This window comes from Colletotrichum destructivum, chromosome 5 (genome assembly GCF_034447905.1).
Source record: "Colletotrichum destructivum chromosome 5, complete sequence".
Classification (NCBI taxonomy): domain Eukaryota; kingdom Fungi; phylum Ascomycota; class Sordariomycetes; order Glomerellales; family Glomerellaceae; genus Colletotrichum; species Colletotrichum destructivum.
The window spans coordinates 2,803,247-3,035,000 of record NC_085900.1 but is presented as its reverse complement, the minus strand read 5'-3'; the positions used below and the strand labels follow the sequence as shown (position 1 = coordinate 3,035,000).

General features: G+C 51.9%; 69 protein-coding genes across 69 annotated transcripts in view; 35 read left to right on the top strand and 34 right to left on the bottom strand.

The window, feature by feature from the left end:
• The window catches only part of CDEST_08461 (Putative Zinc finger, RING-type, IBR domain, Zinc finger, RING/FYVE/PHD-type, TRIAD), a 3,719-nt gene extending 1,478 nt beyond the window's left edge, over nucleotides 1-2,241 (bottom strand). The window contains exons 1-2 of the mRNA XM_062924620.1: nucleotides 438-2,241; nucleotides 1-382 (exon numbers count right to left, since the gene is read on the bottom strand). The exon at nucleotides 1-382 is cut by the window's left edge and continues 125 nt beyond it. Coding sequence (XP_062780671.1) covers nucleotides 1-382; nucleotides 438-1,588 — 1,533 coding nt within the window. The 5' untranslated portion in view covers nucleotides 1,589-2,241. The remainder of the gene's footprint in view (nucleotides 383-437) is intronic.
• An 11-nt stretch (nucleotides 2,242-2,252) lies between these two features.
• On the top strand, nucleotides 2,253-2,966 carry CDEST_08460 (uncharacterized protein; the record flags this gene model as incomplete). Its single annotated transcript, XM_062924619.1, has 2 exons — nucleotides 2,253-2,262; nucleotides 2,531-2,966. 2 exons carry the CDS (start codon nucleotides 2,253-2,255, stop codon nucleotides 2,854-2,856), a joined length of 336 nt encoding a protein of 111 aa, XP_062780670.1. The 3' UTR covers nucleotides 2,857-2,966.
• Nucleotides 2,967-2,997: 31 nt separating this feature from the next.
• CDEST_08459 (uncharacterized protein) lies at nucleotides 2,998-4,268 on the top strand. Its single transcript, XM_062924618.1, has 2 exons — nucleotides 2,998-3,108; nucleotides 3,163-4,268. Exons 1-2 carry the CDS (start codon nucleotides 3,068-3,070, stop codon nucleotides 3,401-3,403), a joined length of 282 nt encoding a protein of 93 aa, XP_062780669.1. The 5' UTR covers nucleotides 2,998-3,067; the 3' UTR covers nucleotides 3,404-4,268.
• A 1-nt stretch (nucleotide 4,269) lies between these two features.
• On the bottom strand, nucleotides 4,270-8,252 carry CDEST_08458 (Putative zn(2)Cys(6) fungal-type DNA-binding domain-containing protein). The gene is made up of 3 exons (XM_062924617.1): nucleotides 7,160-8,252; nucleotides 5,647-7,106; nucleotides 4,270-5,590 (listed from the first exon to the last, which is right to left on the bottom strand). Exons 1-3 carry the CDS (start codon nucleotides 7,517-7,519, stop codon nucleotides 5,329-5,331), a joined length of 2,082 nt encoding a protein of 693 aa, XP_062780668.1. The 5' UTR covers nucleotides 7,520-8,252; the 3' UTR covers nucleotides 4,270-5,328.
• Nucleotides 8,253-11,434: 3,182 nt separating this feature from the next.
• Nucleotides 11,435-13,110, bottom strand: CDEST_08457 (Putative cytochrome cd1-nitrite reductase-like, hem d1 domain superfamily). Its single transcript, XM_062924616.1, has 3 exons — nucleotides 12,500-13,110; nucleotides 11,981-12,443; nucleotides 11,435-11,924 (listed from the first exon to the last, which is right to left on the bottom strand). The coding sequence occupies exons 1-3, from the start codon at nucleotides 13,078-13,080 to the stop codon at nucleotides 11,580-11,582; spliced, it is 1,389 nt and encodes a 462-aa protein (XP_062780667.1). The 5' UTR covers nucleotides 13,081-13,110; the 3' UTR covers nucleotides 11,435-11,579.
• A 1,786-nt stretch (nucleotides 13,111-14,896) lies between these two features.
• CDEST_08456 (Putative phospholipid methyltransferase) lies at nucleotides 14,897-18,897 on the bottom strand. Its single transcript, XM_062924615.1, has 3 exons — nucleotides 18,387-18,897; nucleotides 15,656-18,330; nucleotides 14,897-15,601 (listed from the first exon to the last, which is right to left on the bottom strand). The coding sequence occupies exons 1-3, from the start codon at nucleotides 18,571-18,573 to the stop codon at nucleotides 15,539-15,541; spliced, it is 2,925 nt and encodes a 974-aa protein (XP_062780666.1). The 5' UTR covers nucleotides 18,574-18,897; the 3' UTR covers nucleotides 14,897-15,538.
• A 955-nt stretch (nucleotides 18,898-19,852) lies between these two features.
• CDEST_08455 (uncharacterized protein) lies at nucleotides 19,853-20,132 on the top strand (the record flags this gene model as incomplete). Its single annotated transcript, XM_062924614.1, is given in 2 exon segments — nucleotides 19,853-19,984; nucleotides 19,995-20,132. 2 exon segments carry the CDS (start codon nucleotides 19,853-19,855, stop codon nucleotides 20,130-20,132), a joined length of 270 nt encoding a protein of 89 aa, XP_062780665.1.
• A 57-nt stretch (nucleotides 20,133-20,189) lies between these two features.
• On the top strand, nucleotides 20,190-21,169 carry CDEST_08454 (uncharacterized protein). Its single transcript, XM_062924613.1, has one exon. It carries the CDS (start codon nucleotides 20,495-20,497, stop codon nucleotides 20,954-20,956), a length of 462 nt encoding a protein of 153 aa, XP_062780664.1. The 5' UTR covers nucleotides 20,190-20,494; the 3' UTR covers nucleotides 20,957-21,169.
• Nucleotide 21,170: 1 nt separating this feature from the next.
• CDEST_08453 (Putative RNA recognition motif domain, nucleotide-binding alpha-beta plait domain superfamily) lies at nucleotides 21,171-23,114 on the bottom strand. The gene is made up of 4 exons (XM_062924612.1): nucleotides 22,964-23,114; nucleotides 22,212-22,866; nucleotides 21,608-22,150; nucleotides 21,171-21,543 (listed from the first exon to the last, which is right to left on the bottom strand). Exons 1-3 carry the CDS (start codon nucleotides 22,981-22,983, stop codon nucleotides 21,926-21,928), a joined length of 900 nt encoding a protein of 299 aa, XP_062780663.1. The 5' UTR covers nucleotides 22,984-23,114; the 3' UTR covers nucleotides 21,171-21,543; nucleotides 21,608-21,925.
• Nucleotides 23,115-23,283: 169 nt separating this feature from the next.
• On the bottom strand, nucleotides 23,284-26,837 carry CDEST_08452 (uncharacterized protein). Its single transcript, XM_062924611.1, has one exon. It carries the CDS (start codon nucleotides 26,147-26,149, stop codon nucleotides 23,729-23,731), a length of 2,421 nt encoding a protein of 806 aa, XP_062780662.1. The 5' UTR covers nucleotides 26,150-26,837; the 3' UTR covers nucleotides 23,284-23,728.
• A 1,676-nt stretch (nucleotides 26,838-28,513) lies between these two features.
• On the bottom strand, nucleotides 28,514-29,044 carry CDEST_08451 (uncharacterized protein; the record flags this gene model as incomplete). The annotated part of the gene is made up of 1 exon (XM_062924610.1): nucleotides 28,514-29,044. The coding sequence occupies one exon, from the start codon at nucleotides 29,042-29,044 to the stop codon at nucleotides 28,514-28,516; it is 531 nt and encodes a 176-aa protein (XP_062780661.1).
• Nucleotides 29,045-29,899: 855 nt separating this feature from the next.
• CDEST_08450 (uncharacterized protein) lies at nucleotides 29,900-30,241 on the bottom strand (the record flags this gene model as incomplete). Its single annotated transcript, XM_062924609.1, has 1 exon — nucleotides 29,900-30,241. One exon carries the CDS (start codon nucleotides 30,239-30,241, stop codon nucleotides 29,900-29,902), a length of 342 nt encoding a protein of 113 aa, XP_062780660.1.
• Nucleotides 30,242-31,282: 1,041 nt separating this feature from the next.
• Nucleotides 31,283-31,807, top strand: CDEST_08449 (uncharacterized protein; the record flags this gene model as incomplete). The annotated part of the gene is made up of 2 exons (XM_062924608.1): nucleotides 31,283-31,596; nucleotides 31,672-31,807. 2 exons carry the CDS (start codon nucleotides 31,283-31,285, stop codon nucleotides 31,805-31,807), a joined length of 450 nt encoding a protein of 149 aa, XP_062780659.1.
• A 1,329-nt stretch (nucleotides 31,808-33,136) lies between these two features.
• Nucleotides 33,137-34,324, top strand: CDEST_08448 (uncharacterized protein; the record flags this gene model as incomplete). The annotated part of the gene is made up of 4 exons (XM_062924607.1): nucleotides 33,137-33,290; nucleotides 33,338-33,621; nucleotides 33,671-34,106; nucleotides 34,155-34,324. The coding sequence occupies 4 exons, from the start codon at nucleotides 33,137-33,139 to the stop codon at nucleotides 34,322-34,324; spliced, it is 1,044 nt and encodes a 347-aa protein (XP_062780658.1).
• A 2,468-nt stretch (nucleotides 34,325-36,792) lies between these two features.
• Nucleotides 36,793-41,156, bottom strand: CDEST_08447 (Putative signaling mucin MSB2). Its single transcript, XM_062924606.1, has 2 exons — nucleotides 40,603-41,156; nucleotides 36,793-40,548 (listed from the first exon to the last, which is right to left on the bottom strand). Exon 2 carries the CDS (start codon nucleotides 40,460-40,462, stop codon nucleotides 37,562-37,564), a length of 2,901 nt encoding a protein of 966 aa, XP_062780657.1. The 5' UTR covers nucleotides 40,463-40,548; nucleotides 40,603-41,156; the 3' UTR covers nucleotides 36,793-37,561.
• Nucleotides 41,157-41,639: 483 nt separating this feature from the next.
• Nucleotides 41,640-42,911, top strand: CDEST_08446 (uncharacterized protein). The gene has a single exon (XM_062924605.1). The coding sequence runs from the start codon at nucleotides 42,354-42,356 to the stop codon at nucleotides 42,756-42,758; it is 405 nt and encodes a 134-aa protein (XP_062780656.1). The 5' UTR covers nucleotides 41,640-42,353; the 3' UTR covers nucleotides 42,759-42,911.
• Nucleotides 42,912-47,216: 4,305 nt separating this feature from the next.
• CDEST_08445 (uncharacterized protein) lies at nucleotides 47,217-48,280 on the bottom strand. The gene has a single exon (XM_062924604.1). The coding sequence runs from the start codon at nucleotides 47,491-47,493 to the stop codon at nucleotides 47,263-47,265; it is 231 nt and encodes a 76-aa protein (XP_062780655.1). The 5' UTR covers nucleotides 47,494-48,280; the 3' UTR covers nucleotides 47,217-47,262.
• Nucleotides 48,281-49,615: 1,335 nt separating this feature from the next.
• CDEST_08444 (Putative FKBP-type peptidyl-prolyl cis-trans isomerase domain-containing protein) lies at nucleotides 49,616-51,210 on the top strand. Its single transcript, XM_062924603.1, has 7 exons — nucleotides 49,616-49,687; nucleotides 49,772-50,140; nucleotides 50,253-50,317; nucleotides 50,413-50,473; nucleotides 50,577-50,597; nucleotides 50,693-50,734; nucleotides 50,813-51,210. The coding sequence occupies exons 2-7, from the start codon at nucleotides 50,016-50,018 to the stop codon at nucleotides 50,838-50,840; spliced, it is 342 nt and encodes a 113-aa protein (XP_062780654.1). The 5' UTR covers nucleotides 49,616-49,687; nucleotides 49,772-50,015; the 3' UTR covers nucleotides 50,841-51,210.
• A 980-nt stretch (nucleotides 51,211-52,190) lies between these two features.
• On the top strand, nucleotides 52,191-55,969 carry CDEST_08443 (Putative THIF-type NAD/FAD binding, ubiquitin-activating enzyme E1, ThiF/MoeB/HesA family). The gene is made up of 4 exons (XM_062924602.1): nucleotides 52,191-52,507; nucleotides 52,631-53,007; nucleotides 53,053-55,042; nucleotides 55,095-55,969. The coding sequence occupies exons 1-4, from the start codon at nucleotides 52,502-52,504 to the stop codon at nucleotides 55,836-55,838; spliced, it is 3,117 nt and encodes a 1,038-aa protein (XP_062780653.1). The 5' UTR covers nucleotides 52,191-52,501; the 3' UTR covers nucleotides 55,839-55,969.
• Nucleotides 55,970-56,446: 477 nt separating this feature from the next.
• On the top strand, nucleotides 56,447-58,149 carry CDEST_08442 (Putative glutathione S-transferase, Thioredoxin-like superfamily). The gene is made up of 7 exons (XM_062924601.1): nucleotides 56,447-56,669; nucleotides 56,737-56,895; nucleotides 56,963-57,050; nucleotides 57,160-57,380; nucleotides 57,442-57,710; nucleotides 57,787-57,811; nucleotides 57,877-58,149. Exons 1-7 carry the CDS (start codon nucleotides 56,508-56,510, stop codon nucleotides 58,126-58,128), a joined length of 1,176 nt encoding a protein of 391 aa, XP_062780652.1. The 5' UTR covers nucleotides 56,447-56,507; the 3' UTR covers nucleotides 58,129-58,149.
• A 1-nt stretch (nucleotide 58,150) lies between these two features.
• Nucleotides 58,151-64,683, bottom strand: CDEST_08441 (Putative cytochrome b5-like heme/steroid binding domain, myosin head, motor domain, chitin synthase). The gene is made up of 3 exons (XM_062924600.1): nucleotides 63,891-64,683; nucleotides 58,571-63,828; nucleotides 58,151-58,514 (listed from the first exon to the last, which is right to left on the bottom strand). Exons 1-3 carry the CDS (start codon nucleotides 64,199-64,201, stop codon nucleotides 58,483-58,485), a joined length of 5,601 nt encoding a protein of 1,866 aa, XP_062780651.1. The 5' UTR covers nucleotides 64,202-64,683; the 3' UTR covers nucleotides 58,151-58,482.
• Nucleotides 64,684-69,196: 4,513 nt separating this feature from the next.
• On the top strand, nucleotides 69,197-75,647 carry CDEST_08440 (Putative cytochrome b5-like heme/steroid binding domain, myosin head, motor domain, chitin synthase). The gene is made up of 3 exons (XM_062924599.1): nucleotides 69,197-70,163; nucleotides 70,218-73,901; nucleotides 73,952-75,647. Exons 1-3 carry the CDS (start codon nucleotides 69,865-69,867, stop codon nucleotides 75,324-75,326), a joined length of 5,358 nt encoding a protein of 1,785 aa, XP_062780650.1. The 5' UTR covers nucleotides 69,197-69,864; the 3' UTR covers nucleotides 75,327-75,647.
• Nucleotides 75,648-75,713: 66 nt separating this feature from the next.
• On the bottom strand, nucleotides 75,714-77,130 carry CDEST_08439 (Putative PDK/BCKDK protein kinase; the record flags this gene model as incomplete). Its single annotated transcript, XM_062924598.1, has 2 exons — nucleotides 75,714-76,863; nucleotides 76,913-77,130. 2 exons carry the CDS (start codon nucleotides 77,128-77,130, stop codon nucleotides 75,714-75,716), a joined length of 1,368 nt encoding a protein of 455 aa, XP_062780649.1.
• A 485-nt stretch (nucleotides 77,131-77,615) lies between these two features.
• On the bottom strand, nucleotides 77,616-78,032 carry CDEST_08438 (Putative peptidase S8 propeptide/proteinase inhibitor I9; the record flags this gene model as incomplete). The annotated part of the gene is made up of 4 exons (XM_062924597.1): nucleotides 77,616-77,706; nucleotides 77,761-77,829; nucleotides 77,904-77,944; nucleotides 78,018-78,032. 4 exons carry the CDS (start codon nucleotides 78,030-78,032, stop codon nucleotides 77,616-77,618), a joined length of 216 nt encoding a protein of 71 aa, XP_062780648.1.
• An 821-nt stretch (nucleotides 78,033-78,853) lies between these two features.
• CDEST_08437 (Putative ribosome biogenesis protein Bms1/Tsr1) lies at nucleotides 78,854-83,339 on the top strand. The gene is made up of 3 exons (XM_062924596.1): nucleotides 78,854-79,388; nucleotides 79,442-79,512; nucleotides 79,571-83,339. The coding sequence occupies exons 1-3, from the start codon at nucleotides 79,322-79,324 to the stop codon at nucleotides 82,880-82,882; spliced, it is 3,450 nt and encodes a 1,149-aa protein (XP_062780647.1). The 5' UTR covers nucleotides 78,854-79,321; the 3' UTR covers nucleotides 82,883-83,339.
• A 1-nt stretch (nucleotide 83,340) lies between these two features.
• CDEST_08436 (Putative WD40/YVTN repeat-like-containing domain superfamily, Sec13/Seh1 family) lies at nucleotides 83,341-84,839 on the bottom strand. Its single transcript, XM_062924595.1, has 2 exons — nucleotides 84,478-84,839; nucleotides 83,341-84,421 (listed from the first exon to the last, which is right to left on the bottom strand). The coding sequence occupies exons 1-2, from the start codon at nucleotides 84,706-84,708 to the stop codon at nucleotides 83,381-83,383; spliced, it is 1,272 nt and encodes a 423-aa protein (XP_062780646.1). The 5' UTR covers nucleotides 84,709-84,839; the 3' UTR covers nucleotides 83,341-83,380.
• A 203-nt stretch (nucleotides 84,840-85,042) lies between these two features.
• On the bottom strand, nucleotides 85,043-86,491 carry CDEST_08435 (Putative fungal transcription factor; the record flags this gene model as incomplete). Its single annotated transcript, XM_062924594.1, has 1 exon — nucleotides 85,043-86,491. One exon carries the CDS (start codon nucleotides 86,489-86,491, stop codon nucleotides 85,043-85,045), a length of 1,449 nt encoding a protein of 482 aa, XP_062780645.1.
• Nucleotides 86,492-87,605: 1,114 nt separating this feature from the next.
• CDEST_08434 (Putative major facilitator superfamily, MFS transporter superfamily) lies at nucleotides 87,606-90,326 on the bottom strand. The gene is made up of 5 exons (XM_062924593.1): nucleotides 89,581-90,326; nucleotides 89,346-89,527; nucleotides 89,218-89,299; nucleotides 88,760-89,166; nucleotides 87,606-88,704 (listed from the first exon to the last, which is right to left on the bottom strand). Exons 1-5 carry the CDS (start codon nucleotides 90,123-90,125, stop codon nucleotides 88,034-88,036), a joined length of 1,887 nt encoding a protein of 628 aa, XP_062780644.1. The 5' UTR covers nucleotides 90,126-90,326; the 3' UTR covers nucleotides 87,606-88,033.
• A 499-nt stretch (nucleotides 90,327-90,825) lies between these two features.
• On the top strand, nucleotides 90,826-94,125 carry CDEST_08433 (uncharacterized protein). The gene is made up of 5 exons (XM_062924592.1): nucleotides 90,826-91,054; nucleotides 91,228-92,009; nucleotides 92,080-92,113; nucleotides 92,179-92,661; nucleotides 92,714-94,125. Exons 2-5 carry the CDS (start codon nucleotides 91,546-91,548, stop codon nucleotides 94,073-94,075), a joined length of 2,343 nt encoding a protein of 780 aa, XP_062780643.1. The 5' UTR covers nucleotides 90,826-91,054; nucleotides 91,228-91,545; the 3' UTR covers nucleotides 94,076-94,125.
• Nucleotide 94,126: 1 nt separating this feature from the next.
• On the bottom strand, nucleotides 94,127-96,367 carry CDEST_08432 (Putative glucoamylase, carbohydrate binding module family 20, six-hairpin glycosidase superfamily). The gene is made up of 4 exons (XM_062924591.1): nucleotides 96,021-96,367; nucleotides 95,603-95,972; nucleotides 95,094-95,549; nucleotides 94,127-95,041 (listed from the first exon to the last, which is right to left on the bottom strand). Exons 1-4 carry the CDS (start codon nucleotides 96,217-96,219, stop codon nucleotides 94,228-94,230), a joined length of 1,839 nt encoding a protein of 612 aa, XP_062780642.1. The 5' UTR covers nucleotides 96,220-96,367; the 3' UTR covers nucleotides 94,127-94,227.
• A 964-nt stretch (nucleotides 96,368-97,331) lies between these two features.
• On the bottom strand, nucleotides 97,332-99,229 carry CDEST_08431 (Putative cytochrome P450; the record flags this gene model as incomplete). The annotated part of the gene is made up of 5 exons (XM_062924590.1): nucleotides 97,332-97,445; nucleotides 97,493-98,114; nucleotides 98,183-98,541; nucleotides 98,599-98,795; nucleotides 99,010-99,229. 5 exons carry the CDS (start codon nucleotides 99,227-99,229, stop codon nucleotides 97,332-97,334), a joined length of 1,512 nt encoding a protein of 503 aa, XP_062780641.1.
• A 2,154-nt stretch (nucleotides 99,230-101,383) lies between these two features.
• On the top strand, nucleotides 101,384-102,806 carry CDEST_08430 (Putative S-adenosyl-L-methionine-dependent methyltransferase superfamily; the record flags this gene model as incomplete). Its single annotated transcript, XM_062924589.1, has 8 exons — nucleotides 101,384-101,443; nucleotides 101,509-101,571; nucleotides 101,624-101,743; nucleotides 101,812-101,830; nucleotides 101,883-102,002; nucleotides 102,053-102,113; nucleotides 102,163-102,300; nucleotides 102,359-102,806. The coding sequence occupies 8 exons, from the start codon at nucleotides 101,384-101,386 to the stop codon at nucleotides 102,804-102,806; spliced, it is 1,029 nt and encodes a 342-aa protein (XP_062780640.1).
• On the bottom strand, nucleotides 102,006-105,048 carry CDEST_08429 (Putative S-adenosyl-L-methionine-dependent methyltransferase superfamily). The gene is made up of 4 exons (XM_062924588.1): nucleotides 104,810-105,048; nucleotides 104,270-104,715; nucleotides 103,758-104,219; nucleotides 102,006-103,707 (listed from the first exon to the last, which is right to left on the bottom strand). Exons 2-4 carry the CDS (start codon nucleotides 104,515-104,517, stop codon nucleotides 103,254-103,256), a joined length of 1,164 nt encoding a protein of 387 aa, XP_062780639.1. The 5' UTR covers nucleotides 104,518-104,715; nucleotides 104,810-105,048; the 3' UTR covers nucleotides 102,006-103,253.
• A 1,163-nt stretch (nucleotides 105,049-106,211) lies between these two features.
• Nucleotides 106,212-109,564, top strand: CDEST_08428 (Putative CDC45 family protein). Its single transcript, XM_062924587.1, has 3 exons — nucleotides 106,212-107,330; nucleotides 107,395-108,470; nucleotides 108,524-109,564. The coding sequence occupies exons 1-3, from the start codon at nucleotides 106,563-106,565 to the stop codon at nucleotides 109,254-109,256; spliced, it is 2,577 nt and encodes an 858-aa protein (XP_062780638.1). The 5' UTR covers nucleotides 106,212-106,562; the 3' UTR covers nucleotides 109,257-109,564.
• A 373-nt stretch (nucleotides 109,565-109,937) lies between these two features.
• On the top strand, nucleotides 109,938-111,148 carry CDEST_08427 (Putative hemerythrin). Its single transcript, XM_062924586.1, has 3 exons — nucleotides 109,938-110,048; nucleotides 110,107-110,619; nucleotides 110,742-111,148. The coding sequence occupies exons 1-3, from the start codon at nucleotides 109,980-109,982 to the stop codon at nucleotides 110,931-110,933; spliced, it is 774 nt and encodes a 257-aa protein (XP_062780637.1). The 5' UTR covers nucleotides 109,938-109,979; the 3' UTR covers nucleotides 110,934-111,148.
• A 1,087-nt stretch (nucleotides 111,149-112,235) lies between these two features.
• Nucleotides 112,236-113,694, top strand: CDEST_08426 (Putative EF-hand domain, Recoverin family). Its single transcript, XM_062924585.1, has 4 exons — nucleotides 112,236-112,571; nucleotides 112,748-112,833; nucleotides 112,927-113,222; nucleotides 113,357-113,694. The coding sequence occupies exons 1-4, from the start codon at nucleotides 112,561-112,563 to the stop codon at nucleotides 113,534-113,536; spliced, it is 573 nt and encodes a 190-aa protein (XP_062780636.1). The 5' UTR covers nucleotides 112,236-112,560; the 3' UTR covers nucleotides 113,537-113,694.
• A 318-nt stretch (nucleotides 113,695-114,012) lies between these two features.
• On the bottom strand, nucleotides 114,013-117,025 carry CDEST_08425 (Putative AMP-dependent synthetase/ligase domain, AMP-binding, ANL domain-containing protein). Its single transcript, XM_062924584.1, has 4 exons — nucleotides 116,738-117,025; nucleotides 115,538-116,555; nucleotides 114,347-115,482; nucleotides 114,013-114,291 (listed from the first exon to the last, which is right to left on the bottom strand). The coding sequence occupies exons 2-4, from the start codon at nucleotides 116,412-116,414 to the stop codon at nucleotides 114,202-114,204; spliced, it is 2,103 nt and encodes a 700-aa protein (XP_062780635.1). The 5' UTR covers nucleotides 116,415-116,555; nucleotides 116,738-117,025; the 3' UTR covers nucleotides 114,013-114,201.
• A 2,594-nt stretch (nucleotides 117,026-119,619) lies between these two features.
• Nucleotides 119,620-120,416, top strand: CDEST_08424 (Putative 5-formyltetrahydrofolate cyclo-ligase, nagB/RpiA transferase; the record flags this gene model as incomplete). The annotated part of the gene is made up of 2 exons (XM_062924583.1): nucleotides 119,620-119,710; nucleotides 119,770-120,416. The coding sequence occupies 2 exons, from the start codon at nucleotides 119,620-119,622 to the stop codon at nucleotides 120,414-120,416; spliced, it is 738 nt and encodes a 245-aa protein (XP_062780634.1).
• CDEST_08423 (Putative small nuclear ribonucleoprotein E) lies at nucleotides 120,208-121,168 on the bottom strand. Its single transcript, XM_062924582.1, has 4 exons — nucleotides 120,921-121,168; nucleotides 120,798-120,864; nucleotides 120,645-120,738; nucleotides 120,208-120,590 (listed from the first exon to the last, which is right to left on the bottom strand). The coding sequence occupies exons 1-4, from the start codon at nucleotides 120,992-120,994 to the stop codon at nucleotides 120,535-120,537; spliced, it is 291 nt and encodes a 96-aa protein (XP_062780633.1). The 5' UTR covers nucleotides 120,995-121,168; the 3' UTR covers nucleotides 120,208-120,534.
• Nucleotides 121,169-121,589: 421 nt separating this feature from the next.
• Nucleotides 121,590-125,794, top strand: CDEST_08422 (Putative importin-beta domain, armadillo-like helical, exportin-1/Importin-beta). Its single transcript, XM_062924581.1, has 6 exons — nucleotides 121,590-122,004; nucleotides 122,065-122,154; nucleotides 122,213-122,494; nucleotides 122,595-122,685; nucleotides 122,743-124,026; nucleotides 124,078-125,794. Exons 1-6 carry the CDS (start codon nucleotides 121,876-121,878, stop codon nucleotides 125,115-125,117), a joined length of 2,916 nt encoding a protein of 971 aa, XP_062780632.1. The 5' UTR covers nucleotides 121,590-121,875; the 3' UTR covers nucleotides 125,118-125,794.
• Nucleotides 125,795-126,591: 797 nt separating this feature from the next.
• Nucleotides 126,592-128,396, top strand: CDEST_08421 (Putative extracellular mutant protein). Its single transcript, XM_062924580.1, has one exon. It carries the CDS (start codon nucleotides 126,866-126,868, stop codon nucleotides 128,339-128,341), a length of 1,476 nt encoding a protein of 491 aa, XP_062780631.1. The 5' UTR covers nucleotides 126,592-126,865; the 3' UTR covers nucleotides 128,342-128,396.
• Nucleotide 128,397: 1 nt separating this feature from the next.
• Nucleotides 128,398-129,684, bottom strand: CDEST_08420 (Putative P-loop containing nucleoside triphosphate hydrolase). Its single transcript, XM_062924579.1, has one exon. It carries the CDS (start codon nucleotides 129,473-129,475, stop codon nucleotides 128,588-128,590), a length of 888 nt encoding a protein of 295 aa, XP_062780630.1. The 5' UTR covers nucleotides 129,476-129,684; the 3' UTR covers nucleotides 128,398-128,587.
• Nucleotides 129,685-130,397: 713 nt separating this feature from the next.
• CDEST_08419 (Putative short-chain dehydrogenase/reductase SDR, maoC-like dehydratase domain-containing protein) lies at nucleotides 130,398-134,232 on the top strand. Its single transcript, XM_062924578.1, has 8 exons — nucleotides 130,398-130,798; nucleotides 130,862-131,198; nucleotides 131,270-131,359; nucleotides 131,424-131,811; nucleotides 131,859-132,267; nucleotides 132,321-132,743; nucleotides 132,838-133,451; nucleotides 133,514-134,232. Exons 1-8 carry the CDS (start codon nucleotides 130,640-130,642, stop codon nucleotides 133,800-133,802), a joined length of 2,709 nt encoding a protein of 902 aa, XP_062780629.1. The 5' UTR covers nucleotides 130,398-130,639; the 3' UTR covers nucleotides 133,803-134,232.
• Nucleotide 134,233: 1 nt separating this feature from the next.
• On the bottom strand, nucleotides 134,234-136,564 carry CDEST_08418 (Putative IBR domain, TRIAD supradomain-containing protein). The gene has a single exon (XM_062924577.1). It carries the CDS (start codon nucleotides 136,284-136,286, stop codon nucleotides 134,238-134,240), a length of 2,049 nt encoding a protein of 682 aa, XP_062780628.1. The 5' UTR covers nucleotides 136,287-136,564; the 3' UTR covers nucleotides 134,234-134,237.
• A 610-nt stretch (nucleotides 136,565-137,174) lies between these two features.
• CDEST_08417 (Putative short-chain dehydrogenase/reductase SDR, NAD(P)-binding domain superfamily) lies at nucleotides 137,175-138,816 on the bottom strand. Its single transcript, XM_062924576.1, has 6 exons — nucleotides 138,244-138,816; nucleotides 138,014-138,186; nucleotides 137,813-137,949; nucleotides 137,692-137,747; nucleotides 137,524-137,632; nucleotides 137,175-137,463 (listed from the first exon to the last, which is right to left on the bottom strand). Exons 1-6 carry the CDS (start codon nucleotides 138,654-138,656, stop codon nucleotides 137,431-137,433), a joined length of 921 nt encoding a protein of 306 aa, XP_062780627.1. The 5' UTR covers nucleotides 138,657-138,816; the 3' UTR covers nucleotides 137,175-137,430.
• A 377-nt stretch (nucleotides 138,817-139,193) lies between these two features.
• CDEST_08416 (Putative sugar transporter, major facilitator superfamily, MFS transporter superfamily) lies at nucleotides 139,194-143,115 on the bottom strand. The gene is made up of 4 exons (XM_062924575.1): nucleotides 141,334-143,115; nucleotides 140,738-141,253; nucleotides 139,956-140,662; nucleotides 139,194-139,904 (listed from the first exon to the last, which is right to left on the bottom strand). The coding sequence occupies exons 1-4, from the start codon at nucleotides 141,441-141,443 to the stop codon at nucleotides 139,516-139,518; spliced, it is 1,722 nt and encodes a 573-aa protein (XP_062780626.1). The 5' UTR covers nucleotides 141,444-143,115; the 3' UTR covers nucleotides 139,194-139,515.
• A 218-nt stretch (nucleotides 143,116-143,333) lies between these two features.
• Nucleotides 143,334-146,089, top strand: CDEST_08415 (Putative THIF-type NAD/FAD binding, ubiquitin-activating enzyme, ThiF/MoeB/HesA family). Its single transcript, XM_062924574.1, has 5 exons — nucleotides 143,334-143,765; nucleotides 143,824-143,993; nucleotides 144,050-144,622; nucleotides 144,684-144,993; nucleotides 145,054-146,089. The coding sequence occupies exons 1-5, from the start codon at nucleotides 143,573-143,575 to the stop codon at nucleotides 145,401-145,403; spliced, it is 1,596 nt and encodes a 531-aa protein (XP_062780625.1). The 5' UTR covers nucleotides 143,334-143,572; the 3' UTR covers nucleotides 145,404-146,089.
• A 2,277-nt stretch (nucleotides 146,090-148,366) lies between these two features.
• CDEST_08414 (uncharacterized protein) lies at nucleotides 148,367-148,594 on the top strand (the record flags this gene model as incomplete). The annotated part of the gene is made up of 1 exon (XM_062924573.1): nucleotides 148,367-148,594. The coding sequence occupies one exon, from the start codon at nucleotides 148,367-148,369 to the stop codon at nucleotides 148,592-148,594; it is 228 nt and encodes a 75-aa protein (XP_062780624.1).
• A 4,395-nt stretch (nucleotides 148,595-152,989) lies between these two features.
• On the top strand, nucleotides 152,990-156,152 carry CDEST_08413 (uncharacterized protein). Its single transcript, XM_062924572.1, has 3 exons — nucleotides 152,990-153,202; nucleotides 153,261-153,384; nucleotides 153,437-156,152. Exons 1-3 carry the CDS (start codon nucleotides 153,154-153,156, stop codon nucleotides 155,517-155,519), a joined length of 2,256 nt encoding a protein of 751 aa, XP_062780623.1. The 5' UTR covers nucleotides 152,990-153,153; the 3' UTR covers nucleotides 155,520-156,152.
• Nucleotides 156,153-158,448: 2,296 nt separating this feature from the next.
• CDEST_08412 (Putative E3 ubiquitin-protein ligase CCNB1IP1) lies at nucleotides 158,449-159,983 on the top strand (the record flags this gene model as incomplete). Its single annotated transcript, XM_062924571.1, has 4 exons — nucleotides 158,449-158,525; nucleotides 158,586-158,825; nucleotides 158,950-159,437; nucleotides 159,493-159,983. 4 exons carry the CDS (start codon nucleotides 158,449-158,451, stop codon nucleotides 159,981-159,983), a joined length of 1,296 nt encoding a protein of 431 aa, XP_062780622.1.
• Nucleotides 159,984-160,931: 948 nt separating this feature from the next.
• CDEST_08411 (uncharacterized protein) lies at nucleotides 160,932-161,360 on the bottom strand (the record flags this gene model as incomplete). The annotated part of the gene is made up of 1 exon (XM_062924570.1): nucleotides 160,932-161,360. The coding sequence occupies exon 1, from the start codon at nucleotides 161,208-161,210 to the stop codon at nucleotides 160,932-160,934; it is 279 nt and encodes a 92-aa protein (XP_062780621.1). The 5' UTR covers nucleotides 161,211-161,360.
• Nucleotides 161,361-162,642: 1,282 nt separating this feature from the next.
• CDEST_08410 (Putative nucleoside phosphatase GDA1/CD39) lies at nucleotides 162,643-165,534 on the top strand. The gene is made up of 2 exons (XM_062924569.1): nucleotides 162,643-163,106; nucleotides 163,194-165,534. Exons 1-2 carry the CDS (start codon nucleotides 163,094-163,096, stop codon nucleotides 165,242-165,244), a joined length of 2,064 nt encoding a protein of 687 aa, XP_062780620.1. The 5' UTR covers nucleotides 162,643-163,093; the 3' UTR covers nucleotides 165,245-165,534.
• A 77-nt stretch (nucleotides 165,535-165,611) lies between these two features.
• Nucleotides 165,612-166,540, bottom strand: CDEST_08409 (Putative Hikeshi-like domain, OPI10 family protein). The gene has a single exon (XM_062924568.1). It carries the CDS (start codon nucleotides 166,283-166,285, stop codon nucleotides 165,662-165,664), a length of 624 nt encoding a protein of 207 aa, XP_062780619.1. The 5' UTR covers nucleotides 166,286-166,540; the 3' UTR covers nucleotides 165,612-165,661.
• A 173-nt stretch (nucleotides 166,541-166,713) lies between these two features.
• Nucleotides 166,714-168,930, bottom strand: CDEST_08407 (Putative DNA-directed RNA polymerase I, II, and III subunit RPABC3, nucleic acid-binding protein). Its single transcript, XM_062924566.1, has 2 exons — nucleotides 168,367-168,930; nucleotides 166,714-168,301 (listed from the first exon to the last, which is right to left on the bottom strand). Exons 1-2 carry the CDS (start codon nucleotides 168,711-168,713, stop codon nucleotides 168,196-168,198), a joined length of 453 nt encoding a protein of 150 aa, XP_062780617.1. The 5' UTR covers nucleotides 168,714-168,930; the 3' UTR covers nucleotides 166,714-168,195.
• On the top strand, nucleotides 166,714-168,930 carry CDEST_08408 (Putative NUDIX hydrolase domain-containing protein). Its single transcript, XM_062924567.1, has 2 exons — nucleotides 166,714-166,953; nucleotides 167,009-168,930. The coding sequence occupies exons 1-2, from the start codon at nucleotides 166,835-166,837 to the stop codon at nucleotides 167,970-167,972; spliced, it is 1,083 nt and encodes a 360-aa protein (XP_062780618.1). The 5' UTR covers nucleotides 166,714-166,834; the 3' UTR covers nucleotides 167,973-168,930.
• Nucleotides 168,858-170,592, top strand: CDEST_08406 (Putative elongator complex protein). Its single transcript, XM_062924565.1, has 3 exons — nucleotides 168,858-169,144; nucleotides 169,205-169,757; nucleotides 169,828-170,592. The coding sequence occupies exons 2-3, from the start codon at nucleotides 169,316-169,318 to the stop codon at nucleotides 170,532-170,534; spliced, it is 1,149 nt and encodes a 382-aa protein (XP_062780616.1). The 5' UTR covers nucleotides 168,858-169,144; nucleotides 169,205-169,315; the 3' UTR covers nucleotides 170,535-170,592.
• A 364-nt stretch (nucleotides 170,593-170,956) lies between these two features.
• On the top strand, nucleotides 170,957-172,358 carry CDEST_08405 (Putative tRNA intron endonuclease, catalytic domain, tRNA endonuclease-like domain superfamily). The gene has a single exon (XM_062924564.1). The coding sequence runs from the start codon at nucleotides 171,245-171,247 to the stop codon at nucleotides 172,124-172,126; it is 882 nt and encodes a 293-aa protein (XP_062780615.1). The 5' UTR covers nucleotides 170,957-171,244; the 3' UTR covers nucleotides 172,127-172,358.
• Nucleotide 172,359: 1 nt separating this feature from the next.
• CDEST_08404 (Putative Zinc finger, RING/FYVE/PHD-type) lies at nucleotides 172,360-175,666 on the bottom strand. The gene has a single exon (XM_062924563.1). The coding sequence runs from the start codon at nucleotides 175,215-175,217 to the stop codon at nucleotides 172,365-172,367; it is 2,853 nt and encodes a 950-aa protein (XP_062780614.1). The 5' UTR covers nucleotides 175,218-175,666; the 3' UTR covers nucleotides 172,360-172,364.
• A 225-nt stretch (nucleotides 175,667-175,891) lies between these two features.
• CDEST_08403 (Putative ribosomal protein uS5 domain 2-type superfamily) lies at nucleotides 175,892-177,583 on the bottom strand. The gene is made up of 2 exons (XM_062924562.1): nucleotides 177,239-177,583; nucleotides 175,892-177,188 (listed from the first exon to the last, which is right to left on the bottom strand). The coding sequence occupies exons 1-2, from the start codon at nucleotides 177,354-177,356 to the stop codon at nucleotides 176,431-176,433; spliced, it is 876 nt and encodes a 291-aa protein (XP_062780613.1). The 5' UTR covers nucleotides 177,357-177,583; the 3' UTR covers nucleotides 175,892-176,430.
• Nucleotides 177,584-179,852: 2,269 nt separating this feature from the next.
• Nucleotides 179,853-182,075, top strand: CDEST_08402 (Putative nucleotide-diphospho-sugar transferase). The gene is made up of 5 exons (XM_062924561.1): nucleotides 179,853-180,309; nucleotides 180,400-181,079; nucleotides 181,133-181,452; nucleotides 181,504-181,599; nucleotides 181,653-182,075. Exons 1-5 carry the CDS (start codon nucleotides 180,197-180,199, stop codon nucleotides 181,932-181,934), a joined length of 1,491 nt encoding a protein of 496 aa, XP_062780612.1. The 5' UTR covers nucleotides 179,853-180,196; the 3' UTR covers nucleotides 181,935-182,075.
• Nucleotides 182,076-182,447: 372 nt separating this feature from the next.
• Nucleotides 182,448-188,243, top strand: CDEST_08401 (Putative Sec7 domain-containing protein). Its single transcript, XM_062924560.1, has 8 exons — nucleotides 182,448-183,371; nucleotides 183,454-186,026; nucleotides 186,082-186,371; nucleotides 186,422-186,764; nucleotides 186,829-187,217; nucleotides 187,269-187,378; nucleotides 187,440-187,822; nucleotides 187,884-188,243. Exons 1-8 carry the CDS (start codon nucleotides 182,915-182,917, stop codon nucleotides 188,097-188,099), a joined length of 4,761 nt encoding a protein of 1,586 aa, XP_062780611.1. The 5' UTR covers nucleotides 182,448-182,914; the 3' UTR covers nucleotides 188,100-188,243.
• Nucleotides 188,244-188,812: 569 nt separating this feature from the next.
• Nucleotides 188,813-189,718, top strand: CDEST_08400 (Putative RNA recognition motif domain, nucleotide-binding alpha-beta plait domain superfamily; the record flags this gene model as incomplete). The annotated part of the gene is made up of 3 exons (XM_062924559.1): nucleotides 188,813-188,838; nucleotides 188,895-189,208; nucleotides 189,318-189,718. The coding sequence occupies 3 exons, from the start codon at nucleotides 188,813-188,815 to the stop codon at nucleotides 189,716-189,718; spliced, it is 741 nt and encodes a 246-aa protein (XP_062780610.1).
• Nucleotides 189,719-189,724: 6 nt separating this feature from the next.
• CDEST_08399 (Putative ATPase, V1 complex, subunit D) lies at nucleotides 189,725-191,308 on the bottom strand. The gene is made up of 9 exons (XM_062924558.1): nucleotides 191,134-191,308; nucleotides 190,946-191,058; nucleotides 190,867-190,877; nucleotides 190,481-190,806; nucleotides 190,376-190,424; nucleotides 190,313-190,322; nucleotides 190,218-190,258; nucleotides 190,098-190,153; nucleotides 189,725-190,044 (listed from the first exon to the last, which is right to left on the bottom strand). Exons 1-9 carry the CDS (start codon nucleotides 191,146-191,148, stop codon nucleotides 189,898-189,900), a joined length of 768 nt encoding a protein of 255 aa, XP_062780609.1. The 5' UTR covers nucleotides 191,149-191,308; the 3' UTR covers nucleotides 189,725-189,897.
• Nucleotides 191,309-191,748: 440 nt separating this feature from the next.
• On the top strand, nucleotides 191,749-194,353 carry CDEST_08398 (Putative tetratricopeptide-like helical domain superfamily, pre-mRNA-splicing factor Syf1). The gene is made up of 3 exons (XM_062924557.1): nucleotides 191,749-191,806; nucleotides 191,889-192,059; nucleotides 192,112-194,353. The coding sequence occupies exons 1-3, from the start codon at nucleotides 191,750-191,752 to the stop codon at nucleotides 194,350-194,352; spliced, it is 2,469 nt and encodes an 822-aa protein (XP_062780608.1). The 5' UTR covers nucleotide 191,749; the 3' UTR covers nucleotide 194,353.
• Nucleotide 194,354: 1 nt separating this feature from the next.
• Nucleotides 194,355-195,280, bottom strand: CDEST_08397 (uncharacterized protein). Its single transcript, XM_062924556.1, has 3 exons — nucleotides 195,039-195,280; nucleotides 194,852-194,977; nucleotides 194,355-194,773 (listed from the first exon to the last, which is right to left on the bottom strand). Exons 1-3 carry the CDS (start codon nucleotides 195,043-195,045, stop codon nucleotides 194,619-194,621), a joined length of 288 nt encoding a protein of 95 aa, XP_062780607.1. The 5' UTR covers nucleotides 195,046-195,280; the 3' UTR covers nucleotides 194,355-194,618.
• Nucleotides 195,281-195,810: 530 nt separating this feature from the next.
• Nucleotides 195,811-196,909, top strand: CDEST_08396 (uncharacterized protein). Its single transcript, XM_062924555.1, has 2 exons — nucleotides 195,811-196,428; nucleotides 196,487-196,909. Exons 1-2 carry the CDS (start codon nucleotides 196,302-196,304, stop codon nucleotides 196,642-196,644), a joined length of 285 nt encoding a protein of 94 aa, XP_062780606.1. The 5' UTR covers nucleotides 195,811-196,301; the 3' UTR covers nucleotides 196,645-196,909.
• An 835-nt stretch (nucleotides 196,910-197,744) lies between these two features.
• On the bottom strand, nucleotides 197,745-200,118 carry CDEST_08395 (Putative egh16-like virulence factor). Its single transcript, XM_062924554.1, has 2 exons — nucleotides 198,404-200,118; nucleotides 197,745-198,336 (listed from the first exon to the last, which is right to left on the bottom strand). The coding sequence occupies exons 1-2, from the start codon at nucleotides 198,753-198,755 to the stop codon at nucleotides 197,918-197,920; spliced, it is 771 nt and encodes a 256-aa protein (XP_062780605.1). The 5' UTR covers nucleotides 198,756-200,118; the 3' UTR covers nucleotides 197,745-197,917.
• A 1,884-nt stretch (nucleotides 200,119-202,002) lies between these two features.
• CDEST_08394 (Putative Poly A polymerase, head domain, Nucleotidyltransferase superfamily) lies at nucleotides 202,003-204,946 on the top strand. The gene is made up of 3 exons (XM_062924553.1): nucleotides 202,003-203,690; nucleotides 203,762-204,307; nucleotides 204,374-204,946. The coding sequence occupies exons 1-3, from the start codon at nucleotides 202,763-202,765 to the stop codon at nucleotides 204,652-204,654; spliced, it is 1,755 nt and encodes a 584-aa protein (XP_062780604.1). The 5' UTR covers nucleotides 202,003-202,762; the 3' UTR covers nucleotides 204,655-204,946.
• A 2,090-nt stretch (nucleotides 204,947-207,036) lies between these two features.
• Nucleotides 207,037-210,081, bottom strand: CDEST_08393 (Putative SAC domain, polyphosphoinositide phosphatase Fig4; the record flags this gene model as incomplete). Its single annotated transcript, XM_062924552.1, has 3 exons — nucleotides 207,037-208,896; nucleotides 208,965-209,065; nucleotides 209,133-210,081. 3 exons carry the CDS (start codon nucleotides 210,079-210,081, stop codon nucleotides 207,037-207,039), a joined length of 2,910 nt encoding a protein of 969 aa, XP_062780603.1.
• Between the last annotated feature and the right edge of the window lie 21,673 nt (nucleotides 210,082-231,754).

Sequence of the window (231,754 nt, the reverse complement as noted above, 5' to 3'; positions counted from 1 at the left end):
CGACGAGTGCCACCGGCCATTGCATGAGCAGCATACTTTGGTTCGGCACTGGCCGCATTTGGCGTACTTGCGGCCCCCTTCGCTGCGGATGTAGTGCGGCTTGATCCAGGCGCCACACTTCCTCGAAGGGCAGTAAATGCGGTTTCGCGCCGAGTACTCCTGGAACCTCCGATTCCACTTCTTCTTGAACTCGGCCGAAAACAGGTGGTCGACGTGCTTCAAGGCGATGTTCTCGGAACAGCACTTTGGGGGCATTTCCTGCGGGTCAGAGATGGAGATTTTGAAGTGTCTCTTCAAACACGCGCTGCACATTCGATGTCCGCACTTGAGCTTTGAAATTCTGCTTGACGGGAAATCATCCATGCATACGACGCACTCAGCTCTTGGAAAGAGAAACGTCAGCATCCGCGGGGCACAGAGAGGTTGGCATCGCCTACCTGGCCGTCTTCTCGGTTGAGTGGGAAACGGAGCTCCCCGTGAGTAGATTGCCCAAAAAGCTAGACGAGTGCCTGTTTGACGACGTGGTACTGCGCGTGCGCGACGTGACACGCGATGCCCCTGAGGCGGTGTTGGAGCGGCGGACTGTGCGGGTCTCTGGATACACAACCTGGGATGGGCGTCTCCTGGCATGCCTGCTCGGGGTCAAGTCAGAATCGCCCCGAGCCGGGTACGTCTCATAGGCCAGCCTCCTGGAGGAGCTGGGCGGCTTGGAGATATCGTACGCCTTGGGCGGGGGGCGATGGTGGCTCGATCTCCGGGCCGGACTCTCAGAGCGCTGTCTTGAGGGGTGTCGCCCAGACGGTGGTCGTGAGAGGCGAGAACGATGTCGCGGGGGCGAGCGGCTGCGCTCGTCCATGGATTGCTGCGGTGTGGGCTCCGTGGATCCGTCCTCCTCCAAGTAGATGATCTTCTTGATCTTCCTGCGGCGCTTGGGCGTCTTGTCGTCCTCCGGCCGCCGGCGCCGCTCGACGACTGTCTGGCGTGCCGGTTTCCCGCACCTCTCCCTCTCCCTCTCTCGCCTGTCCCAATCAACGTCCCCGTCCCTGCCTCGCCACTGGTCCCGCTCCCGCTCCCGCTCCTCCACCCGTGTCGAGACGCTCGTCCCCGACTCGTCATCCGAATCCGACTCGGAAGCAGACCGCGAATAGCGCGACGACCGCCTCGAGTCGTGGGTACGCCGCGTCCTTGAGCGGCGGGGTGGCTCCGGACTGCGGCCACGTCTGGAGGTCTCCCACCCCCTCTTCCGACCGCCCTCGGACGACTCATCGTCGTATGAATCATAGTCAGTGTTGACCGGCACCCTCCCCCTCCTATAGGGAGCTGGTTTGGGGGTCCTGGGCATGGTCGTCGCTGCGAGGGTGGCGGACGCGCCGCTGGTGGTGTTTACTGAGCGGCTTCGTCCCATGGACGAAGTCGAAGTCCTCTCGTCAGGCCCTTGTATAAGGTCTCTAGGCCTTCGGTATGGCATCGGGTCGAATGCGGTCTCGACGGCGGGGTGCCAATCATAATGTGCGACGGGCGGCGGGCTGAGAGGGTGCCGCCGTCGGCTCGTTCTCCTGTGCAGCTCTGCGCCATCTCGATAGGCCATCGGGCTGCCGTCAGCCTCATCCGGGAGGAAAGAGGAGTTGGAGATGGGTTCGAGAGCGGGAGTCGTTGGAATCGAGGGTCGAGAAGGAGGTGCACCCGGACAGCTGGTTGCTTGTGAATGGGTGGCTTCAATGCATGCCGCGGAGCGATGATTGGGCCTGGATGACGGGTTGCATATCGGCCATGCACATGCAGGTGTGCAGAGGTGATTGTTGTGCGCCCTGAAAAAGTAGACGACGGCACCTGTTTGCTTTTTTCTTTCTTTTCTCTCTCTCTCTCTCTCTCTCTCTCTCTTCCTTTTTCGGTGAGGTGTCAATCGGGCAGCAGTGGAAGCTGTTTGGTCGAACGGGGAGTGTGGAGAGGAGAACAGAAGCCCGAAGGATGACGGTCGCCCGGGGCGGGGGTGTGTGAGAAGCGTAGATGCCTCGTTGGATCACGATTCTCGTAGGGTCAGGTTGGGCGTGGAGGGGCTGGACATGTCGTTGGTGAAATCGTGACGGTGACCTTGAATGATGTAGGTAGACTGATAGATAGGTGGTGTTCCGTTGAACTGTAGCAGTGTAGCACTTGTATATATTTAGCTACCTAGGTAAGGTAGCAAGTATCAAAGTAAGGGGGAAGAGGGTCGAGGAGGAGGAAAGACACCTCGTCCAACCTGGAAATCCATGGCGAGGAGTCATTGGCACACACATAGCCTGGCCATGTTACTGCCACTGCCACTAATAGGGCGCGCCACCGACGGCAATCGATTGGCCCCTATTGTGCCGCGGCGGGGGTGGACTTGTCTCTAACGAGAGGCGTCCGTGAATCCCACCTTTTCCATTCTCGTATGTAAGTGGACTGGCGGTGCGGTGTACTGCACAGAGTAGGCAGGGTCGTCGTCTCGTGGTCTATGCCCTGCCCGCGGCCCCATTTCTCGTGATTCAAACACCACCAAGACCAGGACTCTCACAGGTTGCCCGTGTCGAATCAGCGCACCTCAGCTCTCGCCGCCCTACCTGTCCGCACCACACGAACACACAACTCGTTGTACGAGATACCCATGCCCCTCTCCCTTTCTCTCTCTCTCTCTCTCTCTCTCTCTCTCTCTCGCCTCGGCCTGGTGTGCAGCACACAGACGGTCGTCGTCCTACAGTCGTCCGAGCTAGCGGCCAGTCCGATCTGCGCACAGCGGGAGCGGCTGCCTCCCTCTCCCTGACAGCAAACCTTGACGCAGAGGGTGGTGAACGCCTAGCGGTCGCTGAGCCCTGGACGATTACAGGTAGGTAGGTACCTAGCGCCCTGCAGGGGACAGCCCATGCGGCATCGTCAAGCGAGGGAACCGCCGGACGCTGGAACTGCCTGCGCACGTGAGTCAGCCCTTTGCATTCCTCAGATTCAGCCATGATCTCAACCCCGAAGGGATCTGATACGGACGCTATGGTTTGGCCAACAGTCTCATGGTGAAATAAGGTACGGATACAGAAGTTTCTGCTGCGTTATGCCGATTGCCTGCACTACACACTATTCCTGTACACATAGGTAGGTGCCATCAAAGGGTCTACCCTAATTGCAAATCCGTCTGTCCACCCACAGGATCCCATGCGCAAATCTCGGCAAATTCCAACGAAGACCGGCCCACTTCGGCCGGTACCACAAAGTAAAAGGTGGTCCGTTCAACGGCCCGCACACACCCATGCCTACGGCCTTTCGGAGCTCGATTGGCCCAGACGGGGCCGCCGTTCCGATGGTCGGCGTCCGAGTCAGAAGGCAGACCGCCTTCTCACGTATCCAAGACAATCTCGCGTGTCTTTCGAGAGCCACTCACACCTTCTGAAATGGCTGGTGTGCCGCAACCCTGGGCTTGTGGAAGTGGCATTATCAAAGCGTTTGTGCCTTTTCGCCAGTCCTTGGCCGGAAAGCAAAAAACTTGCGGCGAGATACTCGTCTCGACCTCGCGATACTGTTCTCGTCGACAAAGGCGACCTACATCTATCTACATGCCCCCCTGCCCTCCTGCCCTCCTGCCCCCCCCTTCGGTCGAGACTCGCATCGTCTTCGGCTGAAGTACAAATTACCCGCGAGCTTCGAATGTCCCACTCGGCAGACAGTCTTCGCATCCATTTTCATTCGGGGCCGAGCCGTGGCCCTTCTTTAATTGGTGGATCTTCCCGCTTTCCGCACTCCCTTGCCCGACCTTCTCTCCGAGCTCCCCGGTATCCACTCCGCGCACCGGGCGCTCGAAAACGGACACTCACACCCGGCACTTACGGTGTCGTCTGTCGTACCGGTCCAACGGCGGCCCGCAGACAGACAGCCACGCCGAAGAGAAATCGATTCAGAGGGGGAGGAAGGGGGGCCATATCGGGGGCGCTTACATTGCCTCGGACAACCGCAACCCCGTGACATGGTCGTTGGATCACTCTGCGTCGCGTCGTATCGGTACTGCCGTCTCATAAGCATCAATTCCCGATGACTGAAAAGCCTGACGGTATACTGTTGGTGATTTTCCGGTCGCCGTCCTCACGAGTAGCGCGGTCGAAACCTACACCGTCGTCTCTCGGAACTACGTATGGATGTCTTGCAGTCAGTCAACCGTCGGCTGAAGCTGTGGGGACCGCCATATGTGGCCCTTGTTTTACTTCGATACGGACTACTTGACCACCCCCCCCCCCCCCCCCCCCTTCTACCGTCCGCAATGCCACGAGGTCAGTTGGACGCAAGGACGCAAGGTCGCAGGGAGGGAGGGTGTAGCGCAGCATGGCTACAACGCCGCGTGACTGTCCTGTATGCGAGTCCCTTTCGCGTATGCATCTCGCATCCAGGAGGCGTCCAAGTACCCCGCACGCAAGCCAGTTGTTGGAGTTCTTACGGCGAACGGTAAGGCTGCGCGTGTAGCCTGGGTCGAACTACGCCCGCATCCTGACCTTCTGTACCGGGGGCAATGCCGCAACATGAACACGATGAGCCTTGGTGTCTACGGCTTAACGCAGGTCAGAGGGGGGACGCCTTGCATATCTAGAATTGCAGTTGTAATTTGCATGTGCATAAAGGGGTATTCCATCAACAGTGCCGTGTTGTACATTAATATGTCAGCGTTCGGGGCCACGATCCTGGGCCAGAAAGGTGTAAACCGTCCTTCCTCCTCAAGCCCCCGACGTGCCACCTGGTTCCCAAAATCCATCATCATCGCTCGTGCTCATCAGCCATCATCTTCCCGAAGAGAACCTGGAGCAGGATATCGCCTGACGGCCCGTTTTCCAACATGGCTGCTGGAGGGTCGATTTGTCAGTCAAGCCACCGCTCCTGTCTGTGGAAAGAGGCAGCATGCCAGCCGTCTCCTTTCCCTCTGGGGAAGATGAGGGGCGGGGGGTGTCGCCTCGAAGCGGGTTGGCGCCGGATAAATCCATTGGTCGCAAGGGCGAGCGCCGGGCTTTCGGTCCGAATAAACCGTGAGACCAAGTATTACCCGCCAACCAGGCCTCTCCAATTCGCAGACGAGGCCCAACCCTCCTCCAAGTGGCGCAACCCCGGATTGTTTCTGTACCCCAGATGTTTTCTGGTCGTCTGCTGTCCTGCACGCGCTCTGCTGCGGTCGCGACCGTACACTCCGCCCCCCCTTCTTCACAGATCCGGGGTGCCCTGCCCCGCATGGACGAGCGGGAGGGAGGAGGGAGGCTGTCGAGGATGTATCGATGGCCACCCTTTGTGCTTTTTCGGATGTGTGTCTCCTGTTCCAATACAAGGTTGTGTGACGGGCTTTCACCCGCTCAGGTATGCCCTCCTTCTCACTTCGGCCTCCTTGATGATTTCTGCAGCTAGGCTTAGGCTAGGGGCCAGGGTCGAATATCGCTCAATCTCCATCACCACGTCATTAATGATCTGGTCAATGGTTTCCCGATGAGGTACGAGGGTGAGGAGGATGCTGCTCAGAGAAGGCGACATGGTCGCACCCATCACTAGTAACGTCTGCGACACAATAGAGAGGGCACCTTGCCATAGGTAGGGCATGTGTCCGGCGTGACTGCGGCGCGTTAGCGGGCGGTACGGATGACCACAACCACACACACGGAGACTTACTGCTGAGAGATGTGCTCCAACTGCCGGATGGAGGCTTCGAGGCATTTGTGGCAACTGTCGCGCACTGCAGGGTCCAGGACGGCTTGCTCGTTGTCCAATACAGCCAATATGTACGGGCGGTAGATGATTGTCCGGCAGGCAAAGAACCGCAAGCGCAACACCGTCTGCACCGGATCGGCGAGCAGAGTGCGGGTGAAGGGGAACTGCAGCGGCATTGGCAGGCTCTCATACCATTGCGTCAGCTGGAAGTCGAGTTCCGCCACCACCGGCTCCAGGCTGGTGGTGGAGGCCATGGAATCTTTCGAGTAGATTAGCTGGCTCACCCGGTTGAGGAGCCGCCGCAGCGCGATCTCGGCTAGGAAGTACCAAAGATCGTCACGGCCAATTGCCTCTTGTTCCTCGCCCTCGAACCCCCCGGGCAGGCCAACATTCTCTTCAAACTGGACGACGCCCGAGTGTGGCAGATCCAGTTCGGCCAGCAGGTCGCTCTCGAACAAGAGCGAGTTCCAGTAAATACGCTCCGTCAGTTCTCGCTGGTTCGGCGGGACTCGGTTGGGCGACATAAGCAGGAGCTGCAACTTGGTGCTTGTGGTGCACAGGAGATTCCAGGCCTCGAGCGGGCGCACGAGGTAGAATAGGTAAGCAGAGGCCAGAAGGTGACACTGGGCAGCCAGGACATTGTTGGATGTCATCATGCCCGGCAAAAGGGCCCAGGCGGCGGTGAAGTACTGCAGGCCGGGTGCGTCTTCTCCGGGGACGATCCTCGAGATGCTGCCCCTTAGGCTTGCTTGGCCCAGAGCCAGAACTAGCAAGACGATGCAGCTTTCTGCTCCCTCGCGGAATCCATTAGAGAGAGCCGTCCGATAGTGACTCCTCCACGTATAGGGGTTGACGCAGGCGTACCACACGTTGACCCGCTCGAAATAAGCCTCAATGTAGGCCGTCGTGTTGGAGAGATCGACGCATGGCGTTTTGGTGAGCGAGTGCAGAGGCTCGCGCGCCATCTCGAGCTGGAGCAGAACCTGCGGGTCGTACGGGCGGGACACGAGATCGCGGATGAGAGGCCACTGCAGCAGGTGGAGAGCGGCGTTCGTGTGCATTTTGGGCATGGTCGAGATGTTGGTCGGGTTGTTCCACGTGCCCAGGCCGCCGTTGGGGATGATGGAGACGATGTTGCCGGACCCGGACACGCCCATCATGCTGTCCCCGCCATTAAGGCCGGAGCCGTTGCTCATGGAGGGGGATTCTTGGCTGATGGCGATGCCGTTGGCCTGCCCGGCAACCATGTTCATCTGCAGCAGGCTTTCGATGCGGTTCAGACGCTCCAGAATCAGCTTGTCCCCGGCGTCCAGCTTGATGCCGGGCTCTCTGTAAACACATTCGGCGCCCAGCTCGGTGCAGAGCTTACACTTGGGCTTGGTTCCATCGCAACGAGACTTGCGGGACCGGCACACCTCGCACTTGTCGCCAATTAGCACAAGAGATCATAAAACGGGCGGGCGGAGTCACGTACTGCGATTGTGGCCCTCCTGCGCGGGTAGTCGATGCCGACGTCCGTGTTCCTCCTCTTGAGCGGGTTGGAGCCGTCATCGCTGTGCTGCTGGTTCATGCCATTGGCCAGGGCATCTGGGCGGTTGTCGGACGACTGAGACATGTTCCGGGCCTTTTGTGCGGAGCCGAGGATGCCATCTCTGCTGAAACTGGGGGTTCTTTGCGTCTTGAGCGAGGCAGGCGACTTTAACGGGTGTATGCCGTTGGTCATGGACGGCGAGGGCACCTCGATGTTGAAGGTCTCGCGTGACGGCATGGAAAAGGGCCTCCCCGCGTTGCCCGTGGCCGAGCGGGGAGAATCGCCCGTCGAGGACGGGGACATGGCCTGCGTCTGGAGGCGAAGAAGCTGCGTGGACGACGTGGTGGGCGGGTGTCGGTGCGCCGCGACAGTGCAGCACAGGACGGGGGGCGGGCGGTGGAGTGTGTGACGGGTAATATCTGGTCGTCGACGACGACGACGACGACGACGGAGCGGCGGTCGTGGCGAATAAACAGCTAGGCCTCTTTGTCGTCGCGGGTTGCGGTGCGACTCGGTTCTCAAAAGCGATCACTCACGACGAAAGACGTCAGGCCACGCTCGAAGGTATCGAGGCTGCGTTTCACGGAGACCGTGGAGGAGGAGGAGGAGGAGGAGTAGGATGAGGGCGGGGAGGAACGACGGAACAGTGAGAAGAAGGGATGGATGCACGGCAGTGGAGCAGTTATTATGGGAGAATCGGTGACAGGGGAAGAGGAAAATGCGGAGGATTTCCACACGGGGGCCGGTGGTGCTGTCACGGAGACTGACCAACTCTCTGGGAGGAGAGGAGAGGGGGGGATGGGAGCTCTCGCGGCACCAAAGTCCGGAACTGTATCTGTACACTGTCTTCACTTTTGCCATACCATCAGGTCGACGGGGGAGCTCTAGCTTTGTCCTATTTCGCCTCGGACCCCGGCTTGGAATCGTTGGAGCCATTGGCGCGCTGGTGACAGACACACAGTCCTCCCCAAGCAGACATCAGGCCAGGCTAGGTATGTAGGCCAGTCAGAACCAAGGGTTGCGACGGGCATAGGACGAAACGGGGATGGGATGGAAATGGGGGATGGGATGGGGAGGAAGAGGACGAGATGTGGGACCAGGGTCATCATCGTAAACGGGGCCGCGCCAGAGGCTTCAGGCCCTGTCGCTTCTCCCATCCCATCCGCCCCCCAGACAGACCTATTGAACCTGGGATGGGGAACGTGGTGCCTGGCGCGAAAGTACAATGTAATCAATGGGTGTGCTGCTGCCCGGGGCTTGGATGTGAATCCATGAGACGGCACGCGATGTAATAGCTATCTGCTTGGAGGTACCTAGGCCCTGTTTCCATGTCGACATGGTCTTGTAGTTCGGGGGGGGGGGGGGGGTTGCTTGTTTGTATCCTTAGGTATGTTTGTTGAAAAGTGGTGGTCGAGGTGGGGGAGAACTTCGCATCGAGAGAGGGAGCTTTACGCCGCGGAGACTGGTGAATCTTTTGGCCAGGACAGACAGAGTACCTACCTACCCACCTACCTATCTACCTAGGGTGGGGTCAATTGCTGGCAAAGGAGATGTTTTCTCGAGCCGCCAAAAACGGTAAAACTGGGAAAGGCTGACCGTTCAGTCGACCGATGGCTGGGATGGCATCCCCAAATGTGTGTGCCACACAGGCCACAGGGGAGAAGGACCGCAAAGGTCTCGAATCATGCCGTCCTTGGTATCGATCGACCTTGCCAATCCGGGGGAGGGGCCCCTAAGTTCTAGCGTAACTGTCCGCTCGGGGTCAGCGGGGGGGGGGAACGTGGTGAGTGAGGGGAGGGAGGGGTGTCTGTTGGGTTGGGGTCGCAGCAGCAGGAGCAGCAGCTGTTGGATGTTTTGGCCACATTCGACCGGCAGATTGAGCTCCGTGCTGTTCATCTCGTCTCGCATGACGCGCGAAAGGACCGCCGGGAAAGGGCCAGAAGTGAGATACTGAGGGTCGTCGTGTCGACAACGGTGGACCAGGCGGAAAGGCGATGTGATGAGTGAGATGTTCTGCAGTGAGAATTCGCGCGGTGGGGACGACTTCAACGCTACAAAAAGCACCTCAGTATCCGCAATCAGTAGCAGCTTTGGAAGGGGGCGGGTCACACACGCATACATATATACACATACACACACACACATACATAGACAGGTGCACCGTTGATGATGTCCTGTTGTTATGTCAATACCCGTTAGTCGTCGATTTGGTCCAAATAGAAGGCCGGTTCGGGTTCCTGATGGACAAGCTATCTAACTGGACCTACGGCTTAGGATGTGTAGCAAGGTACCGCCAGACGACCGTCGGATTTACAGCTGAAGTTGTTCAGGGAATAGAACGCCAGAGGCACGAGCGTGAGTAAGGTACTTGCAAGTTACAATGCCAGGAGTGACTGAAACGGTACGCACTTGCCCTCCTCTACCCCTTCTAGTACTCTACCTCTACCCAAGTAAGGTACATAGACAGGTGCCTGTTTGTTCGCGCTCAGTCCTGGGCAGCTCTTGGAAAACAGAAGTCTCAACCGTCTGTTGCTTGGCAGTCTTCCGCCAAACCGACTCTTGACGGGCGAGGAGTCATCGTCATGGGAAAACGTGGTAGCCCTGTCGGACCCGTGCGCCCTTCTCTTCACTGGACGGTCACTTGGACGGCCACCTGGGCGCCCATCCCTCCATCCTCCATCCTCCATCATTTATCATGGCGACTGCTGATGGGCTTCATTTCGCTCCCGTTCCTCATCTCGCTAGCCTAGCGATGCGTCGAGGCCGAGTAGAATGGTCGGGTCCAATCTAACAATCTCACCATCAAACCGACCCGGGAGAGCCGACTGTACGAATAACGTTGCTAGAAAATGCGTCATGGTGGATTGCGGCCAGTAAAAAACAAAAACATAGCCATTCATCGCCTCAGGCCCAGGTACGGACGGACGGGAAGATCCATGGCTGCTCGATGTATGTATCATTGTGCCTGCCTGGTCACCAGCCAGATATGGGCGAGGGGCCGCGAGAGTGAATCAACCACCCTCCCCAACTACCTACCCGCCTCTGGGTTTCTATTCGATACCAAACTTGGCCGTTTCGCAGCTCGCTGCACGTCGACGAAACTAGGGGAGCCCTCCTCTGCCGTGTTCGGCGACACCCCCTTCCCCTCTTTCTTGATGAGTCAAACGGTTGGTCACTGCGGCCTGGGATCCAGGATTCAGTGTGCCATCGGACCAAAGCTTCGACATGGACACTTTCCCATCTTTCTCGTTGATCAAGCGCGAGGGAGGGGACTGTCTTGTCGTCTCGTCGGTGCCAGCTCCGAACAGGCATGCATAACCTACCTCCCAGGCTGCCTGGGTATCGGGAGGGAGTCTCTTGCTTTTTTATGGCCCACAGGTTCCTACTATTATGGGTGATGCACCCCGCCGGTCTGCCCAGGAGCGGACAGTCCCAACGACTCCGGTTGGGAGGCAGCCAGCCGTGTACCGAGGCCGAGAGTCGCACTACGCTGCCCGCCCACACCCTCATGAGAACCAAGACCAGGTGGAACATTGTGAGCGATGGGGACGCATTGTATATTATCGCAACCGATGGACAGACACTTGCGAGTGTTGGCGCCAGCAGCTGCGGTATGGTGGACGGCGAGTTCTGGGTCTCGTCGATCGGGCTTCACTATCGACTCATCATGTTGGCATGGCCCGTTCGCCATGGACAGTCCCGTACGAAGACATCCCAGCGTCAACCAGAAGCCGTGTTAATTTCATTGTTGCCTTGCCGTACCAACAGCTCTACCTACGTGGTCCCCCTACTAAAGGAGATGCTGCCTACCCATCAGCAAGATTGCACAGCAGCCACCGGAACCTGGTCTGTGTGACCCAGCTGTCATTGTCACTCGCTGGCATGTCATCTGCAGCTTGTTCCGCACTCCCTCCTACTTACAGCACCGTACATACAGACGTCTCGCCCGGATCCGAGGACACCCAGGCGGTCTTCAAGTGGCTTACATGCGAGCCGCCCTCGGCTACGATATCGGGACCCCCCTTCATCTCCCGGCCTCGCTCGGAAACGGACACTGGTACGCGCCGCTCTTCGCAGCCAAGGACGTATGTCGGGGCCTTATAGGCGAATGGTGAGGTTTGGAGTGAAGGCGGCTGCATCATACGTCAAGCGTGTTCTACCGCAGATACACCAGGCCATGTCAGCTTTGGTGTCATCAGTCCGGTACGATCCGAAAATCAGGCGTTGAAACTGACGACAGCCAGACTTTCTCCTATGGGATTATGAATTCAAGTCTACATGTGCGCGTCTATTAAAAATCGATGGGTATGGCAAATATGTACGGATCTGCAAAGCCGTCATGCAATCTTTCTGCTAAAAGCAACTACTCGTCAAAGATGACGGCCGTTACCTCGCCCTCGACCTTTGTGCTCGCAATAATGTCTCCCAGCTTGCCCGACGCGACATCGCGGCTTATGATGACAACGCGGCTGTCCGACTGCAGGCCGACAGCAACAAGGTCGCCGGCCTTGTTGACCGAGAACTGGCGGGGGATGCGGCCGCCTGCGGGGAACTTTTGTAGTAACGTGAGGGCGCCCGTCTGCGGGTTGATACTGAAGCTGTTGAGCGAGTCAGAGGGGATCTGCGCGCCCTCGCCGTTGGTGTCGGGGTTGCTGATGCTGAAGGCCGAGTCGTTCCGCGAGGAAACGGTGAGGAACTTGCCGTCAGGCTGTGTGAGTGCGTATTAGCCACCGTGAACCCTTGATGCATCGAGTCCGAACTTACCGAGATCCAAATCTCAGCACCGCTGGCTCCGGCAGGCGCGGTGGCACCTTCGCCGTAAGTGGAGCTCGAGTACACCTCGATGAAGTCGAGCGTCTTGTTCTTGCGGTAGGTGACATCGTATGCGGTGACGGTATTGGACAGTTCGCCGATGACGTACAGGTACGTCTTGCCCTCGGGCGTGACGAGGAACTCGACGTGGCGAGGACCGCTACCGGGAGCGGCCTCGAGGGAGTCGACAGCAACCAGGTTGATGCCGTCGACGGCGAAGACGCGGACGAGGTCAGCACCGAGGTCCGGCGCGAGGACAAACTGGCCCTTGGGGTCGAGGAAAACCTCGTGGGGGTGCGGGGCCTCCTGGCGAGACGGGTTCGGGCCCGGTGCCGACATGTTGAAGGTCTCGGACTTGACCGCCGTGAGGGCGGCCGGGTTGGAAATGTCGAACCAGCTCACGGAAGAGCCGCCACTTCTCCGGGGTTAGCCCATCTAGGTAGTCAAATCGGCCGTCACGGCAAAACGTACTACTGAGCGACGGCCAGACCCTGACCTTTGTCGCCGTAGATAACGGCGCTGACGGGGCCGCTGATGGTCTCCGTCTTGGCTAGTTGCTGGAGCACACCCTCGGGGCCAGTTGAAAAAGTAGAGACGGTCCCGACGTTGGTGGTCAGACCTTCATCAGTGCAGTAGAGCCGGGAGTTGGCGTGGTCAAGGGTCAGCCAAGACGGGCTGGGAGCGCAGCCGTTAGACGACGAGAGCGACTGCAGGACGGACTGGGTGGCGTTGTCGGCGGACAGGGTAAGGTTGAGGGTGGTGATGGCGCCGCTGTAGGAAGACGCATAGAGTAGAGTAGCCGCGGCCGGGGACGACAGCAGGAGCGGCAAAAGGCCTGCAGGGGCGAATAAGTCTCGCATCATGTTGGGCAAAAGCAGGATGGCGGCGATGGCACACGAATGGCGCTGTGATGAGGAGGAGACGTACAGTACCAGCGCAAGCACGAGGCACAGAACAAGTGTGAGGGTGAAAAGTACGTGTCCGGGTGCTGCGAGGTGGCACGAGAAAAGGACAGGGCAACGTTGGCATCTTGAAGGGCGAAGCCGGCCCATGGTCGGCAGTCAGAGGAGAAAGAAACCAGGGGCCAGATGAGAGGATCCTCCTAGCCTGTCAACGATTTCCCACCGAGCTTGGTTCCTCACCTCTCTGCCTTGGAAGCTGCGTGGACCACTGGGCTCTAGACGGGGGGTCTGTGTTTCCTATTTGGGACAGCAATGGGATTCCTCCGCGATTCTGGTAGCAACCTTGATTCAGTCTCACCCTACCGGGGACGGCGCTTCCGCAGCGGTAGACCAGGGACTGGCGGAGTGGTCGGAGTCTTGTCGGAGTCGAAGTACGCGGTGCAGTGACTTTTATGACAAGCCAACCCTGACCTGAAGTTAGCAAAAGCGGACCCGTTGTACGAAGTACAAATAGACAAATGTACCAGTGGGGTGAGACAAGGGGGCTCACGATATTTTTTGTCGGGGTTTATTTACACTCCTAATTTTACCTTTGGCAGAAGCTTCAGGTTGAGTGCCGTCCGAGCTTGCTGATGCGTTCCCGCACCCCCCTTTTCAGCCAACGAACGCACCAAGATTGGACGAGCAAGTCAACCCGTATCTACCTGGATACCAAGTGAACCGTGTCGACTAGCCGGCATGCACCCTTTCGTATGCTTTTGTTCTTCACGCGGGGAGAGCCATTCACTGACGTTCAACACATGCTCTCAAAAATATGTGGTGAGTGGAGAAGCGTAGTTCTCGGTCGTGTGCCGTGTGCGATGCGGAGAAGGTGGGGAAGAGAAGAAGTTCAGGACTGGAGGCAATAGGCGGAGAGAGTGAGGGGAAGGGGGGAAAGGTGATGTCGGGCGAATCGGCATAGCCTGTTGACCTGGAGAATGGCCTCATGCATAGTGGCCGTGTGCTGCGTGCGTGGGGAACGACGAAATTTCCATTTCCTAATTTGCGTCAATTTTCTTTAGCCCGACGACCACCAACCCGTCCGACCGTACCGCCAATCAGGCCTACGGATGCCTCAACCTCAACTGACCAGTTCGGCTTGCTTCTCTTGGACGGGCGGCCACAGTCCTGACACAATCAAATACCAACACGGTTATCAACACAACCGCTGAGCGCATTGTCGAGCGTCCATCATCGCGGCAGACTGTCTCGGTTTAACAACGCAGCTTGGCACCATCGCCAACGTCGTCACAATAGCACCCATCCCCCTTGTCCGCCATCCGACCGAGCCGCCGGCAGTCGATAGGTCAGCCAGGGTCACAGAGACCCTCCCCCTCTCGCCGTGCACCCCTCCACAAAGCCGCCTGGCTGGGTGCTGGCGGGAGTCAAGTGACGCTGTGCATTCATAATGCAAGCAGGATAGTTCCTCGCGAATCACTCTCATGTAAGATTCGGCTGGGGATGGCATGCATCACGGTCCATGTGGCTTTCTCCGCATCCGTCTCCTGCAGCCATGGCCCGTTACGGCTTCTCTCCGTGCGCTCGTCCTACGGTATAGGCCGATCGGCGTACGGACACGGAAACTTCTTCTCGCTGCACGTCTCGTTGGCTCGTATGCTGGATCTGGCATCTGCCATGTGCTAACGAGACCGCAGCATATGGTCGTTGCCTTGACAGATCGGTCTGGTGAACTGGCCGGTGATGCCTGTTCCTAGGTATGCAACCTATCTCAGTCGTATCTGCGCACTCAACCTTTGGAGCCGCGACGGCCCACCGGACTGAGCAAGTATTTCTTGACACTGAAAACGACGCAAGGCCACCAGCGGCACCTGGCCATTCGCCATTTCATCGGTCAAAGTATGGTTCAACTACATGATTGCCTTGTACGGAGTGAATCAATCGGCGGGGAGAAGACGGAAACCCCCGCTCGCACCGCTAGTCCATTACAAGTCCAAGACACTAGATGGTGTTCCTACTACCTGAACTGGCACGGCTGGTCATGACCAGGGCCAATTTACAACAGCCGACGCTATAGCTCTCCCACGGCTTCATGTGCCGGGGGGTGTAGCATTCAAACCTACGTTCCAGCCAGAGCCCCGTTTCTTCATTGCTTAAAGGCTAATATCGAGGCCAATCGGATCTGGGAAGAGGGGGCGTCAATCTTGTGGGTAGCTCACCTCAGGACCATGGACAACAGGAACCTGGAACCCGTCCTTCGGTGCCTTGTCTCGTTGAGCCGGCCGGCTTACTTGCTGTTTGGTGAAAGTTGTCAATGTTCGAGTTCCATTCCTGTATGGCGTAAAAATCGCTGTACGTGCGGCTTGGTATTTCTCTCAGGCTAACTCACGGACGCCATCCCCACGCTCCTCCATCCTCAAAACACTTCGCAATCGGGACCAACGGGGTCGCTGTTCAAGTCAAAGAAGCCCGTCATTCATCCAACCGAACAGGCATCATGGTCAATCTGCTGTGTGCCCAACCTCCCTCCCATAGTTCCAACAGCACTTCACCGTTGAACGGGCACACATAGTCTAGCAAAGGCGGAACAGGTACCTACGCACAGTCATGTTCATGCTTTCTCAAACCTCGAGGGAGTAGTATTTCCCTTGGAATGCGACAAACTGTAGGGCGCCTGTGACCAGTCAGCTAGGGTAGTGTGGGTGTCAAGATGCGCCACGAGACTTACCAGAACCTGCTTTGCGTTGCAGATCCTCCAAGCCATCTTCTTGACATTCCCGTCAGCGGGCACGATCGCGGGTGCAAACTCGATGCCAAACATCTGGTGAATAGCGTAGACGATGCGTTTTGCGTACTTTCCGTCCCGCTCGACATAGCCGCCGAACGCTTCGTCGACGGTGGTGGGCGCGATGTCGGGATCCCGATCGCAGCAGTTTTGCACGAGGGGCAGCAGAGCTTGCTCAACGGCCTTCTCGTACATGCCGTTGGCGTCAACCTCGACATCATCTTCGTCAAACTTGCCGATGCGAATTTCAAAGGGCTGCGATATGGTCATGACATGGTGGGCTCCAGCGTGATGGTACCGGAACTCGAAGACCCCCTGAGTCCACCAGAGCCGGTCGCCCTCGAAAATCACCTCACCCTCGACCAAGTCGGGGTCGGACGGATCCTGCCTTTTCACGGGGCGGTCTGGAACCAAGATTGTCTTGTCCGCCGTTGCGGCGTCATAATTACCGGGCGTCGTGGGCACCCACCGGCCAAGAGACGAAACCTCCGTTACTTCTCTGGAGCGGTTGTCGGTCACCATGTAAAGTCCGATCCAGTCCTTGCTGTTGTGCTTCGCAGGGGCGCGCCACTTGACCTTCAAAGGGGAGCCGTAGTCGAACATCAACGTCTCGGCCCCACGGTGGAAGCGTGCCGTCACACTCTCTTTCCCGGTGGCGCGCTCGTTCACGGCCGAGTGACTCGAGGGAGTGCCTTCTACGGAGAGGGAGTAGAACTTTGGGTCCAGACCGGCAAGATCGGGGGACAAACGAGTCACTGTCAGACGCGCCGGATACTTGTTGAACAAGGCCGAGGTATCGCGAACGAAGGTCTTGATGCCGGAGGCGAATTTCGGGCGCGCGGTGTCGAGAAACTCCTCAATGAACTGCGCCGTATCGTCAATCACCTTATCGACGCCTCGCTGCCATCCCTGGACGGGCGGCGGGAGAGAACGTTTGATGAACTTTGTCAGGCCTGCTTCCTGTCGGAGCCCCCTGCCGTAGGTCTTTTGCATGTGCGGCTTCTCGATGAAATTGATGAAGCCCAACGTAAATAGCTGGCTGACCAGCGCCATGATGAATATGGCTCTGCTCCACGTGATGAGAGCAGATCCCCACAGGCCAGCCGTCCCGAAGATTCGTTCCGGGTTGTTGAGAAAGCGGTAGATGGATTTGTATGTCAGCCTGGCGGTCGAGTCGTAAAAGAAGTCGCCGTAGAACCAGCCAAACTCCCCGAGCGATTCGTAGACACTCGCAGCCGTCCAGATTTGCAGCGCAACAAGGCCGGCTCCAACGACGTGCTTGAGAAGGACCCATCCGTAGGCCCAGTCTTCGGGCGGTGAATACATTTTCCAGCACGCCGCCATGAATGAGCCTGTTACCATGACCAAGCTGAGGTGGTACATGCCCTTCCATTGGTTCCAGGCCTCGGTGTGGCTCTCGCCGTACTTGAGAAAGTGTCTCGTCCAAAATTTGTTGCGCGACTGCCACGCGAGGATGGCGCCGAGGCCCAGGTGATACCACACGCGCCAGAACAGAGCATGCAGAACGAAGAGGACCTGGAACAGCGGGGTTGACGGCGTGACCAGGGTCAGGACTGCCAGGTAGAAGCCGAGCAGCAAGACGGATGTGTCCGTGATGCGGAACAGATCGATGTTGTTCAGGCCAATCAAGTTGTGCACCTGGGGCGGCGCCTCTTGGGACGCCAGCTCCGGGGAGACGGAGGCTTGGTCAACCAGGATCTCCTCAGCGTCTGACGACTTGATGGCGACAAGCTCCGGCTGACCGTTGATGGGCGTCGAAGCGACCCGCTTGCGAGGGGCAGGCGGGTTGTACGTCTTTTCAATGTGCGGGTTCTCGACAATCACCAGGAAGGCAAACTGGGCGAGGTGCGCAATAATGGAGATGAAGAGGACCTCGTAACTCGCGGCCATCATGGAGATGCCGTAGTAACCGGCATAGCCAATCGAGTACATGGGATGAGGTGCCATCTCGAAGACGCCGTCAAAGGTCAGCTCCTGGTCGACGAGGTAAAAGAAGTCACCCCAGTACCAGGCGTAGTCCTTTACGACACGATGGGCATCGAGCTTGACCCAGAGGTTGAAGAGAACCAGGAGAATGCCGATGGACCACCGACCGACGCCGACCAACACATTCTCGCCCTCGGGAGTGTGGCCGCAGATCATGGCAAAGAGGCAGTAGGACACAAAGTCACACATGAGAATCAGATCGACAACACGGCGAAAGACGAGCCAGGTGTTGTACTCCATTGGGGCCTTTTCGAACTCGTAGTCCTCGGGGATCTTTGTCTCGAGCTCGCGCTTGAGCATGTTGTAGAGCCAGGGCCGGGGCTGCTTGCCGGAACCGGGATGCTCAAAGAGCTTCCATCTCGCGGCCCACGTCTCCAGCCTACGATGTTTGGACTGGATGGTGAGGAGGTACCCGATGCCGATGTTGTAGGCGGCGCGCCAGAAGAGGAACACGAGGGCGAAGATGGGGCGCTTCAGGTTGCTGGGGAGGTAGTAGGCCGCGCTGATTTGAAGGGCGAGGATGGCCAGAACGAGCACGTCAGAGAGGTTCTTGGGCTGTCTCGGGTCAAGCAGCTGCGACACCATGTCATGGGTCGTAGGTACAGTGAAGACTGGCAGACGGACGTCAGCAGACACGAGAGACGGCAAGCTCGCCGTGGGAGCTTACCTGTGCCATCCGGGGTTCGACCAAACGTCTTCTTGGGCTTCTGCTCCAAGTCCTCGATCGTTTCAGCCTCGCCGTCCTTGGTGATTGAGGGGTCTAAATCCTCGCTGTTGCCATCAGACAAGGTCTGCCTCTGGCGCTGGCGCAGAGAACCAGCATCTTTGGCGACGGAAGCGGTAGAGGAACTCATTCTAGTTGGGGGATAATTATCGTAACAATTTGAGTTGCCGACAGGTCTTGAGGGTATTCACACGCAAGGAGGTCGGTAAGGGCGTTGTGCGAGGGTGGTTCTGATGCTCAAAGTGTCCATGAGCCGCCAGTGTCTAAATAGAGGTTTGGAGATGAAGTGTCCCTTTGTGCGCGCCACAGTCGAAACGCGGGGCGGATGAAACAGGCAGAGGAGAGGATCGGTAGGGTGTGAAGGAGTAAAGAAAGAGAAAAGGAGAGAGGGAGAGAGAGAGAGACAGTTGTTGAGGAAGCAAAACGTGGAAGAACGTCACAGACAAGGGTTGAGGGTGCAGCTTGTGGTTTCTAATGGAAGGCAACTGGAATAGCCCCACTAGCCAGCGAATTTAGATGGAAATGCCCGCCCGTCCCGCTGTTGTTGAATGCTCTTTGCCTTTTTTACTACCTACCTACGAGGAGTGGACACTGACACTCACTGACTGGTCTTTGCATGTGATTGCTGAGACTTAGAGGGTAGACAAGTATCCGTAGCCTCCCCAGGTTCGTCAAAGTGTCAACAATTCGAGCTTAGACGATTCAGCCGTGTACGGCGGTCCAGCACCGGCACAAAGCTGCTGATGTACAGGCCCAATCATAGCATTAGCAGCGCCAACCTACTATGTACCTATGTAGAGAAAACTCTTCGCAGCAGCTGAGGTAGTGCACACAAGGTTCGTCATGGCTAAAGAGTGAGCAGGAACCGGAAAACCAAGCAGCGTGTCTTAGACATACGTGTCTCTCTCTCTCGCTCGAATGGTCCCCCCCCGTGTCCCCCCACTGGTGCCCTACGCATCCTGGCTCGCGCAGGAAGGAAGAAAAAATCCTTCACTCTGCTTCCAGCGTATTCTTCCCTCTATTCGAGCGGTAGCAGCTGCGACAGACCTGTGCCTCTTGTGTCCGTACGTACCTCAGGCAGCCCCCAACCTGCAGCGCAACCCTGTCCCGACCTTCCCTTACCGCGCCAAGTCTGACCCATTTAACAGCTTACCTAAACCGAAACCGGCTTTGGCTTCGAGTCGTTGCGTTCTAAGCGAGGACCTACCTCTGGCGCTCGGGCCAGTGCACAGTACGGTCAGGAGAGCACGTGCGGGCAAGAGACTGACTGACGATTTGGTGGGTCAGCCGTAGTAATTGATGAGCTTTGGACTTGAAGAAGTTGGTGATGTTGACATTCTGAGGGTTCAAGACTATGCGAAATATCGAATCAAACGCCGCATAAGAGCGGGAGAGTGTCGCATTGCCCTATGTCCATCGCGCCGGCAAAATCCAAGCCCTACTTACAGAGCCAACTCATTGACAGGGACATGCCCGTCTCACCACGCGATGCAAACCACCAACATGAGCCATTCCCATTAACATCCCTCCATAGGCAGCACGTGGACCCAGGCGCGACACGCAGGAGATTCAATTGTTATGCTCTCCAGAGGTTGCTTGAAGACCACTCATTCGTCCCTTAACCCTGTGGAGAGAGACAATCCTGGTCGAGATGTCCAGGGTACGCCGGCCTTTCGCATGAACTCGTAGAATGAACCGCATCAAAACATAACCCACCACGCACCAAGGACCCCCTCATGCCTCAAATTTCTCTCCCGGGTCGCGTTTTCCTTCGCAATGGGTGCCCGGCATCGTACGAAAGCTGTATAAGAACTGGTGCTAGAGTTCACAGGACCTATCCTCGAGCCCCTTTTGCGCCTGGTCTTGTCAGCCAAAGTGTCTCTACTGACCTCCTTCATTCGTTGACCGTGTCACATTTAACAGCCGACATCTGCTCATTACAGAAATCAAGTGGGAGACCGCTCTGAAATAAATCAGCGAAGCTCTTGTAATAATTGACAATTCACGCCTTCAGCCAACACTCCTCCTAGCTACCTACTACCACCACCAAGATGGCAGGTGACACCCCAACGCCCTCCGTCGCTGGCGACAGCAAGCCGCTCCCGAAGCGTCCCGGCACTTCAGGCACCGAGAACCTCCTCAAGACAAACCGCCGCCAGGCTTCGGATAACTACCAGCGCGCCCAGCGCGCCGAGCGGGCCTACCGCGCAAAGAAGCGCGCCACCGCCGCCCGCGCCGACCTCTCGGACGCAAAGACTCACTACGCTGAGTGCTTCAAGCACCTCACCCGCGGTCTCGCCGTCACCATCTCAGCCGTCAAGTCGCTCCCCTATGTCTTTGACGAGCGCCAGGAGGCTGCCCGCCAAAAGGCCGAGGTCAAGAAGAAGCAGCGCGCCCTTGAGAAGAAGAAGAAGCTCGAGGAGAAACTTGCCCGCGAGACGGCCGATGCAGAGGCCGAGTCCACGCCGGCCGAGGGTGCCGAGGATGCTCCCGCCGAGGAGAATGCCGCCTGATGGACCCTTCCTCCGCACGGTTGAGGTGTCTTGAGGCCTGGCGTCTTCGTCTTCCATTTTGCGGCTCCCTCTCCGGAACGACACTGCCGCCTTCCTCCTTCGTGTTGGCGTGACGTGACCTCTTGTTCGTTTCACGCACAACAATAATCGCAACTCTCCCTTCAGGCATACTCGCCATACGTCCCTCCCAGGGCACCCCACACTCATTTTCACCATTACATTACTCAGCTCCTTACTATTTCCTATTTTTCCTTTGCGTCTCTGTACACTTTCGGTAGTTGTTCTCGAAACAACAAAACCCATCTATCACGGCCTTGGACGACATAATGATGACGGAGCCAACATATATAGACCGACTCCCCTCATAATACACACCGCACGTATGCAGCAGCCACTGGGAAAGACGATTTCCGGCCGACATGTTTGGGTCTCTTTCGTTCGGCGTGTTGTCGAGGTCTCGCTCGTCTGTCGTACGCCTTTCCGATGAACTCGCCATTGTTTCCTTTGTATATCTGTTGGTACTCGTCGATTTGACTGGGAGAGCGGGGCGGAATAGGAGTCAGGCCGGGGAGATTTATCAGAGATACCTGCTTCGCACATTTTCCTTGTTACCAGAAATCTAGCAACATTAATTTCCATACAAGCACCAACCAGAAGGACGTTGAAAACTCTGCAGACCCGTCTGCTTCTTCAGGAGGCCTAACGCGTCGCACTCGACCTGCTTCGACCAAGCCATCGCCGACACCCCACAAACCCCTTTCAAGCGTACCGTCTAGTTTCCCGTAAGATCATGACTTTGCATTCCCGAGAGAGGGGGAGAGAAAAAGAGATAAACTACCGTACCCCTAGGATGCCAATTTTTGTACCGTTGCCGTAGCCGTATCTCCAGTAGTCGCATCAAAAGAACCGTCGTCGTTACCGTGCAACCACCACCTCTACCACCACCCCCAATACCACGTGCTTCCCAGCTTAGGCCGCCTTCTTGGCGAACTCGACTCTCAAGATCAAGTGCTTGAAACCGAAACCGTCCATCTTGGCGGCGGCCTTGACGGCATCGCCTCGGTCCGCGAAGCTGATGAATGCGAAGCCCTTGGCCAGACCCGTCTCCCTGTCCTTGGCAAGGAAGACGCGTGTGACGCGGCCGAAGCGCTCGAACATGTCGCGGAGCTCCTGCTCCTCCGCCATCTCCGAAACCTGTCGTCCGATTGTCAGTATGCCAGTCAGCCATCACGACGCCAGGAACGGAAGAACCCACGTTGGTGACACGCAGCGTTGCGAGGTCGTCCCGCTCGCCGTACTTGCTGCCGCCCATCCTGTCTCCCGCAGCCGCACCGCCGGCCGCGCCCGCTCTGAGCGCTGGCGGGACGTAACTGCCCTTCTTAACGCCAGGGCCACCGGCCGCCGCGGCGCCGCCCGCACCCGGCTCGTCGGGCATGCCCGCGGCGACATCGGCGGCGTCTCCGCCGACGGGCGCCATGGTGTCCTTGTAGGGACAGCGGGCAGTGAAATGCTCGCCGTTGCAGATACGACACTTGACCTGCTTGTCCTTGAGCTTGTCCTTGAGGGCCTGGGCGCCGGCGTCCTCGCCCTGCTCCTTCTCGTCCTTGCGCCAGTTCGTGCTAGGGCGGAAGATGATGTTCTCGCCGACTGAGGTCGTGTCCGGGGCCGGACCCGCGGGGTCCTTGGCGCTGAGGCCGAACTTGGACCACGTCTTGCGCTCGGCGACGCGGGGGTTCACCTTCTCCGTGTGCGTCGTGTAGCGGATGCGGCGGGTCATCTTGACCTTCTTGCCCTGGTCATTGTAGCGGAAGGTGATGATGGTCTTGGTGCCGTCCTTGTTGCTGATGGTTTGGGGCGCGGGAAGCTCGGTCGATGTCTCCTCGACGTCTTCGTCGTCGGCCCAGTCATGCCTGGTTGAGGGGGTTAGCTGATTTGGTTTCTATTTTCCCTCGCCTCTTTTGCTTTCGGTGAGGGAAAGAAAAATAAAGGTCGGTGTGGGCGGCATACTTGGTCTTGGGCGTAGCCATGATGACAGATGCTATTCTCGCGTACGTGACAATCGGATCCGGGCTCGAAATCGGTCGTATCGGTCAGAGGTTTGCTGTTTCGAAGCGGGTTGTCGCGATGGTCAAGTTCGTGGTGGGGTCCTTGACGAGGAATTTTGATGGTTGATTGATTTTCGTGGTGCGCCACTGAGCGATGCAGTGGGGCAGAAGACGCTAGACCGCTTTGGTTCCTACCTGCCCCTTCAGCCTCCTGTCCGGACACAGTACACTACGTTCGCCAGCGGATCAGTCTCGAGCCTTCCGCCTTCGGTTGTCCGATCCATCACAGTCAAGAATAAATATATATCGCACTTCACACTCAGATAACACTTGTGTTCCATTTTATGTCTTTGAATTTTACTGCCTCATAAAGGCGCCTTCTATACTGATACAGGTCATACGATGCGTCACCCGGGGGCCCATCCCAGGGATTTCGTTGCCTCTTTCTGCATCTGCCAAAACCAGCCATGCTTTCTATGCCCGCCACCACCGTCGAAACAGTCCAAAGGCCGTCCAGATGGCGAACCACGGAGAGGGCGCCTTTCTATCCGATAAACGCCGATTTGCGCAGCAAAGGGGTATGACGCAAACACCAAAACCAAAGTAACCAAAAGACATAGGAAACGTGACACCTGCGCCGTTGTGGGCTGCTCTATGGGCCGTGGTCAGAAGAAAGCAAAAGGGAAATGGTTGATCTTGTGAATGGAACAAGCGAAGGACAGACAGCCTACGCTCTGGGGCGTAGTTTCTGAGGAATGGGAGGCAGCGCGCAGTTTGGTGGCGGTGCTGGTGGGGGTCCCTCGGCGAGTTGAGGCATGCTGCGTCTGTTTAGGCTAGCTCTCGAATGGTCAACGCGGAGCATTTGCTTGCTTGATGGAGCGGGAGGGGTTGTCGGCGCTGCCCGAGGCGGCGCCCTGGGAGATGTCGTTGCTACCATGGGAGACGTCGGGAGAGGGGTGATCATGTCGTCGCTCCCGGGGGACAGACTCAAGGTAGAATGCATGCTGTACCTTTTGGAGGCCATTTGGGCGGGAGAGCGAGGCCCGGTCGATGACAGTGGGAGAGGAGAGTCGCGTGCAGCGTCGCAAGACGATGCCGGGCTTGGAGTCTTGGACGGGAGGATGAAGGTCCGAAGCTCTGGCGAGAGAGGCACCTCTTCCAGCTTGCTGAGGGATGGCGAGCTAGCGTGCCTTCGCGGGTTCGTCCGAAGAGTCACCGTGACAGCCTGCTCCTTGGGACCAAGGCTGGCTTGTCTGGGAGGGAACGCACCCGACACATCGCTGGCCGAAGTCGGTCGCTCCTGTGTTTCCGGGACACGTGCGAGCACAGCTGCCTGGCCCTCCACGGCCTCGAGACCCTGCACCGGGGATGGCTGGTCTGCCACAATCGACAGGGGCCGCGCCATGGCGAGCGCGGTTGGGGGAGTTTTGCGGGCAACCCGGGGGATGGAATCCCGGCCTCTCACCTGCTCGGGACTAGAACAAGGGCTCTTGACGGCACTGTAACGCCTGCTGATGGGAACGCTGAAGTTTGCGGCAACGTGCGCAAAATCGGCCTCGGTGTACGTGGACTGAGACCGCGACATGGGCGAGCCCCGGAGCTCTAGGTAGCCCGAGTTTTGCAAAGACTGCCTACGGTCAAGAATCGCTGCGGCGTTCGGTCTCGGTCTGGCCGTGAGGTTCTGGTTCTCTTGGACCGGAGGGGGCAGGTCGTCAAGATGGCTGCTGACGAAGCTGTCGCGGACTGGAGAGCACGCAGGAGAGGAGCCGGCAGACGTGAGAAAAGTACGTTGACCAGACGAGATATACGAGAGTCGATTGGTGCTGTCGCGCAAGCTGTCGAGTTGGCGGCCGTCGTGCGAGATGATACTGTTGGTGGTGGAGATGTCGTCGATTGAGGGGTCACGGGTCATGTCGGCATCTGTGACGGAACGACGCTCGTCCTCATGCAGCCTCGCTTGCTCCAGTTGTAGGGAGAAGTCCGGCGCGAGTAATCGCGAAAACCTGTCAGGGTCACGGACGACCAGAGTGCGCTGGCTCGGCTGAATCCGAAGCTCGGCGACTTTGTCATCTGCTCTTGGCCTGCCGGTCTCTGAGAGGTTCTTCTTCCCCCCAAGAGCTTCGATTTCCCGGCGTAGGATACTGATCCATGACTCCATCTCATCGGCGCTGTCAAAGACCATGAGGAAGTTGTCGGCATGCCTCTTGTCGGATGCGCGGAAGGGCAGGCGTGCCAGCAGCGAACGGGAATCGGTGGTAGAGAGGCCGTTAGACTCCGTCACCGAAGACACCTGGAGAACCCAATGCTTCCCGGGAATCGCGTCACTGACAAACGCAGCAGAGTCCTTGCTTAAGTGGAGCACCTTTTCTGGTAGACGATCAAAGTTGCCATCCCCAGCATATTGCAGCAGGTAGCCCGACGTGCAGAGGACATAAATCTTGGTTGTCCATTCAAGTCTCACGGTCGACAGCGTTCGTAAATGTTTCTTGCGCGCCCTCTCGGCTGTCCGGTGCTCTTCAGCCAGCTCCGGGGTGAGTGCGAGCTGTGTCAGGTCGTCACGAAGGCTGACGCTGCCTTTTCGGTCGGTCAGGCGAAGAATAACGTCGGCGGACGTCGTGGCCGCTGGGAGCTGTGCATGCTTGATCGCTTGAGGATATGCTTGAAATAATGGCGGGGGATCCCAGGTCGCGAGGTTGCCCCGAGATGGCCTCGCCGCAGGTGCGACATGTGGCCTGGACTTTTGCGAGGTAGTTGGTCTTCTCTGAAGGGAAAAGTCGTTAAAGGGCGGGTTGGTTGCGACGGACGTCGGTCGCGAATGGCTGCCGGGTAAGGCGAGTTCGGATCGCATCTGAGGCCAGTTGCTAATCTCGGCCAGCGAGGCGCGAATGCTGTTGGGTCGCCCGGTGTCGAAGTAGGACGAGGTGGGGTCGACTTCACGAGCGGCCTTTGCTCTGCCAAAGATGCCCTTCAGTCCGAGTCGCGAGTCTCGCCTGGTGAGCCTCTTGTCGGAGCGCAAAGGCACGCGGGTCGACTCTCCGGCGGCGGTTTGCACATTGGGCGGTCGTGCTCTGCGGGACTGTGTCGCACGGTACTGCAGTGTTTCCGCAAAGTTGGCAGCCCTGGGGCTGCTCGGCTCGGCATCGGCCATGGCTGGGTCGGTTGATCTAGCCAGACGTCGATTTCAAGCGAATGCTTATGATGGCGAGTCGAGCAGACAGTTTCTGAAGGGGAAGTGCGTGGGCAGTGATGTGAGTATAAGACGGTCAAGAACGGCGATGCGCTCAGGCATAACAGGGAGCAATAGGTGGGTTTGGCAATGTAAGTAGAGCTGGTAGGCATAAGAAACAACTGAATGTTGGCAGGGTGTGACTGTGGGCCTTTAGGACCAAGCTCTTCAACCCCAGCAATAGTACGTAGGGGGTGGGTTTGAGAACGATTACGAGCCTGATGAGAGGGATGCCGGAGGGGAACGCGGTCCGCTGAACTCGGGTGCGTCTTGTAAGTGTTTGCGGTATTGGAACCTCTTGTTGCTGTTTTGTGTGAAGCTCGACGGTGTGTCCGATGCGACTGAGAGATGGATGGGCGGCGGTGTTGTTAGTGGTGCGTGTAAGAGGCTGGGCCCGGGCTGGGAGGTATTGTTGGGAAAGAAGCAATTCACAGAACTGAGGTGAAAGATACAAGTGGTTGGATGAGAGAGGTAGGGAGTGACAGATAGAAAAGAGGGCCTGCCTGACGGACCAACTGCACCCTGGAGAGGAACGTAGATGGAGGAGGATGAGAAGAGGATGAAATGAGACAACGCTCGCGGAAAACGGGTATGGGGGTCTGGGAGGGCATTCGGGCAGTAATAATAACAACAACAACAATAATAACAACGGGGACATTGAGCAGAGCTGGATGCTGCGAAAGTGATAGAGTGCATGTGAGGAGCTCGGCCGGGCCACTAGGCCAGGTCGGTGGGCTTACTTTAGCTGCTAGCACAGACACAGGCACAGGCACAGGCACAGGCGCAAGCGCACCCGCTCTGCGAGGTAAGGTGCCTCCCTCCCAGCAGGCACATTTACTGTACATGCATTGGGCATTGGCAGTACTTTCCAGGTACCTATCTGGGATGTGGTTGGCAGGCTGGCGGTTAGGTAGATATTAGTGTACCCGTCCAAGGCGACGTCCAGGCCAGGATAATAATGGATCATCTTAGTTTGTATGGGTTTTCCGCTGGTTCGCTTTGGCGCTCCTCGCCCTCCTCCCCTTTCCCCCGTCTGCCTCTGACTAACTCTCTTCCAACATGACGATAGGGGACGGCGAACAGACAGAGACGCCGAAGAGACAGCGCGGCCGACGTCCGGGCTGAAGCACAGGGCCCTGTTCCCTGAACCTTGTATCGTCCGGATTCAATGTTCCTTGGTGGCCCCCTTGCAGCAGTACCCAGCTCGCCACCCACCCAACTGCTCTCGTCCCATGTAGCGAGCGAGCCTGGACAGCGGCGGCAGCGGTGGCGGCAGAAGCAGAGGTTGAGCCGAAAAAGGAACACGCAGTAGGAGCGGGCTGGCTCGTGTGAAATACTGCTGCTACACACCGCAGCTCGCGGCAGTGAGTAGCAAAGGGAGAGACAGATAACGTAGGTACCTGCTCATCGTCAGATTTGGTAACCTTTGGACAGGGGATTCAGGGACATGGACTCGACAAATTGGATGGGGAGGTAGGGAGATGGAGAGCAAGAGAGAGAAGGGGGGGACGAAAACGAAGCTATGAAAAGAAAAACTCTTCAAGAGGGTCAATTTGGACCTGTCCAATCGCCCTGTTTACTTACTGGCGGCGACAGCGACATGAGCTGTTCTCCGACACAGGAACGAGTCACTCGCTTCCCATTCCCCATGACACACTTGGCGAGCTCTTAAATGGCTTCTTCTTCTTTGGGATCCCCTAGTTACCCGAATCCATCTCAGGGTCGTGTGGTATCCCCCTGACTGATGCTGGTTGATACTACCGCAGACCCCAAACTTTGGCAGCCGGCAAATGAAGCCTCAGCCGAAAAAAGGGCGACCAATTGACAATCTTTGACAAGGGCTGCTTGCTTGCTGGGCGAGCGAAATGTCTTTAGAGTGGGAAAATATGCCAAAATGTGTGGCCTGCATTGATTTTCGCCGTTCGCCAACGTGCAGCTGCGAAATGACGATACGACGTTCAGTTGTCGCTCATGTCTCGTCGGCGTTCGTCATTTCAGCATTTGCAACAGGGTATGAGAGACAGAGAGACACGATACGTACCGCAACGATAAGGTATCCGTGTCCGCAACCTTGCCTTAGTTGAGCTGTAAGTGCTGTTGCGTATCTGGATTTCGTGCATTGCGTGCTACATACCTACCGTCGTTCGTTGCCCACGAGGAGGATGCACAGCATCACAACATCCGTGCAACAGCCACACCAAACAAAAACAAGAAAACAAATCCATCCATCGGTCTCCCTTGTAGCTGGCCTCGCTGCGACGGAGTGCCTCCTCGCAGGCCCTGGGTTCACCCTTGAGGCCAGGCGAGAAGAAAGGACGACAGACGGAGCTGGTGCCCCATGTTCGTCTGGGGATGTTTGGAACGGAAGGAAACACGCCAATGGCCTGCCTCCCTCACTCTTCCCTGTTTTGCGCTGGCGAATCCCCGACGCAGAACCATCCAAAATCCGACGGAGCGGATAGCTCTGGCTTCTGCAGGGGCAAATAACGACGTTCCATTGCAAAAGGGGTATAGATAGATCCTCCCCTCCCCCACCCTTCCACCAACAAGCAAACGCACTGGAACAGCAAAAGATAATGTTCCTCCAGAGTACACTGCAATAGGTACGACGAAAACACATGACTGCTTCCCCACTCCCAAGGCAACCACCTCAAATGTTTGCCAAAAAGCAATTGTATGAAGCGAACCCCCCCTTCCCTGAGGAAAATGATTTCTTTGCAGGAAAAATACAATGTGATAACCGCCAAGGTACTCCGTACACACAAAAAATACGTCACCAATGCGAAACCCGACCACTCGATGGCATAGGTACGCCATGGGCTATCAACCGCCCTGGCACAACCACTGCCAGCCACTCACATGTTCGTCCTCCCACCCACTTTTCCACGCTTCATCTAGAACCACGAACCACGAGAGCTCTGTGTGCACAGAGGTTGGCTTCGCTCGAGAGGGCTTTGGATCCCTATGCGCTTCGCCTTCACTCGTTAGCATCGTCATTTTCTCCGATGTTTTGAAACCCTAGCTCACGAGCTACCGACTAGCTGTTGCTTGACTCCGCGCTTCTTGTTTGCCGCTCCTTTCAAGGTTAACAACCTTGCCAACCCAAGACTGAGGTTTCGGTTTGTGAACACCCTCCCCACTCGACAGGGTTTGTAGCCACCGACCGGCGGGGTGAAGAGCATTTCCCTCTCCAGACGACACTCAGTTCCTAGTCCTCTACCGCGGCGCTCACCTTGGTTGCGTCCCGTTGAATATGTACCTTCGTGCATTAATCCTTTGCGGATTTTGTGAGGATGTTGCCCATCGACTGACCCCTTGGTTGCAACACACTCCTGTCCTAGCGAACGACGCGAAAACATCTGTCCTTTACTTCAATGGTTCTACGTCAAATATCCCGTGAGCCAATTTTTGCAGGCCCCCGGAGCGGATTGAGAAACTCGGGGTCCATGTGCCGCCTGCTACGAGACCATCTAAGCTCCCGCTTGTATGCTCCCGTCGGTTGTTCGTCGGCCTTGTCCTCCATCCCCTGTGTCAACTGGCCATGGTCCAACACATCGACGTCCAAATATCGCCCTTAGCCTTCCTTCTCCTCGGCTGTATTGAATAGCGTCGCCTCTTGACACTCGACGAAACACTTACACAGGCCAGCTGCTACCACCGCCACTTGGAGGGTTACCTCCGCCATCCGTGGGTGGTTGAAGCGATCCTGTCCTTCTGATGGAATGTCGAAGCAACAGCATGAGTAATGGCGAAGGGTTGAGATCCGTCAATCTTCATGACCTCGCGCCCGCCGCTGATCATTTCAACCTTTTCACAGGCTGGCTTCGACTGGTGTTTGCGTGGCGCTCGGCCAGTGCAGATGCCATCCAACCCTTTGCTGGGACGAGGACGCGGCGCTCGTGTGAAAAGCGGGTACTTGTCCCAAGCAACCCAAGCAACGGGGTCATAGAGTACCACAGCGCACCCTCTGGTGTTCCTGCTTGACGCGGCCTCGAACCTTTTTTTCCCTTCCATTTCCTGCTCTCTTTTCGTACCGGGGAAGCTTGCCGCCGGTTCTGTATGGTTGACGACGGCCACGACTTCAGGCAGGGCTGGCTGTTTTCCCCCGGCAGTCAGCCACTGTCGAAACAAAATTTCCGCTTCGGAAATGTTCTCTCGGGTCAGCCAAGCAGCTTCGTTGTTCGAAAGGCAGTGCCGGCAGCAGGATTTTTGCTGTTATGCATTATCCTCGGCGTTCAAATCGGAGCAGGCCATGGTCTTCGGCCCTTGGGAGAGCACACAAGTGAGTTGGCGGGGATCGGTCTGACGTGATGGTGGTCATGCTGTTCCTGCAGTAGTGTCTTTTCCCTCTTCCACCTCCACCGGCCCTCGGGACTCGATCCGGTCTAGGCCCCTGATCGCCGGAACACCATCCAGCACGCCGGAATCTCTCGTGTCCACCAAGCAGGCAAGACCCTGCTCATAGGGGGGCATCGGCAGTTCCAAGGCTGTCGGGACTGCACATCGTAGAGTTGCCTAGTGAGCAGCCCTGTAACCGCTCACTGCGGAATGGGCAATGCCGTAGTACTAGCGTTCGGACTTGTGATTCAGATTGTGGCGATTGATGGGCGTTCGCGTTGACTTTGGGCGGCTTCAGTATTGCTAGCAATAAGCGAGAATGCGGATGTCTCATTGCCACGTTGCTTTTTGCGTCTCTTCTTCAGACCAGCGAATTTGTCACAGCAGCGACTGGCTGTGCATCTCTACCCTAGTCCTGTTTCAGTATGTATCGGACGGTTCTTCTCCCGCATTACCACCGTAACCCAGTCTCTGTCTATTGCAATCTTTGGGTGCGTGCGTGGGACTGCAAGGCAATCGCTGGGTGTCGACTTGAGTTCTGGACCTCTGGGCCAGTCTTCATCTCATGTCAGCTATGAATCATGAACCAATGAGCCTGCGTCGGCTATGTGGTTTGTTATACGCCGATCCTGTATTTTTTGACGACGACAGCGACGTAAAGCAGACTGGTCACAACAGCATCATAGCCTGACGACAGTTCACAAGGGACGGGAGTAAATGATTGTCTCTCAAGCAATCAGCCCCGACGCAACAACAGAGGCCGGCAGCTCTGATGGCCGCGACGATCAAGCGCGACACGGTCCACCAAACGGCCCAACGGTCTCTTCCGTGGTAGCACCAGCTTTGCTTTCCGATACTCGCGAGCCAGCGCACAGTCCCTGGCCGCGTGGTCCAAGTGCATATCGACCCTGGGTCATTGTCTTTGTGCCCGTTTCCGCCGTCATCGCCAGCTCTGGCTACACACGTACCGTGGGCCAAGTCCGACCAACGTCGGCAAGGCTTTCGGTGTACTGTCGTAGCATGTCCATAGCGTAAGGTTGGCCTTGGGACAGCAACGCCACCACCCCTCTGTGCTGGAGTTGGGCTGCCAGCTCATCCAGACACAGTAAGGGCCGCGCTGGAAAGGGTTACTGGCGGCGCCTTGATCGGCACTTGTTCTTCTACCGGTCGCCCAGCCCCGCGCTCATGGCGGGAGATCCAGCAGCGAGGATCTCCAGAATAGAAGGCTCGGGCCCCCGCTGAACATCACCAAACGGTGGCTTGCTCAAGGTCACCTGAGACTTAAGTTCGGCGGCGATGGACTCGACAAGAATAAACATCGGAAAATAAACATTGTTAATCCTCTCGCGAGGCTTCGTTTGACAGCGCGCCGTCCGATTTGCGTGTCTGTTTTTGGAAGCCTTCAGGTGGAAACCACCTCGAACGCAAGTCGTGGCTTGTCAGATCAACACCATGCCGACCATGACGACCCGAATATTCGCCGTCGGGCCCGTGAGTCTCGACAGCTTGTGTTGGGAGCCGAGGATGGATGAGTTCCTCGTGACAACAACCAGTGACTTTGACCCCACCGAACTGTAAGCCACTCGTGAGGATTGGAACCCTGTTCTGGGTGACTCTGTTCGGCTGGTAAGAGTCAGGCGAACGACGAGGTGCAATGTTTGGTTCTCGGAAAAACCATTGAACCTGGATCCGGCCGCAAAACACTGTCTATCTAGTGTCTTGATCAGATCGCAGACGACGGCTCCGTCAGTCAACGAGGCCGGTGGTCGATGCCAGGCCAAACGAATCAAAGGACAATGTGACTAAGCACCTGCTTTTCGGGATGTCCCAGCCTGCCTCCGCAGACGTTAGGCTGCCTGATTGGTGGAATGCGGGACACGAGACGTCACCCGCGAACCCGGATAGGTACCTACCTTATCTTACCTACCTTAGGTAGGTAGATTCTGATGATTGTACTGGAAGCTACCCACCTGCCTAGGTACCAGCTTCCTAGTTACAGTGGGTTTCGGATTGTCTGCCTGCCTGCCTCCAGTCCTTCCCATGGATCGGATCGATGTAGCCCGTGACTTGCAGATATCAGAAACTCAACTGTCACCAGTCACTGCGGTCAGCCGACGTCTATCAAGCATGCCACCGTTATGTGTGTCAAACCCTCCGATCTCCTATGACATTCTATATCCTTAGCTCGCGTCCATCTCTCCTCTAAACTCCTTAACCTCTCACGCCTCTCCTCCAGATTCCATCAACTCTACCGCCCCCATTCACACACCTCTAGGATTACCTCACACTGGGTACCTAGCGCGCCACTTCTGACGCACTTTCACCCCACCTCCCGCCTGTCAGTGCAGAGTCGCGTTCATCTTGACAGCGATCTCTTGTTTCTCAGCGTTCGACTACCTGCCTGGCCCACAGTCGCTGTTGCTGTCGCTGCCGCCACTGTCGCTGGATACCCACGGTCAACCACCCGAATTATCGGCACAGCCGTCTCAGCTTAACAAAACCATCAATGACATGGCCCCGGACCTGAACTCTCTCCCCTCATCACCTCCATCTCTGCCCGTCCGATCCAGAATGTCGTTGTCCAACAGCGAAGCCCCTTTCCCTCCCACTACCGGCGGTTCCGTCCACAGGGGCGAGTCGCCCAACGGTTCGCCGCGCCGCCTGTCGACCTCGCTGCAGGCCGCAGCCACCATGAATGCTGGTCTCCAGCACGAACCGTCCAGGCGTATGTGTGATAACTACCGAGTTGTGGTCTGGTGCTAATCGTCCTAGGCTCTTCTAGCGGTTCCCTCTCGCGAAGTCGACAATCCCCCAACGCCGGCCGAAGACGATCCACGGTTCTGATGAACCTACAACTCAACGACCCTTCTCTTCCCGGTCCGGGAGAGATGGTAGCAGATAACCAACACACGCAGCCAAGCGGCGCCACAACTGCCAGCCCGCAGCCCATGGCAACCTCGCCGATGATGGTCCCCGGTGGTGACCCTCACCACAATCGAGCTCCTAGTCTGGGAGAGCTCCACCAGGAGCTAGAAGCCGAGCAGGAGGCCCAAGTCGTACGTGGTTATCGCGTCTTTTAGGTATCGAGATATTAACAGGAAAAAGAACCGTCTGCTGCAAATGATTCGTCAGCAACAACTGCAGCTCCAGCAGCTGCAAGCTGCCCAAGGTCAGGGCTCCTCCGCCGTCGACGATTCGGCCATTGCCTCTGAGAGGTCCAACCAAGGAACGCCCATTTCGCAGCCGAGTAGCGCTTTGCCACCGTCGGGATTCACGCCATTGCCGTCCTCTGGCTCTTTCTCACGATCGCCAGTCATGTCTCATCCCCGGAGCTCTTTTGACATGGCGAGAGCAGATCTCCAGCGCCGGTCCAGGACTCCTAGTCGCGGTGCCTCTCCGAGATTACGGTCGACGTCTATAAGCGGCGATAGCGGCGATCATTGGGTGCTCGGAGGTCGGGATGAGAGTGCCTTCTACCAGGCAGAGACTCAGATGCTTGTCAGGGAGAACCAGATGCTGCGCCACCGGATTCGCGACCTGGGTGAGGAGCCTTAGAGGATGTTACAGAACTTGGCTGACACACGAATAGAGAAGCAACTGACAGACCTACTCCCCGGTTCAACAGCCCATGGCAACCCCAGCGAGCCAGCTAACCCGTCCCACCTTCGAGCTGCAGCTGCTGGGGATGAGGATGCCACGACTGCTCGCACTACGCCTTCGGTCATCGAAGGCTCCAGCGAGGCTACAAAAGAGGCGTGACGTAGTAGCATAGCTCACGTTATTGGCAGCAGGCGAACTTATCGAAGCACATGACAAATAAGGTGGTTAACATTGGCTCTTTTTACTTCGGTGTTCGGCGTCTCGGGGAAATCGCTGGTATCTCCTTGTGATTGTAAATACGTGGCTACGGAGTTGAGGTCCAGGCAGAGGCTGGCTTTCAAATTTGTAAGGTAGGCAGGCCGACCTAGTAACATGGTCAATCAGTGAACTATATTGAACGAACTCACTCCCTTCCCTTTGTATGTTCTCTTGGCAGCCATTCATTCCGCATGATACTGTACTACAGCAGCAACAAGCAACAGCGAGTTAAAGATGACATTACAGTAGGACCCGAAAAGATTATTTCATGCCTGGTGTGGAATGACAATTGGTGGTGTTCAAGCCACCTGGCTTGTCTAATACTGAGAGATGACGCAGTTTGACTGACAGCTTGTTCTTCAACTTCCCCTTAACAAACAACAGGTTCTCACCAGCTTGAACAAATGCGGCTTTTACGTGTCTTTCACCGCAAGCCTAAAACAGTGTCGAAAACGACACGAGACTTCTCGACACGTATCACGACATCCTGTGCCCATCCCCTCTCCGCCAGTAGCTGGAACCGTATGGAGCAGGGGTATCAGCCCAAGGGCATGGACGGCTGATGGGAGATCTCTCTGGCGAGAGAAGAGAAGCTAGTGTTCGCAAGGAACTGGATGAGGTCACCGATCGTCGAGATCCAGGTTGCCGCGGGAGATGAAGCAAGGATTGTGGCGATCGCGTGGGAGGGCGACAGTTCGGTATGGACGGACGGGTCCGAGAGGGCTAAGGAGCTCGTCCGACAGCTTTGCGGGTCGTTGTTCGAGGTTACCTTGATATTTTCCTGAATGTGCCTTCTGCACTAGCGCACTGCCTGGCAAGGCAAAGCGGACGGAGATATCTACCTAGGTAGGCACCAAGTACGTAGCCAAGGCGGTCACTCTTAAGGTCGCACAGGTACAGAAGATAGGGGAGGTGGCGGGTGGCGAACATGGTAAAAAAAACACAGTATAAGTATATGCCTAACACTGAACATACCTACCTACTCCTACCCACTTCCCTACCTATGCGACATTTTCCTTTACCATAGCAGTTTCTCGTGCATGACCGACCTATCGATCCCACACCCTCCTGACGGACGACAAAAAAGACTGACAGGTCCATCACTATCAGTCTGATTCTCTTGCGGATAAATGGATGGATAGATGCCTATTTAAAAATAGGAAATAGGAATAGTAATGGACGATCTGGGAATCGAACCCAGGACCTACCGCATGCTAAGCGGTCATTATACCACTAAACCAATCGCCCATTTGTTATAGCATACCAAAAAATTTAATTCATAGATACTTTGAACTGCGCTGTTCTACAGGATTAGGAATGATCAATGGATCAACTCTCAGAGACGCACAAATGTGATTTACTTACTGTATATACCCTTTAATCCCTTGTGACAGATTTGCAGTTCGAAACCACGGTTTCTCTTGGTGCACACAACGCTGAGGCTCGCAAACCTCCGTACCTTTTCTTCCTCTTGCCCGTTAGTTGGTCTATTACTTAATCCCCCCCCCCCCCCCCCGCGTCCAGTCGGCTTTTCATTAACTTACAGTGCCTTCGATGGCGCAGAATAATGGCACTATTACCCTACTTATGTTGTTACTGACTAACTGCCTGTCTACACTGCGATCAGGGGTCATAGTAACGCTACGCTGGGTGGCATGCCTAATATTACTGAGTGAGCACATGGCATGTAAGGTGAAGGGGAATTGAAAGCACAGAGACTCTTTTCAACGGCAAAATGATGGCTAGCAAGTTCCGTCCGTCCCTTCCCCTTCTTCCCATTCAATCATCAGTCCGGCCTCTACTTTTCATGTATATCTATCTAGACGGCGGCCACTTTCCGTTCCGACACTGCTGACATCAAGAACTCACTCATCCCGTTCTTCACCCCAGACGTGTCTTCGGAGGTTCGATCCAACATTCCTACGTTTGTCGCCTATGAACTTCATCTTTTGACTACCACCTGGAGTTGCGTAACCTTATTGACTTCTGTGTCTGTTTTCGGATCGATCCTGCCAGCCGCCATCTTGTCGAAGATTTCGGCAATATGTTTTTGCCATTGCCGGGGACTGTACGATGCGTGAGCCTACCAAGGGCATGGCCACCGGAGGTAGCACTCCCAATATCTTCTTGCTCGTTACTGAAATCTCAGTCGGTCCTCGGGCCCGAAATCATCATTCCAGGTCCTTCCGTATACTGCCGCCTTGAAGAATGACAAGGAGTAAATGGAGGAAACAGCCGGTTGCATATTGCCAACCATCATTCGCCATGTGGCCCAAGTGATGAGTTTCCTCTGATGTAAAATCTAGCAGATGAAATGCTGCTTCCTTCTCCCCCGTCCACAGTTCACAGGAGAAATCATCGGTTGACAAGGATGGTGCTGCAAACGGATATATACGATGGCCTGCTAATGACTAGGATATCTATTTACAGCCTGCGCAGGTCGGCATATATTGTAACGCTGGACCTTCGGACGCAGTGGTTTTTGATAGTTTTTTTTCTTATGTTCTTACTCTATTTGCTGTATCTGAGGCAATACAAGCACAAGGCGACCCCTTGTCCGATGGCCTCAGGATGAGCCTGAGCGCATCTCAACTTGACAGGCGGGGAAAAAGACCGAAGTGGAGGCGCAGCGTCTTTACTTTACGCCTCTGGATAAAAATGTACAAGGAAACCCAGCCGAGATCCTTTCCCCAGGGTATCGCCACTTTTCTGCCACTTTCCAACTCCGCACATGTCGTGAATCAACATGGTTCTGATGCTTCCCCCGTCGTACTTTTCGACCCATATGTATATCCTCAACACAGATACAAAAATTAAAAAATAGGAAAAAAGCCCTGACGGCCAAAGGAGCGCACCCAGCGTCAGCGAGGCGGTCGCGTACAGCAGCGCCGAGGACATGATAATAGGGGCTGACCTGGATCGGCCCGGAAGTAGAAGGGTATTGTAGGCAGAATGCAAATGAAGTAAAGAAGTCTTTCGAGCAGATAGCTCATGGCCTAGGACACGTAAGAGGTGTTCTCTCTAAATGCCTTCGGTGTATACCACGCAGTTGCCAAGCATCTCATTCAAACAGGTTCTTCCAGAAGGGTATCGAAGCGTAAATCTGTGACAGATAAAAAGTGGCGTCCAAGTCGTCAATCAGTTCCAACCGAGGGAGTTCTCAGCAGCGACAGGCGCCGAGATATAGGCTGTTCTCGCCGAGTTGCCCATGCCGCTTCGGCCGGTCTGACCACTGCCATGACTCTCGCGGCCGCCAGGCACTCCGCCAGCGACTCCGCCGTAGTTGGAGAAATCGCGGCTCATCAAGGCACCACCCATCATGGGCGGGCTACCAGCACCGGTGTAACGCATCTCGGACGAGGTGACAGAGCTCGCGCGGCGGTGTGCCTGCTTCTTCTGCTTATAGCGGCGGGCAATGATGAACATAGCAGCACCGTACGCAGCAGCAACGCCAACAGCGCCAATGCCGATGGCAGCAGCTGTGCCCTTCTGGATAGGAGACTGCTTGGAGCTGTCGTCGCTACCGCCGAAGGGATCGTTGGGGTTGTTGGGAGTTGAGGTCGACGACGACCCATCATTGCCAGTGGAGCTGCCATCGTCCTCCATGCCCGGAATAATCTCAATGGCGGGATTGATGTTCTGCGTGAGGTTGAAGACGAGTTGGTCCGGGTTGTTGTAAATGGCCGAGTTGGGGATCTTGATGTCCATGCGAAGGGTGTCCACCATACTGCGGGGGTAGTAAAACTTGGCAAGCGTGGTGATGTAACCGAGGGTCTGTGACGTGTCGAATGGGACGAGCTTCGTCATCCGGATCTGGTTGATATCGAGACCGGCCGCATCCGCCAGAGCCTTGGGCAGGCATGTGAAAATTTGGGCGGCAGCGTTGGGGTTCTTGCTCACGTGTTGATAGTTCTCACCGTGCAGGAAACCAATCTGGAGAAGCATGGAGTCCTTGGGTTGTTCAACATTGGGTTCGGGGCCACTGATGACCTTGGGTAAATCGGAAGGCAACGGGGCCGTCGACGTGGGCGCGAGAGCTTCCGTGGGAGTGCTGAGTGAGGTGGACAGTTCCACAATGATGGTACTCGGAAGCCATGACTCCGAGTCGGTGATGGTGGCCGTGGCTGGAATGCTGGTGATCACGGGAGTAGTAATGACCAAGGACGTGGTGGTCGGCGAGAGCAGTGTAGCTGTGGGCGTAGTCTCCACGGGCGTCTCCGAAGGAACCTCCGTCGTGTTTACAGGGACGGTGGTTGAGACAGGGATCTCGGTTGCCGAGGTGAGGGTCTCGCTGGTGGTAAGCAGGGGCTCCGTAGCGGTGGCCGTTTCATTGGAGACAGTGGTGGACGACAGGGAGGCAGTAGCAGTCGGCGGTACAGTTGCGCTGTCAGTCTCGGTGGCATTACTGATAGAAGTAACAGACGTGGGAAGTTCGGTCAAAGTCGGGAGTTGAGAGGTCGTCAGGGGCACCTCAGTCGAGGTGTTGTTGGCAGGTATCTCAACAGTGGCCGTGGCCGAAGCTGTGAGCACGGATGTCATGCCATCCGTAAACGACACGGGGGTTGAAGTTGTCTGTCCTACAGGCACCTCGGTTGAGGTGGCATTGGCAATGTCAGTGGTAGGGAGAATGGTCGTGGGCTCAGCAAGGGGATCAGTGGACGATGTGACGTTCAAAACAGGCTCGGTCGGGACAGGCAGTGACGTAGTTAGGTCGGCGGGGGCCTCGGCAGATGATGTGACGTTCGCAACGGGTTCTGTCGGGACGGGAAGTGTCGTAGCCGTAGGGTCGGTAGGAGCTGGGAGAGCAGTGGGCGTCGGGATTACGATGTCGGATGTGGAGAAGACAGGAACCTCGGCGGAAGTGGCGTTGGCGATGGGCCCAGTAATGTTCGTGGGAATAGCCACTTCGCTGGAAATGAAGGAAACGATGGGGTCCAAAGGGTTGGTGGGCCTGCTAGTCTCCGAGACGGAAGCGGAAGTAGTCTCGGCAGAGGCCCTGTTGGCGGCCGCAGTCGATCGGAGGGCAGTGGAAGACGTCTCTACAGTGAGGACAACGGAGCTCGCCAGGGACGACACTTCAGGCTCTGTGGTGTTGACGTTGGGAATTGCGCTAGGGGCGACAGCACTAGACGATGTTTCCTGGTCAGAGACCGAAGTGCGTCCAGGCTCGCTTGTCGAGGTGGTAGGCTCGACGTTGGACGTCGGGGTCACAACACCCGTGGGTGCCAAGAGGATACCAGACGAGGACACGGACGTGGTCGGCTCGGACTCCGAGGTGGGTGCAGGCTGGGTGCTCGAGACGGCCTCGATGCTCGTGTTGGCGTCTTCCGAGGTGACCTGAGTCGTGGAGCTAGCGATAGACTCGGAGACCGAAACAGGTGTCGAAGACTTGGTGGAAACCGGCGCAGACGCGGACTGCAGGGGCTCCACAGAGCTGGACTCGGGGCCATTGGATTGAACAATGGCACTGGTCTCGGATGGCGTCGGCGTGGCCTGCGAAGTCGTGGGAACCTGAGAACTCACGAGCGGCTCACTAATCGCGACGGTGGATGTTTCGCTAGTCGTCGGCAGCACGATAACCGGGGGCAAAGCGCTCGTGGATCCAACAGGTGTGGTCGTGTCCGTCGTCTCTGTCGGGTCAAAGACTACGGTGCTCGAGATAATGACGGTCGTCACCCTGCCATCGGGAAGGGTTTGAACAGTCGTGGACAGGGTCGAGAGGGGTGCGGACGAGTCAAGTGCGGGGGCAGAAACAGTGGAAGTAGGCAACGGGGTCGTGGACGCGATGGTCGATGATGGGCCGAAGAGGGAATCGGACAGGCTCGTCAGTATGTCGCCGAAGGATGAACCGAAGGAATCTGACGTAGACTCGAACGGGGTGCTCTCAGGCGCCGGGAACGTCTCCTGCCTCGTTATCGTCGCATTCGTAAACTGACGTTTGACGTGACGGGGAAAGTAAATCTTCGGCCTTTCTTGGTCGGCGCAGGCGGTTGAGGCAAAGCCCAGGGCCGCAGCCAGGAGGGCAGATTTGGGATGCATGATTCCCTTCCGATTATCGTATATTCAATTGAAGGGACTTGAAGTGATTGTAAAAGATACCAGTCTTGGTTGTTGGGTTAAGTGGTCTCGGGTTTGATGTTAGTCGGGGTCGGCATCAGCAATTGACAGCAGCAACTCACTTTGTCAGGGTGTTTTTGTAACGAATGTACTTGACTGGGTGTTGTCAATGAGCGTGGGGTGGAGTTTCGGTGTGTAATGAGCGACTCGACGAGATATCGTCGGATGGTACGAGAAGGACGGCGTTCAATGGTCCGTCACGTCTTGTATGATTAGAACGGCTCCCGATGTCGAATTCATGAGGAAGCTGGCATTTGTCGGCGGGACCTCCGTAGAGTCGTCAAATGGACCCAAGGCACATAAGTTGGCGGCAGGATCAGGTCGAACAGAAACCCCCTTCAAGACGCAAAGGGGCGCAGGTTGAGAATCGAAGAGTTGACGTCGCCGGTGGAATTCTTGACGGAGGCGGGAGGATCTCGAGATCGACTTGTCCAAGACGAGGTCGGGCGAGGGGTGGGGGCGGCAGGAGAGGAGAGAGCGAACGAGAGGAGTAAAAATGAAGGGAAGTGGAAAAGCGAGGGTGGTAAAGGAATGGAAGGGGAAGCAAGAAAGAATGTGGATGGACGAGGCAGCGAAGGATGGGAGATTGATTGATTGATGGAAACACACGACCAGGGACGAGGGATGAGGAGCTGGGGGTAAGGGAGAGCGGGGATGGGGGTGTGGCGGCAAACAAGCAGAGGGAAGACAGGACTATGTGAGGAGGTATGTATGAATCGACCAAGTGACAAGCAGTTGGAGGGGGAATGGATGGGATGGGCCAGGATCGGGTGGGTCGGGGATGGGATGGGATGTAGTAAAGCCCACTCTCTAGTATCTGTGTCTGCGCACGCGCGCGAGAAAGAAAGAGAACGACCGGGGCAGGAGAAGGGAGCTGAAATGGCAGCAAAGCCGGGTACTCCTGGGCAGTAGCAATTAGGAAGTCCAGGCACAAGAAATACCTTGGAGGAGAACGTGCAAGGGGGCGTGGCAGCCGTGGGTGTGTGGGGTGGGCGTGTGAGTACCTACCTGTGCTTTGGTAGCCTCTGGTGAGGTGTGGGCGTGGTCAATTACTTTGGATCTTTTTTATTCAATTTTAATTTATTTTTCTTCCTTTCTTGTCCCTCGTCCCCAGCGCCCAGCCCGGGTTTTCGTCCACGCGTACATCGTAGGTAGGTCTACACATCCGCCCCTTTCCTTTTGATTACCTCCTTTCTCAGGCGCCACCGGCAATGACACCGCCAATCTACACCGGCGCCAACAGCAGTTCATAACTCGCAAGGCCCTGCAGGTGAGCCCAGGCTGAGTCGGCACAAGTGAATAATGCGCCTTGTGCAGTGCACCAACCCCCATTTTCATAGCGCCATGACCATTCGTACTCAGTAGGCTGTCAGGCAGAAACCATTCAATCATCACACCGATCATGAAAGCCTCTGGGTATGTACTCTTTTCTATACCAGTTAGTCTGGCACGGTACAGAGTACACGCACTCTGGTGCCCGTCAGCAGCCATGGTCCAGACGGCCAACTAATGCAGCACAGCGATTACGCAAGTGGGCTCGGCACGGCAAAGCCCATTCATATCACGTACTGAGACCTCTTGGCCTTGCGGAGAGGCACTTTCAAGCACGCCTCTTTGAGCAGCTTACACGGAAGCACAACACACATTTCTCCATCCTTCGCAACACCGGACCATTATCCTCCCTACAGCGCCTTGTCGCCCATCCCATCTCTGCGTTGCTGCATACCCAGTGTGATCCCGACTCGAGCATGGCAGGGAAACCCCGTTGCATTCGTTTAAGGTTGTGTCGGGTGGTTTATCGCCTTCAGACGAGATGAAAGACAATCTGACCCGGCCGACTCGTCACAATTTGAGCTCCAGTCCGCAGTCCACATACAAGGCCGGCGCCCATGCACCAGAGAATGATTTGTCTGACAATCTTGAGATACAGGTTCTCCGTGGACGGCCCAGGACGGAAGTGCTCAGCCATTGCGAGTTACTTGGCCAAACGGGCAAATGTGACCAGATCCAGGGTCATTCCCGCCCCGAATCTTGCATGGCGCAGGCGCAAGAGACGCGCAAACTCTCACTTTGGCCGAGCCGACGGGCCGTTCAGCAAGCCAACGACGCCCCGATACGCCTACATAATGTACTTTGTCCAGACAGCCGAAAGAGTAACCCAAATAGCGACTCTCCACCGCCGCCACGAGTCGCCAATGATGAGATGAGTGGCGTATGACACAGATTTGAGTCTTTGGAGACCATTTTTGGCCCCCATACACTCTTTTGCTCGACGCACGCGGTGGGACAGTTGGGAAGACGTGAAATGACATTGCTGTTCTGGTCATGGTCCACCGTTCAGGTCACCTTACCGTTGCGGCGGTGCCTCTGCCCGTGGCCCCATGGCGTGCGTGCTCCGTCCATGTCCCTCACCTGGGCCCTGCTCTAGCGCCGGTCGGCGGTCAGGTCAGCCCTCAGGCGGGCGGCGCGGGCCCATCAACGGCCAGGGAATCAAGGAGGTGCGCTGGCTGGCGCGTGCTACCACAGCCAATCCCAGATCCGGTACCTGATTATAGCTACCAAGCCTTTAACTTTGAGCAGCCCTCCCCAGCCGGTGGAATCGGCCGGTTTTGATATGGAAAATTGCACGGACTCGCATAGGAGAGAACGCTGACTAGCGACGATGCTGATGAGGTAAGGCGGAAGATGCTAAGCAGTGAGGAAAGGGGCTGCACCTTTTCGGGGCTCAGGCTAAAAATGGGCCAGCGAGAAAGCAACACGCGGTTGTATATTCGTAAGCACGCTACGGAGTACAGAGTAGGTAGATGATGTGAGGTGGGATTGGATGAGGCGGGACGTCCCAAACAGAGACCTACCAATCAGGCAAGTCGATATCTTAGGTACTATGTACCATAGACTTGTCATTCCCGTCCGACTTGCCTGTTCGTCTGCCGGGGCTTGTTGCTCCTTCCAGGACATTCTGCACTAAGAGGGTGAGTTGGGAAACAGGGGATATGGAAGCGAGCGCAAGCCATTGGTCAACTATCGGCGGTGGTACGCTACGGGCAATTCAACACCGCATTATCCCTGCAGGACCGTGATTCAATGTCTCCACCAGGGCATCCTTCTCCAGGCTTCGCATTTGGCACTTTCCCTTCCCTGGCCTCGATTTCTCAAGGCGCTGTCCCTTCCGCACTACCCTACCACCACCGCCACCACCACCACAGCATTTTCCTCCTCCTTTGCCTTCGTTAAACATCGACCAACTCTGGACAAAGTACTTCGTACTTGTTGCACAAAAGCCTCGACGGGGTACGAATACTGACCAACGATGTAGTCACGGCAGTCCAGAACGTCTCCGCTGTTGATCATTCCCTGCGATGCATGCGGATTCCGGAATGATTATCGGAGGCAATCTGTCTGCTATACTGCAACTCCCTTTACGGAAATCCTGTGTCGCTCGTCATCCTCCGTTCTGCAACTCGAGATCCTGTGACCACGCCCAGGGTCGCAACGAGAAGCAATTCACCACTCTCAAGTCTTTGACCTGTGGCATGACACCGCTTGGAGTTCTGACGCCTTTCTCCGCTCTCGTCTGTCAGCAGCGCCTTCGATTTGGGGGCGCAACCGTTTGGCTGCCGACCCTGCCGCCCGCACCCTACACCTCGAGTGATGTTTATGACAACCATCGACGTGCTCGTGCCGTCGCCACCTCCAGTCAAAATCAATAATGCTATCACACTTTACCCGTTTATCGTCCAATCCACACAACACGGTATTAGTTAGACTAGACCGCCTGGATCAGTCGAGCCTTCAGGCTTCGCTGAGCATTGGGCCAGCAAAACAACTGATTAATCCCCCCAACCCTAGCTATCATCAGGAAATCGAGCTGGTAACCGGTACGAACTCCAAGCCGGAGCACTCGACACACCAAAACCATCTCTTACAGGGACCCCTAGCCCAGGGCGCTCGCACCGTTGCCGGACAGGGTTACTATTGGAGCGAACCGTTGCCCTCAACTCTCATCCCTTTCCCGTCGCCATTATCCCTGCTCTTCCACCTTTCCCATGTCCCGTTGTGGATGGCTCAGAACATGCGCCCAATGGGAGTCGGCCCCGGCCCTCTTAGTCTGTCTCGAGAGTCCCACCGAAGGCTGTGGGCTTGAGCCTTTAATCATAACGGCACCAACGCAAAACTCAAGCAAGCAGACGAGATTCGGGTTCGTTGTAAGACAGCACTATCCGCATACAGAGGCCGGCATCTAGGCGTCATTCTCGACCGCAAGATTTTTGTGCACAATGCAAGAGCATCTCACAGTTCACAACTATACAAGATGAAGCCCTGAGCCTCCGGCTACCTGCCGACTCCCGGTGCTGGCAAACCGGCCACTATCTCTGCGACTCATTAAGTGGAGTGCCCGTTGCCGATCAGCCAGTCAATCGACCATCCATGGCCTGGCGTGGGTACTTGATCAGAGCGCACGGGGCCATAGGCCCAGCGACAGGTCTCGCCCATTCCGATCAGCAACCGACAAGCGAGGGCAACCCTGCGCGCGAGTATACGACCTCTCTTTCACGTTTCCCACGTGGGCAATTCGTAAACAAGCATCTAAGCGTTTCCTCTCAGTACTGGGACCTCGTGCAATAGGGGACTCAGTTCGACTCATGGAAGAATCCGCATCGAATTTGGAGCCCGTCTGCTCTCCTGCGAGTTGCATGCGCAACTTCTTGCCTCAACCAGAGACGAGTTATGGTATCGACACAAGCGAGCTCCGTGGCTGGCATTCGCCTCGTTCAATCTGACCTGAGAGCCATTTTCTGCACCTTCGACGTGGCCCAATCCCTCTCGAAGAAACACCGTGACACCACACAAGCCTCTCGCTTGACTCTGTAGAACTCAACCTGCACACGGTTCACTATTCGCACCGCAACCTGGCTCAGGACGAGCCCTCGTATTCCCCCGTGCCGTCACGGATCTAGGACAGTGTTCGTGGTCCCTGACGGCCATATCTGGGAGGAAGAGTCGGCGCCCTGCGAGGAGGAATGTGGGACGGTGGAGCGGCTCCTGATTCCTGGACAGTGAGCACACGACGGATTGAGGCTGTGCAGTACTCACCCACAAGCAGAAACGTAGGCCTCGACTTGCAGCCATGAACCTACCTTCCCGTTCCTCACCCGTCCGCCATCCGTAGGTCGCCGCCCGACTCGTCTCGGGCTGCGTCGCGTCACATCGTCAGGCTCGGGTCAGCAGCGTCGTCAGCCTACAAGCATTCTGTCTAGACGCATATCGATTCGAAGGCCGACCATGGTAGCGGTAGCCGGACGCCCACAGCACGTCTCGATTTGAACTCGAATCAATAGGTCGACTATTGCTATGACTGCAATCGTTTGTCTGCTGGTCCGGCCCTGAGCCCTCACGCGCAACGACAGGGACTGTGTTGTCTTTTGACCCTCGGGCCGCCCAAGGATAGCTTCGTGTGTGCCATCATGGCTAGGGATGTACCCGGGGCTGTGCGCCAAGTGCCACCAAGACGTACGCTATTGTTGATGCAGAATAGCTCAACGTTCGGCCTTGGGTGGTTCGCTGAGGCAATCGCTCCGTGACCTCTGTATCATCTTTTTGAAGGCGGCAGCTTCGAGTGTTCAATTCCAACATCTGGCGCTGTTAGGGAGACGCTGTGACCTCCCAGGTAAGTGTCTCGGCCACCTAAAGGCATTCTGTCTTGCTTCGAAACCGCTTCCTCCTCGTCACCTCCTTTCGTTAGCGCGTCGCTAGAGAAGAAGACTGGCCGGTTGGTGCCTCCCGTGCTGTAAGGCGCGTGCGACTAGTCTCTCAGGGCTTTGCGGCACCTGAGAATGTGGACTACACCCTGAAACCTTAGAACATATTGCACGGGCTGGGTAACTGGGCGAGATGACGACTTTGGGCCCATCGCAGCATTTCTCCAAGCCGTTTCAGAGCCTGCTGGGGAGTGCTTGTCAACCTGGCAGCCCATCCTTCGAAAAGGTCGACTGGGTTGTTTCCCTGCCGATGGTTCTGTCGCCCGCCGCTTCATATCAGCGACCCGCGTCTTCCGTTCCAGCCAGACAAGTTTCGGTGGACTTGCCATATTATGATCCTCTTGGATCGACCGAACCGCACACCGAAACACCCCTCGCGCGCATGCCAGAGGAAACACAAGTATAGCCCAAATCACGCCGGAACAAGTCTGACATGACAAGGCAGGCATCCTTCATTAGTGTCAAGGCAGATGCCTCATATCCTTCTCTCCCGCACATGCTCGTTCGCTGAGCGCTGCAGACCCAACCTGCGGTTTGTGTTGACCCAGGCGGTATGTTTGACGTGTATGGATAGGCACTCCCGGCCACACCCCGTCGTCTCACCAACACGATGCTTGCGAGGAATGAGCCAGATTATACCCTTTCTGTCTCAGCAACAACACAACCAAGGACGTCATTGGAATGCGGCATCGGTGCTTCAGCCATGTGTTTCTGCCCGCGTCTACGTGTAATCCTTCCCAGCTCACCATGTCGCCAATTGCTTCTTCCACGACGCTTGGTTCAGCCACCTACGTCGCACCTCCAAGCAGGGTTCGCTGGCATCGTCCTTACGCTGGATCAGATCTAGTTTTTCGTCCTGCAAGCTGCAAACCATGTATCGCAGGCGATACTAAACTGCGGCAACAACACCTCACTTCAATGGAGTGCGTGAAGGACTCTTCAGCACCGGGCCTACCGGGATTCTTAGGGATAACGTACTTGGCTATCCGTTCCGACATTCTGATCCGGGGCCGCGAGTGATCCGGGGCAGAAACCGGCCCTTACCCACTGATTGCCGACGGGCGGTTCATCTAGTTCCGGTGCCTGGGATGCGCACTCCTCAAGTTTCGGCCGAACTTCCGGCGCTTCACACACCGGCATGACCAGTTGGACTGTGTCAGGGCTGGAAAGGTTATCCGGATACCGCTCAACCATCAACTGTTTCGCCAACTAGTAGCTCATGATGGGCTGACACTGCACTGTCATATACACTCGGTGCCCAAACCCTTAAGCAAGCGGTTCGGCGGCCACTTCGAATTGCCCCTCAAAAGCATGGCAGGTCTCCTTCTTGACTGTCTTCCCGCGCGAAAGTCGCCTGTTGAGCCTCTCGCGCCCCATCATGCAGACGCAGAAAAGAGTTCTCAGTTGGTTGGACAAGCCACCCGCTTCCAATTTTCAAAGACAGGATTGGAAGCTTAGATTTCTCCGAGCCAATGTTCTTGGTCGACTTGCTTCGTTTGGTCAACACACGACGGCCTGACACAATGAATGAGGAAGCCTCACGCAAGCCAGACGGCGTTTGCGGGGGTGGTGGTTCCGTACCATGACGACGCCGTAGTGTCCCGCACCGAGCACGCATCGCAGGGCCTGCGGATACCCCCATTGGTGAGGGTACGTGAACATGACATGGCGAAATGTGCTGCAGGGCTAGGTCACATATTCTACAGTTCTCGATAATGATTGGCTGCCGGCCACGACTGGACCTGGGGGATTGCTAGATTCCGCAAGTTGCCTCCTTCAGTTGTCTTGCATAGGTTCGCGGGATGAAGACCATGAGGACGGGTTTCGTCGCAAGCCTGTCCAGAATCGTGTTGGCTATGCCGCAAAGTTTCATGTGCAGACGGATTAGAGACATGAGTAGTCATATCGAGGAGTCTCCAGAATGACCTCGGTTTGAGGGATTGCACATCATCTTTGCTTTTTTGCATCATCTTTTGTTGGGCCTTGCCATTTTTCACGACGAAGATTGGAGAGGTTGCCAGAGACGGTGGGGATGTGCATATTTGTCATATTCTCTGTCAAGTCGAACGTCCTGCCACATCGTTGGCAGGGAGGGTTGTCTTCGGTGGCTGCCGGGCTCGACGACAAGAAGACCTGGTGTAAAGGACTGGAAAGTTGGCGACTTTGGTGTTGGAGAGGTCCTGAATCATGCGGGTACCAGCGTGGTCGACTTACAACTTGAGGTAAATCGTTGGAGGAGTGACGCGGCAGCGAGTTGAGTGAGCATTGATTTGCAGGTAGCACAACGCGATGGAAGGCGGAAGACTGCCCTGAGAACTGAGAACTGGAAACTCAGGCGAGCACTCAATTGATCAGGGTTGCCGGCGGACGGTGTCGTTCTCGACGCAAGTGTGCCCTACCGAGTCCCGATTCCATGTTCTCGAGAAGGGCTGCCATCGACGGCGATGTCTCGTCGACGTCGTCGACGACCCGGTTGAGCGCAAGCGGGGGAATCAATACCCACGGCCGGGTCCCCGAGGACAGACTCCCGTGCAAGACCACAGGGCCCGGTTCTGATGGTCCAGCAATGGTTTGAGCGGTGAGACAAGGGATCCAAGCGGTGATCTGCGTGGTTTCAAGGTGAGCAACTCTGGTAAGGCCATCCACCTGTGTAGGGATTAGCATGTGGTGCAGTGCAGCGCGGCATGTCGAAGGGGGCAATTCGAGTCTTGTTAAAACCGACCGAATTGTTGACTCTCAGCTCTGATTGCAACCCTGGGAGCGCAGTCCTAGCCGGGTTGGGCTGTCTTCATGAAGTGATGAAGTGCCAGCTTCTTGACGGGGAGGGGGGACACGGACCCATGCTCCTCCCGGCTCTAAACGCAGCAACTCTGCTGCTGAAGCTACCAAGCTTGACCAAGGCTCAAGGGCCATTCGTAATCAGCCTGTCATCATCGGGAAGGGAAGCAAGATGAAGGTTGGTAGAATCCAATTGAAGCAGTTGTCGAGATGGTCTTTGGTGCCGTTCTGACAGGACCTTACGAGAAGTTACGGCAGGTAAGTACCTAGACCGTAGTGCTCGTCTTTCGCTGAGTCGGTGTCAGCATCGGGATCGTCCACCACGGAGACTTTTGGCGGATGGTCAGGGTACTTGCTGTCAGTGTACCATCTATCGAAATTTGTGTACAAATATACCTCTGCTCCGGGTCGACTGCAATGGCCCGGCCGGTGTACCAAATTCGTCATCAGGCTCTTGGCTGTGGTATGTAGGTCAGTACAGTAAGTAAGTACCTTTTGGCATCGGGCATCGCTTCCATTGCGGTTTGCGCGCGGGTCGACCTCCTCTCAGCTATCTCAATGCTTCGGCATCACACTAGGGATGGTGATTGAAAAGGCCTGGTATGCCTAGGTAGGTAAGAAGAGATACACACATGCCCTCTCTCCTTGGTGTGCCCGTTGTCGCTTTGGATTGATCAACTATTTAGGGCGTAAGGGTTGCTGCTCCCGCCATACACGACGACATTGACCTCTTGCATCGGCTCCCCTCTCATCCACCCCCCACTACACTACAAGTTTACCCCTCCATAACCCCACTTCCTTACCAACTAAAACTACCTTTCGTCTTAAAGACGTAGCTTCAGCCTTCCCTCTCTTCTGTTTCCTCTCCCACTTCCACCTCGCAACTCACACACAAAGCCCCCCAACCGCCAAATCAAAACAAGATAATTGCCAGCAAGATGGGTGTTACTAAGACCACTCACAACGAGGGCTCCGGCGCCATCCCTAAGCCTGGCCAGACCGTCACCATTGAGTACACCGGTTACCTCAAGGACACTTCCAAGCCCGACAACAAGGGCAGCAAGTACGCGTCCTGCAGACATTGCCCCCCCCCCTTTCTTCCAGACGGGCCTCTGCCTTTCTTGCGTGCAACATTCGATAATCAGCAGCATGCTAACTTTGATTGTGCTTTGTAGATTCGACTCTTCGGTTGGCCGCGGCGACTTCGTCACCCGTATTGGTGTCGGCCAGGTTATCAAGGGTGCGTTTGGTCCTCGAATCCCACCTTCCCATACCGAACCCTCACGGATACATATTCCCCAAATTTTTGGCCGTGGGCTAACTGACACTTCGCAGGCTGGGATGAGGGCGTCACCCAGATGAAGGTTGGCGAGAAGGCCACCCTCGACATCACCAGGTAGGAGCATCTCCATTAGCCGGCCGGGGTTCGGAAACGGACGACGCAGCTCGATTTGGCATAACCTCAATTTTTTACCTTGTGCTAACGTTTGGGTTCTCAGTGACTACGCCTACGGCGAGCGGTAAGCAATGATCAACTCCAGACTACACGCAGCTTGGCTCGAGAGCACGCCTTGGTGTTGCCGTGTATGCGAGCCAATGCTAACTGCTTTCTTAGCGGCTTCACCGGCCACATTCCCCCTAACGCCGACCTCATCTTGTAAGCCCCCTATACCAGTCAACCATAATTGTTCCAGTCTTGCTAGATTTGCTGGGCAATCGCTGACCCAACCAACAGCGACGTCCACCTGAAGAACGTCAACTAAACGCTAGGTCTGGTATTGTGCGAGCGTTTGGCGGCTGCATGCCAGGGAGGCACGAAAAACGCTGTCTTGGGGCATTGATTGAGAAACAGCCTGGATAGTTGATTGGTGCTTACATGGTTATCCAGGTGAACCGGACTCATCTAGACTCAATGGAATCTCTGCGTGTCGCATAACTTCCTCATTGTGTAACTTATTTCGCATCATTGCTCCCGCTTGACCGTCGGATCTTGTGTACAATGACGAATACCAAAAAGTAGGCTTGTGTTGCACGATATATAGTACTGGTTATACGCAACCTCTGCCCTACTTTTTGTCGTCAAAACTTGCCGATTGTGCGGTGACTACGAGGTATACATCTTCTGCTTTGGGGGGGGAGGGGGGGGGTTCCATCGGGATGGGACCTTTCGGGTTGGGTCGCTAGGATAGCTGGCTCTGTAAGAGCGAAACCAGCTAAGAGACTACCCATATTCATTCAGAAGCCTTGTGAATTGCAAACAAGTCGTGTAGTTGGACTCTCACTCCAAAAGCTGGGTTGCGGTCCTGTTGAGAATCCATTTCAAGTGGGTATAACGGCACTTGAAGCTTCCTCCCTCGGCCGGCTTCCTGGCAGGGTCCTCATCCGACTTGGCCTTCTAATATGTGTTTTTGAATGGAAGGCACTCATCACGGCATGTCAGAAATATATGTCGGGGCTCGTTGTGAGTAATTGCTGTGGAAGGCTGGGAATTTCGCTGTTTCTCGCTATTAACGTAAAACGCATTTGGATGTGGCAACGTAAACCAGAAGTCTAATTACACCACACAAATCAAAGCCTCAAGCAGGTAGCTTAAGAAGTTGGGATTGCCGTCTCCATGATTACAGGCTCTCAGGGAGATGCGCTGAGCTTTATCACTACGCTGTTCGCGACCTAGGCTTCTTTCCGTCGTGATGCTCAGCTCCGCCCTGTCCGTCTTGCCGGTGATAGAAGTCGGTAGATTCTCGGAGAAGATGACATATGACGCAGCCTCCTCGCACAGTGTGGACATCTCGGTCTAGAGACAGTTTACTCAACACTCTACCGCATTCCGTGCCAAACAGAGGTTCACAGTGCCGATACCGAATCACTAAGCAGTGAGGGGCAACTCTTGGTAATCCCACAGTGGAGCTTTCCAGTGCATCGCCTGCCTTACGTGAGGTAAGGTAGATCGTAGGTAAGTAGATACACTGGGTAGGTAACCCGGGCACCCAGATTGTGCCTGGCTGTCCACCAAGCACTAAGCACTTACTCCCTGCCATTCGGCAACACCCCCCCACGCAGGCTCCACGACCACCTTTACATCACCGCAACAAGGCTGCTCTTTCTGCCCATCTGCGTCCGCATCCAACGTGACACGAGTTTGCCTGGTGCATTACCCTACCTACATACCTGCCCCTTTGAAACGCAGCGAAGACTCTTTCTGACGAAACATCCACGAACGAAACACGGCCGGTTCTACAACGCAAACCGCCCACAGAAACACACTACCTCCGACACACCTCGTTATTTGGTGGGGTTAAGCTCGACCGTCCCACCGTCCGCGCTTCTCTCCACGTCATAGTAGACGACGTTCTCGAAGAGCATCGTCAAGCTGGGGAAGCGCAAGCTCTCCAACGGGGAGACACCTGATCCCAACAAGAAAGCCATGGCCGTAAGTCTCCCGCCGACTCCCGCGCCCCTTGAGCTGCCGATCCGGGACAGCGTACCCCGCAGCGCCGGCAACGTACCTACCGCCTGTTCGCATTACGTCTCTAACCCGTCTTTCTCTCTATAGGACAAAAAGCTTCCGGAGGTTGACCTGGTGACCCGAATGCAGGTCGATGATTCTGTCGTTGGCCTTACCGAGATCGATGAGTCCCTCTACAGTCGCCAGCTCTATGTTCTGGGCCACGAGGCCATGAAGCGCATGGGCGCTTCCAACATCCTCATCATTGGTCTTAAGGGTCTGGGTGTTGAGATCGCAAAGAATATTGCACTCGCCGGCGTCAAGAGTCTGACTCTTTACGATCCCGGTTTGGTCGCCCTCGCCGACTTGTCTTCACAGTTCTTCCTTCGTCCCGAGGATGTTGGCAAGCCGAGGGACGAGATCACGGCCCCGCGTGTCGCCGAGCTGAACGCATACACGCCTGTCAAAGTTCACCAGTCATCAAAGTAGGTTGGCCGCCTCGGTTCCGTGAATATGACTGACAAGCGCAGCTTGGGCGAGAACCTTTCGCAGTTCGACAAGTACCAGGTCGTCGTCCTGACCAGCCTGCCATTGAAGCTTCAGACACTCATTGGCGACTACTGCCACTCGAAGGGCATCTACGTCGTCGCCGCCGATACTTTTGGCCTGTTCGGCTCGATCTTTTGTGATTTCGGCGATAACTTCACCGTTATCGACCCGACCGGCGAGACTCCCTTGAGCGGTATTGTTGCTGGCATTGACGAGGAGGGTGTCGTGTCGGCACTTGACGAGACTCGTCATGGTCTTGAGGACGGCGACTTTGTCACATTTTCCGAAGTCGAGGGCATGGAGGGTCTGAACGGCGGCGAGCCTCGTAAGATCACCGTCAAGGGCCCCTACACTTTCTCGATTGGCGACGTTTCGGGCCTTGGCCAGTACAAGCGTGGAGGCCTGTACCAGCAGGTTAAGATGCCCAAGACGATCAATTTCAAGAGCATCACCGCCGCTATCAAGGAGCCAGAATTTGTCGTGTCAGACTTTGCCAAGTTTGATCGCCCGCAGCAGCTGCACCTTGGTTTCCAGGCTCTACACGCCTTTGTCGAGAGTCAGGGCCGTTTCCCCAACCCCTTGGACGATGCCGATGCCACCGTTATCCTCCGCTCGGCAGAGGCGTTCGCCAAGGCAGAGGGCGTAGAGGTCGAATTCGACGAGAAGCTTCTCAAGGAGCTGAGTTACCAGGCGCTTGGTGACCTGAACCCGATGGCTGCCTTGTTCGGTGGCATCGCGGCCCAGGAGATCCTCAAGGCCGTCTCTGGCAAGTTTCAGCCCATTCAACAGTGGATGTACTTTGACTCGCTCGAGTCCCTCCCGACCAGTACACCTCGTACTGCCGAACTGTGCAAGCCCCTGGGCAGCAGATACGATGGCCAAATTGTGGTTTTTGGCCGCGACTACCAGGAGAAGATCGGCAATCTCCGTCAATTCCTTGTCGGTGCCGGTGCTATCGGCTGTGAGATGCTCAAGAACTGGGCCATGATCGGTCTTGGCACCGGCCCCAAGGGCAAGATAACTGTCACCGACATGGACTCGATCGAGAAGAGTAACCTCAACCGTCAGTTCTTGTTCCGACCAAAGGACGTCGGTAAGATGAAGAGCGACTGCGCTGCCGAGGCCGTGCAAGCGATGAACCCCGACCTCAACGGTCATATCGTTTGCCTCAAGGACCGTGTCAGCCCTGAGACGGAGGAGACGTTTAATGAAGAATTCTGGAACGACCTGGACGGTGTTACCAATGCACTGGACAATGTCGAGGCTCGTACGTATGTCGACCGCCGCTGCGTGTTTTTCCGCAAGCCCCTTCTCGAGAGCGGCACGCTCGGAACCAAAGGCAACACTCAAGTTGTCCTTCCCCACCTCACCGAATCGTACTCGTCTTCGCAGGACCCGCCTGAAAAGGAGTTTCCGATGTGCACGGTGAAGAGCTTCCCGAACAAGATCGAGCACACTATCGCGTGGTCCAAGGACCACATGTTCGAGAACCTCTTCATCACGTCTCCCTCGACAGTCAACCTGTACTTGACACAGCCCAACTACGTCGAGAGCACGTTGAAGCAGGGCGGCAGCGCCAAGCTGACGTTGGAGACGCTCCGCGACTACCTCACCACGGACCGCCCGCGTACGTTCGAGGACTGCATCGCGTGGGCGCGGATCTTGTTTGAGAAGGAGTTCAACAATAAGATCCAGCAGCTGCTGTACAACTTCCCCAAGGATTCGGTAACGAGCAGCGGCACACCCTTTTGGTCAGGTCCCAAACGTGCCCCTGAGCCCCTTAAGTTCAACCCCAACGACTCTACCCACTTTGCCTTCATCGTGTCGGCCGCGAACCTGCACGCCTTCAACTACAACATCAAGTCTCCCGGCACCTCCAAGGACATTTATCTGCGTGAGCTCGAGAACGTCATTGTGCCCGAATTCTCGCCCGCGGAGGGCGTCAAGATCCAGGCGAACGAAAACGATCCTGTAAGTCATGCCGCCACCGCAACGGTTTCTTGAAACTGCTAACAACGCGTAGGACCCCAACGCTGAGGCAGGCCAGACCAGCTCGTTCGACGACAACGACGAGCTGCAGAACATCATTTCGAGCCTGCCTTCGCCCAACGAGCTTGCTGGCTTCCAGCTGCAGCCCGTGGACTTTGAAAAGGACGACGACTCAAACCACCACATCGACTTCATCACGGCCTGTAGCAACTTGCGCGCCGCCAACTACAAGATTGAGCAGGCTGATCGCCACAAGACCAAGTTCATCGCCGGAAAGATCATCCCAGCCATTGCGACGACGACGGCGCTCGTAACGGGACTGGTGATCTTGGAGTTGTACAAGGTTATTGATGGCAAGCAAGATCTGGAACAGTACAAGAACGGCTTCATCAACCTCGCGCTGCCCTTCTTTGGCTTCAGCGAGCCGATTGCTAGCCCTAAGGTGGAATTCAAGGGCCCCAACGGCATCGTCAAGTTGGACAAGATCTGGGACCGTTTCGAGGTGGCCGACATCACGCTTAAGGAGCTTCTGGAGCACTTTGAGAAGCAGGGTCTCACCATTTCGATGCTCAGCTCTGGTGTTAGCTTGCTGTACGCCAGCTTCTTCCCGCCGGCCAAGCTCAAGGACCGCCAGAACCTCAAGCTGAGCCAGCTCGTAGAGACGGTTTCCAAGAAGCCGGTCCCAGCCCACCAGAAGGAGGTCATTTTTGAGATGGTTGCCGAGGATGTCGACGGCGAAGATGTTGAGGTCCCGTACATCAAGATGAAGATGGCGTAACGGTTGTAAGAGGTTGCAGGTATCTGCTAGTCAGGCAAGGCCAAGAAGCTCTGGGAAGTTTAGAATGGACAGAAACAGTGGTCGAGCCAATAGGCGACAGGAATATGGAATAGAACATGAGTTGCAACACTTGTTTCTCGCATATCTAGTTTTGTTCGGTGTCTTGACCCAAGTAGGAAGCCCCCCCACCGGAGGCCTAGACTGGATAGCGAAGTGTGGGGAACGTACCTGACATCGTTACTAAGCCCCTACTGCACTAACGTGGTTGTTTGTAAGCGCCCTGCCGCAGTGCTCCAGCGCGATTTAGCGCTCAGGACGACCAGTTTACGTCACTATTAGCAATGCTTAGTGACGGGCGTAACAATGAGCTGAAAGCTACGATGGAATGAACTTGAGTTTGCCAGCGGCTTGGTCAATCGAAAGGGTACTGTATCCGTCAAGATACGGTCGTTCATAGAAGAGAATCGCTAACCAGATGGGTAAGTGGACTTACACGGACCTTTTTCGCGCTGATTCCGTCTCTGTCCGTTTCGGTCCGCCTCGTCATCGAGTTCTCAGTTGTTGGTCAACGTGGGGGAGGGGGGGTTGAGAGGCTGCAGATGAATCGATATATAAACAAGCCTTTTCCATCTCCGCTCTCCTCTAACCACTTCCTACCAAACAATTCCCATGACCATCATACCACTAACTCGCTTCACGGCTTTCTGCAAATTAACGAAACGTAGCCAATTCGTCCGCGTGTTCTCGTCCACCGCTGTCACCAGGCAAGCATTCCTACGTACACCCCTTACCCCGCCCAAGGGTCTCGCCCAGAAACAGCAAACCAGAATGGTAAGTGGCCGGCCGGCTGCCCTGAGCGTCCACCGCGATAGATGGACGTGTCTGACAACTGGCCCAGACCAGCAAAGTCACAGATTGGGTCAAACCCGGCGACACGTCGGGCGAGTTCAAGCGCCAGCAAAGCTCGTTCCGAAACTGGATCTCGCGCGAGCAGGGAGCAAAGTTCCCCCCCGAGAAGGGCCGCTACCATCTCTACGTCAGCTACGCCTGTCCGTGGGTGAGTCGTCTCCGTTTCGAAGGTCGACTAAGCTTTGGACTGACTAGGGAAACCCCAAAAAACACAGGCCTGCCGCACGTTGATCACACGCAAGCTCAAGGGCCTCGAGGACATCATCAGCTATTCCGTGGTCCACTGGCACCTCGGCGAGAAGGGTAAGGGGTTTAATTTTTGTTTTCTTGCTCTTGTCACACAGCCTAGGCGCGTAAGCCAACGGGTCTTCCCATCCGGATCAGATGACGCAGCAGGACTGACGGTATCCAGGGTGGCGCTTCGTTACCGAGGAGGATAAGGACGTCCCCGGCGACAACGTGATCCCCGATCCCGTCCCGGGCCACGACGGCTTCAGGCACCTCCGCGACCTGTACTTCGAGTCAGAGCCGGAATACAACGGCCGCTTCACCGTGCCTGTCCTGTACGACACCAAAGGCAAGACCATTGTCAGCAACGAGAGCAGCGAGATCATCCGCATGCTCTACACTGAGGTGGGCCTGCCCAACGCGTCGACAACTTACCTTGCATACTGAACGCCACTGATGTGAGCAGTTTGACGACCTCGTGGACAAAAAGTACCAACAGGTCGACCTCTACCCCGAGGCCCTGCGCGGCCAGATTGACGAGACCAATGAGTGGACGTACGACAAGATCAACAACGGCGTGTACAAGTCCGGCTTCGCCACGACGCAGGAGGCTTACGAGCGCAACGTCGTTGCTCTTTTCGAGGCCCTCGACAAGGCCGAGGCGCAGCTCAAGTCCGTACACGACAAAGGCCCGTACTACTTTGGCAAAGACATTACCGAGGCCGATATCAGACTGTAAGTGACAAGGCAACCCCCCTCCCTCCCCCGCTTCGCAGCCTTGATGGTCAGGAATGCTCACCGACTCCTCCAGCTTTGTCACAATTATCCGATTTGATGTGAGTAATACGCCTCAGCTGCAGCTGCGCCGCTAGAAGACGAGACTAATCACCTTCCTATCCAGCCCGTCTACGTGCAGCACTTCAAGTGCAACATCCGCGACATCCGCTCCGGATATCCCTACATCCACAAGTGGATGCGCAACCTGTACTGGAACGTGCCGGCCTTCAAAGACACGACGCAGTTCGAACACATCAAGTGGCATTACACCAAAAGCCACACGCAAATCAACCCCTTTTCCATCAGCCCCGTCGGTCCTCTGCCCGACATCCTGCCGTTGGACCAAGAGGTAGCGGCCGTCAGCATTAAGTTGTGAGAGACGTAAGAGGTCATTTCCCAGTTATATCGAAGAAATACATCTTAGTCTACTTGTATGTACCTGTTGCAAATGCATGTGATAGCGAATGCTCAAACCCCATACATCTGCCATACCCTCCCAAGCATGAAACTCAGGAAACAATGTCTTTCTCTTGTCCAATGGCTTTCATCCAGAATTAAGCTAGGTGGTTTCCACTGGATACACACCGGTGAAGTTAACATGCTCCCCTGACACTTGAAAAAAAAAAAAAACACCCCCATACGCATGGACAAATGCCCTGTTTTTTGCTGAACCCATAATCCTGAATAAAATGATGCATAAAATTAGGTATAAGCCACCAACCACTGGATTTTACAATTGGCCAGACAGCAATGCCTCCGTTGCTAAAAAAAAAAAAAGTCAGTTAAGAAACATAATTGCATAGACAAGGGAAACATACCGCTGTTGATGTACTGCCGCTTGGCATCGAGGGGAACACCGAAGCGACGCTCCAGCTCCTGCTTGATGCCCTTCTTCGTCACCGTCATCAGGTCGGCGGTCCGCAAAATTTCGCGAATCTCGGCCAGTAGCGCGTCATCGCTAGGAAGGCCAACCATGTCCTCGGGAGAGAAGAACTGAGAGCCGCCAAATTGACTGTTGCGGTTGCCGCCCATCTCCGAGGCAGCGAGGGACATGCGTGACGTGTTGCGTTGGTCGTAGCCCATTCCGGGGGCCCTGGGGGGCGCGTATCCGCCGGCGACAGAGCCCGGACGGCTGTGGTAGCCGTACTCAGAGACCGGGGCATGGCCCTTGGTCGCGTAGCTGTAACCGGAAACCTCGGAGCGAGCGTCCTCCTTGACGGTCTGGGCGTCCCAGAGCTCGGCCTGATACTCCTCCCACTTCTTCTTGGGGATGACGGAGGGGTCGAACTTGCCCTCGTCAGAAATGACAATCTTCTTACCTGCCTCACCAGCAATGACACGCGTGTTACCCCAGTTGAAGTCGTCCATATGCCAGAAAGAGTACAGCGGCAGGGCGAAACTGAAGACGGGGATGGCCAGAATATACAGAATCATCCAGCCAATCATCTCCCACTTGCGTCGAAGGATGAAAATGATGGCCTGCAGGCCGTAGATAGCAGCGAGCATAATAAAAGCCGTGACTGGCATAACGGAGGGGTTCTGTGCAACCATGACGATGAGGTAGATGATGTAAGCGACAACAACAGGCTGGACGATCGTGGACAGCAAGTCGATAAACACGATGAAGCGCATAGAGAAGCAGCAGAAACCGCAGAGCTGAGACATGGGAATGAGCTCCATGAGGTTGTGAACGGTCGAGTTGATCCAGCGGCGTCTCTGCGAGAGGAAGACGGCCCAAGAGTCCGGTGCGATGGTCCAGGCGTGCGCCCTGTTAGTGTACTTAGTCTTGTACTTGTTGTGGTACTTGAGGAGCAGCGTCGTCAGATATCGATCCTCGCCCAAGTGGAGCAAATTCTTCATGTGCAGGGTATCGACACGGATCGTCGAATAGGCCTCGACGACCTCGCGACTGACAAACAGAGGCTTTCCGCTCTCAGCAGCACGGATGCGGTACATGGAGAAACAACCGGGCAAGCAGGTGACGCTGCCGAAGAGACTCTCAAAGGCCTTGGTCAGGTTGTGGGAAATCCAGTACTCGTACACCTGAATCATCGTGATGAACGAGGCCTTGGCGTTGGTCAACGCCGTCTCGCCGCACACTGCAATGAGGCGGGTGTCGTTGAGGAACGCAGCCACCATACGAGTAGCGGAATCAGGGGCTACGACTGTATCGGCATCAATCTGGAACATGAACTCGTAAAATGTTGGGTTGACACCGATGATGTTACGGATCTGGTGGTAGATTTCGAGCTCGAGAGGACTCATGGCCAGGTTGTAGTGAACGCGGTTGAGGAAGCGCATGATGACCATTTGAGAGTCACGCTTGCCACGGTTGCCGGGACGGGACACCTCGGACGGCTTGCCGATCTTGACGACGACAAGGAAGGGTACGATGTGGCCTTGTACTTCGTAGAGACCGGAGTAAACCTTGCCCATGTTGTGTTGCTTTTGACCTTCACCGAGTGATTCGAAGCTTAGGGGCTCGGGATCGACGGTATCGGAAACACCAAGAATGTCAAGAACGATGCGAGGGGTCGGCTTGTCGTTGCCCTGTCCGATAATCATGCCGTCGCAGATGACAACGAGCAGCTTACGCTTATCGTCGTAGTGCATTCTGGCGGCGGAGTCAATGGCACGGCGGAGAGACTCCTCGTCTTCCGTGTAGGCGGGAATCTGACACATGACGAACTTGTCGAGGTTCTCGGGCATGTTCTTGCCACCGAATTGCAGCGCGGCCAGGAACTTGAATCCAAGAATGACAAACAGAATGATGGAGATGGCAAGAACCAAGTACTCGGCAAACTGGCAGCGAACCGAGTTACGCGTGTCGATGTCGCCGACGTAGAAGAGGTTATCGAGACACGTCTTCATGCGCTGCTTCAAGGCGGCATCCATTGAGAGATTGTCCCATAGCTCCGTGATATCGGTACCCGATTTGCCCTGGAACAACGACTCCACCGCGCCATCCATGAATCGAGACAGAGACTGGTCGTCGGGAACCGACTCACCGGCCTTAGCCTGCATCTTATTACCGCCGGCCAAGTACTGTGTCATGTCATACACGCGGCCACTCAACATGACAATATTCTGCTGCTTGTTGGCGAGCGTCTTGACGTACTGAGGCGAGTAGCCGACGTTGCCCTTCTTGTACAAGTTCTTAAGCATAGTCATCTGCTCGTAGTACCAGTCCGGACGGCTGTCATTGGTGAAGTAGCGGAAGTCGTGGTACTTGAAGTTCAGGTCGATCGAGGTAAGCTGTGCAGAGCCCGTGAGGTTGGTGTTGCGATAGTCGAGGGTGACATGGGGATCGACGGAGCCGTCCTTGCCTTGGCAAAGAGCGCTGACCTGGATAGGGAACAGAGAGCTGATGTCTTTGCCAGCGTAGTTCTTCAGCTGCTTGACCGTAACGTAGGGCGGGTAGTGTCGAGGAGCGTACGCGCCTAGGTCGATGACAACACCGCGGATTGAAACGTAGGCAGAGTTGGAGTCCTTGCCATCGTTGGAACTCAGTTCCTCTGCACTATAGACGTGTTGGGTGGGACAGATAACCTTGGGGAAGACGACAATGAAGAAGGCAGCGAACAGACAGAACAGCCAGATCAGCATGTTGATGGCCAGCTTCTCTCTCCACGCCACACGGATATCCTTGCGAGGCATGCGGCCCAGCTTGCGGATGAGGATGTCCGGAACGAACCAGGTCATGAGGAAGACCATGAAGACCCACCGTTTACGGCTAGGACTGTCCTTGAACTCCTCGACCTCCTCCAGGCTCTTCTCGTTTCCGCGCTCTGCCATCTGCTCTCTGGTGTCAAGGTTCTTGAACATGTCGCCACCGCCAAACGCCGACACGCCGGCTTCCGAGCGAGCGTCAGAACCATCCGGGCCAAAGTAGCCGTTCTTGCCCTTCTCGCCGTATACAAGGGGAGTGTTGCCGGCAGAAAGCAGGCGCTCCTTGGAGGCGGCGAACGGGGTGTCCTGAGGGGTAAGGCCATCGCCGGCGTCAGACGGCAGGTTGTAGCGTCCGGTGGCAGACGCACTGTCGGACAGCTGGGCGATCTCCATCCAACAACGTTCACTGAGGAAGACACCAGTAGAGCCGATTCTGACCTCATTACTGGACCAGTGTTTGTCCTCGACAACGAGCTCGACGCGCTCCCGCTCCGTGCCGACGAGGATGGTGTCCGAGTCGGCGAGACCAAGGAACTCGCCAAAGGGCAGGAAAAGACTGAAGTCGGCCGAACGTAGGCGCTGGCTGATCTCAGCAATGCCAAAGGTCTGCACCTGAGTGCGGACGCACTTGCTGTCGAACTGGTTGGCGATACGTCTGTCGTTGGGCTTCAAGCAAAAGACAAAGTATGAGTTGGTGCTCGGATCGGCGACGGACTTAGTGACGTTGTCCAGGGACGCGAGGAACTGGCCGGACGCGCCCTGCTCGGACGCCTGCAGCTTGGAGCCGCTGCCGGACTGCGAATTGCCCTCGCTGAGCCGGTCGAGCTCATCCTGAGCGGCCTCGTCCTGCTGCTGCTGATACTGCTGGATCCTGCGCTGATTGCGGGCGGTCCTGGTGGTCTTGCGAGACATCACACTGGGCGCCCTCGTAGGCTTGGAGCTGATGGTAGCCTGCATGACAGTCGACCGCTCCTTCGGGTGCGTAACAGTCCTCAGGGCTTCCTGACCAAAGAGCCTGGCTACGAACTCACTCTTGGTGGAGTTGATCATGTTGAGCAGGTCACCAGAGATGACCTCTCCGTTCTCCTCAATGATATCCTTGACAGGGTAGTCGACTTCACCAGCAAAGTGCTTGACAGTGAACAAGGCTGCAGTGTTCTCGGTGTAGAAGTTGCTTCCCGGGAGCCTGGTGTTGGCCGAGCCGGGGGTGATGGCCGGGTTCTTCCCCTCGAACCGCTTGCGAAGACTCTCGAGGAACTGCAGGTCGCTGCGGTTTCTCCTGGTCTGATCGTCCAGGATGCTGAGCAGGCCATTTCCGGGCTTAAGGAGACCACGGACTGCGTCCGAGTTGTCAAAGTAGCTTGTAGCCGCGACGCTGACCTCTTCATTCTCTAACATGTCTGCTTTGCGGTCGAAAAAGTTCTGCAGAGTCAGGTTATACAGAGCCTCGCAGGCGGCGTTGTTGAGCAGCTGGTCGAGCGCCGAGTGGGTGGCGGCCTGCTGAGCGAATCCAGGGAAGTCGATGATGGAGATGGTATTGGCCACGCTCTCTTCCGGGGCGCATAGTCTCTGGTTGATGGACTCCACAATGTAAGCAACTAAGAGTGAGTAGAGTGTGCGGGCGAGCTCGTTGGCATGCGAGCGGGCGCCGTTGGGGTCCAGCATGACGGTGACTCTCTCCTTATGGATCATCTTGGTCTTGTAAGACAAAGTGGTCTGCAGGTCCTGGGTGCCGACACCCAGGAAAGCAGCAACGATGCCGAGAACATCCTTGTTTTTCACAGCCGTCACGGTCTGGCCGCCCTCATGAGAGAAACCGCCGCTGTCGTCGCCTGTGACTTGGGTGTCGGACGTGGTCTCGAACTCGAGCTGGCCGATGTGTAGGATGCTGGCAAGAACCTGGCAGATCTCGGCAATCTCGCTACGGGGGAACTCCAGCTTCTTGAGGGCGTTCTTGAAGACCTGAAAGCCCTCAGCGTCGTTGATGCCGACCTTGAGTTGAGTGGGGTGACCCAGGTATTTCCATCTCTTCTGCGCAACACCCGCCGGCGTCTCGAAACCAAGATGAGACTTTTCCGCCGCGCTGGTGCCGGCCATCAAGTAGTACAAAATGTGGAAGTTGCGTTCTCCCGTCGGGATATCCGTGATACGGCTCCGCTCGAGTCTGTGGTCGAGGAGCTTGGCACCAATAAGAACGGGGTTGGTGGTGGTGGCCGTGTCATATTGCAGCTCATAAAAGAGTCCTGCCTTGGAGGCTGTGGGAGTAGTAGCGGTCTTTGTCGTGGTCAAGGTGTCGAAGACGTAGGCAGCCAGAGAAACCTTGGTGGAGAGAGGAGTGGACGACTTGCCGAGGAACGCGGTCAAGAGGTGGGATCGGATTGTTGACTTTCCTGAGCCGGATTCGCCCCTATTCAAGCTGTTAGTCCTTGCGCTCCCGACGTCGACTCGAGTCCCGGGAAGATTACGTACAAAAAAACGACGGCCTGGTTTTCAGATCTGTGTCCCAATCTGATCCAGGCCCGGTCCGCGATATCTTCAGCGCCGCCCATGGCGCTCCCCTCCTTGCCGCCATCAGGTCCCTTGGCGGACGATGTATATGTGTTGAGAGATATAAGGGCGTGCGACGAAAGGCGGGCGGTTGGCAGCGACACATGGAAACGACTGGCCAAGTGTGCCGTCAACTGCGTGTCCGATTGTGAATGTGCAGGCAACGAGGGTAAGGAAGGTTGAGTATGGGCGCCCCCGCTGTTCCCACCGATGGGTGGCAGGTTCATCGCCATGTTTGTTGGGCACGACGCCGCCGACTTTCGGATGATAAGCTCCAGATACGCCTTGGGTATTTGATCAATGGCGGGGCTACGAGTCGAGCGAGAAGGCTTGAGTCGAAGATGGAGTGGTCAAGATTGGCCGGGGAGAAGTACGAAAGTCCAGAACTCGAATTAGTCGTCGTATCGTTGGGGAGGTAAGCAGGGAGACGTTGTCGAAAACCCTAACGAAAGATGTACAATTTGCTATACAAGAAAACGAGCGTGTAGAGGGAAAGCGAGGAAAGGGAAGTGAGAATAGTATTGGGATAGCGATAGGAACGGCGAGGCTGAAGACGGGGAGAAGCTCGAGGCATGAAACGATTGCTCTCGAAGGTCAAGTCAGTCCCGGCTTCTCACACTTTGCTTCTCTTTCTCTCACTCTTCGGCTCTGTGGTAAGGGAGACGGAGAGGGTGTGACGGGGGTTGGTGCAATGGTGGGTAACGGCAATGAGCGAAGGGAGCGGTAACCGGGCAGGAAAGGGGAGTTGTTTTCTTCAGGCGCAGCTCGTAGCGTTTTTAGTCCGGCGGGCTAAACGAGCACGAGACGCACTATTACTCGTCCATACCTATACGAACTCTGTGCCACCAGCTCCATTTACATTTCACACACTGTGGACTAATGCCTCTCGACCTGACTGACTGCCTGCCTCCCTTCTTCTGCAGACTGCTGGACGCCTGGAGTCTCCGACGGGCTGTCGGCTCTCTGCAGCAGGGTGGGCGGGTGAATTGCTTTCCCTCGCGCTGTCATGCAATGGTGACAATCAACACCTACCTACCTAGGTCCCTAGGTATGCGTACACTATCAACCTACTGCCTAAGTCCAGGCCTCGGGCCCCGGCTTCGCGCGTCGAAATGACACATCCTTGCTTGAATTCCTTCTCGATTTTTCTCCCCTTCCTGATCTCGCTTCATGGGCTAGTCACATCACACTGTGTCCCCTGTCGTGTTCCAAAATTTCCCTCCGGCATCCTCAACCTCAGCATTTGCCCCTCTAGTCTTCACGGTTTTCTGCAGAGTTCATAAGCCTGTCGATATCAATCAAGTGTGCAATGATGACTGTGCTGTCCGAACAACCAAGCAGAGCTTTTCAGTGCGGTTTTAGCAACTTGCAACCGCCCCCCCCCCCCCCCCCCCCCCCGACTGTATTAATCGCCCACCACCCCCTAACAACACAATGTACTAGCCGCTCATTGTAAGAACGAACGTTTTTAAGGGCTCGGGAAAGCGCCCTGACCACCATCCCAGTGTAAAGACGAGATTGATCAAATAACCGAACATGGTCTCCACATGCTCCCCTGAGCTCTTAAGACGCGACTTGGCGACTTAGCTATGACAGCATCAAGTGACATCGGATCCAGGAGTGGTGGTGATGGCCTTCCTGAGAATGCTGTGTGGCCCTGGCTGTGGCATGTCCAGCATGAAGAATGCACGGCATTCTCGTTTTTGTTATGTTGGTTCCGTGCCGCTGTTTGACGAAACAATCGTTCGAGGTGGTGCGCTCCGATGATGGTCTGTTCAACAATCACTAACCTAAACCTTGCTTGCGGCTGTTGGCGGACGGTTTCGGGGGGAGGTGGCGTCCCAACATTGTGCCCCTCTGGCTACCTAGGAAAACCGCCGAGTCTCGGCAGCAACGCAACGCACAGCACAATGGTACAAGCTGGCGGTGCTGGATGGTCGGCGATCTCTCGCACCACAGGTTAACACGGTACCCACGGCCGCCGTTTGCCCCCGCTGTCCAGGTGCTCGAGGGCGCCGAATCAACGACCGAAGACTAGGACGTGGCGCTGACGGGCGGTTTCCAGCGCGCCTCCAGACTCTCGTCCCGAAAGATGCAGCAAGCGGACGGCGAGTTTTGGGTGTGCCAAGCGTCCATGTCAGTCAGTGGAAGCGTTGGGTTATGCCGTCAAAGAAGCAATACAAGGGCAAATGAGCACATAGAGGTGAAAACACCGAGAAGGCCGAAGCCGTTCTAGGACGCGGTACCTGAAGATCGCTGTACCCGGATCCCATGTTCGCAGTCATGGCTCGAGGTCCAAGGGAGAGGACTCGGAGTTGCGTCAAGCATGATGATTGATGATTGAGATTGAGGGATCGGTCTGGCGCATCTTAGGGGAAATGGGGAAACCAATGATGCTCAAGTAACCTCGGTGAACCGGTGCGTTGAGGAATGCTGAGTGTAATTGTGTCGCATCCCTATTCTGGGACACGGAGGATGGGAGATGCTGTGTTCGAGATAGGCACTCGGTGCGGGTGCGACTTAGGCAGGGTTCGCTGCGTTTGTGTCGGAGTCTTTGGGCATAGCCCCATCCGCCTGTAGGTGTTCGATGCCGATTTTAGGTTTTTGGGCCATGGGCATGATGCGCGACTGATGAGGCCAGATGGCGGGGATTGTGCTGTACGGTTCGTCCCTGGTGTTTGGATGGCAGACGGTCCAAGCCGCAGACGTCCTAATGCTTGCGCGCGGCAGGCGTGGAGAAGGGGAACGGACGGACTGATTGCCTTGAATTATCGTCGTCACAACTAGAGATGAAAGGCAAGGTGGATGGGAGGTACTTGGAAAAACAGTGCGAGGAATGCGGAGAACCGTGTAGCCTCTGTGCTTAGTACTGCGGTATCCCCCGTAATGCGGCGTGTGCGAAGGCCGACGTGCTTTTCAATCCGCATCCTGAGCGAGGGAAGTCGAAGGAGAATACAGGTACGTACAGATCCGTACAGTTGAAGAAAATTGGATAATAGGGGTGGTGTGGGGTCAATTGATTGGATCTGGATCCAGCCGGGCCAGTTTCCCCTCGGCCGCTAAAATGTCCTAAAAAAGACTTGGACAGCCCTGCTCAGTGATCAATGCCGCACATGACGATGGAGCCTTACGCTTTACGATGCAGTGGGTGGACTTCCCGTTTGTACGAATACAACGGATAGCGCTCCAGAGCCCATACATCATAGGAGGCATCGAATCGAGCTCGACAACGAAGCCTCCATGGGCCCCATAAGCCCCATAAATCAAGCTAAAGTGTGCACCCCGTTCGGCGGAAACGAAGGAAAAACTTGACTTTCGAATGAACGAAAAATCAAAAACATGAACTAACACGCTGCACAGCCTCCTCTCGCCGGCTCGTCATGTCAGCTCCCCTCCTACTTACCAACCACGCTCTCCATCCAGCCAAGCCCATTCCGACCCTCCAACCAATCGTCTCTGTGGCTATAATTGTGCTGTCAGCATCCAGCAGAAACCGGAGACTCACGGTCGCAGGCCTGGCGGCGGCGTGGTCGTCGCGGCTCCGCATCAGACGGCCTTGTCACCGGCAATTGCAATTGGCAGCCAGCCATCCAATCTGTTAACCAAAAAAAGAAAATATAGCAACAGCAACAACAACAACAACAACAACAACAACAAAGGGCCCCGGTCAATACGAACAACACCTGACCACATACGGTCCCAGCCTTCTTGAGTCCATGAGGCCTTGCGACTTGCTGCAGGTCTGCTGCACCATCCACCTATCCACCTCGGATTGCAGTCACGATCATCCGTTTGCGACGTTGTGCCTCGAATGGCTATGCAACGTGTTGGGCCATGCGTGCTTGTGTGTAGAGAGGTAGCATGCAGGCTTGTTGTCCATGGCCCGTCATGCGATCGACATAAATTGCCGTTCAAGTGAAATAGGCTGGCTGCGGGCACACGGACAATGCCGAGTCCTATCCGCCATTTGGGCTGCCGAGTCAAAAAATGGCTCTGGCGGACGAGACATTTAGCTAGTGCCCAGTGAACAGTATCACCATGAAGCCCAGATCGATTCAATTGCTGCTTTGCCGGGTCACAGCAGGCTTGATTCACCTCATCGCACAACCTGCCGCTCTCAGCAATGAGTAGCAGCCGTGTAGATACTTCACAACTGCAGCAGCGGTAAACTCGTGTTCTACTCCATACCTCTCATGTGCTTCCAGCCGTTTGATCGGATGGGTGGGGCGACTCTTCGCCCCCCTCCACCACTGTGCCCGGGGCTCGTATTTGTTCCAAGAAAAGGACCGCCCGCGGCCGGATCTACAGTCTTCCCAGTCTAGCCGGGAATTCAGTGTGGCCACTACGCCCACCACAACAAATGTGCGAACTGACAACTGTGGACTCGTGGAGATGGCTCTTGGGGGCCACTGGCTGCTTACCACCCCAGCTGGGTCTCACTGGGTTGGGTTGGAACATGACTCCACATCGCTTCTCCTAAACTTTTATGTCCTGTACTCTGTGCTGTAAAGTGTGAAATCCGGGTTTAGCCTGAGTTGTATGGTGCATTCGCAGCCATGCCATGCTCAAATGGGCACATCGAGACAACCTGTCATGCGGCAGCGCCATGGGAAGATAAGCCGGCATCATAAAAATAGGTAGAGTAGAGGATGGGAGGATGCTGGACTATCAACCTTCAGAGGCTGATGCTGTCTGAGGAAGACTTGTGAAGGGCTGGGAATCATGTATGATTCGCCCCTCGCACAGTGCGAACCACCTATCCCAGCGGTGTTGCTATTCTAGTGCAAGGTACATGCTCCTTAAGTTTAGGGACCCGAACTTGGCGGCAAAGCCGCCAGGGTCCCCCTTTCTTCGTCGCAAGATTGAACCGGGGCCTCTGGACTGAGACTATGCACCTATGGTCCATCTCGCCCGCCTCAAACCAGGGGCCAAGACAAGGAAGCCAAAGGAAGCGAAGATGAGAAAAAAAAAAAGAAAGGGAGGTAACGGGAAGACGGGGAAATGGACTACAATGCCCCCCCAGCTACAACAGCACCGCGGTAATGGTAGAGTAGGTGGTCTCTCGACTCGCCCCCTTCCTCGATGACAGGTACTATGGCCAATTAGATTCTCTTACTGTGTTCGTGAGTGTGGTACCGGGAGGCCAACCCTTTAAGCAATGAGCAATAAGGAGTCGGCGAAGGGCATGTCTCCCATCATCCATCCTTACGAGACCCACGCTCCAGCGCCCTAACCTTACCATGCCTCGCCTCGCCTTAGCCGTCGTCGGCGCCTGTGCCTAAGCTACTTTGCCCGTTTAGCGGATGCCCGAGTGAGAAAACGGATGGGAGACACAGAGAGAGAGATCCTTCCCCTCCGCCGCCACTACTGTTGCTTTCCCTTTACCACTTTCTTCCATCCTCACCTCGAACTCGACGAGTGTTCGAGAGAACCTTCAGCTCTGTCACATCTTTACTATACACCCGCCTCACTCGCTTTGGTGGTCTAGTTCCTGATCGCTAATTTCTCATTTCTCCTCCTTTCCTCTTGGTCTTTTTTGTGTGTGCCCAGTAATCCCGTGCTTTGCCTCTTGCAAAGGGAAACCCCGTAAAGAAAGGGAGAGAAACCAGCTGCAGCCTCACTCGCACACCCGCGTTGCTCAGCGACAAATCTTTGGCATAACGCCTTTCTGCCTACATTTCCTACCCGGACCTTAATCGCACCCTCATCGAGTCACTCGCTTCATCCAACACCGTCCTCGCTTCATCCCGCATCGACGAGTATTCATTCGCTTTCAAGAACTCGGCATTTGCTTACATCGCCGCCGGCTTTTTGCTTGACGAAGCAAACGACCTCGAACAGCGTTTCGTCTCGTCCCTCGACGTGGTTGTCCACGCCGGGCATCACCACCATCACCATGGCGAACGGTCGAATGTCCATGTACTCGGTGGCCTCTGAGGGCCTTGGAGGTCCTCGTGCTGGACAGCCACCCTCCCAGTTCTCCACTACGACCCTCCTCAACGCCATACACAACATCTACCTGTCGTCTCAGCCTTTTCAATTGGACGCCGGCACGAGCCTTGTCGTCAACACATGGCTGACCGCATCCCAGACCGGCCCCGATGGAAGATCCGGAGGCACCATAGATCCCGCACTCGGCGCGAGAGCATGGGAACATGCCCGTCGTCGTGCTGAAGACGGATGTATTGTCCTTGGGTACGAACACCAGGCTCCGCCATGTTGATGATGGTTGCTAACGCCACTTTACAGCTCTCTTCACCCATCGAGTCCTTCGCTCCTGACGCCATTCCTTTCGTCACTTCCGCTCTCCATCCCGTCATCCGTTTACAAGTCATTGGAAGCCATCCAACCCTTCCTGAGATGTTCCACACCCTTCAACCCCTCCACCACCCGTCAGTCTGCTCTTGGTGTCACCCTCACCCTGAATCTGGCCGGCAACCTCAATGGAGCTGCCATTGCCTTGTCTCAAGGTGGCATCGACACCGCCAAAGGTCTCTTGAATATCCCTGCCGAGTCGGGCTATCGTGCGTTTGACGTCTTCTACTACCTCCTGACATCGGCGTCGACCCCTGCCGAGAGAGAGTTCCTCGGCCTCAAGTCTGCCTCCAGTTACGCTTTGCTTGCGAAATCTGGCACGTACGACCCGCCATCCTACCTCCCTACAGCCGACGATGCCGCTGCAGCCGACGACTTCCGATCCGCCCTCAAGGACATCGGCATCAAGGGATCTGCCCACCGCAACCTCATCTCTACCCTTGCCGGCTTGCTGAAGCTCGGCGACACGCTCGACTACAACCTCGATGAGGATGTTTTCGATGAGATTTGCGAAGACGTCAGCGGCCTGCTCGGAATGGACCCCGAGACTCTTGCGACCCAGTGCACGACTGAGGACCGGGCTACTTTGGTCGGCGGTCTGTACGAGGCTTTGGTAGACTGGGTAATTTCCAAAGCCAACGACGCTATCTCTGCCCAGATGGCTCGCATTAGAGATGGTACGGAGTCGGTCGCTGGCGGAGGTGCTCGCACCCCCACTTCGAACGGCGACGGCGACACCGTTTGCATCACTGTCCTGGACGTGCCCGACCCAACCCTGGGTAAGGCACTGGCCATGCGGGGCGTGTTTGACGACACCCTGGGCATTAACTCGGAGATGATTGCTGACGGCGTTGAGGTTTCCTCCGCTGGGAGCACCGTCATACGGGAGATGCAGACTGCTATTGGGGAAGTTGGCCCCGAGCTCGGCGTCATGACTGGTGCTGCTGGCAAGGACCGCCAGCACGCGCTCGAGAAGCGGGAGGAGGTTCTCGAGAAGATCGGCCACTCCGCAGATGAAGATGCTTTCCTCAAAAAACTGCTCTTCCCGGTCGCTGGCCAAGGCATCAACCTGGGACTGGCTGGCCGTCTTGACATCTCATCTCTGCTGAGCTCTAGCCGTGTGTGGTACCATCTCTCCATCCACCCTACCGACGACTCGCCGGCGAGCTTGGCGGCTCTTCCCTCCATCAACTCAGCTTGGTCTGCTGGCACTGTGTCTCGTCAGCTCCGTTCGTGGCGGCTGCCCGAATGGGCCAACAGACGCAACAAGAACCTTGATTTCACCGCCGACTTTGACATTGATGAATTCGTCCAACGATATTTTGTCCTTGGTTGTAAGGATGGTCGTGAAGGCATCGAGACGTGGATTCTCGAGCGCGGCTGGACCAACGGAGAGGTTGTGGTTGGCAAGGAACGCGTCTGGGTGCGTGAGAGCGCCTGGTGGGAGGCCGAAAGCATGCTTGACATGAAGCCAATGGACAACAACCTCCCCGGCATGGGCAATGTCCTGGCCGTTAACAATCTCGAGTCCGGCTACTCAGCCAACGGCAGTGGATACTTCCCAACGCCCATGCTGGACACGACCCCCAACGGCAGTCGGGACCACCTCATCGCCCACCAGCGCAACTTCAGCCAAGGCAACCTCTCGCAACACACGCTCGCTCCGAACGCGGCGATGCGCGCTCCGTCTATCGCTCCATCGGGCATGCGCAATGTTCAGACTGGTGACTACGGTCTCGGCACCAAGGGTGACACCTACAAGGGCCAAGTCTTCTACAACAATGAGGGCGAGTTCGTCGGCCAGATGGACCCCGAGATCGCCGACGGCAAGCACGTCGAGGAAAAGACAATGGACAAGGATCGTCGCATCTGGGTCGCCATCGTCTGGTTTTGGACCTTTTGGATTCCGTCGCCGCTGCTCAGCTTCATCGGTCGCATGAAACGGCCCGATGTGCGCATGGCTTGGCGTGAGAAACTTACTCTCGTCTGGTTCATCGTCCTCATGAATGCCGCGATTGTTTTCTGGATTATCTTTTTTGGCAGGCTCCTGTGTCCCAACTTTGACAAGGCTTGGGACGCCGAGGAAGTTGGCTACCACACCGGTGAGACTGATTTCTACGTCAGCTTCCGCGGCGGTGTGTACGACGTGTCCAAGTTCTGGAAGACGCAGCACTCCGACACCGCCATTGAGACGACCAAGGAAAACATGATCCAGTTTGCTGGACTGAACATGGATGATTACTTCCCGCCCCCCCTGCCTCTGGTGTGCCCGGGTCTCGGCATTGCCACAACTACCACGCTCCAATACAACAACACTCCAGAGTTCACGATCGGTATTCACAAGTCTGGCTGGTTGGCAGACGACCGTACCAGTGCCCTGGGTGCCACTGACTGGTACAGCAAGAAGCTGCTGCCCCGCATGAAGGAATTCTACAAGGGAGACCTCGTCTGGGACAAGGGCGACATCAAGTCCGATGGCCAAGATAATGGTCATATGTGGGTGATTTACGAAGGCGGCGTGTACGACCTGACCAACTACTTCAAAACACTGGATGTCTTTAGGAGTGCCGAATCGGTCACATTCCTCAACTCGAAGATCGTGAGCGCCATCGAGAACAACCCTGGCGAAGATGTTACCAATAACTGGAACGACATCATCAAGAGCGCAGCCAGCAACTCGACCGAAAACGCGTCTGTCCAAAACAGTTTGAACTGTATCAAGAACTTATTCTACGTCGGCATTCCGGACTTCCGTTACTCTGCTAGGTGTCAAACCAACAACTACATCATGTTGGCAATGACCATCATTCTCTGTGCCGTCATTCTCACCAAGTTCCTGGCCGCTTTGCAGTTCGGCTCGAAACGTCGCCCTGCGCCTCAAGATAAGTTCGTTATCTGCCAGGTGCCGGCGTACACGGAAGGCGAAGACTCGTTGCGGAATGCACTTGATTCACTCACTGCGCTGCAATACGACAACAAGCGGAAGCTCATCTGTGTCATTTGCGACGGTATCATTGTCGGTGCCGGCAACGACCGCCCTACGCCTAAGATTGTGTTGGACATCCTCGGCGTCGACCCTAAGGTTGACCCTCCGGCGTTGCCCTTCAAGTCCGTCGGCACAGGCAGCGAGCAGCTGAACTACGGTAAGGTCTACTCTGGACTGTACGAGTTTGAGGGCAACGTCGTCCCCTACCTCGTTGTCGTCAAGTGCGGAAAGGAATCAGAACAGACCAAGTCCAAACCCGGTAACAGAGGCAAGCGTGACTCACAGATTCTTCTGATGAGCTTCCTCAACCGGGTTCACCACCGATCCCCAATGAGCCCTCTCGAACTGGAAATGTTCCACCAGATCAACAACATTATCGGCGTGGACCCCGAGTTGTACGAATATCTGATGATGGTTGACGCCGACACATGTGTTCGAGAAGACTCGCTCAACAGACTAGTTTCTGCATGCGCCAACGATGCCAAGATTGCCGGTATCTGCGGTGAGACCGGTCTGCAGAACGACGACAAGTCCTGGTGGACCATGATCCAGGTTTACGAGTACTTCATTTCTCACAACTTGGCCAAAGCTTTCGAGTCTCTCTTCGGCAGCGTTACCTGTTTGCCCGGATGGTAGGCATGCCTCAATGAACACTACACCGCCAGCTCGCTAACCTGTTTAGTTTTACCATGTACCGCCTGCGAACTGTCGACAAGGGCAAACCGCTCATTATCGCCGACAGCGTCATCCGTGAATACTCTGTTTGCGACGTCGACACCCTCCACAAGAAGAACCTGCTCTCTCTCGGCGAGGATCGTTACCTGACCACCCTGATGACCAAGAATTTCCCGTCCATGAAGTACAAGTTCATCGCAGACGCCTACTGCCAAACCGCAGCACCTGAGTCCTGGAGCGTTTTGCTGTCTCAGCGTCGTCGCTGGATCAACTCGACAATCCACAACCTGTTTGAGCTGATGAAGCTTAAGGAGATGTGTGGTTTCTGCTGCTTTAGTATGCGTTTCATCGTCTTTGTCGACCTGTTCGGAACCATCATCCTCCCCGCTACCACCATCTATCTGGGCTACATGATCTACCTTGCCGCCAGTGGTACTGGTCAATTTCCCATCATTTCCATCATCATGCTTGCGGCTGTGTACGGTCTTCAGGCCCTCATCTTCATCCTCAAGAGACAGTGGCAGCACATTGGATGGATGATCATCTACATCATCGCGTTCCCCATCTACTCCTTTGCCCTTCCCATCTACTCTTTCTGGAACCAGGACAACTTCTCATGGGGTAATACGCGTATTGTCATCGGAGAGAAGGGCAACAAGCAGCTCGTTGCTGTCGACGACGAGGGTTTCGACCCCAGGAGCATTCCTCTGCAGCGCTGGGACGATTATGCCATGGCCAACAACCTCCCTGGCCGCCGCGGCGGTTACATGGAGAAGACCGATATGGGCTACGACGACCAGTACGAGATGGACGAGATCCGCTCTGTTTACTCTTCCGTCCGCCAAGGTTCCGTTCTCACCGGCATGAACCGCAACAACAACAACGCCTACATGCCGCCCCAGTCCCCTGCGCCGTTCGGCAACATGGCAAGGGCATCCGGTGCCACCAGCCCGTACCACCACGACCAGGCCATGGCCAACAGGCAGTCCATGGCGTCCCTGGGCACCCACGACATCAACCGCGGCCAAACTCCCTTCCAGGACTTCCCCAGCAGCCGCCCGAGCGTGACCAATCTCAGGGGCCAGGCCAATCTCTCCCCTGCCTTTGGTGCTAACCGATCTCAGTCGGCTCTCGGCCTGAACCGGCCCCACGGTGCCGCCCAATCGACGTCCTCGTTTGACTTTCAACGCGGGAATATGCAGGGTCCCGACGATGGTATGATCATCGAGGCTATCCAGGGAGTTCTGCGCGAGGTCGACCTCGACACGGTGACAAAGAAGCAGGTGCGCGCTCTGGTCGAGCAGAGACTGCAGACAGGGCTCGTCGGCGAGAGGAGGACTTTTATGGACCGTCAAATCGACAACGAGCTGGCGAACATGTGAGGAAGACATTATGCATTTGGTAATCGTACATAAGAGGCCATCTTTCTATCGTACAATGAGGATTTGCAAAGGAGGCTAGTCGAAAAGAACAATCACCGGGGCGTTGCGATCGGTCCAAGAGACGAATTTACTAGGGCATGTTTAATCGGATTTGATATTTTCTCGCCGTCTGTTCGATTTACATCCTTTGCTGATTGGGGGGGGGGCATATGCATTTTTGGCAACACATCGATTGTGGGACCTGTTTCCACTTCATAATATATCTCGTAGTAGTTCACCACTTAATACACATGAGACACTGAATAATGAATGGAGACTCTTGTGGGTTTTACGATCAAAGTGCGTGCTTCTGTTTGATTTTAAAACGGATTACCTGCCTAGCACGTATCACGCGGTCCTACGCTCTTGTATTTTGCCAACACCGTTAAGTCGAAGGTAGACATCAGTGCCCCAGCCATGCAAACTCTGAACGGCAATGCCACCGCCAAAATACTCAGCATACGCGCGGCTGAGCGGCAGACCATACCCAAGCCCCGCGATCGAGCTCCCCCCTGCACTCGCACTGGATATCATGTTTAGGCCATTATCAGACCCTGGAAAGTCGTCCTCGGAAAACGTGGTGAAGGAATAGGACCAGATGTTGGGCAGCACCTCGGGAGCGATGCCGCCTCCGCGGTCTCGGATCCGGATTGTCACTCCCGGTACGTTGTCGTCGAGGGGTTTTATGGCGTCGCTCCTGAACTCACCCCTAGTTTCCTTGGGCACCTCGATCTTCAGCGTATGGTTCGACCTCGGTGGCTCCGGTGCGATCGTGACCACAATGGGTTCCTTGTTGTCTCTGTGTTCCACGGTCGCTCTGAAGGCGTTCTTCAGAAGTTCGGTGACGATATACTCAAGGTGCATCGGTATGAAGGCAAAAGTCGTATCGGGCTCGCCATCAATGTACAGCTGCGGTCGCACGCCGTACCGCAACTCGCAGATATCCGCGACAAAGCCGGCACAGGACTCGATGATGTGAGCGGGACGCAGCGCCGTGTCGATGACGCCGATGTAGCTAGGGTGCTCGGGGCAGGGCGTCGGGCTTGCACCCGGGTCGAAGTGTGGCTGGGAGCTATAATGAAGAGCGATGTGCTGCTCGGCGACAAGGCGTGTGCCGATACGAGCGCGCAGGTGCTCGTCGAGAAAGCGGGTGACCTCTTGCGGGGAGATATAGCGGCGGCATTCGAGGAAACCGCGGGCAAGGATGGGTATGGTGTCGGTGTGGGTAGCCACCAGCTCGGCGAGAACCTCGGTGAAACGGATCTCGTCGTCGAGGGTGCGGACGGCGCTGTCGCCGCCCTTGATCCACCAGGGGAGAAGGGTCGAAAGGGAGTGGACATAGTTGTTATAGATGCGGCTGATGTTTGGATTGGAGACAACAATGTAAGGGAGGTTGCGGAGGGCCTGGATGCGGTGGGCGAGGCGGATGGGGAGCAAAGAAAGGGTAAAGTTGGCCGAGGAGAGGAGGGACTTTTCGCTTAGAGGAGGGCGGCCGTGCCTGGCAATGTTAGAGACATGGTTATGTTTGAGGGCCCCGAACCTCTTACTTGACCAGGTCAGCAAGGCTTAGGGGGTGTTGTATCTTGCTGGCTAGCTGAACGATCTCATGGTCGTCGACACGCGATAGGTGTTGGGACGAGCCGCCATGGCCTTGGCCGCGGGCACGTCGAGTGGATGAAAGCAGGCGTGAAGGTGAGGGATTGCTGGCTTGAACGAATATTCTCTTGGTCCACAGAGGCCTCAATGGTCTTGCGATTAGTATCATGGCGGCATTGTAGGTACTGTGAATGGAGGTTGTCACAGCAAGGGGGGATCCGTTGGGATGTTTCTCAGGTGTAAACGAAGTGAGGATGAGATCATACGCTTTGGGGTTCGCTTGACTCGGATCTTTAGCGCGGGTGGTGCTCCGTGCTCTTGGGGAGAACGAAGGAGGGGTTATCCGCGGCCCACGGGTGGCTGAGGTGCTCTACAACCCCTGTAGCCCCGCGCCGAGTCGTTGTGAGACATAGGCGGCGGGGGCCGACCCCAAGCGGAAGGCGGCTTGCATCGCTAATGGTGAGGACATTGGCAGCAGGTTGAGGCCATTCTTCTCCCGTGCATGTCAAGATGGTTGTTGCATGCACACAGTGCACTGGCGTAAGATCGAAGCATCATATCATTAGGAATCTGGTGAGTCTAAGGAACCTAGGCATGCAGCGGATTAAGTACAGATCCCCAGCCACTTCGCTCGCAAGCCCGTTCCGTGATCCTCTATTGCGTCTTTACCTCCTGGTCCTTCTCGACGTGCTTGACGTGCTCGTGGTTCTCGAGAGTCGAGATCTGGTCCTCGGGGAACTCGACGCTGAGAAGGTGTCAGCTGGTATGATGGCACAGTCCGGGGTGGGCGTGTACTTACGAGAAGCCCTTGATCAGGCTGTACTCATGGCCAATCTTTCCGCCCTGGTCGGTGGCATGCTTCTTAGCGCTGCGATCGTATCAGTCTTGATGATTTGTGTCATCGCTGTCTGTCAAGTTTGACGGCTGGAGAAGCCGACTTACGCCTGGACTTGCTCAGCGGAGGCATCCTCCTTGCAGGTGACCTAGAGAATTGGCGTTAGCCGAGTGGCCACTTCCACTTTGAAAAAGCTTCCAGGTGAACGGGACAGCACTTGCAATATAGGTAGGCATTGTGGCTGTGTGGTTGCTGGTTTGGGAAGAGTGTTGGAAGTTGTAGTTGGTTGTGATTGCGGAAGAGTGAGGTCGTTGTAGTAGTAGGAGGGTGGACAGAAGTAGCGGAGAAGATGGCCGGCAGACTCTCTTTATACTTGACCCGGCTGGTCTCATGTGCCCGGTATGTAGAGGCAAACACTCACGCAAGGCAGACAAGACCAGTGGCAGACAGGCAGGCGGGATGGGGTGGGAACACTTCGCGACTTGCCGGGAACTACGAGTGACGCGAAAGGGTCGTGGGTGGTCCAGCTGGGTACGGGAAGGTCCATGCAATGTGTGGTACGGTACGTATGGCATTCGTCTGTAATCTCATGGCTACCTACCTTTGCAGCAGCAGTATGAAAGCTGTCCCACAGGCCGAAGTACGTCATCCCAATGATTGCGCGTAAGATGGCTGCACTTCCACCTCTCCCTATCATGTCCTTCCACCCACTCGGCAGCTTTGTCAGATTCTGTCTTTTGGCGCATGAGCGCATCTCTAGCATCCATCGCGCCCTCCCTAACGCCCCCAGCTGAGACAAGAGCCTTGCCAACCAGATCTGGAGTTTCGTGCATCTTGTTTCTTCACGCATGCCCCCCGTCTCGTACACAATGATTGCGGAGCCTGTACATGTCTTGTGACTCGCCGCAGAAGCCAATCGATGCGCCTCGCCCGCTTTCCACCATGCTGTTGGACTGGGCTCGTCATCAGTCATGCCGTCACTGCTGACTTTGACTGCTTTTCGGCATATTTCGCGCCATAATGTTTGGTTTCTTCATGTTGTCTTCATGAAGGACGACCGTTTTCAAGGCTCCTCCATGATGTTTATGCTTCATTCATTCGATCAAGTCAGTGAAGTAAGTCTCTTGCTCGACAAATGGACCGCAGGTGTCAAGGTAACACCACTTTTTAAACCTTTAAGGACGAATCAAGAAAGCCAACATTGAACAGTGTGCTCCTTCCCTCCATCAGCTCATTTCGTTGTCGTCCGACGATAATCTGTCGTATGAGGGGCACTGAGGGGCACCATGGAGGGAGGGGTACCTCTGTGACACCTTTGGTGTACAGGGTGTGGTGGAGACGAACCTCTTATCGACGATTAGATTAGATAAGTAAGGACCCGCAACAAATTTTCGGATTGCAATTCGATCGCCGCCCGCCGAGTCGCGAACCAGAGAGACAGAGACAGACAGAAAAAAAACTACACAAGCCCGTCTATTGTCGTGTTGTAGGACTCCCCAACGCATTCGGGCACCGTAACGCCGCCATGGAGGACCAAGTACACAAGCCTCATCGGAAGGCGAAGGACAAAAAGAACAAGCAGCATACTGGAGGTACATTGCTTCTGTCCTTAATCTGTTAACCTGCGATGCTAACGGTTGCTCAGAGAAAAACCCCAAGGCCTTTGCCTTCTCCAACCCCGGAAAGCTTGCAAGGTCCGCTGCGAGATCTTCAGACGTACGAATTCTGTATCTAATCTTCTCGGGTTTTTTGACTGACATATGCGTTCGGCCAGATCAAAGAGCGACGCTTCCATGTTCCCCAAGTCGACCGACTCCCCGACGAGCCGCCTCCGAGGCTGGTCACTATCGTCGGACCTCCCGGTGTCGGCAAAACGACCCTGCTTAAGTCGTTGATCAGACGATACGCGAAAGAGACTCTATCCGACCCTCAAGGCCCCATCACCGTTGTCACCTCCAAGAAACAGCGATTGACCTTTGTCGAGTGTCCCAATGAGCTCGAGGCGATGGTCGACATGGCCAAGATCGCAGATATTGTTCTGCTAATGATTGATGGAAATTACGGCTTCGAGATGGAGACAATGGAGTTTCTCAACGTACTTGCCGCCACCGGTATGCCTGGCAACGTTTTTGGTATCCTCACGCATCTCGATCTGTTCCGGAAACCCCAGGCCTTGAAAGATGCGAAGAAACGGCTCAAGAGAAGGTTATGGAGCGAGTTGTACCAGGGCGCGCATCTTTTCTTCCTTTCTGGAGTCATGAATGGCCGCTACCCTGACCGTGAGATCCACAACCTTTCTCGCTTCCTGTCCGTCATGAAGAACCCCCGACCCCTGATCTGGCGTAACTCGCATCCCTATGCCATCATCGACAGCTACAGAGACATCACCCACCCAACAAAGATTGAGGAGGATTCCAAGTGCGACCGTTCCGTCGTCTTGTCGGGATACTTGCGCGGCACCAACTTCGCTTCGCAGGGACAGAGAATCCATGTCCCAGGACTCGGGGACTTTACCGTAGCAAACCTAGAAGTCCTCCCGGACCCTTGCCCGACCCCGGCCATGGAGCAAGCCATCGCCAAGGTCACCGGAAAGACGACGCGGCGGCGCCTGGATGAAAAGGAAAAGAAGCTACACGCACCTATGTCTGACCGCAGCGGTCTCAAGATTGACGGCGACGCCATCTGGATCACGAGAGAAAAGGGTTTCACTTTCGACAAGGACGGCGAGGAGGGAGAAATGGGCGAGGGCGAGGAACTCATCGTCGGACTCCAGGGCGAGCGAAAGCTCTTGGGTCAGACTGAAGAGGGTGTTCAGCTCTTCAAAGGAGGCGAACAAGTTAAACAAATTGCCGAGGACAATGACACCGGCAGAAAGACCCACAGACAAGCACGTTTTGCTGACCGCGACGATGACTCCGAGGTCGAGGTCGATGATGAGGGCTTTATCAGCGGCGAAGATGAGGGTGAATCCGATGTTGAGGAGGAGTTCAACGAAGGCAAGCTGGGCAAAATGTTCCGGAAGGCCACCGAAAAGGACGCCGACGAAGAGGATATTGCTTTCGCCGATAGTGACTCCGACCTCGGCTCGTTATCAGGGGTGGAAGACGATGACGAAAACGATGTGGACACGGACAACGAAGACTTCGACTCGGACGAGGAGGCTGCAGCTATGAAGTGGAAGGAAAACATGGCAGAACGCGCCAAAAAGCTCCACGGCAAGCGGCGCTCCTACCATACACCAGACCTGGCCAGGTTCATGTACGACGACTCTCTGACGGCGGAAGAGGCGCTGCAGAAATGGCGGGGCGAGGACCAGGACGAGGAGGACATCGAAGCGGATGAAGAGGACGACTTTTTCCAGAAGTCCAAGCAGGACAAGGAGGACAAGGTGGAGGACAGATCGATACCCCAGTACGACTACGAAGATCTGGCAGCGAAGTGGTCACAAGCGGCAAATGTCGAAGCTCTGAGAAAGCGCTTCACTACTGCGGGACTGCGTGACGATGATGGCGAAGATGGCGAGGATGAAGACGAGTTTGACGGTATTGACGACGAGGACGAGGATGACGAAGGCGACGGTGTCTTCGAGGATCTCGAGACCGGTGAGCAACATGGAGGCGAAGATTCCGTCGAGCATGAACCCACCGAAGAAGAGATTTTTGAGCAGGAGCGTGAAAAGAACGCGAAGCGGAAAGAAGAGCTCAAGCTGCGCTTCGAGGAGGAGGACAGGGAGGGTTTCATGAATGACAAGGCCAACGCACGGCGAGAGGGCGGCGACCAGGAGTTCGGTGAAGACGACTGGTACGAGGCGCAAAAGGCCGTCATCCAGAAGCAGCTCGACATCAACAAGGCCGAATTTGAGACACTCGACGAGAGGCAAAGGGCCGCGGTTGAGGGCTACCGGGCCGGCAAGTACGCCAAGATTGTGCTCGAGGGCGTCCCGGCCGAGTTCGTCACCAAGTTCAACCCGCGCAATCCTATCATCCTCGGCGGCCTGTCGCCCACCGAAGACCGCTTCGGCTTTGTGCAGGTGCGTATCAAGAAGCATCGCTGGCACAAGAAAATCCTCAAGACCAACGACCCGTTGATCTTTTCGCTCGGCTGGCGGCGGTTCCAGACGCTCCCCATCTACAGCATCTCGGACTCGAGAACGAGGAACCGCATGCTCAAGTACACGCCGGAGCACATGCACTGCTTCGGTACCATCTACGGTCCGCTCATAGCACCCAACACGGGTTTTGTGTGCTTCCAATCCTTCTCATCGGCGAACCCCGGCTTCCGGATAGCTGCGACAGGCACAGTCCTCAGCGTCGACGAGTCGACCGAGATCGTCAAGAAGCTCAAGCTCACGGGTACGGCGGACAAGATCCACAAGAACACGGCCTTCATCAAGGGCATGTTCAACACGTCGCTCGAGATTGCAAAGTTCGAGGGCGCGTCCATCAAGACGGTGTCAGGCGTGCGCGGTCAGATCAAGCGCGCGCTGTCCAAGCCCGAGGGCCATTTCCGCGCCACATTCGAGGACAAGATTCTGTACAGCGACATCGTGTTCCTGCGCGCGTGGTATCCGATCAAGCCGCACCGCTTTTACAACCCCGTGACGAACCTCGTCGGGTGGCAGGCGATGCGGCTGACCGGGGAGGTGCGCCGGGCCGAGGGTATCGAGACGCCGCTGCAGAAGAACAGCCAGTACCGCAAGATCGAGCGCGAGACGCGCCACTTCAACCCGCTGCGCGTGCCCCGTGCGCTCGCCGCGGAGCTGCCCTTCAAATCGCAGATCGTGCAGGCGCGCAAGCAGAAGAAGGACACGTACATGCAGAAGCGTGCCGTCGTGTTGTCCAAGGAGGAGAAGACGGCCCGCAATCTATTGCAGCAGCTGTCGACGATCCGGAACGACAAGGTGGCCAAGCGTGCCGCCAAGAAGGAGGAGAAGCGTGCCGAGTACCGGAAGAAGGTGGCCGAGTCCGAGGAGAAGAAGGAGGCAAGGGAGAAGAAGGAGAGCAAGGAGTTTTGGCGCAAGAACGGCCGCAAGCGCCAGGCACCGGATGAGGGTGCTGGCGGTGGCGGTCAGAAGCGCAGAAAGTAGATGTCTGGGGTGGAGGGCCACTACGGAATCAAGGTGGGCGGCGGCGAGAGGTTATGGAAAACTATACGGTCTGTAGAATGTATGTAATCAAGGGCGCTCGGCAATCATCTGCATGAGACGGACGCAGGCTGTGAAGTTTTTTTCAATTGGGTATCTAACATCAAATCACTTCCTTGATACATGTCAAACGTCATCTGGCGGCTTTCCTTCTGCCTCTGTATGAGGTTCATCTTACATCTCTAGTCGTCGTTTTTGAAGATGGTAGGCCCAACCTAGAGCGGCAAGGTGGACAACAGCAAGCATTGGTTTTGCTGAGGCTCCATGGACATGACAACACAGCCTTCTGACAGCAGGCAGCTTCATGCTCCTCGTCGAGTGGATATGCATTCTTGCCTGTTTTGCCCCGCCAAATGTTATCACTCCTGCATCGGCTAGGACCGATAGCTTTTTTGTTGACCATCAAAACTTATTGGTGGCAGAATGCAGCGCTGTGTTTGCTCAGGGTGTCACCATCCTCGTCTTCACCATGGCAAGCTCCGAGCTCTTTGCCCACGTCCCGCGCGGTGTTTGACGGTAGCACACGAGCTTGCCGTCGTCACCAGTACTGGCGAGGATTTGACCGTCGTCGTCAAAGCCCACCCGCCAGACGGGCGTGTGGTGGCTGTCAAGCTTCGCCACCTCTTCCACAATGTGCTTCACCTGGCCTGGCTGTCCCGAAAAGTGTCGCTCTGCATGCGAGTCGGACTTGGCCAGGCTGGCGCTGAGGCCCGACTGGTGGTGCTTGTCGTTTGACTGCCCCGTCTTAGACGATGTTTGCGCATGGTGATTTTCGCGCTTTGTGAGCTCCGATGTATGCCACTTCTTGCCGTCGCCCGAGTACGGCGTGTCGATCCGGAACACGCGGACGAACCCATCCTGGCAGGCCGTCGCGATGGTGTCGTAACCACGGATGTTTCCCGGTGCCCATGCGACATCCCGGACGAGGCCACGGTGAACGCCGACTTCCATGGCGAGGTAAAACTCACGCTGGGTTTGAGCGACGCCGTATGATGTCGTGATGACGTCTCTGGAGCGATAGACTTTCACCGACGACATCCCAGCGACTACCAATCCCAACGAGTCGCTCGACACTCCCGCCCTTAGGGCATTGTAGCATGGATCCGGGTTCGGGTCGAAGCGGACCTTGAAACTGATCTCTTCGCCGCGGCTCGGTTTGGGGCAGATGCTGAACTCGTCGGTGGGGGTGTACTCGGACATGTTCTCGGGCTGTTCGTTTTCATACACTACCAGACGGCCGTCGGAGGCGAGTAGGGCGAGGTAGGTGTGCCGCGTCTCTTCGTTGTGCTTCATGGAAAAGGAACGGTAAGGGTATTTGGGGGATCGCATCTCGTAGGCGGCTTTGCTCGTCGTCGCGCGGTTGCTGGCACTGAAGCGGCGGCCCGGTGCCGCTGAAGGGTCTTCGGCCCACAGCTTGAAGCGCCCTTCAATGCCGAGGGAGGCAATGAGGTTCGGGTAAACGGTCGGGGGCAGCCATTGAAGCTGAGTCACGAGGTAAGAACAGCCGGGCTTCGATTCGAGGGATTGGGGTTTCCTACCTCGAGAATCTCCCCTCCATGAGCGCCCCAAGTATCACAATGATGCCAGACGCCATCTTTGTGCCGGTTGAAGACCTTGATCTTTCCATCAACAGAGCCTGTAGCGCAGCGGTCGCCGTAGGCGTTGAATGCCACCGCTTGGACAAGGTCCTGGTGTCCATGCTGCACATTGAGGTCGAACCCCGTCTTTTCTTCAGCGATCGCAGGTATGTCGTGGTGAAACGCCGCCATCTTGCATCATTGAAAGGGGGTTGAAGAGGTTGATTGGAGTGCCCGGCGCGATCGCAATGAAAGATCGTGCAGGTGGTGTTGCAGCCAGTCGGGGACTGCAGCTAACTCGAAGCAAGCTGTCGCGGCATTTGCCCCCGCCAACTCTAGAAAAGGTACGTACTGGTCGGCACTATTTACCTAGTTACGACTACCTACCTAGGTAGGCATAGAGCACTGAGCTAGGTAGCAGGTACCTGGGTACCTAAATGGGTAGATTTACATGCCCATTGTGTATCGACCCAAGCAGTCGAGTACCCCCCTCTTGCTTTCTAGTAACCTAAACTATTCATCTCAATCAATCCTCTTCAACCCTGATATGCAGTTCCTGCAGTTTCTCGTAGAGAGCGGGTATTCCTTTTCCAAACGCCAAAGAATGAGGGACGTCCTTCAAGGGATGCGCTGGTCCGTAACTAACATTCTCGACAGTGACCAGTAGGTTGCGCACCGCGTTGCCGTCCCAAAGATTTTCCCTTTGTGGGTAGTCTCGCAGAATACCAAGAGCCTTTTCCTGCACCGCCGGGTCCTGACAAGCGACCAGAATAAAGTAGAGAGGTGGGATGATACCAATATCGAGAGTGAAAGATCGAGGAAGTGTGTCCGTTTGCCGCTGCTTGGCGGCTAGCCCTCGGTGCAGAAGAGTGGCTATTGAGACCAGTTCGGCGTGTTGAGTTACGATGTCTGGTGATTGCCGTCTTTGGTGGGGCTTCTGGTGCAGCGTCTGACACAGCAGCCTGGCGCATTTGTAATGAAGCATATCTAGACAGACGGAGTAGTACTCTTCCGTGCCGCTTGCGGGGGCCTGGGGCCGTTCCATGAACCGCTCAAAAAGACCGGTCAGATAGTCGCCCTTGTCCATCAATATCTCGTGCTGGCGGCAAGGAAGCGGCTGAGACCAAAATTTGTCGTCGCCTTGATGCTCCCGAGTCAACCAGACCAGGGCAAAGACGTCGCGTGTGTACTGTACAATGGCTTGGTGAGCCTGCATGATGGTTTCAAACTCGTCCAGCGGCGTGTCGTCCAGTTCACGTCCCTCGTATAGCTTGATGGAGATGACGGGCTTGAAATTCTCGGCGAATAGAGCGCAGGAAACCTCCCAGGTGGCGAACAGTCTGAGAATGTAATCCATCCCCGACATGCTCTCTGTAGCCCCTGTCCCGTCACGGGGCAGCAGGGGATCCCGTAGCTTGTCGAGCATGCTCAAGGGAAGGCTCTCAATGATGCGCAAACCGTTCGTGAGGTGCGTCAGAGCCGGCCGCCAGTTGTTGCGCAGCGTCTCGATACATACGAACGACACGCAGCACAACAGTGTGACGGTGATCCTGTCCTTCATCGGTACGTGGGCGTAGCTTGAGAGCTTGGACATGGCGGTGCTGTATTGCTGGATCGTGAAGATCTCGAGTTCCCGCGGCGGTGCGCCATCCCCGCCTTCCCCGCCTGGCGGGGGTGCCGTCTGGTAAATGTGGTACGCAGAGCCGAGGGCGACGATGGCATGCTTCACGGCCTCATCAGAATGGCTTAGCTGCGGTGCTAGCCTGCTCCAGAAACTGGTGAGGTTCGTGACGTGATTGCAGAGACCGGCGTCTGCTACGCGACGAAAGCGATGAAAGTAAAGGCGCTCTGCTTGTGTTCCGTCGATGTCGGCGACAATGGGCCGCAACATACGCAGGGCCTGGTTCTCGGACCAGACCTGTAGGCAGCGTTCTTGGACGGCCACGCCGACGCCATCTTTGAGACGAGGCGGCATGGCCTTGTCGTAACCATCGCAAACCCGTCCAGTCGAAGTGCATCGAACACAGGCAGGGCGCTCCTCGCCACACTTGATGCGTCTAATTCTGCGATGAACATTTTAGCCAAGCCGCCAGGTAGTAGTAGCTATTGTCGGGGCCTTCGTTTATTCTTCTACCTATTCTAAGGTTACGGGGGCAGATCTTACTTGCTGTCAAGGAGTGAGTTTTTTGGTCGACGACGGCGGGGATAGACTCGTTTCAACTCACCAAGTTAGGCAGCCAGTCCGGACTTTCGGCTTACTCGCCCTTTTTCGTTTGGCAGGAGCGAATTCCTGTGTCGGTGTGACCATGACATTTCCACTGACACACGACATGGGTGGCATTGAGTCGACGATAGCTCCTGGAATCGATTCTTTGGCGGGATGGCACTCGCGAGGATTGGCGCAAGAACCAGAAAAAAAAGGCTCAGATGAAAGGGTGGTCTGTATTGAGAGCCAGAGTGTAGCTCGCGACGGCGGCAGAACCCTCGACTTGCTCGAGGACTAGACTGGGAATGGCACAAAATCGTAGGGGGGAATGCAGCGACTGGACATGACAACTCTGGAGACGTTTGAAGCAATGTTGCTCCTGCTCATACATGCCCGGGAGAGCTGCATTGGCAGCGTGCTTGGAGCTGATAGACGACTGCTCTGCCGACGAGACCAGACAAACCAACGGATGCGGACGTTGGGCCAAACGAGGTTGAAATAAAGTCCGAAACAAACTCGAGCGTAATAATGGTGCCGAGGCGGACGAAATCCTCCGAGCTGGTTTGGGGAGTGTGAACAAAGGGCAAAGGACAGACCAGACACCTTTGCAAAAGGGAGCGGCTGATTGATGGACGGTCAAGGGTTGTAACTTGTTGGAGACGATAGAGAGGTGATTGGAGGGCCCTTGTAAGGGAGACGGGGAATGAAGTAGGCCCTTGAACTTAACTCTGACTTGAAGTGCGGCGCTGATGGCGTCAAGCCTTCTTTCAGCCTACGCACTCCTTCAGCCGCCCCGATTTCCCCGGCAAAGACTGGGCTGCAGCCCCCGAGTATCGGGCTTGGAGGCGCCGAGAGCTGAGGTTTGTTTAACCAGCTGGGCACTGCGATGAAGAATAGAGCGCTGAAAACAAACATTGTTGTAGTGGCAGCTACCTAGTCTGGGTTTGGGAAATGCGTGTTGTTTAGGTAGCATGTACCTACCTAAGGTACCTAGGGATTGTAGGTACATGGGGCACCTGGACTGTTTTGTGGTCTACAAGCTCTTGCCCAGCTGGGTTGAAATGTGCCCTAGCGTGCGGGCGAGGCTTTGGGGCTTCCACCAAAGCAGTTGTTCCCTGCCTACCACAGTACGGATATCTTACCTGTTACCTAAGTAGGTAGCCTAGCCTGCCCTCACTCATCCCTACCGCGCGGCTTCGAGCACCCGTTGCATCGATGCTGAGACTGCGGGAGAACCGTAGACAACACATCGTCGTTCATACATTACTTCTCGTCTATTGTCGCATGTATTATGCCCCACCAATCAACCCATTAGGCCCCCATATCTCCCGGTCTCAGCTGACTGGCACGCTGCTTCGCCCGCCGCTGCTTCTTGTTCTTCTTGATGTTCCTCCACTCCATGCACAGCGCACAGGCGAGCGTCGCCAGGGACAGCCCCATGCCGGCGAGGAAGATACGCGTGCAAGCGTAGTTGTATGCCCGGACAACGACGTCGATGAACTCAGCCGGGACTTCGCTGTGCAATTTGGTGGCACCAGTGTTGACGATGGCCTGAGCTGGCAGGCCAGGTATGCCCGACAGCTCAGATACCAGCATGTTACTGAGAATGGACTGCCCAACCGAAACGAAGACGGCCGCTCCAAGCTGCTGGGAAAAGAAGCTGATCGAGACGCCCGTTGACACATCTTCCTTAGGGAGCACCGCCTGCACTGCAAGCCCGACGGTCTGCATGCCGAAGCCCAGACCAAAGCCGGTCAGGAACTGGTACCCGATCCAATGGCCCGAGCTGATGCCTGGCTGAAAAGTGCTCATCAAGCCTAGACCGACGGACATGATGGATGGGCAGAGGATCATGGACGGCACATAGTACCCAATCTTCTGTGTCATGCCGCCCGAGATGATGGAAGACACAACGATGCTGAGCACCAGCGGTATGGTGTAGATTCCCGAATCGACGGGATCGGCCCCCTGAACCGCTTGGACTGTGGCATGTGTCAGTTCATCCACCTTCTGCACCAAGCCGAGGGCGTCACTTACACCAGATGGGCAGGTAGTACACGGCCAGCATCATGGAGCCGGCCAGGAAGAGCATGAAGAATGCACCGGCCAGCATCGTCCTCTGCTTGATAATCCTGACGGGAACCGTGGCTGTTTGGGGCATGAGGACCTGGACTGTAGCAAATGCAATGAAGCCAACACCAAAGATGACGAAGAGCGCGATGATACGGCCGTCGTTCCACTCGTATTCCGACCCACCCCACTCCAACGCCAAAAGGAGGGAAACAATGGACGGGAGAAAAAACAACGAGCCCAGGGGGTCGAGGCGCTTGAAGTGCTGGAATAACGTCGCTGGCTCCTGCGGCTGCCGCTTAGGGGCTTTAAGCATGAAGAAAAGGAAGACGAAGGCCACGCCGCCCACAGGTAGGTTGATGTAGAAACACCATCTGCGTATAGTCAGTTTCCCCTCCGCACCAAGTGACTGAACACTGACATACCTCCATGTTACAGTGCCCGTAAATCCACCCCCGACCAAGGGACCGATTACAGAGGCCAGGCCGAACACCATGCCGAATATGCCTACCCTTGTCAGCGTGTGCCTACCCAGTATCTATATCTGTCCTACCTTGGAACATTGGTCTCTTGTGCAACGGGACCATGGGAATCATGACCATCATAGCTCCTGTAAAGATGCCAGCCGATCCGATGCCGGCAATGGCCCTGCCCGCAATGAGTACCGGTGAGCTTGGCGCAACACCGCAAATGAGGGAACCGATCTCGAAGATCAGGATGCTGCTCAGAAATGACCTGGTTCCGAGGTGTCAGCTAGTACCCTTCCTTTCCCAACCCGATGTACTTGCACTCTGAGATTGTAAAACTTGTAGATTCTACCGAAAACCAGCTGCGAAGCCGCGGTAGTCAGCATGTACGCCGACCCGTACCAGCCAATATCGCCCAGACTCTGGAACTCGTCCGTGATGCGGGGAATGGCTGTTGCGATGATCGTGCGGTCCAGAGCGACCAGGAACATGGCCACGAAATTGGACAGGATGACAAGCCAGAATGTGACAGTCCTCGGCTTGAAGTTCTCTTCGGCCTCGTCCACCTCGGCAGGCGGCCCGATTGGCGCAGCTCCCTCGAGGTCTGCCTTCTCGTCCATCTCTGGCTGCTTCGAAACATCGAGCTGACTCTCATTTGGAGATATTGCCAATGCCTGGACCGTCCGCTTTTCCTTTGGCTCCTCGTTCGCAATTTCGGCCGGCGCAGAAACATCCCTCGAGTTCTTCTCCTGGCTCTCGTCGCTCTTTCGTGGGGTCAGTGTCCGCGTGGAGCTGTTCGATGTCTGGGCCTCGCGGTTCTCGAAGGCGCCATCGCTCGCGGTGGGCTTTGCAGCTGTATCGGCCATTGCAAAGGTCGTGGCGCGCCAGCAGCAGACGAGTGGGAAACGAAACTCTGACAAGACTGCGAAGGTAAACAAAACATATACAGAAACGTATCGTCTTGGCAGATGGGAGAAATTTGTTGATTAATGGACGGGCGAGGAGCTAGAGGTTTATCCGGACTCTCGAACGCACGGTCAGAGCTCGGGTTACAGATCACGTTCGGGCCAGATGCTTGGCTGCTGACGGGGAGAGGGCATTGACTGTGCAACAAAATAGGGCGATTCTCATTATTATATATGGCCAACTTAGCACATCCAGCCGGCAGAGACGGGGTGGACGGCTCCTTGCGACATGGTGCCGAGCGCAGGATACAAAGCGAAGCCCATTGGAGGGGAGGGGCGCCATCACAGCTCGCACGAAATGTCTCTCTCGAGGATTCATGTCATGACGAGATGCAAAGACTGGCCTGTCAAGGCCGATGGGGATGTCCAGAGGAGGATCGTAGTTGGCTCAACTCGCTCTCGGTGCTTTTCGGACATGGTGCAATTACTTAGGCACCGGAGGTCGATGTTTTGTCCGGTGATAGTCTAGGCCGTTAACGGCCTAGCGTCGGGTTCCCGGGCAAGTAGGCTACAAAAGCTGGCTAACACATCACGCTTTGACCCACCATCTACGCCGCTACGGGTAAGGCTGCCAGGGGTAACGTGGGCTGAGTTGCAACAATGTCACCTCATTCGGTCCCGGGCGGGTATCTCACCTCTTCCCCTCCTCCCTCCCTCTCTTTCACTCACAGTCGCTCTCACTCTCGGACATCACCTCACCCCTTCAAATTTCGCCCCTGTGGTCTCCTTGCGATCCATTATCGGACCCAGGCTAACAAAGAGCCTCAGTAGCACCGGACTGAAGATACCACGGCAGTGTCGTTCATCTCATCCCCCGGGCGGGTGTCCCTGTATGTGACCTCTGCACAGGTATCTGTTTTATCCGCTCTGTTCTTGTCATACTCGTTGCTCTCTGTACGAAATGCGATCTGAATCCATCATTGCTGCCCGCATCTCCACGTTTCTTGCTTGGCTGTTTTAGGGGGCGTTTACAGAGCATCCAACTCATCGCCCACATCGACAGACTTATACGCCCTCATCTCAATCTCTATAGTGTCTCGGACACTAACACAATCCCCCACCGAGTGCTCGTCGTTGACCACAAACTACTGCCATCCACCAGAGGTACACTGGGGGGTTTCTTGGCCGCATCCGCACCTTCTCGCTTGTTCATTGGACCTCCTTATTAAACTCATGCCGCATCCCGTCAACGTTTCGCCTGCAACACCGCCCCTCGGATCCGAGTCGGGAACAAGCCAGCCGACAAAGACATTCGCAAGGCGCCCGGCGTGTCATCGTTTCGCATGTCAAAGGCCAACGGCATCCACATAATAATAATACCATGTCGGGAGAAGCCCAGCTCCCACACCCGCCAAGGGCTCCTCCACCACCCGAACCCGACCCCATGGCAGCCATGAAGCTTACCAGGGGCACCTCGTGTGTGTTGTGCCAGCAAAGAAAGGTGCGCTGCGACAAGAACAAGCCGTGTGCCAACTGCGTAAAGGCCCGGGTAGAGTGTCGGGTGATACCCCCGCAACCACCGAGGCGGCGGAAGAAGCGTCTCCAGGAGCGGGATCTCGTTGACCGACTCAAAAAGTACGAGAACCTTTTGGCCGAGAATGGCGTCAAATTCGATCCCATCGCCGCGAACATCAAGTCTTCGGACAGGAACTCGATCCACATGGACGATGACCATCAAATCGACGACGATGCCGACCTGGCAAACGACTTTGAAGGACTGAAGACCTCCCCCGAGGGAAGCACATCCCCTTCTGTGGCAGGGAGCCGAAGATCGCAGTCCGATAAGTACGAGATCCAACACCTCTTTGAACCCTCCCCCCCCTTATCCATGGGCTAATACGGCTTTCTAATCTAGACCGTTTAACAAATGGTTTCCTTTCCATAAAGAAGTTTGTCACCCCATGTTCCATGTTCCTTGCTCTCATCCACAGGCTGCATCTAACTTGAATCATAGTTCAGGGCCAGCGAGGAACTGCTCAGGGATTCCTCGGAAGACGAGGTTGATGGTTCAACGATACATCATGCCTTTGACAAGATGTACGACAACCAAGATGGTTTCCCGTTCATTGTAGGCAGTCGGAATGCCTCTGTCACGCACCTTCACCCGCCACCCATCCAAATCTTCCAACTCTGGCAGATCTACATTAACAATGTCAACCCCCTCCTGAAAATTACCCATGTGCCTACAGTCCAGGGTCTTATCATCGAGGCGAGCGCCAACCTCGAGAAGGTCCCCAAGAGCGTTGAATCACTCATGTTTGCCATATACCTTATGGCAGTCACCTCACTAGAGGATGCAGAGGTTGCAAAGATGTTTAACGAACCCAAGCCCACTGTCCTGTCCACTTTTCACACTGGGCTTCAGCAAGCCCTCGTCAATGCCGGTTTCATGCGCACCAGCGACACGATGGTTCTCCAGGCCTACATGCTCTATCTGGTAAGTCGCCATCTTCCAATTCCCCTGACATGGCTGACCAACAAACCACCAGATCGGGGTTCGCATGTTCGTTGACCCGCGGCAGATATTCTGTCTTGTCGGGATCGCTGTGAGAATAGGCCAGCGAATGGGCCTTCATCGGGACGCCGCAGCGTTTGGCCTGTCGCCGTATGAGGTCGAGCAGAGGCGGCGGCTGTGGTGGACGATCGTAGGCTACGACCGCCGGATAGGAGAGATGACGGGCTCGACTGTGACAGCATTGTCTACTGCCGGGGACTGCAAGCTGCCCCTGAACATCAACGATACAGACCTTCACGTCAACGGCAAAGACGCCCCGACCCCGCACCAGGGCGTGACCGAGATGCTATTTGTCCTCATCCGGACGGAGCTTGCGATGGCCATCAGCATTGACACCATGCGTGACCCCCAAAGACACGGCGACAAGGACGGCATCCCCGGGTCTGCCGCCGCGCCGCGACCGGTTCCGACTGTCCGCATGGCTGGCCAGGACCAATCTTACACACTCGATGGGTTCTTCGCGCACATCGAGGGCACATACCTGAAGTGGTGTGACCCCAAGATCCCGCTACACTTCTTCACCCTCACTATGACGCGGCAGGCCCTGTGCAAGATGCGCGTGATCTCGTTTCTCGTGCGTATGGGTAATGGCGAGGCAACGACGCTGGCGGACCACGAGCGCGACACGCTCTTTCTCGAGGCCATCCAGATGATCGAGTACGACAATGTCGTCCAGGCCGCCGACAGCCTGCAGGGTTACAAATGGTATACCTACCTGCACTTCCCGTTCCCGGCGTACATGTTTCTGGTGACGGAGCTACGCCACCGGCTAACGGGCCCCATGGTTGAGCGCGCGTGGGATGCCATCGCCGAGAACCACGACCGACGCGGTCTCATGAGCACGCTGCACAGCCCCATGCACATCGCGTTTGGCAACCTCTTTATCAAAGCCTGGGACGCCCATGCAGCCGGGCAGCAACAAATCGGCAAACCGGTGCAGGAGCCCATGTGGATCACGCGGCTCCGGCAGCGGGCGGAGAAGATGGGTAAGAAGCAGCGCAGCGGCCAACCCGGGCCGGAGATGGGTATCGGCATCCCGCAGCCGGCGGCACGGGTTGCGCCGGTAAGCGGGACCTCGCAGCTTGGGTCCATGCAGCTGCCACAGAATATAATGATGACGCCGCCGTCTGTGAGTGCAGAAACGCCAGCGATGCACGGCCCGCCGGCGCCCGACAATGATGTCGTTGACATGGACTGGAGCTACCTAATGCAGGGATACGATATGGACACATATGCCGCGTTCGGAGGGGGGTTTGGGGGCTTCCCAATGAACAGTAATAGCATGGGAGGGTCGGGCATGATGGGCAACCCGGACGGAAGCATGTTTGGCAACTGAACGAGTGGTGTTTCTTCTTCTTTTGGAGAAGAGTTTTATTGTTGTGTCTTGAGCAGAACGCTTCGTGAGAGCCAAAAGAGCAAACAAAGACGCTCTTCACGATTTTTCTCATACTCATCCTACTTCGATACACCGGTGACAATAAGTCAAGTCTAGCAGCTCCCACTCGATCCTTGACGCCCCACCCAGGCGTCGTCCGTCGCCAGCTTTTGTGTCGAATTGCAGGGGGGAACCGTCAGCGTGCGGTTCGTCTCCTCGTAGATGTAGCCCTGATCGCAATTCTGGCGCCTCACGTAGACGTAGCTTATGTTCTGACCACCGGGCAGCTCGACCTCGGCGCTCCACAACGGCCTTTCGGCCGTGTAGCCGGATGCCGTCATGGGCTGTGCGTTCTCGACATTCCACGAGCCGAAATCGGCGATGTCTCCGAGGATGTAGAGATTCTCCCCGAAGTAGGTCGTAGCGTTGACGAGGAACGTCACGGGGTGGGTGCAGGTGCCAGTCACATCAGGTGCGCCGGCCGCCACGGCGGGGACGTAAACGCCCGTGGTTGAGGAGGCGGCGCAGGTAGCCGGCACTTCGACCGAGGCGGGTACCCAGCTGGGGGGGTACTGGCCGGCACGGCGCTCGGCCATAGTGATGAAGGAGGCGTAAGACCAGGTGAGGTCGCGTGCCGAGAGGGGGGCGCCCGTTGCCTTGTCGAATTGCTCGGCGAGAGAGCCATTGGCAGGAGTGTACTTTTGTGCGACTTCGATGAAGGAATCGGCATAGGCCCTGACGGCGCCGGTGATGTCGGTGTAGGCGACAGATGCGTTGCTGTTCTTGTGGTAGGCTGTCTCCCTGACGGACGGGTACAAGTCGGCGAAGAAGGGCAGTGAGGTTGCGTCTACCTTGATATGGCCCTGCGCATCCCACTGGGCCAATGCATCGTAAAGGAACTCGGCGGCACCGAGGGTGATGAGGTACCTAAGAACAAATGAACATGGCGTGTGCTAGCCGCAGGTTTGTGCAAACTCACCAAGGATTTCCGTTAAAATAAATGTCCTCGGTGTAGCGGCCAAGAGCAACGCCCTTGTCTTGGGAAATACCCTCGTTGATGGGGTACAGACTTGCGTTGCGGAAAGAGTCGACCAAGACCTTGAAGCTGCTCAATGATCGGCTGTGGCATGGCTGGATCGACGGGTCTTCGCAACTGGCGGTGATGTCGAAGACGGAGATGGACCCTAGCATGACGTTGGCGTCCTTGCCTGAGCGCTGAACTTGAGTGTTGGTGTTGGCGGTGTAGTACCCCTCGTTGCCGTTCCAGAATGATTGAAGGAAGCACAAGACGTCGGGTGCCAGCTCACACCCCGTGCACTCGACGCCGAGAGACTTCGCGATCGATGCACCCTCGACAAGGGCGCGGTATTGGTTCTGGGTCGTGAAGAAGCTGGAGCCTAAGACCTCCTCCCAGAGATCGAAGCCCGTCGAGTTCCTACGTTGTGTCAGCAAGGGGTCTGACTTCGCGGAACAAGTACCAGGCCATACCAGTACTGGCCGGTGTAGGACAGATCGTTGGCAATGATGGGCCAGATGATGTCTTTGGCCTTGGCTTGCTCACCGTTGTCCAGAAGCCAGTGGGAATAGGTGATGAGGGTGATGGCCCGCAATGCCGGGCCGTCTCTCTGTGGACGACCCCATGCGCCGTTGAAGCGTGAGCCATTGACGGTGTACTTGGCCTCGCCCAGACCGCGGCCAGACGGCAGGAAGGACCCAGAAGGATTCGTGACGGTCTGCAGAACAGCCTGGGAGCGGTAGTAGTCCTCGACGTAGATCTGAAGCTCCTTGTGGCCGAAAATGAGCTCGTCGACAATCATCTTCATTGTCAACGCGGCATCACGTGTCCAGGTGTAGAAATCTGATGACATTAGACAAGACCGAAAAATGACGAGAGAGGCGGACCTACAGTCGGGGTCAGCCTTGGATGGGCTGGCTACAACGACGCCAGCGCTGGCACCTGGGACCCAGGAACCATTGGAACCGATGTTGTTCAGAGCGCTCTCAAGAGCGATGCCCCTCTGCTGGGTGATGAACCCCTCGAGGTCTGTAGCGGCGACGTTGGCAACGAGGCCGGCGAACCACAGAATACTTGAGGTCATTGACATGGCTGTCGTGGCAGATTCTGGCCAGGCCGGGGGGATTTGCCTTGAGCTGACGCGAAGTGCTTGGGAAGATAAAGCGTCTTTTCAAGCAGACCGACGGATGGAGTCGGAAGCTGTTATATGATGTTGCCCAGACATGTTCGTATTGCAACCCCGTGGATCGCGCTGAGCAGGCACAGGGCTGTAACGCTTGACCTTTATGGGCCCCAACTAACGGCCTGTTACAGCAGCTGTTAATGCTATTTCTAGCGTAATTTCCTTGTCGATCCCTGCTGGTTCATCGCAAGTTGTCTTGGGACAGGGATGTGGTCTTTGGGTAGTATCTGGGAAAGGGGCTCATCGTGGGTCCGTCATTTCCTTAGCTGTACATGCAGAAGCTGCATTGTTAAACATAGTTTCTCGAGCAAATTAAAAAAGCAAAGTCAATCCTGCTGACTTTGTGGCCAAAACTTAAGTCCGCGCGAGTCTCGGTGACATATGAGCGGAGCGAGAGTAGCGTAACGCTACGGGCCGCCTGTCGGTCTGTCGTGCAGTGGACATGCCGGTCTGGGGCCTCGGTTAGGCCGGTTGCTTCGGGGGAGGCGCCGGGGGAATGAACCTTTGCGGGGGACACCTTCCCCCCCGTCTTTCCCCCAGCTTTACCGTCTGGGGGGTGCTGCTCCGGCGCTTCTCCCCTCGATTCGATCATCACAGCTACACTTCACCATCGGATCACGCTGTTTCTGGATAAATTCCTTGCTTGAGACGAGGTAAGATGTCCAGGAGTCAGAAAGTGCTTGCCAAGTCCGACGTGTCCCGGGAAATGCAGCCCTCTTTACTATCATTCGCATAATTCGCCGAAACAGATGGCAGCAACCCTCGGCAATGCGGATGATCCAGCATCACCGACCCTCCCCCAAGTATTCTGTCGGTGACGAGGACTTCATAATATCTGCATCTTGGTCCGTTCTGGGTAGTACAGTACGTCAAACCCAACGAATCATGGAAGCGAAAGGGGGCTCTTCTTTGTTATCAATCTACCTCGGCCATATGTGCCATCCTGCGGCCGTCATGTGCAATAGTAATTTCATCTTCTGTATGCCTTGCCAGCTAGTCACTTGCCATCTTTCTCCCGGCTAACCATGCTTGCTTACTTTCACTAAGAGGTCGGACTGGATGAAAATACCCGCCGAAAATGAGTTCCACGGTGTAGCCGGGTCCACCAGGGAAAAGTCGAATCGGCGAAGGAGCTGTACAGGTTAGTCGTGCTTGTCTACCCTCCAGTCTCATAACTCACTTCGGCAAACACCTTGTTCAGCTCCATGAGAGCAACTGTCTTGCCCAGACACTGCCACTTGCCATACTTGAACACCAGCTCCCACTGCGCCACCATATTCTTGAGCTGGTCCTCGCCCGCTTCGAGCCACCGTTCCGGCCGGAAGACGTCCGCGTCCGCGCCGTAAACTGCCTTGCAGCGGAGCACACCAAACGCTGTCCATCCGATATCCGTGCCCTCGGGAATGCTCATACCGTGCATGAAGTCGCCGCCTTTTGGAACCGTCGTCGACATGAGACCCGTGACGGGAGGGAAAACCCGCAGGCCCTCCTTGATGACAGCCTGAAGGTAGCGGAGATTACCAGCCTCACTGTTGGTGGTAGGTGACGAAATTGCGCCCGACTGGGCTGCCTCCCGAACCTCCCTGGCGAGCTTCGAGTAGCATGAAGGAGACGTCATAAGGTACAGCATCGTCGTTCGGATCGCCGTCGCTGTGGTGTCGGATCCGGCCATGATCTGGACCAGTGTCTCGCCCTCGGCCTCCTCTCTGGTTAACCCATGTGTGAGGAACGACCCGAGCATGTCTCGCCGCTTCACCGTCTTGTCCGACATCAGTCTCTCCGACACCACCTTCTTTGCAACACTGCCATCAGACAAATAATCGTCAGCGTCTTTGTGAGGACACAGCAGAAGCAGGTAGGGGAGGCCCACGCAATGAACTTGCCGAATCCCACGCGGTCATGCTCCGACGGCATGGCGCGGCGAAATAGGGGCGACTGGAGCCACTTTGCCAACAGCGGGAACACGGAGAGCGTCATCATGACGGGCATGCTCTGCTCCGTCATCTGGATGTACTGGTGGACGTCGGCGTCTTGTTCAACGTAGCCGAAATGGTAGCCAAAAGCCAGCGAAGTGATGACATCCAGCGTGAGGTACTGGACCTTTCTGCATAGGTCCATGGGGCGGAAAGACTCTGCTGTCGAGACATATTTCTCCTCGATGAGTCTGATGAAGGCTTGTATTTGCCTGTCGATGGTGGCTTCCAGGTCTTCGTTCTCCTTGCCCGAGTACTGTCCAACGGAGTAAGCAGACGCGGCCGGTCATGATAAGAGGGACTGGAAACCCACGCCGATGGCCATCTTAGCTCGCAGCTCATTGTGCTCATGGTCATCTCTCATAGAGATGAGGTTATCTCTGGCCGGGTCGAATCTAACGGCCTCATAGAAAGCACCCTTGCAGTATGGCGAGCGAACCGCCCACATGCGGCGGAGGAGATCCGAGTCATTGGTTACCAGGTCATTGGGACCGACGCGGACGACCGGGCCTAAATCACAGAGCTCCATGTCAGCAGCCTGTCGAAACGATGACCAGCCTCTCCCATTTGTCCTCTGACTGACTGAGGCGGCGTGTGTGTCTTAGATCTTTCCCCTCCTTTCTCCTTCCTTATGGGCTGAACCACACAGCCGGGCGGCTGCAAGAAGGAGGACTAGACATCCGTGCTTTTTTATGTAATAGGGGAAGGTTGAGAGCTTACTTACCATATTCATCACAGGCCCGCTTGAGAGCGAGATGCATCTGCCCACCCAGTGTGTTACGTAGCATCCACCACTTGCTGAAGGCGGCACCTGGTGGCCCAGGGACATGTCTGAGACGGTTCCATGAACGGTAGCTCAGTGTGCCGATATATATGAAAAGAGCCGTCACAAGCAGCAGGACGGATTTCCAGATGTGGCCCGAGACTTCACTCAGGGCGGCCATGGTCTCTCGATTTCTGTTGCTGTGTAAAGGCGATAAGATCTCGGCTGAGCAGAATACGACGGGAGTTTTCTAGGTTGAGGTAAGATAAATTGAGCGGGATTGAGAGGAAGGAGAGGAGGAAAAGAAGCGCCAGGACGGGACAGCGTCGACTTGGATGACTAGTCGTGTGGACGAACCCGACTCGGGCAACAACATGGACTCGTGAGTGCGGGACGAGAGCGCCTGTCCTTTGTCGGATGTGGATGGCTACCTGAGGTAGGTAGGTAGGTGTCCTACCTACCTACCTACTTGACTACATACCTTACCTTGCCTACCTAGGTAGGTACCCATTAACCCTTACTTGCTAGGTAGGTATGGTAAGGAATTATCCACAAGGGAAAGCAACCCTCAATTCCGGTGATTGTAGCAGTCACGACAAATAACAAGGGCGGCTTCATCCCCTTCAAATGCCCAATGAGCAAACTGTGCCAGCGTTGGGATGCCCGGAAGATCTGCTGGGATGATAGATGTGGTATATGGGATGGAAGCAGATCGACCACTCACCAAAGGGACTCTAAGTCAAACTTTTCTCTCCCGTTCACCTCATCATCTGCTGATGGCTCATCCTATACCATTCCTCATCGCCTCTTGTACACTCCTCAGCCGTCTCCGTCACCCCTCTGTTGTTTGGCCGTCTTGAACTTCTCTTGCGATTCTAGAAAAAAGTGAGCTATCATATGCAGCTATCCGCTCCGGCCCGCATGTCACTAAGTATCAACCAATGACAGATATGAATGACGTGTCGGTCAGGCATGCCGATGGCGTTTCGGGGAACTTTCTTGTCAAGCCGACCCATCGGGTTGACGGGGACGACGCCAAACAGGACCTCAGGGCTCATACCTATACGTATAGGCTGTCCACCCAAACATGGCGACACCGCCGGAATTGTGGTAACGTATGAGATAGTCTAGTCCAAGAGTGAGTGTGATGGAACCAAAATTTGCTTCCTTCGTCAGCAAGTTGAGCCATCGTACAGCAAGCGTCTGACGAACCAGCCGTACGGGTAGTCACAATCGATATGGGATCCGTATCCGCAATGGCCAATTCGTCGGTCTGACTGCCACCCATTGTCCCCCTCGCCCGTCGGACGGCAGCTTTCTTGGCTTCGTTACACCGGCGCTCATATATCAGCTGGCTTGCTCAAGCGCCCACAGAGGTGGTGGGAGACATCGTGCTGGCCTTCCTCAGTTTTCTCGTGAAGACATTACATCGCCTGCCCCCCTACATCTCGTCTCGGACAATGAGGCAGAGGTGCTCTGGAAAATTATGGCGGCAACATGCCGGCTCGTATTTGTCTGTCTACCCGACTGACTGCATGATGGCATGCAGGAATCCGAAGCTCGGCGAGACCACCGATGACAAGATGCCACGCTTTTCGGCTATCAAAACACCTTCGACATGCTAGCATTCGGGACGACGTCCCCTTCCCCCGCTTCTCCTGTGAAATGGCAACTAGTCAAAAGTTTTACGTTGAAAGCTCAGTTGATGCCCAATGACCATCGTGACAAGTCATGGTGGTGGCCGTTGCAACGATATTGACTGCACGTGTTATGTGTAACACACCGTAGGCGTCGGCACACAGTGTTGATATGTGCTCCCCCCTCGGGCTTGGGCTGACAATGGCCGAGGCCACTCGTAGCCAAGAACCAAGACGCTTGCTGATCCAACCCCTCCCCCACTTGAACAAAAATCAGAGCAAACTTGGTTCTTCCATGATGAGTCTAATACTAAGGGAGATTCTTCAGACGGCTTGTTTACGACTCTCTGTACCGTCCGCTATGCAGCCCACCGACAAAAGGAGACGCTTGTTTGTGTCGCCTCGCTAGGAGGCACTGCAGCCGAACCGTCCCCCCCGACTACGCAGATGGCATCCGTTGCTTGCCTTGCCGCCGAATTTGTCGCATTGGGTGAGCAGCTAGCGAGCAGCAAATACCGTTTCGATGCTTCTTGCTGAAATACCCGTCTTCGAGAGGGAACACTTGCTGTGCCGGCACCATCTTTCGAGGCCCCAGATTTAGGAAGAAGATAAACGGCCCAAAAGATCGCCACAAGTCGTCACAAACTTCACATAACCTACCTGCCAGCATGGAAAGAGAGGAAACAGCGCCCGATGCAATGCATCAAGTGGACACAACATTCCCGCACGGAGTCAACGTTGACCTGGAAGCAGACGAGGTTAGCTCGCAAGTCCTGAGGTCCGAAAGGCCTTCACGGGCATCCATAACTGAGAGGAGTCGCAGAATATCGACGACGCTGAGATGCAGAGCCTTGCAGGAAGTGACGTCGACTCTGCGCTGGGAGAGGTGGGTTTCTCCGGAAAATGTTGCCATAGAAAGAGGCTAAGGCAGTTCGCAGTCCGAGGCATGGCCATCATCTACTGCGTCACTTCGGTCAAGCATAGTACGGGCACGTGAGGAGAATGGCCGCATATACCACGGATACAAGGATGGGAAGTACGTCTTGCCTACGGACCAGGTATGTGTTTCCCCTTGATTTGAACTGGAATCACCTTTGAATCGTGGTCTGACTCAGCCCCTCAACAGGAAGAGCTCGACCGACAAGGTACGATGGTTCTCGAAATGCGGCTATTCGGACTGTACGCTGACAGAAGCAGCATTCCAATACCAGCTTTGCCAGCTCACGTTTGAGAACAGGCTCAACTTTGCCCCAGTCCATCACCCGCACAGAGTCTTGGACGTTGGGTGCGGCATTGGGCTGTGGGCAATAGATTTTGGTAGGACCAGACTTGCAAACAATTTTTATAATATACTGATACGACACAAGGAGAGGAACACCCTGAATCCGAGGTTGTGGGCGTAGATCTGTCGCCTGTCCAGCCAGGCTTGTAAGCCATGATGCCGAAAAGATTCACGTCGGATTCCTGACCCTGCTAGCACTCCACCCAACGTCCATTACGAGATTGACGATCTCGAGGAGGAATGGAGCTTTTCAAGAAAGTTTGACTATGTCCACAGCATGATGATGACCGGTGCTTTTAGGGATTGGCACAACTTTCATCAGCAAGCATTCGAGTCTGTCATCTTCGACCCCATCGCCCGTGTGCCCGTGTATAGCTGACACGGTACACAGCAACCTCAATACCGGAGGATGGCTTGAGATCCAGGATATCGACTTTCCGATGAGGTGTGATGACGGAACCATACCGCCAGACTGCGACCTCGGCAGGTGGAATGAGCTGATGATGGAAGCCGGTAGAAGATCCGGTTTTCTGCTGGATACCTGCGGTAAGGCAGCGGAAATGATGACCAGCGTTGGCTTCGTCGATATCGTCCGCATCCAGTTCAAGTGGCCAATCAACCAATGGCCGCGGGACGTGAAGCACAAGACACTTGGGGTCTGGACGGAGGCCAACTTCAGTGTTGGACTCGAGTCTATGACGCTGGCTCTATTCACCCGCTTCATGGGCTGGAGAAAAGAGGAAGTCTGGGACTTTAGTGCTAGGGTTATCGCGGAGTGGCGGTCCGTTGAGAGACATGGATATTTCGATGTGTATGTTACTTATGGGAGGAAACCATGATGAGCCTCGGCGTCGGGGTGTCTCGTTTGAATGGATGCGATTTTTGAACATGATCAGCCGTTAAAATTGGTCCTGTGCGGCATTCCGAACGATATGTTTTTGCTCATCTACGACGATGGCCGCGGCTAAGGCAGAGCATCCTCACCTTTCGAATTTGAGGGATGGTGGTCTGACTCGGCTAGGAAGCGTGCCGAAAGGAAAGCTGTTAATTAGGTGTATGCCTACCCAGCGGCATCCCACATTGCACGATGCAAGCCATACATCCGGCGTCATCCAGTAACCCGACGACACGTATGGGCAGGCAAGAGAGGGACGGAGCCTCGTCTGGTCTCATGGTGTGGCACCCGCGTTGCTTGGGATGATCTGCCAATGCCGAAGGGATTCCGGCGATGGCCGCAGAACAACTACTCGCAGGATGCTGTGGCATGTATCACTACATCGCATGCATCAGTTGGGGGGCTTTTGAGCCCAGATAGAGATCCACGGAAGATATGCATGGTATGAGGTGTTTTCGAACGCCTTCCGAATGTCCTGTTCCATGATCTCGGCTTCCTGCTTCGTCAGGCCCATCTGTGGCCATTTGACAAGCACAGCGCGGATGAGCTGCCACAACACGTCCTTGCTGAGGAAAAGGCCGATTTCGCGCTGGTGTCGGTCCTTGGCCCACGGTCCGATAGGTAGTTTGTGATGTCGATAGTGTATGTTGACGAACCCAGCGTCTTTTAGGACCTCGGGCAGCATGTTGGGAAATTCCAGGTTCCAGCCGAAATACGTCTTAAACGTGCGTATAAAAGTGTCCATGAACTTGACGGGTGCGTAGTCTTCGGGGAGCGTGTTGTCATCGCACCCGATCCTGACGCCGGCATCTTGAAACTCGACCCAACCGCCTGATTTGAGGTTTCTGTCATCCATTAGGAGTCGGTCGGCAGGGGGAAATGATAACGGCCTTACTCGTACGCCGAGTGTATGACCTTGACTGGCTCTCGCAGAGTCACACTGACCGACCTAAAGTGAACAAAATCGAGGCCGGAGTACAACGGTGACCAAGTTTCTTGGATGTCGTCAATTCTCCAGTCGACGTTTTGCGGTGCGTAACAGTTCTGTATCGGCGAGATGTCTACCCCGATTACGTGTGCGCTGGGGAACTTGTCCGCAACTTGATAAGAGTTAGGTGGTCGAGGCTTCAAGTGCAAGCTTCGACAGCACTCACCGTCGACGGCCCAGAGGCCAGTGCCGGTACCGACGTCCAAGATCTTCTGCGGATTGCTGCCAATGGGCGATAGATAATCGTTGTCATCGAGAAGACGCTTCACCATCTGGTGCTTCATTTCTTCGCGGAACTGTTCCGGCTCGTCGTTTGGCAACGGGTATATGGTCTCTAGGAAGGATTGATACCGTCTACCACAGGCAGGCCTTAGCTTGCAAGTTCTGGTACGAGAGGGCGACTGTCATAAGTGACGCACCTTCCGCCTTCATGAGAATGTCTCATAACACGGGAAGCAAGCGAGGTGAAGCCTGAGGATGCAAGCGACTCTGCATAGTCCGAGCCCTCAAGACCATCATCGTCTAACGTATCTGGTGGAGCTGGCTCTATGGGCTCACTGTTGGACATGTTCATGGCCGCGGCACCCTTACGAGGTCGAGCACAGTCTAGACGTCTAGACAGAATCCGACGGTGGCGAGACCAGGGGCATGACAACACCGCTCGCATACAAAGATTCTGAGGTCAGACTGCCGCCTTGGAGTAGAGACCGGCGAGGGGGTTTGGGGCTGATGCAGCGAAAGCTCGCCTCTTCAAAACCAGCACTATGTAAAACCAATGATGACCAATGGCTCTGTCCAGTGAATCGAGAAACTCGTGTAAGCGCGGCAAATGCGCTGTAACGAGGCACGCTGGTCCGGTAAGCTCCTGAGGTATCGTTAGTACTTGTGAGCCGCACAGCAGTTGAGTCAGCTTGCTGGGCTGCGCGGCGCAAACCGAGTGTATTCACCGTTGAACGTACAGTACAGTTAGTAGACGGCAGAGACTTGGAATGAGTAGTACCGTTGCCAGTCGGCAAATGAATAGTAGTGACGAAAGCCGGCCAGTCGGACGTAGTAAGATAATTGGAGAGCACCGCCCGCCGTTGTGGGATGAGACAGAACCGTGTGTGCGATGGGAAGGGGATACAGGGCAAGGGGCGATAGTGCCTGCTACTAGGAACCAACTTTGCTACCAGCAGGGTGGTAAACCAATCGACAATGAATCTGCCACCTTTATACAGTTGTTGGTGTCGGCCCAACCGATGCAAGTCTGCCAACCAGGGTGGCACAAGGGCGAGCCGGTGCCAACGGGTTGGGGCGGCAACAGTCCGAATCCACGTCCACGGCGAGCCAGAAACGCTGCATGCGGTGTCGGTGACAGTCTATCGGGAGTGAGAAACAGTTGTTTTGGTTGAGCACCGTTGGATGTTTGAAACCGATGCGACGACACGTCCCCAGGCTGTAGATTTGCAGAGATGCTACCAAGACGGTGTCTTTTGGCGAGACAGCAGCCCGTTTGTCTATCCCTCGTTGGAAGATGAGCGACTGAGTAGCACCACCACACACCACCACCACTACATTACCACACCAAGGGGGTTGGGAGGCGAGGAGGGTCCGCTGGTAGGTTCTCTTTTCGGTCGTGTTGTGTTGTTCGCGAAGACAAACAGAGAAGAGAGGCTTTGCCGTTTTGGGGAGGTCGCGCATAAGCGGCCTGCAAAGTCTGCTCATGCAGCTACAGACAGCGACGGCGGTCACAGCAGGGTCATGGTGTGTCGGGTATCAGTCGCTAAAAGGGTGTCAATGTGGTCTTACGCCTTCAATACCAATTACAACGTCAAGACAGAGACACAACTTGGTGCCGCCGTTTTCATCCACTGCGGTTCCTTGCAGCATACTCGAGCGGCAGCAGCGAACGAACACTGGAAGACTTCTCCCATTCTGCTCGTAATGCGGTGTGTAACTAGGTAGCTAAGATTTTCTGGGCATGTACTGGAGGGTGTCCGAGAGGGAACACACACACCAAATAATGACCTACACAACCGTCGTGGGAGAACGACTTCAAGAGTGTTCTTTAGTCACAACACTGTATCCGGGTAGGTAATTATTTCTCAGCTTGTTCGAGGCCCAGTCTCCATTCGGATTGTCGGGTTGTCGGGTGTCGCCGAGCCCGCTGTACTACAGAGAGTTCCTCCGGGTTTCGTCTGCTTACATAATAAACATGTCTCGATCCTGTACAGGTAAATGCGAAGTGGAGTTGGGAGGGGCCGTGCATTCGGCCGAAGTTCTCGATTCCGCGGCTTTGGTAGGTGGTTTGCTGACCAGGACGCGGTGCAGAGCCAGTCGCGTCGAATCGCGTTCCGCGTCAGACCAATTCCGGTTCAATCACTCTACCACATCCAGCAACGCACGCACACCTTGGGTTTTCGTTCCCATGAGGTAGCATACTTACTACGCACCCTCGATCACTTTGCATTTGATACTCTACGACTGGGCCTCTTCTACTCATTCAAGCACACTCGATTATACAGGACTTTCGACTCATCACCCGCACAGCCCCCATTCTTCGACTGCTCGCCGCGCTTGCTATCGACTCGTTGACGGCGTGGGCCATTGCACCCGCCGCAGACCCCCTCCCCCCCGCCTTTCAATCGCGTCCTTACTACAGAGCCGACTTTTGCTTCTCATGAGGCCGCTCGACACAAGTCGCGGAATCACGTCCGAATCGTCACAGCCATGTATCTTCCACGGGCACTCATATCCAAACTCTATCTCCACCTACAAAATACGCGACACCCTCTCTCCCCTCCAGTTCTCGTCCTTGTCGCGCTCGAGCCCGACGCTCTCTGCGCATGTCGAATCCTGACCCGCTTACTGAAGCACGACTACATTCCCCATAAGATCCAGCCCGTCTCCGGATATGCCGACCTCGATCGCGCCGGCCGGAATCTGGTTCAACCCATGATGGAGACCCAAGGAGGCAGCGGAGGAGTGGTTGTTTGCCTCGGTGTTGGCGGCATGGTCGACCTGGGAAGTTTGCTGGGACTGGAATCAGAGGGGGAAGAATTGACATTTGGTGGTGTTGAAGTTTGGGTCATGGACTCTCATCGTCCGTGGAACTTGGGTAATGTCTTTGGTGGCTTTCCCCTTGAGCCCGTTGTCGAGGAGGGCGCCAGCCTACGGTCAAGATGTCCTGCAGGCGTAACGGCGGGTCGCATTGACCGCACATACCAACCTGGAAAAGGCGGTATCGTCGTATTTGATGATGGCGACATCGAAGACGACCTGACTGCGGAAAAGGAAGCGTATCTGGCCTTGCTCGATATGCCCGAGGTTGATGACGACGGCGATGATTTGGGAGACAACGACGATGCCGACGACGAGGATCTGTTCGAAGAATCTGCACATGCCGGTCAAAAGAGGAAAAGCTGGTCCGATCCTGACGAAGAGGACGAGTCTAGCGACACGGATGATCGGCCGCACCAACGAAGAAGAAGCAATTCTGTGTGTTTATACCCATGGGGTTGTTGCAGCTATTGTTGTCTTGGCGAATGCTAACTTGCTGCAGTCATCTTCGATACCCTCATCGCCACAACATCCAGCTCACAGAGGGCTGGTCTCTCTGCGGGATGCCGGTATGGTTCTCTCCAGTGACCCTCTGGAACCTCCATCTGCTGCTCAACCACCGCCCGCACCATCTGCCAAAGTGCTGCGACGTCGCCTGCTACGGCTGCGAAGAGAGAAGGAAGACATTCTCCGAAAGTATTACAAGATTGGCGCCTCCTTCTCCGAGCCAATTTCTTCGATGATGTACTCGTTGGCCTCAGAGCTTGGCCGAGAAGACAACGACTTACTATGGCTCACCATTGTTGGTGTCACCTCAATGGAGCTTTACGGCAGATCCTCTGCAGGTATTGCGGTCCCAGTTCGCAACTCTGACAGGGGTCAAGGAAACGGATGGATGGGAGTCCGAGGTGCCCGTATCCGCCAACTGCTACGAGACGAAGTCCGACGTCTCAACCCCCCTGAAGTCACCAATGGTCGCGCGTCGACCGCCGAGAGCTCAGGCCTCATCCCCACCACGGCTCGTAGTCCTGAAGACACAAGCATTAGACTGTCACCGGAGCCCAAGTTCCTCCTGATCAGACACTGGAGTCTTTACGACAGCATGCTTCATTCGCCGTATCTGTTTGCGCGGCTGAAGACTTGGAGCGAGACAGGTCTGAAGCGACTCCACAAACTCCTCGCCAAGATGGGTGTCAGCCTGGTTCAGTGCAAGCAGAGTTACACGCATATGGACATGATGCTGAAGCGAGAGCTGCGGACGAAGCTGCTCAAGTACGCTTCTCTGTACAACCTGGACGACATGGTTCCTTCGGTCGATACGGATGGCAGGGACCGCGCTGGCGCCAAGGACGGCTGGGGATTCGTCCGCAGTTGGGGCTGGCGAGCAACCCTAAGTGCGCAGGATGTCGGCGTGGTCATCGGCGCCCTTCTGGAAGTGGGAAAACATAACGACGTTGCCGAGCTCACGCAAGCGCCCAAGGAATCTCAATTCGATGAAGTGGATGATGATGAGGTCGTCGCCGCGCAAGGAGAGGAATGGGTTGGTCGATTCTGGGAAGCTTATGATGCACTCGAGGAGTAAGTATACGTTATGACAGTCCATGTCGTGCCCTGCTAACATGGGAAAACAGCATTGATGCCCTCAAAGCAGGACTACCCACTGCCCAATTCCTCCATCGTGCTATCTACCGCACCGGCACATCACTCATCAACAAGAAACAGATCAAGCACCTGCGAGCATTCCGTATGTGCGTGGTCAAAGAAGGACCCGATGTTCCCGTCTTCGGGCACCCGGCTGCACTCACCAAACTTGCTCTCTGGGTTGGCGAGGCTCTCGTAGAGCAAGAGAAGGACACTACAGGTCGTCTGTCTCACGGAGGTCGCGGCACACCGCTAGTCGTTGCCAGCCTCAACGACAAGCGCGGCGTCTATCTTGTTGTGGGGACAGGCGGCGGCGGTGGCCCGGACACCACATTCCTTGACCGCGAGGCCGCCAAAAAGCGGCAAGTGGCCAAGGAAGCGAAATCTAAGCAGCTTGAGGAGTCGCGGCGCAAGAAGAAAAACATCCGCGAAGAGAAGCGGGCGGCTCGTCGAGCTACTGGTCAGGAGGACGAGGACGAGGATGAGGAGCTGGATACAGAGTCAGAGGCATCTGGTGGCTCGGACTCGGAAGGTGACGAGGAAGAGGAGGCCAAGGAAAAGGGCTACGGCCTAAACCGCTTTGGATCGGCGTTCCAGGAAGTTGTGGCTGAGACCAACGCCCGCGTCCGTATAGACAGCTTCGAGCACTGCGTGGTGGAAGTCAAAAAGGAGGATCTGGGCGGCTTCTTGGAAAGCCTGAGCATGAAGACCGTTGTTGGTTGATGGGGTTCAAAAGCATGGCGGGCGAGGAAGAGAGTGGTGCGACAAGAGGGCGTCCGGGGTACTCGAATCAAACTACAGGCCAAGGCGTCTTCATGTTTGGGTTTTCTTTTTTATTCTGACGATGGTTGAGGAGGGGGGGGTACAGACGAGCGGGCTGGACTTGGGCGAAAGACAGTTAACGAGACATGGGCATGGGGTCATTGTGCTTTTCTTTCTTAATATCCTTGCCTGCGGGATTCTTGCGGCGGCTACAAGCCTGTTCTTGTAGCCCAGGCGTTTATACGGCAGATCAAATAACCACATACCCCCAACTCGTCGTTTAACACTTCCAACCCTATCAGAGTATGAGTGAGGTGGGAGCTACGCAAGCCACCCTCCAGCACATTGCCAATGCACACGACACGATAGGCTGGCCTTGTCATGCTGCACGGCAAGCCCAGACAAATGTCAGCATTGGCTCAGCAAGTCTTACCTTTTTTGGTGCTCTCGTCAGCATTCTGGATCGTCCATCTCAGCTAGCCAGCGACTAAGGCTGTTTGAGCATGCATGTAAGAAAGATACGAGTCTTCTGGGTCTCATTGGTTGAAGGGGCACCATGGGTGGAACGGAAACCTTGAGCATTTCTATAAGACGGGACTCTCACCATTAAATGGCGGTGCTCGATTACAGTATCTGTTTTTACTTGAGCCGTCACAACCACCCGGCGCGATCGATATCGTAAACATGGCGGACCAAAAACCATGGGCTGATGGGCCATTCGAGCTCATCAGCAGCACTCGCGCTGGCTCCAAGGTACGCCCTAGCTATCGACGATAGTCCCATGCAATCATTAAACGCGTGAGGTCGACAGAAAGGCGTAAAGACAGCAGGAGCGAACCGCATGGCCGAGGACATGACTATCATCCACAACCTTATCATCCGGATCCTCAACACAGTCTACCTGCAATGCGTCAACGTGGAGAAGTCCCCCAACGACATCCAAGACTTTGTGTCGTATGCGATAGAGTGGGCCAAAATGGTGGAGGAGCACCACCATACTGAGGAGGAGACCGTCTTCCCCCAGATCGAACGGCTGGCGGGTGTGCCGGGGTTGATGCAGGCCAACGTCGCGCAGCACGAAGCTTTCCACGAAGGCTTACATGCGTATATGGGCTACCTGGAAAAGGTGCACAAGAGCGATGAGGCTTACAGCGGAGAGAGACTCAGAAGCATCATCGACTCATTTATGCCCACCCTGCGGCAGCATTTGAGTGACGAAATCGACACACTGTTGAAGCTGGGGGATTATGACCGCGACTGGGAGGCGTGGTTCGAGAAGCTCGTCAAGGAGCTGCTTGCGAAAAGAGGCGACCCCAATCTCAAGGTGAGCTTTTTTCCCTTTCTCTTTTTCTCGACGTCTCCATTCTGCGTTGTTTTGTCTTCCGCGGAGCGCGGAGACGACGTGGATTGCGGCTGGACCCAGACTGACGTATCTTGGCGCGAAAGACGACTACAATTCCACTTCTCCTCACAAACCGAGACACGACGTTTGAGGACGGTATTTATGCGTGGTGGCCTCCGCTACCGTGGTTCGTGCCGTTAATGATGCGGTGGTTTCTTATCCCCACACACAAGAACTGGTGGCGGTTTTCTTCGTGCGACGACCGGGGCGCGCCCAAAGAGCTTCCCTTTGCGTGATTAGGTTGCTCGGTCGATTGTAGAAGCCGAGCCTCATCGAACAGACCGGATTGTATACCATCACTGGGTAGTGAGTGTGGTTGATGGTGTAGTTTAGGTTGCTCGAGCCGGTTCCGCCGGGTTGGGTTTGAGATTCAGCAATGATGAAATTTTGATGCCACTTGCTGAGAAGATCTTCAACAGCGTTGCCTGCTGGTGTGGCTGAGGAAGCTGTAAGTGGGAGGCCGTCGCCTGTGATGTCGTATTGAACGCCGATGTGGGCGAAGGAGGACGGGAGAGAGACGGCGACAGGGGTGCGTGATTAGGCGCCGTGGCTGTGTTGTAACTCCCGGTAGCGACGTCATACAGGTACGTGGGAATCCATCCGCGTCCCGTCGCCCGCTGGTTGTCCAGTCCGCGATTATCAATGGCCCTGTGCCAATTCCAAGGTAGGTTCTCTCGAGTCACCACATCCATTTGGCAGCTGTACATTGAGGATTAAAGGTTGACTATTGGATGCATTTGAGCTGGTCTCGAGTGGGCAGTGCGCCAAGTGAACTTTAACAACTAAACGGTTCAAACCGTGCGTGATTCAACGTTTCCAGTCGGTTTTCTCGTGAGGGGAATTTTCTTCTTTTTGTTCTCGCGCCGAACCGTGCTCCCGACAAGATATCGGCAAACCTCTCTGGGAGGCCCGAGGGTGAATAGAAGACGGATGGCACATTCGGCCAGTGTTCGGTACGCGGTACAAATGCATTGTAGAAACCCACGACCTTGGCCGATACGTTCGGAAGTGGTGGGTACGAAAAAACCCAAACCGATAGGCATCAGACCTACCCAATGCTATCTGTACATGTCAGGTACTCTGTACGGAGAGATACCTAGGTAAAGGAGCGGAGGGGACGGGTTCTAAGTCTGCATATTGACAACGGGTTGATTGCGCTGTGACTGGCTCACTGCTAGCTGTGTGCTGCGTGCTGCGAAATCGATGCCCGTCATGGCAGTTTGTTAGTACATGCGTTGCAGGACCTGTTGCCTGAATGGTCTGCTTCTGTACTGGCTGAACGCTGGCTTATTGGTACAAGGTACTCCTGGCGCTTTTTTCGCACAGGGTGTGTTTTTCCATCTTCCGCCGCCAACTTTCCCGGCCCCCACCAGCAGTGTGTGCCTGCGCCCAGAGCCAGAGAGCCAGTACCAGCATCAGCACCTAGCCACCTGCCTCCAGCAGAGCATCCTGGGCCCTCTATTTCTTTCCCCTCCCCCGCTTGTCGGCCACACTCTTGCCTGTCGCCAGCCTTGTTCGTGGTCGCTGTCATCGTCTACTCGCCGCCACCCTCTTTCGTCGCTTCTTCACACCCACAAACACACACAAATACTCCAACACACGCACGATAGACTCCCACTACCTAGATTCAAGGCCTCTTCGCCCACGTCAAACCTAGCAGCCTACTGTCTTTAGGTCGGCATCGGATCGATTCACCCGTCTGACCGAGGCGACGAGACTGCTGTTTCGCTCCTTTGGCGCACATCGCGACGAACGAAAGCCGCCCTCGACCGAACCCGCGCGCATCCTGCGAGTGTCCCGATAATCTGCGCAAGGTCCCTCGGATATCGCACTCATACCAGTGGTTGAGGCTCCTAAACAGCCATGGGCAAATCGTGAGTCGCTTACCAGCCTGCATTTCCTGCCTTCCGACGGTTTTACGGTTCTGGCGGTCTGCGGAAAGGCCTCGCTTTGTGGCTATCTACCTCCGAGACAACATAGGCCTCGATTCTACGTGCTACCGGTACCACACAATGTTTGACTGTCTGCTGACAACGTTACCGTCGTCTAGTCAGTCCAAGCTCTCCCAGGAGCAGCTAGCCGAACTGCAGAAGTCGACTCATTTCGACAAGAAGGAGCTCCAGCAATGGTACAAGGGTATGTCTTCCACATCTGGCTCTTATCATACGTATTGGAGGAATCTGTGGTTCTTCATATGCTACAATCTCAGCAGACACTGATTGTGCGCAGGCTTCCTCAAGGACTGCCCCTCGGGCATGCTCACCAAAGAAGAGTTCCAGAAGATATATAGGCAGTTCTTCCCCTTCGGAGACCCGAGTTCGTTTGCAGATTATGTCTTCAACGTATTCGACAGCGACAAGTCCGGTAGTATCGACTTTAAGGAATTCATCTGCGCCCTGAGTGTTACGAGCCGAGGCAAGATGGAGGACAAGCTCGACTGGGCATTCCAGCTGTATGACATTGACGGGGATGGAAAAATCAGCTACGATGAGATGCTCAAAATTGTCGAGGCAATCTACAAGATGGTGAGTGTGGTCTTCTGTTTAATTGGTTGGCTGGATGTGACCGCGACTGCGCACCAGTGCGATCCGAAGCATCTCACTCCGCCCTGCCTCACAGCAAAAGATTGTGATGCTGACAACGTTCGCTCCTCTGGCAGGTCGGCTCCATGGTTAAGCTCCCTGAAGACGAAGATACCCCCGAGAAGCGGGTACGTAAGATCTTTCGCATGATGGACAAGGACGAGAACGGCAGTCTGGACATGGAGGAGTTTAAAGAGGGCAGCAAACGAGACGAGACCATTGTCTCGGCGCTATCCCTCTACGATGGCCTGGTGTAAATGATGGGGGAGCGGCAAAAGGGACGAAGATTCCCCTGTCAAAGCCCCTCGTGTCTGTTTTCATGGTTCTCTGTTTTTGGGCAAGGCGAGTTGCGCGCAGTGGTCAAGGTGCGACTTTTTATTATTACGAGGGCTAGCAGGAATGGGATGACAATGATTTACTGCCATGCGCTTGTCGTTTGGGACTTTGCCATCGACCCCGCCGCAGCATCTGGCCGAGGGCGAGTGCGGCAGGAATGGCAAGCGCAGAATTGTCGAACCATCACCAGTTCGAAAAAGGTCTGCCAATCTAGGTTCCTGGCGGGAGAGGTCACGGTTGCACCCTGAGCTCCCGCCAGGACGGCATCCTCGGGTCGAAATAGCGGGGACATCGACTCGGCCCGCCTAGGCCCCATAACGCGATGCCACCCGATAATTACGTCTGCCATCTGCCAGATGGGACTTGAGAAATGTACTAAAGTGAAAGCTGAATTACAGCTTACTGATTAGACCCAGAAAGGTCCCTCCATATCCGGACGAAGATGTTTGTCATTGTTACAAAGTCGAACCGCGCACACTGTACTCCTGGATATCAAGCGTTCCGTAGCCAACCCAACCTTTGCCGCAAAATTATAGATAATTACAACATCAAAACACATCATGAAAATCGAAAGAAACTTCCACATTTAGGACGAGCCGTAGGCCTTGGCAACATCGTTCTTGTACTTTTCCAGGATCTTCTTACGCTGAAGCTTCTGCGCCGCCGTAACCAGGTCCTGTGTCGTGTTAGTCATCGGGTCTTTTCCACATCAGGTCATGATGGAGGCTTACGTTTTGAGGGGTCCATTCCTCGTCGGACATGACAACACCCTCGATAATCTCAATCCCGGAGAGACCGCCCGAACGGCCAGCATTCTGCAGTTCCTTCAGAACAGCGGCCTGCAGCTTCTTGTCGTGTACTAGCTCCTCGAGGTTGTTGCCCTTGACACCGATGCTCTCCGCTAGTTTGATCAAAGCCGGCTCGGCAGGGACGATGATTGCAATCGGCTTGGCCTTATTGGCATCGGCGTAGACACAAATGTTGGCAACCACAGCAGCGGCGCGGTAGATGGACTCGAGCTTCTCGAGGGCGATATACTCGCCGTTGAGCGTCTTGACCAAGTTCTTCTTTCTGTCAATGAGCTTAAGGTGGCCATTGTGGTCAAACTCGCCGATATCGCCCGTCTTGAACCAGCCATCCTCGGTGATGGCCTCTTTCGTCTCTTTGGGGTTCTCGTAGTACTCATCCAGAACCGAGGGTCCACGAATCCAAACCTCACCCTGGGGGTTGGGCTTGTTGGTGGAGTAGTAACCGGCCTCGGCGAAATCAACCAGCTTGACCTCGATGGACGCCGGCATTGCACCCATGTTGTTAACGTTAAATTCCAAGGGGTTCATAAGGCAGCCCATGGCGGTAGTCTCGGTAAGACCGTAGCCAATGATCATGGGGGCGATGGCCATCGAAATAAACTGCTGGGTTTCCTTGGCGATGGGGCCACCTCCGTTCATGCAGAGCTTGAGACGCCCACCAGTCGCCTCCTTGAGCTTCTTGAAAACGATAGAGTCGAGCACTCCAGAGCCGGGGATACCCGCGTTCATCATGTGCGTCTTGGCAGATAGCGCATTCCAGAAGAGCGTCTTGACGAGAGAACTGCCTGCGTTGACCTTGGCGATAATCCCCTTCTTCACTGTCTCCCAGACTGCGGGAACACCGACCATGACGGAGGGCTTAAATTCCCTAATATCACCAGCGCAGTTGCGGACCGAGTTGTCGGACAGCGTTTTGGGATTGCCGTAACCCATGGTGGTCCCCCAGTAGATGCAGGCGTTCTCAAAGACAAACTCGAGAATGTGGGCGAGCGGGAGGTAGGTCAGGAGGCCATCCCCAGGGCCAATGAAGGGCTGCACAACGGCACTAACACCAGCAACTTGAAAATGTAAGCGTCGTTCTGGGCGCAGCGTCTGAGAGGCCATTTGACTTACCAGCGGCAACAACGGCCTTGTGCTTCAGAGGAACACCCTTAGGGGTGCCGGTCGAACCCGAGGTATACATGATACAGCACAAGTCGTCGGTGGTGGGAGGAACGGCTTCGACAGGGTTCTCCTCTCCGAGTTTCCGTAACTCGTCGATGCTCAGAATTTGGATCTCGGGGTGTGCAGACTTGAGCTGTTCCACGTGCGTCTGCTGGATCTGGTTCTGAGAATTCCAAATGACGTAGCGGATGTCCTTGGCCTCCTGGAGGACGTTGACAAGGGTCGGCAGCAGGTGAGGGTCGAGGAAGATAGCCTTCGCGGAGGTCGCAACCATGGAGTATCTCAGACCCTCTTCGCCGAGCGTGTCGTACGCCGTCACGACGGGCATAGACTGTGATGCAGCAGCATGAGACATTGCCAGCCAGTGCGAGCTCGTGGCGGCGTAGAGGTGCACACGGTCGCCCTTGATCATGCCTAGCTTGCGGAGGCCAGAGCCGAGCTGAAGGGTGAGACGCTCGTACTCGTGGAAGGTGATGTATTCGTAAGGGCTCAGCTCGAAGTAGGTCCACTGCTTGTCGACCTCGCGCTCCTCACCGTCGACCATCTTTTTGACTTTTTTAGTCTCGCGGTGGGTGTTGACCAGCTTGCGCGAGCCCAGGCACCTGGCGTTGCCATACTTCTCGGCGCTCTGCTTAACGAGCTCGTAGGTGGTGGTAATGTTGCCGCCAGGAATCGTGATCAAGTCGGGGACGGCCTGCGGCAGTCTGCGCGGCACGGTCTCGCCGTCCTTGGCCTCCACGCCGGGTGAGGGGACGGAGAAGGGGCCCTTTGCCTGCATCTTGGGCAAGATGTCAAGCTTTGACTTGGGAGGTGGGATTTGAGCCATGGTGAGCGCCTGATAGAATTGACGATGCGACTACTTTAGGGTTGGTATCGGAGGATCAATGCTTGAGGAAGCTCTTGGGGACGCGCCTGTAAAGCACGAAAGCGACAGGTCGCGATGACGACGTTACCTTGCTTGAAACAACTGAGCGATTATGTCAGTCCAGTCAAGCAGCAGGAAAAAATGATTCAGGTTGAAGGAGGTGAAGAAAACGGGGTGATGGGGGAAGGGTGGAGGGAGGCAGAGGTAGGGGCAACCCAAGGTATTTGAATTTGGGATAAGGGAAAGGAAAAGGAAAGGAGGAAGGACAAGGACAGGAAACGTACCACAGCACCAAGCGGCGAGAGAGGCAAATGGAATGGCAACGGAGACAAAAGGCAGAGACGCCGAGACAGACGGGAGCTTGGGGGAAACCTTGGCTATACTCTCTCTGTTCCAATGCATTTGAAGGGCAAGTGGATCTCCGCGATTGTGTTGTGGCTCGAGCTTCAAGGTCCATCGAAGGGACAGCAAGTGCGTAGGTAGGTAGTGTACATCGTTAGCCAGTGAAGTCACATCAGGTACTTGGGTACCTCCACCTTGACCTACCTACTACCTAGGAAGGTACATGCCTACCCAAGTACCTATATTACCTAGGCACCCTTGGCTAGCGCCTTTATCCTTTGGCCTTGGGGGTTTGTGGTTCTGTCGATGGGAGAGGGAGGCTTAGGTACCCAAATAGGTACTGCGGGCTTATTTGTAGCGCGTACTATCCTGTCTGGCTTGTGCCTGGTGTCCCACATTCAATCAGAATAACGCTGCGCAGGCAATGGGTAGGGAGTTACACATACAAGCAGAGATAGATAGGTACATCTAACTACAGGAAATTCTTGGTCCCAAGAGGTGATGAGTTGGTTCCGTAGTCAGTTGGCTGGCTGATGTTTGGTGTATGTGTCTTTGTGCAGGTGGGTAGTGTCCAGAGTAGGTACCTGTCTGTAAAGAGTGCAGAGTGCAGCAAGCAGCAAAAGGTGGCCAGCGAGCTATCTACCTACCCACCTAGGCAGCAACTGATTGGATCATCTCGTTGAGATGACCGCAGACTGAGGTGGAGATGCAGGGCGCTGCAGGACATGGACTCCACCCGCCGGCGTTGGCGAACGGACAATGGACACTCTGCAGACTGCAACATGTGGTCTCGACGATAGGGATGAGTTCTTGTCGTTGCGGCGCATTCAGCACTTACTCCCATATGTCTGACACACCGTCGCCTGATGGTTTTCAAATACTCTGCTATATGCTATCATTTCTATCACAAATCTCCCTTGCTTCTATTGATTGCATTGCTTTCTGTTGCAGTAGTTCATAGCCTCATGTTTGCCTTCGTTATGCTGGGGGCTTCAATTCTTCAACATTCCTGTTGTGTCTTGTAAAGATGGCAAAAATGTCTCAATGCTGCACAAGGTTTGGGGGCTCATCTCCTTCTCAAAAGGGTGTCTATCTTCTTCTCCCCAGGTTCTTTCGCTGAGCAAGGATGCGTTTCCATCTCAAGCCAACCCAAGCCTCACGCGACGGCGGATGACCGGATGTATTGTATGTTTTTGGAAAGGCAACCAACAGGTTGTCACTAGATTGGGGTTCCTTGGTTTGAATTTGTTCTGATGCCGTACCCTTTTGAAATCCCAACCTCGTGTTATACGGCTGGGCACGGCCATGACAGAAAACTTTTGTTATAACATGCTCCGGCCTGTACCAGTCATTGCCTGCCCTTCCTTTTGCTTCTCTTCATTGCCTAGCCGCGACCCCTCACTCGTGCAGCTTTGGGAAATTTGAGCCAGGCTAGCAAACAGCCCTCGCAGCGTACCAAGAACGAGCCCAAACCCGATGAAGCCATCAGGAGAGTCACGAAGCAAGGTAGCGGAATGCCACGCCTTGGCAAATTGGTTGGCGCTGTGCCTCTGTTTCTGTTCACTGGCCAGGCTTTCAGCCCCGAGACCAGCCGACGTCTCGCACACTGGTTGCCATCCCATCCATCAACTTCCATCCTCCCCCCATGCAGCCAGGCTCCCCGGAGCGTCCCCCTAGAATCCGGGGCAGAGCTAAGGTTTATGTGGAGTAATCAGCTGGTCTTCTCATAAGCAAAAACGTAAGCTCCGTATCCGCCCATACCTGTCTGTCTGCTGTCTCTCAGCGTGTTTCCTAATTCGGACTTTATCGCCAATGAAGAACTGCTGCTGCTGCAAGCCACCATCAGGAGCATCCGCCAGACGCACCATGCAACGAGCGACCTTTGTGGAGGTGAGAACTCTAAAGGCAGCTGTCAGGATCAACTGCCCAACCCTGTCCATTCCGCCGTCCTCCATCCGCGTGGCCCTGTCTGTGACCAACATAGCCACCGCTCCAAACTCTTGGCACGCCCACGAGAATTAACCCGCTGTCTTATCCTGTCTGTCTACAAAGTAGCCTCCAGTTCACATAAGCATTGTTCCACACGCCGACGGCTTCCTCGAGCGATTTTTCAATTCCTAAGGGGGTATCGAGCTACACGTTGTCCTTCCTAGTCCACCTCGGTGGCCAAACACCCACTCGGTCGGTACCGTGGACCCAGCCAATAGCGCGGCCATAACCAATTTCGAAGTCTGATCTCTTGGCTTTGAGGCAGTCGGCCAGTTGTGTAGTCTTCCGGGCCAGAGGTGAGCCAGATGGTTTGATCAAGGTGGAAGAGAAACAACTCCCTAGTAAGCACTTTACAGATATACAGACCGTACACCTCCAATCATGGTCGAACGAGTGCTGCGCCTGACTGCCAGGTGAGGGAGAGCTTCCCTCTCTGCTTTGATGTTTTCGTGATGGTTTGGAACGGACTTATCTGAGGAGTACAATCGTCGACGGTTGACTTTCTCCTTTCTACTCTCCTTGCATTCCTTCGATCGTTGAAACTGGAGCAAGAGTGATTCCAATCATGTCTTGTTTTAATGCATGCCTCGTCATGCAAATATTGGACCCGCCATCGCAGTAACCACTACAGACCCACCGGGGTCTTTGGAGCACCACCAATCGCCTGTCATCGCAACGGAGCCGAGTAATGACTCTCTCGAGACTTTGAACAGGACTGAGCGAGTTCGGACATATCGCCACTATCATCCATCCCCTGCATTCGTTCTTCTATCGTCTAAAACAATTCATCAACTAATCCACTTGATCTTGAAACCAACTCTTCCCGGCAGCAGTCATGGCTTCATTGGTGGCTGCGAAGAACCAGCTGCGTTCTGCTATGAAGGACAGACTTACTGGCATCGCACACGATTCAATCAAAGCCCAGAGTAAGTGGTTCCTTGAACGGAGTCTCCCCTGCATGGCTTTAACAACCACCCGCCCCTAGGCCAAGCCGTCTTTGAGACACTCAAGACGTTTAGACCATACGTGGAGGCGCAGAAGGTTAGCATCTTTCTTTCGATGCCCTCAGGCGAAATCCAGACAGACGACATTGTGCGTCATGCCCTATTAGCTGGGAAACACGTCTACATCCCGTACCTGCACAAGTCGCCCTTTGCGCCAGGAGAAACACCTCCCAGAGTCATGGACATGGTGCGGCTGCGCGACCTACACGACTACGAATCCCTGCAGCTGGACAAATGGGGCATTCCCAGCATCGACCCCAGGACGGTAAACCAGAGAGACCGAGTTCTCGGCGAACCTGGCGCAGAGTCCTCCGAGCTGTCTTTCCTGGACCTAATGCTACTTCCTGGAGTCGCATTTGACATAGACAGCAACTCAGGCTCACTGCGACGGCTGGGTCATGGGAAGGGGTTTTATGATCTTTTTATCAGAAGGTACGCATCAAAGTACAGCGAGTTGTCGTCCCTGAGGCATCCTATATTGCTCTACGGCCTGGCTCTATCGGAGCAGTTCCTCTCCCAGCCCTCAGATGGCCCGGTTCCTGTGGCGCAGCACGACCAACAACTCCATGGCCTGATCCTGGGAAACGGAGAGGTCAAGAGGCCGGCAGACAGTTCCCGCAGCAAATAGCTATACGTCGTCTAGCTTTGCCTTTATGGTGACAACCCCGTGGTATCAACTTTTGTGTATCGCCCCAAAGCATGCTTCGCCGTCGGCGGCGTCGTCCTTTTCTCAACTCGATTCCTCTCTAGTTCGATAAACTCTGGATCAACGAGACGTTGTCGCCCTTCAGCAGTATTTGCCCTGCATGCAAGTTAGCACGTTTGCCCCCGGCGACTATGTGTGAGAACGGTATACCCAGCGGTGTCCGCTTCTCCTCCAGGTTGGTTTTGGTAATCTGCTTCACTTCAACCGCATCGTCGATGACGAGGTTCATGAACTCATCGAAACCCTTCCAAATCCAAGTCAGCCTTTGTAACGGAACGCGACGTTTGAGAGGATCCCGCGCACCCTGATCTTGCCTTCGATTCGGATCGACAGCTGTTCGTAGAGCCAAATCTGAACGGTAGTATGTTGTCTGCCGACTGGTCAGCTTACTATTGATGCACTGGAGCTGATGGGGCCAAGGCGTACTGGAGAAGCTTGAATATAAAGTTGATGGGTGGGAGCAGCACCCTGCGACCGCCGCCTCCTCCACGTCCGGTCATTTTCGCGAGTTTGAATTGGGATCGAGGGTAACCGGTATAATTTAGATTGCCTGCGCTCGTATTGGACTTGAAAGTGCTTGTCAGTCGAACTCGGCTCAGGTCGGTGAAGAGTCGTGAGGTAATCGGTCTGTCGGAAGGTCAGCTGGACCGCGTTGAGGCTGGCGATAGACACTGCCTCGCACCGATGTGATGCTGCTCGAAGTTCGGCCAACCTGGGAGAATTCTGGCGGAGCTGGCGAAACGATGTTCCACTGCTCCCCCCCTCCTAAGTCCCAGACGGCCCAATGCGATGCAGTTCCTCCAAGCCAATTATGGACCCTGTTTTTGGGTGACAGGCCTCCCTCGCAGGTATCTTTCTCCCTTGAGGGTGATTGTGCTTGTGCAAGGTACTTTCCCCACTACGCTGGCTTTGGTGGTTAACTCAAGTACCTTCTCTTGCCCAATTGGCCCCCAGTTACTGGGACTAAGCAAGCCAGGCCATGCTGCTTAAAAGTGTCTTAGCCGGCTCTAGTTAGGTTGAACGGATCCCTTGTGCTCAGATCCGCCCGCTGTCCCGCCAGCCTGACCTGACTGACGTTTTATTTTCCATTCGCGACCTCCCTCCGCCCCCTCCATCCATCTGCCAATTTTGGACGTCGTCGGCGCACCGCTTTGATAACCTCCAACTGCCACCCAGCAGCCAAACGCTCCTTACATCTCAAAAGAAAACGACTTGACGACTTTTCTCCGCCGCCTGAGACTTTAACATTCCTTCCACCTGCGGCTGCCCTAGCGCGACGCCATATTGCACTGCAACTGCCGCCTCACCCCGAAATCGCCCCCGTCACCTATCCTACACCCCGAACGATTAACGTTTGCGACACCCTCTTCTGGTCTTCAGCATGGCAGCGAATGGAGCCTCGGAGGCTTTTGCACCCAGCGATGTGCTGTCGGCTATGGTGACCATGCGAGGAGGAGAGCAGGAAAGCAAGAAGAAGGCGCACGCATACTTGGAGCGGTTCCAGAAATCTGTTAGATATCCCGACCTACGATGATTGTGCGAGTGGGCCGTTTGCTGACCAACGCTACAGAAAGATGCTTGGGGTACCATTATCGGCATTCTTCAATCGGACGGAGAGCCCGAGGCCAAGCTCTTTGCGGCTATCACTTTGCGCGGAAAGGTAGATGGTCGAGGCGGCATTGTGTATTGATGGCAACGAGCTAACGATGGGTTTTCAGATCACCTACGACCTGGCAACGCAAGTATCGGAAACCGAACTGCCTGCGCTACGGGATCAGATCCTCCTCCTTCTCAAACATTTCGCCGCTGGTCCCAAGCCGATACGAGTTCAGCTCTGCGTCTGTTTGGCGACACTGGCGGTGCAGATGAAGGACTGGAAAGATGTACTTCCTACAGTCGTATCATCTCTCGGTGACAGCGTTGAGAGCCACGCTGCCATTCTCGATTTTTTGCGCGTGCTCCCCGAGGAGGTGACCGAAGGCCGCAAAATCACCTTAACTGTATGTGGATCACGGAAACATCGACCGGCCTTCTACTTCGCGCGACGTCGTTTTGCTGGGCCGATATCAACAAGGATTAGAGTCTAATTGGCAATGACAGGAAGAAGAGCTTTCCCAACGGACTAGGGAATTGCTGGGTGACAACACGGACCAGGTTGTGCAGCTGCTCATCAACTATGCTCAATCGTCAGGTAAGCCTCCAGCGTCGCCACCTCCATGTACCGAACGGTACTAACCTATCTTCACAGCGAGTGCGGCCCAGAATCCTCAACTGATGGAGTGTATCACTTCGTGGCTGCGCGAGGTTCCCGTCAGCACCGTTGTCAATTCTCCTCTACTCGACGTCATTTTCAACGCCGTCGGCAATGATCAAGCATCACAGGAAGCAGCAGAGTGCTTGTGCACGATTTTTAGAGAGACCAGGGATGTGGACGACAACTTGGAAGTCATTCAGGTCCTCCTTCCACGAGTCATTTCCCTGCGTCCGAGAATCGCGGCAGCCGTCGAGGATGAGGACACCGAGGTTTACAAGTCACTCACCAAGATTTTTGCCTTGGCCGCTGAGGCTTGGGTTGTAGCCATTGCTCGCGAGCCTGGTCACTTCGGATCGCTTGTCGATGCAGTCCTTGAGTGCGCCGCCCGAGACAAGGACCGGGATGTCATTGAGCATACGTTCCAGTTCTGGTACGAGTTGAAGCAGTACATTGTTTTGGAACGATACATCGAGGCAAGACTGCAGCTTGTGGATACGTACTCGAAACTCGTGGACATCCTGCTCAAGCACCTGGAATACCCGCAATCGGAATCGGCGAGCGAGACGGATCTTTTCGACGGCGACCGTGAGGCAGAGGAGAAGTTCCGCGAATTCCGACACCAGATGGGCGACACCCTGAAGGACTCTTGCGAGGTGATGGGCGTGACTGACTGCCTCACAAAGGTGCTTGCAGCTATCAAAATTTGGATGCACAAATACGCCGGCCAAGCTTCGGCGTCATCGGTCCCGCACTGGCAAGAATTGGAGGCACCCCTTTTCGCCATGCGCGCCATGGGACAAATGGTTGACAAGGAGGAGAACGTTGTACTGCCGCAACTGATGCCCCTCCTTGTTCAGATCCCCGGGCACGAGAAGCTTCGTTTCGCCACCATCATGGTTCTCGGTCGGTACACAGAGTGGACTTCTGCCCATCCTGAGTACCTCGAACCTCAGTTCAACTACATCGTAACCTCCTTCCAGACGGACTCAAAGGAAGTCGTCAGGGCTGCCGCCATGGCGATCAAGTATTTCTGCACCGACTGCAAACAGCTCTTGAGCGGACAGGTACTCCAGATGCAAACATTCTACGACCAGATTCTTGACAAGCTGCCTGATATGAGTCAGGAGGAGATCACAGAGGGGGTTGCTAGCGTCGTTGCTGTGCAGCCGCCTGCCGAGATTTACAAGCTCCTCAAGCTCTACTGCGACCCGTTGGTCCAGCGGTTGATGAACAAAGCCAACGTTGCAACCGACGACAAGGGCAAGCTGGCCCTCGCAGGTATGTTCAGCCAATGTTTTGAAAGGATGCCTACGGCTGACACAACTACAGACCATCTCCAGCTTATCACCATCTTCATCCAAATCGTCGTACCGTACGTTGGACCCGGCGAGGAGAACCCCGCCGTCAAATACTGGCAAGAGGTTTTCCCGGTACTGGCCACGATTCTGGACAATTTCATGGGTTTCGTTCCCATCTGCGAGAGGATTTGCCGCTGCTGGCGTAACATGATCATCTCGTACCGCACGGCAATGACACCCCTGTTGCCGGAGATGGCCAACAAGCTGGCAGGCGGCTTTGCTGCCTCGAGACAAGGCGCGTTTCTCTGGGTCACGGCGGCGATACTGAGGGAGTTTTCCGAGGATCGGGAGCACGTAAACCACGAGATCACCCAGAGCATCTACGCCTTCTTCGAAGCCCAGACCACCACTTTCTTACGGGTGATGAGCGACCTCCAACCCAGCGAACTGCCTGATGTCATTGAAGACTTCTTCCGACTTCTCATTGACGCGCTCCTATATTACCCGGCCAAGTTGATTCCGTCGGAGCTTCTAGGTCCCATTTTCGAAGCTGCCGTGTACGCTCTGACGTTGGAGCAGCGCGACCCTCTGTCTGCCACGCTGCACTTTCTCCGCGATCTCCTCACGTACGGAGGCGACAATCCTGCGACGTCGGATGTACTGCCTCCAGATGTTGCTGCTCACATCCGCGAGGTGGTGAGCAAGTTACTTGCCAATCACGGCGAGAAGTTGGTCAAGCAAGTCATGGCTGGCATGATGATCACTTTTCCGCGGGATTGCTTTGCCGATGGTAGCGGGGTCTTGCTGGCAATGTTCGAGCTCTTCCCGTCCCAAACGACCAACTGGGTGGAGCGTACCATCCAGCTTCTGCCCCAAGGTACCATCACGCCAGTCGAGGCGAATCGATTGATGACCAAGATCAAGGAGCGACTCGGCGGCAACGATTCCACCGCTATCAGACAGGTGAGGGCACTCCTCCAAGATTTCACCAACACATATCGCCGGCGGTACGTGGCCCCACGGGAGGGTCTCGGCCAGCTGGAAGCAGCCCGCTTCCACTTTACAGGTTAGATGGAGGGGGGGACTTGAAAGGGGTGTACTCATGAGGAAACGATGACTGCTCAAGGTCGCAAAATCAAGTAGAGTTTTCTATTAGTTCGAGTAGATCGCTTTGCTCGAGGGAGCCCGAAAAGTGCGATATGATGTCAATGAATTGCCATGGTTGAGGCTGGCGGCGAGCATTCTCTTCGGCAGATGTGCAACGAAGGATGTCAGAATTGGGGGAGACGGTGCTCTGGATGAAAGGGATCCACATCCGTATGTGTCAACGGGATAAGATGAGACATGTAAGGTGGGGCTGAGCAGGTGGCTGGAGAGAGGATCTAGTTGTGGATGTAGAGATATCGATGGAGGGGATCAAGTTCTCCTGCACCACAGTGACAAAGACGGCAGATCAAAGGCCAGCGGGCGCACATAAAGAATCTGTTAGAGTGGAGGATTACAGCAGCCTGGTCACAACTCAGCATGCGGCAGCTCATAGAGACCACCAGGGGTCTGTCTGTCGACAGGTTTCCTATGCCATTTCAGGAATCTAGCAGTACCAGACTTAACACTCTGCTGTTGGCAAGATATGACATTCACAGGTATAGCGAGTAGAGGACAGTGCTATAGTGGGATTTCGATAACTGCCCACTTTATGACGCAGCTTGAGGGCAAGTCAAGTATCTACATTTCTGGCATGCTGTGCAAGCAGGTAAAGTCAAACTGATCCAGTGAGATGCCAGGACGAATGAGCAAGTCCAACGTGTGTGCCACTCTCCATTTGACCAGACTGTGAATAGCAGGCTCGCAATGTTGGTGGATAAGAAAACAAGCAATTCGGAAAGTGCTGGATTTTCAAGTACATATTAAATGTTTACGGTCAACTAGGTAGGTACCTTTGCGTTCATGGAAGCTTTATGCCTGTTATATTATTGACCATTATGAGTGATGAACCTGCAAACATTTAGACGGGTATCTTGTTGAACATTTGGACAAAACGGATACTACGTAAGAGAACACGGCTAATGCTTCTAACACAAGGCAGACATTACAGAATTTTGTGCCAACCAGTCACATCGTATTATAATAAAGTTTAAGTTACATGCATAGAAGTACTGCTAGTGGATAGAATGCTGTGACGTTCTTTTATGGATACATGTGCTTGAAAAGAGGAACAATAGGACAGGTAATAGCTAGCTATCACCCGACAGGCAGGAAGGCTAGTTCATGAGTTTCTGCTAGCGAGAAAGGATTTTTAGATGCGAAACAGTAAGGGCAGAGAGAGCCTTGAGCCTTAAAAGACAGCGCAGGGATGAAATATATACTACCTAGGTACTTACGGATACACTGGGCTTGACCGCACTAAGGTAGGTACTTACCTAGGTGGTTACACGTAATTGGACAGGCAATTGAGACCCCCTGACGCGCAGCAGCACGCTCTCGACGCGACGCTCTTGACGCCTCCAGAAAAAAGCAAGGAGCAGGACATCTTCGTCTAGCCATGTCTTGTCATACCCACGATCTTTACCCCTGCTACCAACCAGCGGTTCTACTGACACTCTCGACTGTTGCTATGGTGTCTGTAGCGTAAAGCAGCCTTCCCAACTTAACAGCTTGTCACCACGAAAAGGAACGACGCTCTTGGATTTGCCTCCCCCTGGTTCCCTTCTTCCATCACGTCCTCCCTACCACGCTGTCGCACGCTCTAGAGCTCCAAACCAGAGAACCGACCATTATCCTTGCCAACTCTTTGCAAGTTGTCCGCATCACTCGTCACCATGCCTCCGAGCAGCGGCGCAAATCGAATGGCCCAGTACGCCAAGAATGCGTCTCTGGACTCAGGCGTTCCAAACGAAAACGACGATCAGTCGAAACAGCAACGTCCCGACACGCCTCAGTTCTTTACTCATCACACCCGTCAGGCAATCACCGAGTCCGCCAAGCTGCCTGCTCCGAAGCCACTCGCACCTGCTAGAGCTCTAGCTTCACACATTCGCCGACCAAATCAGTCTGGCTTTGGCCTGCCTCAACCACCACTTCCTGCACCGATGCACGCTCCTCCCGACCTGGCGGATAGCTCCCCGCCGAGACAACAGCGGCAGCGGACCAATTCGCGAACCAGCGATGCGACCGGGTTCTGGCCAGAGTCTCAAATCGACAGCCAGTTCGGTTCACCTACTACCCATCGCTCCGAGCGATTCGATGTTGGCATCAGCAACCGTCTTCGCTCCCCCCCGCCCGCCATGCCTATGACCTCCTCAATGCCCAACATGCCTACATTTGAGAACATGCAACAGTCGCTAGAAGGCGATATACCATACATTATAGGAAAAGACGGCTCGATGCGTTTGCTTGGCAATGGCCAAGGACAAGACCTCGCGGTTATGCATAACGGCATGCTTCCCTCGCAGATGGAGGAACAAGCCCAAGACGCCTACTCGAGTGAGCCTATTTACGATACGCCCGGGCGGCGCGCACCCAAGATTACCCTTCATGCCACAACCGTGAGAAGGTCGTACGAACCCTCCGCATTTAAGGACGACGAGGGAGTCTTTGCTGATTCCCCCACCCGCAAGGCTCCGCGTCCTCGGCAAAACTTAAAGCGCATTGTCAGAAACGACCAGGCCCAGGAGTCCCAAAGGCCAGCGCTCTTTCAGGAGGATGAAGAGGTTGAAGGTAGTCTGGCAAGTGACTATCCTGTCAGCGAGGGCGATCACGGTACTCCTCGAGCCAAGGGTAGTAATGTGGTACCAAAAGAGCGAACCCTTCAAGAGAGCCCATTGCCAGCCACGACCCGCGATCAACGGGATAAGACCCGGAAGCGACGCCGTAACAGCTGCGACTATGCTGACGACGAGCTCCAAGGAATGACGTACTCCCAACTGCGCGAGCAGCCCTTCGACGATGATCCGGCCAAAACGTTACTTCGGCCCGTTGGGCCGTTGACTGGTGACAGCCTCCCTGTCAAACTCGAACATTTCAAGGGTCAGCGCGAAGCCGACCAGAAGGAATTTTTTAAGCAGATGACGGTCAGCGATTGGGAGCGCTCGGGCGACTGGTTCCTCGACCAGTTTGGCCAGGTCGCTCGGAAGCTGAAGGAAGCCCGTAAGAACAAACGGGACATGGTCGACCGCTTCGAAAGCGAGATAGCAAGCAGGGAAGAGGCCGTTCGCGTCCGGACAGAGAATATTACCAAGAAGCTCAACAAAATTAAGCACAAGGGCGAAGATATGCTTGCCGACAAGGACGTTTAAATGGCTGCACTCGCTCTAGCAAGATTTCGCAGCATTCAGCCACCCGACGTCTTGCAGAATGGAGCAAGGCGTTGGTTGGGGTGAGTGGCGACAATCCTTCAACTATTTTGACGACTCTTTACGACTTATGACCAAGACCTGTTATTGCTGGCGTACGGGGAAAGAAAAGTCCACTATTCTATCGTTCGGGAGGCGCGAATACCCATGTACTGAACTCAGCCTCAAAGGCCGTCCACAGGATGGTTCTTATAAAACAAAATGTTCTTTCACTCTTCTGTCTTTGCCAACCACCAGCCTCATCTGGTGACCGGGCCTGTTTGGCAGAACTCCTCTCCTGACATTGTCTGGAAAAAGCTCGTAAGCAGGGTAGTAACCGTCAACGAACTTGATGACTTGCTCGTCCGTCATGCCGGTGCCCCTCTCTTGTCGAAGTGCGGTCTCTTGTTGCAAGCGCCAGTCGTAAACGTATTGGGTGTCCTCGGCATCGATGTGAATGAAAACGTCCAAGAGGTCAGTCATGGTGTCATAGTCTTTGAGCCTCTCATTCACTAGCAGTAAGTGCTCCAGCTTATGCTGCTGGAGTGTCCTGCTATGGCCTTTCCACTTGGCCTCCACTTCGGGATCCGGCAGAGCACGGAACCCCACACACCAACCCTCGAATATGACGACCTGGACCTTTGGCTGGCCTGGGCTGTTCACCTCGGTCCATTGGCTCTCGGGGAGACGGTCTCCTTGGCCGGAAAAGGCTGCCTTGTCGTATGACGGCACTCTGGTGGGCTTCCCATCGGTGATGCTATCAAAAAAAGCCCGGGCGAGCTGCATGTCGTGGGTCCCGGGCTCGCCCCTTTGTTGCACCAGAAAGTTATCGGGATGAGATTGGGCGAGGGCGACCTGATCCTCGTGCTTAAGATAAAGGTCGTCGATACTGAAGACGAGCGTACTGTAACCGAGCTTGGTGAGCATCTCGGCCAGTGCTTTGACGAGTGTCGTTTTGCCGACGCCCTGGACGCCGTTGAGGCCGATTATGAATGGTCGGTCTCCATCTTGCGACGACCGCTTCTCCAACAGTCCCGTGATGAACGGAATGCAGAGGGGGCTTTTGTCGTCGATGATCTTTGGCGTGATGGAAGTCATGGCGGTGGCAGTAGCGGCGGTAACGGTGGTGGCGGTGGCAGTGACCGTGACAGTGACAGTGATGGGTTGTCAAAGCACTAGTGTAAAGATGTGGTCGGCGAGGTTGGCAGAGGGGCTTGCGTAAGTGCGTGATATTCGGAAGGCCGAAGCCGGGAAAGCCGTATGGTAGCTAGCCAGCCGCCTGCGCCGAGAGGCCCCCGGTGGGGGACCTGCCGAGTGCGGGGCGGTCTGCATGCTGACGAGCCCGCCCAGGGAGGGGATTGGCCTTCTCCGGCGGTATTCTCAGCGGTCTCCAACGGACTACGTGCTGAGTTGATGGTGCATTTCGAGTTTCCTGGCCGTGAGCCCGCCACGACACTGTCCCACGCCAGGCTTGTTTTTAGTGGTTCCTGTCGGCTGGTCTTGTCGCGATGAACAGCATAAGTACATTGAGTTCAGGCATCTGGCAGGTAGAAGATTGGCTCTTAAAAGATGATGTAATCATTGGAATGAACACAAGCCGAGCTTCCAAACTTTGGCAAAAGTAACAGCCTGGCGACAGCGCAATACCCGAAATATTACCAAGGCTAAATATCCCTCTGCGGAATGAGCTTGGGTTGTCAAGAAGCGCCTTCCACTAACCAACCAGTAGGGGCTAGCGGTACGTACCCCTTCCATACCGACAGGCGGTTTGGCTGCGCGACTGAGTAGCAGCGCTGTGAGTGGCCTGGCTCACCTTGACTGGGCCCCTGGGGACACATGTGACATGGGGTTCGGGGCGGGGGAGACGACCTCTTCCCCACATGACCTCATGGAGACTTATCCCAAACCCACGGCCAAAGTAACATGTGAAGCCTGGCCTTGTCTCGTTTAGGACTAGCGTATGTTGTCGGCTTTGGAAAGAGAAGCTGCCTCGGCTCTCTCTGCGGCATCCGTGGAACGTCACGCTGCCACCCCCAGACGCTTTGCCGGACATGCTGAGTTAGAAAACCACATGCCCTTCTCCCCACGGCCTATTGCTCTTTCATCCCATTGATCAACCTTGCGAACATTTCACCCGCCTGCCATTCCCTCAGCCCATACTCTCAATACTTAGGATTTACATTACCATCTGTACTTCATTTAGCGACTGCTGTCCTTCTTCTCCTCCTCGTCATTTTTCTTTCTTCCAATTCTACAGACACCATGGCTGGTCAGCTACGCTTCGACGGCCAGGTTGTTGTCGTGACGGGTGCCGGCGGCGGCTTGGGCAAGGCCTATGCCACCTTTTTCGGTTCCCGCGGCGCCAGTGTGGTCGTCAACGACCTCGGAGGCTCCTTTAAGGGCGAGGGCACCTCGACAAAGGTACGATCCAACACGGCGGCCTTCTCCAATGCCAGAAAAAAAGCTAACATGTGTCGATTCCAGGCTGCAGATGTCGTCGTCAATGAGATCAAGGCTGCCGGCGGCAAGGCAGTGGCCAACTACGACTCGGTCGAAAACGGTGACAAGATCGTCGAGACGGCAATCCAGAACTTCGGTCGCATCGACGTGCTGATCAACAACGCTGGTATCCTGCGAGACATCAGCTTCAAGAACATGAAGGATGAGGACTGGGACCTGATCATGAAGGTACACGTCAAGGGCTCATACAAGTGCGCTCGTGCAGCGTGGCCCCATTTCAGGAAGCAGAAATACGGCCGTGTCATCAACACTGCGTCAGCCGCCGGCCTTTTCGGTAGCTTCGGCCAATGCAACTACTCTGGTAGGCATCATAACCAACCCAAGAACACAGTTTCATTGGGCGCCGCCGCGTCCTGCTAACACGCTGCATAGCTGCCAAACTGGCTATGGTTGGCTTCACTGAAACATTGGCCAAGGAGGGTGCCAAGTACAACATTCTGTCTAATGTCATTGCACCAATCGGTAAGCACAACGTGTGACAAGCGTAGCGGTTACGGGGGTTTCTGTGAGCTAACTGGATGAACAGCCGCCAGCCGAATGACCCAGACTGTGATGCCGCCTGATGTGTTGGAGATCTTGAAGCCCGAATGGGTTGTTCCCCTTGTAGCCGTACTGGTACATAAGGACAACACCGACGAGAACGGCTCCATCTTCGAGGTTGGCGGTGGCCACGTTGCTAAGCTGCGCTGGGAAAGATCCAACGGTCTTCTTCTCAAAGCCGACGACAGCTACACCCCCAGCGCTGTCATCAAGAAGTGGGACCAGGCTATCGATTTCTCCAAGCCCCAGTACCCCTCCGGCCCCAATGACTTCCTGACCCTCTTGGAGGAATCCATGAAGATGGGCCCCAACGAGCAGGGCGAAAAGGTCGACTTCACTGGCCGTGTTGCCCTAGTTACTGGCGGCGGTGCTGGGTAAGTTCTCCGGCAGTGTGCAATGGATCGCAACTAACGAATCCCAGTATCGGCCGTGCCTACAGCCTGGCATTTGCCAAGCACGGCGCTACAGTCGTTGTCAACGATCTGGCCAACCCCGACGATGTGGTAAACGAGATCAAAAAGATGGGCGGGAAGGCAGTCGGCGTCAAGGCTTCGGCAGAAGACGGTGATGCCGTCGTCAAGGCTGCCATTGATGCATTCGGTCGCATTGACATCGTCGTCAACAACGCAGGTATCCTCCGCGACAAGGCCTTCAACAACATGGACGACAGCCTTTGGGACCCCGTCTTCAACGTCCATCTGCGTGGTACATACAAGGTCACTAAGGCCGCCTGGCCCTACTTCCTCAAGCAGAAGTACGGCCGTGTGATCAACACCACGTCCACTTCTGGCATTTACGGCAACTTTGGCCAGGCCAATTACGCCGCGGCGGTGAGCCTTTTCAGATCGCCTTGCTTTATATTCAAATGACTGACATCTGCCAGAAATGCGGTATTCTCGGGTTCTCCCGTGCGCTGGCGCTCGAGGGCTACAAGTACAACATCTATGTCAACACCATTGCACCTAACGCCGGCACTGCAATGACGCGGACCATCATGCCCGAGGAGATGGTTCAGGCTTTCAAGCCCGACTACATTGCGCCTGTTGTCCTCGCCCTGTCCAGCGACAAGGTTCCCAAGAACCCCACTGGCGGTCTGTACGAGGTTGGCAGCGGCTGGGTCGGCCAGACCCGCTGGCAGAGAACTGGCGGTCACGGTTTCCCCGTCGACACCCCCTTGACCCCCGAGGAGGTTCTTAAGCACTGGGATGCCATCAGGAATTTCGAGGACGGTCGCGCCGACCATCCCGAGAAGACCCAAGACGGCCTACAGAAGGTCATGGCGAACATGGAGAACAAGAGCAACAAGGTATGACTCTGCACCTCCTGAACAGCATCGGCGCGACTTGTAAAGTAGCAATAGTTTCAACACAAATGACAAGTATTGATCAACCGTCTTGTAGCAAGAGGCGCACTCTGATGGCGACAGCCAATACCTCGGCGCTATCAAGGCCGCAATGAAGGCCGAGGCAAAGGGCACCGAGTTTCAATACGAAGAACGTGACGTGATGCTTTACAATCTGGGCATCGGCGCCAAACGCGACCAGCTCAAATATGTTTTCGAAGGCGCCGACGACTTCCAGGTTATCCCGACCTTTGGTGTCATCCCCCCCTTCAACACGGAGATGCCGTACAACTTCGACGACATCGTCCCCAACTTCTCTCCCATGATGCTCTTGCACGGCGAGCAGTATCTCGAGATTAAGAAGTATCCGATCCCTACCGCGGCGAAGCTTGTCTCCACCGGCAAACTCCTCGAGGTTGTCGATAAGGGCAATGCTGCCATCGTCAAAAGCGGCATCACGACGATCCACGCTGAAACCAAGGAGCCTATCTTCTACAATGAGATGACGGTGTTCTTGAGAGGATGTGGTGGTTTCGGCGGCCAGAAGAAACCGGCGGACCGCGGCGCCAGCACAGCAGCCAACAAGCCTCCTGCGCGGCACCCTGATGTTGTGGTCGAGGAGAAGACGACCGAGGAGCAGGCGGCGTTGTACCGTCTGAGTGGCGACTACAAGTAAGATCTCTGCCACGAACTCACCGCCATTCTCTGATCAGAGTTTGCTGACCAATCCCAAGTCCTCTCCACGTCGATCCTGCCTTCGCCAAAATGGGCGGCTTCAAGGCGCCCATCCTCCACGGCCTTTGCTTTTTCGGTATCGCTGGCAAGGCTGTGTACGAGCGCTTCGGCCCGCTCAAAAACATCAAAGTACGCTTCGCCGGCACCGTCATCCCTGGGCAGACGCTCGTGACGGAGATGTGGAAGGACGGTGGCAAGGTCATCTTTCAGTCCAAGGTCAAGGAGACAGGCAAGTTGGCCATTGGCGGCGCCGCTGCCGAGCTGCTCGACAACAAGAGCAAGCTCTAAGCGGACCTGGCGTGTTCCTTACTTGACAGTCATGACAGTCATGGCCGATTGATTGTCTTGCGACCGCGTCGGTATAGGATATGAGACTATGTGTTTTGATTATTGTGCTTTTCGCGTGGTTGACGGGCTTGGTATCAACTATGGCAGGTGATGAAGATGAATTTGAATCTATGTTCCAGCTACAAAGGTGTACCTGCCGTAAATGATGACAGCGCAATATCCCTCCCTCTCTCGCCAATATGATGGCTTGATAAGAGGGACAGAAAAAACGTCTCGGCTTGTTCGGTGTTGTCCCCCTCTTTCTCATGCATTGATGGTATGCCACTCCCTAACGCCCCAAGAATGCCCACGATCCAACAAAGTGAAGCCGTACTTAACTCCGATTATCTCCTGTGAGGAACAACGCACCTCTATGCACATAAACAGTCTCGAGCGTCACACAAATATTGTCTCCACGACAAAATCGCAGAGCTCTGGCAGCGTCGGCAGCTGTCCGTTCTTGAGGCGATTCTCGACCGGCGAGACCCCGTTCCTCGCGAAGCCCGTCTCCAAGAAAGCCTTTTCGGCCCCGTTGAGCTCTCGCTTCTCCGTCTCGCGCCACTTGGCCTCGGCCTCCTCTTTGGCTTGCCTTAGCACCGAGTCCGTGTCTTCGCTCTCCCACAGATTGCATCTAGTGCACTCGGTGCACGGCCGCGGGTCCCCATCCGGCCTGAAGTGGTCGCAGAAATGCCTGTACCCCTCGCCCTCTCCATTGGCACCGCCAATGTCCTTGCGGCAGACGTAACACATCTTGTAGCCACAGGGACACGTAAGCTTGTTGCAGCCCGAGTTCTTGACGAACGACGTATGACACCGCGGACAAACACGCTTGATGGCCATACTCATCGCCTGCTCAACCTGCGTTCTCAGCGCAACCAAAGACGACTCGTTGCACACGTGAACATCCTTCCAAGGCTTGGTGCAAGAAAGGCACGAGCTCTTTCTGCAATCGGGATCCTGGCAGGTGAACCTGAGACCACGGCGGCGTCGGCGGTGACGGCCAAGAGCCAGATGCCATTGGACAATCAAACGGTCACCGAGTGTCTGCTTCGTGCTAACGAGGATGCAAACAAAAGACGCTAGTAGAACCACAGGAAGGAGGAAAGGCATCATGGCGACGCACACAGCAAGCAGGACGAGGCTGAAGAGACTGTCGAGTCTGACGCGTAACTGCGTTTCCTGCGCAGGGAGATATATGTCGTCCACTTCGGCGTAGTTGCAGAACGGGCACCGGATGAGGGGCAGACTGGATGCCAGAAGGCTGTTTTCAGCCAAACGCTGGTCGAGCTTGCGGAGGATCTCGGCGCCCTTCTTCTCCTCCAGCATGGCGCGGTGTACGTGGCTGGAGGATATGTGCCCTGGACAACCGTTCCCTTCGACAGCCAGGCACCTGAGGGTGCCATGATCTGTGTCGATGCTGCTATGCCAGCCCTGGCCAAAAACGGCCTCCGTAATTGAGCGCCGGACACAGTGGAAACACAGCATGTGTCCATCAGTGTTGCAGGTTGTAAACTCTTCAAAGGTGGATTCGGTGAAGCAGCATGCACATTCATGCATTGCACCAGCCTCTTCGGCCTGCTCGTTGTTCAGGAGAACAGCCAGGCCTCGGTCATCGTCTTGCTGTGTCTGCCTAGCCCGCTCTTTCAGTGGTTGAACCAGATCACGGTACAACTCAATGTCGAGTTCGGAGTTCCCTGTGGCCTTAAGCGTCGGCAGGATGGCACCTTGACCGGTCGACTTCCAGACTATCAATGGGTGGTTCTCGGCTTCGCCTGTAGCCACGGGTTTCCGGCGGAGGAATAGAGATGATATTGTGAAGCGCCAAGACTTTGATGAGAGAGACACAAGGATCTTGCGTGCTTCGAGATATGAGTAGTTGGACTCGGCAAGGACGGCGTTGATGGTGGAGCGCGAAAGACCCTTGAACTCGTGCCACGCTAGCGCTTGAACAGCATGCTTGTACTCAGGGCTTCGAAAGGCCTCGACGCGTGGGATCGGAAACTCCTCGTGCTCCTCCAGCCGTTCTCCGCTCGCACCTGAGGTTCCGAGGCGTTGGTCGTCTACCACCCTCCAACGACCTTTGACCCAAGAAACACGATTTTTCAACAGAGCGTCAGCAACAACCGCCAAGCGTGATTCTTCCTCAAAGTTCGTCAGCATCTCGCGGAAGACCTGGATTTGGATATCGGGAAAGACAGCGGCGAGCGCCTCGAGGCTGTTGTTGAGCTCGCGGAGATCGGGGCATTCGGGAGGAACATCAGGTAGCTGGGATTCGTCGTAAATGTAGCCATGATAGGAGTTCGAGCCGGAGCTGGAGCTGGCGTCGGGTGCCTGTAAGGGTGCGGTATCGGCGGATTTGTCAAGCGAGGTGGACGAAGACGAGGGTTTGGGTCGGTTGGACTGAATTTTGTCGGTGGAGGAGCCGAGGAAAGTTGTGAATCCCATCTTGTCAGTTCATGGCAGTATTTGGCCGGGCATGGCGGAGATCGACGTTGGCAGTCGGTGGTCGGTGGTATGCGGTATGCAGGCGCAGCGCGGTTGGCAGGAGGCCTACCGCGACATGTAGACAAAGTGTAATCTGTGTCTGATGCGACGTAGTGAGCAGGGCGGTATTTAGGAACGAGGCGCGCCCGTCACGAAGTTGTACTGTCTGTGGCGGATCAAGTTGGTGGCTGGCGATGTTTGCTGGATGTTGGGTCCGAGGGAAGATTCGCCGTGTCAAGTGTCAAGGATGGCACCAGCTGTGGGAGATGGAGGCAGGTAAGGTAGTGGACAGTGCTGGTGGGCGCCTCCCGAAAGTCAGCATATTGGCGGGGCACTTCTCGGCAACCGGCACCAACTGGTTGAAACATCCCCTTCCTCACTGCTTTGCAGACCATGCGCGGCGGGAATGAACCGATTGATTCGCAGCATTATAACGACCTTGGGGAATTGAACTCCCGCACCTGCTCGGGTTTACTGACAACGTATCATCATGGGGATGAGTATCACTCGCGGGTTGTCAGGCTTTCTCACCCTCGAATTCCAGTCAGCCTGAACGCGAAGTAGCATCACCAGTCACATGTCTCTTGGGCATCTCTGGATTTCAGTCAGCTATGTGTTCTTAACTCTTATATTCTTGATCTCGCCAAAAAGACTCGGGCTTGAGTGGCTTCAGAGGCAGCACCGTCCAAAAGATGATAATCTCTCCTGTGCTCACGCTGGTAAGCCTGGGTCGCAAGCGTCAGCTGGCTGGCACAGGACGAATGGCGTTGATCCGGGCCGCAAAGGTGCACCAAGCTCTACCATTAGAAATCGGAGCACGAACCGGCAGATTGAAGAGGAACGGAAAAGCCTCGAGGAGTCGTACATCATTCAGTTTCGACTCAAAATTTTTGGTGATCCTAAAGCGCCAAACTTGCAGAACGCAACTTGCTACAAACTAATTGAAGACTGCGAACTCGAAAGGCGAAATGCTCATGGTTTTGGAGGTCTATCTTCCAAACGGGGTGTTGTCTGGTTCCATATCCTTAGCGACAAGCGCCTCTGCGCCCACCAAGTTATTTCAGTCTCAGTCTCACCCTCACTCTCACGTACCACGTACGTCTGTTCAAGACTTGCGATGGAGGAGACCGGCAGCACCCTTCATACTCAGCTGTTAGGAAATCCGTTTGTATGAATGAGCCTTGAGAGATTAACTCACCTGATGGCTGGGGAAAATAAGGGTGTCGGCAACCACTACATTTTCCCTGCGCGTGCTCGTGAAAACGACGACCTCGGCAATGTCCTCGGGGGTCAAAGGCTCGCAGCCGCTGTGAGAATCGTTAACACACTAACTCACGCACTCGGGTGAAAGCCTATCATCACTTACGCGTAAACGGCATCGGCCTTGGATTTGTCGCCGTAAAAGCGGACAACGGAGAACTCCTGTGCCGTGTTAGTCCCCGCAGCTCGCACTAGATACGAACGTCGGCCGAGGTGGGCGGACTTACAGTCTCGACCTGACCGGGGTCGATGCCAATGACGCGGATGCGTGTCGAGATTAGCTCTTTTCTCAAGCTGTCGGTAAAACTGCGCACTGCTGCCTTGGTTGCGCAGTAGATGGAACCACCGGGGTAAGGCTCACGGCCTATGGCCAGAAGCATCAGTGATTGGCGCAGGTACTTGATATCAGAGCAGGCAGCCCAACTTACCCGCAATGGAGCCAATGTTGATGATATCGCCTGAACCGCCATCAGGGCGCGCCTTGAAAATGGGGAGAATGGCCTGGGTTACGTTGATGAGACCGGTGACGTTAGTAGCGAACATGACGTTGATGTCCTCCTCAGCGATCTCAGGCGCCTTGGCAACTCCCTTGACGAGGCCTCTGTCATGTCCGGTCAGCATTTGTTCCAAGGCAAATAAACAGACTTTCGTTACATACGCGTTGTTAACCAGAATGTGAATGTCGCGGAACTCCTCAGGCAGGTTGGGCACGAGCTGGCGAACCTCCTCGGGCTTGCTGACATCCAACTTGACGGGATGAATCTTGACACCTTCACCGACCTCCTTCTGGATGTCGGCGGCAATCTGCTTGAGACTGTCGATGCGACGAGCGGTCAAGACGAGCCTGAGGTTGTTGGGTGCCGTCCGGGCGTATTCAAAGGCCGTGCTCTTTCCGATCCCGCTCGAGGCACCGGTGATGAGCACAGTCTTGCCCTCGAGGCGCTTCGCGGCGGCGGACATGATGGTTCTGTGGCTGAAGGTGTGTTGAAAGAGAGGGAATAATCGGGGCAATTGCTGACGAAACAAGATTGAAGAGCAGAAAGTACGAGTTATCTGGGTACAACGGGGCATATGTGAAAACGGAAGAAAAGACCCGTCGGTAGGCTCGAGATCAAAACTGTTGCTAATATATAGCCGAGGGATGCTTGGTTCGAATAGTTCAGGAGAAGATCGGATTCGCACTGCTTGCCTGATTGCCGTCCAATGGCTCTTGAGACAAATGGCTCTCAACACGTTTCCGACTGCAGAGCGACGGATAAGACGAGAGGGGCAGAGCGAACGGGACGGCGCACGGAATGGACGAGCCCCACACTGCGGGGTTTCCACCGCCCGATAACCGGCGGGGACAGCACGATTGCATCATTTGACTGATGCCTCTCGCACAAGAGCTCACGGCCTCTCAGCTCCTGCTGAGAGGAGACACCGATGGGGCTGGAAATGGATCCATCGGCGTTTACTGGGGCTTTTTGGGGGGGTTGAGGCACCTAGAGGCTTTTACGCCGATGAGGTGATTGCAAACTCCGTCTTGACAGTATTGGCGGATTATTCTACCCCCGCACCAACTACCTACACCCCAGGCATTACAACGTTGTACACTAATCGTATTTACAGAGAGTGTGAACTTGCTTGGACGACACTCGGTTATTCCAACCCACAGGTTCCAGACAAAGCTGGAGGAAGTTGAAGGCAGGGCTCAAAATGATGCCTGTTTGGTATTTCTCACGAACATACACAGAACCGCTGGGTATGTCATTGACGTTCTCCGCCCTGGCCAATGGCCGATGAAAACTTGATGTATCCAACATTACAACGTAACAATATAAAATTTTCCTTCGCATCAATGTGCGCAAAGCCATACATGTCTTTAAGAACACCAGAAACGCCATGCAAATGCTTTGACCGTAAAACCCCGGGCCCGATGACTGATAGCTTAATCCGTTGCGTTCGAAGATACCAGCGTCGTCGCCGCTGATACTCTCCGACGTCTTTCCACCTCAATATTGATGTGCATCTGTCGTTGCTCCTCGAATGTGATTCTGTTTCGGCGGTAGACTACTAAGCTAAAGAGTATCGCTATGCCCGACAGAATCGTCCCGACATGCATGTCTTTCCGGAAAGAGTCCGTATATGCTTGACGGACGGACGTGGCTTGCGCCTCCGTCAGATTCATCCCCGCTCCGTGTAACGATGACAATTGCTCCGGGCTGACTACGCCAGCCAGGTCGCTCCGTATGAAGGTGCCTAGGATGGCCGTTGACGCCGCTATACCCAAGCTGCCACCGAGAATCCGGACCTGTGCTATGATTCCCTGTGCAGGGGCTTTACCTTGTCAGTGTGCTGAACCGATACCATCGGATTCAAGGTGCTCACCGTGGTCTGAAATTTCCGACTCTGTTGCTCCCAACACGGTGGAGGAAGTGGCGGACAAGCCAAAGCCAAAGCCGATGAACGTAAGGAAGCCAAGTGCTTTGGGTTCCAGATTAACAGACGAAGACAACGTTGTCATCAAGCCACACCCAAGGGTCATGAAGCAGCTTGCTACTGCCGTGGTCTCGAAAAGCCGATTTTTGGTCTTATTGGCAATCCCGCCAAGCGTGGTGCCCAGTGCAACAGATCCAAGCATCGGGAGCATAAGTATACCCGCTAGTAACGAGCTCTTACCGTGGACGACCTGTAGATGGATAGGGAAGGCGTAGATGACAAGAAGATACGGAAACCCTAGAAACATCGTGTTAAAGATGGTGGCAACGTACACGCGGTTGTGCAGTAGACGGATCGGGATGGCGGCCATGATGCGGTTGTTCCAAATCTTGAAGACAAGTGTCTCCCAACCCAGCAGCAGAATGAAGCATATCCCGCCAATAGTGACTGGGACGACAAATATAGCCTGTGACCACTTATTGCCGTCGGTTCCGGCGTTCTGGAATGAAAACACAACAAGTACCGAGGCGGCGACGAGGAGAATAGACCCCACAAAGTCTAACTCCTTCCACTTCCTACGTTGTAGAGTGGGCAGGTGCCTGGCATCGGGCCACGTTGAGTAAAAAACAAGTAGCGAGATGAAGCCAATGGGGCCACTGCGATCATGTTAGTATCCGCGTTGATCGGTTCTCTGAGTAATCTTGTGCTGAATACAACCGAGAAGCACTCACTTTATCCAAAATATCCAACGCCAGGAGGCATAATGGGTAAGGATACCTCCCAAGACCGGCCCTAGCACGCCAGCACTTGCAATAACCATGCCCACAAGGCTGGAAATATACTGCAGCAAGTGCCTCGGTGCGACCTCTGGGAATATGATCATTGTGATGGAGTACAGACCTGGCAGTGGGTTTAGATGATGGTGACTTCTTAGAGATATGCACGACTCACCAGATCCTCCTAGCCCTTGCAAGGCGCGGCATGCAACCAACTGTTCCAGGTTCTGGGAGAAGCCGCAGCCTAGTGAGAAGGCAAAAAATATGATGAAGCTCGCGAGGAAAGCATTTCGTCGGCCCACAACGTCGGATACTCGTGCAATCAGGACAGCACAACTCAAGTAAGTAAGGGTGTAAGCCAGAGCAACCCAGTTGATGAGGTCTACCGACTCAAACTCTGCACCGATCGTGTACAGGCTCGTTGCTACAATGGAAGCGTCCAACATTGAAAGGAATAATCCAAGGCAGAGCCTGTGCAGCCAGTAAGCATGAAAAGTCTAGTAACATCGGGTGGCAACAGAAAAAGGAGAAAAAAAAGAGTCAGTGCGTACCCGACACTGAGAACCCAAAACCGCCATGTCGGGAGGTTGGCGTCCCTGTACTGGTGTTCTGAGGGGATCTCAGTCTTGCTAGCCTCGACGTCCTCGTTGGTTTGACCCATGGTTCGAAAAAGATCGGCCTTTGAAAGACTCGTTGTACCCAGGAGTAGTATTCAAACCAAAAACAAGCGTCGAAGAAATTTCTTGGTGATCTTTCCGACGTGGGAGAATGCTCGAGATCCAGTATTGTATGCTTAGCGGTGCTGGGAATGGCCCCCCCTAGATATGGATGTCGTGTTTCCTAACAGTACGTCCCTTTCTGGCCCCGAAGTCTTTCAGAGTCGGGGTAATGACGAAGACAATGACGAGAGGAGAAAAGGTAAGGAGGATGATCACAACGGCTTGTGATAAACAGATATGGTATTGGTAGACGAGGTACCGGTGCAACTCATAGTGAATGATGCTACAACAAGCTCCGAAAACACATCTGACCAGAGAGGGTGGTTGTGCTTAGGAAGAGAGTGCGAAGTACAGGATAGTAAGCGACGCCACGAAAGGCCTTGACTAAAAAGAACAGGTGCCATGCTCAAACGCAACAATCGAGTCGGCGTTCGGCGTGACGAATTGGTAGGGGGAAGAACGTTCGGCGTTCAGCGCAATCGCTCTCACTAGCTCCGAACACTCATTTTGTTTGTCCCTGCCCCGATGCTGCCGGCCGTAAGCGGATCCCCGTACGCGAATGCGGCGTGGAGCCGGCACGCCACACCAACCGCGGACGGACAAACACGAAGGTAGTGAGTGAGACCTGCCATTGCTAGCAAGGCCACCGAAGAAGGGAGAAGATATTCTAGGGCCGGTTTTTGCGCCGCCTCCTCCCTCGGCGGGAGAATAATAGCCCTGACGGTCGGGTTGGTGGTTGGCTTTGGTACCGGCGAGAATCGTTTATTTGATGAGGCACGTGTTTGAGCCCGGCCCCGACACCCCAAGGCCGTTAGGGCATGGGCGTAACGTTGGTCCAACCTCAACCTGGCCAAGAGCAGCTCATCGGCAACGCCCTAGGTCTTCGGCTCCGTCTGTACCGTCACTTTGGATTTGGAGTGATTCCAGAACCGTGGTTCGACCAACGCCATCTCCAATGCCGATGCCGATGCCTACACGCAACAGCCAGTAGTCCTACCAATGTGACTTTGCAACACCGAAGCCAAGCTGCCATGTGTGCAGACACCCTAGCCACTAGCGGAAATGGACGAAAGAGGCGACCACGTCGGCCAAGAATGTTTGGGCAGGTTCTTCCCATTCAAAAGTATTGCAACCGACATCTCGGTCAAAAAAGACAGCAGCTGCAGATACTAAGTGTGGGACCAGCCCATCTTGCGATGCCATTCTTTCTGGTTGCTTTGGGTGAGTGCCGTGGCAGTTTCAACAAGGCAGCAGTTAGTGCTCAAGTAAGAAGGGGTTTCTGGCTATGAAGCAAGAAAGATGCATTGAAAAAGCAAGTCCATGAGAGGACATTCTGAGCTCCCGCAGAGTGTTTAGTTGCAGCATCCAAGGCTGTCAAAAGAAAAACATGATATTGTCGCAGTCCCGCAGGCCGTGTTGCTTATTCGTCGGTCACATTTGTTCTTGTGCGTTTGGATTTGAGCACATACCACAATAATGGGTAGTATGAGAATCGATCCGTCGGACGAGGAAAGAGATGAAGGTAGGTCCATTGGGGGTTGCCTAGCGTTGAGTCGAATGCCAATGGATTTCAGAATGTCTGAAGTGAGGTGAGAAAGAAAGCGGAATGGTTACTCCACCACTGCATCCTACCTAGGTAGGTACCTACCTATGTTGGAAGGGCCTGTGGAAGGTAAGGATACCTACCTTAACTTGATACCTAGCGATTTTACCTAAGGCAGCCAAAGCGAGACAGAGGGGCAAGGAATCTTGCCTGCTTACCTCATTCGTGCCTCTACCAGAAAGCGCACCGTGCGAATGATCCCTGCACTTGGATGCTCTGGCGAGCAGCAAACACACTGATACCCTCAGTCTTGCTTCGACGACATCACCCGGCCTACGACAGTGTCAGCATCTCGTCATTACCGTCAGTGTGGAAAAGTACGGGACATCTTTCGAGTTTCGCACGAGGGGTACAGAGCATACAGTGCTTTGATCAGAGTGCGAGTTGCCCCAAGGTGAAGCTTGAACTTCAAAGTCAATCAACCCCCGCTTCTACTGCAGTGCAGCATCACGACGACATCTGCCCACTATGACAGACATCATTACCAGCCAGACCCCTCCGGCCCTCTCCATCCCTTCTGAAAAGGAGAAGAAGTATGACCGTCAGCTTAGACTGTGGGCTGCAAGTGGCCAAGCTGCCCTGGAGTCTGCCAGCATTTTGCTCTTGAACTCGGGCTCAGGAACTGTCGGCGTTGAGACCCTCAAGAACCTTGTTCTCCCTGGTGAGCAACCTGCAAATCATCCCGCCCTTGCCCTGATCAGACCACTAATCATATCTAGGTATTGGAAAGTTTACAATTGCCGACAATGCCACCGTGAGCGAGGCAGATCTCGGTGTCAACTTCTTCCTGGACGAGTCTCATTTCGGCAAGTCCAGAGCCCAGAGCTGCACTGAATTACTTCTGGAACTCAACCCTGAGGTTCAAGGTGACTGGTATCCTCGAAACCAAGTAAGAGCTAATGGTTCCTCTATATGTCACATGGGCCATGGCTAACGTTGAAATAGGAAACCTGGGACCTCCACCGTCTTCTGGACAGCCCAAGCCCTTTTACTGTCATTCTATACACACTACCCATGGAGCCCGAAGACCTCAAGATACTTGAGTCTTATAGCCAAGAACAAAAGACGCCCTTGGTTGCCATTCATTCGGCTGGTTTCTATTCTTACTTCAGCATTCGGCTTCTTACCGTTTACCCCATCGTCGATACCCATCCAGATGCAACCTCGACCACAGACTTGCGGCTTTTGGATCCATGGGAAGAGCTGGAAGCGTTTGCTGAAGGAATGACCAGAGACATTGAAAATCTCAATAACCACGACCACGGACACTTGCCCTTTGTGGTCATTCTTTTGCACTACCTCAAGGTATGGAAAGCGTCCCACGATGGCGTTGCACCGAGCAACTACAAGGAGAAAGTTGAGTTTCGAAAAATGGTGGCCGACGCCACCCGAACCGACAACCCAGAAGGTGGCGAAGAGAACTTCGAAGAGGCCGTGGCCGCAGTCTTGAAGACGATCCTGCCCCCGCTTCTCCCATCTGCTGTCAAGCAAGTCTTTGAGTATACGCACGCCAACGACGTAAGTCAAATCTCGTTCACCATGTGACCCGCAAGAGGAAGCTGAGTTCTCAATTTCACAGAGCGTGGCGAAATCGACCTTCTGGGTCATTGCAGACGCAGTCAGAGACTTCTACGAAAGACACCAATGCTTGCCTGTGCCGGGCGGCCTCCCGGATATGAAGGCGCAGTCTAGCGTGTACATCGAGCTCCAGAACATTTACAAGGCCAAGGCTCGCAAGGACGCAGCCGAGGTCCTAGCCTCAGTCCGCCAGAAACCCGGTGGCGAGGGCGTCGACCCAGCCGAAGTCGAACTGTTCTGCAAGAATGCGGCCTTCGTCAAGCTAGTTGTGCCCGCAAGCGGCGGAACCGAACAACTGCGTACCGTAGCAGGTAAGCACCCCTCCGTGAAGATCGTCGAAGATGGAGGTGTCGATGCTCATCATTTCTTAGAACAAGAGTTTGCCAACGACGAAATGGCTAAAGAGGGTGTGCTGCCGTTGTCGCTCCTACCCGTGTATCTTGCCCTCCGCTCCACGTCACACACAGGCACGGCATCACCGGACGATATTCTGGCCAATATTCAGTCGCTGGTCCCGGGCACAGCCGATAACGAGCGGCTCGCGCAAGCTGCGCAAGAGGTATCCCGAGCTGGTGGCGGAGAGCTACACAACGTTTCCGCCGTGACAGGCGGCATGGTGGCCCAGGAGACGATCAAAATCATCACAAACCAATACGTACCCATTGAGAGCACGTGCGTATTCGACGGCATCGCAAGCCGGTGCCAGATTCTTCACCTGTAGAGCCGGAAGCGCCTTCCAGTCCGGCGCTCTCAATACCCCTGGCTCATCAAGTCGTGCACAATAGCCCCTGCTCCATGACCTGCGGGGGGGGGGGCTTGTCGGCTGGGGTTGCTGGCCTCAGTGAGGCGTAGTAGTCTAGCTGGAAGATTATGGTCCGCGACGTATACTAGAAGATATTCGGCACTGCTATCCGGCACGGAACTCACGGGACCTGGAGGGGATGAGTGCGAACGTCTTGGAGGAAGTCAACATGGTAGCGCCTAGAGTGCGACAGCTGAAGGCTCCGGAGTCGATATGTCGAAGGGGGGGGGAGGCGTAACATCTCTAGCGTGCTGTTGAGTATTTCGCAGGGCTGGTGGATGTTACCTTGCGATGCTACCTCATTAGACTCTGGCGACGGATATGTGGTGTCTGGATGTGTGGTGTTTGGGCGGAGATCACATCGGACCGCAGTCCCTTCCAGAGGTTCAGGGTGAAGTTCCAATGGCCCGGACATTGCGTAGTCTCTCGGCGCAAAGTGATGGCGAGGTCAACGAAAGCAAACGAATGGAACGGTGAATGAGATGTTTGCGAGCGCCACTACCCAGGGCTCTACTTCGGCGCTTATGTTAGTTTCACAAGAGGAAGCATAACGAAGAGCCAACGGCCCTATGTAGATAACAATTACAAATCGCAAGTGATCAACATGCCCATATGTCTCTTTTTACATGAAGCTTGTCAGTGAGTCAAGCGCCTTCATCAACATGCCGTGGCGAAGCCATTACACGTATCGCGAGGTTGGTGTAAGGCCCCAACAATCTCAGTCGGTACCAACGCAAGGTGGCTTGGAAATTGACGGGCCTCCAAGCCGGGACTGACCCGCAGCAGAGGAGTAAGTGTTGTTCCCAGCCGCCCCCAGATCTATACGGCTTGTTCTCCGATTGTGGTAGGTGTGGAGTGTCGGAAGACGATTCGGACTGCTTGAGAAGCGGCACAGATGACGGGCCGCGCCTACACAGTCTTTGGGGTCCGTCGACTGACTTGGGCTCTGGTAACCCTTCCTGAAGGGGAAATCCTCTCGTATCACGAGCACGGTAAAGAATGCCAGGGGGTGCAGGGATACTGGGAGGGTGCTATGTGATGGGCCTAAGACGAACCCCGAATTGACGAAGTGGCTCCAGGGTCCCGGTCGCAAAGAAAGGAATGACGAGGAAGGAAAGTCTCGGCGCCTCAGATGGGACGTGAGTTTGGTGGCAATAGATGATGCCTTGGGCTAACTGCTGCCGAAGAGATGTGGGTGATAGCCCATCCTCTGATTCGGTTGTCACGATTGTGAGAAGGGCGGCGGCAGCAGTGAGCTTCGGCTAGCTTTCCGAAGGATGCACTCTGGCATGATGGGAGTTTCGGAGAGGAAAACAGAAAGAATAGAAGAGAAAACCCGCGAGCTGACACCTGCGGGCCTGTCCTCCTTTCTCGTCATGGACCGCATTCGTCAGTACATGAGCCACTGACAGGAACAGGTGGGCGAACATGCATCCGCGGGCGCGCGCGCATATGTGTGTGTGTGTGTGTGTGTGTGTGTGTGTGTGTGTGCGGGTGAGTTAGTCTGGCCAACGTCAGCAGGCACACACTCTATTCACAACCCTCTGTCTAGTCCACATCTCCACTCAGAGTACGAGTGATCAAAGTGATCGTGGCGGCCCAACGAGTGATAGGCGGTGGAAAGGGGGGGAGGGGGGTATGCTCGAGTAACTGTGTAAGTGGGCTGGACACCTTGACACAGGTGGATATTCTCGCCTGTGCAGATTTGTTCCACATTGAGCGGCAGGCGTAATCGCCCGGGTCGAAAAGGAACCATTTTTGACGACATCGCGCAAAGGTGTGTGAGAGGCGGTTATCCGGAGGACCGGAGCAGCCTGCGCGCGATGGGGGATTCGAAAGACTCGACTTGATTGTCACATAATTATGGTTATTCATCGGAGAGACTGGTCAGGTTGATCATATATCTGGAAGTATTCAATATTCGAGATGAGAATCAACCAATGGCAATACTGATTGATACTCCAGACATTTTTCGGAAAGCATGTGTAGAACACGATGGCTTGGAAGAAAAGGATAGACCTTGAAATGACGGAAGCGAAACACACAAAAGACAAACCATGCCTGCCCGCGCGAACCTATCTCCATGGAGAGACGGATCGCAGTGCGGTTCTATCCACAACCGACGCATAAACATAGGCTTCTTCACTTGCCGCAATAGGACGATGGGCACAGTACGACACGTATCCGTGCTCACGAAGCGGGTTGAATGTTCGCAGACGGGTTCGCTGCCCGTGAACCAAAGGGGGACGTGCAAATGAACGATGGCTCGTTGCCGGGCGTAGCCGTCGCGCAGCCGAGCGAGATGCGTCAAGTAAGATAAGCACGTGTCGATGGAGGTGGCGGACCGAGTTGCTATACTGGGAGGGGCTGCAGGCCGGCTGGGTCCCGTCGGGAAGCCAGATTAGACGACACGTACGACGTACGTACGACTTTTGCTCTCTCTCTCATTCTTGCCAAGGCGCTGGCTACATAGTATATTCCCGCAGTTCTTGCTGTAAGTCTCTTGGAAGAGTTTCCTGTCAACATCGTGGCTTGCAACTCATCGAAAGTTAAGGCTTACCTCGCAGAACGAGATGACGCCCCAAATTCCAGTAGTACAAGTTTGGCAGATTCTCGACAAAGTTGGACAGACTCATCAACTCGATATTGGACATAGGTCGATACAGGAAAGCATCCCACCACCCATGCTTCATGCAAACACACGCATCCCTGCCTCCTCAACCCGTGACTCTCGCATCCCCGCAGGTTGGGATGCGGCTGGACGGCAGGCGAGGGAGCAGGGACGGTTCGCCGGGTCTGACAGCCTTCAATGTTGCGCAATCCTGAATCCGGGGAACCATACACCTGACTGTCCTGAAGATCAGCTTTTGCGGGAGCCATAGATGGGCTACTGCAAGAATGCCTGGTCGGACGACTACGTGAATAGCGCCTTCTCCCTAATGACCAACATGGCCAAAAGTCGCTTCTGGGGAACCATGCATGTCGTGGCTCACCAGGGCAAACGCCTCATGGTTGCGGAGTCACCGAAGCACAGCCTTGTTTTTGGCGGCGTAAGAAGCAACATGTCTAGTCACACCATTGTCTACACCAAGAGCCGGCATATTCTGTGACCAGATAGATTAGCGACAGACATCCACGGGTATCGTGCCCTCCTTCCTGACAGGTTGACGGGAAGCTCATTGCCCTTGGTACCGACGTGGCTAGGTGGCTCGAGAGCGAGGAAATGTTCTTTCCTCGGCAGCCTCTGAGGAAGGAAGACAGGGCCCAGCCAGGTCAGAGGCGGGCGTCTAAGTGCATGCTAGTGTCGGCTGGCCGGATCGAGTCTGCCACAGTCAATGTGACCAAAGAATCACTCTGGTTCCTTCTCTGATCGACCGAAAGGGGCGACGTTGTGGGGTAGCGAGTGCCCAAGAAGTGCAGGTGCATTGCATGAGGTCGACCACAGAGTGAGTGTACATGTCGTTGCGGAGGAACACGGAAGAACACATGACAAGCGCATTAGCCAGTGTCCAACCCGGTGCGTGATCATAGCCAGGTGTAGGTACACAATTGTGGTCAGCAAGATGACCGCGAAGGCGAGTTGTACACATAACAGGTCATCGTGTAGGTCGTCCGTCTGCTGGATGTCCAACCCCACAAGAGACGAGCTGCTTAATGCCCGCATTGGCAGGGATGTCAAATGATGGATACAATATCCTTTACTTCAGGCAAATCTCGTCCGTTGGCGGATAGCGGGCGGCAGACGAGAAGCCGGGGTATGGGAACGGTTCGTCGGGGAGTGGTGCCAGCCACACATGTGCGACCAAGCAAGCCGCCGCGTGATGAGCGAGACGTCGGCTACCCGGTATGCTATGCGTGCAGCATAAACTCGTCAGGTACTATCCTGCCGTCGACCGTTCATGTCCCCTCTGTCAGGCCTTGAACCTGGCCTGGTGACAATCAAGGAAGGCCGGGGATTGCGAACCAAACCAGGCGAGGACGAGTTGAGAATGTAAGAACATGGTTGGAGGAACCAGATTTACAACGGAATGGTGTGTGGGGAGAGAGAAACTGGGGTGGGAGTGAAGATGGAGTCATATGGGGCGGGCGGCAGAGTCTAATAGAGAGAAGCGCATGCTGGCCTGACATGGATGTGTACCTGAGCCGCCTCTTCGGTGTGGCCAGGTGCCGTGTCGTTTCCTCATGCTGGTTGAGAACCGGAAAGGAGACCCACGATGGACGGCACTGACCGACGGGACATGCTTCGAAACAGCCGAAGGTTGTCGGGACTGGAGCCGAACAGCAAGAAAGGAAGACATGTTGGCTGGGGTTGAGATACTCCGGCTTCCTGAGAGAGGCACCTCCTCCATGTGTGTTGCACCTTTCATTGTACCATCGTATTGTTGACTGCCCGTTATTTGTTTACGGGTGATGAGATGTATATTCAGCGATGGCACCAAGAGGTGAAATGAGTGACCTTCATGGCCTCTGCCGGAGCCCACCCACTTGCCTCGAGAAGGTCCTTCTCTCAGTGCAGGGTACGTGTACCGGTTATAGAGAGGGGACTGCAGAAACCCGCTTCGGCTAGGAGAACCCGAGACGTAAGGCACGATGCGAAGCGTCGAAGCGATGTGGTCCATGGGCTGGATGTCCGGAGTGCTACATGACCAAAGACCTGACAAGGCGTGGTTGTTTTTAGATGGAAACGAGTCAGATGGCAACGGGATACTGTCTCGTCACGACTTTGAGGGCCGTTTCTTCAACAGTATGTATGTGGAGACTGTTTAAAGAAGCAGGGGAAGAGGAAGAAGGGGGTGGTGGTTGTCCCCTGGATCGGCGGTGCGGCCCTGCTTATTCTCCTCCTTCCACAGCGAGGGAAGGGAAAGGCGATCCGTGAACAGGGGGTGGGAGGTGGGAGGAAGCGCGTGGCAGCATGTTGAGGGGTGGTTCGAAGAAGCAAGCAAAACAATGACGGGAAGAATGCGAGAGAATAGGTACACGCTTACACACATGCTGAGTGTGAAGCGCAGTTGACGCGCATTTCTTGAGTGCCCCTCTCTCACATGTCCGGCATAGCCGCACACAGGATGGTAAGAGGGACGGGAGGGAAGAAGGGCGAGTGAGTGGAGAATATGAATGGCCGGGAAAGCCATCTGAAAAAGACCAGAAAAAGAAAGTGGAAAGGGGAAGGAGGTTGCAGTCCGGGTTCGCCAATCGCGCGTTCGATGCCGGCGAACAAGATTGGGACTGACTGCCATATGAATTGGTCTACACGGGACTCGGGTTTTTGGCAGTTTTTCTTGTGTGAAGCGAGGTAAAGAACGAACGAACCACGAGGGCTGGGAGTACGAACCGCCGTACCCGTCGGTATCCGTACTTGGTTTGTGTTCGTATTTGGTTGGGCTTGAGTTAATTTTCTTCGAGACGGGACACAGCAAGCAGCAAGCAGCAAGCGGGTTGGAAAATAGGTAGGATCTGTGCGTCAGATGGGTGCCGCACGAATACGTGCCGATGCTTAATTACCTTTAACCTGAAGCTGGCAAGGGAGCCGGCCCCGCCCAATTGAGGTTTCCCCACCAGTCAGTGGCTGACGGATGTCACTGGGCACTTCAACTTACCTCACCCGCATCGTGTGCAAGTGGATAGCTGCTGCGGATACATCGACAGCCAGCAGCTAGCAAATGAGAACCCTGGTAACCGTTCGGATGCACGATGCGATTTGTGTGATAGCGGAGTGTGCGCTGCCTTCTTTTAGTCTCCCGAAACCCATCACATCCAAAGCTCCCGAGGGTAAATTGATCACATCTGGTGCATGCTTCAATCACTCACCCGGGTGTGCATCTCACACTTGAACCAAATCTTTCCTGATTGGTTTGTCAACATGGTCGGATACCCCACTCCTCGGTTTCCCCACCCCCGGACCACCCTCCCTCCCTTTCCTGTCTAGTGTACTCTTTTCCTTCAGTCGTTCATCATAATTCTTGTTTTATTATTTTCGACTACATTTTCCGACCAAATTCCCTCCCTCTTTTTCAAGCTTCCCCTCACAACCCCGCCCTGCCTCACCTGTTAATTAATTTGGCAATTTACTTACCGGGCCGTCCAGAACGATACCTCGTTCTTCTTCTTACGCCCCTCCCTCCCTCTCATGGGCGGCATCATCATCATCTTCCCGAGGGAAAACGGGACCAAGGAAATGCTGGTTGCCCTTCCGAGTCTAGCTTTGCTCCTTCTTCTCCACTTTCCGTCATGTAACTTGGAAGCCTTCCGTCCTCCCGCCATGCTTTTCGTCCACACCTCGGAGGTGGGTGAAGACGTGTGTCGTAGCACCCGAGCTGTGCCTAGCAAACATGCATTCCCCCAATTCATCCCATCTGCTACCTCCAGCCTTTTCGTCCCTTCTCTCCTCACGTTCCTCCTCCTCCACGTTCTCCAGATTCCCTGCCCCAATCACACATCGTTATCAAATCAAGTGGTGTGCGCCTCGGTCCTCCGCATCTGCCACGCCCCATTCACTCACCACTCAGACTACATGATGCCACGATACCCGTCTTGTCGGCCACAATTCTTTCTTGGCCATGGTGTTTGACTCCTGCGCCCCTGAACGAAGCATTCACTTAGCAGCCCACTCACAAGTCACCTCCGCGGATACACGGTGCGCCAAGAGGACTTCCCGCTGAACCTCTCTCTCTCTCTCTCTCTCTCTCTCTCTCTCTATCTGGCTTGACTTGCATAGTTCCAACTAGTCAGAACTTTTCGAGTACACCACTCACCATGTTGCGAACCGGTACCCGTGTCTAGATTCGGTTTAGCGCCTTTCGCTGAACATCTCCTCCCCTTCTGTCGGGTTTAGTGCCTGAAGTCCTCGTGACACCGCACACACGCCCTCCCGCGGGGCCCGTTGTCTTTTTGGAGAAAAGACCCCGTTCCTGGCACCACGATCTCGGCCTCGACTTTGGCCACCTCTCTGGCCCACCGCCCCTTTCCAGATGGACCTGCGCCACTGTTCCCCTCACCCTAGCTTGTCTAGCTAGGTCCCTTGGCCTGCCACATCTTTGTAAAGTCGACAACGAGAATCATTGTGTTGCATGATTCCTTGCGCTCGTCAAACCTGGAGAAACCGTTCCCTTAACCGTTCCCTTCATTCGGATTCCATCACCTCGTCGCCTGTTCTGGTCTGGCCTGGTCTGGTGTGGTCCCGGCAGGCCAACCCTACGCCAGAGTGATCCGTCCATCCACCCCCTGTCTAACACTTTGCCCCAAGGTTGCCGACACGGTATTGATGTTCCATCGCCTTTTTTTTTCTCTTTGCACCATCTCACATATAGACCCTGGCAATCTTCCCCACACCCAATGTTGCCGCGTCGGTTCTCCTGCGAATAGCTACCGGCCTCCTCGTCAAACAAAATAGCACTTCGGTTTACTCATCTCTCCCCCCATGCGGATACACATATATGTACCTATATGTATATATATATGCGTGCCCCCCGTGTCAACATCAACGCCGTCAACAAGTTCATTTCGAGTTCTCAATAAGGACAGAGCCACAACCTTTCCATCACCTAAAGGGCTCCAACAACAGAGTTGCCCTTGGCTTCTGTAATTCATCGCCGCTGCCTCTAGGCCTTCGCGACCCCAAATCCGTGGCCGGTCCAATTAGTGACAGACGACCTCCTCATCGGCGGTGAACATGGCACCCTTGGTTCCAGTTTCCGCCCAGGGTGGAATGTTCCATACCTGTGAGTAGTCTGCTAGCTCTCGGCACGCTGATATTTTCTCTGGCTCACAACCATCTAGTCCAGGGGGTAACGCCGCGAAAGCCAATAACCGATTCTCAGGAAAGCGGAAAGTCCACAAGCTCGAGCAGTTCCAAGAGAATTACAACTCCTCATGCGTGCGCTGAGTGCAAGAGGAGAAAGATGTAAGTGCCATGCAACCTTTTCTGAAGCTTCCCTTTCGCTAACAGTCATCAGCCGCTGTGATGGCCAACAGCCGTGCGGCCAGTGTCTCTCAAGCCGCGCTCCCAAGCGCTGCTTCTACGACAAGCACAGACAGCGGGTCATTCCTTCGAGGAAGACGCTTGAGGCATTGTCCCAGTCGCTTGAGGAATGTCGGTCCATCTTGAAGCGCCTCTTTCCAAACCAAGACATTCACTCGCTGCTTCCGCTCTCTCGCCAGGACCTCCTTGGCTTGCTTGAACGTCCCGTGCTCGACACGCCGACGGCGCTTCCATCGCCGCCTCTCAACACCTCACCTCTCTCTCAGGAACTGGAATCCCCTGTGTGTTCCGGCTCTGAGCGAGGTTTCTCCGCGCTTGAGCTGATGCCCGGCCGGGATACCGAATGGGACGAAGAGCGTCGCGGCCGCGATCCCATTCCTATTGAGGCCGACGATGTGAACGCGCTCTCGCTATCCGTGGACCGACAGTCGTCCTACCTTGGAGCTTCTTCAATTAAGGCAGCGCTAATGTGCCTGATGAAGGTGCAGCCTTCGCTCCGACACTCGCTCACTACGCCGCTCCACACCGCCGAAGTTACACACAGCTTCCCAAGCTTGCGCCAAAAGAGCGCAGCGCCCAAGGATATACAACGCATTCCTTGGTCATGGAAGGGCCAGACGCTTATCGACGCCTATTTCAAACGAATTCATGTCTTCGTCCCCATGCTCGATGAGGCCGCCTTTCGTGCCGATTATCTGGAGGGTCAACGATGTGACCCTCCCTGGCTGGCTCTTCTAAACATGGTCTTCGCCATGGGCAGCGTTGTGGCCATGAAGTCGGATGACTACAACCACATCAACTACTACAACAGGGCGATGGAACACCTGCCAATCGATGCTTTTGGCAGCAGTCACATCGAGATGGTGCAGGCTTTGGCTCTCATTGGAGGCTACTACCTCCACTACATCAACAGACCGAACATGGCCAATGCCGTTCTCGGTGCGGCCATCCGGATGGCTAGTGCTCTTGGCCTTCACCGGGAGAGCCTGGCTCAGGGGTCGAGTGACATGGTTGCCGCCGAGACCCGGCGCCGCACTTGGTGGAGTCTATTCTGCCTCGACACATGGGCAACGACAACGATGGGACGACCTTCCTTTGGCCGATGGGGCCCTGCGATCAACATCAGGCCCCCCGAGTTTGGTGTCAACCAGGCCCGAGACTCTGCTCAGCATGCGGGCATCTTGCCACTCATTGAGAACATCAAGTTCTGCAAGATTGCCACGCAGATCCAGGATTTGCTGGCAATCTCGCCCCTCCTTCGTGCAGATGACCGTTGCAATCTCGACGGTCAGCTGGTCAATTGGTACACCAGCCTCCCCTGGCTGTTGAGGACGACAGACCCTTGCGCCGAGCCTCTGTACATCGCAAGGTGCATCATGAAGTGGCGATACCAGAACCTGCGAATGCTTCTCCACCGGCCCGTTCTCCTTAGCCTGGCCAGTAACAGCGCACTGCCCCAGTTGGCCGAGCAAGATATCACAGCCATCGAGACATGCCGTGAGCTAGCCAAGCAGACCATCGAGGATGTTGCGCGGGAATGGACTCGAAACCAAATGTCTGGATGGAACGCTGTGTGGTTCCTCTACCAGGCTGCCATGATCCCGCTTGTGAGCATCTTTTGGGAGTGGAACAGTCCACGTGTTCCCGATTGGCACCAGCAGCTTGAGACGATTCTTGATCTACTAGAGGCTATGGAAGACTGGTCATTGGCCGCAAAGCGTAGCCGAGAGGTTGTGTGGAGAATGTATGAGGCATCTCGACAGCCGTCCATGCGGTCAGAGAGCCCTCTGCAGGGGATGAGCAGCGATCAAGGGCTGTTGTTGGCTGAGGCAGAGCTGCACATGTCACCCATTGGCCTGGAGCCGGAAGGGATGGGCATGATGGGAATGATCGATCAGCATGGCCTCTGGGATCTGGACGGCATGTATTGGGGTCAGAGCCCAGACCAGACGGTGGACTTTTCCCCTTACGACGTTAACGAGCAAATGCTGCACATGGACTACGGCATGATGGGCAGTCAGGCCACGGCCATTGAAGGTGGCTTTTTTGTCCACTAGTGTAGCAGTCTGACGGTACACTCTCTCTGATCCGTTTACTCCTTTCTTTCTTTCTTTCTTTCTTCTCCCCTGGTATATATCTCCCCTTCTCTTACATACTTTGATCCCGTTGGAGGCAGGGAGCTTGGTGCCGGTAACTAGCTGGAGCCACTCCCCTCACGCTGATTGTCATGGCTTGGACGGACACAGGGTTGGATGAGCAGGACTTGGCGTTTCTGGAGGCGGTCGGTCACGTTGACGGGTCCCAGGAGGGAAAAGGTGCCATGAGCATGGGAAAATGGTTATGACGGCGGCAGACTGTGAAGAATACCCTAAATGACGATCACGATATGCATGTCATTCGCTGCAGACCAAAGTAGAAAACCTACAGTGATGATGGGGCTGGGATTGGCTCAGACCCTCCACTTGGACGGATACCGCAGCCCTTCATTTCCTTGCAGGAGGGTTTCTGGATACCAACTAGGTAAGATAGAGTAAAATGGGGTGTAGGTCGGACTAGGCATCTTTTAGAGTCTTACACGAAGTCAAACATGACGCTCCTGTGGCGAACGAGGCGAACAGACGGTCTGGGAGACTGGCTCCAGCTCGCAAGTGGTGTGCAGGGTCTTACATATAGCGAGGCTGTGGAACGCCATGACACCAGTCGCTCTCGCAGCGGAAGACCAATCCATATGGTGTCCTGCCCAAGTGTGGTCGCAGAGGAATATCGGCATCAGGGACGAGCCGGCCGACGGAAAGTGCGTGGTAGTCTCAAATGGCACCGCTGAAAAAGTTTAGTATTCAAGCCTGGACAGGGCTTCACGCCTTGGGTCAGGTCACACAATCATTTTTGATCCAGAGGCAGGCGCTCGCACTCGGCAGATCAGCCTTTGCCACGTTTGCAGGTTGAGGGAGCAAGCGTAGGCCGGCATCGACCGGGACAGAGCTAGAGCAATGTGTGGTCAGGTCGGAGCAGACGGCTCAACAACGAGCCACCATATTAATTCAAAGTGAGGTTGACGAGGTACCATGGTCTGGAGTGACCAACTGGACTAGGGTAGTTATGCAGGTAGGTATGCGAGATGACAGTTGCGATTGGATGGATAAATGTTTTGATGGAGACTCTAGGATGGCTCTTTGGGTTGTCGGCCCGTAGCGATTTTTCTGCCCACCCTTCCGTTGTGATGTGAAAAAAATGTGACGAGGGAGCAGAGCCCCTGGTCGCCTCCGCTCACCAAATGTACCCCGCATCAAATGTCATCCCCATGGCCCATGTCTGTGTCACCTCTCCTTTACTCCCATGCCCTTGCCAACGGATCACCATACCATACTCAGTGTTCCCATATCACTACTGCAGACTGTATGAGAAGCCCCAGCTGGCGGCTTCAACCAATTGTGTGGGGGGAAGTAGACGAGACAGAACGCAGGCACCAAAGTTTGGCACTGGCGTATGCGGTTATGCGGCACTGATACGGCGCCAGATGCTCGTCATATCATATGCCGAACCTAATCTCCGTCAAGGCGGCTCTTGAGTAAGACATGTAAAGGGTTGCCTCCATGCCCAACTTGCCTGCTGCTGCACCCAGTTCCTACCGCCAGAAACCCTCGCAAGATGCGAGAGGTCACCGTTGGCCTCGGATGTTGTAACATGGCTCCCCGAACTTGCCTGCCTAGCACTCACCGCTCCTAACACCCTATAATTCAAGTGCCACCTCGCTCGCTCGCCAAGGCGTGGTTTGATGCCTACCTGGTTCATTCGTTGATGTCTCGATGCCGGCCCTTCGTTCCTGACGGTGCTGTGCTGTTTTTCGTAGGCTCTGCCGGCATTGACACACCAAAAGACTAGAGCGAAGTCCTCTCGGGCAGCCATCTTGTCACGTCCCCGCTAGCCTCAGTTGAAGGGGATGGAACAGGGCAAAAGTCGTGAATTCTCCCTCTCTCATCTTTGATGAGCATCGGAAACCACCAAATATGTGTGCGCCTCCCGGAGCTTCTCCTGGATTACCGGGTAGTACTACGGCAACAAATCTGCCAGAACAGAACATGTGCGAAGCAATTCACTTATTGACCGTCGGCAGGGTGGGTCAACCGATCTCGGCCGATTCATCGGGACGAGATGAACGGTGAAGCGGGGTCATGGTGTCCCACTCCGGTATAACGGTGCCCCGCGCGGTGCCCGCAGCCGTTGGCGGGCCCTAGATCACCAAAGCTTGCCTGCATTATCTCTAGCCTTGGATAAGGTTGCTGACGGAATGATGACAACTGAATGAACAGCTGCTCGATAGAGTTGGTGACATTGTTAGTCACGTCAGCTAGAGGATTATGCACGGAATCAAATTTGGGTTCTTTCGCTCGGGACGAATAACTGTAGAGAAAGGGACAATTCAGTGCAATCAAGATAGCCGGCACGTTAACCAGTTTTTTTTGGGGGTTTTTTTTTATAGAGTAATAGTATAATCCATTAGACGAAAGTTTCCAAGCGCTATTAGGGAAGCTCAAAAGCTGTATTGCAGTACCTTCCGCTCTTCCACGACCAAGAACATTGGGTGAACGTACCTGCTCACCTACCTAGTAGGTAGGTAGGATAACCATTAGATGTCAGGGAAGGAATCAAACACCATATTCTCATGGTCGTCAATGGTGTCACGCCGGCTTCTTTAGTGTCCTTGGTAATATCGCACCCGCATCGACCAGATGGCATTGCGCATTGCAATACGTCCTTTCGATTCAATTCCCAACCGCGCCGTGTGAAGTTTCCCACCAACACAAGTCACACAGCCTTAAGAAATACTCGGTCTTGTATTTTGTCCCTCGGATCGTTACTCCGATCGTTGTCGTCGTGGTGTTCCACGTTCAAAATCACTGGTCTGAGACATCGCCGCATCAACAACCCGCCCAACAAAGCCTACCGAATCTCGCTGTGTACAGCAATTGTGCACATACTTTGACCATGGAACATACACTCAAATGCAATTTGCTTAAATGCCGAAAAGAGCTTGGTGACCAGGCGATGGTGACCACCTGCAGGTAATCAGGAGTGACGCCACGAGCTAGCCCGTTCCAAAACTGACAGACTACGTCCGGCAGCCATATTTTCTGCGTCAAGTGCTCCAGACGCCATGGTTTGATCGGGCCAGTACCTGAGCGGCGTAACACCTGCCCAGCCTGCGGTTCCCAGCTGAAAAATACAGACGATGCGGTAGTGACCAACCTGAACCCGACTGAGGACTATAAAACGAGCGTACTGAGCGGGTTGAGTCCCAATATCATCATGGAGAGTGCAGGGAGAGCATTGAGCTTCTGGGCATACCAAACAACACAAGAAATGTAAGTTCTCTCTGCCTGGTGAACCATTTTGGAAGGGTCATTGACATGCACAAGCGTTTACCAGCGATACCTAGAGAAGACTCTGACCGAAAAGCTCAAGTCGCTGAACGTGAAGTTTGAAAAGACCGCGGGAGACGCCGACGCAGAAATTGAGAGTCTTCAAGAGAAGCTGCAAGGCAAGTTTGCCAATGGAACAGACCATTCTGTCTTCGAGCATGCTTATTAATAGTACAGTAGCCCTTTCGGACGACTGCGACGACGTGCGACACAAGCACGAAGAGCTTGCACATGCCTACCAAGACAAGTGCCGTAGGCTTACACAGGTCCAGGAGCTTTACGACCGGGTGAAAAGGAAAGCCGAGCTAGGACAGATGGAGGCTGCTGCGCTGGACGCTGTTGCTTCAACTCTCCAGTTCGGTACACGCGTGCCCGAATACAATAAGAATGAATCGGCCGCGAGGCTCAACATATACGAGCAGCAAACAGACCCTGTGCACCACGCTCCTCCTTATGCCACCAGGACAGACCGTCAGTACCAGAGCGCACACGCTGATGGAAGCTCAGGGACATTTCGTGGGGATATGGCCTGGTCAAGGAGCGGACCTGCGCAAGGTTAGGCCGGTGCCAACCGCATGTCAGCGTCTCTACATTCTAACCATTTTCCTAGGCGGCGATGTACAGACTCCGCACGGAACCCCCCGGGCGCATGGTGTTGATATCGGGGCAGAGAGTCATGCTAGATTCGGGTCGTCGGCGGCTTCCAAGCCGGCTGTACGTACATCTTCAAGTCGGGGCCTCTCTGGCGTACTTGGCAATGCTTCAAATTTAAGACACCAACCGGTTCTTCGTGGTCATGGACTCGGTCTCGGTCTCTCCTCTGGCATCAGAACCAGTCACACCAGTCAAGCCAACCATGGCAGCCACAGCAGTCATGGTTCGGAGGAACGCGCATATCAGTTATATGCCCGAGGTATTTGCAAGGTGTCACCATTCCTGATGTTCTCGCCACTGACCCTCAATGATAGCTGCCCAGCGCCCAAACCTTGCCCCTGCAGAATTTGGCCATATGCCTGGCCCATGACAGAAAGCATGACTGGCGGTCCCATAGGACAGGACTCTCTTTTCAGGCGGCTTTGTTTTTGGGGGAAGAGACAATAGAAAGAGAAACAGAAACATGACATGAAAGACGCATGGTACAGGTATGCTTCACAATGGAACCAACAGTGATGTCTACTCATTGTATGTGAATGAACTTCAAAACCAGGCGCGAAACAACGTCTTTTGGGAGAGGAAACCTACCATTGTATGTATGATGACGAGATGGACAGACAGCACAAGTCGCAATTACGGGTAACTTGGTGCGGCACAGCAATTTACCGTTAAACGAGCAGAACCAGGAGTCCAACTGTTTAGTACTTGACGCGTGATGTCCAAATCGAATTGGGCGAATTCTAGATCGATGTCGCCGTCCCAACCCTGGACGTCGTGGTGTATTGATGAGCAGCGAAACGACCGAGGTTGTTACCAAGTCAGAGACAGGAAACCAGCAAAGCGAGGCAAGCTCCATGAGCTTGACTTGACACCGTTAAAACCCCAACATAGAAGCAACCGTAAGGCGTATGGCGGCAAGTGGCTTCAAGCAGTGCGTCGAATGATGAGCTGGTGGGGGGGGGTTAGGGGGCATGGGTTGGCTGAGAAGAGACGAGGGCCAACGAGGCCACGGCTGGCCGTGTCGTCACCCGTGCATGCCATCAGCGTGGTCCACAGCGACACCTCTCTTCTTGCTGGACCGAGAGCAGGTCGTGGGTCCAGGGCGGCGGATGCTATTAAACTAGGCTTGCGGTGGGAGGCTCTAGGCTCTCATCCCATCATCCCATCACAGAAGGCGGGTGACGGTCAGCGTTGATATTGTGAAGCACAGACACCGCAAAGCATGGGGGGTTTGCGCATGACGTTGGTCTCAACGTCGGTGCTTGATCATTTCGGTTGACAATGCATGCGGGAGGCATACGCACGGCAGTCGGGTGATGACGGAACAGCAGATAGATGTTGAGACGAAAAGAAGGGTTCAAAGATGGGAGAAAGTGAGGGGTGATGAGGGGTGGTCTAGAGATGGGGGCCTACACGGACAGGGGAGGAGGGGTGTAGGATCAAGGTTGGACGATGAATGCGATTCGGAATCGGGAGTTGAAAGACGCAAACATCATCGTCAACAGATGGCCTTGGAATGAAGACAACGACGCAGGGTGGTTGTGAGTAGCTACAGTAGTGGGTGGGTTTGGAGGGCGGAACAAACAGCTTGGCTTCATCGGCCTTCTCCCCTCCCTCCCGGCGAATAGATTCGAACAATCCCTTGCAAAATACGAACCCCATTGTTTGTTTCATGGAGTGTACGGATATTTATTTTCCACTCAACCCAAGGACAACATCTACTCCTGTATTGGCTGGAAGTCTGAAGAATCGGATCACACTCAGCTGGAAGGGATGACGGAACGGAGACGTGCCTTATCCGCAATCTAGGTAGGTTGGTCTTAGTGTGTATGCAGCTGTGTACGGAGTACCTCCCGGGCTGGTGTCTTGCTTTCAGTATGTATATACGGTCCACACAGTGTCAAAATATCACAATGTCCATTAGTGGAACGACAATCTTCGCCACAACCGGTATGCACCAATTGCATGGCTGCGTGAATCCATGTCTTGCCGGCGGAAATTGGCAGCGCTTCATCTATCATCACTTTTAGCAATAGCGATAGGCAAGTGCCACAAACCTCGGATGGAGTACAATTCCATGATATGAATTTCGATAGGCTGGCTAACGTGACACGCCACATCTAGGGTCCAACTCAAGTTTTGTGTAAAAAGTTTGGCACAACAAACCCTACCAAGTGACATCCAAGCATCGAGGAACAACTTAGAATTCTTACAGTGCACAGGCCGTCAGTAGGAGGCGAGTGGACCTGAGCAAGTCGCTCTGAGTGGGCACTGAGCAGCGGAAAGCAAGAGCGGAGCCTGTACATTGTATTAGTGTGATTCTTGGTGCATTAGTGTGATTGGACCCTTGCTTTTCCACTTGGGATGCAAGTCCTTTAGTAATTCCTTATGTACTGATTGAGGGAGAAATTGAAGGTGAGGGTTAAAACAGTGAGAGCAGAAAAGGCAAAAAGAGGAGACAAAACAGGGCAAACGGAAGTGATCGTCGGAGACAAATCTCACCAAGGACCATAGATAAATATTCCCACATTTGGTCTGGAGCCTCCATGTTCATATGCTAGACAGACAGACCAGAGGATAGAGACAGCGACAAAGCCGGAATGGAATCAATCCCTTGCTCAGCATATCCGATGTTATCTTGCTTAGTACTCCGTACAAATACGCGAGTAGCGAAGAGAACTTAGGAGACGCAGTACGTACCTGAAGCTCCCCTGATTAAAAAAGCCACAGTCCAGACTTTGGAAAGGGGACACAGTGCATCTCCACTTCCCAAGAACGCCAATCATGGTCGAACTTCAGACGGTTACGTATCCTCGTTTGAGGTCGAGTGCGGTGCAGATTGCTTGCCCAGGACCGTCAATCAATCAGCCCACAAAAAATCGGGCCCAGGAGTAGCATGGCGCACCCTGACTTGACAGTTGTACTGTGTTGTACAGTCGACCACAGTGTTTGACTGTCCAGATAGTACCCTGGCACTCTCTTCGACCTAGCAACTGACTGTCTGGCTGCGTGCGTCTTCGTCTCCGGTCCCCACCTCTCCACTCAGGTTGTCGTCTCCAGACTTCGTCCCGCCCTTGGCTCTTCTCCCCTGACACAGGCAATCAATCGAGCAATCAATTGCCAACCTTCGCCAACCTTCGTTCTCGAATCTCTCCTGATCATCCCCAGGATGACCGACGCTCGCTAATATCTCACTCGACAGACTCAGAGAAACAAGTCTTCGTCCTATCGGCAAATATCACCGATACCTTTTCGCAATCAATCATCTTACTTTTCTGTAATATTACCTGCCGGCCTTTTCTCTTGTTGCGATACCAAAGCCCCCCCCCCTTTATTCGCCCAGCTGCGACCTGTACGAACCACGAATACTCTCGACCTCGAAGGCGAGCCTTGAGGGTTTGCAAATAGCGACGACAAACAAAGACTTACGAATCCTCGAACGCCACCCCGCCAACCAACCCTCGCTCTGTGTCGCGATCTGTTCCCTCCTATCGCGATCTGCCATCGTTCCTATCTACATCGATTGCGACGCGGCCTGACTGTGCCAGTTGCTCCTCATGGGGAAAAAATGTAGGCGATCTGGCATTATGTCTCCTAATCTCCCACTTGGCTTGCGTTGTGGATTTCAATATGCTGACCGATTCATTCCTCCACTAGGGCGATATGGCATCATTTTCGATGCGGGTTCCTCGGGGACGCGCCTGTACGTTTACAAGTGGAAGGATCACGCCAAAGCGATCAAGCATGCTTCCGTCGACGAGCTACAAAGTCTGCCAAAGATCAAGCTGCAGACAAGCAAAAAGACGCACCCTGGCGTATCCTCCTTTGCCGAGAAACCTGAAGAGATTGGCCGCGAACACCTGCAGTCGCTCATCGACATAGCTCTCAAAGAAGTTCCCGATAGTAAGGTCGCTGATACACCTGTCTACCTTATGGCCACTGCCGGCATGCGTCTTCTCCCCGATCATCAACAAAAAGCCCTGCTCCGGAACATGTGCTCGTATCTCCAGCAAAACACGCGATTCTCGCTACCTGATTGCAACACCAACATCCAGGTCATCTCTGGTGAGACGGAAGGCCTTTATGGCTGGCTCGCAACCAACTATCTACTGGGTGGATTCGACCATCCCGACAAACACTCCCATGGCAAAGACCACCACACCTACGGCTTTCTGGACATGGGGGGCGCCTCGGCGCAAATTGCCTTCGCGCCGAACAATACAGAGGCCGAGAAACACGCCAATGATCTCAAGCTCGTCCGCCTGCGAACAATTGACGGCTCGACCATCGAGCACCGTGTCTTCACTGCCACCTGGCTTGGGTATGGCGCGAACCAGGCCCGCGAACGATATATCGACAAGCTCAAGGAGCAATACGGCAAACCCAACAGCCTTGAGCTTCCCGACCCATGCCTTCCTGCAGGGCTGCGAACAACTCTCAAGGGTGAACCGGTTGTCAGCGAGTCGGCGGGCAAAGAGTTGTCGCTCCTCGGAACTGGCCGATTTGACGAATGCCTTAGGCAGACGGAGCCATTGCTAGGAAAGGACACGCCATGCAAAGATCAGCCCTGCTTGCTTAACGGACAACACGTGCCAAGTATCGACTTTGACGTAAACCACTTCGTTGGTGTGTCTGAGTTCTGGCACACCACGCATGGCGTTTTTGGAAAGGGCCACAAGACAGCATACGACTTGGCAACGTACCAAAAGAACGTCGTCGACTTTTGTACCCAGGACTGGTCGGAAATCGAAACCACTATCCATGCCAGAAAGAAGTCGGTTGCCCAGAAAGTCAAGAACGCTCAAGAAGCTTGCTTTAAAGCATCTTGGCTCATCAACGTCTTGTACGAAGGCATTGGAATTCCTAGGCCTGGCCTAGAACACACCCCGCATCCTGGCCTGAACGTTACTAAAGGAACCATGGAGGAAGCAAAGGAAAAGGGATTTGTTGACCCGTTTCAGCCTGTGAATGAGATTGACGGAGTCGAGGTTAGCTGGACGTTGGGCAAGATGGTGCTTTACGCAGCCGGTCAGATCCCACCCAAGGGAGCAGCCTTGCCGGTTGGATTTGGAAGCAACATTGCCGGTGCGACGGACTTCGAGCCGGCAGGTTCCAAGTTCTCCCCCATCCCGATTGAAAATGACGACGACGAATGGGACGACACTGCCGACGATCTGTTGGACAAGGCCAAAACGAAATCAGGCTCTGGTATTCTAGCCTTCGTCCTGATACTGGTCGTTTTGGCCTTTCTTTTGCGCAAGCGTGACCGCCGGGCTCGATGGTTTGGCAGGGTTGCCACGGCCGTGCGGGGAACACGACGTCCAGGAAGCCCACGGAAGTTTGGACGGGGCTTCTCCTTCACCAGCAAGCTTTTCGGTCGTTCATCGACGACCTATGAACGGGTTCTTGAGGAGGGCGACGCCGATCAGTTTGAGCTAGGCTCTGTTGATTCAGACGAAAACGAGCACTCCGACAGTAGCGAGGGGTCCAGGGCTGGCCGCTCATCCGGACTTGCCACCCCAAAACTCAACATTGAACGATTCGACGATGGACGCCCGCCCTTCTCCATGGACCGTGGCGGTTTGGCCGTGAGAACAGAGAGCCGAGAGAGGCTTGTACCGAGTGTAGTCAATGCAGGCCGTCGCAGTCGTGCTGGTAGTCCAACACGGTTGAAGAGCCCGCTGATGAAACCTTTGGATGAGGAGTGAGGGAGAGAGATTGCCTGCGATGCAGTGTAACATTATGCATGTCTGGGCAGCGATTGGATTAGAGGTTTTGTTTCTTCTACCGGTGTTTTATTCTTCTTTTTCATGATTCCAAAGATGGCGTTCTCGGTACGGTGATGACTCCAGGCATTCTAGCTTGTTGAGGGTCTGGTTTGATGACACTTCTGAGGCGTTCTTGTCAGGCGTGTGCCACGGGTAGCTTAGACTATTTCATTTTGGGGAGGCATTATAGCATTGAGCCTTTGCAGAATTGATGCTGTTTTCCCGCATACAGGCGTTGTGCAACCTCAATTCGCCGGACTTTTGGATACAAATTTCATAAGCATTCGAATGAACAACAATAGTGGCTTTTCTCGAGGGTATCGGCTAGAATGACTATATAGACGTGAATCGGCGGCATTAATCCTGCGGTCTTTCGAGAAAACTGGGATCGGATCTGACACGGCTCTCGAACTTCTTCCACCACTCCTCGAACGCTTTCAACGGCACAACTTCGACGCCACCAGGGCCGGCTGTGCCACTGAAACTCGCAAGGAAATTAAAGGCATTCTTGATGATGTTCTGCGCCAAGAGCTGCGTCGACGGCTGGGAAGCAGCCCCTGACTGCGATGACCGGTTCACCGAGAGCTCTTGGATGCGCGAGAATACTGACTCGGCCGGCTCGACGGAGACGCCAATCATGACACTCCCGTTATTGGGATCCGCGCCACAATTGTTCGAGTTGCCCCCAGCATTGATCTTGAAGGTGGCGCTTTCTTTACCCGTCCCTATACCGCCAAGGAATTTGAAGTTTGGCGTTTGGCCCGTGGCGGCGGCGGCGGCGACATCTGCAGCCGTTGCGAAGTAGATGGCTGCAGCGGTGTCCGTGGGCAGGACGACGCCCGGCAGCAGCATCACTGTGACGTGAGAGAAGGGCCGGGCAGCGGATATGGAGTAGAGGAATGAGGTTTCTGAGGGCGCCGATGTTGGGTCCGTCAGCAGAGGCTGACCGGCCGGAACGATGCCGAAAAGAGGACCAGACATTGATGGCTGGGTCGCGGTGAACGAATTTCAAGAAACTAAGATGCCGGTATGCCGGTCGTTCTTTGAACAACTCTTGGTTGAATTGTCGCAGACACAAAACGAGATATGACCTGTTAACGAGCTGTTCTGGTGGTAGTGGTAGTGCCCGGAGAGATAGATGAGAACTTTCGAGAATGTGTTTTGCAGAAGAGAAGAGGGTTGAATCTGTTCAAATTCGAGCTTTCATCTTCTGAACGTGAGGCTGATGATGATTCGAGGAGTGAAATATGAGGCATGCTCGAAGGTGGGGGGAAGGGCAGCAGGAAGGCCCCAGACGCTGGGAGAAGCATCTGTCGCGTTAGCCAATCATATCACTCTATCGGGTCCGCCACTTTGGTAGATGCATGCACGCAGTTTCCCGAACCGTTGCCTGGGGAAGTTGAGAATCTCAGGCAATCGGCCTGTAACCCCAATGTCGATACGGCCCTGAGGACATACATATTTGTTCAATCAAGCAGGGAGAAATGAACTGTCACACGATCGTCTAATTAAATCATCACCAAAGCTTTCATGTTACGGACGCTTTTACCCCACCACATACACCAAGCAGTCGTCCGAATTGCGAGAAGAAATTACCTCCACAAGATGAAGACTTTTTCCAACATTGAGCTTATCGACCAAGTAGACTCGTAAGAGTCAATCCCCTGTTCGTGAAGACTGCCCCCCAGCTGACCAACGTTACAGGTATCCATATGGGCAGGACAATGCGCAGCCTACTGAGACTCCTGGGTCTGTCTACACCCTCGTCTGGAATGATTCGGAGGGCGAGGTGCCTATCGGGTATGTCTTGCCAAGGGTGGTGGAAAAGCTGCTCGAGGCACCCGGCATCTTAAAGGGCGAGATCCAGGTCAACTCAGAGAAGCGTACCGTTCGCGCCTTTCAAGGACCGACATTAGATAGTCGCAGCAATATCGCGGCAGATCTGTCCAGCTATTGGAGAACCAACGACATCTTCCCCATCCTCCGTGGCTGGCGCGACGAGCTGTGGCCTGTTTACGGCCGCCATGGCGAGCTTCTCTTCGATATTGAGAGGACCGCCTCCGGATTGTTTGGCGTCACGAGATACGGCGTTCACATGACGGGCTTTGTGCGCTGTCCAGATGCGAGTCACGGTATCAAGATTTGGGTTCCGCGTCGCTCCCCAACCAAGTCGACGTTCCCCGGAATGCTGGACAACACGGTGGCTGGTGGGCTGATGACAGGCGAAGACCCATTCGAGTGCGTAATCCGCGAGGCAGACGAGGAAGCTAGCCTGCCGGAGCAGGTGGTTCGCCACCAGGCCAAGCACGTCGGCGGCGTAACGTACATTTATATCACCGAGGCAGAGGCAGGCGAGGAGGGGCTCATCTATCCCGAAGTTCAATGGATTTATGATCTCGAGCTACCCGACGACGTTGTGCCGCAGCCAAAGGACGGCGAGGTGGCCGAGTTCAGCCTCTGCACCGTCGAGGAAGTCCAGGAGGGGTTGGCCAACGGAAAGTGGAAGCCCAACTGTGCGCTGGTCATTCTCGACTTTTTTATCCGCCACGGCATCCTGACCAGAGCCAATGAACCTGAATACGATCATATCGTACGAAGAATCCACCGAAGACTTCCCTTCCCTGGGCCGCATAACCAGGACCCATCTTTAGGGGCCATCAACGGCTGAGCCGACCAGACAGCCGAGGACGGAGGATATCGTCAACAGACCAACACGCCGATTCTGTACTCTTCCTGAACGCCCTCAACTCTGACAACATCCCAGTTCTCGATTCTTCTCGGACATAATCCGGCTCGGTGGACTTTGTGTCGCCTCAGGTTTCGTGCGCGACCGAATGGAACGAAGCGAAGCTGCAGGCTGCCCATTGTAGGCAATTCCAGCTGGCCCTTCATCATTTCTTGATCAACAGATAGACGTAGTCGACTCTCAGGGGAGTAAGCTTTTTGTAGGGGCCCTCGAGTGACATCAAGAGACCGCCAAAGGAGACGTAGGCCTTGCTGTTATGAGAACATCGTTAGTTTCCCAAATCAACAACCACCGAGCATTCGCCGCGAGCACTAACATGGTCTGGCCATCATCGGCATCCTCGAACTTGTAAATCTTTCCGTAGCAGACGTAGTCAAACATGTCGGCGAGCGTGGGCTCCCGGTCTTGGTTCCCTTTAGTGACGTCCCTCCATCCCTTCTCGTCGTCCTTGCTCCCGTCGTGGGCTAGGGAAGTAGCCAAGACCACGTGCAGACTGTCAGAAACGGAAGCAGGGAATAGCTCGATGTTGATGTCAAGAGTCATGAGAGTCTGGTTGTCTGTCGAAGTAGCGGAGATTCGGGCAACTCGATCGTACTTGGACTGATCGTAGTTGGTAACAGTAAAGGACTCTTCGAAGAGGGTCACATCGCCGCTGCCGGACATGCTTGCGAGTTGGGTTTCGTACAATGCCTTCAAGGCAAGAAATTCGAGGTTCACTGTCGCAGGAGTTCGGATCTTGAAAGGTACTTAGTAGTTGCCTGCGCAGAAGCTTCAGGTCAAAATCGGGGATGCGGGATACGGCAGGAAGCTCTAGGAAAAAATCCAAAGAGATGGACTTATCCAGCATAGTAAGCAATTGAAACCCCAATGGGGCTGAAGTACGTACCGCGGGCGTGGCTCAAAATTTTGTTAGTGATGCTCCCCGCCCCCACCTGCCCTCTTCAGCGACATTGCGTTGGAGTAGAAGAAGCATTAAGGACGTCGCTATCTCGTCCTAACCACTTGTCTTACTGGTATTTTCTTTGGAGCAACCTTCCCTCCTCTCATATACCTCTTTTTAATTTGACTATTGGCTTTGATTTGAATCTTGTAAAGTGAGTAAGCAAGGGCTCTCTTGATGTCATGCATGCGAGTCCGTTCTGACGCAATCGCAGGCACCTGCACGAACTTGGTAGCTTTGAGCCCATCCGCAAAAGACGGCGTGCATTCACCGGAGCAGACGCAAAGTTCGGCACTCAGTTCGCTGCAGACAAGCTTGTCGCGCCATGTCGTTCAGGAAGAAGAACGTCGTTCTTGGTTCATCCGCTAGAGGCCCGGCAAGAGAACCGATTACCCCCAAACAGGAAGTACTGCCTCCGGCGGGAGTCCGATCGTCGCCTCTCGATGGCCGACCTACGACATCGACAGGGACAGCATCTCTCGACCAACTTCTGGCAGGATACGCAGGCCTGCCACTCGGGTCCAGTCTGCTTGTCGAGGAGTCCGGAACGACTGACTTTGCAGGTGTTCTTCTCAGATATTATGCCGCAGAGGGTCTCGTACAGGGCCATCAAGTACATGTACTTGGACCGAGCGAGGCATGGAAAGGCGAGCTTCCCGGTCTTGGGAAGGCCAGTGGCTCAAGAAGAAGCAAGCCAATCTCGGGATCGGGGGAGAAAATGAAGATTGCGTGGAGATATGAAGGCCTGGGGAATGATGCGGACCAAGGTATGTCCCCTTCCGGTATTCGAGTTCGCATTCACGACTAGGGGCACTGACCTGTCGTGACTGGACCCAGAGGTGAAAAGCGATCCCAAGAATAGCTCTGAAGCCTTTTGCCACACATTCGACCTCGGGAAGCGCTTGCAACCCAGTGATATCAAGGGCGAACTCCATGCTACGCCGTCAATGGCCGCCATGGGCTGGGTACAACCCCAAGGATCGGTTAGCTCGTCGCCTTTAGATACTTTCATTGCCAATGTCTCAACGAAGCTGGAAGCGTCGCCGCCTGGGATCATCCATCGGATCTTGGTCCCAAGTCTTCTATCACCCGCGCTGTATGGCTCGTCAGTTTGCCGGCCGGCAGATGCACTTCAGTTCTTGCACAAGTTGCGAGCGCTGTTGCGCCATCATTGCGGAAGGCTAACAGCCATAATATCGCTTTCGACGTCCCTGTTTCCACGGTCCACAGGTTTCACGAGATGGATGGAGCTTCTGTGTGACGGAACGTTCGAAATGCTCCCTTTGCCACGGAAAGTACATATGCAGCCGAATATCAAGTCGGAAGATGTGGTGCAGGGCATGTTGAAGGTACACAGCCTTCCGGTCTATAACGAGAGAGGGGGAGGCTTGGAAGGACACTCGTCTCGGGAAAATCTGTCATTCAGGTTGAGTAGCTCGAGCGGCCTCATCTTCAAGCCATTTGTATTGCCTCCATTGCTTGATGAAGAGGAAGATAAGGGGGCGAAGGATGATAGAAAGAAGGGAGAGAAACTGGACTTTTGAATCATAGGCACTTGTTGTCAATGAAAACTCCAATGAACCATGAATTACGCGCCTAATAAAATGATGTGCCATTTTAAATGCGCGGGCCTTGACTGCGATGCCGATGGAAGCCTCCCGTGCTCTGATGTCTGGAACGATCTCTGAAGCTACCCTGAGGACTTGTTGTGCAATAAATCCGGTACTCAATGAAACCCGAGTACCCAACCGAGTACCACTGAAGCTGTAATCGTAGGCAACTTTTGAAATATTCCCTCCGAGCTGTGACGCAAGCGTGAAGGGTTGGGTAGAAGTCCACAGCCACAGCAACACCGCCACACTTTGCTAAGAAGGAGGGTTTGCTAGTGGCCTGACCGCCTTGCCCCACCATCAACGTATCCAAAAGTCCGATCTCTCCAAAATTTCAATCTGCCCTTTCTTTTCCTGACTCCAACAGCATTTCAGCGCCAGGGTAAGTCACTCACCAACCTCTTTTCTGTTTCCTCTCCCTAGAGCTCATATGATTAAACTTGTAATCTCAATCAATCTGTCAATCCACTGACACTCTGTGACGATATCTCTTTCATTAACATAATATGATTCTTTTGCTCCCGCATCATTTCCCTCCCATTCTTGAATACCAGGTTCACATCAGCAATTGCTAACATTCGCGATTTGCAGGGACAAAGCCGTATCAAGAATTATTGGGGCAGGTTGCAAAGCAGGAAAACAAAATGGCGACGTCAAATGCTACAAAGGTCCCTGTGGTGCGCATCTCCAAGATCGCAGACCGCTATCTCGTCTTCGACGCTCATGACGTGGCCGTAATCAGGCGCGATCACAATATCTGCTCCGTGTTGGTGGGAACCACACCCCAGAATCCAACACAAAATGTGTTCTTGAGTCTGCCGCTTGAGCTACTTCCGGAGGAGGCCAGCGTGCTCGTCGAGAAGAAGGTAGGCCGTCTCGTCGACGAGACTTCACACCACTTGTTGTCGCTTCGCTCCTCGGACAAAGCTACCCGTCAGGGATACATTGCACTTCTAAAGGACCGCCGTCACAAGGCTCAGAAGCTATTGGCCGAGGATCATGTCAAGAAGGCAGCGACCGAACAGACGCGGAGGGCGAAGGGCGCCATGGCATCTCCTGCCGCCCCAGAAGCTGATGGCCTGTTCGGTTTGTTTTCCCCAGGAACGCCCGCGCACGACAGTCGTGGTAAATCTCGCGATCCTGCCGATGTCAATTTGTCCTTGACGGTCACGCCAACAACAAGCTGCGGGTTGCAAACACCGGGGCGCGGTGCGCGTGACGCCGTGCGTCTGCCTGCTGCCGGCGCTCTGCATCGACACTTGCAATCAAAGGGATACTTTATGACGCCTGGTTTGCGGTTCGGCGCCGACTATAGTGTCTATCCTGGTGACCCACTAAGATACCATGCTCACTTCCTCGCCACAAACTACGCCTGGGACGAAAAAATACCCATGCTTGATGTTGTTGGCAGCGGTCGCTTGGGCACATCGGTCAAGAAGGGTTTCTTATTTGGCGGCGAGGTTCCATCCATGGATGAATCGGCGAAACGGGTGCGCGCGTTTTGTGTTGAATGGGCTGGGATGTAGAGTAGATTTTGGACCCAGGATGACCATCAACAACAGGTGCCGCCGCATGATGTTTTGCCTAGAATTTCTGTACAATAAATGCCTCGCCAATTAAAATACCCCCGACTCTAGTGAAACGACAACGTGCCAGAAAGCCAAAAACGCCTACAAAACTCTTCGTGGGTTGAGTACCGCAGCCCTGGTTTAAAAATCTCCCCGGTAGCCTTCATGGCCGTCTCATCATCCACCCCTCTAGGACTCAAGGGACATAAATCCTGCTGAAACTGATGACTTCTCTGCGACAGCAGACACACTTGTCAAAGTTGTTCATAGCAAGAGACACGCGACAGTCATCACACAAGCTCAGGCAGCGGCAAGGCCACACGATGATGGTGCGAGGAGAACTCTGGCAGACAACACATTGCGGGCCATCCGGTCCGAGGCCAGCAGCCCCTTCTGCCCATGTCGATGCACCGTCCACGGGGCGCGTAGGTTGGGCGCGGCGAGATAGTAACAACTGCTCCAAGCGTTGGGACTCCTCGTCCGGCGTCATCTTGGCCAGCCGCGTCGTGGCACGGCTGGTCCGCCCGGCTGGTTGTAAGATCCTCGTTCTCTGTAGCTGCTGTGATCTGCGATACTGAGATCGGGTCATGATTCTGTCGCTGGCCAGGTGAGCAGCTAGGGCGTACGCCTCCTCTCTCTCCTCCGGGTTGCTGGGATGCAGCAGGCGTGCCAAGTCCGACAATTGAAGTGAATCCTCGGGCATTGGTGTAGCTTCCCGGGACACCCAGGACCTGGACTGCGTAGGCGTTCTTTGCCCATCCCCTTCCGACTCCCATTCTCTCTCATCGTTGGTACTAAAGGACAAAACGCTGGTGGTATCGTCGTCGCCGTCTTCGTCGCCAGACACGGGTGGTTGGTATTCGCCGCTGTTGTCTTTTGTACCCCACCAGCCTCCTCCGAGCCACCACCCGTAGAGCTTCGAGTCGAGATCAGCCTCGTCGACAGGAGCCCAGCTCTGACTAACACTCCACGCTTGTTGTCTGAACTCGGACTCGACGTCAACACCATCGATCCTGGGTATATTGAGGGACGCCTCGACAGAGTCTGCAAGTGGGTGTACACGGCCTCCAGTATTCGTACTCTTCGTGTCATTGGTCAGCTTTGGTCGACGAATAACCCAAAGCAGGAACTTTGGATGGCGGATGCCGATCTTGGACAAGATTTTCAGCATGGCTGTGGCCCAGGTCCGGAATATCAGCCTGTTGATGTTCATGAGGAAATCCAACGCCATTAGCCATCTGCCGCTTCTTTCCGCAGCGCCGACACCATCCCTCAGGCGTCGCTCCCCTGACCGGGACTTGGGCACCTTCTGTGCTGCTCGTTCGCGAGCATAACCGTTGGTAGTCAAAATGTGATCTTCTTTCACTGGCACTAGGCCGATGGTTCCTATCGTGTCGTAATGGGAGTCGGTGGCGCCAGCTGCGATCCATTGCGTCTGCAGTTCCTCGAGTTCTTGATACCTTTCCTCCTCGAGCCACGTATGGGGCCGCATAACAACGTCTCTGTCTTCGTTCAGGTAAACGGCTTCGCTTGCCATGGTAATAGCGCCGAAGCCAGTTCGTAGCAAGGCTGTGTAGAAGTCCATTTCCATGCTGACGCGGATGTCAGAGACTGAAAGGTTGGCTTGCATGTTCCCGTGGGCTTGGGCTAATCGTTCTCGAAGAGTGAGTCTCTGGCCTGTTTGTCCGAGAGCGGCGAGACCAAGAGCAAGTAGGTATATGATCAGGCAGACGATAATCCCCCCAAGAACAAGAACATGGGGGATGAAGCCGATGATGCAAACCGTAGGAAATCTGAGTAGACCTTGCCTCGCTGGATCGTCCAGAGAGAAAGTAAAGGCACTCCAGAGAATGCTCGCCATGAAGCAGAGGCCCCAGAAACCAGTACTGACGAGCCGAAATTTAGCCTGAAGATTGAAAATGCCAAGGACATGGCTGGTAATGTGACTCATGGTCGAAAGAAAAGCGACGAGTAAAACCTCAGGCGAAGTGTTGACCCTTCTTAGAATCATGGAACGACTGATGGCAATGGTGCCGCCGGCGCTTGACGCTGCTTCTGCAGCTTGTGACTGAGTAAACAAGCCCCAGCCAAGTTGGTTACTGATAGCGGCATCGGCTTCGGCAAAAGCAAGAGAGTGTTCGAATAATGTCATACCCGTTTCCGCTGCCACAGGGCGGCCCTGAACGGCGCAGGAGACTGTCTCTAAGAACTGGCTCAGACAAAAAGTCCCAAAGAGCGGCCATAACAGAGACAGCGAGCCCCGCAAGTCCTGTGACGTATCATCAATGTTTACCGGCACCATGCCCACCGTCGTGCATGATACTTCGTCTGAGGCCCCTAGCAAGAGTGCAGAGCTCATGGTATGAAGGAAGCCCCCAGCTTGAGAGAACATCAGTTCAGAACTCTTACTTGTGTTTCCCCATCGCAATTCGGAGAAATCTGGAGAGGTCTGGCACTGGATTGAGCGCAAGATCCCTCGGGCTTGAACCAGGAAGAGAAGGACTGGGAGGCCACGGAGCAGAAGTCGAACGGGTAAAGTCAGGCGCAAGCGTCGCCGTGTGGCGGCAAATATATGGGTACGGTTGAGGACAATGGCCATGGCAATACAGCAGAGCGCCCATTTGCTAGTAGCATAGCTAAAGACACTGCCAAGGCCTTTTGCGCCCTCCATGGAGAAGTTTGGGGAGGTAGCAGCGGTATCGGGGTCTGTCAAAACACCAGGCCCTGGCCCATGAGGATTGCCTATTGGAGGTGGGATGTCCATGCTTAAGGCGGCAATCGTGGCAGCGTCGGTAGTACGCATGATGCCAGAGCCAGTCGCTTCGGGTATGACTCTCTGACCAAGAGCTTCGAGTGAATCGGGGAAGGGGAGATGTAGATGGGCCGTGAGCTTTCGGATCATTCTCGGGCCAGCCCATACCAGGTCTTCGAGGGAAGGAGCGAGTTTAGTGACGTTAACGGCGTATTGAAGGCGGTCAGCAGTCCACAACGAGAGGTTTTGCCAGACCCCGAGGTTGTCCAGCGCAATGGGTTGTTGAGCAGTGTCCATGATCTGCTAGGAGGGACACAGTTTTTCTGATCGGGCTTGAGCACAGGCGGCAGCAGCAGCAGCAGCAGCAGCTTGTCGCTCGGGCGGATACGTCGCAAGACGAATCATGAGCGGTGGTATCGAAGGTGGTAGAGCATGATGCGGGCGAAAAGCACCAGGGGATATCCCGTAGATGGTGATGAGGGAAGCGACGGGTTGTTGACTCGGCAAGCAGTCGTCGGTGGTGGGGTCTTTTCTTCTTTTTTTTTCTCTTCTAACGATCGGGCTGGAGGTCGGTCGGTCTCGGTCGGTCAAACAGATACGGAAATGGGGGTTGGCAGATGAGAGGTGGGAGAGGGGGAGGCAAAGAGGAGACGGGCGGAAGCTCGGATGAGATGGACGGGATGTAGTCGCATGCGACGGTGGGCAGCGCAGCGAGGAACACTCCACCGCGCTTGCTGAGGAAAATGCCAAACGGATGCAGGAAAGGCCGAGAAGCTGGAAGCCGGGGTCCGAAGGAAGAACTGCCCCTTAGGTAGGTGCCTTAGCTAAGGTACCACCAGAGTGCCGCCTTGCCCGATGGGGTACATCATCATCATCATCGCGGTCCACTCCCCGGCACGTGCCGTGGCACTAACGAAATGGAACACCTGCCAGGTAGGAGGTACATCATCTCAGTTTGGAGAAAATCAGCACATGCGTTGAAATGCCAATAGCCACATCAAATGATATCTCTGTATGCTAGTTCTTTGGAAAAAGCAACTGCGAGAAAGGCTCCTCCATCCTTGGACTGCAACGTTGAACGGCTCAAACTATCCACCATCGATGCAGTATCTTGCCTGTCAAGGTTCCCCGAGTTTCCTCTCCCGAAAAGCAGCAAACCTTCCCTCATTGAAGCCCTCGGAACATCTATCGATGGATGCCTACACTATCTTTTACTAGTCATGTTCTGACATACTTTAAGGTTGCGTGTAGGTGTTACCTTCTTGAAGTAGTCTCCTGTGTATCGTAAACCTTCCTCGCAGTACAGTCGCCTTGCTTCGCCTTCATCCAATTTTCTCCCCTTGTTTCCATCGATTGCTCCAAGCACGCCATGAAAGATACCAAGTCTGTAGGGCCCAGCTACTCGTCAATGATGCGGCAAACCATTCTCTTCTGAAGGCATAGCGCACCCGGCGATGACTTCTGGTCCAGGATGTATACCACCGCACTAATTTATTCAAGTTCGGGTCCTCTAGCTGTTAGGTGGTTGGTTGTTTTGTAGTCTTTCAAGGACAGCACGGTAGTTGCCCTTGGAAGCTTGAATGGCACGACCTATGAGTTTTGTATGCAACGAAGAGTCGGATGGCGGAAGTTGACCTTTTACCCAGAGGTTGGTAATCTCGGCGCGATTGGGCAAGTAGGCAACACAACAGGCGGCCAGAATACTCTCGTGTTCCAGGGAGATTGGATCCAGCACAATGGACGGCGTGTTGGTGTCGCCCTTGTCTGAAGCAACAAGAGCTGCAACACCGCCTGTGACCATGTCCACACAATCAATGCCGGCATCTGCGAGAGCGGCTGCGGCAACGGTGACGCACCCACTGAGAACGTTCATCATATCCCATTCCTCGTTGCCTTGAAAATGAGAGGCTTCTCGCTCCTGATCACCTTCGATGATGGTAACAATAACATCAACGCCACTCTTGGGCCATCGGTCAGCGATGATGACTCCACGAAGAGCCGTGTCAAGGTGGACGCTGATGTCCCTTTCACTCGAGTCGCGAAGATAGCTGCGGCGTTGACGCGTAGCGAAAGGGGCGTATTTGACGTGGGTTGAGAGCACCAAATAGGGTGAGAATGGTGCAGATCGTGGGAGTGAACGAGGCCCATGAACGGTGCAGATGAGCTTCATGCCGTTGACCTTGGACTTTGAGCTCACATGACCGTAAGGCGGTTCGATTTCCATATAGGCTGAACCTGATGCCGTCGGGGTCACGCCAGTCTTGAGGACTTGCTATAGTCAGTATCATAAAGGGCTGATAAGGCGAGAGTGAACTTACACAAGCCCCGAATGGTATTTCCTGGCCTTGCCCGAGATGCCGAGGTTTGGTTGGTGATGTCGTAGACCGGTGGCATTGTTGCGCCGGGCGGCCCGTTGATTCTCCGCCGATCAGTCATCTTGACCTCGAGAAATACTGTGTAGTCGGTCGATAGAAAGTGAGCGGCAAGGGAGGTGTAGCCGACGCGGAGAGTTGGCCAGCGGAAGCTTTGCAGCGGTTTGGGCTGGTCGAACTTAGTGTTTCCTATAATCGCCTGCTTGTCCTTGATAGGTTGAATGTAAGTTGGCAAATGGAACGATCCTTCTGTTCCGGCTTGGAATTATCCAGTGACAACAGGCTTCAAGGTGGGTTGAGGTGAATTTTCACCAATTGCCTCGTCGGCGGGTACCTGTTGAGCTCGTTTAGCTGCATAGGCAGTCGCACTCTGACTATTGGCTTTGCCCCACAACCAAGCGAGGTTGCAAGAGATATGGTACTAAACCATATAGCAATCAAATACTTCAAGCCCAAAATTTTTTGCAAGCCGTTCGAGTTTTTAACTCCCTCACCTAACAAACACTCTGGCCGCCACAAATGTGTGATTGACTCCAGCAAAAGCGCTGCGTCCTTGAGCCCCCCAGCGAAGGCCTCCTCAACTGTAAGTTAGCAACTTCCTACACTCCTTCTTCCTATTCCATGATGTACACCATACACACCGTTCCCGCGACCTCCTGAGCGCAAGAACAAACATGCATCACCATCTGACTCAACCATTCTGGGTTTCGAACATAATCCCGCACTTGCAATGGGAAGCAAGCACTAACTGGGATTCAGGATTTCCAATCAATGGAAAGAGAGGACCTTGTTGCTCAAACATCTCCACCAGATGTGCTACATTGGGTAAGTCGACAGAATCGTTTGCTTTTTCCTGTCCTTTGAAACGTCGACTATGATGAACAACCTATTCATTCAGTTCTGCTACTGAACACTGTGATGATTACCCATATACCAAAAACTTTGTCTGATACGACGTCACTACTTCTCCCCATTGCACACCGCTAGAAACGCTTTGGCTAACCAAATTGCTTCAAGCAGGAAGAGACGATGTTTGGAGCAGGAGTCGCAAACTCCTAGTCCATTGCTACTCTAACTTCATTCAGTGTCTAGCGATTCCGCAACTAACAGGTAAGGATACTCTCACTCGTGCACTGCCCAAGCTGTTTGTTCGCCCATCACCATGATGACCATAGCTTATCCATTCAACTATCTCATGCCAGCCGAGTCATCCTCCCACACTGGAGCTTCTCTTTGGAGGGCTAGGAAGGTGGTGGAGTCGGTCCTTTCGGGGATCGTCATTTGACTTCAGTGTTTCGTCTCTCGGTTCTTCGTTCTGAAGGTCTGGGTTGCCGAGGCCGGCTTGGCTGAATGAGTAAAATCGGCTTGTCTGATTTAATGGCTTCATTTAGCTCGGGCACGATGTATATTCTATTTGTACTGATGCTAACTTTCTTCATCAGGTTCCCGAAAGGCTTTTCAGGCTACCACTTGAACATCTCCCATTTGACTTGCATGTTGTCACTGTGATGTCCGTATTCCGCCTATCAAATGCTTGTGTCCTATTTTCCGCTGAGCGCCGCATTCTGGCAGTTCCTTGGCTTCGTTAATGTGTCCACCATAATGAATGCCCCCCCCCCCCCCCCCCCCCAGCGAATGAAAGCTTGACTATCATGTGCCAAGGTAGTTTTCTGTTCCAAACCATGTTACGATGGATGCCTGTAAGCGCTTGATGTAAAAATATTTCCATGTTCGTGATCTATTCCACTAGCCAACCAAGTGAATAACTGCGGGGAGTGAAAGCACTGCTCTTTCTGCTCGCTGGTGGGAGTAAGGCATTGTGGATTGCCTGCTCAGAAGTCAATTGAAAATGGAAGTCCCCTCCAAATTGCCATCAGCGGAGAAGATGAGTTCGCCGATACGTCTTGTAGAATTGGTTAGCTCCCTTGGTCCGCACTCCCAAAGGTGATCAGGCAGCTTGCTTGTTTGCGCGAACAGTTCATGCACCTAATGCCAGGTCTTGCCAATTGCTGTCTGTCGAGCTTAGCCGCGCTTCCGGCTTGGAGATTTAAGCCATCGGGTTCTTCCACATCTGCTGTAATCATTCATGAATTTATATACATGATAACTTGTCTCGGTATATTCCTATGAGTTGAGAAATGAATTTCGAGTACATCTTTACCCATGGCTTTTGGTGCCTACGTAGGTAGGTAAGTAAGTAGATTGAAGTCAGTTGGACACTGATCGTTGGGATTGAAGGAAACAGAAGTATGTGAAACTAAGTGTCGAAGCGACCAAATTCTTAGCCTACCTAAGCTCTCCCTACATTAGCTTTCTAGGTCCTAAGGTGCTTGCCAATAACCCATTCAATCATATCACTTCCAAGGGGTTTACTTTCCTTGCGGAGGTACCTTAGATAACAAGTACCTCCCCCTCGGGACGCGGGAGAGGGGCAAAGGCTGGATTAGCCCCCTGGCGGAGTACATGCACTGTTCGTACAAGGGAGTGCTAGCTAGACAGGGTACCTTCGGATCGATTGGATACCAGAGTATGTATGAAAATAAAATAATACGTAGCCAAAGCTGATGTGTTCCACGGCCAGACCCCTTACTCAGTCGCATCCTCACCACATCCATCCCAAGACGCGGCGGCGACCTTCCTCCTTTCGACGAACGACGACTGCCAAAGACACTTCGACCGTGGCCCCAAAGACCCAGCGATCAACGCTCGCTCAACAAACCCAACACAACCGCATCCTCCCAGTCGCCCGATCGCAGCCCTCGTTTCTCGTGGTTATAGATGCTCTCGTTTGCTTAGCTCTCACAATTCCCAAGGGCTGGGCAAGGTGCTTCATTGCCGTTCCAACCCTCCACCCCTTAGCTCAAGCTCGGAATTGGGAACTGAACATCCACCTCAGTGCCCTGGATGTTGCCATCGTATGCTTCCTCGGCCACCTCTAAGGTGATGCCCCGGCATCACGCCAGTGGCTACTCCAATGGATACCCACGGGGAAGCACCTTCGAGATCTCCCCTCACAGGTAAAAGAAGACACTTGTGCCCCTGATGCACGCGCCTGCCCTTGTTATTTCTCGCCGTGCCTCCTCAACTAATCCGTTGTGTTTTGATAGATACCAGCCGCGCGCATCAACACCGGCGAATCGCCGTCGTCAACGCTTACTGACCCGCCTCGTCATCGTCGTCGCTGTCGCCATCCTCTTTCTCGTCTTTGTCTGGCCCGGGGCCTCCTTGACTTCGATATTTTCTCTCGGCCTGTTGTCCGCTTCCAACGAGCTTCAACTTGAGACGGTACGATACTATGATCTCGGCAATGTGCAAGGGACTGCCCGAGGTTGGGAACGCGAGGAGCGCATTCTCCTTTGCGTGCCTCTAAGGGATGCCGAACCGCATTTGCCAATGTTCTTCTCCCATTTGCGAAACTTTACCTACCCTCACCACCTCATCGACCTTGCCTTCCTCGTTTCCGACTCCAAGGATCACACCCTCCAGGTTCTTTCCGACATGCTTGAGGAGATTCAGGCCGACGAAGACGCGAAGCAACCGTATGGAGAAATATCCATCATCGAGAAGGATTTTGGACAAAAGGTGAACCAGGACGTCGAAAGTCGCCACGGATTTGCTGCTCAGGCGAGCAGGAGGAAGCTGATGGCGCAAGCCCGGAACTGGCTCTTGAGCGCCGCGTTGCGACCTTACCACTCATGGGTGTACTGGCGGGATGTCGACGTTGAGACGGCCCCTTTTACTATTCTTGAGGATCTCATGCGTCATAACAAGGATGTCATTGTGCCAAGTAAGCCTCGACACGCGCTGTGAGTTTGCAGGAATCTGGCTAATCAGCTCCAGATGTATGGCGCCCTTTACCCGATTGGCTTGGCGGAGAACAGCCATATGATCTAAATTCGTGGCAAGAATCAGAGACAGCACTGGCTCTTGCGGATACACTCGACGAGGACGCCGTGATTGTCGAAGGCTACGCCGAATATGCAACCTGGCGGCCTCACTTGGCGTACCTGCGAGATCCATACGGCGATCCAGACATGGAGATGGAGATTGATGGAGTGGGCGGTGTCAGTATATTGGCCAAGGCTAAGGTATTCCGATCCGGTGTCCATTTCCCAGCTTTCAGTTTTGAGAAGCACGCCGAAACTGAGGGGTTTGGAAAGGTAAGACGGTTCTCTCAATGGAAGAAAGGCAACAATATTAACGCCGAGTAGATGGCCAAGCGGATGGAATATAGCGTGGTCGGTCTGCCGCATTACACAATCTGGCATCTTTATGAGCCCAGTGTAGACGACATCAAGCATATGGAGGTACGTGGATATCCCAACAAGCAGATAGCGGGTATAGAGCTAACGTGGCACAGGAGATGGAGCAAGAGAGGCTCGCGAGAGAAAAGGAGGACGAGGAGAAGGCCGAGAAGGCCAAGAAGGTCAAGGAACAGTTCGGGGATGCAAGCAGTCAGTGGGAGAAGGACAAGTCGGATATGCAACACCTAGTGAGTGAAGAAAAGAAGGAGGCCAAGGAAGCGAAGGTGGCCAAGGAGGCTGGAGACAAGAAGCAAGCAGCAGATAGGGAGGAAACCCCGGCAAAGATGGAAAAGATGGAGAAGAATGACGCTGCTTTTGCCAAGAAGGCAGAGAGTTGAGGACACCAAAGGGGCTGGGTTGGTCGAAACGGCGGGATACTTTGCCGTTTTTGGAAGTGGATGGTTCGGCCCTGTGGTCGAAGGATAGGTAGCTATCATACTTCGACGTCGCCCGAAATGATTCACGAGTCTTAGGGATGTGAGAATAGTTTTGATCTTCTACCACGTCTCTCTTCACTGTATAATATGCAACCTCAGGTGATCCGGAAAGCGATGTCGTTGGTCTCTAGGGCACACCACTTCCTGCTGTCCTTGCCTTGAGACGTGACAAGCAATGAGCGCGAAGACAGATTAAGATGACACAGCGGCTGGTAGGGGGAAAAGGCGTCACGTGGATCCACTACTGGACATGTGGAAGATATCTAGGTGAGTTAGTGGGTAAGTCGTCTAGGTACTCTGTACCTTACCAGTTAAGGCAGAGTGGGGACAACGGCTGCCTGCCATGTTTACCTCCTCCCGGTCTTCGGGTAGGTTTGGGGCAGGCTAAGCACTGAGCAGTCGAGGCCAATAAAGGTATCTAGGTACTTAAATACCTTGCATTCAGTGCCTGAACAGGTGAGGCCTGTCATGGCATTGGGAGGTACCTACCTACCTAACCTGGCGACCAGTAACACCGTGGTCAAATACAGGTGTAGCTGAGCCTACTCCATGCTAGAGCTCCATTCGCATCTGCAACCTGGTCAGTTCCACGTCGGGATCCTTTTTTGGAGAGGAAGACACCTAAATCTCCACGACCCCGAACCTGCTGACTACGAGCTCAAGGCACAGCTCTACGGATACCTGTCCTTGAAACCCCCATTTCCCTTCCCATTGTATCCTACAATTGGGCAAGCAGCACGGAATCGAAAGCGACTTGGCAACCAGCCTCCTCCTAATCCTCACTGTCGGCGCCTTTCCTGTCGCCCATCACTCACGAGAGCCTCGAGCTCACCCAAGACCGAACGTTGCGCGCTCCCAAATACTGCCTCTACCACCAGATCATGAGTCGAGATGTCGATGACCTACTACACGCCGAAGCGGCCTCTACCGTCGGCGCCCGTTCCAGCGTAGACCTACGCCGCACTGGAGGCACATACACGGTTGCGCCGAGAATGCAATATCGAAGTCGCCCTGTCTCGGTTGCTGTAGACCCAGTGTCTCTGGTCATGTCCGAATGTATATCAATCACATCCGCGATTCAGAAGCATGCGCGGTCTCCCCACTCTTCCGTGTCGGCCATCTTGGGCGGGAGCCCAAACCCCATTAACCTGGGGTCCCCGAATTCTTCACCAAGGGGCACTTCCAAGACGTCGGGGGCTGGACTAGGGACAGACGGTGCCCAGGACATTGGTTCCGCCAACAGATGGGGTTTGCGTGGGAAGAAGGGCCGCAGCATACAGGACAATCCGTTAATGGCCGGCTTCGGGAAGCTTCGCCATGAGCTGGCTAGCGTTAGAGGTAGGATGTATATTCCCATGTTGCCCGACACTACATACCAAGTCTTCGCTGGGGCCATTTTGTTGACCATATCTCGCTTCAGATATTCGCTCGTTCGATGCCCTGTCTCTACTCAATCCGTTCTTGCAGATAATCCAGACCAAAGGCACTGCTGCGCCTATAACGATTCTCACGCTGGGGGCTTTACGCAAGTTTCTGGCCTACGGCTTCATTAGTCCCACCTCTCCACGATTTGCTCTCGCAATGCAGTCTCTGTCTGCAGCAGTCACTCGCTGCCAGTTCGATGGAAGTGACGCCGGCCAGGTGGAAGTCGTTCTGCTAATGATTCTTCACCTGATGGAAGACATGATGTCGGGCCCTGGAGGCGATATTTTGAGTGACGAGAGCGTCTGCGACATGATGGGCAGGGGGCTAGCGATCTGTTCGCAGCCTCGATTTTCGCCTGTTCTGCGTCGAACTGCCGAAGCATCAATGGTCCGCATGTGCCAGATTATTTTTGAAGACGTCAAACATCTCGAAGTTGAGGCTGGGGATGAGTCAGACGCCCTTGACAAGCAGACAATCGCCGACATGGACAGCGTCAAGATGGACCCAGTTACCAACACCGCACCAGGCTTACAAGTCACGGGTTCTGAGCAAGACGTCCGCTTGTCCACGTCAAGCTCGACGCCCTTGGAGCCAAACTCCCGTTCTCAAGTAGACTCCGATTCCGGAGACAGCAAGATCGACATTGGAACAGCCGTCGAGACTGAAGGTGAAGCGGACGCCGACGGTGCAGAGAGCGCTGATTCCTTGGACCTTCGGCCTTACTCCCTACCCTCTGTACGGGAACTATTCCGGGTGCTGGTCAATTTTTTGGACCCCAACGACCGCCAGCATACGGACACGATGAGGGTTATGGCACTGCGCATTATTCATGTGGCCCTTGAGGTCTCTGGACCCTCCATTGCGCGGCACCCAGCTTTGGCCGCCATCGCTGAAGACAGGCTCTGTTGCTATCTTTTCCAGCTCGTCAGATCCGATAACATGGCCATTCTGCAGGAGTCCCTCATCGTCGCCGGAACACTACTGGCCACATGTCGTGGTGTGCTCAAGTTGCAGCAAGAATTATTCCTCTCCTATCTCGTAGCATGCCTTCACCCGTCGGTGGAGATACCCCGAGAGCCCGGCATCGACCCGTCACTGTACGCTGGTATCCCTCAGTCTCCGAAACTCGTCAAGCCTCCACCGTCGCAAACGAGTAGTGGGCGCTCAACGCCAGTGCCGGTTAAAGACCGCCAGAAGCTTGGCCTTGAGGGCGGCGCAAGGAAGCCTGACGCGAGACAAGCAATGGTCGAACACATTGGCGTGCTGTCGAGGATGCCGACTTTCATGGCCGAGCTCTTCATCAATTATGATTGCGACGCTGATCGAGCGGATCTGTGCGAAGACATGATTGGTCTTCTCTCTCGTAATGCTCTGCCGGATTCTGCAACCTGGAGCACGACGAGTGTGCCGCCACTGTGCTTGGACGCGCTGCTACGATACATCCAATTCATAGCTGAAAGGCTGGATGAGGCGCCTGTTATTGATTGCTATCCTGACGCTACGGAACTGCGGGAGCAGAGACGCAAGAAGAAGATCATCATCAAGGGGACCAGCAAGTTCAACGAGAACCCCAAAGGTGGGCTCGCGTATCTCGAGGCTCAAGGCATCGTCGCAGATGTCAAGGATCCAATTGCCATTGCCAAGTTCTTGAAGGGGACTTCCCGAGTGTCCAAAAAAGTTCTCGGCGAGTACCTTTCCAAGAAGGGCAGCGAGGGTGTACTGGAAGCGTACATGAACCAGTTCGATTTCTCTGAGAAACGCGTGGACGAGGCGCTCAGGGGGCTTTTGGAGACATTCAGACTGCCAGGCGAGTCTGCCTTGATCGAGAGAATCGTCACTTGTTTCGCGGACAAGTATTGTTCCAAAGCGAAGCCGACAGAGGTTGCCAATGCTGATGCCGTTTTTGTTCTGACGTACGCCATCATCATGTTGAATACTGACCAGCACAACCCTAACCTCAAGGGCCAGAAGCGCATGACTGTGGAAGACTTCGCGCGAAACTTGAGGGGGGTGAACGACGGCAAGGACTTTGCGCCCGAATATCTCCAAGAAATCTTTGACAACATCAGGACCAACGAGATAATTCTGCCCGACGAGCACGACAACAAACATGCATTTGACTATGCTTGGCGCGAGCTGCTAGTCAAATCGGAATCGGTGCGGCCGTTGGTTCTCTGCGAGACGAATATTTACGATGCCGACATGTTTGCTTCCACCTGGCGGCCCATTGTGTCCACGCTATCCTACGTCTTCATGTCCGCCACCGATGACGCAGTCTTTGCCAGAATTGTCACTGGGTTCGATGAATGCGCTCGAATAGCGGCCAAGTACAAAAATACTGAGGCTCTAGACCAGATCATTTACTCTCTTAGTCACATGACGACACTGGCTACCGAGATGCCTTTCAACACAAGCTTGAACACCGAGGTTCAGGCTGGCGACAGCAGTGTCATGGTTAGCGAGTTGGCCGTCAAACTGGGAAGAGACTTTAGGGCACAGCTAGCGACTCTGGTTCTCTTCCGAGTCGTTACTGGTAACGAGGAATTGATCCAATACGGCTGGAAACACGTATGCCAACCTCGTTTGCATTCGTGATTTTGCGAATTCGGCTAATATTTTCTAGATCACTCGGATCTGGCTTAATCTCTTCGTCAATTCTCTGGTTCCCCCTTTTTTCTCCGCAGAATCTGCAGTCTTGGACATCACCCCGATCCCGCTGCAGACCCCATCCCAAGTCATTGATCGAGCGGCAAAGACGGTGGACACGGGCTTTTTTTCTGCGTTCACCAGTTACATCTCCAGCTATGCGGCAGATGATCCACCAGAGCCCTCCGACGAGGAGTTGGAGAGCACTCTATGCACCGTCGACTGTGTGAACTCTTGCCATATGGGCAATGTTTTCGCCAACATATCGTAAGTCGCCATGCCCAGCCAGAAAACATTGATTAACAAGTTTGATTCAGCAAACTTTCACCTCAGGACTTGGAACCGTTGGTTGGTGCACTGCTCGATGCGCTGCCTGAAGATCATAGCCCCACAGTCATAGTAGTGAAGTCGGAGAACGTACCAGCGGCGTCCATGAACGGACAGAAGCCAACGCAGACAAGCGTTGTGTACGACCCTGCCATGGCCTACATACTCGAGTTCAGCACTGTGCTCGCTCTTCGAGATCAAGACACCGTTCAAATTATCGGCAAGAAGGTCATAGAAGCACTGCAAGCGGTGCTGCGGGATGCTGGAAATTACCACTACATCATTGTCTCCAGGGCTACCTTCTACCTCCTCAAACTCTTACAGGTCAGCTACGTACGTATCTCCCCCCAACCTGTCTTATCTACAAATCATTTGTCTCATTCATGTCGTTATTTAGGTACATGACTACATCAACGTCCCGGTTCTGCTACACACAATATCGAGCTTTGCGAAAGAAGTTCTGGCAAAGACTTCCGTCTTGATGCTCCGGGGGTTGAGGCTGTGCATCGATGAGCCTAGCCCTCTACGCAATGAAATCATGACTTCTCCAGACTTCTGGGCCATCATGCGGGCGTTGGCAGGGCGCCAGGAGTCAGCGTCACTTGTGTTTGACATCCTTGAGTTGGGTTGCGGAGGTGCACCACCAGCGATCATTGCAGACAATTATGAAGCGGCGATTTCTTTACTTGGTGAATTTGCGTCTGGAGCTGGGCGGGCTGTGCTCATGGAACGCAAGCTCGAAACACAGCAGCGCAAGGTACACGAAGGAACTCGCGAGAAAACAAAGTAAGCAGTGACGCGATTCACACTGGGTTTTGAGCCGGACTGACTAGCCAGCAGTGTCAACGAAGCTATTACACGTGGGTCCAAGGCGGTCAACAGCATCTACAACATGACAGCACGTATCCCCTTCTTGATGAAGCAATCTCATCTAGAAAGCAGCGAAGGTAAGTCAAGGAGTCATGTCTATGTGGATGGCTTGGTGCTGGGACTAACGGGGTCTTCAAGCTTGGTCCGCCTACTGGCTGCCTATCTTTCAGGCACTCACAACGCAATGTACAAACCCATGTCGCGACGTACGCCTCCAGGCTTTCACCTCGCTGCAGCGATCGCTGCTCTCTCCCGATCTGACTTGCAGCGACCATAAGGAATGGACAGCCATCTTTGGCGAGGTCTTGTTCCCACTGATCCATAAACTCTTGAAGCCAGAGGTCTTCTCCTCAGACCGGGACGGCATGAGCGAAATGCGGGTTCAAGCCGCATCTTTGCTGTGCAAAGTCTTCCTTCAATACCTGGTGTTGCTCTCAAAGTGGGACGGAATGCTGGATCTTTGGGTGAAGATTATCGACATCATGGATCGGTTGATGAATAGTGGCCAGGGCGATAGCCTCGTAAGTTCATTTGCCCAAGTTGATCGACCGGGAGGGATGTATGCTAACGGCAAGACAACAGGAGGAGGCAGTTAGGGAAAACCTGAAGAATGTAGTTCTTTTCATGGCAAGTAGCGGCTTCCTTGTTTCTCCCACAAAAGATGCGTCGAAGGAGAATCTGTGGAACGAGACGTGGAAACGTATTGATCGTTTCCTTCCGGATTTGAAGAGCGACTTGGTTCTAGAAGAGCCCAGGAGCGAAGGAGAGCAAGCGCCAGCTGAGGAGGCGAATGTATAGACTCGTATCCAGGTAGCCCTGTGTATCATTTGTTGAACGTCCACATTTACACATTGGCCAGCTAAAAGCAGTACGGCATACTCCAATAGCCAAGTTACCACGTTGCCTTGAAAGTTAACAATGCGATGGCTAACACATGAGCTTGTGCGCGCCTGGGCAGCGACGGCTTTGATTGTCGTACTGTTCCAGGCAGCTAGCACAGTTACAAGTCCGACTGAGATCGTTCGAAACATGCATCTATTCAGTGTTAGATAAGACATGATTTACTCCTACACTCTTAATTAGGACAGCTAGTTCGTTCGCTATCATATTTATTAGAAAATAAAACAATGAATTGGAAACGTTTTTCCAAAAAGGAAAGTCAACATACAACACCAGGTATTCGCTGGTCGTCACCGACCCAACTACTAATCCGGCCCTCACTGGCTTATCTATGGGAGAGCGGACGGGATCCCGAGTTTTCCAGTGGGTATGGTCGTATGTGTCTTTGCGCTACTTCAAAACTCACTATATAGCTAATTCCAAATCCAATACCTTACGCATCGATACTTCACCAGCTGTGCTTGCACCCGTGCACGTCCCTCGCTCCGCAGCGATGGGGGTGTTTAACATTGGATGAGCCAGCTTGACCCTCATGATTACATGTATCTCAGCATTTCTTCTCCTAGCTGACCGACCAGTAATTGCACTCTTTTCCCTACACAACTAAAGACATGGCCTCCGGTCTCCCCATCGCCACGTACGTGTCATTGCACTTCGACACGTCGGGCCATTGGCTGACCATCTGTGTAATAGGGTATACGTGCGAAACCTTGAGGAGCGCGTCAAAGTCGACTTGTTGAAGGGCGCGCTGCTCCAGATCTTCTCTGAGTACGGCAATGTCATCGAGATTGTTGCCAAGACGAATCTGAAGGCGAAAGGACAAGCTTTTGTTGTCTTTGCCGACCCTGAAGCCGCGCGTAAAGCCATCGAGGAGGTTCAAGGCTTTGAGTTGTTTGAGAAGCCTATGCAGCTCGCCCTCGCACGCACAAGAAGCGATGCGACCGTCAAGACGGCTGGCGATGATGAAGAATTTGAGCTGCATAAGCGTCGTCGTCTAGCTGAAAAAGGTACTGCGGTATACGGCCATGTTTCTCTCGTTTTCTTTCTTTCTTCGCGCATAGTCATCTGTGCAGAAAACCAGTACCGCCTCTGCTAACTCCTTTACCCCTTGAACAGACAAAAAGAAGGCCTACGAGGCTGCTGAGGAGCAAAAGCGCCTCAAAAGGCCCGGCCCAAGCGGCGCTGCTGCACAGGACAACCGTCCTGTCAAGGCCGCTCGCGGCACTGGCCTCAAATCCACGAATCCCTCTACGACGGCTGTCATCCCCGACGAGTATCTACCTCCGAACAAGATTCTCTTCGTGCAAAACTTGCCCGAGGATTACGATGTCGACGCCGTCACAAGCATATTTGGTCGTTTCGAGGGATTCCGCGAGGTCAGATTGGTACCAGGCCGCCGCGGTATCGCTTTCGTCGAGTACGAGGGCGAACAGGGGGCCATCACGGCAAAGGAAAACACTGCGGGCATGGTCCTCGGAGACTCGCATACTATTAAGGTCACATACCAGCGGCAATAGGTAACGGGTGTGCAGTTTGGGGTGTTTTCGGTTGTCAATTACGTCGGCGTATAGGTTGAGAATGAGTTCGAGAGGGTATGGATGCTTATAAGAAAGAGCGCGCGTACACCAACAACGACCCTGGCTATCGACACATGCTTCGTTATCTCTTTTCTCATTGTGCCATAGGTACGACATGCTCAGAAAATAACATCGTTGTCTTCCTCTGCCGCGAGAAGGTCGTTTGGCCCGGGCGCATCACCCCTCTCCTCTGCTGCATTGGCGGCCTTTTTGGCCTTGATCTCTGCATCTGTGGCGGCGGTATCTCTCTGTTTCTTGTTCGCTACCTGCATACATCCGTCAGAAATCGCTGCTCTCCATGCCGCGTGATTGCCTTTACCTTTTTCAGTCTGTAGAACTCTTCTCGGTCCAGTTCGTCCAATTCCGAGTTGATGTCTGTGACGAAGGAGTTAGATACATCTCCAGTTGTCATGCGAGTGATTCTTGGGGGGTTTCATACACTTGATGGTGTTCTCTGTTCTGGGAATGATGACGTGCTCGCTTGGGAAATGGTCAGCAAATGGTTAGTACGCACATTGTTTGAAAACTGCTCACATCGCATTCACTACATTACGTTAGTATAGAGTATCAGGGGAAACTATCGATTGCACAACTTACCACGTCGATTAACAACCTTGATGACTTCATCCAAGATAACAAACGCAGTCTAGGTCATATTAGCCTGCGTGTTCGTCCCTTGCGAGAGACGTGAAGGCCGCGTACCTGAAGACTCGCAAGCTCGACTAAGGCCTCCACAGCACGGGCATATGTCTCGCGGCAGCGCTGGACCTGCTGACCACCTTTGCCCAGTCCGGTCAGGCCGAAGTCGTTGTTTCCTTCAGTCACGTAGCTCTCGAAGGCAGGGAGCAGAACACCCGAAACATTCTCCTGTTTGGTGCGCACCCGGAACCGAGCTGATCGCGCCGACTCCTGTATCTGATAGCCGATATCACCGCCTACGGCATACGTAACTTCGGCCAAGGAAAAGGAGGCAATTTGCATCACACGTCCCATCTTGCGCTTGGCCTCGTCGATGCGTCTTGTTATCTCTTTGGAAGAGCAATTCCTTCGTCAGCATTGTTTTTCGGGGAGAAATCGGGACTTCGAACCTCGGAATCGTCTGCGGAGCAAAACGTGTCAGTGAACCAATTCTCACATGTGTGATTCCAAGCCTCTCTGAGAACATACTTGGTCAGGGCCTCGCTCTTTCGCTTGAGCAGACTGTGGCCTGTTTCAGCACCCTTGAGCTTCGCCTTCATGATTCCCAGCGACTGGCGCGTGGGAAACACGGCCTCTCGGTCCTAAGCAAGTGCATGATGGTGTCAGCCAGCGAGCGACCTCTTTGATCCTGGCTCATTGGAGTATGTGTGGCCTACAGGAGCACCAGACATCGTATTTGATTGAAATTGACGGCGAAGATTGTATTGCTAATTGACCAGGAGGTAGTGGCGAAAAGGCGCGTGTGCTCAACACCAGAAGTTCAAAGCAAACGCAAGGTGACCGTTCAATGGAGTTGATGGGGAGCTGGAGACGTTGTTTGGCGACCTAGCCCGCGATGTTGGCTGCTTGTTGCGTCAGTGCTCCCTAAGTAGGTAGGTACCTCGACCCCTGTAGAGATGTCCTGGTCCACTGGCTGGAGGCATCTGAGGTACCCAATTCCCTCTTCAATAATTGACGGGCGGGGCAAACTTACTTACCTACTATTCCTTCTTTATTGAGGCAGCATTACTATGGGTAATACATTCATTTATGAAACTAACAGATGTATAAATATGCAACTAAAAGGAATATGCCTGGGCTTGTTGACGTGCCGATGGAAACAGCAGACCAGCAACTTTCATCGCGAAGGAAACGAGTTTTTGAGCAGGTCACGCGATGATTCCCCTTTAAACTGTGTCGCTTCTCCCTCCAACTATCCAGCGTCGCGACTGACGAGCTGTCACTGTCGTGTCCTCCTCACGGTCTTTGGGCAATTGATCGAACAAAAACAAAATGCCTGCCTCCGTGCTTCTCAACGGCTCTCAGAGACGTCCAGACCTGCACCTGGTGGTAAGTGTACCGCTCCTGCCGGTGACGCTTCAAAGTTTCAACTCGGTTGTGATAGACTTCAGAAGTTGACAAACTATTCAAGGGCGACGAAGACTCCGTTTACGAGCAAGACGTCATCCGCAACCCCGGAAGCATCAAGCCATGGCTCGCCTACATCCAGTTCAAGTCGCAACATGGGACCGTACACGAGCGCGCCTTCGTGCTCGAACGCGCCTGTCTTCAGCTCCCCCGATCATATAAGCTTTGGAAGATGGTATGTGGAGGTGCTGACATTCTATCATGGACGACGGCTGACGTTCCGACAGTATCTTACTTTTCGAGTCCAACACGTTTCGAAGCTGAACGCCAGCGTCTTTTCTGCCGAATACCGCAAGGTTAACGCCCTTTTCGAGCGCGCGCTGATCCTTTTGAACAAGATGCCTCGGATCTGGGAACTGTATCTGAAATTCCTACTTCAACAGCCTCTTGTTACGACCACACGGCGAACTTTCGATCGGGCTCTTCGCGCACTGCCTCTCACCCAGCACAACCGAATCTGGGCCCTCTACAAGCCCTTCGCTAATTCCATTGCAGGAATCAGTGCCGTCAAGGTGTGGCGCCGCTACATGCAGATTCACCCCGAGGACGCCGAAGACTTCATAGAACTTCTCACCCAGGCGGGCTTCTACACAGAGGCCGTCAAGAAATACATGGATGTCCTCAACAATCCGCGATTCGCAAGCAAGCAGGGAAAGGGGCATTACGAGCTGTGGAGCGAAATGGTCGACCTGATGGTTGAACATGCGGCGGACATCGAGACTGGTCATGAGACTGGCATCGATGTAGACAGGATCGTTAGAAGCGGTATTGTCCGTTTTGCCGATCAACGAGGGAAGCTATGGTGTGGGCTGGCCACATATTGGATACGGAGGGGCAACTTTGAGCGCGCTAGGGATGTATTTGAAGAAGCTATCACGACGGTGATGACCGTCCGAGACTTCACTCTTGTTTTTGACTCATATACTGAGTTCGAGGAGTCTATCATTGGAGCTCTGATGGAGGTCGCCTCTGATCGCGCGGACAAGGGCATTGTCGACGAGGAGGCGGATTTCGAACTCGACATCAGAATGATGCGGTTCGAGCAACTCATGGACCGGAGACCTTTTCTTCTCAACGACGTCGTCCTGCGCCAGAACCCCAACAATGTGTCGGAATGGGAGAAGAGGGTTGCCCTTTGGGGCGACAACAAGTTTGAGGTGGTTCAGACGTATACGGCCGCCATCGCAACAATACAGCCAAAGAAGGCCATAGGGGCATTCCACCAGCTCTGGGCAAACTATGCCAAATTCTACGAGCGCGGGGGCGACGTACGGAACGCGCGCGTCATCATGGAGAAAGCTGTCAAGGTTCCGTTCAAGTCCGTTGCGGAATTGGCTGACATGTGGATTGAATGGGCCGAGATGGAGCTGAGGAACGAAAACTTTGATGATGCCGTTCGGATCATGGCAAAGGCGGTGCAAGCGCCGAAGAGATCGACAGTCGACTATTTTGACGAGACGTTGTCGCCACAGCAGCGTGTGCACAAGAGCTGGAAGCTCTGGAGCTTCTACGTGGACCTCGTCGAGAGTGTCAGCTCTCTGGAGGATACTCGGAAGGTGTACGAGCGCATTTTCGAACTGCGGATTGCTACGCCGCAAACAGTGGTCAACTACGCCAATCTGTTGGAGGAGCACCAGTACTACGAGGAGTCGTTCAAAATCTACGAACGAGGCCTGGATCTCTTCAGCTACCCGGTCGCCTTTGAGCTATGGAATCTGTACCTCACAAAGGCCGTCGATCGCAAGATTGGCATCGAACGTCTGCGCGACCTTTTTGAGCAGGCTATCGAGGACTGTCCGCCCAAATTTGCCAAGGTTATCTACCTCATGTATGGCAACTTAGAGGAGGAGCGGGGTCTTGCAAGGCACGCTATGCGAATCTACGAACGCGCGACCAGGGCGGTGGCGGATGAGGACCGGGCGGACATGTTCAATTTTTACATCACCAAGTCGGCATCCAACTTTGGGCTGCCGTCGACGAGACCCATCTACGAAAAGGCCATATCCACCTTACCCGACAATGAGGCACGGGACATGTGCCTAAAGTTTGCCGACATGGAGAAGCGCCTTGGCGAGATCGATCGGGCGCGGGCTATCTACGGTCACGCGTCACAGTTTTGCGACCCACGCACCAGTCCAGACTTTTGGGCGAAATGGGAGGCGTTCGAGGTGCAGCACGGCAACGAGGACACGTTTAAGGAAATGCTGCGGATCAAGCGGAGCGTGCAGGCACAGTACAACACCGACGTCAACTTCATCGCGTCGCAGGCCCTCGCACGCAGCCAACGGCGACCAGAGGAGTCGATCGATCCCGAGGCGGCCGATGCCATGGCAGCGCTCGAGCGACAGGCGAAGGCGCCCGTTGGGTTCGTGGCGGCCAGCGATACCGCCAAGACAACCAACGAAGCCGAGGCACCACCTGTAACGGCAAATCCGGATGCCATCGACATCGATGACCTAGACGAGTAACATGTATCAATTTCTTCTCGGCGCGGCGGTGGTTGACTAGTTTCAAGTAATACTGTGCAGACAACAGGACATCGAGACGGTTTCCAATTTCCGATCCTTCCGTTTGAGTTCATTTCTCATTGATTCTCGTACCCAGACTCCGTCGGCATCATGTTGCAGCCTCACGTTCGGTCTGCTGGGTGCATCGCTCAACGTGATTGAACCGAGCAATCATTGATTATCAAGCCGGTCGTTTCTTTCCTCGAACCTCAGCGGAGACATTCGCTTCACTTCGACGGCGTCTTTGTGTAGCCCTTCTCCGTATGCTTCTCGTGGAAGCCAGAGGCATAATTGCGGTCAACATGGCCATCACGAGAGCCGGGTGTGGCGTAGATAGAACCTTTACGCTTCTGGAAGCGGCTCGGGGGTACCTTGGAGGCGTCTGAAGAAGGCAATCATTCGGTTAGCAGCCGCCAACGCGGGGCCAGGCAGGCTTGGCAAGCAAAGAGTCAATGCTCACCCCATTCATCGGTGCTGGCTCGCCGATCTCCGGGCGATGAGGAAAGGGCGACTGCAGGTTCTCCATCGGGGACCGTCGACGGAGCGCCGGCATCGACAGAGATGCTCTCGGTTTTGGTCTGGTCGTCTAGGCAGGCCATATTAGCAGGCGTTCTGTGGACGAGTAGCTGCCGAAGAGCGAAACTTACTGGACATGATGAAGTCCGGTGTACTCTGTGACGAAGGTTCTTTGTGTTGGTGCAGAGGCAGGCCTGCCACCGTCTCTGCCGATGCGATACTGGTTGGCAGGGGTTTAGGTTGAAGATATCGCGGTTTAAATTTTGTAGAGAGGTTTTGCAGGTGGGCAGAAATTCTTGTTCGGGGGAAGAAGGCGAATGACAGTGCGGTCCGAAGAAGAAGGGGGGAGAGGGTTTATGAAGAACTGGAACGGTCTATTGACCACTCACAACCTACTTCTTTTCCGGGAGCGTTTGGTGTGTGTCACTGGTGTCACTGGAGGCAAGAGCAAGGTGAGGGAGGAGGCACCGAGACCAAAGTACCAACAGTGTAGGCAGGTAGTTTGAGGGGGGGGCGGAATGCCATGAATGTGCACCACACTACCCCGCGACAAGGAGGCACCATGACACTTTCGGAATGTGTGAAGATGTGGAAGCTAGCTAGCTAAGCAATCACCTGCCGTTTCACTTTCCCATTCACTTTTGATTTCCCTCCTTTCCGGTCGATCAAGTTACCTTTACGCACCGGAGCATTTGAAGCAGGGAGGAGCTATTGATGCACAGCCTCGACGGCCTTGGGTGATGGTTGCCTACGAGTAAGTCCTCTTGTCAGTTACATGCCATCGTGCAATGGGGTTTGGAATAGGGCACTTCTGGATTTGGGTTTGTGAGGCGGCATAGTTGACAACATGATGCCTTAGTAAATGATGATGCAGTCAAAGCCCGACGTGATGAACATCGGGGTAGGTCTGGGCAGCGGATGGGAAGAACAAGCCAAGGTTTCAACAAAGTTGAGCGTACCAAAACCCCTCGCCGTACTTGGCGTGCATGGCACGTGGCTCAGCTCATCTTCCTCCCACATTCCATTTGATAGGTACGTTTCTGTTTCTGGAGGTGGCGAAGAGAGCCAGCTTCAACCGGGACAGTCTTAAATGTCAGAACAAGAGGGAACTTTTTCTCAAGGCGGAAACTGTAGTACACGTGTAGTATCAGCAGTGAGTAACAGGGTGCATGTCCACGAACGAATAACTTTGTAAGTTAGGTGGGGTATTGTTGACGTAGCTGGGTCCTCTCTTTTGTGTTTCCTCCAGTTGCACATGGGTACTCTGACATGGCATGTACAAAGAAAGAAGCTCAAGTCGACGAGGGAAAGACTCGATCCGGTATGGTTCTGGCGCATCTTCTCGTTGCCATGGTTGATGTTAATGGCTGGCGAGGATCAGCGACAACGATCGCATGCCTTCCGCTATCACCTTAAACGCCATTGACGTCACACGACCAGAGCCAATCAACCAATTGAAGAAGACGACGATACTCCCTCAGCCGCCCCAGCTCCGAGAAGCTTTGCTGCTGAATGAAAATGGTCTGCGCAATCGCTATTACATCTGATCTATTCCATTCCGGCCGCTTACTTTTCACAGTCAAACACATCACGCATCCATGCAAGTGTCAACTGTCGACCACTTTATCAATAGTACTATCCAACCTCGTTCACATCCACAATGCTGCCTACCTAGCGTCTGCTGAAAGTCAGCACATGGTTGTAAATTTAATACTACCTAAGCTTGCCTTACCTTAAAGCCGTTCTCATCTGTGTACCTACTTAATCAGGCAGGATGAGGACAGCTAGGTAAGGATGAATGGCTTTCTCCATAAGCAGTTGTTGACGATTGTGGCAAAACCGACGACCTGCACTTGTTCTTCAACAAGCTTTTAGTGGTTACCAGCTCTGGCCTCGGTATTCATACTGGTAATACTTGGGTATCTAGATAGCAAATGTTTTGTCGAGTGTGCTTGGCCAGCGTTTAGTTGAGTATGTAAACAAACTCAAGGTCGGTGATTCTGTCGTTATACTCCTTTGCTGCGCATTTTATGTCGCCTTTTCCAAATGTCCTCCCTCAGATATTTGTGTTGTTCTTATCCTTGCTTCGTCACCCTTAATCCAAAATTTATAGGTCTTATCCTACTGTGTCGCATGCATCCCCTATCACTTCAGCCTGTCCCATCCTAGATTGTCACCGTGCTACCCGCCGCCCTTCTGTTTACCCTTCATAGTCATTCACTAATCTCATTAGCCCTCACCATGTCACCCAAGTTTGGGCTTTGTTGTAGGGATATTGATCACCTTAAACCCCGCCAAAGACATTGTTAGTATGCACCCGGCCCAAGCTTATTCTCGAGACTTGCTTGGGCTGAGTGTGCGTACGTGCCGTTCTCTCGACAAGTGAACAACCCATCGCATCGCTCTTCTTCCGACCATGAGATAGAATTGTCTGACATGACCGTCCGTTTCAACACCATAGCCTCATTGTCTAGTTTAGCAGCTACAACCAACAGGAGACGCGGCCCCGTCTCATCTTCGGCGCAGCACAACGCTGCGACAGCCTATCTTTCCTGGACAACGGCAGACCGCTTGGGTGAGATGGCGTTGCTTTAATTGCAAAGACATTAAATCTTCCGGCTTGCCAGGTCATCACGCCGGACGCACGAGGGGTTACAAACAGTTCAATTAAGCATTTGGTACCGATAGCCCCTATTCAGTGGAGCAGCTCCATTGACGACCCTGGAAATGGACAGAGTGCCTTGCCGGAAAAACGCACAAATGATGAAACTCTAGCCATACCACAGGGGGCTAGACTGCCCGAGGATAGATAGCGTTTTTGTAGAAAGCAATCAGAGAATGGAATTGTATACTATCGACGACCAGACGCAGTCAAGGCCCTCTCCAGATACGTAAATGACAGGCATCAGCATCAGCATCGAGTCAGCAGCCTCCTTTCATGTCTGTCCTTCCTGCATCCGCAGTTCCCTGTTTCAACCCTCATGACAGCCCCGAATCCATATTAATACGTTTAGATCTCCTCGCCGTCGGCGCGGAGCTCGGCCAGGTAGGCGGGGTCGTCCTCGGGGGCGGCTGAGGGGGTCTGGGCGCGCTTGATCATCTTCCTGAGGAGGTCGTCGGAGCGCTTGACGGCGAGCATCAAGTTGCGGCGAGCAGCAGCCGGCGTGGTGGTACCAGCCATCTGGACTGGTACAATGCCGCCGAATGGGCCGGCACGAGCGGCGTTCTGGCAGCGGACCAAGCACACGTTGGACTGACCGGCCACTGTGCCTGTGCAGGCCTGATCGGCGGGGATGGCAGCCTTGAGAGGGAAGTCGGTCATGGCGCCCTCACGGTTGCGGGAGTTCTGACCCGGAGGAGTGGTGATCACGTTGATGTTGGTCCAGTCGGCTCCGGTACCGTCAGCGTTGATCATACAGTCATAGGGGCCTGTTCCCCCCCGTGTTAGCCAGAACTCGGAGTCGACGCTAATGCTAGTTCAAATCGGGTTACATACCACCACCGTCACCGTTGACCTGGTGCAGGGTCATGTCGACGGAGCCACCGGGGGAGACCTGAGGAAGCATGGTGCCAGTCTCGGCCATCATAGCCTTGGTGCCTGTCTCCAGGTTGTTGGTGCCGCCACCGACAGTTTCACCAAACGAATCAGCAGCTTCGCCCTTGAAACGAGTGCTGTCCTGCTGGAAAGGATCACGGCGGGTTCCATCACGGGGGGTGCTGGAGTCAATGCCCAGAGCCATGCCCTGTCCACCAGCATCACCGGTAGCGGCGATGATGGCAGCATGGCCAGCAACAATGTCAGCGGTGGCCAGAAGGCCAATGGCGAAAACGCTCTTGATGGAAGCCATTATGTTGTGAGAGAAGGTAAGTCCTGTCCGGCAGGGAAGAATTATACAATAAATGATTGGAAGGAGAGAAGTGGTCGGATGACTCAAAGACTGCTGGTTGCTTGCTGCTGGATGGGGATGAAGAAAATAGAAAAGGTTTGGGGCGGGAGGTTGGTCCTGTCTTTATAGGAAGATGACGGTCCAAGACCGCATGATAGTCGTCTAGATATCTGAAGTCGGGACGATGGCGACGCGCCTCCGTCGCTCACTCTGCCTCCCACTCTCGTTCCCTCTGACGCGCTCATGGCTTGCTACACCCCTTTGTTTGCTCTCTTCTGATACTCATAAGGTAGGTGTATTGGTCGAATATCCATCCGACGTCCCAAACAGCCAAGCCAAACATGTTTTCGGGGTGAGAGGCTCAATGCGACATGGCTCTGGGGGAGGGGGGTGTTGAAGCAAACACAGAAACAGACAACGCGACGAAGACGAGGACGACGAGGGCGACGACGACGAAGAGTGAGCCGTGGCCTTGCCACGGCAGCAGAGCCTCGTGCGAACCTCGGGCCAAGGGCGTGGGCGACATGAGGCGACGACAAACAGGGAGAAGTATCAGAGTTCCGGAGTTGGTGTGGCCGAATGTCGGTTGGAAAGTCCGAGCCCTCGACCAGAAATCAGAACGACCCTGATCAATCCCAGCCACAATGCCACCGGGAACTTGAAAGGGACAGGCAGGGAACTCGCGCTTCTACTCTTCCACCGCCCAGGTTCGCTGGTGGATGACCCGCATGTCTGCTACCCATGTTCCGCAACGGAACAGGTGCAGGTGCAGGTGCAGGTGCAGGTACACACGATGTACTAACCCAATCGTCGCATCTAGAAGCATGGTATGAACAATCGAGTTGGCCGATGATGGGGCGTTCGACGGACTCATATCCGATGCAATTATTTGCTTTCGGTCTACCCGAATGATTGACGGAGGTTAAATTTTATCACGCAAACAGCAGTGTGTTGTCGAAGGTCCCAGAACGTCCCATCACTCAGAACCAAGTTGGACGGAATACCTAGGCCTTGCGGTCGGTCTCCGTAGCATGCTGGTGATTTGCTCGGCTCGCATCTGCTTGCATGCGTACCATAATCTGCACATGGGGACGATGATCAGTGTTTGTGTCTGTTCTTGCAGGTGACCCACCAGTACAGCTACGTTGGTGGCCTTGTTGCTAGGCTGGCCGAGTGTGGCGAGGTGAAGCAATTGCGCGGGATCCAGATCCAGATCCGCAGTAACGGCCCTGGCTAGCAACAGTAATGCCTCGTGCGTGTTTCGATGCGGAAGTGGACGGCTCTGTTTCGACCCACGACGGGAGCATCCAAACCGGATCTGTAGCCCCGGGTATGAAGTGATCGCTGCAACGGGAGTGGTGTAGGAAACGAGCCAGCAGGGGAAAGATGACGGCCCAATCGAATCTCGGATTCAACGGCAAACGCACGGGCGTAGACGATCCCTTGCCGCGACAACGAAAGACATGTATGGCAGCCCGCACGGATGACAAGGTCAAGCAGTCGAGTCGTGATCCGCAATCATGCAAGTCGGGCAGAGGCCGCATGGGAGACAGTAGGTAGACCTGGGCTTGCCGGCAACCAATGAGCCGGCTGTGTCTTGCTGTTTGAGTGATGATGCAGTGCGGTTCAATCATAGCCCCAAAAAGAGCATGTTCCGCCAGTCATCACGCAACGGAACGCAGAGTCTCTTGTGGTGGCACGGACTACTTCTTCGGCGGGAAGGATAGCGACAAAGCGGCGATGGCGACAGCAATGCCGCTGTGGTTAATCTGCCCCCAGCCATGTCTATCATGTCTGTCCCTATCCCGGACGCCCTGTTGCTCATGGATGGAATTGTCGCTGTCCGCTCGCTTGCAGCACAGGATGAGAAAAGCATGACATGACGGTTGCACAACGAAATACAGTACCGTGTATTAGCAAGACGCACATATCGAATTGCTGGTAGTGATACCGGACCGGACGACGTTGGAACGCGCATACAAGGAACGTGGGCTACAATTGACGATTGGCTACCGATGCAAGGCATTGATGCAGCAGGTCAGGGAAGAGAGAGAAAATGCCGTTTCAACCCGACTCCCATCTCAAAAGAGACCGTCACACATTGTAGCAGAGTGACGGGTTCTGATCCGAGAGTGAAGGTTGAAATATGTTATTAATGGATGTCATCGCGCCAACGGAACACGGACTGCCAGGATTGACGTCGCGCTGGAGCACACGCCAGCAGTCGAACGAGGCTCTGTGACTATGTCCCTGTGGAAGATCAGCTACTCCGTTCAGGGTAAGGTGAAATAATGCCTACGAAGGCAAAGGATGAGCAAACCAGCAGGGCAAGCCCCAGTGAGACAGGTATCGTTTGGAACGGGCGGTACGAGCTGCGCACCGGCTAGATTGAAACCGACTCGCCGACCCCCATCCCATAGTCACGTAACCAATCGCGCGACGAGCGCAAGCGAAAACAAGTCCCGTGGTGTTCCTGAATGCAACACCAGGGACACATCCCTGAATCGCATTTACTCCCCAAAGCCGTAGCTGACCTGCTGACTACCGATGCGCCACACGTATGGAATAAAGTAGACGAACCACGTAAATATGTGCGGGAGAACAAAATTAAAGACAGCTACGAGCGTGGGGGACGAGGGGTTTAGGGTGATATATCCACACATTGACTGTATGTACCATGCATGGTCCTTGGAACAATCCTTTTTGAGAAAGGGGGGTTGAGGCTGACGCTTGCTTCAATATGATATGGGCCAGGAGCGAGGAGACGGGACTATAGTCCTAGACAACTCAAACATAGGTATAAGGTAGTTGCAACTGAGGGAGAGCAAGAGTGTATTGTCTGCCGTTGGTTGGCATGGTCAGATGGAAGCTGTGGGAATGACAAGGATAGTTACTACCGCAAGCATCGATGTTAGAGAACCCGAGTGAACGAAGGGTAGAGTCGGTGCGCCCTTGAGCCCCGGGGGGCTATGAACTCATGAATGGCTAGATGTTCTCCCTTCTGCAAGAGGTAGTTGAAGCCATAAGAGAATTCGGAACATGGCACGTGACACGCCGTATCAAATTTTAGAACGGGGGAGCTTTGACAGCTACGTCAGTTCAGGTTAAGGTAAGTGGTCTCAGGTAATTGAGCCTTTCGAAGCCGAACTAGACTTCTATTCTCGTCGCTGGCGAAGAAGAACGGGCGAATCGGCTCAAAGTTTGGTTATTTCCAACGTTATTGTTACCTACCCTGTTCCGGGAAGGATTATAGGACGCGTAGGCTTAGACGCATTTAAGACATTACTACCCTTATTGAACAATCGAATTTAACACTGGATCTCCTTGGCTTTGAGGTTGTGAGTCAAACACCCCAGCTCCAGGTTCGCTCTCATTATCTTTCCAGAGCACAGGCTCCTCCTCATTATTGCACCTACAGGGCAACACGTCTCATCGTTTTGGCCCTATGAACCACCTCAGGCGGCAGGCCTCGCCCTCCGCGCTACCCCGCCCATTACCCCGAGTGTCTCGCCTTTACTTGTTGAACACCAACTAACCGCGTCTCAGCGCTGCGTGTCGAGTCTTCGTCCCACCATCGACCCGTTGGCTAAAACCTACACTGCCCGTGGAAAATACTCGATACACACACCGCATGCGTTTGCAGGCCAACGCTTGGTCTCAATAACTGTCTGGCCATTCATCGACCCTCCCTGGCGACCTGGGCCTGTGCTGAAGTCACCTCTGTCATATTTGCGCCATCATCGGTATCCGCGCTTACGCCCGCGCCCGCGCCTCCGTCTCCATAACGGTTGCTCCTCACCCCCAAGCCGTCAGCTGGGCCGAGAGACTATTGTCAACGACGAGGACTTCTCGGAATTGGCCGGTTACGGCTCACGACTTTGCGCTGCGCTCGCGCTCGCGCACGCGCACTCCTTCTTTCAAAGGCTCGGCGCCTGCGACTCGACTCGAAGATATTCTACTGCCGGGCCATGCTACGTGCCTGTTTTCGACTTCGACTTCGACCTGCACCAATCTGGAAACGTTGCACGGTGCCACCAACCCCTTGCCAGCACCTTATGAAGAGAAGCTTTGACACTTTTGTGGGACGTCACCCTTCTTCTTTCCCTTCCGAGATGGCTGCCACCACCCACACCAACATCGTGGCCTCGACTGTTCACCCGAAGTTTAGCCTTACCGCTAAAGAGAGGCAGCTCAGGGACCTCCTAGTCGACGTTGCTGCCTTCATCGATGCGGCTGGCCGTTCGCCGGAGCCTCTTGTACTTCGATGGGCGGGAGGATGGGTTCGCGACAAGCTACTCGGTATCGAGAGCCACGACATCGACACCGCCATCAATGCCATGACTGGCTATGCTTTTAGCTTGGAGCTACGTGACTACTGTGCGCAACATGCCCATACTGAGAAGCACAACATTGGCCCGGACGATATGGGCAGCCTTCACAGGATTGCTGCCAACCCCGACAAGTCCAAGCACCTCGAAACTGCCACTACACGCATGTTTGGCCTTGATGTCGACTTCGTCAACTTGCGCAAGGAGACGTACACTCAGGACAGCCGCAATCCAATGATGGAATTTGGCACTGCCGAGGAAGACGCTCTGCGCCGAGATGCCACCATCAACGCACTTTTCTACAACTTACATACCGGCCTAGTGGAAGACTTTACAGGCGGTCTTGCAGACATGGAATATCGCCTGGTTCGCACTCCTATGGAACCATTCCAGACCTTCACCGACGACCCTCTCAGAGTGCTAAGATTGGTACGATTTGCCAGTCGTCTTGACTTTTCCATTGACCCTGCCGCCACTGCCGTCATGGCCGACGCCCGCGTCCTAGACGCACTGAGGCTCAAGATCAGTCGCGAGAGAGTCGGTGTTGAGATGGAGAAGATGCTGAAGGGTATGTCTGACTTTGTCCAGTGTGCCCTACACGCGTATACATCGCCTACTGACGCAACGACACTCAAACAGGCAGTCGCCCACGTAGTTCTTTGGACCTCATTCGCACCTTGGGCCTATACAATGCCATTTTCACAGATTCGAATGGTATGGAGCACCCGCGGCCAGATCTCTCCAAGTGGCAGTTGGTCTACGATCTCCTCGACAGTCTTATTCGCGACAGAGACCCGGGATCCATTTATGATATTCTCGTCAAGTCGGACGAGGCCGCATACTTCGCCTGGAACCTCGCGGCCATCACCCCCTATGCCCACGTGGAGAAGGAAATCCCGCTACCAAAGGCCAGGGTGACTCTGCCGTTGACGACGCTGGTGGCTCGAGAAGGTATCAAAGCTCCAAATAGACTCTGCGATGTCATCACTGCAGCGCATCGCCATCGACATGACATTGCTGCCTTGAAGCAAGGCATTTGTGCTAAGGGTCCAGTGGCCACCGAACGGGACAAAGTTGGCATGGCGATCCGCAAGTGGGATAACCAGGGGAGTTACTGGCGCGTCCAGGTGCTATATGCTCTGCTTGTTGAAGCTTCGGAAAAGCTGACGCCTGATTCCGATGCTGGTAAGAAACCCAACAGCCCATGATTTACTTCGCATGTTGAGGGACTCGATGTTAACTTCATCACAGACACCATTGTTTTCCTCTCTGGCTGGAAGTCATTTCTGGATCATTTGGCGGACCTAGACGTCATGGATGCGCCGTCTCTGAGGCGCCTGGTCGATGGCCGCATGCTAGCCAAGGAGCTTGGGGTTCGCCCGGGTAAGTGGATGGGGCAAGCCTTGGACGTGTGTGTCGCCTGGCAGCTTCGCCATCCAGGCGAAACAGATCCGACCGGGGCAATCGATGAGGTACGGCGCCGAGCTGGCGAATTGGGGATTGAAGGCATGATGCGAGAGCAGCCATCATGAACCAGCCGTCGGCTCTCGGTTGCATTCAATAACGCATGAACAGGTGAGATGTTCGCCCTTGTTCTTTGCCCGAGACGTCTTATCATTGCCCGGGTTGAAGCTACAGCTTGAACAGTATCAAGTGTTAGGGTTGAGATTTGGCGGATGAGTTATATATATATGTACTTCACAATAGATAAGGGCGGGGATTCCAACTTAATTGAACAAGTGCCCGGCATACCCTAATAGACAACCCGTTTGAGGGAAATAGCTGGATGCGAAGTGTTTTATTGCTTGCAGAACCTAAGGGCGAGGCTGGGAAAACGAGGGTGTCACGTGTGATGTGCGCTCTTGATGTGTTAGCACTGTTTATGCCTACAGGGGAATCAGGGAATCCAGGCTTCCATTTAGAGCTTCCAAAAAAAAAAAACCCCTTACCCGACTTCGGATGTCAACCTGCGTTTGTCGCCGGATTTTCGATTAGCCACGCTTTTCATTGTCGCTAAAACTTACTAGGGACTTGTGGCCCCGTCGTGCCGTGCAGTCAGCTTGGTGGTAATTTCGTCTTTGCACGTGTCATCCACTCACCTGCTGACAACGATACCCCCCAAAAGATGTTGCGCGAAACTGTCGAGGCTTGGCAGCAAGCAGCCTCCAGCGGGAAAAGCATAGAAGAAGCCTACGGTGTGTTTTTACATCCACGGTTTACGAAACTGCTCACGTTTGCGTCGCTAGCTAATCGCAAGAGACAGTTCTCCCGGGCCAATACACGCTAGGAAACCTTGCCAACGACCTAGCCAAGTGCGAGTCTTTGGTGAGCTGTTTCAAGCACCCGTACTGCATGCTGGCTGACATTTTGATGACAGACTCAAATCCGTGTTCTGGAGGTTCTGTCCCTCTGTTTAAAAAGGATCGACCGCATAGATCAAGGGTCGCAAGATGAGGAACCCATTCAGCATCTCGCGAACCATGCCGCCGGGTTCTTGCACAACCCCGCTGCCTCGTACTGTGTCGATAGCCTTGCCTTGGCGGAAGCTGCGTTGGACGTTTTGAGGAGTCTCGTTGTTGGCTTTACTGCGCAGCTCGGCGAAGAAGATTTGGTTCGTGTAGCCGCCTACACCAACAACCATGACACCTGGACAACCTTAGGCGCCGCGTCGAGCGCCGAGGACATACTACGCCACTCCCTGAATGACGACACGAAGCGTAAATTCATCGAATCCACGGTACTGGAGCATTTTATTCGGCCTATTTTTTCTCGGGCCACCTCAAGCCGCATCACCTCAACTGGGAGGAAGGCTTATTTCATGGACGATGATAAGCACTGGGCCTCTCAGTCAGCCCTCATTGAAACACAGCCTTGGAAAACCACCCATATTCACGCCATTACGGTCTTCAACTGGGCCGTAGAACATGCCGATGTTGGTTCATTGATCCTCTTGGGTTTCTCACCACCTGATTGAAATGCATGACTGATGTACTCCTTTCCCTAGGAATCTCTAGTCAGCAAGTGCTGGCCACTATTCACTCCAGTTCTGCTAGCCTTGATGGACGACACAGAGACAAGATTTAAACGGAAGGGCCTTCTCGTGCTACACAACTTCGTCTTAAGATGCCCAGCCCGCCTCCTCGGCGACACGGGCCTCGGCGAAATATTCCAGCAGTCCGTGTTCCCCTCGCTGCTCTCCCTCCCAGGCTCGACACCCGAGGATGAGTCACTGGAACTGCTCGTACCAGCCTACAACGCCATCGTGCAGCTGGCCGACGCCCAGTTCCCCGACGACGAAGCCAGACCCCAAAAGACGAAACTTCTGGTTAAACTACTGACGGAGGGTATACTTGCTGGCTACTGGCACGCGTCCGAGTACATCCGGATCGTAGAGCTGCTCGCTCAACAAATGATTCCAATTGTTCACCAGCTTGGCCAGTCTGCCATACCCCACATGAAGGCAGGCCGGGAGAATCACACGCACCTCTGTCCAGGCGCTAACCCTGCACAGGAACTTCTTTCCATGGTCTCCGCCATTATGACCGACCCGTTTCTCGTTTCACGACCGAGCTGCATCCGAGCAGCCGCTCAAGCATTGGCAGCTATCATGCTAAACTGTTGGCCAAGGATCGCTGATGCGTCACACTTGGGTGTAGTGCTGAGGATGATTAGCATCTGCTGGCTCAACGTGCTTGATGAACATATGAGGTTGCCAGGTAGTGTGGCAAATGGGAAAGCTCTAGAAGAAGTGTCTAGGCTCGCCCACATGCTACAGGCCATCTTGATAGCTGCCGGCCTCACCCCGCATCATTATTTCTCGCCGCTGTTGGCCGCTGAGCCCAGGCTTGCAAAGCTATTCGCGGACATTGAAGGTGCAAAGGAGACGGTGGGCAAAGAAGACGATGCAGGCCAATTCAGTCGAGTGGCTGCTGCTTGAAGAAGGACTTGCCACGTAGCCACTTCCTATAAGCTTTGTACCGTTTCTTCTGAGCATCTTCCTCGGTGACGGTAAGGGGGTTACTACCAACTTTGAGGAGCTCGGCGTACACAGCGACATCCTCTTCGGCACCAACGGGGGCGAGGGCATCGCTCTGCCAGCTGCTCTGGACATAATGTTGATACTCGGACTGATTCTCCGCCTGGACCTCGGCCGACACAACCAAAGGTAGGTTTTGGGGATGGCTGATGTAGCGTTCGTAATCCTCGGCCTCTTGTTGACTGACGGATGGATTGAGAGACTCATTGACGGCCTTGGTGAACGTCCACTGGGCTGCCTTTGTCTTTTCCTGGGCTGTAGGCTTGACCTTGGGCGACCCTTGCGGTTCAGTATGGGTTTCTTTCATGATCCCATGGTGTCCCGTCACTCTGTCCTGCATGGGCTGGAGCCAGCGATGTATAGAGATTCCCTTGCCACCCGTGGTGCGGTCTGACAGGACGGACGCAGCGTCCGTATCCCGAGGAGACTTCAGATCCTGCGGATCGACAATAATCACCTCCTTCTTCGGCTTCTTCTTCTCGTGGGCGTCCAGATCAGTTTCGTTACGGATCCTGAAGGGGCTCAGATCATAGCGACCATCCTGCGTGGACTTGAAGGGTATGTACTTGATGGTCGAGTTCATCTTGTAGGGAAACATCTTTAGGAACGATGAGAGCGTGGAGGGTCGATAGTATTCAACCCAGTAGTCGTCAAAGAAAGACACGGGCATTTTTCTGACTTCGCCAGGAGGCTGGCTGTACGTTGGGAACCTCCTTAATTTCAGGTTTTCCGTCGTGTACCAGTTGATGTAGTTACGTTTCGTTTTCTCCGACCAAGCTCGCGGGTCCGCGTGATGAAGGTAGTAGTCCGTCGCCAGGTCCCACAACATTGGCTGCCCCTGGGCAAAGATATAGTTGCCAAGGAACAGGTTGTATGCCTCCTGCCGCTGACCATCGAGGAAAGAGTTGTTGTAGTATCTTTTGAAACTCTCTATCATGTCCCGCGAATGACTTGTCCACTGGTTGATTTTGCGGTAGGTCTCCATGGTGTTGACCAACTGAGAGCCACCGTACTGTACAGCAATTGTGTCGCCATGGTCATGGTACATATGTGTAAAGAGGTTAACAGCATCCGTGTCGTAGTTGATAGACGTATCTTCAAGGATGCCGAGCGCGTGTAGCTGATGCCCAAGGGCCCTTTTGCCAATGACAAATTGCGCCGCATTGGTGCGATCCAGGCAGTCAATGCAGTTTGTCCGGGCCACGCCATTCTGTACACTTGTCGGGTGCACCTTGCCGTCGCCATCGTGGAAAAATCCTGTGGTTGTGACAACATCCTCGGCGATTCGCTCCAGAGTACCTATAACATCCTGATCACGACTCTTTGCCGCTCGACTCATATCCCAGGCCTTGTGGATGATCTTGCGCCCCTCGGGTAGGAACTGGTTCAGATAATTGATGGCATTGGTGTATTCGAGCAACAACTTGGACTCACGCGGCGTCCTTTCTCTGGCCTTGACCAGATTGAGTACGTAGATAGGGGCGCCGTAGCGCTCGAAGAGGTTGTCGAAATGAAGGGCGGCCGCGCTGTAAAACGGGTCGACCAAATTGAGCTCGATTGGCGGTTTCGGGGTCACGCCTGTGTTGTCCTGTGTCCAGTAGAGCGGGATACTGCCCCTATGCTGAACATACGAGGTATACTGCGGGCTTGAAAAGAGTATTGGTCCAGGGGCGTGAAATGAAGTAGTTAAGGCCTCTGAAACTATCTGTTCTGTTTCGACGTCATTGGCTACGTAACCCTTTCAGCACCCACAGTGTCAGTAAGAGAATGTTCGACGATATAGATTCGTTAGTGAAGTCAACCTACCAAATCGTTGGCTCCGCGTTTGAGGAACCTAGCACCGGCAAAGAAGCGGGATCGCCGGGCAATGATGGTGATGTAGGCAGTACGGCCGTATATGGATAGAGCTTTGGTTCACGTCGTCAGCCACCTAACACAACTCCACTGCAAATGTCTGGATGAGGGGAGCCGAACCAGCCTGATCAATGTAGCCGTGGATGATGGGGTGGCACCAGTCAAAGGGATCTTTGAGGGCATTCATTGCCGGCTGCAGGAGATGACTGTTCCATACGAACATGCCATTAAAGTCATCCATGGCCCCCGGAAGTCCACGAGCAAGCGCCTCGCGCTCCCGCGTAAGATTATGCTGGAGTGTGCGTGTGATGTCGTAAGAATAACTGTAATAAAAGGATCGAGTCAAGTCTAGATTGTTGAGAATGCCGAGGAAGCGAGACTCCTCGGTGTTTCTGACGTCGGCCTTGAATCGATTTGGTGTCAACGGCACTAACTCAGTGCCATCAACTTGGTAAATGTAGTGCCCTCCGATCATTGCCACCGTACTTTTCTTCGTGATCAGAAGCATGTAGTAAGGGCCCGTGAATTTGATGAAGCCTAGCAGGCCCCAGGCCGTACAGCGCAGCTTGATCCCACCCGTCCCCTTGTTGCCGTCGTCAATTGTGTCCAGCAACTGATTCATCTCCTTTTGGCTGTAAATGATCTTGTCGTCGGTAAGGCTCAACTCCGAGTCATCAGTTGTCCTTTCAATCTTGAGAATCCGGTATCGGCGCTCGGTCACGTCGCCGCCGACAATGTAATAGCGAGTAGCCGTCTCGTACAGGCTGAATTTGTGCATCTTGCGATCCAGTCGGTCAAGGCCCTTCTCGTCATAGGCATCTGCTGCACGCGCTGCGGAGTCGGGGCTCGACGTTCGAACAAAGGGCTTGGCCACCGCCGGCTCTTCTTCAGCGTCATCTTCTCCGGCTCGGCTTTGCGTTGCGGCGTCTGATGAAAGTGCTTGGGCCGTCTCGTCGTTGTTAAGGAACGGGAACACAGGCGACGGATCTCGACTGTACTTGTCAGTGTCAGCGTCGCCGGATAAGTTCATGGGGGCCTTAGAATCGCGCGACGCCGATCGCTCGGCCATGGTCAGATACTGAACATCACCGAATGCATTCGGATGACATCAATGGAAGTGCAGTGGCGGTTAAGTCGCATGTGTTTGACCCAGCTGTACTAAGAAATAGCATGGTTAAGAGATTAAATAGTTTAACATCTAAGGAAGTAGGCTTCTAGTCTACTTTAAGCCGTATTATATTTTTAGGTAAACATTACTCTCTCTTATAGTGTACTACAAGCTAATTCCTACTAAAATTGTATACTAACATTAGTAAAACTATTAAAGGTTATTGATAACTATGTAAGTAGATTAAGAAGGTAAATAAAGTAATATATTATAACAAAGAGCTTATATAAGAGTTATTACTTCTTAAGAAAGAAAGTAAGCATTAAAAGAAGTATAAACCCTAGATATAATAAAATACTCTAAGATAATTATTTTACTATAAATAGTATAAAGTATAAAAGTTTAGCTAAATATACTTAACTAGGTAGGGTTGTTCTAGAAAAAGTAGGTATAGGTCTATTATATAGCTTTTGCTTAAAGATTTTAACTATATAAGAGATCTATTTTTTATAGTAAGAAGTAATTATAGCCTATATATCTTAGCTAAGGTATATTTAATTAGTTACCTTACTACCCTTTTATAATTACCTCTCTCTTTTAAGCTTTAATTTCTAAAATAGTTTTATTTTAAATTAACGTTTCTTTAATATATATATATATAACGTATATGCATAGTAAGCAGGCTAATATAGTAAGCAAGCTATATTTCCTCTTTTCTACCCTCTTTACCTTTACACTAACTTTCCTTTATATATAATAATAAGTTCTTCTTTAAATAAAAACTATATAATCTTTACACTTAAAGCTATAAAAAAGACTTAAAGCTTTCTATATAAAAAGCAGCTTTAATCTATTATATCTTATAAAAAATACTTTAATACTAATGCATTAAATAACTACTATAATAAGAAATGTAATTAAAATTAATAAATATAATTAAGCTAATATATATATATAGTGAGTTAGCTATTATTATAAGTTAGCTACCTCCTTATACCCTCTAGCTATTTATATAAGTTAATTAAGCAGCATTATATAAAATTAATTAGAACTACTTATTATCCTCTTCTTTAGAGGTCTTTTATACTACTTAATATGTTTATATGTTATATCTAGTCTTTTTGTAATTACTATATTGCTAACTGCATAACTTACCTTTTTTTATATAAGCCCCCTCTTAATGTGTATTTTTACTTCTAGCATTAATAACCCTCTTTTCTATCTAAATTACCTCTACTTTAGCTACATTAAGAAACTTTTTAAGATGTAGTTAGGTTTTTTTAGCCTTTTAATGCTTACTTAGTATCTTATTTGCTATATAAAGCCTATAGTACTTAGCTTTAATAAAAGCTAGTTTATATACTAACTTACTAATACTTTTAGTTTATAAGTTAACTACTTTATATAAATAGGTTAGTAAACTATATTAATAATTAGTAATCTTTTTTTTAAGTAATATAAAGCTTTATATAGCATTATATACTATAGTTAGTATCTTTAGGTCTTAGAAGCTTTAGCTACTTAAGCATAAGTTAAATAGTATTAGCGTTTTTAGCTTAAAATCTAAATAAAAAATAACTACTTTTAAGTTAAAAGAGATAAAGATAGCTTATTTAAAGCTAGCTTATATATTTTCTTTACTTATTAAAGTAAAAAAAGCTACTTTAAAGGTAAAAAAAAAGTTATTTTTAGTAATATATATAATCTATATTTATATTATTTTCTTAACTTTTTTACTATATAACGCCTTTAGTAGACTAAAATAGGTAATATTAAGAAGCTAAAGCTTATATAATAAATAGGGAGGTATATAAAAAGTAATAATACTATATTTCTTATAGTAATTATTAAACTTAGTAAACTTATAGCTATTATAGCTATTAAGAATTAAAAGCTACTTAATACTCTTTATTTAAAACTTTATATACTTTTTAAAATGCTATAGCTAACTTAAGCTAATTTTATATATAGTTTATTTATTTTTACTAAAGTAAAGATACTATTAAAGTAGGAATTAGCTATTAGTATATTATAAAAGGAGATAATATTTACTTTTAATATTAATATATAGAGGTAGCATCTAGCTATTTATATATATACTTTAAATATTAAAACCCTATTTATAATTACTAAACTGCTTTATATAAAGCCTTTTATAGTAATTAGAGGTTATAATAACCTTTATATATAATAGCATTCTTATTAAAAAGCTTATCTTATTAAAATTATAAATATTATTATTATAGATTTTATACTTTACAATTATATTTTATATAAAAGCAAACTAAGCTTATATAATTATAAGATCTTTAGCTAATACCTTTTAATAGTTAATTCTATATTAAAAATGCATCTTTAGTTGTAGTTAATATTACATAAAGTTCTTTACCTATTAAGGTTTAATATATTTTATATTATATTTATTAAAAAGGTAATTAGCTATCTCTTATATATTATTTAGCTATAAGAGATATCCTTAATTAATAAGGTTAATAACTTATTTAAGAAGTACTATTTCTTTTAGCTTAGTTATCTTTATTAATTTTAATTATATTTTGTAAGACTAATAGAAAGGAGGTAAAAAGAGGTAAATAGGTTAAAAGGTAGCTTTATTATTATTATATAGTAATAGTAATAAGGATAATAATTCTAAGTCCCTTCCTTAGGTAGGGAGAAAAGGTCTCTATATATAATTAAAGTCCTTCTAAGTTGCAATAATGCCCTATTTAGGATTATTATTATACTTTAACTAGAAACTACCCTTAAACTAGCATTTATTAGATCTATAGTATATTTAACGTTATACTTTATAGATTCCTAGTTATCTAGCCTTTTAAGGGTTATAATTAAGGTTAACGTTAAAGGGATCCCTTAGATCTAGTTTTATCCTATATTAACGTTAAGGGATTCCTTAGATCTAGTTTTATCTTAAATTAAAGTTAAGGGATTCCTTAGATCTAGTTTTATCTTAACCTTAATAGACTAAGGAGGTTATCTTAACGTTAACGCTTAGACTAAAGGCTTATTTTAGCCTCTTAACCTTAGTTACTAGTATTTTAACCTTATTAACCTATTGCTATTATTACCTTATTAGGTAATAGTAGCAAATTTCTACTAAGTTAATTAGATTTTAGTATTAGGTACCCTATAGAAATAAGTACCCTATAATACTATTTATAAGTACCCTATAGTACTTATAATAAAATAAGTACCCTAAAGTAGTTTTATTCTTTTTTAAGGCTTATATATTTCTTATTATAGTAGTTATTTAATATTTTAATTCTAAAGTATTATTCTTAAGATATTATAGATAGTAGCTACTTTTTATAAAAAAAGACTTAAGTCTTTATTAATAGCTTAAAGTATAAGTATAATGCAGCTTTCTTTTAAAGAGGATTCTATAGTTATAAATAAAGGAACCTTAGTGTAAAGAGGAAAGGTAAAGAAGTAGAAAGGAGTAGCTAACTTACTATATATATATATTATAACTTTATTTATATTATAGTTTTCTTTAGTTTTTTTACTTTATACTATCTTATTTAATCTTATTCTTTTATAGCTAAGGATTTAGTATTATTATTTTAGTTAATATATATATATAGTAAGTAGCCTACTTCCTTCTTCCTTTTTAAACTTTAACTTTATATTAATATTTCTCTACATATAATAATAAGTTCTTCTTTAAACAAAAGTTGTATTATCTTTGCAATTAAACCTATTAAAAAAGACCTAAAACTATTTATACAAAAAGCAGCTTCTATTTACAACATCCTAAGAATAATACTTTAATACTAATGCGCTAGATAATTACTATACTATAAAACTTATATAAAATTAATAAAGATAACTAAGCTAAAAGAAATAGTAATTCTTAAATAAGTTATTAACTTAATTAATTAAGGATTTCTACTACAACTTAATAATATATAAGATATAGCTAATTACCTTCTTAATAAATGCAATATAATGCATATTAAACCCTAATAGGTAGAGAACTTTATATAATGCTAACTACAACTAAAGATGCATTTTTTATGTAAAATTAACTATTAAAAGGTATTAGCTAAAGATCCTGCGATTATATAAGCTTAGTTTGCCTTTATATAAAATATAATTATAAAGTATAAAATTTATAATAATAATATCTTAATAAGATAGGCTTCTTAATAGGAATGCTATTATATATAAAGGTTATTACAACCTTTAATTGCTATAAAAAGCCTTATATAAAGCAGCTTAGTAATTATAAATAGGGTTTTATTATTTAAGGTATATATATAAATAGCTAGATGCTACCTTTATATATTATTATTAAAAGTAAATATTACCTCTTCTTTTAGTATATTAATAGCTAATTTCTACTTTAATAGCGCATCTACCTTAGTAAAAATAGATAGACTATAAATAAGATTAGCTTAAATTAGCTATAGCATTTTAAAAAGTATATAAAGTCTTATATAAAAGGTACTTTTTAGCTTTTAATCCTTAATAGCTACAATAGCTATAAGTCTACTAAGTTTAATAATTACTATAAGAAATATAGTATTAATATACCTATATAGTAAGTTACTAGTTATAGTAAGTTACTACCTTATCTCTACCTTTCTACCTTTTATATTAGTTAACTTAGCTATAATATATAAAATTAATTAAAACTACTTATTATTCTCTTCTTTATTACTATTCTAAATTACTTTATAGGTTTATATATTATATCTAAGCTTTCTATAATTACTATATTATTATGCATATAGTTTAGTACATTTTATACAACCCTCCTTCTAAAGGTAATTTTCTTCTTTAGTATTAATACTACTCTTCTCTACTTATAGTACTTCTACTTTAGCAGTATTAAGTAACCTTTTAAGATGTAGTTATATATTTTTTACCCTTTAGTACTTACTTAGTACTTTTATCTTTATATAAAGCTTATAGTTTTTAGCCTTAATAATAATAAACTTATAAGCTAACTTATTAATACCTTTAGCTTAAAAGTTAATTACTTTATATATTAGTATTAGTAAGCTACTTTAATATTCTTAGATCTTCTTTTTAAGAGAAAAAGCATTTTATATGCCTTTTAGTGCTATAGTTAGTATCTTTATATCTTAAAAGCTTTAGCTGCTTAGCTATAAGTTTAATAGTATTAGCATCTTTAGCTTAAAATTTAAGTAAAAAAGAACTACTTTAAGGTTAAAAGGTAGAAGGCCTACCTATATAAAACTAGCTTATATATTATCTTTACTTATTAAGGTAAAGAATGCTGTTTTTATTTAGATAGAGTAAGGTTCTTATCCTTCTAACTAGGTAGTAAGGATAAAGTGTAACGCCTAAAAAGGCATACAGTATAAACATATAGTAAAAGCATACATTGTATACTTAATCCTATAAACTATTATCTCTATTTTAAAATATGCTATTAATATAGCTATAGCAAATATTAACTTTTTAACTTCCTTATAACTATAGTTAATAATAGCTACAACTACTTATAAGTGTTTTCTAGTAGTAAGGTACCTATTAGGCATACCTATAAGTTACTTTTGCAAAAGGCTTATAAGGGTTGTAGAGATAGCTTTAAAAAGGTTGTAAAGGTAGTTAGTTAGCTTTACAACCTTAATAGAGATAACTTTATTATTAACGTTAGATATAGGGCTACACTAGCAGCTTTTTTACTTCTTATTAAATCCTTTATAACGCTTAAAATATGCTTAAACTAAAAACACATCTATTGTTTTATTACACAATTATTAAGCTTAAAACTAAACTACACTATTAAATACAATCCCTACTAGCAGCGCTCTTATATCCTACCTATACAAACTAAGTTAATATACTTAAATGCACTAGATTAAAGGCTCTTAATCTATAGGGTATTATTACTAACTATAATAAAGTATATAATCTAACTAAGATAATAATACTAGATCTTTAGCTATAAAAGAATAAATTTAAATAATATAGCGCTAAAAATATAGACCTAAAGAAAACTATAATGTAGATAAAATTATAGTAGTTTGCTATTGCAATTATTAGCGCTAAAACGCTACACTTATAATATAGTAAAGAGAATAATAAGCTAAGGGGTATTATTAATAAGTTAATAAGAAGGTAAAGTAGGATCTTAAAGAGGAAGTATAAAACGCTAGAAAAAGAGGCCTTAAAGACGTTAATAAAGGATTATAATAAGTATAAAAAGTAGTTTTTAGCTATAAGGAAGGCAATTAGTAATATTTTATATAAAAGTTAATTATAGATGTTAGAAGGCTAGAAAAGGTAAAGTTATTAGTACCTATTGCAGTAATTAATAAGTTATTACTACTATAGTTATTAAATATATATTAATTTTTATATAATAGTACTCTAAAGGGTAACTTACTATGTATATACGTTATATAAACTATAATTATAAAATATAAAATCTATAATAATAATATCTATAATTATAATAGAATAGGCTTTTTAATAAGAATACTATTATATATAAAGGTTATTACAACCTTTAATTACTATAAAAGGCTTTATATAAAGCAGCTTAGTAATTATATATAGGTTTTTATTATTTAAGGTATATATATAGATAGCTAAATACTACCTTTATATATTATTATTAAAAGCAAATATTACCTCCTTTTATAGTATACTAATAGCTAATTTCTACCCTAATAGCGTATCTACTTTAGTAAAAATAAATAAACTATAGATAAAATTAGCTTAAACTAGCTATAATATACCTACATAGCAAGCAGGCTAATATAGCAAGCAGGCTACCTTCCTCTACCCTTCTACCTTCTATATAAGTTAATTAAACTATAATATATAGAATTAATTAAAACTATATATTACCCTCTTCTTTATTACTATCTTAAACTACTTTATAGGTTTATGCATTATATCTAGGCTTCTTATAATTACTATATTACCTTATGTATAGTTTAATACCTTTTATATAACCTTCCTTCTAAGGGTTATTCTTTCCTCTAGCACTAATACTACTCTTTTCTACTTATAGTGCCTCTACTTTAGTAGTATTAAGTAACCCTCTAAGATGTAGTTAGGTCTTTTTTACCTTCTAGCACTTACTTAATACCTTTATCCTTATATAAAGCTTATAGTTTTTAGCCTTAATAATAGTAAGCCTATAAGCTAACTTACTAATACTTTTAGCCTAAAAGTTAATTACTTTATATATTAGTATTAGTAAGCTACCTTAATGTACTTAGATCTTCTTTTTAATAGAGGAAGCACTTTATATACCTTCTAGTGCTATAGTTAGTATTTTTGCATTCTAAAAGCTTTAGCTACTTAGCTATAAGGTTGAAAGTATTAGCATCTTTAGCTTAAAATCTAAGTAAGAAAAAACTATTTTAAAGTTAAAAGGTATAAGGCTTACTTATTTAAAACTAAATTATATATTTTTTTTACCTATTAAGGTAAAGAATACTGCTTTAAAGGTAGAAAAGAAGTTATCCTTAGTAATATGCAAAATCTATATCTATATTATCTTCTTAATCTTTTTACTATATAAGTACTTTAATAAGCTAAAGCATTTAATATTAAAAAGCTAAAGCTTATATAATAAGTAAGAAGGTATATAAAGAGTAATAATGCTTTATTTTTTATAGTATTTATTAAAGTTAGTTAATTTATAGCTATTATAACTATTAAAAATTAAAAGGTAATAAAAACCTTTTATATAAGACTTTACATACTAATTAAAGTGCTTTAGCTAATTTAGGCTAATATTATTTATTATCTACCTATTTTTGCTTAAATAAATGCATTATATAGCTAGAAATTAGCTATTAGTATACTAAAAGAGGAGGTAATATTTACCTTTTATAATAATATGTAAAGGTATTACTTAGCTATCTATATATATACCTTAAATAATAGAAACCTATTCTTAATTACTAAGCTGCTTTATATAAAGCCTTTCTTTATAGTTAGATATTATAACAACCTTTATATATAATAGTATTCCTATTAGGAACCTAGTTTTATTAAAATTATAAATATTATTATTAAGTATTTTATACTTTATAATTATATTTTGTATAAGTGCAAACTAGCCTTATATAATTATAGAATCTTTAGCTAAAGCTATTTAATAGTTAATTTAATATTAAAATTAAATTTTTAATTTAGGGATGCATTATATAAAGTTCTCTACCTATTAAGGTCCTATATGCATCTTATTACATACATTTAGAAGTTATTTAGCTATTTTTTATATATCTTCTTATTATAAAGGGAACCCTTAATTAATTAGGTTAATAACTTATTTAAGAATTACCTTTTCTTTAGCTATAGTTATCTTTATTAAATTTAGTTGTCTTTTAGGTTGTATAATGCATTTAGTGCGTTAGTATTAAAGTGTAGTTTAAAGGACCTTAAAGGCTTAGGCTGCTTTTTATATAGACATTTTTAGGTCTTTTTTAATAGCCTAAAGGGTAAGGATAATGCAACTTTTACTTAAGGTAGTTTATATAGAGTTATATATAAAGGAAAGTTAGTATAAAGGTTAAAGAGGTAGAAAGAAGGAAAGGTAGCCTGCTTACTATATTAGCTTGCTTGCTATATAGGTATATTAGCATTTTAAAAAGTATATAAAGTCTTATATTAAGAGTGCTTTTTAGCTTTTAATCCTTAATAGCTATAAGTCTACTAAGTTTAATAATTACTATCAGAAATATAGCATTATTACTTTTTATATACCTTCCTATTTATTATATAAGCTTTAGCCTCTTAATATTAACTATTTTAGTCTACTAAAGGTATTATATAGTAAAGAGATTAAGAGAATAATATAAATACAAATTATATATATTACTAAAGATAATTTCTTTTCTACTTTTAAAGCAGCCTTTTTTACTTTAATAAGTAAAGAAAATATATAAGCTAGCTTTAAATAAGCTATCTTTATCTCTTTTAACCTAAAAGTAGTTATTTTTTACTTAGATTTTAAGCTAAAAACGCTAATACTATCTAACTTACGCCTAAGCAGCTAGGGCTCTTAAGACCTAAAAATACTAACTATAGTATATAATACTATATAAAGCTTTATATTACTTAAAAAAAAGATTACTAATTATTAATATAGTTTAGTAACCTATTTATATAAAGTAGTTAACTTATAAGCTAAAAGTATTAGTAAGGTAGTATATAAACTAGCTTTTATTAAAGCTAAGTACTATAGGCTTTATATAGCAAATAAGATACTAAGTAAGCATTAAAAGGCTAAAAAAACCTAACTATATCTTAAAAGGTCTTTTAATGTAGCTAAAGTAGAGGTAATTTAAGTAGAAAAAGGTATTATTAATGCTAGAAGCAAAAATATGCATTAAGAGTAGGCTTATATAAAGAAGGGTAAAATGTGTAAGTAATAGTATAGTAATTATAAAAAGACTAAATAAAATGTATAAACATATTAAGTAGTTTAAAAGACCTTTAAAAAAGAGGATAATAAGTAGTTTTAATTAATTTTATATAATGCTGCTTAATAAATATATATAAATAGCTAGAGGGTAAAAGGATGTATATTACTTACTATAATGCATTGCTTACTATATATATACATTAAAGGATGCTTAAATGCTTTAAATAATAGAAATAGTACTATAAAAGAGTATTTATATAAGGCTAAGCACTATTAAACCTTATAAAAGTATAAAAAGGTCTAAAAGGCTTTTATAAAGAAGTTAAAATTTATTAAGAAGCTTACTAATAAGAAAGCTGCATATATTAAAGATAAAGTTATATCTTTAGCTTTTAACTATCTTTAAGGAAAATATAAAAAGCTTAGCTAGCTTATTAGTAATATAAACTATAGCTAATTAAATAGGTAAGGCTGTAAAGAATGTAAATAAAGTAACTTTATATAAATAAAGGAATTTACTAAGAAGTATTTTAGCTAAATTATTACTATAATAATCTTTAGCTAAGCTACTAAGAATATAATTTTACTTAAATTCCCTACTATATTTTTTATACCTTTTAGATAGCTTTATATATTATTAAATAGCATAGTATATAATAGCTGCAGTAGTTACTACCTTATTAATAATAAAGAACCTTTTATTAAAAGAACATTTAAACCTTATATAAATAAAGAATTTATTAAGGTAGGTACTACTTAAATCTATATACTAGGTATAGATATAAAGATTATTAAAAACGCCTTTTATAAAAAGAAAGGATATAATATAAAGAATTTTAAGCTAAAAGATATTACTATTATTAAAAGCTTTTATATTAATTTTATCTTAAAGGCTTATTTTATAGAAAGCAGTATTTAGTATTATAGTTCAAATACTACTTTATGCTATAGTTAGTTTTTTAATAGTATTATACTTACCTAACTGCTTAAAAAGAAGAATCTTACTTTTCTTAAATATAAGCTTATTACTTTTACCTCTCTATCTATTTATTATTACAACTAAGCTTTATAGGCCTTATAATAGCTACTTAATTTAATACTCTACTATTTAGATAGAGTAAGCTCCTTGTCCTTCTAACCAGGTAGTAAGGATAAAGTGTAACGCCTAAAAAGGCACACAGCATAAATACACAGTAAAAGCGCACATCCTGCACTTAATCCTATAAACTATTATCTCCATTTTAAAATACGCTATTAATACAGCTATATCAAATGTTAACTTTTAAACTTCTTAACAACTATAGTTGATAATAGCTACAACTACCTGCAAGCTGCAAAGGGCTTGCAAGAGGTTGTAGAGATAGCTTTATAAAGGTTGTAAAGGTAGTTAACTAGCTTTGCAACCTTAATAGAGATAACTTTGTTGTTAACGTTAAATACAGGGCTGCACTAGCAGCTTCTTTCCTTCTTATTAAATCCTCTACAACGCTTAAACTACATACACTTAAACTAAGAACACACCTATTATCTTGTTACACTATTGTTAAGCTTAAAACTAAACTACGCTGCACAAACTAAGTTAATATACCTAGATGCACTAGATTAAAGGCTCTTAATCTATAGAGCATTATTGCTAACTATAATAAAGCATATAATCTAACTAAGATAATAATGCTAGATCTTTAGCTATAGAAGAATAAAATTAAATAATATAGCGCTAAAAACATAAACCTAAAGAAAACTACAATATAAATAAAGTTATAGTAGTTTGCTATTATAATTATTAGCACTAAAACGCTGCGCTTATAATATAGTAAAGGGAATAATAAGCTAAAGGGTATTATTAATAAGTTAATAAGAAGGTAAAGTAGGATCTTAAAGAGGAAGTATAAAACGCTAGAAAAAGAGGCCTTAAAGACGTTAATAAAAGATTACAATAAGTGTAAAAGGTAGTTTTTAGCTATAAGGGAGGCAATTAGCAATGTTTTGCATAAAAGTTAATTATAGATATTAGAAGCCTAGAATAGGTAAAGTTATTAGTACCTATTGTAGTAATTAATAAGTTATTATTACTATAGTTATTAAATATACATTAATTTTTATATAATAGTACCCTAAAGGGTTAATACTCTACTATATAGAAAGCTTAACTACTTAATAGCTTTAGTAATGCAAAATAATAATGCAAACCTTTAGTATATTTAAGCTAGCTACTTAAGCCCTAAAGCCTTTTAGCACTTAGTTTACAGCGCTTAGAGGGTAAAGATTAAAGGCCTCTTAAGGGTCTAATGTAAGCGTTATGCTGTAATATATACACAAATAGTTATTTTAAAGACCTTTTTAGAGGATTAAGTAATAAGACTATACTATTGGATTTTCTAAAATCTATTTAACTTTCTAGTCTTATTTAAAGGCTATTCCTAGCTGCTTATTATTAAAGATAAGTACTTTAGAAGATTATTTAGCTTCCCCCTAAAGAATAAGTTAATAAAGGAGGTCTTTAAAGTTATTTATACCTTTAAGATCTAAGTATAACGTTAATAAGGCTTAGTAATCTATAAAATATAAATAAATAATAAAAAAGCAGTTATTAGCATTAAGAGTAAGACTGCCTTTAAACAGTAGGTAATAAACACTAGTATTAACCTTAAGCTTCTACTAGTGTATACTAAAGAGCTTATAAAAAGTAAAAAGTATATAAAACTTAAGATTATATTATATAGTATTAAGATAAGAAATATAGTAGGACTACTAGAAGGCTTATAAGATAAGTGCATACTTATAAGTATCTCTATTTATAATATTAGCTTATATTAGGATATAGCTTAGAAATTACCTTACTAAGTTAAGAAAGAATAGTATTAGTAGCACTTTAGATAGTAAGCGCTTAAGTATATCTATAGAATAACTTATAACTTATGCTTACACTAAGGAGGTATTTACACTTATAGCTATAAAGCTTACTTACTATTAAAAAACAAAAAAAAGAAGAGTAAAATAAAAGCACTTTAAAGTGTTTTTATATAAGTATATTAAGTACTTAGTTAGGTATATAGCTAATATTTATAACTTATATAGAATTTAAATTCTTATGCTTAAATAAGTTGTAATAATATATAATATTACCTTTAATAAAATAAAATTATACTTAAAGAAGGATAAAGTAGTAGCCCTACTTATTACTATAGCTAGCTTTATTATAAAAGATATTTAAAAGCTTATAAGCATAATAAGTACTATTCTAAAGCTACTTAAAGCTTTAGATGCTAAAGAGAATATTCTTATTAAGCATACTAAATAGGTTAAATAACCTATAAATACCTAATCTTTAGTCTTTATATTAAAAGATATTAAGACGCTAAAAATAACTTTATAAAAAGTATAAGACTAATAACCTTTAAGCTAATTTCTAACCCTAAAAGCATCCTAAAGCCTATAAGAGGAGATGCTATTATTATAGAGACTAAAAGCATACAGACTGCTTTAAAAAATATAAATATAAAGACTATTAACTTGAAGACTATTTCTAATAGTAAGATTAAAGTTAAGTATTTAGACTTTATTTTAAAAAGGCTAAGTAGACTAAAGGTAATATTAAAAAACATAGTACTAAATTAAAAATAAAAAGAGAAAGTAAAAAACTATAAACTGCTTATAAGGTAAAGTAAATATAAGTAAATACTAAAATAGTTTTTTACTACTTTATATAACTTTACTAAATTTATTAAAGGTAATAAAAGTAACCTTAAATAGCATTTTAATGCAGACTTTATTTAAACTTACCTTTTTAATTAAAAGATAGACTAAAGAAATAATTTTATATATTATATACTCTATAAAGTACTATACATAGTAGTATAACATAACTAAACAGCTAGAAAGTAATTATAGTAGTAGTAATATAAGTAGTTAATTATCTTTTAAAAGCCTTAAAAACTTAAAAAGACCTTTTTAAGCTTCTTACTACCTTATAAAACCTCTTTATAGAGGTAGTATAATAAGAAATAAAGAAGCTAATAGAGAAAAGCACTTAAAAGGTTATTAATAGACTGCTAGCATATATAAAGCTACTTCCCTTAAAGTAGGTATTTATATATAAGTTAAACTAATATAACTAGCTAAACTACTATAAAGTATAAATCTACATTTATAGTGACTTAAGCTGCTATAATATATAATATATATAGTGCTACCTTTATAGTAAAGATGTTTTAGCTTACTATTACCTTAGTAGTATAGTTTAATCTTAAAATATAGTAATATAATATTATAAATGCATTCTTAAATGTTTATATTAACCTATATAATAAGCTAGTTACTTATAAGCTTTTAGATAGGTTTAAAATTAAAGGGAAGTACATTAAACTATATAAAGCTCTTTATAGACTTTAGGATGCACCTTAACTCTAGTATAAGAAGTTTTTTAGTATGCTAAAACACATAAAACTTACTTTAGCTGCAAAAAACCTCTACCTATATTAAATTCTAAAATACTAAATTATTATTATCTTCTATATAGATAACATTTTAGTTACATTTTATAAAGACTATATAGCCTATGCAGCTACTATAGTTAATAGTATTAAGTTAGCTTATAAGCTAAAGGATTAAAGGCTTATAAAATACTACTTAAGCATCTATATACTATAAGACTAAGTAAAAAAGAAGATCTTTTTTACTTATAATAAATACATTAAGATAATAGCAAAAAAGTTTAACCTTATAGATAATATCTACTTAGCTATACTACTACCTACTAAAATACTAATAGTATATAAAGGTAAAGCTACTACTACTATAATTAAGACTTTTTAAAAGAAAGTTAGTTTTATTTTATATATAAGCATCTTTATATGCTTAAATTTAGCATTTTTAGTTGCATTCCTCTTAAGATCCCTTATAAATTTAAGTCTTAAGTATATTTAGTTAATTAATTAAACTATTTAGTATCTCTATAAAACCTACTACTTTATACTAAGCTTTAGAAGTTAGAGAAGTAATAAAATACTAAAGCTACTAGTAATAATTATAGCTAGTAATGCATTTTATATAGATAATAAAGTAATATATAAGTTACTATAAGGCTTTATTATAACCCTCTTTAGAGAACTAATTTAATAAAAGGCTTTAAGATAACTAATAGTAATAATCTTAATAACTAAAGCTAAACTACTCTACCTATAGAAAATAGTAAAAAGAATAATAGCGCTATAAAGACTTTTTAAAAAGCTTACCTTTAACTTTAAATTGCTTTATATAGTCTTTTATAATAGTAAATAAATATTTAGGCTAGTTGTAGCAACTAATAAAAGAATTATAATTTACCTTTATTATATAAATATTTAAAATATATAGCTCTACTAATAATATATTACTAACTACTTTAAAATAAAGTATATAGCTATAAATAATATACTAGTAAATAGTTTAATAAAAAACTTATTATAAAAGAAGTTTTTAAGCTTTAAGGTATATTTTAACTTAGTAGATATATAAGTAATAATTATAAAAAAGCTTTAAAATAGTAAAAAAAGAAGACTTAATTTAAGGCTGTAGCTTAAGGCTACAGCTTAGCTTACTTAAGTATATACTAAAATAATTCCTACCTTAAGAGGCTTATTAAAATAAAGATTTTTACCTTAAAGAGTGCTATAAAAAACAATCTTAGCTTAAAGGCTTCTCTTATAAAGTATATCTACTTTAAAGGGCTATATAAAGAAAAGTCTAACTATTTTAAGAAGGTATATACTAAAATTAACTACTAGTATTAATATAAAGTTATAATTTTCTTTTTAATAAAGTTAAAGATTATATAGCCTTTTATAACTAGTAAAGTAAGATATACTAAAGTAGTACTATTACCTTTTAGCTATAAGAGGCTAAAGCTTAAGACTAAAAGAAGCTAAAGACCTTTAGAAATAATACCTTAAAAGTCTTCTTTTTCTTTATTCTTTTTACTTTTTATACTAGCTTTATAAAAGGCTTTATAAATATTGCTACAAATATAGTTTAGCTTTTAAAATAATTATTAATAATAATTTAATATATAAATATAATAGAAATTAACTTATAGAAGCTAAAGCTTTATTTTAGCTAGCTTTATTTTTACTTTATATAAGAAGGGCTAAAAGCTTTAAAGTAAACCTTATAGCTTTTTTAAGTACTTTTTAGTAGGTATACCTACTAGCAGTATACTTAAAATACTTACTTTTAATATAAGTAGCCTTTTTTATAGTAGTAGAATATATATAGTATGCTTTAATACCTTTACTTAAGACTATAAAGTAGAAGTAAGTAGTATATAAAGAGGGATTTAAAGCCTTAAGCTTCTTTTTTTTATTTTTATTTACTATAGTAGCTTTACTTTTACTTTTATTTTTAAGTATAAGTATAAATAAAGCTATATTAGCCTTTTTAAACTTAGCTAGAGTTTTAGCCCTCTTTTTAAGTATAGTTTATAAGCTTACTATCTTTTTTATTTTAGCTACAATAAGTAAGTTAGTATAAAAAATCTAAAAGTACTATAGTATTTAAAATAACTTACTAAAAGTAGTATTAATAGCAGCTTTAATTATAGTAGTAATTTTAACTTTATATATAACTTTAGCTTTAGTAGCTGCTTTTGCAGCTGCTTTAGCTTTAGCCTTATATTTAGCTGCAAACTTATGCGCTATCTCCTCCTCTTTATAAAAGTGCTTCTCTTTATTAAAAGTAACTTCTAAGGAGATAAAATAAGAAAAACCTTTTATAAAAAGCTTCTTTTTACTTCTCTTTTTAGTAAGCTTATCTTCTTACTAAAAGGAAAGTAAAGCAGTAGCAGCAGCTTTAGTAGTAGTAGCCTTTCTTCTAAAGAATACTATTATATATTTATAGATTTTTATATATATTTATATGCTATTATATTAACTTACTAGCACTAAAAAGTAGTTATATATAAGTTAACTTATCTAAATAACTTATAAAAACAACTTTTATAAAGGCTAAAGAAAAAAGAAAAAAGAATAAGAAGTTAGGTAGCCTAAAGGAGTATTTAAACCTATATAGATGCCTTTAAGCTAACAGCCTATTACCTTTTAACTTTTAGATAAAAACTGCCTACCTTAAAATAATAATAATAATATAAATATTACTATTATATATATAAGATTGATTAAGCTAATAGTATAACTACTAACGTACATGCATAGCAAGTGGCCCATCATAGCAAGTGGCCCACTTCCTCCTTCCTCCTCAAACTTCAACTTTACATCAACATTCCTCTACGTACGATAATGAGTTCTTCTTCAAACGAAAGTCGTATTATCCTTGCAATTAAAGCTATTAAAAAAGACCCAAATCTATCTGTACGAAAAGCAGCCTCTATCTACAACGTCCCAAGAACAACACTTCGACACCGACGCGCTGGACAATTACCACACCACGAGACTCGTACGAAATCAATGAAGATGACTGAGCTAGAAGAAACAGTGATTCTTGAACGAGTTATTGACCTAATCGATCGAGGATTTCCACCGCGACTTGACGACGTACGAGATATGGCTGATTGCCTCCTTGACGAACGCGACGCGACGCGTGTCGGACCCCGATGGGCAGAGAACTTCGTACGACGCCAACCACAACTAAAGACGCGTTTTCGACGTGGAATTGACTATCAGAGGGCGTTAGCTGAGGATCCTGCAATTGTGCAGGCCTGGTTTGCCCTCGTACGAAACACAATCGCGAAGTACGGAATCCACAATGACGATATCTACAATTTTGATGAGACGGGCTTCTTGATGGGAATGCTGTCGCACGCAAAGGTTGTTACAACCTCCGATCGCCGTGGAAGGCCTCGTACGAAGCAGCCTGGCAATCGCGAATGGGTTTCTGTCATTCAGGGCGTATGTGCAGATGGCTGGGCGCTGCCTCCGTACGTCATCGTCAAGGGCAAATATCACCTCCTCTCATGGTATACCAATGGCCAATTCCCACCCCAATGGCGCGTCCACCCTAGCGAAAATGGATGGACTACAAACGAGATTGGCCTAGATTGGCTACAGCATTTTGAAAAGTGTACAAAGTCTCGTACGAAGGGTGTTAAGCGGCTCCTAATCCTTGATGGCCACAACAGCCACAAGTCTACCAAGTTTGACGATTACTGCAAGGAACACAGCATTATTGCTCTTTGCATGCCTCCCCATTCATCGCACGAGCTCCAGCCTCTTGATGTTGGCTGTTTTAGTCCGCTGAAGGCGTCGTACGGCAAGGAAATTGAGAAAATGATGCGGATGCAGATTACGCACATTACTAAGGACGACTTCTTTCCTGCCTTTAAGGCAGCCTTTTTCACTTCAATGGGTGAAGAAAACGTACGAGCTGGCTTTAGACAGGCTGGCCTTATCCCTTTCAACCCAGAAGTAGTTATTTCCCGCCTGGATTTCAAGCCAAAGACGCCAACACCATCCAACTCACGCCCAAGCAGCCAGGGCTCCTGGGACCCAAAGACACCAACTACAGCACATGACGCCGTACGAAGCTCTGCATCACTTAAGAAAAGGATTACCAGTCATCAATATAGCTCACCAACCCATTTGTACGAAGTAGTTGACTTGCAGGCCAAAGGTATTAGCAAGTTAGCACACAAACTAGCTCTTGTTGAAGCTGAGTGCCGTGGGCTTCGTACGGCAAATGAGATACTAAGCAAGCGTCGGAGGGCTAAAAAAACCCAACTGCGTCTTGGAGGGTCCCTTAATGCAGCTGAAGCAGAGGCAATCCGGGTAGAGAAGGGGGTTGTTGATGCTGGAGGCGAAAATACACGTCAGGAGGGGGCTCGTACGGAGGGGGGTGAATTGCGCGGTCGGCGATGTGGCAATTGCGGAAAGACTGGACATAACGTACGAACATGTCAGGTAGTATGGGAGACCTCTGAAGAAGAGGATGATGAGTAGTTTTAATTGATTTCGTACGATGCTGCTTGATTGACTTATATAAATGGCTGGAGGGTAGGTAGAGGTGGGCCACTTGCTATGATGGGCCACTTGCTATGCATGTACGTTAAAGGTAATTAAATAGTAATATCTATAATTTATCTCCTTTTAATATAAGTATAAAGCCCTTTTATTAAAGCCTTTCTTTTATTACCTATTTACATAAGGTAATTATATGCAGTCTAGCTGTAAATACCTTTATAATTAGGGGGGTCTGTTGCAAGAGGTTCTATTTAGCCTCTGTAGCTAGGGTAATAGTAGCTAGTAGCTGTAGTATGCTTACTAAAGCTATTAGTAAGCGCTCTTTATTGCACCTATTTGCAGCTATGCTACCATAGTAACTCTTAGCCTTAAATAAGCACTTCTTAATATAAGAGTTTAATTCTAATGCTTCTAGCCTGCAATACTTATATAAATAGCTAGAGGGTAGGTAAAAGTAGGTAACTTACTATAATAGGTAGCTTACTATATATATACATTATTATCTTATTATACTATTATTAAGATTAAAAATAAACTATGCTATTAAATATAATCCCTACTAGCAGCGCTTCTATATTCTAACTACTTACTACAAACTAAGTTAATATACTTAAACGATTTAAATTAAAGGTCCTTAATCTATAAGGTACTATTATTAACTATAATAAAGCATACAATCTAATGTATATACATAGTAAGTAGCCTATTATAGTAAGTAGCCTACTTCTACCTACCCTCTAGCTATTTATATAAGTTAATTAAGTAGCATTATATAAAATTAATTAGAACTACTTATTATCCTCTTCTTTAGAGGTCTTTTATACTACTTAATATATTTATATATTATATTTAGTCTTTCTATAATTACTATATTACTAACTATGCAATTTACCCCCCTCTATATAAGCCCCCTTCTAATGCATATTTTTGCCTTTAGTATTAATAACCCCCTTCTCTATCTAAATTACCTCTACTTTAGCTACATTAAGAAACTTTTTAAGATGTAGTTAAGTTTTTTTAGCCTTCTAACGCTTACTTAGTATCTTATTTGCTATATAAAGCTTATAGCATTTAGCTTTAATAAAAGCTAGTTTGTATGCTAACTTACTAATACCTTTAGCCTATAAGTTAACTACTTTATATAAATAAGTTAGTAAGCTATATTAATAACTAGTAATCCTTTTCTTAAGTAATATAAAGCTTTATATAGCATTATATACTATAGTTAGTATCTTTAGGTTTTAGAAGCTTTAGCTGCTTAAGCGTAAGTTAGATAGTATTAGCATCTTTAGCATTAAATTTAAGTAGGAAACAACTACTTTTAGGTTAAAAAAGATAAAGCTAGCCTATTTAAAGCTAGCTTATATATTTTTTTTACCTATTAAAGTAAAAAAGGCTGCTTTAAAAGTAGAAAAGAAGTTATATTTAGTAATATATATAATCTATATTTATATTATTTTCTTATTTTCTTTACTATATAATACCTTTAGTAGACTAAAACAGCTAATATTAAGAAGCTAAAGCTTATATAATAAATAGAGAGGTATATAAAGAGTAATAATACTATATTTCTTATAGTAATTATTAAACTTAGTAGACTTATAGCTATTGTAGCTATTAAGAATTAGAAGCTACTTAATACCCTTTATATAAGACTTTATATACTTTTTAAAATGCTGTAGCTAATTTAAGCTAATTTTATTTATAGTCTATCTATTTTTGCTAAGGTAGATATACTATTAAGGTAAAAATTAGCTATTAGTATACTATAAAAGGAGGTAATATTTACTTTTAATAATAATATATAAAGGTAGTATCTAGCTATTTATATATATACCTTAAATAATAAAACCCTATTTATAATTACTAAGCTGCTTTATATAAGGCTTTTTATAGCAATTAAAGGTTGTAATAACCTTTATATATAATAGCATTCCTATTAAGAAGCCTATCTTATTAAGATATTATTATTATAAATTTTATACTTTATAATTATATTTTATATAAAGGCAAACTAAGCTTATATAATCGCAGGATCTTTAGCTAATACCTTTTAATAGTTAATTTTACATTAAAAATGCATCTTTAGTTGTAGTTAGCATTATATAAAGTTCTCTACCTATTAGGGTTTAATATGCATTATATTGCATTTATTAAGAAGGTAATTAGCTATATTTTATATATTATTAAGTTGTAGTAGAAATCCTTAATTAATTAAGTTAATAACTTATTTAAGAATTACTATTTCTTTTAGCTTAGTTATCTTTATTAATTTTATATAAGTTTTATAGTATAGTAATTATCTAGCGTATTAGTATTAAAGTATTGTTCTTAAGATGTTATAAATAGAAGCTGCTTTTTGTATAAATAGTTTTAGGTCTTTTTTAATAGCTTAGAGTGTAAGGAGAATGCAGCTTTTATTTAAAGTAAAACTTATTGTTATATGTAGAGTAAAGCTAAGAGGAAGAGGGAAGGTATAAAAGGAAGAGGAAGTAGGTAACTTACTATAATAGGCGACTTACTATGCATATACGTTATTTAGCTTTAATTAAGCTTAAGGGTATATTTAGGTTATATCTTAAAGCTAGAGCGTAAAGCCTTTAAGGGTAAGCAGCAATATAGTAATAGTAAGAATTAAATGCTAACTTACTTATTAAATAGTAGGAGACTATATAAAGATAGCCTCTTTGCTATTATTAGTATATCCTTAGATTACAAGTCTTAACTTCTTTTATAAGGCGTTAGTTATTTCCTTTTTACTTTATTAATAATTTATAACTTAAAGATGTAGATACCCTTATAAAGGGTAGGATTATATTTAATAAAGTAGGAAACCCCTTAATCAATAAGGGTTTAGATCTCTAACTTTATAGGTTGCTTAAAAAGAGGTCTAAAGGTAATAATAATACTCTTTTTTTTTAGCTTAACTATAAGTACCTTATTAGCCTCTTCTTTTGCTAATATAAAGATTATAATCTTTATACTAGTCTTTTAGAAAAGGGTAACCTTATTAATAGAAGTCTTATATAGGCGCCCTCTTATGCATCTTAGAAATAGTAGCAGTAGTTGCAGCAGTAGGTTTGTAATAATAATAGTATCTTAAACTGCATTATTCTACCTATTATTACACTCTTTATTACCTATATTAATAATCTTTAGATTAGAGGGATTATTATTAGGATTAGTATAGTATAGCTTTACTATAGTTAATTAGAAAGTTCTTATACTATTAGCATTCATAATGCAGTCTTTGCTACTAATTATAAGTAGGTAGAAAAGCTTAGTCTACCCCCCTTTTTTGCGCTAT

Coding starts and splice junctions, on each gene's coding strand:
- CDEST_08407 (XM_062924566.1), bottom strand. CDS start 168,713: ATGTCCGGCAGCGGCGATGTGACCCTCTTCGAAGAGTCCTTTACTGTT. Junction 168,302..168,366: donor GCCGATGATGGCCAGACCAT/GTTAGTGCTCGC, acceptor TTCTCATAACAG/CAAGGCCTACGTCTCCTTTG.
- CDEST_08416 (XM_062924575.1), bottom strand. CDS start 141,443: ATGGGTCAAACCAACGAGGACGTCGAGGCTAGCAAGACTGAGATCCCC. Junction 141,254..141,333: donor TTTTGGGTTCTCAGTGTCGG/GTACGCACTGAC, acceptor CTGGCTGCACAG/GCTCTGCCTTGGATTATTCC. Junction 139,905..139,955: donor GTCGGAAATTTCAGACCACG/GTGAGCACCTTG, acceptor GACAAGGTAAAG/CCCCTGCACAGGGAATCATA.
- CDEST_08421 (XM_062924580.1), top strand. CDS start 126,866: ATGCCTCCGAGCAGCGGCGCAAATCGAATGGCCCAGTACGCCAAGAAT.
- CDEST_08418 (XM_062924577.1), bottom strand. CDS start 136,286: ATGGGATTCACAACTTTCCTCGGCTCCTCCACCGACAAAATTCAGTCC.
- CDEST_08415 (XM_062924574.1), top strand. CDS start 143,573: ATGACAGACATCATTACCAGCCAGACCCCTCCGGCCCTCTCCATCCCT. Junction 143,994..144,049: donor ACTGGTATCCTCGAAACCAA/GTAAGAGCTAAT, acceptor ACGTTGAAATAG/GAAACCTGGGACCTCCACCG. Junction 144,623..144,683: donor AGTATACGCACGCCAACGAC/GTAAGTCAAATC, acceptor TCAATTTCACAG/AGCGTGGCGAAATCGACCTT.
- CDEST_08402 (XM_062924561.1), top strand. CDS start 180,197: ATGTTGCCATCGTATGCTTCCTCGGCCACCTCTAAGGTGATGCCCCGG. Junction 180,310..180,399: donor TTCGAGATCTCCCCTCACAG/GTAAAAGAAGAC, acceptor GTGTTTTGATAG/ATACCAGCCGCGCGCATCAA. Junction 181,600..181,652: donor ACGACATCAAGCATATGGAG/GTACGTGGATAT, acceptor AACGTGGCACAG/GAGATGGAGCAAGAGAGGCT.
- CDEST_08432 (XM_062924591.1), bottom strand. CDS start 96,219: ATGTCAATGACCTCAAGTATTCTGTGGTTCGCCGGCCTCGTTGCCAAC. Junction 95,973..96,020: donor ATCCAAGGCTGACCCCGACT/GTAGGTCCGCCT, acceptor TAATGTCATCAG/ATTTCTACACCTGGACACGT. Junction 95,042..95,093: donor TATTTTAACGGAAATCCTTG/GTGAGTTTGCAC, acceptor ATTTGTTCTTAG/GTACCTCATCACCCTCGGTG.
- CDEST_08452 (XM_062924611.1), bottom strand. CDS start 26,149: ATGGCCGATGCCGAGCCGAGCAGCCCCAGGGCTGCCAACTTTGCGGAA.
- CDEST_08446 (XM_062924605.1), top strand. CDS start 42,354: ATGAAAGACAATCTGACCCGGCCGACTCGTCACAATTTGAGCTCCAGT.
- CDEST_08422 (XM_062924581.1), top strand. CDS start 121,876: ATGGCAGCGAATGGAGCCTCGGAGGCTTTTGCACCCAGCGATGTGCTG. Junction 122,686..122,742: donor CAACTATGCTCAATCGTCAG/GTAAGCCTCCAG, acceptor CTATCTTCACAG/CGAGTGCGGCCCAGAATCCT. Junction 124,027..124,077: donor GGGCAAGCTGGCCCTCGCAG/GTATGTTCAGCC, acceptor ACACAACTACAG/ACCATCTCCAGCTTATCACC.
- CDEST_08395 (XM_062924554.1), bottom strand. CDS start 198,755: ATGGCTTCCATCAAGAGCGTTTTCGCCATTGGCCTTCTGGCCACCGCT. Junction 198,337..198,403: donor GGTCAACGGTGACGGTGGTG/GTATGTAACCCG, acceptor GGGGGGGAACAG/GCCCCTATGACTGTATGATC.
- CDEST_08437 (XM_062924596.1), top strand. CDS start 79,322: ATGGAGGACCAAGTACACAAGCCTCATCGGAAGGCGAAGGACAAAAAG. Junction 79,389..79,441: donor GAACAAGCAGCATACTGGAG/GTACATTGCTTC, acceptor ACGGTTGCTCAG/AGAAAAACCCCAAGGCCTTT. Junction 79,513..79,570: donor CCGCTGCGAGATCTTCAGAC/GTACGAATTCTG, acceptor GCGTTCGGCCAG/ATCAAAGAGCGACGCTTCCA.
- CDEST_08440 (XM_062924599.1), top strand. CDS start 69,865: ATGGCGAACGGTCGAATGTCCATGTACTCGGTGGCCTCTGAGGGCCTT. Junction 70,164..70,217: donor GACGGATGTATTGTCCTTGG/GTACGAACACCA, acceptor GCCACTTTACAG/CTCTCTTCACCCATCGAGTC. Junction 73,902..73,951: donor GTTACCTGTTTGCCCGGATG/GTAGGCATGCCT, acceptor TAACCTGTTTAG/TTTTACCATGTACCGCCTGC.
- CDEST_08442 (XM_062924601.1), top strand. CDS start 56,508: ATGACCATCATACCACTAACTCGCTTCACGGCTTTCTGCAAATTAACG. Junction 56,896..56,962: donor TCAGCTACGCCTGTCCGTGG/GTGAGTCGTCTC, acceptor CAAAAAACACAG/GCCTGCCGCACGTTGATCAC. Junction 57,381..57,441: donor TCCGCATGCTCTACACTGAG/GTGGGCCTGCCC, acceptor TGATGTGAGCAG/TTTGACGACCTCGTGGACAA.
- CDEST_08417 (XM_062924576.1), bottom strand. CDS start 138,656: ATGCCCCGTTGTACCCAGATAACTCGTACTTTCTGCTCTTCAATCTTG. Junction 137,748..137,812: donor ACCCCGGTCAGGTCGAGACT/GTAAGTCCGCCC, acceptor AACACGGCACAG/GAGTTCTCCGTTGTCCGCTT. Junction 137,633..137,691: donor AAGGCCGATGCCGTTTACGC/GTAAGTGATGAT, acceptor CGATTCTCACAG/CGGCTGCGAGCCTTTGACCC.
- CDEST_08398 (XM_062924557.1), top strand. CDS start 191,750: ATGCCTGCCTCCGTGCTTCTCAACGGCTCTCAGAGACGTCCAGACCTG. Junction 191,807..191,888: donor GTCCAGACCTGCACCTGGTG/GTAAGTGTACCG, acceptor AAACTATTCAAG/GGCGACGAAGACTCCGTTTA. Junction 192,060..192,111: donor CATATAAGCTTTGGAAGATG/GTATGTGGAGGT, acceptor ACGTTCCGACAG/TATCTTACTTTTCGAGTCCA.
- CDEST_08403 (XM_062924562.1), bottom strand. CDS start 177,356: ATGACTGATCGGCGGAGAATCAACGGGCCGCCCGGCGCAACAATGCCA. Junction 177,189..177,238: donor AAATACCATTCGGGGCTTGT/GTAAGTTCACTC, acceptor GACTATAGCAAG/TCCTCAAGACTGGCGTGACC.
- CDEST_08458 (XM_062924617.1), bottom strand. CDS start 7,519: ATGTCCCCGTCCTCGACGGGCGATTCTCCCCGCTCGGCCACGGGCAAC. Junction 7,107..7,159: donor GCAGGAGGGCCACAATCGCA/GTACGTGACTCC, acceptor ATTGGCGACAAG/TGCGAGGTGTGCCGGTCCCG. Junction 5,591..5,646: donor TTGGAGCACATCTCTCAGCA/GTAAGTCTCCGT, acceptor AACGCGCCGCAG/TCACGCCGGACACATGCCCT.
- CDEST_08420 (XM_062924579.1), bottom strand. CDS start 129,475: ATGACTTCCATCACGCCAAAGATCATCGACGACAAAAGCCCCCTCTGC.
- CDEST_08409 (XM_062924568.1), bottom strand. CDS start 166,285: ATGTCTGGTCCTCTTTTCGGCATCGTTCCGGCCGGTCAGCCTCTGCTG.
- CDEST_08397 (XM_062924556.1), bottom strand. Junction 194,774..194,851: donor AGCCAGCACCGATGAATGGG/GTGAGCATTGAC, acceptor TGCCTTCTTCAG/ACGCCTCCAAGGTACCCCCG.
- CDEST_08457 (XM_062924616.1), bottom strand. CDS start 13,080: ATGGGCCGGCTTCGCCCTTCAAGATGCCAACGTTGCCCTGTCCTTTTC. Junction 12,444..12,499: donor GGTCTGGCCGTCGCTCAGTA/GTACGTTTTGCC, acceptor ACCCCGGAGAAG/TGGCGGCTCTTCCGTGAGCT. Junction 11,925..11,980: donor GTGCTGAGATTTGGATCTCG/GTAAGTTCGGAC, acceptor GCACTCACACAG/CCTGACGGCAAGTTCCTCAC.
- CDEST_08425 (XM_062924584.1), bottom strand. CDS start 116,414: ATGGCTCAAATCCCACCTCCCAAGTCAAAGCTTGACATCTTGCCCAAG. Junction 115,483..115,537: donor CAAGGCCGTTGTTGCCGCTG/GTAAGTCAAATG, acceptor TACATTTTCAAG/TTGCTGGTGTTAGTGCCGTT. Junction 114,292..114,346: donor AGGAATGGACCCCTCAAAAC/GTAAGCCTCCAT, acceptor AACACGACACAG/GACCTGGTTACGGCGGCGCA.
- CDEST_08443 (XM_062924602.1), top strand. Junction 53,008..53,052: donor AAAGTTCACCAGTCATCAAA/GTAGGTTGGCCG, acceptor TGACAAGCGCAG/CTTGGGCGAGAACCTTTCGC. Junction 55,043..55,094: donor AGGCGAACGAAAACGATCCT/GTAAGTCATGCC, acceptor AACAACGCGTAG/GACCCCAACGCTGAGGCAGG.
- CDEST_08404 (XM_062924563.1), bottom strand. CDS start 175,217: ATGGACACTGCTCAACAACCCATTGCGCTGGACAACCTCGGGGTCTGG.
- CDEST_08456 (XM_062924615.1), bottom strand. CDS start 18,573: ATGAGTTCCTCTACCGCTTCCGTCGCCAAAGATGCTGGTTCTCTGCGC. Junction 18,331..18,386: donor TCGAACCCCGGATGGCACAG/GTAAGCTCCCAC, acceptor TCCGTCTGCCAG/TCTTCACTGTACCTACGACC. Junction 15,602..15,655: donor GCAACGCAAAGCAGGTTCTG/GTAAGTCTCGTG, acceptor GACTGGTCACAG/GCGCCCTACAGTTTGTCGCA.
- CDEST_08447 (XM_062924606.1), bottom strand. CDS start 40,462: ATGCATCCCAAATCTGCCCTCCTGGCTGCGGCCCTGGGCTTTGCCTCA.
- CDEST_08445 (XM_062924604.1), bottom strand. CDS start 47,493: ATGGTTGAGCGGTATCCGGATAACCTTTCCAGCCCTGACACAGTCCAA.
- CDEST_08399 (XM_062924558.1), bottom strand. Junction 190,154..190,217: donor AACAGAGAACACCATCAAGT/GTATGAAACCCC, acceptor CCTTCGTCACAG/ACATCAACTCGGAATTGGAC. Junction 190,045..190,097: donor AGTTCTACAGACTGAAAAAG/GTAAAGGCAATC, acceptor GGATGTATGCAG/GTAGCGAACAAGAAACAGAG.
- CDEST_08394 (XM_062924553.1), top strand. CDS start 202,763: ATGCTACGTGCCTGTTTTCGACTTCGACTTCGACCTGCACCAATCTGG. Junction 203,691..203,761: donor GATGGAGAAGATGCTGAAGG/GTATGTCTGACT, acceptor ACACTCAAACAG/GCAGTCGCCCACGTAGTTCT. Junction 204,308..204,373: donor GACGCCTGATTCCGATGCTG/GTAAGAAACCCA, acceptor ACTTCATCACAG/ACACCATTGTTTTCCTCTCT.
- CDEST_08405 (XM_062924564.1), top strand. CDS start 171,245: ATGGCGACGTCAAATGCTACAAAGGTCCCTGTGGTGCGCATCTCCAAG.
- CDEST_08436 (XM_062924595.1), bottom strand. CDS start 84,708: ATGGCGGCGTTTCACCACGACATACCTGCGATCGCTGAAGAAAAGACG. Junction 84,422..84,477: donor ATGGAGGGGAGATTCTCGAG/GTAGGAAACCCC, acceptor CTCGTGACTCAG/CTTCAATGGCTGCCCCCGAC.
- CDEST_08423 (XM_062924582.1), bottom strand. CDS start 120,994: ATGACCGGACGTGGAGGAGGCGGCGGTCGCAGGGTGCTGCTCCCACCC. Junction 120,865..120,920: donor TTTATATTCAAGCTTCTCCA/GTACGCCTTGGC, acceptor ACCAGTCGGCAG/ACAACATACTACCGTTCAGA. Junction 120,739..120,797: donor GAATCGAAGGCAAGATCAGG/GTGCGCGGGATC, acceptor TGGATTTGGAAG/GGTTTCGATGAGTTCATGAA.
- CDEST_08419 (XM_062924578.1), top strand. CDS start 130,640: ATGGCTGGTCAGCTACGCTTCGACGGCCAGGTTGTTGTCGTGACGGGT. Junction 131,199..131,269: donor CGGCCAATGCAACTACTCTG/GTAGGCATCATA, acceptor CACGCTGCATAG/CTGCCAAACTGGCTATGGTT. Junction 131,812..131,858: donor GTTACTGGCGGCGGTGCTGG/GTAAGTTCTCCG, acceptor AACGAATCCCAG/TATCGGCCGTGCCTACAGCC.
- CDEST_08433 (XM_062924592.1), top strand. CDS start 91,546: ATGTCGGGAGAAGCCCAGCTCCCACACCCGCCAAGGGCTCCTCCACCA. Junction 92,010..92,079: donor CGAAGATCGCAGTCCGATAA/GTACGAGATCCA, acceptor TTTCTAATCTAG/ACCGTTTAACAAATGGTTTC. Junction 92,662..92,713: donor AGGCCTACATGCTCTATCTG/GTAAGTCGCCAT, acceptor ACAAACCACCAG/ATCGGGGTTCGCATGTTCGT.
- CDEST_08427 (XM_062924586.1), top strand. CDS start 109,980: ATGGCGGACCAAAAACCATGGGCTGATGGGCCATTCGAGCTCATCAGC. Junction 110,049..110,106: donor GCACTCGCGCTGGCTCCAAG/GTACGCCCTAGC, acceptor TGAGGTCGACAG/AAAGGCGTAAAGACAGCAGG. Junction 110,620..110,741: donor GAGGCGACCCCAATCTCAAG/GTGAGCTTTTTT, acceptor TTGGCGCGAAAG/ACGACTACAATTCCACTTCT.
- CDEST_08444 (XM_062924603.1), top strand. CDS start 50,016: ATGGGTGTTACTAAGACCACTCACAACGAGGGCTCCGGCGCCATCCCT. Junction 50,141..50,252: donor CCCGACAACAAGGGCAGCAA/GTACGCGTCCTG, acceptor TGTGCTTTGTAG/ATTCGACTCTTCGGTTGGCC. Junction 50,598..50,692: donor GACTACGCCTACGGCGAGCG/GTAAGCAATGAT, acceptor CTGCTTTCTTAG/CGGCTTCACCGGCCACATTC.
- CDEST_08413 (XM_062924572.1), top strand. CDS start 153,154: ATGGCACCCTTGGTTCCAGTTTCCGCCCAGGGTGGAATGTTCCATACC. Junction 153,203..153,260: donor GGGTGGAATGTTCCATACCT/GTGAGTAGTCTG, acceptor ACAACCATCTAG/TCCAGGGGGTAACGCCGCGA. Junction 153,385..153,436: donor GAGTGCAAGAGGAGAAAGAT/GTAAGTGCCATG, acceptor AACAGTCATCAG/CCGCTGTGATGGCCAACAGC.
- CDEST_08408 (XM_062924567.1), top strand. CDS start 166,835: ATGTTACGGACGCTTTTACCCCACCACATACACCAAGCAGTCGTCCGA. Junction 166,954..167,008: donor CTTATCGACCAAGTAGACTC/GTAAGAGTCAAT, acceptor CCAACGTTACAG/GTATCCATATGGGCAGGACA.
- CDEST_08426 (XM_062924585.1), top strand. Junction 112,834..112,926: donor GCTCCAGCAATGGTACAAGG/GTATGTCTTCCA, acceptor GATTGTGCGCAG/GCTTCCTCAAGGACTGCCCC. Junction 113,223..113,356: donor TCGAGGCAATCTACAAGATG/GTGAGTGTGGTC, acceptor CTCCTCTGGCAG/GTCGGCTCCATGGTTAAGCT.
- CDEST_08441 (XM_062924600.1), bottom strand. CDS start 64,201: ATGGCGATGAACCTGCCACCCATCGGTGGGAACAGCGGGGGCGCCCAT. Junction 63,829..63,890: donor AACCAGGCCGTCGTTTTTTT/GTACGTAATCTT, acceptor CAGCTTGAATAG/GGGCGAATCCGGCTCAGGAA. Junction 58,515..58,570: donor GCGGCAGTACATCAACAGCG/GTATGTTTCCCT, acceptor TTTTTTTTTTAG/CAACGGAGGCATTGCTGTCT.
- CDEST_08406 (XM_062924565.1), top strand. CDS start 169,316: ATGTCGTTCAGGAAGAAGAACGTCGTTCTTGGTTCATCCGCTAGAGGC. Junction 169,758..169,827: donor GGGGAATGATGCGGACCAAG/GTATGTCCCCTT, acceptor GACTGGACCCAG/AGGTGAAAAGCGATCCCAAG.
- CDEST_08401 (XM_062924560.1), top strand. CDS start 182,915: ATGAGTCGAGATGTCGATGACCTACTACACGCCGAAGCGGCCTCTACC. Junction 187,218..187,268: donor GGAACTCGCGAGAAAACAAA/GTAAGCAGTGAC, acceptor CTGACTAGCCAG/CAGTGTCAACGAAGCTATTA. Junction 187,823..187,883: donor GTGGCCAGGGCGATAGCCTC/GTAAGTTCATTT, acceptor GCAAGACAACAG/GAGGAGGCAGTTAGGGAAAA.
- CDEST_08454 (XM_062924613.1), top strand. CDS start 20,495: ATGGCAGGTGACACCCCAACGCCCTCCGTCGCTGGCGACAGCAAGCCG.
- CDEST_08429 (XM_062924588.1), bottom strand. CDS start 104,517: ATGCGAGCGGTGTTGTCATGCCCCTGGTCTCGCCACCGTCGGATTCTG. Junction 104,220..104,269: donor CATTCTCATGAAGGCGGAAG/GTGCGTCACTTA, acceptor TTGCAAGCTAAG/GCCTGCCTGTGGTAGACGGT. Junction 103,708..103,757: donor GTCATACACTCGGCGTACGA/GTAAGGCCGTTA, acceptor AATGGATGACAG/AAACCTCAAATCAGGCGGTT.
- CDEST_08396 (XM_062924555.1), top strand. CDS start 196,302: ATGCCTTCCGCTATCACCTTAAACGCCATTGACGTCACACGACCAGAG. Junction 196,429..196,486: donor TTTGCTGCTGAATGAAAATG/GTCTGCGCAATC, acceptor TACTTTTCACAG/TCAAACACATCACGCATCCA.
- CDEST_08453 (XM_062924612.1), bottom strand. CDS start 22,983: ATGGCTACGCCCAAGACCAA. Junction 22,867..22,963: donor ATGGCTACGCCCAAGACCAA/GTATGCCGCCCA, acceptor CCCCTCAACCAG/GCATGACTGGGCCGACGACG. Junction 22,151..22,211: donor CAACGCTGCGTGTCACCAAC/GTGGGTTCTTCC, acceptor ATCGGACGACAG/GTTTCGGAGATGGCGGAGGA.
- CDEST_08434 (XM_062924593.1), bottom strand. CDS start 90,125: ATGGCCGATACAGCTGCAAAGCCCACCGCGAGCGATGGCGCCTTCGAG. Junction 89,300..89,345: donor CAAGAGACCAATGTTCCAAG/GTAGGACAGATA, acceptor TGACAAGGGTAG/GCATATTCGGCATGGTGTTC. Junction 88,705..88,759: donor GTACTACCTGCCCATCTGGT/GTAAGTGACGCC, acceptor CACATGCCACAG/TCCAAGCGGTTCAGGGGGCC.
- CDEST_08459 (XM_062924618.1), top strand. CDS start 3,068: ATGCCGATTGCCTGCACTACACACTATTCCTGTACACATAG. Junction 3,109..3,162: donor CACTATTCCTGTACACATAG/GTAGGTGCCATC, acceptor GTCCACCCACAG/GATCCCATGCGCAAATCTCG.
- CDEST_08428 (XM_062924587.1), top strand. CDS start 106,563: ATGTATCTTCCACGGGCACTCATATCCAAACTCTATCTCCACCTACAA. Junction 107,331..107,394: donor AACGAAGAAGAAGCAATTCT/GTGTGTTTATAC, acceptor AACTTGCTGCAG/TCATCTTCGATACCCTCATC. Junction 108,471..108,523: donor GCTTATGATGCACTCGAGGA/GTAAGTATACGT, acceptor ATGGGAAAACAG/CATTGATGCCCTCAAAGCAG.